Genomic DNA, 259,478 nt, shown 5'->3' with positions numbered 1-259,478 from the left:
GAAATCTCTTGAAAAAGAAAAAAATCGGTTATGCCCAGTAGAAAGAAAAGAAAACTATCAGCGAATATTTCCCCTGTATAAAAGGAGGCGTTTTCAGCGTTTAGAAAAGGAATAAATTAAGATAATAACAATCTAAAGTAGAGAAGGGATAAAATCAAAAAGAAAAAAAATACAAAGATCAAACGAATATATTTACAGATGCTACTCCATGACAACTACATCATTAGGAAATATACGGTTTCCGAGATGCCTTTATGAAAATACAGAAGTAATTGGACAAAAAAAAACGAATTGAGCATGCAATTAAGTATTGTGTCGGGAAATGATCTTTTGGTTAACATTTAATGCTGCTATTCTATTTGGTCTTGTATTTACACTAATACTCTGTGATTTTGATAGAGCTTGTTATGATTTTTAGCGTAGCTTACGGCATCTTTGTAGGATTTTACTGGGTTTTATGCCACAATTTGGTAGCATCGAAGATTGTGATGATGCTGTTCTTCTAACATAATATTTTTTTTTTTGGAATTCGTGTACGTGGTGGTACACACTCGAGAAGTGAAGTTAGGTCAATCCTAATGAAATGTACCAAAATATAATGAAAATTAATACTTTCGAAACAAGTTTGAGCTATATTTTTGCACATTGGAGTCCTGCTGTTGCTTGTAATTCTCGCTGCTGATTAAATTCCCACTGCATCTTGCTTTGTTCTCGCGGTCGTACATCTTCTAACCACACTTTTCTCTGTTCTTCATTTTCTTTTGATTCATTCTGATTCTAATTGTCGCATGACTTGTAACCGCATTTCTTTTCCTTCACTTTTGTTTTTGAGTCGTTGTGATTCTCGCTGCCACTTATCTTTCAGCTGTACATTTCTACATTCTTCAATTTCGTTTTCGACTTGTTCTAATTGTCGGTTTTGCAAATATTTAAACTACATATCTTTTTGATCTTTATTTTCGTTTATCATTGCTTTTAGACATTTTTTCAGTACCTTTTGCCTTAGTTGCTTGGATTGGTCTTGTCATTTTTGATGGTTTAGGTTGATCATTATCACCCGTCGTACATTTGCATTTTTCAGGTCGTTCTCTTGATCTTGTCTCATTTGATGGTCCTGTTATTTCATTTTGAGCTTACATTTTTGTCCTTTTTTGTACTCATTTTGTGCTAACGTTAATTTACGTCTGTATCCCCTAGATATTATGAAACTGCTGAAAACTACTTTTGATGTTTACATTACTAAATATTGGCACATGCATTTACAAATTTCGATTATTTTTTTCTGCAAATGCTTCTAAAACGGTCTTAAAATCTATTTTCCTCGTGTCTTCACTTTCAGTCAACATGATTGCTAAACTATTTAGTCTATCTTGATTTATTGTTGATATTACATATTTTTTTTATTGGTTTTAGCCTGGAAAGTGGTCTCTCTCCAGAAGCAACGCTTACTAAAATTGTTAAGAATATTTCACGATCGAAAATCAATTGTTCATTTTGATGGCGGAGCGGGGCCATTTCAAACGCGGGCCCAATCGCCCTTTTCCCGGCCCTGATCATAGAAAGTTCCTGCGTCATAACCACTAGACTATCTTCCAAAAGGCATTATTTTCAACGTAAATGCGTATATGCATGATTTTACATTTTATTACTTTGTTTTTCTATCCTTAAAAAATTATGTTTCGCAACTTCGTTTTTATCTCATCAATGTCATACCTTAGGAAATATGTTTTGGCGCCATAACTAGCCTAAATGTTAAAGCCAGCCAACGATTGGAAGGTCGCTTTCAGTTTCCTAAGTAATGCTTGGAGTAATGCGTCATCAGTATTTCTACCGATGACGATTGCTGTATATATGACCGAAATATCTAGACTTTTTTCCTGTTTTTACTTTCTAAATAAATGGACTTATCCACATCTGAACGTTTGTTTGTTCTTGGAGAACTAATAAATATTCCTTGAAGTTAATGCACAGAATATAAAAGTAGTTAGGTTCTTTACGTCCTTACACATGGCTGCGAGGTTTTGACCATTAATTCGAACCTAACAGACGACTCTAAGCATTTCATAGTTATTGCCCAAGGTCTATGTTGAAGATATATATGATAGAGAAGATATGATGCGACGAAGTTTGTCGTATGAGAAATGTAAGCCACTATCGATGTCATTAAAAAGCGGTGATGGACGTCTGACGCATGACACGGATGGGGAATAAAGGGGTTCCTCACGACGCTTGACTTCGGATACCGGGTCTTCGCAATTTAGGTGAACTCAAACTATTCCTCAGCAGGGTGCTAGAGGAGGAAGCGAGGGTTTCGACAGGGGTCGTCAGTTCGAAACCTTTGGACAGATCGTTATTGCACACTCCTGTTGCTGCTCTAGGAACAGGAGGAAGCATTAGGTTGGAGGTGCATGGCCGCTCACATCATCCCTTTGCATTTTATTTGTATGTCATACTCATTGCAAATCATTTTTGTTCGCTCAATAAGGTACGTGAAGCAGTGAAGTTAATAGTGTCAATAAATTCCGACGATATTCAACTGTGTCTGTAATATTTGTGAATTCCCTGAAAAGATTTCCCCGTGTTTTCTCTTATATAGTGGCATATTATACGCTTGCACACAGGTATCCTTTCGTTTGATTTCAACATTCATCAAAAATAAAAATTTTCAGAAACGTCTTTAAATTTTACCTATTTGCGCTCAAATATTAAGATTATAAAGATTTAATCCCCGCCATACAGAAACAAAGGGTCATAGGTGGCAGTATTTCATTTTCTGAGGGGGATTCAGAATCACCATTTTGCCCTTACTTCTAACCTAATATAAAAGTTCTGCTACTACTAACAAGTCATCACAGGACCAAGCCACCTAACGTAAACATAGCTACGCAAGCTCCGCCTCATTTTGTCTGGAGGTTCACTTATTGCTCACCCCCACGAAGTTCCCTTTTTCTTTGAATACTTTCTATTGACATATTCTCAGTCCATGTAAGGTTTGATATTCGTTTGACCGCAGCTGTAACAAAAGTATAATTGCCTAGAACAGCCCCTCGGTAATTCAGATTGAAAACATAAAACACATCTCCTCAACGTAAGCATGTAACACATGTCTTCATTTTAAATTTGTTTAATGAATACTCTAGCTTATTAAGTCACAAACGATTTTTTAGGTTTTTGATAGCTCAGGGTACAAGACCTGGCACATATTGAAGAAAAGTGGATAACTTCACTTATCTGGGTAGTGTTACAAGTAATAATATTGGATTTGATGAAGATGTTAAATGTAGAATAGCAAAAGACCAGGGTGTTTTTCTACAGTTGAAAAAAGTTTGTAAGAATAGGAAGATTAGTCGGCAAACCAAGATTAGAATACTGGAAGCTACAGTGGTGATAGTTGTCAAGTATGGTCCGGAAACGTGGGCGCACTTCTGAAGATGGAGGAGGATTTGCTAACTTGTACGAAAAATGTGGCTCTATCCCGCTTTCTTGGGCTATAATAAGAAAAAATTTTAGATGGCTAGGACAAGTTTTAGCGATGAAAGATGACAGGTTGCTAAAGATTGTCCATTTCGGTCATCCATTAAGCGTCATACGAAAACCAGGTCGTTTTTTTATTGGGTAGAAATTCATAAGAAAGAATTTAAAGGAAATTGGAATTTCTTGGGAGGGTGTAAGGAGGGAATTTTTGTAAAAAGATTAGTTGGAGGAGTGCAAGCAGCGGTTTTGGCCTCAGGCGGCTTGGTGCTGCAGTGAATTGTTCGTGAAGAGTTTTGAATTGAAAAGCAAGTATTTTGCAGTAGGCATCAAGACATGACTAATTGTAGAAAAAATCCAAGACAGATAGTCCGAGTAATTGAGAGGCAAATGTTTCGTTCAAAAGCACCATTCATTTTAAATACAAAAAAAAATTTCGAGCCGTACATTGAATCCCAGAACAAAGTCTTCTTTTATTTACAACGGACAATAGTCCTTTTTGCTAATATTTTGTACTTAATTTTTTCCTCTTTTTGCTCTTTATCTAACCCAAATCTGAATAAAATAAAAAACGTGACGGTTTTCACTAGCCTTTATTGGAAACTATATAACAAAACATGAAAAATCCTAATTCCAAACTAAGTAGCATAATACTAATTATATCAAAAATCAACTATTAAAAAAGTGACGAATAAGCTTATCACCCCTAATTAAAATGAAAACAATAATTTTCACTTTCATGTGCATCCTAAAGAAAACTTAATTGAACTTTTTAAGAGTTAGCTCGATTTTCAAAAGTTAACACTTCTTCGAAGAGATGACTAATTTTATACAATTTTTTTCTGGCTCAGGCGCAAAATCAAACCTCACAGCCCCCATTTTGCATATAGTAAAATATACACCAAATCAACGTTAATAATGTAAATCTTACATTCCGTTTTCTCCGATGTTGGTTCTGCAAACAACATAAGTTTGGCATTTACCAAATTCAATCGATTCTCTTATTGTTTGAAAAGAATGAATTCTTAATGAAAAATAAAGGATATGACTCTGAATTAAAATTCATTCGAAATAAAAATTAAAGTGATATAAATAAAACATTTGGTAAATATAAGATTATAGAAGGCACTCCTTAAATTGAAAAACTTGAGAAAAGCACAATATAATAGCTATTGAACACGAACTGACGATCTAAAATAAAAGACATTAGTTTTATTATCTTTTTTGGGGTATAGGGATAAGCCTTTAGTATTCAACAAAAAAACTGTAGGAGGCATATAATCTTGCGACAGTTCAAAAATTACATTTTTCTCCCATTACCTGAAAGAAGAAAACCCATCAGATGAGTGTAACACATTATACTAATTACATAATTAACATCTTTTGACATTGATTTTATTATTGACATTAGAATATTTTGATGTTCAACAACGTCCAATGGTTTTTGCTCACTCTTTAAAAGGAAAACTCAGAACGGTGACAAAAAAATTACAAAAAATGCGATTAGTGTTTTATTTCTGTATATGATCAAAATTTGAAACCAATCAGAAAAAAAATGGAATGTTTCTTTTCATGTGTGCATTTTTGTACTAAGACTGACACTGCTCCTGAGCCTTGAAAACGTATGTGTCTCTGAACCCATTTTTAACCAAGATTGGTTGCTTATGGTTTTCCATGGTTCATTGCTATGTTTAGGGATTTATAATCTCCAAAAAAAGTAGCATATAAGTTCTTTCGGTGGGTCACGGGGTGGGATGTTGGATTACACCAAAAAGCGATGCATAAAACAAATGTAGGTTAATTCGATACCAAACACTTCTTTTTTTCTTTCGTTTTTTTTTTCGATTTTGTCTGTAGATGTATTTGGACTTTTGTGTGATTCATTGATTACGATACACATGATATATATGACGAGATTCAAAAATTTTGTCCAGGATTATTGTACTTGACGATTTTTGTTTTTATCAAAAATCATAATGACAACTGTTTAACCAGAATAAAAAAAGGGGGGATTTTTGTAAGGATCGCTCTAATCCAAAGATAGATCCAGCGAGGAAATATCATAAGCCATTTCAGGCCAAATTTTCAGGGTTTCTTTGTGGGAGGGAGAATCTCTTTTCGCCCCATTTTAAAGATAAGAAAATCCCTTGTAGGTAAAGGTATAAGCCAAGCAGATGGCTTATTCCCAAATAACATTCGAATTTCGAGGAAGTGTGTTCTTACGATTAAGGATTGTCTGACGAGCTAGAAAAATGCATTATATAAGAAATTATATAAAAATTAGTATAATCTGGAGACAAAACTACTGAAGTTTATTAGAGTATTTTCCGGGGGAAGGGGTAGTATTTTTTATGAATTTTAATTCACACATTCAATCAAGCTTTATTAATTAACAGTTAAAAGAAAATATAAACTAGATTTTTTGAAAATTTTATAAAGAAGTCACAAAAAAAACTAAAACTAGCAGAGCTCATAGGGGCACACAGTGGTGCCAATTCACGTAAATGAAGGGGAGGGGGGATTTTTTCAAAATCTATGGGGGCAATGTTCCTGTTTTTTTTTTCAATTTCTTCAATGAAAATACTAAAAGAAAAGTATTTGTCAAGAAAAAAAAATCCAAAAAAGATGTTTTTTTCAAAATCTGAGGGACAGGGATCAAGGCGGATGGGGGCAAATATTATCCGGTTGAAACCCCTTTGTACACACTTTTTCAATCAGGTGGGGGCAGGGGGTTCTTCAAATCTATTTTCCTGTGGAAGGAATGCCCATTTACTACTCTATAGGCAATGAGCGACTTGCCTAGGGGGACGGACAAGAGGGTTCAATTTCCCCTGAGCACAGCATCTCCTGGGTGCCATTCAGACGAACTTGTTTCCTTAATCCTCAGAGCGTTTTTAGGGGATAGCGAAAATTAGCACTGACCCAGGATGCTAAAATTTCTTTTTTCAAAAGGAATCATTTTTCTATCATTTTTTGAAGAAACTTTTAATATTGGTATGTCTGCTCATCAATTAGTTAACATCAGTATTAGCATCAATAAACCTAAACATCAGTCAATTACTACTAATCAACAAATCAATTTGATTTGTACTGAACATGCAACAGAGTCCCAAGTACCAATTTCAGCAACTTGACGGCGAGGAATCACAAGATTTTTCTAGGGAAGTCTGAGATTTTATTTCAATGTATATTTTACAGCCCAATATTATATTTTTCGAGCAATTTATTGTGCTGCAATAGCAGGCATTGCCTAGCAGGCATGCCTGCAATAGCAGGCATGAAACCGGGCCAAGGACTCAAACTTCTCAGCAATCGACTGCATGAATGTCTCAGATGGTAGCGTGAAGGTAACATCCAGCCAAATAAAAACGTTATGAAATTCAATTTTATGTAAATGTTATATATTTATCATAAATTGCATATTATACCATAAAATCGCATTCAATGTTTAGTTTGTACATTTTTATGTTAAAGGATCTTTACAATCTTTAAAGCCTGGAAAAGGATCTTTCAAAAAGAGGAATGAAATTTAATTTGTACACTCAGTAATAATTTATATATTTTATTTTATATACATATTATATATTTATATTTAGTATTCAAATTATGCATTCATGTCTCTGCACTTGCATATGTATAAGGAAACTTGGAATTAAAATGCAGGATGAAATTTAATTTAAACATTTAATGTTTAGTTGGTATATTTACATACACTTACATTTGCAAAAGGATTCTTGCTTCAAAGTGGGAAGCTAACATTCTTTTCATAATATTATTTATTTTATTTCAAAGTTTTTCGTTTCCACCCCGTAAAAGATGGAATGTTTTTCAACTTGAATGGAAAACGAGATATCAAAAGTAAAATGATTACCGTTTTACTTTTTATTGTTAATGGTAATATCAAAACTTTACCGAAACAATTTTTCCTCAACAAAGATTAATTTTATCAACTTGAAAAGAAGAGATGGACTATTAGCAACGAGAGGATACGGAAGATAAGAGCGTTTGGCCTAGAGATGAAATTTTAGAAAAATAGAAAATCACAAACAAACATGAAAACATGTCAGGCCACCATTTCGAGAACAAAGAAAGTGGATGAGTATATTGTATTTAGAGTAGGTACTAGAGTACAGATAAAAGACACTTTTGCTAAAAGCGTAAGACTGGGGAATCCGAGGACAATTGAGGACGGGGAATGGCTTCTGGACACACAAGTCTCAAAATAATTTTAATTTGTTCATTGAATTTAATAAATCACTATAACTTGGATGAAAAACGGGGCATTTTTCAAACTAGGGAAAATCTTCTTCAGAAGCAGGCCCATTCGAGGTTACTTCCTGTATGCTATCGTTGGGCATTCTCAACATCCACAAACAAAAGTGAATATTCTAGAAACAAAGGGTTTGACAATGTCTTTGTAATCAATTCATCGTACACTTTAGAACACAATTGCAGTTTAAAATGCAGGAGACTTATTGGTCAACACAATATCAAAACTAATTTTTAACCAAACGGGTTCAAAATATAGAAAAAACTGAAAAAATGAATTCCTTAACTTTTTTCAAATAAGGAAAAGGTAAATAGGATAAAAAAATGTGATCAAATGTGCACTACTTTCTTAGATCTACACTAGGTTACAATTTTCTGTTTACACGGGAGTTTTTCCTTGGAGTCTTTCAGCTAAGTCTCCAATAAACTCCTTATAAATCAAAGGCTCCATATTTTTCCCGAGCAACAACAAAACAAACCAATCGCCAATCATGCATTTTTCATTAATCACGTCTACATCTGCTGCATTTGCTAATCTTGCTTGGGCTCTAAGTAAATGACGCCGAACGCCCCCGCTACAAACAACACCAATTCTGTAAACTAATGCCAGCCCGGACATAATAGCAACGATAATAAACCAAAACCAAAGAAACACATATATCTTCTCATTGACGATATTTAATGGAAGAACGCAGAGACCGTCGAAGCGCTGGACAGTTCCTGACGCACCATACTTATGGAAAGTACATTTGGTGACCTTTGGAAATACCTTGGCCATTGGGTCAATTCGTCTTTCAGGTTCCTCTTCTGTGAATCGCCATACCTCACTTCCATACCTACAATCAGGATATCTTTTGTCAAAATCAAAATATAATTTCAAAATTAAGCTAATAATCAAAATATAATTAGGACAATATCAAAATATCTTTGATCAGGATATCTTTTGTCAAAATTATGATATCTTTTGTCAAAACCATGATATCTTTTGTCAAATATCTTTTGTCAAAATCAGGATAATACCAAATATCAGGATAATATCAAGATAATAACCAAAATATAATCAGGATAATATTAAAATATCTTTTGTCAAAATCATGATATCTTTTGTCAAATAAATTAATAAACATTTAACACCATGTATAACATTTCCTGATCTTCCCATTTCCGTTCTACCAAAATACGAATCACAATTGATAGTAGAATTAACCATTTTTAGAAAAATTGAATAAAACATCAATTGGGAAACATTTACAGAATATAACTGGGAAAGAGGGAGAAGTGTGATCAAGGCCACTAAAGATTTTGTTCAACCCCCTCTATAAATACCTTTAAAACGCTAATCTAAGTTTTGACCGAAGAAAGTCGATTCATACGACGCATTGGCAACCTAATGAACTTCTCTTACCTGGTATGTTAGCTCGTGCGACATTTCGGCTGTTATAATTAAAAGTGCGATATACACCATTTTTGCAACTTTTCAGGAGAGCCAAAAAACAGAAAAAGGCTTCTCGGCCATGGTTGCTCTGAAGGATGAGACTAACGGAGATACAGGGAACATATTCTAAATCAAATTCTTATGTTCTTTACAGCAGTATAAATTAAATTTAAACATTGCAAGCGAATTCAAAATTATTCCATTTTATGGTGTATATCTACTTTTTCCTATAGATAATTCCTTTCCTCTTCTGTTAAAAGTATTATGAGCGCAGTGCCGTATCAATTTTTTTTTTGGGGGGGGGGGTACGAAAAACTAAAAAAAACGCATCAAAATTTTTTTTGAGCAATATAAAAAATATTGCTCATATCTACGTTCTTCCTATACATTCCACCATCTGAAAGTTTCAAATAATACCTAAAACGGCACTTTTGGTGCCACGTCTCCAGTGGAAAAGCTGGGGCTAATGGGCTACTATCAATCATTTGGGTTAAGAAAAACTTTTGTGAGAAGCTAAGATTGACGTCTCGTCCTTATTTTGTCCGAGGTTGAGTCATGGTAATAAAGCTAAAAAGGAATTGTGGACCGAATTTCGATAAAAACTGATACCAATCTGGTTTTCAAAACTTTTTAAAAGTAGCCAAAAAAATTCTAAAAATAGAACAAACGCCGATCAACTGATGGCGCGCCGCCGATAATTTTTCGGCGGTGCGCCGCCAAAAAATTGTTAGCGCCGCCACCGGCGTAATTGTGTCCGCTGCCACTGAATTTTATTTTGGCGCAGCTTCGGGTCTAGTCCTAGCCATCTAAACCTCTCTCTTATTATAGCCCCAGAAAAAATAATATAACCATAATTTCGTACAGCTTACTGTTTGGAATGTAGTCAGTACGACGGGTACCCAGTAATATACGTAGACAATTCCTCTGGAAAACATCTAAAAGTTCTCCTCTGTCTTCCACAGTGAACAATACTTGACCACTGCCTTCATTGCAATCTCCAATATTCATATCTTGGTTCGCAGTCATCTTTCTATTCTTCCAAAAAAATTCTACTTTGAAAAAAAAACACCCTGGGCCTTGGCCATTCTACTCTTGATATCTTCCCTGCATCCAACATCTTTACTAATAATACTAGTCAGGTAAGTCAAACTATTCAATTGATCGATCGTCTCGTTGCGACGTCACCAATTATATTCTTATTTATTCCAAGTCTAAGCCCCTTATTGTGCTTAACATTAATTTCCAAACATATTCTTGCACCCGGGATTCTCAAATCCTCAGCATAATCTAAGCCTAGGAGAGTTCTACCTTCCCATTTGATACCATCCTCTCCCAGATCTTTCGATGTGTTCCTTATGACAAAGTCCCTCAAAACTACCCATATAAATGCGGATAGAAGCCAACCCTGATTTACTCCTGATTCAATACGAAACCAGCTTTCCTACGTTAACTGCTGCAATGATATTCTCGTATATAGGCCTAATTAGTTCTATCGAAGCTATTCTTTCAGCTGAATCAAATGATTGTTCACAATCTATAAAACTGAAGACTAACGGGGTCTGATGACTCAGGCACTTCACAATTATTAATCCAAGAGTGAAAATTTAGTGGACGCATCCTCCCCCTTTCTAGAACCAAACTTCTTCTTTTAAAATTTATCTACAGAATATCTAAGTCCAAAAGAAAGTGTCATCACACTTAATAGTTTGCTTCCTACAGAAACGAAGCTAATGCCTCTATAATTACCACACTCACTCGTATCACCTGTCTTATGAAGAGATTTAATTTAAGTTTCCGTAAAGCTAGGTACTTCCCCTTTTTAAAAACCATGTTCATAATCTTCAGGTAGTTATCTCTAACTTTACAACCACCATGTTCCAAAACCGCATTTACCACACTATTAAGCACCTGAACCATATTTTTTTTTAATCCTTTTAGTACCGTCTTTAATTCTTCCTCGCAAAATTAATTTTCCTTCACTTCCAAATTGTCAAACCTTTAATTATTTTTTATATTATTTTCTGTAACTTTATCATGGTTTGACATATTATAAAAATATTCTGCCCTTTCATCTTTAACTCTTTCCTCGTTCCTATTTTTACCTGGGACAAGTCCCGATTGACTATTCTCTTTAATTTTTTTAACATGCCAATACAATATTTTAATATTGCGCTGTCTGGCTGGATCTTCAAGGTCTCGAGAAATTAAATCCCTGGCCTGAACTTCACACCGCCTTTGTTCATATTTTGATGCTTTCTCAAATTCCCTTATATTCCTCGTATTCTCATATGATCTATCACTCAAATAACAGACCCCTCCTTCCACGTCGTCAAATTTTAGACTCCATTTTAATACTCAACTGTTCCTGGAAAGTTCCTCTCAAATCCTCATCCTGGGGTCTACCAACATCATAACTTCCAGGAAGTTAATTACTTTTCCTAAATTTTAGCTTTAGATTAACTCTAGACACTACCGTAGTAGATGGTGAAAATTTAGCTAGTTTTTGCATTGAGTAAGGACAGTTGGTTTTTCCACAGAATCAGGAATTAATATCCTTTTTATTTTTACAGAGCCAGAAGTTATCCTGTTTTTGCACTGTTTCAGGAGTTAGCTTGGTTTTCCACCAGGTCCTTGAAACTCCTCACTTTGGACTTTGCCCGTTTGTTATACATTCAGGACATACCCCGTATTTGCACTGAACTAACTCAGCTTAGACTTTGTTTTTACAAGGAGTAAAGACCGATTCAAGACGCAGTCTCCTTTAAAACCAAGTCAGCGCACACCTTGGACCTGGCTGCTTTTTGACTGAGTCTGGCTCACTTCTGGACCGATTCAGGAGTTAACCCGTTTTAGCACCGAGTCAATCCGCATCTAAAGCCCAAACATTTCTGGTTAGGTTCGTGATGAAACAGGGAGATTCAGGGGACAGTGGGCCCAGTTTATACATCCAAATGGTGCAGTAAAGTGGATTCGTGGTGAATTGTCGAACTGCATAACTTGGGCCTTGTACTTGGTGCTACATGCCCCTCTTCGGAATGGACATTTTTATCATTCAAAATGAAATGGTGTAACTAAAAAATTCGACCCGATGAAATGGGGCGGGGTCTATGCGGTGCCAAGAAATAAAACGGGCACAGAAGCGAGCTTTGTATAACAAATTTTCTTCCATCGGTTCTTCTATGCCAAGTTATCGGGGTAGGAGGGGGAGGAGATTAAATAGATGATTCTGCACCGCTATGAAGTTTTCGTTTTTGTAGCACATTTTGCGAAAGACCACTCATTATGTGAATATTGCATCTTGGTACCTGAGGCAGTCCGAGTAGCTTTAGGTCAACGTTATTTGAGGTCACACAGATGGAACGGCGTCACGCGTGGCGAAACTTTGTCAAGCGTGGCGTAATTGGGCAAAGCGTGATGGAACTATGTGGCACGCGTGACGTTCTAAGATGTACACCGGGTGTTGGGAAGCAAGTAACCCCTCGGATTATACAACAGGTAGATAAGTCGCTACTGCTGGATTATATCTAAAACAGCGCTATAGACTGTACAATGAATGCAGACACGAAACTCCGTTAACCGGCAATGTGCAATCCAAATTGATTGCAAAGTGTGGATTCTGATTGAGTTTACAATATTTAAATGATTGTTTTTTGGGGTTTAGGGGGGACAAGATACCTAGGTTAGGTTACGTATTTAATATATGATATGCTTTACCCCCCCCCCCACCCCCCTAATTTTTATAGCCCAAATTTGTTTCTAAACTATTATATATTCATCCTATTTTATTTTATTTCATTAGCATTAATCAAACTTGACTTCTTTCGTGTATAGCGGTGTGTTATATATAATGCACCAGTACCGGTAAGTCTAATTGATCTTCAGTGATCACAATAGAGTTTATGTCAGTATCATGGCTGGGTAATCTAGTTTAAACTTCCAGAAATTTTGTGAGGACGGAAGTATGAGGAGACTAAATACTTTTCGTAATGGGAAGGAGGTAAAAGCGTGGCTTTTTAATAATAATTAATTTTAAAAATGTAATTTTTTTCATTTTTAAAAACGAAAATTATCTATCATTCAAAAAATAGTTTATAATGATGCTAGCCGGTTTAGGATTAGTGCTAGATTATGAAAACACCTGTTTAGAGGAATGGGATTCTCTAATTTCTCAGGTTCCCATTTCATGCGACGCTACACGAAAAGATAAGAAAATGATAAACACAATCAAATATTCCGCAAGAACAAGAAAAAATTAACTGATTTTTTGGTTGCAGGTCCTACCTTCCTTTTGGTTGCAGGTCCTTTTGGTTGTCCTTTTGGTTGATTTTTTGGTTGCAGGTCCTACCTTCCTTTTAGGGATGAAAAACTGAAGTTTTCCGGCCCTCAACACGGACAAGGGTAATTATGTCGAGTTCGCAACTTAAGATTTACAATTGATTTTTTTCTTAATAATTTACAAAGAAGTCTCATCAAAAATACTTCAAGTTCGAATACTCTCTAGTCTAATTGTGTATAGAATTTTAAGAATAACTATTGTGCTTGATTCAGCAATGGGGAAGAGTTAATAAAACCTCGAATAGAACGTATTCACCATAAGCAAATTCCGGAAATTCCAGCAAACATTTGAAAAAGAAATTGTGAGAAAACGAACAGGATAAAAATGATATTGAATGACACGGAAGCAATATCTAAGAATCAAGGTCAGTCAAACTCATTATTTTTTGTGAGGCTACCACAATCTTCGCACATATTATATATTCAAGGCCATAAAATAAAAGAGCCGACAAGTTAGCAAACATTAATTAAAACACGATTGACATAATTAAAGAAAATTAAAGCTCATTAGCTTTATTTAAATTCATTCTGTTTATAACAAAATGATATAGACTAACAGAAAACATTAATCCAAGTGGCTGCCCAAAGAAAGACATAAAAGCACTTGAAACTGGGCGACCACATATATAACAAACACTTAACAAACAAAACTCTTAGGAAACGAACACAAAAATTGAAATAAGTAATAATAAATGAACAACCAAATTATGACCAATCTCTAATAATAAAAAAAAACATCTATTAAATAAGACCCAAAAGAAATTTTTGTCATTTTTCTTTTAAACAAACCAAGGTGCTCCTCCGCCCGAATGCTCACTGGAAGATAATTCCAAACCTTAGGACCTATATATCTGACAGAAAAACCCATGGTCGTAAGGTGGGGGGGGGCAGCTGCCCTCCCTGGACCTTCAAATTTACATTAGATATGGCTGAAAAAGCAGATGGTTTGGAAAAAGCAGTTGATAAAACCATCACACTATCGACTGCCCCCCCCCTAGACAATATGCTGCCTACGCCCATGGAAAAACCTACTCTAGTTCCAGTTCCAGGGTTGCCACCGTCAGTAGGATTTTACTAGATCTAGTAAAAAAAAAATCTAGTAAATTTAGAGAATCTAGTAAATTTCCAGAAATCTAGCAACAAGTCCTGTTTTATAGTAAACAAAACTTTTTTTTATTTTCCATGAGTTCAGCGAAAAAAATTATCGCAAACATGTGACAGTTTACAATTTTTGCTTGTCTGTTTTACAATTTTGCTTGTCTGTCTCAGAGACAGACAAGCAGTCACCTATTTTCATAAACAGTCACTTCGCTTCCGGCGTCTAAAGGTCGACAAAATCAGCTTTCTGTGTATCAAATCTTACCAACTAAAAATGAAGCTATGAATGTCCTCAGTTTGAAAATTTTTATTCAGGAAAAAGGAGCCTGCTGAGAGAAATTAAAAGTAAGTAGAAATGTAACATTATATATATATATATATATATATATATATATATATATATATATATATATATATATATATATATATATATATATATATATATATATATACCAAAAAACGGATTTTTGAACTTGTAGGTTTCTGGAATTTTCAATCATACCATGAAAACGAAAGGAAAGAGGAAAAGAGGAAAAAAGATTGTTAAAAATCCTATTGATTATCCTCCTATAGCAAAAAAAAATTTTGAGCATTTAGTAAAAACAGATGCGATTTAGTAAATTTTTTCTCTCCGATTTAGTAAATTCCTCCAGTTCAGGGTGGCAACCCTGTCAACTTCTGTAGTCAGTGACTACATTGTCAGCATTGCGGGTACTATAACTATGAATTGATTTATTTTCTCTTTAAAAACCATGAAATACCTCATGAACTTGTTTGGTGCTCTCCTATTTTCTGGTTTGTATCACAGGGTACATACACAACACCATTTCTTAGCCCCCCCCCCCTAAACCCCAAAAAACAACAGTTTAAAAATCGTCACGTAAATGGGGTTTTCGTGACTGGTTTCCTTGTAAAGGGCCCATATAGTGCTCAAGTACCAAAGTTAATTTGCAATTTTTAATAGTATAAGTGAAATAATGCGCCTATATGCCTTGGTTCTAACAATTGTCCAGTCCATTCTTAGCCTTTTTTTTCTCTTCCTTACTTTTCTTTCCTTTTGTTGTTCATTTTTCCCATTTGTGGATGGATTAAAACATACAATATTTACACCGAATTCTGGTATAAGATTTACTGGAAAAGCAGCAGAAAAAGCAGATCCCTCGATCCTAAATCCCAAATCTTATAAGCAAACCCCAAAATTATATTATCATTGCTCAATATTATGCTTTCATACAGAGCTGAGGTGCAAACCTCAGCTATCCCGCAGAATTTCTCCGGCAGAAAAATCCCCCATAGGGGATTTAATTCTGAAATCTCCCAGAAATCATCCAGCATTCATGTAAAGACCTGGAACCTCACCACATGTAAAACTGAGTCTGCAAAGAGAAAATAAGACAAATAAAAATCATTTCACTAGTGTAAAATTTCCCCTGGAAATTTCACCCCCGGAAACATTCTCCCCACGGAAAATTCTCCCCGTGGAAAAGCTCCCCCAAAAATGTATGCATACTTCCTAATAACAAATACTACACGTAAACAATAGACACATTTCATAGCTTATAGTCCTTCCCCCAGGGGCTTTGGGGGGGGGGGGCTGGTTATCCCCAAAGACATATTTATTGGATTTTTCAACTCTGCTGAACAAAATGACCTTCGAAATTTTAGCCGGAGTACTTTGAAAAAAACGGCACTGAAGGGGGCTAGTTGCCCTCCAGTCTTTTTGATTACTCAAAAAGGGCACTAGAACTTCTAATTTCCGTTCATATGAGCCCTCTTCCGGTATACTTGGACCATTGGATTGATACGATCACCCCTGGAGAAAACAGAAAATAAACAAATAAACGCGTATCCATGATCTTTCGTGAACCCTCTTGCCCCCCATGCATTAGGGGGAGGCAAGAAAATTTCATATTTTGCAATTGGGGGGAGACATGAAACATTTTTCACAGCCCTCATTAGAGAGTATACGCTAGGGTTTTTTTTTTGCATTTCGTCCTACACGACACGAGAATTTTTATGAGCCCTACCTCTGATGACAATTTCTTTCGAGTCAAAATTGTGCTAATTGAATAAGTACGAATAGTAATATCAAAAAAATTCTCACGGAAGCAAAGAACAAAATTGCAACTTAAAACGAACAAAAATTATTGCTTCACAGATTTCGCAAAATATATTTACAAAACTAGCTCACGTAGACTGATTCGTGATATTCTAAAATAAATAAAAATTTTAAGACAAGCACTTTACTGAAAATATAAAACCGACCCCCCCCCCCCAAGAAAAAAAAAGAAGAAATATTCTCCTAGAAGCCAAAAATTTCACAAGTAGCCGGCACACAATAGTCATTTACTGACTATGATATCAATAACTTTTGGCACACAATCTTAATCCCCTTTTAAAAAAACATAAAAAACTTCAGCAAGGTCAGTGATCATAAAGAATACTTTTTGGCTTGCTAAAATGTTTACCGAAATTGAAAAATATCACGTTTCAGTTTATTCTAGCTAGTTCTTTAAGGATATCTCGCGTATTCTGCGAAGCAGATTATTTCTGTTCACTTTAAGTTTCAATTCTCCTCTTTATTTCCATAGAAAATTGTTGTTTTTTTTTATTATCTGTGCTCGTTTTTTGTATACCCTATTCTTAGTATAACACATACGACAAAACCTTGCAAAATGTTTCTTTAAATTGATTTATTCAAGAAGTGCTAAAAGAGTTCAATTTGTTAAAAACGACATTAAATGTCATTTTAATTCCTACCTTTCTTGAACTACCTAAAAAATGAGTAACTCTGACACATGAACAAAGAGTCCGATGGGTATGCTCACACCGCTGCATCTGAGAATTTGCACATAAGAAATTCAACCATTTTCATGATAAGAAAACTGAATAATGTGAATTGTTTTCATTACGCAGGCTCTATTTTCAAAATTATTAGTTTTCGCTTACTAAGGGGGCTAGGAGGAAGAGTGTAGAGGGGGAATTATAAACCTCCAGTAGAGGGATTTCGACCATGGGCCATACAATAGCACCTCAAGCCTTTCCCCTGCACAAGAAGACACCAAAAGTCGTTTTTTTGGTGCCATACGGAAATTTACGACGGAGTTTAAGACAGACTTTTAAGAGGAAAGTAGACAAGTAAATTTAAATGGATTTGATAACTTAAAAAATCATTTTGCGAGTCTCAGCGTCTGCTGAAGGTTCTGAAGACAAAGGACCAACTATCGAATTTTCACAGCACAACAGGGAACTCCCAATGAAATTTTAGTAAAAAGTCATAGGGACCTTAAATGTATCAACAGTTCAAAAAGCTAACGAGAGACTAGTTTAAAATAACGAAAACGGATGGTCTCTTACTAATTGTTAAACAAGGCTCTGTCCGTTCAATGTATATGTTACCGTGAATGTTCGATATTCGCGAATGTCGACATTCACCGGTGTACGTCCGAAATACCTTTTTTTTCTCCTTGGCTTTAGTCAGCGTTGCCAGTCAATTTTCGTTTTGTTTAATGCAAGGTTTGCTGATGACAGGTTAGGTTTTTAACCAATTTCTGAGATTTATAACCTAATTTAACCAAACCCAACCTAACTTTTAGCTTTTACCATCAAAGCCTGCGTAAGACAAAAAAAGCTGTTTTGCTAAGCTAATTAAATCCATGCAGAGAAAAAGGAATTTCGGACATTCACTGGTGAATGTCGAAATTAACCAAATTTCGGACATTCACAGTAACATATATACAGCATAAATAATATGCTTCCTGTGTCCGTAAGGTTTTCACTCAAGGTTTTTGGTACAAGAGGAAACTCTTAAAGCTATCAAATTATGCTAATGTTACTTCTTTTGATATGATTTCTAATTTCTTCAAAGCCACTATGCTAGGATATTATTAGGGATTACCCTTTCCTGAAATTAAGAAAAACAAACTCCTTTGTTCAATGGAAAAAAAAATTAGTTTCGGTACTTCTGCGTTATACTCACTCTTTTATATACAGCTAGTTTTATTAATGCTAATGAAACAAAATAAAATAGGATAAATATAGAATAGTTTAGAAACAAATTTGGGCTATATATTTGCATATTAGTGGGGGGGGCAAAGCATAGCATATATTAAATACGTAACCTAACCTCGGTGCCCCCCCCCCAAAAAAAAAAACACTTTAAATATCGTTTATGCAATTAAAACCACGCTATACATCTACAGCAGTGTGTTGAATCCTGCCGTAAAAACGGTTTTTTTTTCGACGCGTCTTGAGTTAGAGATTATAAAAGAGTGAGTATAACGCAGTTGTACCTTAGTTTCTCATTATGTAAGTTTCACTAAATCTGAATATCTGGAAAAAAACAGCTGAAATTAAATGGTTTTTATAAAAAAAATTTGGTAAAGTAGGATTCGGCTTTAAGTTTTCTGTCGCTTATTCGGATCGGGTATCCAAGCTCTAAAAATTATAGCAAGTCCGTCCCATCAATTCTGAATTGTTTGGCTACACAAACTAAATTTTTTTGTAAAGAACGAGATAGTGCAGTCCTTTAAAGAATCGAATCCACTCAAATAAGCCATTAAACATCTCTGCTATCTTACGGTGGCCTGCTAGCCTAGACATTAAAAATGGAAATAATGAAGGATAGGCAATAACTATGAAAACACGGTTTTCCTCGTTTTCAAGATGCCGGGCAATGCTTTTAGATGCCGGGCAAGTGCCGGGCAAGATGCCGGGCAAGTCGCCAGATAATGCTTTTAGACCATAAAATATCTATTGGCTACATTCAGATTTGCATTCCAAGGCACTTTTACTCTATTTGTGCAAAAATTGAGATTTTGCGGTACAATTGGCAGAAGCTGCCACTTTGTGGTGGCAAGTCTCTTTTATCTACTTAAAAACGTAACAGTATACTAATAATCTATTGACAATCCTGCTAATTACTGTAGCATTCATGTAATTATCAGTCAACGATTTTTGAATAAACACGGAACTCATTGCAGCATTCACGCCATACTTTAAAACTTGTTCCGCGTCCTACAAAGCGGTTTTTCAAGATTGAGGAGTCAAAACTTGCTCATTAAAATCCTAACCCATTGCTATCTTAAAATCTCCATTATCTGGACTTCTGTAAAAATCGATGTTACGAGGCAAAATGTCAGAAAATGCAACTTTGAAGGGGCTGATCTCTTTTTTTCACTTAAAAAGGGCACTAGATATGTGCCCTTTTAAAATGTGCCCATTAGAACTCTAAACCATCACTATCTTAAAATCTCAATTATCTAGACTTTTTGTAAAAATCGATGTTCCAAGGCAAAAGGTCAGAAAATGCAACTTTGATGAGGCTGATCTCTTTTTCTCACTTAAAAGGGCACTAGATATACCAATCATCTTTTCAAATAAACCTTCTCCAACATTCTACGACTACTGGGTCGATACAATCACACCTGGGAAATAAAAAAGACACAAAAGTGCTGCCCATGCAAAAATAGGGATTATCCCTGCTGCTGAAGGTGACAACTGTAAATCTCCTTTTTATGGTGTTTAACCACGGTGAATCCATTGGTGCGGTTTTCATTTTACTCCAGTACCTTTTTTGAGGTGTTTTTAGTTAAATCTGTTTTCGCGATAAGCTGTTGGTAATGAGATTAACCGAAATAACAGTTACTGTTTTTTTTCTTTGGAAACTCAAAATTGAATATCAAAAAGCGACAAAAACACCACCAAATTAAAAATCCGAAAAAAAGATCCCGGCTCTGAATTTTCATTAAAAAAAACCGTTTTCAGCTGAAGGAAATAGCAAAAACAATACAGTATGTAAATCGATTAAAATAAGAAATACCTTGTAAACTCGTATCCCAGGAAATAGTCGACAAAATAAATTTGAAGTATTACATTGACAAAATTCAAAAGTTCACAGATGAAAAAGCGGACAGCATAGAAGTTATGACTTCGAAGATTAGAGACAAAGTAGTCGACAAGAAGCCGTTTCCGAGATTTTTTTGTATCCTCTGCTACAATTGGACAGTTGAGATTTAGAACCAACATTTTCATCTTTCCAGATTCCCAAGTTTTCCACAGGTAACGAGGCACATAAAACATTAAGGCTTGGAAGAATAATACGAAACACACCCATTGGTAATACTTGTGATATTTCTTCTCGTCTTTTTCTGTGTGTGGTCCAATACCTATAAGTTAAAAGATAAGCATACAAAATCTTTGGTACACTGATTAATGAACACAAGAGGTTTTAGGGAACAGACAGAGCACTTGCCCCGGGCGCAAAAATTTTAGGGGTGCAAAATTTCAAATAGATAATCTAATGGTTATAGTGAAAAACAGATACAAAATTCTGGATATTTCGACCACATACATCAGTGACCATCATATTCATCAACAGTACATAAACGGTACTGATAAAAGGGTTATAATTATTTTGTAATTTTTGAAATTGTATGTTTATCAAAATAAAGAAGAGGGCACAGCTAATACATGAAAATGATTAATGAATTATCAATTGATTGATAAAATAAAAAATTATAATTAAACAGTAATAATCAAAAAAAAAATTAGATAACTAATAATGATAAAACAACTTAAATAATCAAACAATAGATTATTAATTAATCAATAAACTCAAAATAATTTGGTTAATAAATGAAAAATTTGGTAAAGTTTGACTTGAAACTTTTGTGTGAGACAGGGCGGGGAGTGGCTAATCAAGATTTTACTCCGGGCACAAGAGAAGCCATAACCGCTACTTTTATTGAAAAATAATCAAACAAATATTTTCAGATCAAACTTCACAAATAAAATTAACTATTTAGCCTACACAGCTTGTTAAATAACGGAACGAAAAATAAGTTTTTCAGAGAAGGACAGCCGAGAACCCCCTTGGCGGGAGGGGGTACTAATGCTTTCACCGATAATTTTTGGAATGAGACACTAAATCAAAGAGAGAGAGAGAGAGAGAGAGAGAGAGAGAGAGAGAGAGAGAGAGAGAGAGAGAGAGAGAGAAAGGATTACAAGATCACTGAGCAAAATCTCAAAAGACCCTAATCGATACAAAAAAAATGAAAAAAATTCAGAAGCCAAAAATTGTTTAACAAAATTTGCTAGTGAGCCTGAACCACAGCCTTTAGTAACTAGAAGCTCCAAAACGTTTTTTAAACTAACTATGGTGAGACAAAATTCCATTTGAAGCTGATTACGGAATAAGATAAGATTTATTCTTCATTAAATACACATACAATAATACATGTTATTATTCCCCCAAAGGCTCATTGGCCTGTAAAGAAGGGGGAAGACAAATGAGTTACTTACTCTAGAGAAGAAAAACAAAACAAAATTTAAAATGATCACTTACTCACAGACATAAGAGCAAAAGGAGAAGAAAAGAAAATATAGATAAAATAAAACTATAAGAAAAAATAGAATAAATAAACTAAATTAATTAAGTAGATTAAATAGACTCCAAAAAAAACATAGATAAAAATAACTTCTAAAAAGCCAAAGAATTTTGAACAGTTTTTTTTTTTTAACAAACCGAATGAGTGGCACCCTCGAGCTGATTCAGGCAACTTATTCCAAACAATATGACACGCCATTAGAGGATTAAAATCTGACCTTATGCAAGGAATAAATGAAACTTGAACTTGATTTGTCATATTGCGAATATTATAATTATTTTATAATTATTTTGATTAGAAGTAAAAGATAGCGGAACGCTTAGGGGCCGGGGGAGGTCACCATGAAACTGAGTAAAAGTAAAACATGCACATGAAAGAATGTATAGTGACTCAAGATCGTGTAATGGGATAACTAATGAACGATTAGTTTCCTGAATGAGGCGTCTAGCTTTATTGTAAACCTTAGAAGGTGGTTGAAAAGGTTGAAAGGAAAGGTCGACATCCACACTATCTGACAGTAAGAAACGTAAGATTGGATCAAGTAGTGAAAAAGGATTTTCAAAATTAATCCAGGAAAAGTATGTCTAAGTTTCCTTAAAATACCGAGACTCCAGCATATCTTCATTTTAATAAAATCAATGTGACGTTTGAAGGGTAGGTTTTCATCAACAAGAATGCCCAAAAAACCAACATATCGATCTTTAGATGGATGGGATTGAAGAGGGGGAGGGAGCTACGGCTCCCTTTTGGGACAGGAGAATTTATCTTCATTTTGATTCTGAATGTCACTCTTTACTCTCATTTTGAAAAGTGTGTTCTTTTACTTTAAATCTGGAAAAAAGAGGAGTTACAACCAGGAACGTATCCAGGATTTTTTTTTGGTGGGGGGGGGGGGATAAAAAACTAAGAAACGCATCAACATTGGTTTATATTCATTCTGTTACATTTTTACGAGTCGGACGATATTTAGGGAAGGGGGGGGGGTTCAAACACCCTATTCCCCAGATATGGCCTCGATGAAAACAATTGGAATTCTTAGATATTGGACAAATGATGAGACTAAGCAAGTTTTCGGAGATAGTCATTTGGTTAGCATATATCAACTCAAAAATTCATTTTGATAGATTTTTTTGGATTTCAGGATTTCTATGACTTATTTCAGATTTTAAGATTTCTTTGCCTTTTTTGTTAGGTACCTCCCCCCCCCCCCCGCTAAACCCCAAAAACAACAGTTTAAATATAGTTCTTGCCTTTGTTTATATCCCACAAGCCAGTGTAAACCTGTTTTTCATCAGTCGTCTCGGTCTATTTTGTGACTGATTTGCATTGCCGTATATAAAAGAGTGCGTTTAATACAGGAGTACCCATTTCAGCGATAGGTAATATAGTCGTGATCTCTTTACCTTTTTTTGGATTTCAGGATAGAAATATTGCGAAAATTAATTTATGGGAATTTGAGAAAACAGCCCGAAGCACTCGAAAATGATGTCTGATTGAAGAAAGTACTATTGGTATCAGCATGGTCAAAAACGCTAAACAGGAAAATTACAGGCATTAGGATTTGTGACCTTCTTTGTGGCTGTGAAGTGTCCTGTAATAATGAATCCTTTGAAGATGATTGCTCTTTTTTAGTGTATGTATTTAGATAGTGGTTGCATTGTTATTATGTATCTTATTATATTAATCAATTCTTACGTTGTATAAGCTATTAAATTAAAATCGTTGGTACTTGTTTAGTAGCCAGGCAACATGCGAGAAGAACCGTATCAAAATCTCTAGTTGTTATATGAAAAACAGGTTTCCGCTGCCTAGTGAGGTGAGGCATTGCTACTCTGTGAAAAATATTTAAACTTTAGTTTTTGGGGGTTAAAGAACGAAAATGGTACCTAGGTTAAGTTAGGTTACGTATTTAATATATACCATGCTTTACACCCACCCCTAATGTGCAAATATATAGCCCAAATTTGTCTCTTAACTATTATATTTTTATCATACTTTGTTTTATTTCATTAGAATTAAAATCAAGTATTTTGCAACCATCAAAACATGGCTAATTGCAGAGAAAGCCAGAACAGATAGTCCAAGTGATTGAGAGGGAAATTTGGGATAAGCCCTTTTTGGGATTGAATAAAATGATGTTATTTCATTTGTTGATAGATAAGTCTATTTATCATCCATCCATATCCATCTCATTCTTAGGGCAGAACTAAGGCAAGATAGTCATAGAATTAAGGGATAAAAGATTGGATTGATTTTGGGTTGACGCGTGACAGACAATGTCCACTGGACTTGATTCACAGGCAGTGAACAAATAAAACCCAAACCTAAACAGTCCAACAAGTCCCGTGGACTTGTAGGCAAACAGTGACACCTATAGTTTTCCAAGTGTTTGGTTAAATGTCAGGGGTAAATGGCGGGAGAAAGAATGACTCTTATATTGGATAAATACTTGTGTTTTAGCTTTTGGAAAGGCACGCCTGCCTGGAGTCTCAGGTTAGATTATATATTTAATATATGCTATGCTTTACCCCTCCCCCCACCCCTAATGTGCAAATATATAGCCCAAATTTGTTTCTAAACTATTATATTTTTATCATTATTTGTTTTATTTCATTAGCATTAACCGAACTTCACTTCTCGCGTGTTGCCCAGCTACTAATTAAGTACCAAATTGTTTTCTAATATTGAATTATTTCTTGTATAGTTTATCAGCCCCAGCTCAGGTTAAACTACAAGTCCCAAAATTAGTGCAGTGATCTTTAAAACTCTATAAATGAGGATTGAGCAAAGTTTTGAAGCTGAAAACAATTTTGTTGGACTTCATTTTAAGCAGAAGATCTATCTTGCAAGGTTTCACTTTTATAACACACCAATTTTTAATGGTCATCAAAAACCAGAATCAACTTGAGGGAAAGAGAGTGGAGGTAGGCGTTTCAAAATAGGCCTATCTTTTAATGATATGAATTAGTTTGCCGACCCATCCGTTAAAGTTTCAGTTTCCTAACCTAACCCTTATTCAACATAATCAACAGTAGCTAAAGTATAATTTTACCACATTTTTCCCACTGATAAGCCCTAATTCTAAACATTATTTTTTTTCATTGAGTTTTTTCTCTGTTGGTTTTTTGTTATGGCTGGCCAGTTCGGCTTAAAATCTTTCAAAATTCTTTCCTGAAATTTCAATCCCACCTCATCAACTAATAAATCCGGTTAGCCTAATACTAAACCAAAGTTAGGCTAGTTCAATATTAAAATACTTGCCTGGATGAGGAACATCAACTCCAACTCTTCCATTCAACCTGTCTGGTAAAGTGAAAGTCGAATGGATCCAACAATAGGTGTCCATAACATTAGAGGGCACCCCCTCCACAATGCAATCAATAGGATCTCCAATATATTGCCTAGCTGTAACAAGCAAGGAAAATGCAATTAAAATAATCACAGTTGCTTTATAATGAAGTCTAAATATATTATTGTCAATATTCACTTGGTCTAATTTTAGAAGACCTTTGACAGATCCAAAAACATCAAACATTTTTAATTGATAACTTCAACTCGAAAAAAAATTCAGTGACCTTTCTTACAACTAAAAAGCTGCAAATACACTGCCTGCCCTGAAGCCGTGCGTGCCTCTAAGCCTTTGTTGTACACATTCCTGGGACAATGTTGCCAAGCGAATACTTTAGAATACCACCAAAACAAGAAAATTCTTTTTTAACACTTCAAGGAATTAATGGGCTGGCTTACAAGACCAGCTAGTGGTAATGGGATATTTGCCGTGACTAACAACCTAGTTAACAATATGTCATGATTTGGCCAAAATCATGAAAAAAAAAAAAGACCGAAAGTAAAAGTCCTTGCGCAACAATTACAAAATGATCGAGCCTACTTTTCAAATAAAATCAATGAAACCTTATTTATACTCCAAATTTTTTACTTTTGTGTGAGGGGGAGGAGGTGCCCAATGCAAGGGGATGGCCTTCGAGCCCTTGCCTGCTTTGAAATCTTGAATTATCTTCAATTTTATTTCAATTATAGCTCATGAGTTTTATTATTCCACATTCACAAATAAATAATTAATAAATTAAACAACAGTTTTGTGGTGGAGAAAGCCTTGTAAGGGTTTGTGGTTGCGCAAAAGTTCACGTAAGTACTTACCTATAAACTCAACTATTCAATTAAACCTCAAGTACTTAATTAAATCGATTGTAAATAAACAAAACACAAATAAACTATAAGCTATATATAAAAAATAACTGAACTAAAAATTATAATAGATAAATAGCAATTTAAATTCTTTCACTTACTTTGTCTGTTTCAGGGCTATTTAAAGTTTCATCGTATAAAGTACCGCCTTCTCCCAATTAAATTATTGTTTATATTAGGACATTTCGCTGAGAAATCTTAGATTATAAATCTTACAAAAATAATAAGTCGTGAGATAATCAGTTGTGAGTCGTGAGAGAGAGACAAGAAGTTGTTTTCGTCGCTTTCTATACCAAGAAAATGTAATTGCAATCTCCGTGTTACGAGTCATTTCTACTCATATTTTCAGATCTAAAATTCAGAGTTTGAGCGAATCATATGTTTACATAAACGTCTTCTTTTCTTATGTTTACATAAACTTCTTCGTCTTATATTTACATAAACTTCTTGTGTTTTCATATTTATACTTGTTTTCTTTTCCATAATACACCCTTCCCATCGTATTGCTTAGAAATTTGGTTAACGGTTCAATTCAAACCCTGATTCACGTACAATATAGATATGACATTTCGGTACTTTCCCATTATGTGGGCCTTTCTAAAAAGTCAAGTTTGGTTAATGCTAATGAAATAAAATAAAATGGGATGAATATATAACAGTTTAGAAACAAATTTGGGCTATATATTTGCACACTAGGGGGGGATAAAGCATAGCATATATTAAATACGTCACCTAACCTAACCTATGTACCTTTCTCCCCCCGCCCTAAACCCCAAAAATCAACAGTTTAAATGTAGTTCCCAGAGTAAGAAACCCCTGAATACTTGTTTATACAACATCAGATAGCGTCAAATCTCTGCTTTTGCCGAGGATGCCTCGGGTTTTTCGTGACTGGTTTCCTCGTAGCGGCCCACATAATGGGAAAGTACCAACATTTCTTAGTCTCAGCAAGCATGTGACCCATTATGAAATGAATAGACCAGCTATATAAGAAATACAAACTCGGCAAAAATCAACCGTGCTAAACTCATAACAAGTAAAATTCAACCCGAAATAATTAGAGGCAGTCTAAGGAGAGGAGGGACAGAAATGGCATTTGTCCCGGCCGTAGAAATTTTAGGGGCGCAAAATTTCAAATAAACGATCTAACAGTTATCATTATTTTGTAATTTTAGATTTTTTTTTATTAAAATTAAGTAGGGGGCGCAGTTGGCAGAAAATATAAGCAAATTGAATCCGAACTTTTAATTTATCCCTTATGTTGATCACAATTTCTTGAAAATAAAAGTGAGCAGACCGAACTCAATGTATTTTATTTTTTGTGATATTTTAGACTCGAATTTTGATAATGAATGAAAATTTTCTTAATATATGAAAATTTTGTTAAAAGTTGGCCTGGCAATTTTTGGGAGGCAAGGGGGGGGGGCAAATCAGAATTTTGCCCCTGACAAAAGAGAGGCCAGAACCGCCACTGGGCATAATTCAAACTGACAAGAACTCAACGTTCAAAATCAATATCATCCATGAATTTTCAGATACCAAGTCATAAACCTCATCCTTTGAGGACAAATCGTCAAAGTATACTTTTCTATGGTCAACAATCTTTACAACAGATGAGGTAAGAAGGTGTCCAAATGAAAGAAAAGGGTAGATTTCCTACATTCTAAGGAAAATACCTTAGGGTGATGTAGGCAACGAGGACAGTGACTCGATATCATCCTACTCTTTATTCGGCTCAACATTATCATTATCGGTTTTGCGTCATTGCAGTTGTCATGACTATCAATGCCATTGCCATTGTCGTATAAGTTCTTTTCCCCCATTTTACGGGATAAATGTTAGCCATGTCGAGAATTATTTGGGTTAGGTTTTGCTGGGTTTAATTTTTACCAGGGACGTCGCTACTGTATTTCTATTGGGGGTACAGGGGGTGCTATTGAAGTAGGTGCTATTCAAGCGGTAGTGAAGAAACGTGATTATTAAACAAATACTCTACTTGGTGAATTTTAAAAATATTACGCAATCAATTAAAAACAATAAACATACATTAGACATTTAAGTGCTGGGGCTTGGTTTTTACTAAAATTGTCAACAATGAGCTGCTGCAGACGACAGTAGTATAGCGTAACCAAAGGTTCGGGTGTGTTACAGTAAATGTATAAACTCGGCTTTTTTCAGCCAGATTCACCGTTAATGCTGCGGTACATATCCCCCCTCCACTTACCCCATCCCCACGCCCATTCATTTGCTCGTAATTTTGAATGGTTTTCGACTCTGTAAAATTTATTTTGCTGCACTAAACCTTTAATATACGTGATTTATTAAAATATTATTTATGAATTCAGGATTTTATTAAATTGATTTGTTTATGGATTTGCCAATCTAGGCTATATTAATAAATAGCATTGATATCAACGGGCCACATAAAGCCAAAACAAATATCATTGGCAGCGCAATAACGCTGTCTATTTCCCTATTCCCTATTTCCCTGTCTATCTAATTGCCTATATTCACCACTTTAAAATAGCGACTATATTTAAAATTTGAAAGTATTCGAAAAATAAAGTTAGAATTAATTACTTATCCGTTGGGCATGATTTTACAAAGAATATCCAGAACATCTGAACAATTCTTGTCATTATTGTGGCAGAAACCTTAAATAAATTAAAAATTGCCAGGGATAGCAATTGGAAGGGTTAATTGACTCTTAGAGTTTGAAATTACCTTTCCCTTTGTTTAAGGAAACGAATTCTATAAGAATTACACAAAGATTTTCTTGTATAAATCAGTGTATGGGGGGGGATACATTCCCAGAGGGGGTTACACTGAATACCGTTTTTGTGTCTATAATTACCTTCACAAGCAAGGAAGTAAAAGCACTTTAAATATCAGGGAAAAAAATTGACCTGAGCAAATGTGGCGAAACAAGAAGCACAGGATATTTTTAATTTTGCTACAAGCTACCCTTATATTTTTACTTGTATGATATGGGATCAAAGGCAGTCAATTTGGAAAAATATTACAGTGGAGCAAATTGTGAAGCGTAATGGATCCCTATTTTTCTCGCTCTTATTATGTTAAAAACTAAAATTGATTAATTAAAAAAAATTGTCTTCCGAAAGTAAAGAACGAATTTGACACTTATAAATAGCATAAGTTTAAGATCTACTTAATAAATTTAAGTTCTTTTCAAATTATTGGGGGGGGGGGGCAACTGCCCCTTCTCAACGACGCCACTGATTTTACTGAGTCGAGTCCTGCTTGGATTGAATTAAGCATGGGTTGAACTGTGTTTACATAATCCATGTTTATGACTTGGCCCAGCTATGCACTCATCATACGATCTACATCAGACCAATGTCGATTTATTAATTGTTTGTTTCGTTGACTATTTTAACGCAAATATGCAATGCAAGAACTCAATTCTACAGTACGTCACTATGGCATATTTCATATATCACTAGTTTCCCCCCACTAGAATTATAAAACAGTCAAATAAAGGTGGGGTTGTTTTTTTTCAAGACTTGAGAGGGTATATTATCTGAAATTCGTTTTTCATTGAACTTTCTTTGTATCTTCAGGATACCAACCTTCAAAGTTATTTTCTTAAGTAAACAATTTTCTTTAAAAGTAAAAAAAAAATTTGTGCTTTGTATTTTTTTTTTTGCATTTTTGACTAAACTAGCATGTCAAAGCGTCCATCCTTGTGCCATAAATTTTGAAATTTACTTTTAGATAGAATGGCAACGCTGATAGCCCGCATCTGACCCGCTGATGCAATTCTAATCTAAAATTCAATGAGATTTAAAAGCGGGTTGGCATAACTGTATAATTTTGTTGTGCAAAATTCTTGGAAAGCTCCACCCTTTGGTTGATGGTATTTGTGATCTAAATGTAAGAGTAAAGTACTTTAGAAAGAATGGAGGCGAGTAAAAATACGGTTTGACCTCGGGGAAATTGCAACAGAATTATTTTTTGCACCAAAATGTTAAAAAATCAGTTTAACTGCAGAAAAAAATTCACCTCAATCCCCCTTGCACATGTGCCCCAAATTTGCCCTTCAAGGGGGAAAATGAGCGTGGAAATCGATTATTGTGTTTATAAATGTTTTGGAGTTTAAGTAGTCGTTTCCTATCAAACCAAACATGACAAATCGGAATACGACGTCAGAAATCTAGTTTTCTATACCCTAGTATCAATTTTTACCTTCATTGTATGGGGGGGGGGCGGGGTGGTTAAAGTACGCAGATCATTATTTCACGGATTCCTGCGGCTAAAGGATCATTTTATGTCAAATAAAATAGTGTAGCCTTTGGCCAAATAAGAGGTCAAAACGCAGTTTTTTACTATTTACCTGGTTTCCACCTCTGAGTGCAGGGGCTTCGTTTGGGGGGGGGGGGGAGTAGCTGCACCCCCAATAATACACAGAAGAAAATTATTATATATCCCATGCCCCTTGACTATCCAGATATGGCTCCCTCTCCCCCCCCCATTGAAAATGCAAGAGATTCGTCCCTGTCTGAGGGGCCTGTAATATCAGGGGTTGCTAAGCATAACTTTTTGAAAACTACTTTTTTAATCGAGATCAAAATTTCAGATCAATCAGTTACAAAAAGGAACGTTTGGAAGTCAAATGAATTAATCACAAAAACGTTTCGATTTTAAAACACAACCCAAGGCTAATTCTTCTTCCAACTCGTCCTTGTTATCGTCCTCGCCCTGTCTTGCTGCAGAGTTAGCCCATAACGCCCCTTTACGGTCCACGCAGGCAAAGCTGCAGGGTAAACCGTTTCGACGGCATCTCCATCTGAAAGACTTGCAACCGCTGGTGCACTAGCACCGCACCATCTTCAGCAGATTTTATGGTGCTGGTGAAGCATCTGTCAAAATTGAAAGATATATGTTTCGTGACGAAAAGGCGCCAACCCCACTCTTTGGGCTTTAGCGAATCGGACGTGCCACTTAATTATTTGCAAATAACAACTGTAAAACTGGTACTTTGCGGCAGCCAAAGTTGGCGGAAGCCACTCTACCTGTACAAAAACATTCGAAATCGGAACCACTTAGGAAATGCCCGCACCCAGACATCCTTCAGGGCCTTCTCATTACTTTTCCCTTTGTATTTGCGTAGCAAAGCTTTCTCTTCAGCTTCGGTGATCTCTTGGTGTTTGGATCCTGGTGTCATGAAGATCTTGCAAGCTGGTGGTTTCCCTACGTCGTAAAGTCTAGATGATGTATCGCTACCAGACGAGTAGACGTGGAAAACGAGTAGATTTTCTGCTGCTTTGGTTCCTAGCTTGTTCTTCATCCATTTATTTTATACACTCGTCAGTTATTTTCTTGTGCTTCTGTCTGCATAAAGATATCACGTGCATCAAGATTGGCATGGCAGAGCAGAAGGACTAATAGGTCGGTATCATTCCAAACCAAAGTGGTCGACAAAGTTTCAGCACAACTGAATGCAGTTTGTGCAAGCGAGACATCGGCATCATCCTGAGCATGTAGAACTTTCCATCCTGAGTTCGCCAGCCTCTCAGTAAGTAGGTCGACGCAGCCTTGTTTACTTTTGGGACTTCTTAAAAAATTCTCCTTTCTTTTGACGATCTTCATGTTAGGAAGGAATTCAATCGTTGGACACGACAAACCTTTGGTTCTCTTCAGCTGTGTGCAATTTTTCGTCGTTTGTGTATCAGTGTAAGAGTAAAAAACTACCACTACCTGGACAAAACGTCTTTTGACACAATCAACGTAAAATTCTACTACCTTAAAGTATATGGCATCCGGCAGTTCTCGGTTTTTTGTGCACTAGCCAGCCACCTTCAAAAACCCCCTGAGATGCTGGCAATGTCACTGGACCATCGAGCCCCTAAATTTTCATCAGTGCATTTGTTTGAGAGGCTTTGTCAGCTGTCCTTATCACCTCGAACGAACTAAAGAGTGATGGTGGAAAAGTACAGATCTCGAACGATAGTGCCTCGTTCAAGTCAGGAACTACTGGTGCTAGTCACTCCGACTAGACGTTGGAAGATTATAGCTACTTCTCATCCATAATTACAGCTTTATTTTTTTTTCTGAAAACATATTTGTCAATTTCTTTCGCTTCCATGTCCTTTAGATTGTTTTCTCCCACAGATTTGGCATCGTCTACGTTTACAGATGATGAAGCACGGACACCAGTAACCACGTTCAACAGCTTTGAATCCTGCCTGAAGGATTTTAGGAGCTCAATGTAGTGAACTATCTTTTCTATGTCCACCAGATCTCTAGCTCTCCTCGAAGATATCGCTTCTGCGTGATTTTCAATAGTCAACCCTGCAAGGCCAGTCAGGTTCTGCATGCGTTCGTTAACGAGAACCAAATTAGTAGTGGGGGCTCACTGCTTTTAAAGACATGCCCTCCCTTTTCCCATACGATTTTCAAAACATGCCCTCTGACGTCACGACATGCCCTCCCTTTTCCCATACGATTTTAGGGACATGCCCTCTGACGTCACGGTATCCCTGGCAAGATCCCGACAACATACCCTGGCGTGCTTCTGGCAACAAGCCCAGGCACGATTCCCCGGTATTTCAGTATTTTAAATCGGAGTGTGGTCGGGATAATAAACAAGTGGCAATAATAGCGGTTACTAGCACCTGTGAAATACGGTCAGCTGGCAAGATTCCCACCCCTGGCAAGATTCCCAGAATTCCAGTATTTTTTATTTATATGATTAATCGGAGTGTGGTTGGGATAATACACAAGTAGCGATAATAAGGGTTACTAGCCCATGTGCTCTAATATAGAGAACACAGCTGTCAAGATCCCCACGACACACCCCCTGCGTTCCAATGATGTCACGAGACTTGCCCCGTTTTAAACGGTCAGGTATAATGTGTTTGACGCAATTTCATGGAACCTTGCAACAGGACCCATAGGGAATCCCCGCTTGTAACTTTACGACAGCACGCACCTTATGTGAGGTCACGTAATGACAGCGCAACCACCACTGTCACATAATACCTTTTTTTGATATTTTATTTTTCACCCGAAATGTTCAAAGCGTTTTTGTTACTTTCTTTTAACCTAATGCCGGCACACACTTTATGTAATGACGGCGTTCATCTTACGCAATGTCGGTGCGTAAGTTAGATAATGACAGCGCAACCATCACTGTCACATAATACTTCTTTAGCATTTTATTTTTTACTTTCCTTCAAAGCATTTGTTTTTCTATTCGTTTAGTTTTTTGTCCTCGCTAGGACTTGAAAGGTCAATTTTGTTCCAATGGGTCAATGCCTCAAGCAAGAGGACTAAACTGCCATTCTCAAAATTCTGTATTGGGGAAATACTTTCAAGGAATAACACATTCCCGTGAAATCACAAGACACACCTCTGTCTATTCCATGATACATCTGGCAGGATTCCGAGCTCAGTCTTGCCAGTCTCCTCCTGGCCAGGGGTAACATCGATGATGGAAAACGCGCAGAGGCAATATTCATTTTTAGATACAATTACTCTAAATTTATTTCTAGCAATAAAGACGGAAGAGGTGCTTAAATTATGTAAACACCTTAGTCGTGCTAAACAATAAATCTTGAAAACACAGACACTATAAATAAAAGTTTTAATATTTCGAACAAATTTACAACAATAGGAAATTAATGAAAGAAGCAGTTAAAAAACACAACAAACAAAAAATAAAACGTGAAAACAGGGCAAATGAAAAAAACAAAAAAAAACATGTATGAATAGAATAAAGGTATGAATCGTAGCAGCTAATTTCAAGGGGAGTGAGCTTGTTGTTATGTCTTTTCTAAGGAAAATGGTCCATTATTGCAAAACTTAATCTTAACTAACTGAAAGAGTGCACAAGTTCTTCATTTTACTCAATTTGCAAGGGGTTATTTAGGAACATTTAATATATTTTTCTATTTTTGTGTGTTTTCTTAGAGAAACAGATCATTATTACAAAAATTAGTATTAACTAACTGAAATAGTTAATAAATTCTTCATTTTAGTCATATCGCACAGGTAATCAAGTAACATTTAAAATATTTTTTGTGTCTGTTCGTTTTCTTGGAGAAACGGACCATTATTACAAAACTTAGTATTAACTAGCTGAAATAGTCCATAAATTCTTCATTTTAGTTATATTGCATGGGTAATTAAGGCTGAGAGAGGGCATAAATTATTAATTTTAGTCATTTCTATTGTTGTTTGTTTTCTTAGAGAAATGGCCCCAGCTATACAATATTTAGCATTAACTTGCCCAAACAGAGAGTATTAGTATTTTTTTTGCTGAATGAAGTCAGAATTGTACTCGGTATTTTGAAAATACAGCGTTTCTTTAAGTGCAAGTTAGATTTTCAGCCCCCCACCCTCCATGGTAAAAATTCTTTGACGCCTCAATCTTAACTTTTAAACTGTAGAAAACGTTACTCCACTCAAACCATGCCACAGTACCATTATTTGACTGCCCCCTCACCCCTAAAAATCATTCCTAAGACATTTTTCAGACATTTCTTGTTAAAAACTATGCCTCAATCTGATGATTCAAGTTTTCCCAACCCATCCCTACGTGATACTCCATATCAATTCACACCACCGTGACATTGCACGCCTCCCCCTCTGTCATTCACGTTGCAACACCCCTCATCACCCCCCTAGGACAGCTTCAACTTATTCACTCCGAAAAAAAGCCAATGAACCAACATTAAACAGTATATTTTTGATAAGCGAGAAGTCACCATTTCTTTGCTAGAGCGTGATACTCCAACCCATTCACACCACTGAACCACACTATTACTGCTCTTTGGGAACTTGCGACGCCCATCATCAACATTTTAATGGTCTTCTAACGTTTGAACACCCTCAATAGATATAATTTTTATTGCTGTTATGTACCAACGATTCCCGGCACTGTGCCACACTTCTGCTACTCTGCGACACCTCTGACATCACATATATCATTCCTAAGATATTTTTCAGACATTTCTCGTGCAAAATCATACATTCAACCCATTTATAAAAGCTTATCGCAACCCAAGCCATTCAGTAAAACCTTCAAAATACTCCCGCACCATCATGGCTTTACACGCCTTCCATCCACATCACCTCTAGGACATCTCCAACCTTTTCAATCCGATAATAAGCAAGTAAATCAAAATTAAACAGTATATTTTAGAACAGCGAGAAGTTGCCATTTCCTTGCTAGAGCGTGATACTCCAACCACTTCACGCCACAGTACCAAATTATTACTGCTCTGCGGCATCTTGCGACACCCGTCGTCAACATTTTAAGCGTCTGCTTACGTTTGAACACCCTCTATGGATGTATTTTTTATCGCTATTATTTACCAAAGATTCATGACACTGTACCACACTATTACTACTCTGCTACACGCCTCTGACATCACATCTTCATTCCTAAAATATTTTTCAGAAATTTATCGTTAAAAGTCATACAATCAACCCATTTATTTAAGTTTATCAAAAGCCTAGCAAGTCGTCTGAACCATAAAAATGCTCCCACAGTATCACGGCTTCACACGCCTGCCATTCACGTGACACCCCCCCCCCCATCACCCCTAGGACATCTCCAACCCTTTCACTCTAAAAATAAGCTAGTGAATCTAAATTGAACAGTATAGTTTTTGAACAGCAAGAAGCCGGCATTTCTATCCTAGAGCATGATACTCCAAGAAAATCACGCCACAGTACCACACTATAACTACTTTGTGGCACCCTTGCGACACCCGTCATCGAAATTTTAAGCGTCTTCTAGCGTTTGAACACCCTTAATGAATATATTTTCTATTGCTAATATTTTCCAACGATTACCGGCACTGTGCCACACTATTACTACTCTTCAAGTTTTTCACGAGCCTAGCCTTTCATAATAGCCTTCAAAAAACATACCGTCACCACGGCATTACATGCCTGCCCCCCTACCATTCACAAGACATTGATCAGCAGAACTCGGCATTTCACTACCAGAACGTGATAATCCAAGCAATTCACGCTACAATGCCAGACTATTACTGCTCTGTGGCTCCCCTCTGACATCGATCCATCACCCCCAAGACATTTTTCAGAAATTTCTCGTTAAAAAATTATGCTTCAAACTATTGATTCAAGTTCTTTGCGAGCCTGGACTTTCATAATAATCTCCAAAACACTCAACACCACCCTGGCTACACACACCTCTCCCTCCATAATCCACATGGCACACCCCACCTAGGAAGTTTTCAAGCTTTTCCCACTGGAAATAAGTGCATGAATCTAAATTAATTACTGTTTTTACTTTAACAGCGGAACTAGGCATTTCGTTATAAGAACGTGATAATCGAAGCAAATCAAACCACAGTGCCCCACTATTACTGCTCTTTGGCACCCTCTGACATCTCATGATCACACCTAAAATATTTTTCCGACATTTCTTGTTAAAAATAATGGTTCAAACCCAATCATGATGCTCCACAAAACACCCCGACACTACAACATTACAGGCCTGCAGTCCACGTGGTACCCTCCCCCCTCCACGGTAAAAATTCTTTAACACCTCCACCTTAAGTTTTAAGCGTTAGAACACGATATTCCAAGGAATTCACGCCACAGTGACATTATTTGACTGCACCCTCTGACATCCCCTTTATAATTCCTAAGACATTTTCCCGGCATTTCTTGTTAAAAATCATACCTCAATCCTATGATTCAACTTTTGCAACACAACCCTACGTAGTTGCACCATTTCAATTCACACCACCATGACAATATTCAAATTTTACACATTTTCATTGAAAAAGCAACAAATTCTACACTTCTTATGGATAGGCGCGTGAGACCTCAACGTTTAGGTTCTCTGATGTACTATATTTGATACGGTAACATTTACCAAGACTCGTTGCAACCTTTTAGAGGTATTTCCGCCTTTTTCAAAAGATCAAATTTACTTCAATAGAAAACGAGACTTAGATTACAGGGGAAATTCTTGAGGATTTTTCACTTATAAAACAAGATTTTCTAAGATTCCCCCCCCTGACTCTTCCCGAAATTATGAAGTTCTTTGACTACTAGCAAACATACACCAATCTTATCATATTGAATTTTGTTATATTTTCATCAAAAAGGCAACAAATTTTACATTTCTTGTGGATAAGCACGTGGAACCTTAACACTAAGGTTCTTTGATGTGATGTATTTGATGCGGAAACTTTTTTCTCTTCTTCGGATAAAATCCAGAACAGAAATTGATCTTTTTCTCTTCTTTGAGAAGATTTAGAATAAAAGTTTACATTTTCTTCTTTGTAAAAAAAAAATTCAAAATGGAAGTTTAACATTTCTCTCCCATGGAAAAATTGAGAAGAGAACTTGAACTTTTCTGCTCTTCTTTGAGAAAATGCAGAACTTAAGTGAAACCTTTTCTTCTTTTATGAAACTCAGAACTGATGTGCAACATTTTTCTCTTATTTGGAAAATTCAGAATTGAAGTTTAACATTTTGTCTCTTCTCTGGAAAAAATTAAGAATCAAACCTTAGATTTTTCACTTCTATGGAAAAATCCAGAAGAGAAGTTGAAACTTTTTTTCATTATTTGAAAAATTCAGAACAGAAGTGGAACTTTTTTTCTTCGTTCTTCACTTCTTTGAGAAAACTCAGAACTAAAGTGGAACTCTTTCTTCTTTAGAAAAACTCAGAACTGAAAGATAACTTTTTTCCCTTTTCGAAGTATAACTTTTTTTATCTTCTACCGAAAATTCAGAAGTGAAGTGAGAATTCTTTCTCTTCTCTGGGAAGATTCAGAAGTGAAGTGTGACTTCTTTTTCTTCTTGGAGAAAATTCAGAATTGAACTGGAATTATTTCTATTCTTTAGAAAAATTCGGAGTTGAAATGTAACTTTTTTCTCTTCATTGAGAAAATTCAGAAGAGGACATGAACTTTTGCCTCTTCGTTGAGAAAATTCTGAACTAAAGTGGAAAACTCAGAACTGAATTGTAACTTTTTCTATCTTTTTCCAAAAATTCAGAATCGAAGTTTAACATTTTTTCTCTTTTCCGGAAAAAATCAGTATCGAACCTTAGTATTTTTTGACTTCCATGGAAAAATTCAGAAGAGAAGTGAAAACTTTTTTTCTTTTTTGAAAAAAATTCAGAATTCGACAGTAACATTTTTCTCTTCATTGGAAAAAGTCCAAAATTGGACATTAACAGTTTTCTCTTCTACGGAAAGTTCAGAAGAGAACTTGAACTTTTCTAAACTTCTTTGAGAAAACTCAGAATTAAAGTGGAAATTTTTTACATCTTGGGGAAAAATTAAGAATTGAAGTAAAACTTTTTCTATCGTCTACGGAAAAATTCAGAATAGAATATGAAATTTTTTCTTTTCTTTTAGAAAATTCAGAACTGAAGTGGAAATTTTTTCCTTCTTTAGAAAAATTAAGAATTGAACTGTAATTCTTTTCTCTTTTTTCGGAAAATTCAGAAGAGAACTTGAACTTTTCTTCATTTCTTTGAGAAAACTCAGAATCAAAATATAACTTTTTCTGTTCTCGGCGAAAAATTCAGAACAGAAGAACGTGTTAAGTAGCATTTCAATTACCTAAGAACATATCTCAAGAACTAAGAAAGTGATACCTGAGAAGTCAATATCAGTGTGGCCTACCATTATTACTTTTTCATCGCTGCATAAGCACCAGCTTCCTCTTAGAGTCGTTTGATAAACGTAAAAATGACCAGTATTAAACTGACATCCACAATGAATGACGACAGAACTTGTAAGGTAGTGTTCTAATGACATAAACAGATCATAATATTGACGTTGTCTCAGATTGCGATCACGTGTCTTTCTTAGGTTTACGTTATTTGGAAAAAAATCTACTATTCTTCTATTTATTTTACCTGAAAATGCTCTTCTGTCCAGATTTACAGCAAGAGATTTAGGAGTTTGGGTGAATATGGTCTGAAGCCGGCAGTCGTGGCCATTTGGACATATAATTGCTGATGGAAATGTGTAGAGTACTCTGTAAAATCTTTTGTCGTCGTATCTATGATCTCTTGGTCGACACGTGCTTTAGGATTGAGGACTGCAGGGACAGGAAAGTAGCATGCTTCTGTATCATCTAAAGTTGTTTAATTAATTTGACTCCACTGACAAACCGAACAAGTTAAGTATCTCTTAATTTTGTAACGGAATAAATCACGCAGGGGGCTCTTGGTTTCATTTATAGCATTGTCATTATTTATAGTCGTTAAAAGTATTTCCCAGAACTCAAAAAGTGACTGCTGTTGCTGCTCGGAGAATCCATATTGGACAGATAGTAAATTCCTCAAATCGTTTTACTCTTGCACAGTGCCTCAGTGACGAAAAAGCAACGCGCTTCACCTCTTGTGCAACATCTCCCTGAAGTGACGAATTGGCATAGCAAGAAACACCATCATCATTCTTTAACCCTTTTCTACCAGCACCAATACCCCTTTTGTAATGAGGATTTGTCAAAATATCCACATTAGTCCGCTTACAACGGACTCTTATATCTTTTTCAGAAATAATGTCTTGCTTGCCTTTTCTTCATCAGCTAGCAAATCAGTCTTTATCGTTCTTTACACTGATAAATTTGTGTCGAATCCTTGTTCATTCTTTCCAAAAATAATTTTTGGAGCCTTGACTCTCCTTATAGTCGATTTAGATTTGTGCATTTTCGTGTGCATTTCCGATTTTTTTTTCCTTCGAACTTGACGGTATTTCTGGTAGGACACTTTCAAATAGAATTCTTGGAATGACAATCACTTTCGGTAAGCAGAGATGAACCAACTGGCAAGTTTTCTCAAATCTGTTACTAGGACTTGAATAATGGAAGATCTGGTCTTTAAATTTTTCTCAGCTGGTTGTATTTCAATAAAACATCTAAATCGGGTAAAATTTTTGTTGGATCGAATTCCACTAAATGTAGACCTGCACTGCTGGTCACACGTGAAAAAGCCATGTAGATCATACCTGGACCAAAACAACGACTACCTACGTCAACAATTGCACATTGTAAACTCAGTCCTTGGGACTTGTGTATTGTAATGGCGAAGGCAAGTGGAAATTTTCTTCTTATGTAATACACTTGCTTCAATGCTTCAAATCACAGGGTTTCTCGGCCAATTTCATATAACAGTTCCTGTCCATCAAATTTCACTAGGACACTGCCTATTTCACCAGTTGGAAGTGTCTTGAAGCCACATACATAACCCATTGATCCATTGACAAGCCATTTATCAACAGAAATATTTCTTTGGAGCATCACGCGTGCATCAGTTGCAAGTACCAGGTTGGTCAAAGCACCTGCAGTTCTTTTCTTGTCGTCGGCAAAGTTTGCCACGCTCTTTCCTGCTTCTGGTTCAATTCGTATGTCTTTGACTACTGATGACAGTCGGTCAGCAGCAACAGGTTTCACGAAGTCTGAGCTGGTTTTCTGTAGAAGCAGAAAACTAATGGACATGGCGCAGGCGTCTTCTCTGCTTGGAAATAAGCGGCTAAAGAGAATTACTGAGTTTGCGATCCTCCGCATTCTACTCTTATATCTGCATTACAAAACGTCCTAAAATTTCTTAGTCAAGAACAGCATAATAATTGCCTTGTACTGGGCTATACCACTATTTAATTTGGTTGAATTGACTTTCGTTATTAATCAGGATTTCGTCTAGTGATAAATAACATTTTTGAAGTACTTAATATACAAATATTTAAAATTTGTTTGATATTTCAAACAAATTAATTTCAGCCACTAATATGGCGGTAATTTACCAAAGCTTGTCTATTTTTGAAAATGGCATACAAGATTAGTAATTAAAAAGGCTTTATTAGTGCTTCTTGTCAAAAAATATATTTTTGAAGGCCCTGCATATAAATAAAAGATAATTCTAAATACATAATGAATGCCTACAAATAATATTTCAACTTCTTGAAAAATAATGAACATGTGACAAGTATAAAAACATTATAGTTTTACTTTTTGTTACAAAAAAAAAAGATTTAAAAAGAAGTCGTGCGTGAACCAAAGATGCGATGACCAAACTGTCACTCTTATATTAATAATTGAGAATTAACTGGGCCACCAAACCCCTTTAATTTTCAATTTTATAGTTTTTTTTAGTTTTTGTAGTCTAATTAAACTGCCCTTGTATTTCAGGAGTCATTTTTAAATAATTGGAACAAAAAGTCAAACTTTAGCGTAATGAGCAAGGTATTGAGCTAATTTACAATCGAATGATCCTCCTCCGAAGCTTATACAACCACACCTTCTATAAAAACCTTATATGCCCTCATGGCACATTTTGCAACACTTGCCCCAGATTCTGGGGGTTGTTTTATCCCTGGAGTTTTTGTTATATTATCTTTCGTATATTTTTAACAAAATAGCTACAAATAAATTTGATTGGACGCAATTGGGGAAAATAAGGTTGGGAAGGTGATATTAAGGATTGGGGCCATTGGATTGAGGTCCATTTGCGCTTCGAATTTTTGTTGCAATTCTTATTGTTGTTATTTTTAGTTATTTGATTAGCATTTATTTGAATTGCATTTTGTTATTTGATTAGGAATAATACCTAATCACAGGTTCAAACCGCCATTGGGGTCAATGGCCAACAGGTCCATTTGCGCTTCGAATTCCTGTTGCAATTCACATTAGGATTAGGATCAAACCGCCACATTAGGATCGGGAAGGAGACGTACACTGGGAAGGCATCTGACCAGCTGGCGCACCAACTGTGCAGATTTTCAAGTTACTATTGTACGTTACCTTACAATGAACTTTTGAATTTGAATGGAAGTCTTTAAGCCACCGTACTACCGGTGACTAATAGTTAAGATGAATTATTCTCTTTGTGATTATAAGGGAGCCATAGAAAAATCGGAGAAAGATGGAACCCTGGATTATTTCTGTTGCAAATAAAACAGGCCTCATTTTGAAGGAAATTACTACATCTAGTCGGTTTTGTAAGTAATTAAAATTTTCAGGATTTATTCTAGTTTCAATTCAGCAATCAAATTTTTTGTTATAACGTACTGACAAAGCTATATATTATTAGACCCCCCCCCCTTATGTCATTTTTTTACTTTGAAAAAATTGTGGAATTTTATCCACACAAGCTTACTCTTTTTCAATATTGTCTCAAAATGAATAATCTTTCATAATGTAAAAATTTCGGTAGCTCAGTCGCATAATTTAGTGACTTTTAGTTTTTAGGTTTCCCAATGGGAGCCATTATCGTGTTTTTAAGATAGTAAAGTTTCTTAAACCTCTCTCTAACTCCAAGGGTATACTGTCTTCATATGGTACGTCCACTTTTTCTTAAGTACGGAAATTTGTCTATCCACCAATAAAGACAGAAATGAAATTATACTCAATATTACTAATAATAAAAATATCCTAAATAATAACAAAAAGAAAAAAATCAACAACATTTGTTTTTAAATTTCTGTTTTTCTTTCAACAAAGTTGTGAAAAAAGTACAGATGAGAGGAAATTCAAAAGTTTTTCCATAGTAATTACCTTTATCTGGAATCTTATACAACATTTTTTTCCAGGAGAAAATCTTTTTCCGGGAAATCTAAGCCAAACTAAATCCAAACTTCTACAAACTTTAGTTTGCCGGAGCATACTTCCGAGCTTGCTCAGGGGAAAACAACCTAACCATAAAGGGAAAATCTTCAAATATGTGATTCTAGTTTCCCAGTTGTGGCTATGAAAAAGCTACACAGTATTGGGGGGGGGGACTGAGAGTTCGTATTACTTACCTTTATTTTTTATAGAAAAGGAGAGGTTTCTGTAACATGCTTCAGCGTTATAGTTTTTTTCAATATCATTGGTTTATTTTTGTAAAGTATTTTTGAAAAGACTCTTCCGGTATGATCCAGGGAAGATATCCCATCTCAATGTGCCTTCTCAATTGCCTTCTTTATTCTGATTATAGCGTTCACCATTGAAGCTGTCATCAGGATATCCTGGTTGACGTACGAAAAGTTAAAACTGCTTAACTGAAAACACGAAGCAAATGGCCTTTGCCTTTTGCTGGGTTATATATATATATATATATATATATATATATATATATATATATATATATATATATATATATATATATATATATATATATATATATATATATATATATATATATATATATATATATATATATATATATATAGTGATGATGCTTCCCTATACATGTAGGATAAGGTAAAACTAGAGCCTTACTTAATACACGAAACTATACAGGAGTTTTTGCACCTTACAATTACAAAGCATTCAGTAATAAAAATAAAGCTTTCTTATGCGTTAGTTTGGTGTTTTCAGTAATGCTCCAATTTTGCACAATCCTATAAGCATAGGAAAACATCATTTGTCGGCTTTTGAAGTATTTTAGCCCAATTTTTTTTGTAGGGTCACTTTCCTTCCTTTGTGCTTTATGTCCTATCCACATACCTCTAATTTCTTATATTTTTCATAATGTGCCTTTTTTACCCCTTGCATAATTCACAATATCTTTTCAACCACAATCAATATGTCACTTATTGTGTTTGATTCCAAATATTTTGCCGTTCGTAAGGCAAAATATTCGCTACGTGAAATTCGTTACGTAAGTTAATTCTTATGCTACATCAGAACAAAATTTTGAGAAAGCCAGCATTTAGCCAAAAAAAGGAAAATTAATATGCGAATTAATATGCGAGAAAGCCATTTAAGTAGTATCCATATACACAGTCCTAATCACACATGTAATTACACAAGAAAACCCATGCGCGTGACATTAGACTTAGACATGGGCATTTTAAAAGCTGGCACGGTTTTTGTTATTGATAAAAATTGCACAAGATTGTACCGTTTGACGTAAACATTTTTTATGAGCCAATGGAAGATTGCCTTAATTCGAGAGTAGTTTGTTATTATAAAATTGGATGTTGCAATCAAAATTGTTTGATTGACATTTACAAAAAAGGGGTAAGGGATTTGCAGATTGGAGTGTAACTCGAGAATAGTTTGTTATTAAAAAATTGGACGCTACAATCAGAATTGTTTGATTGACATTTGCAAAAAAGGAGTAAGGGATTTGCGAATTGAGGCTTATCAGTTAAGATAGCCCCTTGCCATGGAACATAGCAATCTAAATGATCAATGGCTGGTCCAGTGCATGTGTAATTGAACTAGCATATCTGATGATGGAAGGCCGGAAAAAAATATGACTTGACCTTGCTTTACTTCTTCGATGTGTACTGTATAATACACAAGTGGTGTTTGAACAGTGTTGTCAATTTAAAATAGAGTTTAAAGTTATAGATTACTAAAATTTGACACTAAGACAGATGTAGATGGCAAGAAAATAATTTTAATGACGGATATCTTTACTTCTTCAATGTGTACTGTATAATACACAAGTGGTGTTTGAGCATTGTTCTGAATTTAAAATAGAGTTTAGCGTTATAGATTACTAAAATTTGACACTAAGAGTGATGTAGATGACAAGAAAAGAATTTTAATAACGGATAGATTTACTTCTTCGATGTGTACTGTATAATACACAAGTGGTGTTTGAGCAGTGTTGTCAATTTAAAATAGAGTTTAACGTTATAGATTACTAAAATCACTAAGACAGATGTAGATGACAAGAAAAGAATTTTAATAACGGATAGCTTTACTTCTTCGATGTGTACTGTATAATACACAAGTGGTGTTTGAGCAGTGTTCTCAATTTAAAATAGAGTTTAAAGTTATAGATTACTAAAATTTGACACTAAGACAGATGTAGATGGCAAGAAAAGAATTTTAATAACGGATAGCTTTACTTCTTAGATGTGTACTGTATAATACACAAGTGGTGTTTGAGCAGTGTTGTCAATTTAAAATAGTGTTTAACGTTATAGATTACTAAAATTTGACACTAAGAGAGATGTAGATGACAAGAAAAGAATTTTAATAACGGATAGCTTTACTTGTTAGATGTGTTCTGTATAATACACAAGTATTGAGAGATAGAGATTATTTACACCCTAGTTTTTGAAAAACACCTTTTTGTGGTATTTTACTTTTAAAAAGTTCAATATTCGAAGCTAGCTTCAGCAGGAGCTTAGGATAGTAGCGGTGACAATTGAGATATAAGGAGCAATAGCCCCATATTTTTGAAAAAATACATTTTTGTGGCATTTATACTTTAAAAAAATACAAAGTTCAATATTCGAAGCTATCTTCAGCAGGAGCTTAGGACAAAAGCGGTTAAAATTGAGAGATAGAGATTAATTGCCACCATAGTTTTTGAAAAATACTTTTTTGTAATATTTTACTTTTAGAAAGTTCAATATTCGAAGCTAGCTTCAGCAGGAGCTTAGGATGGCAGCGGTGACAATTGAGAGATAGAGATTAATTGCCCCCTAGTTTTTGAAAAAACACCTTTTTGTGGTATTTTACTTTCAAAAAGTTCAATATTCGAAGCTAGCTTCAGCAGGAGCTTAGGATAGTAGCGGTGACAATTGAGATATAAGGAGCAATTGCCCCCTATTTTTGAAAAAATACATTTTTGTGATATTTTACTTTTAAAAAATTAAACAACTTCAACCGTTGCCCGCTCCCCGCGATCAGAAATTAAATTATAAAAAAGTGTCTTCAACTGAAAGTAAGGAGCAGCATAAAAACTTAAACGGGCAGAAATAGAGGCTGTTTTAAAAGATTTAGGATTCATTAACTATAGTTTTGCCAATCAAAAGTTATGAGTTTAGGAAAATTGCTTGATTATCGAGAAAAGGGGAAACGCCGTCCAAAAGACGACACGAATGGACTTGTCGTGAGGGGGGAATTTTCCATTGAAGAGCGGACGGATATTTTTACATAAAAACATGAAAACACACACACACACACACACACACACACACACACACACACACACACACACACACACACACACACACACACACACACACACACACACACACACACACACACACACACACACACACACACACACACACACACACACACACACACACACACACACACACACACACACACACACACACACACACACACACACACACACACACACACACACACACACACACACACACACACACACACACACACACACACACACACACACACACACACACACACACACACACACACACACACACACACACACACACACACACACACACACACACACACACACACACACACACACACACACACACACACACACACACACACACACACACACACACACACACACACACACACACACACACACACACACACACACACACACACACACACACACACACACACACACACACACACACACACACACACACACACACACACACACACACACACACACACACACACACACACACACACACACACACACACACACACACACACACACACACACACACACACACACACACACACACACACACACACACACACACACACACACACACACACACACACACACACACACACACACACACACACACACACACACACACACACACACACACACACACACACACACACACACACACACACACACACACACACACACACACACACACACACACACACACACACACACACACACACACACACACACACACACACACACACACACACACACACACACACACACACACACACACACACACACACACACACACACACACACACACACACACACACACACACACACACACACACACACACACACACACACACACACACACACACACACACACACACACACACACACACACACACACACACACACACACACACACACACACACACACACACACACACACACACACACACACACACACACACACACACACACACACACACACACACACACACACACACACACACACACACACACACACACACACACACACACACACACACACACACACACACACACACACACACACACACACACACACACACACACACACACACACACACACACACACACACACACACACACACACACACACACACACACACACACACACACACACACACACACACACACACACACACACACACACACACACACACACACACACACACACACACACACACACACACACACACACACACACACACACACACACACACACACACACACACACACACACACACACACACACACACACACACACACACACACACACACACACACACACACACACACACACACACACACACACACACACACACACACACACACACACACACACACACACACACACACACACACACACACACACACACACACACACACACACACACACACACACACACACACACACACACACACACACACACACACACACACACACACACACACACACACACACACACACACACACACACACACACATACACACAGATATTGTTACTTACTTACACTTTTTTTGTAATTCCTTGAATGAAATTTCCAAATAGCTTTTTTCTAGCCAATGATTCACATTTTACATAAAGAAATGCTTTTTCTATAATTTTCTTAAAAAATTAGAGTTTACGGTCAATATCGACAAGCAATCCCTGAGAAAATATCTTCCTTTGAATAGACAGCTCTAGAAAATCGTCATCTAGAATCAAACGTTTTTCCATAAACAGTAGATCCTTCATGATTCGCTCTTTCTCAAATCTATCCATTTTTTAGAGTCCTAACACTCTCAAAATCAACTTCAGACTAACCAGAGTTTTTTTTCAACTCTAAAAATATACGCTAGTCTCTACTATAGAAAGAAAAACCGGTCTAATCTAAATTCAGCGTATCAACACATGAAGCGAAAATGAATAGAACTTGGATTTTATGACTGTTATCTGATGTATCCGATAAAAACTTTGAAAATGAATTTATTCTTTCCGGTACTTACATTTTGTCAACTTTTTCCGATGTATCCGAGAAATGGATGTTGATATAGAATTTAATCACTCTTATACTTAGATTTTGTGAAATTGCTGTATTGTCTGTCTAGGAAGCGACTTCAATCGATAAGGAATGTTAATATGGAGTTTCTTCATTTTTTTCATAATTTCCTATAATAAAATTTCTTTATTGTGTAACCAAGAGATGAATTCAAGAAAGAGTTTGTTACTTACTTACTTACTTACCTACTTCCTACTTACTTACAATTTTTTCATAATGACATATCCAACAACGGATGTTGATAAAGAATTTATTCATTCTGATACCTTCATTTTTTCAATGTTACCCCATGTGTCTGACAATAGATGTATGCAAATTCCTTTTCTCACATCTCCGATGTTTTAATAGACATTCTAAACTTTTGATATGCTAGCTTACTCTAAAAATAATGAACCCATAACAATGTAATGCATAATATATTTTTAATGAAATAATGATATGTAGAATATTAATACAAAATTATATTATGACACATAGTTATACACACGTTCACTCTTAAACATCCAGAAACGATGGTCCCATGATATAGAATAGTATTTAACATGTCTTATGCATTTATCACGATCAGGTATGTCCTTAGGTATCCAGTGTGCGAAGAACATGACCTCGTCTTCAGGACGGTGATAAAGCCCTTCAAATTTAGGACACTTAAATTCTTCTAGATTGAAAAGTGGAATCCTAGGGTCACACTTTTGAATTAAAACTTCATCTGTAGGTACATTACCCTTTACATAGAGTGCTTCAACCCCGAGAAAGCTGCAAATTTCACTGACTTCCTCCTGGACATTTCTCAGTTCCTGACCACTATTATTAAGTGGTGTAATCACTCTATCGTAGAATCCCAGTCTGTTAATTTGATGTAATGTAGTGCTCCACAAGCTATTATCATACTCAAACATGTTATAGTTCACTATCCAATGATAACAGTCAATTTCTTCGAATTCCATTGACAATAATAAAAATGCACATTCAAATATAACACCACAAGATGATTTTTTCAAACCGATAAATTCTGTGTCATAAAGTCCTGTCATCTTGGAAGCTATTAATGTAGTTGTGAAGAAGAGAAATACATCATCAAACTTTTATACCTTCGCTCAAGGTTGAATGGAGTTATGGCTAGGGGGATGACTCCTAAAAACATCTGAATTCATCGTGGGGAGGAGTCATAAAACCCTTAGAATTCATTGCGGGGAGGAGTCATAGAACTCTCGGTATCTATTGCATGCAAATGAAGTCTGGATATTATAATTTTTTTTTAATTTCTGTATTGTGTATCCAAGAGGTGAATTCAAGAATAGTATTTTGTCATTTTAAGATACGTACAAAAAAAAGATAAAATAAATAAAGTTGAATAATTTCGAAGTTAAAAAAAATAGTTTTATCTGTTAAAAAAAAAATTGAATTAGAACCATCAGTCCTCATCATTATGAGTATCCAAAACTGGACTTAAGTTTCACATATGAACTAGAAAATTGTATTTTCCATAATTTTCTTACAAGAAACTAGAGTTTACGGTCAAAACCCTTATTAGATCAGATTTTACGGAAATAGTTTTATTTTTCGATTCAAAAATAGACTTAAGTTCCACATTTGAACCAGAGAATTGTATTTTCCATAATTTTCTTACAAAAAACTAGAGTTTACGGTCAAAAACCCTTAATAGCTCAGATTTTACGGAAAGGGTGTGTCTGACAATAGATGTTCGCAAATTCCTGTTCTTACATCTCCGATGTTTTAATAGACATTCTAAACGCTTGATATGCTAGCTTACTCTAAAAAATAATGAACACATAGCAATGTAATATTTTTAATGAAATAATGCTATGTATAATATTAATACAAAAATATATGATGATACATTATTAATATCAATGATTAGCTTTGGATATTTTGAATCTGTTACATAAAATAGTTCACCATGTTCTCTCTTGATATTGTAGTTATTTTCTTCTCTTAGTTCGTAATCAGTAGAATAATCATTATTCCATTTTGAATCATACACAATTTTTACTGGTGTCTCAGGAACAGGCTCAATATGCTTTTCGTCTTTGGTATTATTTGATTCATTGACTGTTTGATCAATGCCAGTAATGTTTGTTGGTGCTTTGTTTTTCACCGTTTCATCTTTATATTCCGTAGTGATATTTTCTGACAATGCCTTTTTTATTTTTCTGGCAATTTCACTGTCTATTAACACATTATTTTTACACAGGTAACAGTTTCGGCACGTAAACAAGATATGGTTTACGATATTAGTAGCAGAGTAGGCCTTTCTTTTATTAGCCTTCCGTTGAATGCTAATACTCGAAAGCTGATGATTGGGTGTATCCGTAGGTAATGTGTTACCTGCAGCAGTAGCAAGGAGTTGTCGTCTATCATCAACAATTATTTTTATGTTAGCAATCTCTTTGAGTGCAATCATCTCTGGAGATCTCAATCTCGCATAACCACCATCATAAGAGTTGAATTTTTTCGGTATTCCAAAGAAATTTAATTCCTTACTGACATGACTATGCATGCATACATTTCCAATAGTGCTACCACTTGTACTTGTTTCATAGTTTAAATACTTCTCCTTGTCGGCATTCAATGCTACAATAACCTTGTTATGTGAACACACTCTATTAAAATGTTCCATCTTCACTTTTTCTAAAAAAATATGAGTTATGGGTTTATCGTTCTACTGCCTAAAAAATACTGATTTAATACATGCAATAGACTAGGTAGTGTCGATAACCGGTCATAGAATACCAGTGGGAAAGCCACATCGTTTCTCTGACCAATCATAGAGCACAATTGTTAGAACCGTAAGCATATGTGACATTTTAAGATATGTACAAAAAGAAAAAAATAAATAAAGTTGAAAAATTTCGAAGTTTTAAAAAAAGTCTTTTTTTATGAAAAAAATATTGAATTACTGGTTCAGATTTTTCGGATATAGTTTTATTTTTCAATCCAAAAATAGACTTAAGTTTCACACCTGAACCAGAGAATTGTATTTTCCATAATTTTCTTACAAAAAAACTAGAGTTTTTGGTCAAAACCCTTATTAGCTCAGATTTTACGTAAATAGTTTATTTTTATAGGTTTCAGACAACACACGCCTATGAGAGACTAATACCCATATCCTCCAAAACACTTTTCAGCCATTTCTTATTAAAAATTTTTATTTCAAGTCATTCACACGGGTTTTTCGCTAGCAACTCGGCCCACAGTACAGCACTATAAGTACTCTAAGACACCCCGCTCCCATCCCTCCAAAAATATTTTATTCAGAGATTACTTGTTAAAATTTTTTATAATGAATCCTAAATCTTTGGAAACAGCCTCTATTTCTGCCCGTTTAAGTTTTGATGTTGCTCCTTACTTTCAGTTGAAGAAACTTTTCTATAATTCAATTTCTGATCGCGGGGGGCGGGCCACGGTTGAAGTTGTTTACATGTAAAAACACCCTTCCCCTTTTCCATGGAAAATTCCCCTCTCAAGACAATTCCATTCCTGTCGACTTTTGGAGGGTGTTTCCACATTATTCGATAATCAGGCAATTTTCTCAAGCTCATAGCTTTTGATTGGTAACACTAAAGTTAATGAATCCTAAATCTTTTGAAACAGCCTGTATTTCTGCCTGATTGAGTTTTGATGCTACTTCTTACTTTCAGTTAAAGACACTTTTTTATAACTTAATTTCTGATCGCAGGGGCGGGGCACGGTTGAAGTTGTTTAATTTTTTAAAAGTAAAATATCACAAAAAGGTATTTTTTCAAAAATAGGGGGCAATTGCTCCTTATATCTCAATTGTCACCGCTACTATTCTAAGCTCCTGCTGAAGCTAGCTTCGAATATTGAACTTTTTAAAAGTAAAATACCACAAAAAGGTATTTTTTCAAAAACTAGGGGGCAATTAATCTCTATCTCTCAATTGTCACCGCTGCCATCCTAAGCTCCTGCTGAAGATAGCTTCGAATATTGAACTTTTTAAAAGTAAAATATCACAAAAAGGTATTTTTCAAAAACTAGGGTGGCAATTGTCACCGCTTTTGTCCTAAGCTTCTGCTGAAGATAGCTTCGAATATTGAACTTTGTATTTTTTAAAAGTATAAATGGCACAAAAAGGTGTTTTTTCAAAAATAGGGGGCAATTGCTCCTTATATCTCAATTGTCACCGCTACTATCATAAGCTTCTGCTGAAGCTAGCTTCAAATATTGTACTTTTTTAAAAGTAAAATATCACAAAGAGGTGTTTTTCAAAAACTAGGGTGCAAATAATCTCTATCTCTCAATACTTGTGTATTATACAGAACACATCTAACAAGTAAAGCTATCCGTTATTAAAATTCTTTTCTTGTCATCTACATCTCTCTTAGTGTCAAATTTTAGTAATCTATAACGTTAAACACTATTTTAAATTGACAACACTGCTCAAACACCACTTGTGTATTATACAGTACACATCTAAGAAGTAAAGCTATCCGTTATTAAAATTCTTTTCTTGCCATCTACATCTGTCTTAGTGTCAAATTTTAGTAATCTATAACGTTAAACTCTATTTTAAATTGACAACACTGCTCAAACACCACTTGTGTATTATACAGTACACATCGAAGAAGTAAAGCTATCCGTTATTAAAATTCTTTTCTTGTCATCTACATCTGTCTTAGTGTCAAATTTTAGTAATCTATAACGTTAAACTCTATTTTAAATTGAGAACACTGCTCAAACACCACTTGTGTATTATACAGTACATATTGAAGAGTAAAGCTATCTGTTATTAAAATAATTTTCTTGCCATCAACATCTGTTTTAGTGTCAAATTTTAGTAACCTATAACTTTAAACTCTATTTTAAATTGACAACACTGTTCAAACACCACTTGTGTATTATACAGTACACATCGAAGAAGTAAAGCAAGGTCAAGTCATATTTTTTTCCGGCCTTCCATCATCAGATATGCTAGTTCAATTACACATGCTTTGGACCAGCCAATGATCAATTAGATTGCTATGTTCCATGGCAAGGGGCTATCTTAACTGATAAGCCTCAATTCGCAAATCCCTTACCCCTTTTTTGCAAATGTCAATCAAACAATTCTGATTGTAGCGTCCAATTTTTTAATAACAAACTACTCTCGAGTTACACTCCAATCCGCAAATCCCTTACCCCTTTTTTGAAAATGTCAATCAAACAATTCCGATTGCAGCATCCAATTTTTTAATAACAAACTACTCTCGAGTTAAGGCAATCTTTCATTGGCTCCTAAAAGATGTCTACGTCAAACGGTACATTCTTGTGCAATTCTTATCAATAACAAAAACCGTGCCAGCTTTTAAAATGCCCATGTCTAAGTCTAATGTTACGCACATGGGTTTTCTTGTGTAATTACATGTGTAATTAGGTCTGTGTATATGGATACTACTCATTTAGCCAAAAAAGGAAAATTAATATGCGAATTTCGTTTTAATTATTCATGTACGGTGAGCCAAAATCAAAGTTGCATTAATTCAAAAACGTTCAGAAATTAAGTAAAAAAAAACAAGTTTTTGTAACTGAAAGTAAGGAGTGACATTAAAACTAAAAACGAACAGAAATTATTCCGTATATGATAGGGGCTGTCCCCTCCTCAACGCCTCTCTCTTTAAGCTAAAATTTGACTCTGTCTCACAACTTTATTTTTTAAAACGGTAAAAAACTGTAGCGTAAAGAGCAAGGCGTTGAGGAGGGGATAGCCCCTTTCATATACGGAATAATTTCTATTGGTTTTATGTTTTAATGTCGCTCCTTACTTTCAGTTACAAAAACTTGTTTTTTTTACTTAATAAAACTAAATAATGACCAAGAAAGTAATATATTAAACCAGGTATTCAGAATGTGATTAGGAACAGATTCATTGAAAATAAAAGTATTAGTACTTGGATGTAACAATGCTTTCAGTTATCAAGGCCATTCTTTTAGGTGGCAGTTGTTTCAACTGTGTCTGCCGAAATTCTCCAGGTTTTCCAACAGCACATTTTTTGATAGATCAAAGTGACTCTTCTCTGAATTATTTGAAAAAAAAACTACGTTTTCTAAGAGTTAAAGGGACTGAGTCACAAGTTCGAACCTTAAAACGTACAGGGATTAGGAGGTAAAGTTGGGGGGCTGCCGCCCCCCAAATCCCCCGCGTTTGCAGCCTCTTTTGTTAAGATTTTTAAGTCCTGTAGCCTGTAATCAGTTGGTCGTACCAATACGAATGAAAATGTTTCAATGGCATTTTTTTTAAATCTTCAGAGAATTTGACAATAAACAACTCAGTGTGTTATATTTATAACTACAAACTTGACTCTGTGCCAGGTATAGTTATGTATTCAGTGTGATTATGTATGATGGAAAAATAGATGAACCTGAACCTACCTGAACCTAAACTGCTTGTTTATGCTGAACCCTTCTTCTGTTCCCTGTTTTTCCTTCTTCTGTTCCCAGTAGCCCTGTTTCTACTGGTCGGCTGGCAAGATTCCTATGAAAGCCCTCTGACGTCACTAAATCCCTGGCAAGATTCCTATGAGAACCCCCTGACGTCAGAACATCCCTGGCAACATTCCTAGGATAACCCTGTTTCTACCGGTCGGATGAAAAGATTCCTCCGGGAGCCCTGTTTCCAGCTGGCAAAATTCCCACCCCTGGCAAGATTCTTGGATTTCCAGGTTTTATGATGCAATGTTATTTCAGTATTTGCATATAATTAATCTGAGTGTGGTCAGGATAATACATAAGTAGTAATAAATGATGTTACTAGCACCTGGGCAATGCGGTCAAATATAATATTGATGACGCAATTTTATAAAACTCTGCGACAGAACCCATGGGGAATCTCCGATTGTAACCAGTCACGGGACACAAGTGAGTGCCGCGTAATGACTCAACTCATCTTAAACAATGACAGTGCACACATCACTGTCACATAATACTTCTTTGACATCTTATTTTTTGCCCGTAAACGTTCGACGCTTTTTCTATCTTTTAACTTAATGGCGGCACACACTTTATGTAAGTTCAGCGTATCTAACGCAATGACGGCGCACGTTTTACCTAATAACAGCACGCACATCACTGTCACATAATACCTTTTTTGAGATTTTGTTTTTCGCCGACATGTACAACACGTTTTTCTTCCTTTTTCTTTTTTTCTTTAGTTCTTTGTCCTCGCTGGTGTTTTGAAAGGTCAATTCCGTTCCAGTAGGACAATGCCTCGAGCAACAGGACTAAACTGCTATCCTCTGTATATTGTATCGAGACCTATTTTCTAAACTAACCTATACCATGTCAACTACGTTTAAGTTAGGTTCATTTAACTTGGGTTAACCTAACCTTAGCGGTCATGTTAACTTAAGTTAAATTAACCTAACTTAAACATAGTTATTTTATTGTGATTAAGTAGTTTTCTAGCAAATGAGTTGTTAGCGTAAACAGAAGATTGTTACTTCTGAGAAAAATTTCTTATCTTTGACCGAGAACTAGCTGTTATTATAAAAAAATTTGTTACTATTAAAAAAACCTGTTACCTCCAAAAGACATTTGATAGTAGTAAGTAAAACTTTGTTAGAATTAAAGAAAAAGTTGTTACACCGAAGAGAAAATTTGTTGGTGTTGAGAAAAACTTGCTGCGTCTAGCGGAAAACTTGTTAGCATAGACAGAAAATTGTTACTTCTCAGAGAAATATCTTATCTTTGACAGAAAACTCGCTGCTAATCGAAAAATTTGTTACTATTTAGAGAAAACCTGTTACTTCCAAAAGAAATTTTATAGTATTCTGTAAACTATTGCTAGTATTAAGGAAAAAAAATTGCTACTTCAAAGAGAAATTTGTTAGTGTTAGAAAAACTTGCTACATCGGATTGAAAACTTGTTATCATAAACAAGAAATTGTTAGTTCTAAGGTAAATATGTTATCTTTGACAGAAAACTTGCTTCTATTAGAATTTTTTTACTATTACGAAAAAATGTTCCATGTTAGTTCCATGAGACATTTGTTAGTATTAGGTAAATGTTTGTGAGTATTAAGGAAAAGCTGTTACTTATAATAGAAAAGTTGTTATCATAAGGAAAAAATTATAACTTCTAAGAGAAATATCTTATCTTTGACGGTAAACTTGCTTTTATTAGAAAAAAATTGTTGCTATTAAAACCTGTTATTTCCAAGAGATATTTGATAAAATTCAATCATAAACAAAAAACTATTACTTCTAATAGAAATTTGTTATCTTTGACGGAAAACTTGCTGCTATTAGAAATTTTTTTTACTATTAAGAAAAGACCTGTTACTTTATAGAAAAATTTGATAGCATTAAGTAAAAGTTTGTTAGTATGAAGGAGAAAGTTGTTACTTCAAAAAGAAAATTTGTTAGTGTTAAATAAAACTTGCTACTTCTAACGGAAAACTTGTTATCATAAACAAAAATTGTTACATCTAAGAGAAAATTGTTATTGTTGACGGTTAACTTGTTGTTATTGGAAAAGTTTTTTACTATTAAGAAAAACCTGTTACTTCCGATAGAAATTTGATAATATCAAGTAAATATTTGTTAGTATTAAGGGAAAAGTTGTTACTTCGAAGAAAAAATTTGTTAGTGTTAAGAAAAACTTGCTACTTCTAACAAAAACTTGTTATCATTGACATAAAATGTAACTTAGAAGAGAAATTTGTTATCTTTGATCGAAAACTTGCTGCTATTGGAAAAAATTTGTCACTGTTGTGAAAAAAACCTGTTACTTCCAAGACAAATTTGATAGCATTCAATAAAAGTCTGTTAGCATTAAGGAAAAATTGTTACTTCTAAGAGAAATTTGTTCTCGTTGACAGAAAACTTTTATTAAAAAAAAATTGTTACTATTAAGAAAAACCTGCTACTTCCGAGAAAAATTTAATGCGATTAAGTAAAAGTTTGTTAATTCTAAGGAAAAAGTTTTAATCTTAAATGGAAAAATTTGAAAGTGTTAAGAAAAACTTACCAGGTAGGGCAGTGAAATTTTTATTGTAAACAAAAAATTGTTGCTTCTAAGAGAAATTTGTCGCCAGTGACGGTAAACTTGCTGCTATTAGAAAAAATTTGAAGCTAGTAAGCAAAACCTGCTGCTTCCCAAAAAATTAGGTAGTTTTAAGTAGAACTATGTTGGTACCAAGTAAAAAGTTGTTACTTCTAAGGAAAAATTTGTTAGTGTTAAGAAAACTTGCTACTAATAACAGAAAACTTGTTATCATAAACCAAAAAATGTTACTTCTAAGAGAAATTTGTTATCTTTGACGGAAAACTTGCTGTTATTAGAAAACATTTGTTATTATTAAGAAAAAACCTGTTACTTACAAGACAAATTGAATAGTATTTAGTAGAAGTTTGTTAGTATTAAGGAAAAAGTTGTCACTTCGATGAAAAAATTTATTAGTGTTAAGAAAACTTGCTACTTCTTACAGAAAATTTGTTATCATAAACAAAAAGTTGTTACTTCTAAGACAAATTTATTATCTTTGACGCTGAGAATGCTGCTGTTAGAAAAATTTGTTACTATTAAGAAAAACCTGTTACTTCAGAGAGAAATTTGATAATATTAAGTAAAAGTTTGTTAGCATTAAGTAAAAAGTTGTTACTTCTAAAAGAAAATTTGTTAGTGGTAAGAAATTGTAACTGTTGTTCCGTTTAGTAAAAAAAACTTGCAACTAGTAACAGCAAAACTTGTTATAATAACAAATTATTTACTTCTAAGAGAAATCTATTATCTTTGACGGTAAACTTGATGCTATTAGAGAAAATTCGTTACTAGTAAGAAAAAAACCTGTTGCATCCAAGAGAAATTTGATAGTATTAAGTAAATGTTTGTTAGTATTAAGGAAAAGGTTGTCACTTCGAAGAAAAAGTTTATTAGTTTTAAGAAAAACTTGCTACTTCTTACAGAAATTTTTGTTATCATAAACAAAAAATTGTTACTTCTAAGAGAAATTTATTATCTTTGACGGAGAACTTGCTGCTTTTCGAAAAATTTGTTACTATTAAGAAAAACCTGTTACTTCAGAGAAAAAATTGATAGTATTAAGTAAAACTTTGTTAGTATTAAGGAAAAAGTTGTTACTTCTAAGAGAAAATTTGTTAGTGTTAAGAAATTGTAACTATTGCTCCGGTTAGTCTCAAAAGTTTATGGCGAAAAGAAACTTATGGTGATCAAAAAGAGCTTGAAACCCCTTAAAATGGCGTCAGATCTAAATGAAAAGTGTACCATTGCAATCAGCATGACCCAAAAACTTTTGTAGGATAATTACAGCTCCCCACATTGAACACCAAGGAAAATGACTTTTTTGCATGGGTAGCACTGATGTCTTCTTTTTTTTTCTTTTCTTTTTTTTACCAGGGCTTACGAATGACCAGAACATCATAGAGATGTTTAATGGCTCATTAGAATGAAAATTAAATTTTCTAGTGCCATTTTTAAGTGACCAAAAAGATTGGAGGGCAAATAGCCCCCTCCCTACAGGCCCCCGCACTCCAAACTAGTCCTCTTAAAAGTTTGAGAAAGTGATTTTGTTTAATATTTTTCAAATGTCCAATGTATATGGTTTTGATGATGAAATGGCCCTCCATAGCCCCTGGGGAAGGGCTGTATGTGGTATCGAGCGTATCGATGTCGCGCGTATCGGTAGTGTCGGATAGAATTTTTTTTCACAAGGCAGTTTTTTTTAAAACATGTTTTTTAACTGTTGGTTACTATGGCTGTTTTTCCCTTTTTACTAGGTTGGAACTTGCTAGGTTGGAATACTTTTGGGGGAGGGGGACTCTTTGCCCTCCAATCCTTTTGGTCACTTAAAAAGGGAACTTACAAATTTAATTCTCTTTCGAATGAGCTATTACACATCTCTCAATGATGTTCTGGTCATTCGCTAGCCCTGGTGAAAAAAGGGGAGATAGATCAGTGCTACCGATGCAAAAAAGCGATTTTCTTTGTTGTGCAAGGAGAGGGACTGTAATTTCCCTGTTAAAGGTTTTTGACCATACCGACTCCAATGGTACACTTTTCATTTTGAGCTGACGCCATTTTTGAGGGGGTTTCAGGCTCTTTTTTGAAATCACCATAAATTTCTTTTCGCAGTAAACTTTTACTTTTAAGATTAACCGAAACAAAAGTTTCGATTCCTGATTCAGTGTCAGATAGCAATTTTTTTCACAAGACAGTCTTATTCAAAATGCGTTTTTTAACTTTTGGTTACTATGGGCTGTTATTCGCTCTTTACTAGGTTGCAGCTGCCGCTACAATCATGATGACAAGCCGGTATCTTCATTACAACTGTAATCTATATCAGTGCCACCAAATGAGCCAGATATTAGATTGCTGGCGAATGAATTGGCATCATTGTCAGGGTACTTCATGTAATGTTGTGTGTTTTTTAAGTTCAATGATGGAAATAAAATTATTTCGTTTGGACGTATGTATTAAGTACACTTTATCTGTGTCCCTTCCTTCGGAGAGCAGTGATAAGTGGTACCAATCTTCAGATGCTTATACAGGCCACAGTACTTTCACTGTCCAACCTTCGTGTCTTGGGTCTGCACTCCCATGGGCTTTCCCTAACAGCACAGAAACGTTTCAGTCTTGCGTTTATAACACCTAATGTCCTTGAACAATTTTGATACGTCGATAGGTTTCATTGTTTTTATTTAAAAAAAAAGATCGAATTTCAGTCCTTATTTCTCGTATATAGTACTCAGTAGTATAATTTAGGCAGGATTCTTAGGAGGGGCGATCGTCCCTATCCCCCTTGTATTAGTGGTTGCTCTTTAATAGGTGAAAACTACCGCTGCAACCCCGATATACATCGTGATTCCAGCGGTAGCTGCAGCCTAGTAAACAGCCACCCACGGCCCGTATTAACAAAAAAAAACACGTTTTGATAAAAATTAGCCGGTGAGGAAAAATTTCCATTTGTAGCTCATTCAGAAATTGTAACTATTCAGGAATCGTAGCTCGATTAGTTTTAATAGTAAATGTTATTTCGAAAGTAAATTTACCGGTATTTTGAAAAATAGCCTGAAACCTCTAAAAATGGTGTCGGACCGAACCAAAAAGTACAAAATTGGAATCACCATGGCTGAAAATCCTATACAGTCCTCTGGCTTGAACAACAAAGAAAATAAATTTTTTACATGGGTAGAAATGGTGTGTCTCCTTTTTTTTCTCCGCTGCTAGCGGGGCACTGGAACATCATAAACAGCTACTTAAAGGCTCATTTAAAAGGAAATTCCCATATATAAACTTTTTTAATTAGCTAAACATAATATCTAAATAAAATACTTTTTTTCTACAAAAACTGCACATTCATACACAAGATTATATTATAGTTTATGATGTCATATTTCAGTGACTATAATGCTTGATTCTCTTGGGTTCGTTCTTTACTATATTCAGCAAAGGAAGGCTTGTTCCTTTGTATTACTGTAATGAGTGGCTTTGATAAAAGTGATGGCCACTTGGTGCGTTCTTTACTGGGTCCTGCTGTAAAGGCCGTACCGCGACCCATTATAACCAAAAATTAAAAAAATCGTTTTAATAATTACTGGCCGGTAAAAAATTGCTATTTGTAGCTGATTTACGAATGGTGACTATTATCTCGATTATTCTTAATAGCAAGAAAATGATGTTTCTACCAAAGGAATGACAAGTAAGAAAAGGAATGACTTAACCTAACTTACTCTAACTTAACCTAACTTAATCTAACTTAACGTAACTTAACCTAACTTAACCTAATTTAACCTAACATAACTTCACCTAACTTAACCTTACTTAACCTAGCTTAATCTAACTTAACCTAACTCAATCTAACTTAACCTATCATAACTTAACCTAACTTAATCTAACTTAACCTAACTTAATCTAACATAACTTAACCTAACTTAACCTAAATTAACTTAACGTAATCTAACTCAACCTAACCTAGCCTAACTAAGCCTAGCCTACCCAACCCCATCCTAACCTAACTTATGGCTCGTTTACACATTGCGGAAATTCATGTGGATTTAGCAATCCGTGCGGAAATTCCGTCCATTTTCGTGCTAGAAAAAATCTCTAGCTTTCTGCAACGTTTTGGTCAAATCAGGACGGAATCTTGGCAAGATTATTAAATGAATAAAATCATAAGTATGGATTATCAAAAACTACACGATCTTATAACTTTGGTTCAAGGCTACACCCATCTTCTATGATCCTGCGCACCCAGGCTATAAGAAAACTAAAAAAAACGGTGTCATTTTGCTGTCTATTGCCTCAACAGCTTTCAGAAGAGGGTAAGAACATAGGTCATGCTGTTGCAATAATTTAAATCTTTGCCTTAGAACGCAGCCTTATTTTAGCTATAGTTTGAACAGAAACGGACGGATTTCCGCATGGATTTCCGCAATGTGTAAACGAACCATTAATCTAACCAAGCTTAACTTAACTTAATCAAATAGTAAAATATGTTTTCTACAAATTATATTAAAAGTCCCTTTCAGAATCTAGGTTGCATATTTTGTTGTTCTATTTGCGTGACTTGTTTTAATTTCTTGTCTATTCTTTCTACAATTTTCATTTTTAAACCTTCCTTGACAATTATCTTGATTTTTTCGTTTGATTCCTTTTTGCTTTGTTACCAGATCTTGTATATGGTAATTCTTTTTAGGACTCATGTATCCTCCAGGTTCATTAACCTTAATTTTTACCCCTGAGCAAGATAATTTATCCTCATTCTCACCATCACTTTCAGAATCGAGGATGTTTATTTCTGCTGTTCCATTTGCGTGACTGGTGTTAATTTCTGTTCTACTCTTATTACAATTTCCATTCTCAAGATTCTCTTGAAAATTATCTTGATTTTTTCGTTTGATTCCTTTTTGTTGTGTTACCAGATCTTGTATAGGGTATTATTTTTTAGGGCTCATGCATCCTTCAGGTTCATTAACCTTAATTTTTGCCCCTGAGCAAGATAATTTATCCTCATTCTCACCATCACTGTCAGAATCGAGAATGTATATTTCCACCGTTTCTTTCGTCTTGCTGGTTATCCCCCTTAGATTTTTGTTACCGAATACACGAAGGTTTCGATCCTCATTTTGATCATTTACATGTGAAACACCCTCCTCAATTCTTTTCCCTCTTGTTTCTATATCTCTAATAAGATTGTTTTCATCATCACTTTCAGAATCAAGGATATACATTTCCGTCGTTCCTTCCTGTTGTTTCTTTTTACATTTTTCATTTTGAAGACTCTTTTCTTTTTTCCTCTTAATTCCTCTCCTATTTGTTATTGGCTCTTCTTTAAAATTACCAAGTTTCAGGTAATGTTTCGTATTGTTTTTGTATCCTTCCGGCTCTTTAACCTTAACAAATACCCCTGAGCAAGTTGCTTTATGCCGTTTCCACCATATATCATTTGGACCAGGAGCTCGATTCATTGATCGTTTCACAAAACCGAAAAATGGAGGACGTTTATTACACGTGCCGGTACAAAGCCACCAGTGTCGCTTATAGAGACTCATCTCTTCATGAAATTTATGGTAAACAGCAATATTGGTTCCTGCTAGTGCATTGATCCTATGCATATGCTTTTGGAATTCTGGACTGTGTCCAGTATAGGCTCCAGATTTGTGCAAAACAAAAAGATAGGCGTGAATCATTTTGTGCAGAAGTGTGTCCACCAAATCCTTTTTTGGTCTAAGCTTAAGTAGAGGAATATCGGGACTTTCCAGCACATCGAGTCATTCTGGAACTCCATTTTACTTCAACTGATTGTAAAAAATTCCAGAAAAATTCCTTATTAAGTCTAATAAATAATGCATGAATGTTGGGGTTCGGAACATTTACTTCCAAACATATTATAACATTTGTTGCGTGCTACATAACTTTTATTTCGAACAGAGGTGATTTTTAATTCTTATAATTAAGTCGGAATTCTTTTTTTTTGTAAAACAAAATTTAACTATTATACTAGAATAAAGGAAAATTTTTATACAGTTACCATTTTCTTAAAATAGTTTGAACCCATAAAAATATTTCTGTAATTATACTTATGTAAATAATATCTCTATTATAACATAATAGTAGCACTTTTTACACACACCATAGAGGAAGGAGGGGGCGGGGAGGGTGAGCAAACAGCAAAAAAAAGCTTTAAAGATCGAAAATGTTGAGAATTGAGGGTAGCGTGGCGGAAACTCATACATTACTGCAAGCAACAAGTACACACCGGCTGTAATTAGATAAAAAGGTCACTATCCCTTTCAATTTCCATTCGAATGAGCCCTTGTCGAAGTATTTACGACAACTAATTCGATACGAAGTGCCCTGTCTAAACCCCCCCCCCCCCCGCCCCCCCGAGAAAAAGAAAGAAAATAATACATTGTGCCCACACCGCTCTTTATTTAGACAGCGCTATTACGCTACAATGTTTTAATGTATTTTAACATATGGCTACGATGTGTTCATACATCAGAGGGCCCTTTTGAAGACGTTGCGATGGCTTCAGCGGCGTAGAAGATCGAAACTCGTATGAATAATAATATCCATATTATTCATATATTCATATGAATAATAATATCCCTTTTCTTCCGAGGCTGTAAAACTTATTTTTGAACAATTAATGTCTTTATCTAATATCTAATGTCTTTGAACAATTTTATCCTGAGAAAAGACCGTACATATGAGATAAAAATTAGAAAACACAATTGACCACTTCTTGTCGACTATGATTGAATAGAATTGCTTAACTCTGGTAAATACCCCTATGTCACGCTACCACACAAGGAATTGGGTTGTGCGAGTGATTTGTGTCATGTAATTAATAGAAGAATCTCTTTTCGTAAGAATTGTGCATTCCATTTTAGCTGTTCATTGGATCATGGCAATATTTATATCAGGTCTTCCATTGAGAACGAAGTGATTCATTTCAACGATAATCTGAGAGATATTCTTCGTTTTGAACTGACAATAATCAAGGGTAAAAGTGCTGGAGCCACCAGTGATATGGAACATGTTATTTTTGCATATTATCCGCCCTGATTCTCCTCAGACAGTTGCACATTTCTTATGGCATCCTTTGTTGAGACATCGAAAGTTTGCAATAACAATGTCCCCCCCTCATATGTGTTCTTGAACGAAAAACCACTCACGATCACATTCAACACTACAATACAAAGCATCTTCAGTATATGCCTGTGGACCATTGCAAAGGTCGTTCATCAATGCCAGGCTACAGTTTTGGCAATTGACTTGCTAAATGGTTTCGCTCTGCTCTACCTCTTGCTAAAAAATACATTGCTCCGGTTGCCGCGAATTTTACACCCTCTACCCTACACGATTGAGGCTCTGGAAAAGATTTTAAAGAAAGTGTTTCACAAAATCTCAGGTCCAGCGCACGATCCCTTGGTGAGCGATTGAAATCGTGACAAAGTGGAAAAGGTATAAAAAAGTCGAGAAACACCTTATAACTCATCAGTCTCTACTCGGGTCAGAGACGAAAGATATCACTCTTGTCAAAGAAGAAATAACAAAAGAAACCAAGAACAAAATTGTTCGATCGAAAAAGGATTTCTTCTACTAGACAGACATGACGTGTTACCACACAAGGAATCCCCATCCCACAGTCACCTCATCTCTAAGTCTTTTCAAGGCAGAAAATGCGGATGTCAGTGTAAAACATGGCTACTATGAACAATTCTGCCTACAACAACCGCTCTGTAAAACATACATTTTTAAATTTATTCCAATGAAGACTATTTCAAAGATTTATCATCCATATTTAATGATCTAAATTTTGTGGTCTGCAAGAAGGCTTACAATAAAACTTCCACCACTACTGATGGATTATCGTATGAAAATTGTGGACTACACAATTTATTTAGACAAATCAGTGTCTACATAAATGGAACATTGATGATCACTTGTAATAATCTATCAAACTATGCAAGCTAAATACAATTTATGTTGATGACTCCAAAGTCCTATAAGAAATTGAGAAGTCAGGTGATGAGCTATGAATATAAATCAAATGTTGATACTGATGGTGAGCTTACTGGGATAGTGAGGAAGGAGTATCATTTAGCTGGTAAATTAAATCATGAAATATGTAATATACCTCAATGGATGCCTCCCAATGTTAAGATTGAGATAAAGTTTACAATTCACTCCATCCAATTTCATTTTAAGAAAAACACATGATGCAGCACCCAATACAAATGTCAATCTCACCTTGGCAATACTTCATTTAAGAAAACAACAGGTTATGAGTTCTGTTGCTTCGGCAACTGAAAAAATTAAGAGCCAGTGGAAATAATATGAAACTGCTCGTTCCTCACACAATTACCAATCCTCACACAATTAACCAATTACCACGGGTTCACGTACCTACACCGACTCGAATTTATCAATGGTGAAATTCCTTAAAAACTTGTTTTGGCATTTGTAAAAAGTGCCAGTGCTAAAGGATCATGGTCAAGCTCCCCGCACAAATTGGAAATGGTTGCACTTTGTCCTCTTGAGTGTAAAGTAAATGAAATTCCTCTCTACAATTTATCCTCTGATAAATCTTATAGGACCTTATGTGAAATGAAAATGCAATCCTTGTATCGAGATTTGCGACTACTTAAAGATGGTACAACCGATACAATGTTCGTAAAAAGTCACGGTTTTATTGGTTTGGACTTGTTTGGTACTCAAGATATGAGTATTGTCCGAACGGGCACTGTACGTTTAGAGTGTACCTTTGCCAAGCCGTTGGTGGAGAGTGTAGTATTAATATATTGAAAACCTATTTTAAATCAATTTGAAACCTATTGGGAAATCATCCCCGATGGCAGTGTTCTACGAAACTTCGCACCATAAATGCAAGTCAAATAATCGATGTATTCCACTTGGATCCGTACTTGTCCAAATACAAATCCTATTGCATACTTTCGGATTTCGGAACCAAACCTTCGGAAGCAGGGAATAATATAGGTTTTTGTGATACTCTTATCCTAATATAACTGAAAGTAAGGAGCAACATTAAAAATTATATTCCATAAATGAGGGGACTGCCCCTTGCTCAACCCTCGCTTTTTACATTAAATTCTTAAAGTTTTGTGAAAACGCTTCCCATTCAAATTGTGCTTTAGGATCCTGGAACCTATATTATTTAGAGTGCCCCCGCACATGATTGTGTACTATCTTACGTATCAATTGATCTGAGATATATCTATCAAAAACATAAAAATTTAGCTTCTTAACTTTTGCCTTTTTTACTCGATTCTATCTTTAACCTGTTCCCAAAAATCTAGAAAACTCATTCCATATTTGAGGCCGTATCACCAGCTGATTCGAAGATTTGCTCCTTCATGGTGTAAATTCATGCATAGAATGCTGTTATTTATTGTTTTACATCAGTTTTTCTTTTATTACTTTTTTTTCTAAATGAATGCATAGCGGATCATGAAAAAACTGCTATCATATGCAATATTTTAGAAGGTAATAAACAGGCATTCCTCTGTACTAGACAGATATTCCAAGAAATCATGTTGAAACTTGCGAATTAGTTTTTCAAAAGACATGTTACACTTCAAATATGTTTCTTCTTTTGAACCTTTTAGTTCAGTCTTTAAATTTCGGGCAAAATTGCCCGATAATTTCAGGTTGATCAGAAGAAATAAACAATTTTTAATCTTAAGAGAGGACCTGAAGATTTTCGCCTCCAAAAATTGTTTTCCTCTGACTGGGGTGAAATTACTCCCCTTTTTTTCCTGTAAGCTTTTGGGGGCCCCATCGCATGAAGCAGACTAACACAAAAATACACCTCATTTGTTATACCATCACGGTTATAGATTAAGTCACATTATAAGTCAAAATTCAAGCAAACAGAAATTGTATGGTTAAGGGAAAACTAAAATGACCAAAAATTGATATGAATCATCAAGTCAATTTTAGAATTAAGAGAAATTATTTTGAGTTGGAAACTGAAGCCTTTTTGGCGGATTCTAGAATCGACAGGCCTCCCTGAATAATACTGCCTTCAAAGCTCTACACCATGGGACGGAGAGCTGTGTTCAAGTGAACGGCCGGTGCAGCCCGTTCTTCCAAATCACGACAGGAGTGCGCCAAGGATGTGCAGTGGCCCCAGAGCTCTTCAATGTCATCATAGACTACGTTATGACAAGGACTACTTCACGTCTCAGCTTTGGACTCAAGTTTGGAGATCGTGTCATTACAGATGCTGATTTTGCCGCTGACTTGGCCATTCTGGCGGACTCCATGGAGAAGTTGCTGAAAGCGCTTCGAATCCTACGAGAAGAGGCTGCAAAAGTAGGACTGCAGATAAACTGGACTAAAACGAAAATTATGGCCATAGACCCATCCTCCTCTGCTGCCAATCCTTCAGTTAGCCTGGATAGCACCACTAGCATCGAAGTTGTCCAAAGGTTCACCTACCTGGGCTCCATAATTTCTTCAGATGGCTCGCTTCTTTCTGAACTACAAGCGAGAATATCCAAAGCGTCTTCTGCCACGGGCAGACTGAACTGTCACCTCTGGCGAAAACCAAACATCAGTCGCACAACGAAGCTGCGGATTTTCAACGCCCTCGTCGGCTCTGTGATGCTCTATGGAGCTGAGACGTGGCAAGCTTCAGCTGCAACCCTCAAGGCAATTGATGTCTTTCAGTCCAAGAGCCTGAGGAGGATCAAAGGCTACGATGGTTCGACTTCGTCAGCAACGAGAAGCTGCTGCAGCTCACCAAGCAGTCTTGGTTTTCGACCCAAGCAACCGAGCGAACACTACGATTCTTCGGACACCTACTTCGAATGCCTCCACACATACCTGCGAAAACGATCCATGATTTCGACCCTGTCAAAGCCGGATGGAAGTGACCTCGCGGCCGACCGAAAAAACGATGGTCTGACAGCCTTTCCAAGTTCCTGACGATGGCAAATATCAGGTTGACCGATGTGCAAACGCTTGCCATGGACCGAAGTGGATGGAGCAGGCAGACGTCACTCTCTACACCGAGCAGCATCCGGCAGGAGACATAAGTAAAAAGTAAGTCAAGTCTTCCTCTAATCCCCCTAATACTAGATTGTAAAGCTATTTAGTGTTATAATGAAGACATTGATGGAACAATCTTTCCGAGCTGACTTTGTCTTCTCCGTCTCTGAGAAGTGTTTTTTTTTGTGTTTAAAGTTTGTTTGTCTTTATGTACAGAAATCGTACGGTTAACAGAAACTGTATGGTTAAGGGAAAACTAAAATGACAAAAAATTGATTTTAGAATTAAGAGAAATTATTTTGAGTTGCAAACTGAAGGCAAAAAAGCCAAACCTAACATGTATATTAAAACAGAAATCACCAAAACTAAAATTGGAGCTGCCTCTTCCTCTAATCCCCCTAATACTAGATTGTAATTTTTAGCTATTTAGTGTTATAATGAAGACATTGATAGAACAATCTTTCCCAGCAGACTTTGTCTTCTCCGTCTCTGAGAAATGTTTTTTTTTTGTGTTTAAGGTTTGTTTGTCTTTTTGTACATTACCTCCAAATCTAACCCAATGTAAAAAAAAAAAAAATCATTGGCCCAGTTCCAGGTGTTACATACAGAAAAATCCAATCTTCAAAATCTGCTCATTATCCTTCAGCCCTGTCTTTGTAAGTTACAAACCTAACAGAGAAGAGAAAAATTTTGAGATGTCACAACTACAGCCGAAGTAAGTTTGAGATTTTTTATTTTAAAGATGATTGAAGAGACGAAATATGTGACCCACTTTTGTATAACTTAGGTTTCTTCTTCTTTTCATCTGGAACGATCGAAGAAATTCATATCAACTGACTGAGCTGAATAAAAGTATTACAAGTCTTGGGTGATCAAAAAAGAAAAAGCTATGGCATATTCTTTGTTAAAACAGCATATTTTTTTTTCTCTGGATAGGGGTTCCCATTACACAATGACTTACGGGTATAGGTTTCAAGCTTTCAAGAAAAATTATTTGTTCTTTCTAAACATTATGAGCTCACGCGATATTTTTGCATCTTCTTCCCTTTCCCATTCAGTCTGAAAGCTTTTAGTTGGATTTGAGATTTACGTAGCTCTTTCTAAGCACAAAAAATGAAGAGCCCTCGACTCCTCAGTCCCCAACCACTTCCTAAGTTTCAGCTTAATCTCCATCTGTTGTTCCAAAGAGGTCCTGTATGTGCCATTTTGATAGCATAGTTATATATGTTCTTTTGGTTTACCCCCCCCCTTCTCCGAGTTAAAATTCCGTGTCCTCTTGGCCCCCCAGAACCCAATCTTCAGACTTTTTTTCCCTTCTAAATTTAGTGTCTTTCGATTTGAATGAAAATATAGGCCTGAAAGTTTCAGCTTGTTCTCCAAAACCAGTTGCAACACATTTCAGATAATTTGAGGGTGTACATAGCGTTTTTGCTTTTCATAGGTACCCATGTCGTTTACAAATTATGCTCTTGTGAAACCCTGTTAATCATGGCCTAGCAAACGATCACGTTTTTCTAGTGAATGTAAAAGAAATCTGTGAAAAATGGCTTGTGTACAGAATTCAGGGCTACTGCCTGTGCAGATAACCCCAAAGGTAATTTATTAGAGATTTTAGCGTTTTGGTACATGTTTCAAAATTTCAAATTAATATCCTTGGACATAAGGGGGGAGGGTAGAAATAGCAGAAAAGGACATGGAAGTGAGGCCTGTTTACAAATCACTTTCAGGTCTTAAAAAGCGCGCTGAATTTCCAACCAAATGAGCCACTTTCAAAAGTTCCTTAACCATTCGTCCATGAGAAGCGCCAGATAAATTTTTTCTAGCTCTTTGCCGGGTCAGTTTTGGGAAAATCTAATTTTTTGGCTATTTTTTTCTGAATTGGAGCCCACTAGGCCCGGGGACTTAAGAATTAGGCCCCTTGTCTTTCTTAGTGAGAAGGGTATCGTGGAAAATGCTTAATTTTACATTATACTCCTCTCAGTCCACGAGCTTTTTGCCCCATTCCTAGGCCCTTAACAACCATTTCAACAAGCAAAACATTTTACTCTTTTGATCCAGACAATGGTCCCTGAAGGTTTCAAGTCAACTCCCCCTTTTAAGATTTTAAAATGATGGAAGATCAGCCGTCCTCCCTATAGTGCTCTTTTTGTGCTACCCAGCCCCCCCCCCCCTGTAGTTACCCAAGACATCTGATCAAAACTTTGTGATAGTCATTTCGTTCTAAATGCATGGCTCCCAAAATCCTTGCGGCAAGGACATGGATTCCATCTGCCAGTTGTTTACGCTTAGGATTTATAATCAAAAAATGGGGTTTTATGCTATCTGCCTGATTGGCCCAAGCATTTCGGGGATCAGTCTCTACGTCAAAATGAATAAAGATCTGTTGAGGACAACGGTCTTGGAAATGGGCCAAAAATTTGTTCAGTCCTGGTTACTTTAAAGTTACAATTGTGGGCTCTTTCACTAGGAGGAGCTTAACCTACCAGAAAACATTCCAGGGCAGCAGCCCCCCACACCCCCCAAAAAAACTAATCTCCAAAAAAGAGTCAAAGAAAACCACAATAAACATATACCGTAGAAAGGGGTAACTTTGAACGTTAGGGGTAAGTTTGAACAAAATCAATAACAAACATTAAGCGCTCTCTATCGCACGACGGTGGAATTACTGGTTCGAACTTATTACTAATTATTGCTATATGGCGTCTGAATCAGTTGGTAGTTCTTTAAATAAGCATCGGACAAAATCTTATCTTGTTAATTGCAAGAGAATTTGAACAGTTCAAAAATGTGAAAAAGTGCTAAAAATAAGTTAACCTTTTTAATTAGATAAGCTAAACTAGGACTTTCATTTTGACATTTTTCTATAGCTGAGGAGCCGAATGGTTAGGTTTTCTGGTGAAATCTCTTCCCAATTCCATAGATTCAATATGGCCGCAGTGTTCAATGTTTCCCGCAAGTATTTTGTTTTTTCGGGGTAACTTTGAATATTTGTTCAAAGTTAGCCTTGTCTTTCTACAATATGGATTTCAATGTTCTGTGCTGGCCAATTGTTAAAATTTGCGTTGAATTGGTGTAATAATAATAATAATTTATTTTTAACCCACTTTTAAGCAAAACAAGTGGAGTAAATTACACTAAAAGAGTTGCTCTGCTATTCAGACCTTTACGAAACAATTGCAAATCTGTTGATCCCAGGAAAACGCAAATCAAGTTCAGCTGTTAAACTTGGTTTTAACTACTGATTACATTTTGGACCACTTCCTAATTCTTTCAGGCCTACTTTTGTTTCTGCTTTGATGGAAGTCCGTTAGCAATCAATTGGAGTGGTGGGATAAATCTCATCTACCAAAATTGAAGTTTCTGTATTACCTTGCTCTAATAGAGCTTTCATGAACAATTTGAAAGAGTTGTCTTTCACAGCTTGCTGTGCAAAGACAGCTGACAATTGTTGATAAAAATTGGTGGGATTTTCCCCGTCTCTTTTGGAAAAACATAGAATTATAAAATTATTTGAGTTGTACATATTATTCCTTTGAAAATTTTGGTTTTATTTCTTTCTGGTTTCATCGTTGCCAAATACCTCTCCAGGATAATGAATGAAACAAAGGGAGCAATATCCCTAATGATATGTTGAAATGCAGAAGGCGAACTGCTTCCACCATTCGTGTGTTATAAAGCTGAGGGCATGTTTAGCTCAGGGCGTAGAGGAGGCCCTAAAAGAGCTCGGTATGCTGTATCTAAGTCCGGATGGTTTGAGAGCGAAGTTTTTGAAGAGTGGTTTATGTCACTGGCATTCCCTCACCTGAAGAAGAGAGCAGGAGTGAAAGTTTTGTCGGGTGACAACCTGTCTTCCCACTTTTTTGCCAAAGTGTTGAAAGTCTGCAGAGAAAGCAACATTCGCTTTGTTTGCCTCCCCCCAAACGCTACAGATATACTGCAACCAATGGACGTTGCTTTTTTTACTCCAATGAAAAGAGCATGGAGGAAAATGCGTGATGATTACAAAATGGACAACCCAAACAAAACCGCTGTAAGAAAAGATAAATTCCCCCAGCTTTTAAAGCTACTCCTGGAAATTCTAGCCACAAATGGAAAAGCAAATCTTAAAAATGGCTTTGCCAAGTGCTTTTCACGCTCCAGAGTCCCCCAGGACCACCCACTTTCGGCCCAGCATACCGCACGAGGTTGCGAACAACGTCAGCAGTTTTATTGGATGTCCTGCAAGCCTGCAGATTTAAAAAATCTGTGAGGAACGTCACGCGCAAACGTCTTAGCGTCAAACCAGGGAAAAGTATTGGAGACGCAGAGGATTCAAGTCAATCGAGTTGCGAGTCTGACACGACTGACGTCCCAACAGGATGCGAGAGCGAGTCTGAAATGGAAGTTGATGAGACAGTAAGGTCTGGGCTCTCTATGCTGTCGAGCGGGGCAGTAGCCAAAGCGGGTTCGAACTACCCACCAACCTCCGTGGATGGACGTTGGTTCCTCACAAATTTCTTCATGGGCTGTATTTACAAGTATTTTGCAGTTTTGGAGGTACAAGCTCCTTTCTCTTACGGCTCGCTAAACGTGATCTGCCAGCGAAAAAACTAGAATGGATCCTTCTATTTTTCCAGGGTCAAAGGCTAAGAATCAATCCATCATGACTGGATAAAGGGAGATCTTCCAGCCCCCCAACTCAATCACGGCGCAAAACGTGCATTTCATCATGACCTTGGTCCACTGATACTGCACTAATCTGCCTTTTTGTTTTATAAATGATGCTTTTCTCTCATTAAACGAGTTTTTTTTTTTAACTGGAAGTCTTACGCCAGAAGAACTCATCGACTGTTCAAAGTTACCTGTTGAAGTGTTTGAGTGTTCAAATCTAAACACCCCTTGAGGTAACTTTGAACACGATTTTTAGATAGGTGTAGCTCTAACAACATGAAGACTAGCAGTTTGGGACAGTTGCCATTCGGTGCAGAATGACGTATTCCCCAAACGCCAAAAATAGTTTTGAGTAGATACTAGTTTAAAGAGAAATATCGCAAAAAAACCCTCAATTTTTCACGATTTTTAGTCCAGTTACCCCGTTCCACGGTATAAAATAAACACTGACCGTCTACCCCTTCCCCCCAAAAAGGAACCCAACAGAGTAAAAAGAACCTCCTCATGCTACTTTATATGAAAGAGATGATCACAAAAAAATTGTGAGGGGGTTAATGCCATCGGTAATGCAAAGTTCTAGTGCCTATTTAAGGTGCGCATCGTACTGGGATGCTTCCTGGCAATATTTTTGAAATGTTTTTTAGACCTAAACATTCTTTTGTATACATTTTTTTCTCTTTATAACAAGCTAGGATAATTTTTCCCTTCATTTCTTCTTTTTAAAAGTCACCGTCGATTTCCTTTACAAGCAGGGTTTACTCCAAAAGAGGAAGCTGTGTTAGAAAAAGGACCAAAAGAGAAAAGACATAAACTTCCACTAAAAAATATGCAAAATCTAAAGATCTCGCTCACTGCAAAACCAACCCTCTATTTTATTAAAATTACTTTTCTTTCGTAGATCAATGTTAATTTTGTAACAAAAGCTTGCAACCTTATTACTATTTACCTGTTGTAATAAAAATACAATTTTATGCTACAATGGAAGTCTTGACACCCCTACCTTTTTCGGTCCTGTAATTATACAGCTTTGGAAATTATTTTCTTTTATATTGCGTAGCTTTCAGACAAATTCAAGGATACTAAAAAAAAAAGACAAAAAAGAAAATCATCAAAGCCAACAGTTTCTTCAAATAAGAGAAATTAAAATGAGCGGAATCAATTGTAAGCATAAGGCAGACTACTCGACTCACAACATAAAGCGTTGCTTTCACTTCACTAAAAACTACTTTTTTTTTTTTTTTGGAAAACATGAAATAATTGGTGCATTCCTTTCTTATTTATTTCGTGTTTAGAAAAACGCTACCTTTATAGAATAATAAAAGGAAAAGAAAAAAAATGCTGTTTTGATGATTTTTCTCTTAAGAAGCACGTAGAAGTATTTCTTAGATTTAAACAAACCTAATTAAACCTTTGATGAAATCTTTTTTACTAAACATAAGCATAACTTTACTTTAAAAGCACGACTTTTATTACCAGAGTATAACCTTACTTCGGGCTATTTTAAAAACTTGGCTCTCCCGTTCAATAACAGCACTTAAAGTTTTTAATAATTGAATAACTTTTTAAAAATTTCCTTTCAAAATGAGATTTAAAGCGTTCAGAAAGGACTAAAATACACGCAATGCAAAAAAAAAAAAAAAAAAAAAAGTCAAAATATAAATTCTCCGACTTTGAAAAGGTTGTTAAGCCGCTAAAATTTCTCTAATATAACTTTCTTCTATGTCGCAAACAAATTTCGCAAACTAGTGGGACCAGTTTCGGTATTTCAGAAAAAAAAGCTGAAATATAACTCGAATTTCGATTATGTAAAATGCCACATAAGTATTTTAGCTTATTACATAAGTACGGTACCTAACCTTAAATTCTTAATGTACAATAAAGCAATTCACAGAAGATTGCAGAAATGATTTATTTGAATAAACTATAGGAAAGAAATAAAAGCAAAATAAAACCCATATTTAGTCAAAATTCACACGAACATTCAGAAATGATGCCAAATAGAAACAATCACTGATTCCACGAAGAAGAAGAAGAAAAAACACAAAGACAAAATAACATATTTAAATTTGGAATAGAGTGCGAGTAAATTCCATGTAATCCAAAGCACCGGGAACTGGCTTGCCACTGCGCACATCTACATATGGCTTCATACGTGACAGACAATAGTCGGCCATTTCTTTGGTAAGGTTCTGAAAAAAAGAAGACACACCATACATAAGACAATAGGTACTGTCACTTCACTAGTTGTACAATAGATACTGTCACTTCATTAGCCTTTACTAGTTGTGGCATCAGCGGCTAGACTTATTTGTGCTAATATCAACTTGGGCCACACCAATGCACACCAGATGTGAAGTTAATATTGTATTCTTTTTAGTATATTTTATTCTAGTCACATCTATAGGCAGTTTTGGACTTGCCGTGTCCAAGATTCGGGGTGGTCTACCTTTAGCCCAAAACCAATTTTTGTATAGATTCCAACTTTTAAGAGAGAAAAACAAAGCTTCCGAAGCTCGTCTACCAATGGCTTTTCTTCTTTCTTTTGTTTTGGGAGGAGAGAGGGAGGAGAGAGGGAGTGGGGGGGGGGGGGCATGGAGCCACTTTAAATAATGAACTTCCAACTATTTCTCTTATGTTGAAACATTTGCTGCTATTAGTCTTCACTGGTTCCTGCAACGCACTTTTAATGCATTGTCCTATGATAAGTCCTAGAGAAACTTCATCAAAACCATAAGCTTATTCGCAGCTGTTATTCGCAGCATGTTTTTAATTTGTTTTGTCCACTCAAAGATTTTTTCGGGAGGGGGGGGGGGGGGGTACGCAAAATAACGCAAAAAATGCATACAAAATTTGCTTATATCTATTTTTGTTATGTTTTTACGAATCAGACAAACCTTTCGGGGGGGGGGGGGAGGGGGGCTTAAAATCCTGCAGAAATCATAGAAATTTTGTTTTCAAAATCTGGAGTTAAAGAAAAAGAGAATTTAAAACATTTCATTGAGTAAACACATTTCGTGGATTGAAACAAAGTATCAATCCGCCAAGGAGTGGATTGCTGCGACTTTCTATTCTATGCCTCCGGAGGCTCTCTTCAACATTGAGCTTATTTTTTCTCTTCGCTGTTATCATTTTAGCGTGAATAGAAAAATGTCAATATGCTCCATAATTACACACAGCATTAATTTTCCTTATGCTATCTGTAGAAATACTTAGTATAAATTTTTTTCGCTTATATAATTTTATTCTTAAGAATTTTCTTGGGTTGACAATAAATAATTATTTCTATAACTAAGATTGAATTTACGTATGGGCATTCATTAATTCACGGAAATATTTTACTTGAATTTGTAATCCAAAGGTGTAACATTGACAATAAAGATAAATAATAATTTCCAACTGATCTATAGAGCTCGGTTTTTAAATTTAGCGTTGAAACAATACTGTGATTTTCCTTACAGGCATGATTTGATTTTCAGATATCAAATTTAAATTCACCATACGATTGTAAAACTGTTGAAACTTTACATAGACGATAACCAATAGAATTTTGGTATTTTCCTTCGAATGACAGAATCTTTAATTTTTTAGATAAAAATTGTAATTGAATAAAACCCACGAGACACAAACTTTGAAAATCTCAAACAAATATAATAAAAGAAACATTTGGGTTGCTTTCAAATAAATACTTGGAAATCAATAGCCCGCAGCTTTCAAAGCTAAAGGAAAAGTAGCGCTCTGAAGTCAATCAAATACAGTACTTATTCTGACATTTCTCGGCCTTTCAAGAAAAAGTTTAAAAAGTAATAGTGGGAATGTACTTTTTTTGGTACGGCAAATCTCGTCACGTTTTTTCCTATGTATAATGGTGACTCCAAACCAAGAATCAACTCTCTTTAAGTACTCGATACAAAACTCTTTAATCTCTCGGATTGAACGATATAGATGGCGATAGTCTTGTACCGGATTAGATTGTAATGAAAACAATTAGTAATTGAGGTGGTAAAAGTTGTCTAACCAGTAGAAAAGTGACTCTGTTTCGAAATGCAGATAGAACAGTTTATTTTGAGCCCAAAACGATTCCTTTGGGAAGTTAGAAATCCAGCAGTGTCGATCGAAAGCCATTGAGAAGATATTTGCTGCCACCTATAACCAGCAGTCCAATAGGTGGGAGAGGAAGCGCTCCAGGCCACTAATCGTAAAGCCATCCGTGGGTGTTAGCCGTGCCCCGAAGTAAACGGCAAAAGCTGAATGCACGAATAGCCTTTGCGTGGATAAATATTAAAGGCTATTTAAGGTGCGTTATATTTTTATTGTAAGTACAATCTAATACTTAAAGTGGAAGAACTACTAGCCGAAATGCAAAAGATGAGAGGTGAGGTCACGGAGAAGTTGCAGCGAATTGAAAATGCCGTTTCCAGCGCTAAATCTGTACGGAGGGAATGGGCTACGTTCGAGAAGAAACAAGATAAAAAAGTTAGTGCTTTGGAAACTAAAGTTCAGGAACTCTCACTCATGCTGAAAAAGTTAGAATTTGAATCTAAGAAAAATAACTTGGTGCTCTACGAGTTCAACCCAGGAGCAAGGGGTCGTTCGCTAAAGGATGACTTATTACAGTGTTTTGGTAGGGTTGTGCCCAGTTTAGACATTCGCTGGAGTGACATTAAAGAGGCCTTTATAATGAAAACTCGTTCCGGAGAAGTTTCACCAGTCCTAATTATATCCACAGCTAAAGATATTCACGACTCGCTTCCACGGAGCAATCGATATCTGAGAGAATACGGGCTGAAAGCGGCCCCTGATTATACCAAGGCTGAAAGGGAAGCGAGAAACAAGTTGAGACCGATTTTAGAGCAAGCGAAAAGTGAAGGTAGATCCAATGCATTCCTACGGGGGACGAAATTACAAATTGGAGACCAAACGTTTTCTTACGACCCTGAAACTCAGCGAGTGACCGAAACTGTCCGAAATTCCGGCACGACAAGTATGAATGTGGCCGGTGGGGGAAAGTGCCAGCGTTGCAGATGGGGACACAGAGTCGAGTATAAGTGATGTATCTGATACTACGGTCAAACGGCAACACCACAGAGACGCCGGGTAGGATGTCTCAAGGGCCAGCGGGGTCGGGAGTTAGACCGCGACGGGTTCAAGAAAGACTGGCGGAGAGAAGACCGGAAGATACAAATCGTCAACCCCGCACTAGAGTGGCAAGAGGGAGTACGAGTGGATCAGGAAGAAGAGTCTGGGAAGGACGGACAAGAAGCAGAGGCTTGGCAAGAGGAAACGAACCTAGTAGGTTTATTCTTGATCCGTGCAATTAGGGAATAGGATTTTGAGGGCCGTGGTGGAATGAATTTGAAAATATGTTTCTGGAATATTCAGGGATTTAATGATCAGAAAATAAGCGATTTATGTAGGTTAGATGAGTGGGAAATTATAGGTCTAGCTGAGACATGGAGAAGTTCTTGTATTTGCTTTCAAGGGTTTATATGTGAGTGCACTCGTAGAAGACCATCGAGGAATGGTAGAGTGTACAGAGGAGTTGTGTTTTATGCAGAGAAAACGTTTTTCGCTCGTTTTTGAGATTAAAAAGTGAGTCTGAGAATATTGTGTGGTTAAAGGTAAAAATGAATGAATTAAATCTGATTATAGGAGCTGTTTATATACCACCACAGAATAGTTCGTACATGAAGGAAAATAGTTGGGAGTTGGTATCAAAAGAGATGAGAAAATATATTGAATTGTATGGTGATAACTATTTTATTCTTACAGGTGACTTTAACACGTATACTGGGATTTCAGATGGTGAATTTGAGGAAGCTGGAGATAACTGGAAGAGCAATGTATCGCGGGATTCTTCCGAATCACCTTGGTATTATGATGATTCAAAAATTGGTAAGCGACAGAGTAAGGACCAGAACCGTAAAAGGAATAAATGGGGATGGGGACCTTTTAGATTTGTGTGTGAATGAAAAAAAGGTAATTGTGAATGGTAGACTTGGAGAAGATGAAGAAGTTGGGAATTTTACTTGCTTTTCAGGGTCATCAAGTGTGGTAGATTACTGTTTGGTTGGGTTGAATCTGTGGCCAATGTGTTACAATTTTAGAGTGATGAGTTGCGTAGGGTCGGACCACGTCCCAATTACTCTTAATCTGAGTCTTCCTGGGTCCCATGGGTCTATATACGAGATAAGGGTTCGTAGTTGGCAAAGAGAAGGGGAGATAAGTGGATTTACAAAGAATGATCTTTGTATTAGAAAACCGATAAAACTAGTTAAGGAGACAGAAGAGATAGCAAACCAAGGGATAATAAGAGGTAGTACTCAGAAGCTAATAGAAGAGTGTGACAAATTTTGTAAAATTGGTAAGGTGGAGGAGAGTCTAAAGGGACTGAACAAGGTGGTGTATAATATATGCGTAGGAGCAGGAGGAAGTGATAAAATTGAGGTTAGGAATTCAGAGGAGAGGGAATTGGAAGTGGAAAGTAAAAAGTTAAAAGCTAGGCTACAAGAAGCGTTAGATGTGGTCAGGTTCCATGGACCAGGGACTTTTGACAATAATTTATTGGCATACGGAAGAATTAATACAGAGTATAAGAATGTAGGAAGAAAGTGTATGAAGATGAAAGAAGAAGAAGATATAGGAGATAGAGCAGCCATTAAAGGATAAGGATAGCAAAGTTTTTTGGAATAACGCTTCAAGTTCTACCAGAAGGGAGACAAGCCAAGATATCCCCCCGCGGACACATGGTCCAGTGAATTAAAGAGGCAGGAGACAACGGAAAATGAGTGTGTATTTGAAGATAATTGGAAGAAGAGTATCAAAGAACAAGTTCATGGCCCTATGAAGAAAGAAGAGGAGACTCTAATCGAGCCAGTTAGGGTAGAAGAAGCATGGAAAAGTTTAAAAGAGATGACGGGGTGTTCAGCACCTGGTCCTGATGGTATTCCAGCGACTCTATGGAAGTATTGTAGAAATGTAACATTGTATATTATTTCTTTGATATTTACAACAGTTCTTCGATCTGGAATTTGGCCTATTGAGTGGAACCTGGCAGTAGGAGTACCGATTTTTAAGAAAGGGAATAGGAAACTACATGAAAATTATAGATGTATACATTTAGGTAACACACTAGGAAAGTTAACGGCGAAGGTATAAGATAACAGACTTAGAAGTTGGCTCCAGAAAACCGAATGGCTGCCCTCGGAGCTGTCAAGTTTAAGGGAGGTTCATAGAACGATTGATCAAATTTTTATATTAAAGTGTTTAGGTAATAAATTTATGAATGAGAAGGGATGTAAATTGTGTGTTGCTTTTTTTGGATTTAAAAGGGGCATTTGATAATGTAAAGAGGGAACTGTTAATGAAGGATTGTATAAATATTGGCCTGCCATACACACTTGTAAGGATTTTAATAAGTATGTATAAAGCTACAAAGTTTGTTATTAGGGTTTCAGGAAAATTTTCAGATGTTATTTGTTCTAGAAAGGGGGTTAAACAAGGTTGCCCCCTGTCTCCGCGGCTATTTTCGTTGTTTATTAATGATTTGCCGTTTTTTCTTAGGAAGCAAGGAGTCCCAATGGTGTCATTAGATGTCTGTGAACTATGCATGCTGATGTTCGCAAACGACCTGACACTAGTAGCAAAGTGTAGAGAGGATTTACAGTTCTTGTTGGAAAGAACTAATGATTATACAGATAGTAAACAACTAAGCCTGAATGTAAAGAAGTCGGTAGTTATGGTTTTTAGAAAAGGGGGTAAGATTACAAGTAGGGATGAGTTTACGTATTTAGGATGCAAGTATTCGTCAAATGGTAAGTTTGGAAAGCAACTGAAGCTAAGTCTTGCTAAAGGAAAGTCCTGCGCCTATGCTGTGACTGCTAGCCGACTGGCTAGCCGATAAGCAGATATTTCAGGTAAAGATTGAATCGGCTATGCATTATGGATCAGAAGGTTAGGGATACATAGCTGGTGAGAGGATGGAGGAGAGTCAGCTTTAGTATTTTAAGAGAGTTTTAGGTCTACATTTTTCAACGAATAGTTTAGTATTGAGAGGAGATCTAGGTTTGTTTTCTTTTAGAAGTGATTGGCTAATAGGGATGATAAGATTATGGGAGAAAATCCTGAGTATGCCCAGAGTAAGGATAACAAAAACACCATATTTAGAAGCTCTGAGGATCACAAAGTGATACGTGGCCATCTCAAATAAAGAAGATATTTGATGATTGTGGATTTTCAGAGCTATGGAATGGTGGCCTAAGGATTGGATTAAAAGAAGGAGAAGTTGCAAGTAGGGTCAGGGAGAGGTTAAGGTACCTTGAGATCCAGGTGTGGCATGCGCGAGTGAATGAGACCCGATCACTGGAGTTATATGCAAAGGCTAAGGAGCAGTGGAGAGAAGAATTGTATTTTAAGGCGGAGCTTCAAAATAGACAGCTAAAGTTTATTATTTGTGTTATGTCAGATGGGTTACCACTAGGTAAGAGAAGGAAGTATCTGGGAGGGGTTAGGCAAGCTTCTGGTCCTTACTTCTGTCCCGTGTGCGGAAAAAAGGAAGATTTGGTTTATTTTGTGGGGAAGTGTAGTGAATTAATAGATTTAAGGAAAGAATTGTTTGGGGTTGATGTTTGGGAGAGAGATGAGATAATAAATTTATTAGCAAGGAAAGATATGGGAGGTATAAAGAGATTCGGAAGGTTCCTGACGATGGGTATAGAGCATAGAGAAAGGTTTTTTGAAGATTAGGGGTGAGGGTGATATTTCACTAGCCTAGATTATACTTTTGTGCCAATTTGTGTTTGTATGAAAGTGTCTTTGTTTTTGTGACCACGGCCCTTTGGGCTTCTGTGTCAATAAATTCTATTCTACAGAACTCCCTTCGCGGTCTATAACTCTACGGAACAGATAATTCCGAATGTCAGGACAGTATCGCTAGGTTTCAAAAGATCCATCGGTTTGAATTCTCTCGCCTTCTAAAATTTCTGTCATTGACAGAAGTGGCAATCTTTTTATTTATCACCTACAGTGAGCAGTATTGTGCTTGCATTACAGAAAGAAAAAAACTAAAAAAGGAGATCCTTTTAAAAGACAAAGTGAAGTTTCACCAATTTTTGCATGCTTCTCTGGAAGACTTCCACAATAGGATGCATTAACTTCTATTACTCCATACCTACACAGTTAAAAAGAATTTGGAAGAATAGGAAGATAAGTCTGCAAACCAAGATTAAAATATTAGAAGCTACAGTGATGACAGTGGTCAAATACGGCTCTGAAGCATGGGCGCTCCGAAAAGCGGATGAAGATTTGCTAGACGTTTTCCAGAGAAATTGCTTAAGGGTGGTTCTGGGTACCCAGCTGACTAACCGTATTTCAAACAATAGGTTGTTCAAAAATGTGGTTCAATACCGCTCTCTGGGACTATAATGAAGAAAAGGTTGAGGTGGCTAAGGCACATTGTGCGGATGAAGGATGACAGATTGCCAAAGATTGTCCTTTTCGGCCACCCGTCTAGAGCTAAACGGAAAGCAGGTCATCCTCGTCTTGGGGTGGGAGGACGTCATAAAGAAAGATTTAAAGGAAATATGAACTTCATGGGAGGGTGTAAAAAGGGAGGCTTTGAATAGATTGGGATGGAGGAGGAGGAGCGTGCGTAGCTGTGTTGACCTCAGGCGGCTTGGTGATGCGGTGAGTTGTTAATAGTAGTAGTACTCCATACCTACCGAGTTGTTACTCCCTATCTTCTTACGTAAAGGTATGGTTAAATATACAAAATAATTTACCGCGTAAAGCTCCTCTTTTGTAACGTAAGGTCGTTCACCGGTGGTAATAGCTCGGAAGGCATTCTCAATTTCTTCAGAACTTTGAACGTTTTCAGTTTCTTTTGAAATCATAAATGCCATATATTCTTGAAGAGAGACATGCCCATCTCTGTTTGGATCTACAATCTCTGAAAAAAAAAAAATGTATATATGAATAGTTTTTATATCATATGGATCAAAAATATATTGCATGGATCAAAAGTCAACAGAAACATATTATTTTGTCTTTTATGGGACTGAAGCTTTTTACTTGTGGACACACTTGAATGCAGGACATATCCTTAATTTACCCTTTTTCAAAGAACTATTTCATGTTCTGTTTTCTTGTAATTGGTAAAGTGTTCAAGTGAATACATGTATAGTTTATTTGTACAAAGAACCATGTTTTGTTGTCTTCAAGAGATAAAAGTTTGGACACGACCAGTGCAACCAAATTGTATCCAATTTGATTTGTCTCAATTGATGTTCCTTGGGTATTATTTACACAACCTTTAAGTTTTAAGTCGATGGACAAAAACTGTTTTTTTGTGGTCCCAAGCCTACACAACCCAACTTTTCTTTCAATTTTTTCTACTTTTTATTTAGACCCCGGCACCGCGCCGGCGGATCGACCGCACGCCGCCGACGAGAGGTCCGGTCGAACGCCACCGAAGCGTCGTAACACCGCCGGCAGGGGCGGCAGCGTTCGGTCGACTTTGAATTAATTGTGCGGCAATTTTTATTGTGTCAACCGCAAAGTCGGAGTTTGTCTTTCTCGCGTGGATTAGTATTTCGTTTTTCCTGATGAGAAAACAGGCAGGGCGTGCACTATCCCTGAATATTCTGGTATTTCCCTAAAAATCTATGCGTCACCCTGAAAAAAATTTGGTTCCCCGAATCCCCAAAAATCACCCAATTACGGTGCCACCCCTAGCGATTTATCATCAGTGACTTTCCCTGCCAAATATTACTTTGCATACCATTATTTCTTCACTACTCTCTTGTTCATTAATTTTCGTCTCTTTTGTTACTTTGCATAAAAACCAGACAGGTGCAATATGCTATTGCAAATATTGCAATATACACAGTTCTTCATATGTTGACAAAAAAAAAAGTATCGTCTTTATGAAATGAGTTTAAATCATTTGGAATGCAGTTTCCCAGTCGCTATTTTTTACATCATTCGTAGTCAAGAATTTTATTTTCAAGTTGAATAGAATTATAGAACGCATTCACTGCTATACAGCTTCAGCCTTCAGTTGGATTTTAAAACTGAAAGCCGACAGATTGTTTCTACAGCTGAATTGTAAGTTTGCAGATTTTTTTTTTGCTGTTTTTAGATAAGATTTTCTTAATGAATTTGATTTTCTTAATCAATTGTTGAACGCCTGACAGAAAATTCAATCTTCTTTCTGAAACATTTTTACCCCCCCCCCCATAAAAAGCCTTCTATTGAGACAAAATTTAGCTATAGACTAAGCTATGTAAAAGGTTCGAGAATTAAAGATTGAACCAGAAGTTACGCCAAAAATATTATTCATAAATAAATTGTAAATTATTGCCCATGGGGGGCTATCATTTTAAAATGATAATACCTCATTTATTTTTTTATTGAAAGCAGGGATGCCAAAAAGATAATTATTTTTTCATTTAAAGTGGAGACAGAAGAAAATGATATCAAATTCCCTGGGAAACCATTCAAATATTTTGATAGACCCAGGGCCCCCTATAAGGACTTGTTCATTGTCTTGGGTGTTCTGTGATTTCTCATAGGCTACTGGCCTAATTTGGCTTTTGTGTGGCTCCCTTTTAATTAGATTCTTTGGATCTTATTGAATGCAACGGCCAATCTATGACTCATCTTTCCAACAGTTTGAGGTATATCGGAATAATTTCGACATTTTTATTGTTGTGTTTGTAGCCCTTTACTCATACCCTCAATTTTTTTTTTCAAGGAACACTAAACTGTTTAACGTTATTTTGCGTGTTTGTTTGAACCATATAGTGACCTAGTTAATTATTAAGTAAATTATTTTTCAAATGAAAGCTGAGACGGTATCCTATCAAGGTGGTCTAGAGGCGAGGGGGGAGTAGGGAGGTATTACATTTAAATGATAATATCTCGATTTTTTTTTATTGAAAGCAGGGATCCCAAAAAGTTATTTTTTTTTAAATTTAAAGCAGAGACGGCATCTTATCAAGGTGGTATCCAGAGGGGGGGGGGAGGTAGTGAGCTATCATATTTAAATGATAATACCTCGATTTTTTTTTTTAAAGCAGGGGTGCCAATAAGTTAATTATTTTCTTTATTTAAAGCAGAGACGGGATCCTACAAAGATGGTATCCAGAGGGGGGGGGGGCATAGGGAGTTATTATATTTAAGTGATAGTACCTTGATTTTTTTTAAATTGAAAGCAGGGATGCCAAAAAGTTGAAAAGTTGACAAAAATTAGCAAGATTTTCGTGAGTTATACTTGATACAGCACTTGGATGGTTTTATCGTCCAAAGGGAAAGGGACATATGCGTCCAACCCGTTTTTTTTATGAAACGGGTTTACATTGAAAACATTCATTCATAAGTACCAGGCAGATTCACACTAAAACGAATTAGTGTGACGAAAGCGATATCAACATCCCCACCTAACGTTGCGTTCGAGTGACAATGGCGCCCTAGGTCCAGTACCCAAGTTACATTAAAAGGCCAGGTCATAATAAAAGCTTTCAATTTGGGAGGTTCAAGGAGGAGTCTTTGACAGTCTTATGACCCCAGGGTACTAGATGTTGCAACGTTCTTACGTATCTACAGTGGTTTAAAAAATTCGATCACCCCACAAATGATGACCAAAAATATGCACAAATATAACAAATGTAACATATGGAATATTATCACACTTTTTCAAAGCTTTGAAGAAAAGCAAAAAAGGCTAAATACCCCTAACTACGCTTGAAAGCTATTTTAAAAAGATACTTTTCGGAGATTTCCATGGAAATGACCATAGCAGAAGCTTTGAGCCTGGGTGGGGATCAAAGAGGAGTCTTTGAGTATTTTGCGACTTTCTTAAATTTGGTAATTTTTGTGAGCATTTGGAAATCAAAGCTTTAATTCAATAACTGATACTAAGTGACCTAACATTTTGCTTGGATTAAAAGTGACGAACTAGGATGAAAACCTCAACATCTTCCTGGAGCTACTTCAGTCTGCAAATTATTTCATTTAATTACATTTAAAACGGATGAGCTTTTCAGATTTTACCTAAGAAAATAACTGGCACTTCATTTTTCTTTATACCGAATAAACCATTAAGTGTTTTTGTTTCATTGTAACTGAAGCGTTCTCATGTGAAGTGTTCATCGTGTATTTTTCAATTTGATAAATTTACTCCTTTTAGATGTAGTTTACAATTTAACTGATATTAGGTATTTATCAGTTTATAATTTGGAATGAATCCCCAAAAGAAAAAATGAATAATATTCAAAACAGCAGCCAAAACAAATAAAAAAGAAGCAGTTCAGCCTTAGCCTACATGACATATATTCTATAAAGAAGCCAAAAAAAAAACTTTAAAATGCATTTTGTTTTAAATTGTTATTAAAACCAGTTTTTAATACAATCAGGCTTTTTAGGAATCCAAAAGAGCAAAAAAAAAAAAACAACAAAAATCAATATCAAAGTCGCCCATTTCAACTGTTTTAAAGGTAACAAAACAGATACAGGCAAAGGACATTATGAAAAAATTAAGGTTCTAAGTTCAAAGTTATATTCAAAGTTTTTACCCAGATAACTGACGAATTTTGTGATACGGTGTTTGAAGTTTTGTATGCAGTAATGCTCGATGAAAAAAACTACTAATTTTGATAATTATTTATGTTAAGAATACATAGCTAATAGAAACTTCAACTACTCGTATTATGCAAGGGTTCTGAAACGCCACAGCCATTTCGTTTCTACCAGATTTCTACTTCTCTTGATGAGCAACGAAGAAGACCAGTTTCCAGCCAGCGACTTGTGAATTTTTGAACTCATAAATAGGTTCAAATCTGTTGTAAATTTAAGCTGTGATTTGAGAAAGACTGACGAAAACATTAATGTTTGCGGTCAATATTGATCGCGCTGGCGGCACGCCACCAACATCTTACCGGCGGCACGGCGCACTGTTGTTGGCCCCGCCACCGCCGGTCTTCGCTCATCGGCACGGCGCCGGGGTCTATTCTTATTGAGACTTCCTTGGTCCAGTCTACATTCTGTGAAAGTTTCAAGCAAATAGGATAATTTTTGTTAGCTCATTTTGGTACGTCATAAATAATTATAGCTTAGTTTATCCCAAAATATTTTTCCGTGAGGTGGAAAACAATTCTAAAAAAGTTTCACTTAAAAAAAGGAGATATGATTCTTTGCTATCACCCGCAAGCAACCCAATCATACATACTAACAAACACATACATAAAAGACAATACTCTAATAAACCCCGAAGAAACTAATAATTTGAACGTATCATTTCTCAATTTTTTTTTCTTAAAATGAACAAAACAACAAAAAATTTTCGAAACATCTAAATTATTCAAGTTCTCTCTCTCTAAAAAATAGAAAATTGTCGATCTGGTTGTGATAACCAGAGCAGCGTGATGACTACCCTTTGGACGTGTATCATGAGTGTATCATGCAGGTATACCAAAAAGAAACGTAAATGGTGAAAGCTCAACACTTTAATTACGCATTAATGCTAAACAGCATCACTTTTTACGTCTTTGTGTCCCAAAAAATATATAAAGAAATAAAATGAGATGTTGGACTTTAGCACCCACCCCTTCCGACAGCACCACCGAGATGGGCGGAATAACTGGATTTAAACTCAAATCTCCTGTTGGGTCCTCTTTAGTGTAAAGGCACCTGCTCTCCCCTATAATGAAACCGCATTTGTATGCTGCATATAAAGTCATCCATGGGATGGCTTATAACAGATCAAAACTCCACTGAAGCTTCGATTACAGATTTGAGGAGGTGGCCGAAATATTAATGGGTACGCTGATTTATCTAAATCAAGCAGAGAGACTATTAGGCTTTCCATAATGGCTGCTCATTGGTCACAAAGTCAAAACCTTTAATGTTCCATCTGTTCCGGGCATGTGTGTACCGGCAGCTGGTGGTAGACACGACCTGGTTCAACAAGCAGGTTTAGTCCTAGATGACGTGGCAATTCTCGCCGGAAAGGAGGAGCAACACTTGAGTCAAAATTATATAAATTGCCAGACCCTTCGATGCTATTAAACTGGGCCACAACTATGTAAGAATTGATATAATTGTCCATTGACGAACGATGGTCACAATTTCAATAAAAACTGAAACTACATTGTCACTTTGAATAGTACTTATTTTCATGTGAGAAGCACTACCTCAGCCTGCTGCAAGCCTGAGTTCAACAAGCCCCTAAAATGGACTCAAACCATCTCGATTTAGATTTTAAAATGATTTGAACGCCTTAAATTTTGTCTGTGAAGTTTTAGAAGATGAAGATTTTGAAATCAGATCTCAAGATATCAAGTAAAACACAATTATGATAAGTCTACCTAAAAGATCTTGCTTTTTACAGAACATATCCCGAAAACAACTGTGGCAGAAGATTACCCTTTGCAAAATGCATCATTATAAATCAGTGAAGCACACAATGGAGAAAATAAAAAAAATAGATAAATCGGGGGTTTTGATTTTGATATTCTGATCATCTGGTGGATCATGAATTAGTAATGCTGTTTTGACGTTTGATGATGGACTTGAGCACAGAAAATATACCAGTGTGTATTTTGGCTTAGCATAAATTCATAATCTTTTGTCGTCCGGACTTCAACGGGTACAACGCGATTTCAGTTAGATTATTCTTTTCATTTTTTTTTCCATTTATAAAATTTATTATAAACAAGCCGTTTGTGTTTCTGAGGTCCATCTATTCAAAATTATTGAAGAAAAAATGGTCTAACAAATTAAAAAGTAATTACTTTTCCAAACTGTAAAAGTGACAACTGATTAAGAAACAATGTTATCTAAGAAACAATGTAATGTTATCAATGTTTCTTAAGAAACATATACAACTTACGAAGGATAGCTTCAAATTCAGGATCCACTTGTCCCTCCTCAACCATTGGCAGGTCGTAGCCAAGTGCTCTCAGACAAGATTTGAATTCTTGATGATTCAGACGGCCGCTTCGATCCTTGTCAAAGTGCCTGAAAGTTTAACACGATAAGTTTTTTTGCATAGGAGCCATCAAAAGTAAGCTAACGCATAGCCTATATATCAGGGTAGGACGAAAGCAGGAGGTGTAAGCATAAGCGCCTGAAAAGTTTAACACCATAAGTTTTTGCATAGGAGCCATCAGAAGTATGCTAATGCATAGCCTAAATATAAGGGTAGGACGAAAGCAGGAGGTGTAAGCATAAGTGCCTGAAAAGTTTAACACCATAAGTTCTCGCTTAGAAGCCATCACAAGTAAGCTAACGCATAGCCTAAATATTGGAATAAGGGTAGTACGAAAGCAGGAGGTGTAAGCATAAGTGCCTGAAAAGTTTAACACCATAAGTTCTCGCTTAGGAGCCATTACAAGTAAGCTAACGCATAGCCTAAATATTGGAATAAGGGTAGTACGAAAGCAGGAGGTGTAAGCATAAGTGCCTGAAAAGTTTAACACCATAAGTTCTCGCTTAGGAGCCATCACAAGTAAGCTAACGCATAGCCTAAATATTGGAATAAGGGTAGTACGAAAGCAGGAGGTGTAAGCATAAGTGCCTGAAAAGTTTAACACCATAAGTTCTCGCTTAGGAGCCATTACAAGTAAGCTAACGCATAGCCTAAATATTGGAAATAAGGGTAGTACAAAAGCAGGAGGTGTAAGCATAAGTGCCTGAAAAGTTTAACACCATAAGCTCTCGCTTAGGAGCCATCACAAGTAAGCTAACGCATAGCCTAAATATTGGAATAAGGGTAGCACGAAAGCAGGAGGTGTAAGCATAGGTGCCTGAAAAGTTTAACACCATAAGTTTTCACATAGGAGCCATCACAAGTAAGATAACGCATAGCCTAAATATAAGGGTAGCACGAAAGCAGGAGGTGTAAGCATAGGTGCCTGAAAAGTTTAACACCATAAGTTTTCACATAGGAGACATCACAAGTAAGTTAACGCATAGCCTAAATATAAGGGTAGCACGAAAGCAGGAGGTGTAAGCATAGGTGCCTGAACAGTTTAACACCATAAGTTTTCACATAGGAGACATCACAAGTAAGATAACGCATAGCCTAAATATAAGGGTAGGACGAAAGCAGGAGGTGTAAGCATAGGTGCCTGAAAAGTTTAACACCATAAGTTTTCACATAGGAGACATCACAAGTAAGATAACGCATAGCCTAAATATAAGGGTAGGACGAAAGCAGGAGGTGTAAGCATAGGTGCCAGAAAAGTTTAACACCATAAGTTTTCACATAGGAGCCATCACAAGTAAGATAACGCATAGCCTAAATATAAGGGTAGGACGAAAGCAGGAGGTGTAAGCATAGGTGCCTGTAAAGTTTAACACCATAAGTTTTCACATAGGAGCCATCACAAGTAAGATAACGCATAGCCTAAATATAAGGGTAGGACGAAAGCAGGAGGTGTAAGCATAAGTGCCTGAAAAGTTTAACACCATAAGTTCTCGCTTAGGAGCCATCACAAGTAAGCTAACGCATAGTCTAAATATTAGAATAAGGGTAGTACGGAAGCAGGAGGTGTAAGCATAAGTACCAGCTCTACACTCTCTACTTCTGGCCATTTTAGAAAGTTCTAGCTAAAACGGAAAATTATAGTAAGAAGCGAAATTGAGCTCTTTAAATGAGACAATACACACCCTAGGCTATCCTGGTCGCTAGCCTGAAAAGTTCATGAATTTAAATGGCTGAATAAGAGGATATAATGCTTTAACATGTTGCTTTGTTAGATATGTAATTATTTTCATTTAGTCGACTACATTTTTCCCAGGAGGGATTATCAAGCTGACACCAGGGTTGCCACCCTGGCATGGAAGAACTTACTAAATCAGTTTTTACTAAATGCTCAAACAAATTTTTGCGCGTGCGGCTACCGCCGGAAACCTATAAGTTCAAATATCCTTTTTTTATTATTTGGATGTACTACTGAATAGGCTTCATAATTCAGATGCGGTGTATCCAAGACGTCAAAGAATAGTCTGAATTCATAGATTCTGGAAGTCCTACTGGTGAATCCTGGCTTTAAATTTATCAATGGTTTCTACTCATCAAATTCAGATATATTGAAAAAGTAAAAAATAATCAACAAAGAAAAACAGCTACAACTCATATTCACGAAGCAAGTCAGGCGATGGAGTGCTTAGAATCTGAGGTGTGTTTGGAAGTGACGGCTTTTGAAATTTGTCCCCCAGTTTCCGTTTTTAGGTTTAAAATGTAAACCCTTCAATTTTCCATTTTTAAAAGGAAATTTGCCACTTTTAAAACACTAATTGGGCTGGTCTTTAAATAAGGGATAAGCTGCTTACAAAGATTTCTGGCAAATAAAAATGCAATTAATTTAGGATTTTTTGAACTGATTTTTTCTGGATTCTTTCTCGTTCGTATTCAAGGGAATCAAAAACCAATGCCAATCTATGTCACGTCAAAACGGAAATGACGTAATCAGCTACCGGTTTAGTTGTAAAAATATGTAAATTAAAAAATGCACCTCAAATTAGACTAGGGCTGCCAAGAAAAAGAAAACTTATATAACATACAATAATTAGTTAAAAAACAGCATTGTGTCAATAGTCTTCAGGTCAGGCAAATCATACAAATTGAAAACCAAGAAAAAAAAATATGAAGTCACAATTAAAAAAGTCGCACTTAAAAGGCTTTAGTCGTCCTGGGCCTCATCCAAATTTAAAGTATCCACTAGTGTCGAATTCTGACTGAAGGGATCTACTTGTTTCCATTTCTTGATAGCCCGAGTCAAATCGCTGGGGATCACCCAGTCATGTACTCCACTTGACAACCTGAGAACAAGTTGCTTCGTTTTCTTCAGGGACGAAACACTTGAGACATTTAGCCTATTCCGGTTTTTAGTTTTGATGACCGACAAAATCAAGAACTGTCTCTCTGCTCCAGCACTTGAATGGGGCAAGCTGCAGAGAGTCAGAAAGAACTTGGGCAAGTATGGAAAGTTTGTTTCCAGCAGCGTCTTTAAAAAGGGACAAGGCTAACTAACAAACGTAGCAGCTGTTATGAGAGTCTGGGAAAATTTTCCGATAACAAATTAAGCCGGCATACCAGTCCTGATTTTAAATAGTTTGCCTTTCAAAGCGAGTGTCAAAAAGAAGCCGAGAGAAAAGTAGAGATTTTTAAGCGCTAGGGTTGACGCAAAATCGCAAAACTGAGAGCTATAGTAGTCATAATATCTAACGTAATCGAAATCAGATTTGTAATGAGTGGACCCTAATTTTCCCCCCTGAATTCATGGAAAATAACAAAAGTTTTGTTTACTACAAATCATGACTTTTTACTAGATTTCGGAAAATTTACTAGATTTTTCTTTTACGAGATCTAGTAAAACCCTACTGACGGTGGCAACCCTGACTGACTCTACCATAAAAAGCTAGCGCGCCTCATTATGGCTGAATATATATGGAAAACAATGATTACTTTTTATCGATTGAATAAATTCGTTTGTGTGTGTGAGAAAGAAGGAATGTGCGTGAGAGAGAGAGAGAGAGAGAGAGAGAGAGAGAGAGAGAGAGAGAGAGAGAGAGAGAGAGAGAGAGAGAGAGAGAGAGAGAGAGAGAGAGAGAGGAGGTAGGGAGAGAATATTCTATTATGCCAAGCTATCACAATGGATCTTTTCAGGAAATTAAATAAGAGAATTAATTACTTGAACATCATTGAAAATTCTTTAAGAGCATCTTCAGAGACTCCTGATTGATTGCGAGCCTGAATCTGCTGTTCCAGGTTGTGCTGCATTCTCATTCCTAGCTGATCAAGCTGATCCCACTGCTGCGCAAGACCCACAGTACTGTGCTCAGTGTAGCGATTATCAAGAATCAAATGCTCTTCTAAGATAGCTCCAAGATCTTCAACTTTTTTCAAATCTGAACGATGCGCACGAACTTCTGCCCCTTTCCGCTAAAATTCAAGGACCCATCGATTACAAATTGTAATTTATTGTTCAAAATATGATCTAAATTATATAAAAAAGAAAACGAAGAGAGTTGAAGAGAGAAAAGAAGGTGCAGGGATTATGAATTAATCTTTTGCTAGGTTAAATAGTTATACATGCCTACTAAGACCCCCATTTCATGCCTTTATGCACTAAAGTGTGTAAGGACACATGGAAGATACATTTCGTTGATGCTTTCATCAAAGTATAGATAAAGATATATAAAAATAATAAGACATATAGGAAGTATAATAGAAAGTATATTAAGTATAGTATGTTAAGAACAATAGTAAGTACAATAGCAAAATATATAAATATATAAAAATAATAAGGATAAACTAAGTTGAAAATAACTTAACAAATTAAAAGGAAAAATTGTTTTGGTATAAACTTAGAATCGGGGGGCGTTGAGAAGGAAAGATAGGAAAACAATTCTTACTTCATAACATAAATAAAAGTATCATAAATTATATGATAACCACGTTTTTCGTTGCTTGATTTCGTCAGCGTTGATTTAATTTACGAGTAGATGCGTCAAAAAAATAGCAACACATGGCTAAATGCACGGGGAATATATAATTTGCGCTTTATATTTTCACATTAGGAGGGGAGGGGGTAAAGTATAGTGGAACCGCAGTCAAGTAATTGCAGAGTAATTGTTAACTACAATTACTCTGCATATTAAGAAGCGAGAATTGTTTTCTTAGCATCTTTCTTCCCCAACAGCCCCAATTCTAGACTTTTACCTTTATTTTAAACAGTGGCGTTTATTGTGTTTCCCTTCCAAACTTGCTCTTTGCTTTGTGATTGAGCGATTTTAATGTTATAGTTAAAAGACTAATTTTCACCAAGTACGACATTTATAAACGGATGCAAGTTTATGAACATAAGCAAAGAACTAATCAGTCAAATTGAAGCTAGTCAGAAAGAAAGGAAGAGAAATGGATGTAAGATAGAAGGAATATACAAGAAAATAGAAGAGTAAAGATACCTTAGTTGCTTCTAGCTGCTGTTCCAGAGTACCAGAGCCTTCCATCATTGAAGACCTGAAAAGCAAAAGTTTATTTTTGAAAAATATATTAAACTGAAAAAATAAGATTTGTTCCATTGAAGGGAACTTAAACAGCTTTAGAAGTACAAAACACATACCAATGTGTAAAAAGTTTTTTTGTTGGAAATCCGGCAAATGGTAATTGTAACAGAGCAAAAACATTCTTCATTTCGCAGCTAAATAGAAAACATTCAACACATATCCTTGTTTAGACTCCTTTTTCAATACATTAAAAATCGTATTGTTTGAGTACCCCGAATGAAAAGCCATGTAAAACACAACAGGTTTAAATAAAAAATGAACTACGAGAGAGATAATAACAACAGAAGCATGAACTCCCAAAGTTCAACTACTAGATGATTTTATACTTCTATGTCATAACTATAAGAGATTTCTATCTTTAAAACTTCATTCATCAAATAAATTTATTTATAAAAAGCTACTAGACGACATACTTTTCATTCACAGTATGACACTTACGATACTATTCTCCAGCTTATGGCTACTTTATTCATAAAATATTGCCACCATTTTCAACCTTCTTAGAGCTCACACACATTCCTCTATCTTATGATATTTTCCTACTTAGCAAGCATCTACATATCGATACGAGAGGTTCGTGTTGCTTCTCGTTTGTATTTTATGAATAGCCAATAGTATAAGAGCAGTAAAATTATCCCAAAAAAATTTAGGTTGATTCTTTTTGTTGAGTCAGATAGATCGTAATTTTTGCTGACTGATACTTCATGATCAAGGTAAGGCTCAAACATAAAAGTGGTGCTAGTCTCATCTATCCAGTCCTTGAAAAGTATCCCAGTTTTGAAGGTATTTATGGAACGGGCGTCGGTGGCGTGAATGTCAGCTCAGCCAGAGCCGAGCCAGCTCTAATTGGGGACCTGGAGAAATCTGGGGAAGGTAAACGGGAAGGGTGTGTAAAAAACACAGGATGGCTGGTCCCCAACCCCTCATTGCACATCCTGGCCGAAGGGCCATGAGACAGAGATCAACACCGCCGGTAGGGACTGTAAAGTCTAATGCCTTATTCTTTACCTTTTTTGAATCTCAATAGGGTTATAAAAATGCAACTGATAAAATGCCAAGACTTACGAGTTAAAATTAGCTATCACAAAATTCAAGAGATAAAAAATTGCAGTTGCCATCGAGGTCCCCAGAATTGAGTTTTCACTATACTTTCGACCATTTTTTTCAAAAAACACAAGTAAAAACAAAAGTCGAAACGTGAAACTTCAAATTACCTAGGTTTAATTTTCAAAGGGATAGGAAAAAATTGCAGTTACCAAGGAATTTGCGCCGTCTTGGCCCTTCCCTATTGAGTTTCTACCGCAGTGATTTTAATTTCAACCGATACACCCCCCCCCCCCGACAAATTATGCTTTCTTTTTTTTTATTTTAAATTTCATGAAGAGATGACATTAAATTAAGGTACAAATTCTTTTTCTTTCATCTCGCTACATTGTCCCTTAGTCAGAATGTAAAATGATTTACAATTGATGCCAAAATATTGAACAGGAGATTATTACGACAGCTTGATTTAAAATTCTGCGTTAATTTGACAACAAAATTCAAATACTACTGCAAGTCTATTTAATCATATTTTTTCTTTGTTTGAAAATCAAAAAGAGAGAGTGGTGCTACACTGTTTATACGTGGAAATAGTGAGCATCACGTGCATAAGAGGGAGTTGCAAATACAACGATTAATTTTCATATCAGACACTATACAATTGTTAGTAAAAGATGCATTGCACAGTTTTAATGTTAGTCCTGGTTAGTACACCACAAATATTTACCCGATCCAGTTGAATCCCAGCAATTGAAGTCTAAAATGAAACAGTAGCTTAGTTAAAAGTGAAACGGGGCAGTCATTACTCATAGATAAACACATCCATTAAGAGTTAGGAGGATATAATTTTTCAAAGGCAACGACTGCTATCCAGAAAGGTAATTTTTGGCTCCAAATTTTTCTGTGTTTCACAAGAGAGGTCCTCCATAGCAACCCTTATGGAGGGGGGGGGCTCCGTCTACAGTAAAGACACTATTCTACAACAGTAATGTGCTCGATTTTGTCAATAACAAGATAATACAGGACAACAAAACCTAACAACTAACTCTCAATTTAGCAGTCTCCGTTCCAACTGACATACTTATTATAAAATCGACCAGAGAAACTTATAAAATCACCGGCGGTATTTTGCGGTGACTCACCGCAACATTCTTCTCGTTAGTATTGCAACCGTTTACGTTGATATTGCAACTGTTAACGTGAACATGGGTAGGGTAGAGGTAGAACCGCATGTTTTGTGTCTGGTTGCTCCACAATTCATTATACGTCCAGCTATGCTATCACGATATTCTTAGCATTTTTTTGCTGACAATAAGAACATTTACAGAATAGGGACGTAAATATTATTCCATAAGTCAACATAACAGCCTTGAGACACAATGCAAAAAAAAAAGATATATTCAAGGGCCATTCAAAAAATACGCAAACATTTTTAATTTCTTACTAATTTTTCTATTGCAATGAATCTTTTCTCAACCTAACCTCTATTAAGGTCGATGCACTTCTCCAGGCAGTTCTTCCTTCGCTTTAAGCCCTTTTTGATGAAATCTGGACACCCTTTCATGACCTATATTTTACCTTGGGGCTTTCTTTCCTCAATGCTATCAAAATAAGCGCCTCTCAGTTGTTCTTTGAGTTTAAGGAATAACAAAGAAATTGAGCTTATATCTATGCTATGAGTCGGAAATGACAGCAACTCCAATCGAAATTTTCTCAAAACTTCTTTTGTAATGGTTGAAGAATGCGCTAAGGCGCTGACGTGATGGAAGAGGATTTTAAGGCGGAAGTTTCCCTGGCCACTTTTTAGCTAATTCTTTTCTCAATCTCCTTGAACCTTAACATAGTAGGCTCCTGGAACAGTTTTACGACATTCAAAACTCTGCAAGCGCAATACCCGAAAGCTCATGTCTTTACCATTATATGCAATAATGTCCTAATCAAATCACCTGCAAAGATTTTTCTTGTAAAAACACGTATCTATAGCATTTTGCCCTGTTTGCCAAAGTTGTAAAATCGACATTTAGCAGTGTCAGCGAACTTTGGCATGTTTCTTAACTGCATAATGCAGTTCGAAAAAACACATTCTAAACGAATCCTAACGACTTTGCACTTTAATCCTGTTTCTACGGTGGCGCAATGGGTAAGAAAAGTGCCACAAAACTTGAGAAATTTTGAAGACGATTTTCTCGGAATAATCTGTTATTACACATTTCTAGATTTGGACGCCCCACCTTATTCAAAGAAATGTCTACGTATTTTCCTAATGCCTTGTATATTCTTCTGATATTTTAAAAGAGAAAATAGAGGTAACTACAATAACACTAATAAATTTGCTAAATTTCCTTCATCTAAAAATTTGCCTTTCTTAATTTTCCAAAATAAGAGTCATAAGATTGCTTGAAATTATAATTAATATCAAAAGCTAAATAAATTATAGTTCATATTTCAATAAAACAAACAAAAGAGAATAAGCGCAAAAAACTTCAAAAGTTTTTGAAGTTTATTAATGAAAGAAAATCCCCCCCCCCCCAAAAAAAAAATCAAAGAGAGAAAACATATTTCATTTACTCAAATTAAACATTTTTTCCCACCTAAATTCCTGAATTGAGCTACGGACTCCCAAAGATACCTCTGACCAATTTTTCATACGGAGCATTAAGCACAAGACCACTATGATTGGAATAGTTTTTCTTTTCTTTATATTTGAAAAGATCAAACATTTCGTTGACTCCTGAATTCCAATGATATATACCGGAGGCCTACCCCTGTTCCAATTGCGCCCCCCTCCACAGTTTCCCATTACTGCTCCATTGACAGTATGACAATTGGTTTCATCCAATAAAATGGTTCTTATCCCATAGAACTTGGAGTATCATTGATCATGAACCCAAGTCCCGTTATTTGAAAATTATAATATATCGACGGATAAACGGAATCAAAAGAAAGGCAAAAATTTCTGACAGTAACTAGCCAATTTAGACAAGTTTTCTATCAATCCTTTTTCTTCTTCTTCACAAATGATTCAAACATTATTATATAGGCATATATATACACATATAAAAAATAATACCTTGTCTCTGTTAGCCATTGGTGGAACGCATTTGCATGCTTCGCAAATTCTCGTCGAAGTCGATCGTTTTCCTCTTGTCTTACTACTTCACGGGCTAATTCTTGAGCTCGTTCAGCTAGGATTTTATGGAGATTACGCCATGTTTCTTCAAGAGCATCCATGGTGAACCAAGTATATGGGTTAGGCCCAACTTGGTAGCTCTTTATCTGACCGTCAAGAGCACCAAGGGCATCAAAATCTTCTTGGGCTGATACCAAGGATGACTGAAAATGTTTTTTCTGTTTAATGACTATTATACTAGTTATGAAAAAGCGAGATATGGGTTTATGATTAATGATACTTCAAGCTCGTAGATGACAAAAATAATTTCAAAGTGAAAGGAATCTTTTATGCTACATAGAAAAAGACTGTCGCAATGGGAGGGATGCTGTAGCCCCCCAGCACTAATAATAAAGGCGTAGATCTGAAATATTCCCGGGTATCAAGAGGAATTAGACATTGATTTTTACTTTCTCAAAAGTACGCCCCCTCCCCGTTTTGCCACAAGAAGGGCCATTTTGCTACTGATTGAAAATTCTGATATAGCCATTTGGATTAAAGTATCAAAATACTGTATTGAGCTTCCCAGTTGTAGAAGAAGTAATACCACAGGGTCGTGCATTCGTTCCTGAAAAATCACGCAGTCCATACATGAAAAATGGTTAATATAGATATTCTCTTGACACTTGATTTAACTAAACTGATTCACTTAGTCAAAATTTTTCATAAAATTATGTGCAGTGATGTATCGTTTGGCATTAGCTATTATGAAAGAAGGGGCGGTGGGTCCGTGTATAGGCTGGGGGGATGCCTAAGAGAGAGCATGTCAATGCCCAAATTGTCTAGCTCTCCATGACCCTTCAGATAAATATTGAAAGGGATGTTTTTGTTGGGGAGGGGTAGATATTAATTCCCCTAATGCATACTAAGCCTTTTTAGTGGCAAACCATTTTGGCCATTAAAAAAGGGCACAAGAACTCTTAATATTGATTTGAATAAGCCTTCTTCCAATCTTCTAGGACGATTAACTCGATACTATACCCCATAAAAAAAAAACACCGTGATTTTTCTTCTGAAGAAAAAAAAGAAGCAAAGTTCTATGCTTTTTTTACACATGACCTTCAAACCTCTACAATGGAAGTTCTCTGATACACTGAGCCCTTTTGATATGATTTTCATCAAGATCACTGGTCCTTTTAGGGATGTTTCCCCTCTTTTTCGAACGTAAGACAAATTTTTTCAGATTCAGGTTTAAACAGGTAACTTTTAAACTTAATGAATTTAAACAAAATAATTGGATGCAGCACAAAAAAACTATTCTTTTGATGGATGAATTGCTATCAGAAATCCTTTTTTTTTTTAATTTCGGTTACAATTAGCCCGAGCCACTCCTCACTTACATTTCGTTACAACTTACATCAAACTTTTTGAACAAGGGACAAAAATAACTATCATATTTATCCGGTGTGAATATCCGATAAATATCAGGTGTGAACAAATTTAAATAAATAAGCATTTATACATTGATACATTATTACATTATTAAAGGTAGATTGTCAGGCAGTAGCAACACTGTAAAGACAACAAAAATACCCATGATAAAACATGAAGAATAGAGGCAGTTTTACCTGAAACTGGCTGTGAACCTCTCTAAGAGCTTTAATCTCTTCGATGCTGTTGCAACGAACAGGGTCTGTCAGATCCTCTTCAGCATTTTCAAACCAAGAGTTGAAAGCTGACGCCTTTTTGGCAAAAAGGAGGTAAAGTTCCTCAATTTCTCGGAATTGTTCCTGCATACGAAGTAATCTCTGTTTCCGCTGATCAGACGCTGCTAAAAGCCTTTGCCATCTTGATATTACTTCTGCATGTCTTGCTAGTATCGTGGCACTTTGTGCATGATTGGCATCGACTAGTTGATCTTTTAGCACTGTGATGTTGTGAATTCCTTCCTGTTCAAAGGCATGGAGACCTACAAGTTGAAAAATACTCACTATTAAAATCTTTCTTCTAATATGTTTTATACATATTTATGTGTCACGCAGTCTTATTTGAGAGTTCGTTGTGTAAACAACTTCATTTTGGATATAACCTAATAATACAGTAAGCTTAAACATGTATAATTTCCCTATGGACATTTATTGAAAATTCATAATCGGATTATTTTCATTTGCTGGCTAATTGACAGTTTTGATATTTGAGTGCAAATTCCCATGGGACTTAGGAATTTATTAAGTACAAAGACTTAATACCTTGGAACATTGAATTTCTTTTTAATGTTGTAAAAGTGTAAAACCAGTTTCAAACATGGAAGAGACTGTAATGATAAATGCCGTGTCAAACTGTATATCGCGATCAATGGCTATCGGAATAAAGAAGGAAGTGTTTATAAAACGAGCTGTGAAATTTTTTGATAGAGACTCGATCTTAAAGGCAAAAGAACTGTTAACTAAGGAGGTTAAAACTGGCGATCGATTTGCGAAATGCATGCAAAAGAGGACAATTTAGTGGATATTGCATAGCTTTTTGCACGATGAGCTAAAGAAAAGATAGAACTCCCCAAGTTCGTTATATTTGATCCCCAAGAAGTACCGGCCAGTGGAGCAGAAGTAGGCGCATGTGTTATATCGTCGGCGAATGAAATGCGACGGCAGTTCTCGGGTTTTCTCGAGCATTACAACCAATTTCCACTCCCATGGCCGCCCGGCAATTTTATTAGTGACAGAAGCCAACCTAATCCCACCCCAGATAGAAATTCACCACTACCCTATTCCGTAGTTCTGAAGAACCCGCCTCTACTACCACGCCTGAAGAACAAAACAATTTCTTACGAGCATATGCGGAGAAGACCTATCGGTCGATGATGTTGAATTGAAAAGAAACCGATCTGAAAGCTGACTTGTTGTCGAAACGAAGGACAAGGCAGGCATCATTGCTTATTCTATCAACAAGAAATTACAAAGTGTAGAAGCTAAGGTGAAATCCCCAGTTTTTATAGGCGTGATCAAAAACATTCCAACCACATATGATGCCGACACAATGAAAGCCTGCGTTTGAGGTTGCAAAAGGGCAGAACAGTGTGGTGCTAGTCGAACCTATAAGTTGTACTGTTCCTCCCGTTATCAGTTAGATCTGGCTATGAAAAGCCTTGGGCATCCAAGGCCATACGTCGAATGCTAGTAACCCATGCACGAAACCAATTGGATGTGCAGCATGTAAGTCGACAAAACATACATGTCAGTCACTCCAATGCCCTAAGAAGAAAAAGCAAATTGGAAAACAAAAACGCTCCGATATGAACAGAATACTAGGATTGTTTCTTGGAATACGAATGGAGGTGTGTATCACAGAATCCCTGTAACTGAAGAACTATGTCGGCGTAGCGATATTCTGTGCATCCAAAAACATTTGCAGACAAATGATAGCCTCAGCCTAATCAAGTTTTCCAACAATCATACATTTTATTTTGTACCAGCTAAGTCCCGTCAACGCATGAGGCCCTGTGGTGGACTAGCGATCGTATGTAGATCTGCCGTTGATTCCGAGAGTCTTCATGCAGCTGAAACTTCATGGCTATAAGGGTTGGGAACCTTGTGATTGTCAATACTCTACCTTCCTAAAAAATACAGCGACGAAGAATCGGATAACTGATTCTCGAAAGCAGTGCAGGCTCTTGCAAAGTACCTAAAGACTACTATGTTGTCCAAACTGCAATGTGTTATAATCGGAGACTACATCTGTAATCTAGTCGACGACTCGTCTCCTCTGTCCCCGCTGATCCTAAGTGCACATGAAAGTCGGTATCGTGGGCTCCCAAAAGACAAAGATTTCACGTTTGTACATACTAGTGGTTCAGTCTCAAATATAGACCATGTCGCATGCACACCAAACGTGAGTGGCCCAGTGAGCGTGCTAATGGGAAGTTACTCCGCCGACCACATCCCAATTGAAGCATGTGGTAATGTGTGTATCCAAAAGGCCGACTTCCCACTTTTTCGGACGGTGCTCGACACGACGCTTCAGAAGATCAGCGTGCCATTTAGTCTACTACAAGCCAAACGTGCAAAGGAATATCCAGAAAACTAAAATACAGGTTAATACCTGTTGTACTGAAATCACCCACGTACTACTAACCGCACAAAAGGCTGCTATTCCCGTTAGGAAATTCGTAAAGGTACCGAACATATGAAACTAAGAGAGGAAAGGAAACAATAAATAAAAAATAAAATAAAAAAAGTGAGAAAACGAAAATTTTATCAGTCAGGGGCAAAACATGCAGGACAAGGGCAAGCAAATATTTCGACAAGGACCTCCGTCAAGTCGTCCTCAGTGCTAAAAAAAACAAACATGTCAGGATGCGAAGTTCTGGTTCTCTGTGTGGAGGGAAAGTGGTCGTCCTAAATGTGGTGTGGTGAATTATCTCCGTATACACACAAAACATAAATTTGAGAAAGCCCTGAAGCAGCATCGGACAAATGTGAAAACTGACTATACAGAGAGAATAATTAATGATCCAAGTCGTTTATGGAAAGACCGCATGAAAGATCGCCATTCCTAGTTATTCAAATGACTGGCGAACTTACTTTACGAGCAAATTCAGTGCCCAGAATCCCAGTGTAGCCGGACCATATACCAAACAACTTGAATCTGTGCAATCAAACTCAAGTTTTCCAGACTTTACCGTATCTGTTTCGGATGTAACTGCAAATGACTTTAGACTGAGAAAGAAAAAATCATATGGAGTTGCCGGTTTGTGTTCACTTCACCTTGTGATTGGTACTCGTCTTTTGTATTAAATGTTAAAATTATTGTACCAGATCATATTCGTAGTCGGTTTTGTACCCAATGTTTTCTGTGCAGGGCAATTTACGCCCATCCCAAAAAAAGGGAAGCCAGCAAACATATGCTCCTCGTGTCACCCCATTACTGTGCCGCCAGTTTTATGCTTCTAGAAATGCTTATATTGTCAAATGCTAGACACTGTTGCCAAATGCCACACCACCAGTTTGGTTTTACGTTAGGGCTCGGTTGCGCTGATGCTCTGTTCGCCATTGCTCCTATTTTGTCTGATTCTGAGGCAACGGCTGATCCACTAGTTATTGACTCTCTTGATGTGAGCGGGGCTTTTGACTCGTCGGTGCACGCGCAGATCCTTCTAGAAGCGCATAAACAAGGGCTAAATTTGTGCATTGTTAGAGTATTACCTTATTACCTTATAAGGTTATAGTATAACCTTAGAGCGCAAACCAAAACACTCTCAAATCCGCTGTTGTATCGGTCCGTAAAGGAGCCAGGCAAGGTTCGGTTATCTCTTCGAATTTGTACAACAATAGTGTTCTGCCGGCACAAGCCCAAGTAGCTACTTCTTGTGTTTCAAAAGGGATTGATGTTTCGTTGATGATGCAGGCTGACGACTTGCTTAAGTTTGAACAGGTCCGCTGATCGACTATCAAAGAATTTTGATGTGTTGAATAGGGAATACAATAACCTAGGTTTGTCGTTTAATTTGTCAAAATCTGCCGTCTTGTTTTTCAATGCGGAGCACTGCGAAGGAGAAATCTCTTTGGGCGATTCACTTGTGAAACCATCTGAGAGCATTACTTACCTTGGTTTACCAATCGATCGAAGCCTCCACCCCACCGGGACGCTGCTTGTACGCCACGTAGTAGTGAAAATCCGGATTGCGTACGGGTCAATTATTGGTAACAGACACCGGTTCTGCCGTAAATATCTTGCGTCGCTGTATAATTCTACATGTACTGTATACAGCACCTTTTTGGAAATACCTGTCGTCCACTCAGTGTGCAAAAGTAAGAATTCTGTTTTTTCGATTTGCGAAATTCCTTCTGAGACTTTAAACATGGACGAGCAACTCCTGTATCATGCGTAATTATGGTGTATCCGATCCAACAGTCTGTGTCATCCGTGTCACCGATAAATTTTCTGAAAAACGCTAAGGAAAGAGCGATCCCGTGGCTAGCCATCCTGTGCCAGTAATTTTGTTAATATACATAATCTGTAAATACGTTTGGTGATGTTCCCTAGTGGAACTTTTCTTTTCTTTTTCCTTTGTTATACTCCGTTTTAATTCAAAGTGAATTTTCAGGCAATACAATTTCTTACTTACTTACTTTTGTCCATTATTCACATGTTTATCACATATTATCTATTTTGCGGTATACAAGCTGACCAGCACGTCTTTTTCATAGTATAATAAAATGTTTTATGAGGGAAAAAAAGGGAAGGGGGATATTACCTGCATCAAAAGTTTCCTGCTTCGTGAGAAGCGTTTGGACTGAAGAAAGATCACGCCCGAAATCTTCTGAGCGGACGTGTGACTCTTTGTCGGCAATCCACGATTCAACGACATCAGCTTTCCACATAAATTGAAGATAGGCAGCATTGTCTAGCAGATAAATTTTACGACGATTGGCAACATTGCCTAATTGCTCAAATTTTGACTAGAAGAAAAAAAAAACACTTTTAGTTAGAATCACATAGCTTAGGCCAATTAGATTTAATAAACATTAAGAGATGTCATGTGATTTTCTTTTTTACTGGGAAGAGATGTATCACGTATGGACCAAAGATGTAAGAATAAATCTATATTGTTCTTTATTTACAATTTGAAAATCATTAAAGAATAATTGTTAACCGAATTTACGGAAGATACAACCATTGTAAACCTGCATTTTGCAGATTTGTGTCTGGCTCAAAAATCAACAATTTAGTGGCAAGAAAACTCACCAATAAGAGACGCTCCTGCAAATTGACTACAAGCAAACCTATCGATTGAGAAGTTATCTCATTAGCATAAAATTAAGGCGTCTTTTACATTCTAGAGCATTGTAAGAACGTCAACGAAAAAAATGAGCATCGAGTATCGAGTATGAGCATTCAAAATGAGTATCGCTTCAAGTAAAACGCAAATAAAACTCCAACATTTGTGAATTCAAGAAAGTAGACAGACAAACCCTCATTGGTAGTGATTCCTGTTCATTTCCAGTTTAGCTTATTATATGAATGTTTGTTGGTTTCAGGTTTAAACAGTGCTCTTTAAATTTCATGAATAATCGATTTTGCTTATTTGAGTTAAGATTCAAAGGCCAATTTTCTTAACTGAAGCTCATTTTATTACCTTGAGTTGTTTGCAGCGGGCCCGGATGGCATCCTTATGATGGTTTCCTTCATCGACTAATGTGAAGCCAGCCTTGGTTATGTCTTCACATCGATCTTTGTGAACAGCAAAATCAACTTCGAATGCATCGTGCTTTTTTATCAGGCCCTGGACTGCTGCCATAGTGTCACCGAAATTATCACCAGATAGTAGCTGCTGCTTCTCACTAGAGGGGAGAAAAAAGAAAGAGGTAATTATACACAAATAAAATAGACACACGATGGTTATTATTACAAAACACGAGTCCTACTTTTAACCATGTTAAAATTAATACAGAGAAAAATTTATTATTGAAAAATTTCGAAAAATTTATCCATAGTTTTAAGAAAAAAAAAAAACTTTCAAGTAAAAACATTTTATTGTAATTAGTTTATTTTGCTGTTAAAAAGACTTCATTAAGTTGTCTACAATAAGTTTTTGAACGTCATTACGTACACAACCACAAAACAGAAGAAGAAGGTAGGAGCAGATTGAAAAGAAGAGAAAAAGAAAATATAAAAAAGAAAACAAAGTCAGAATTCAACGCTCAAACGACCTCACAAAGTTGGTATGGAGTGCACAAAATTATGTCAGAAAGTCTCGAAGTATGAGCCAGCTCAATATTTCCCACTTATTCATAGGCAGTCTAGCCTTTACTAAGCAAATAGACATATCTACAACTGCACAAGTGAAATTCAAAAACATAAAATACAGCTATCTAAAAAAAACTTCATTCACATCCTCGTTGGGTCCGGACAAGACAACACCTACAGCGAAACTTGAATCAGAATTTTGTTTGATATTTTGAAAAAATGCTAAAAAGATGGTACTCTTCTCGGTTCTTTTTTCCTTTAATGAAAGTAGAAGAAGTGAGACGGATGATCTCAAACAAAATTTGGTAGAAAATATAAAAAACACATTGGATTTTGAGGGTTTCGATGCTCTCCTTGAATGACTGTACAAGTATTTCTTTCTTTTTAATGAAACAATGCTTTTGTTTCTCTTTTAGACGTTGGAGCAGCGATGCTTCTTTTATTAGACCCCCCCCCCCCCGTCTCCCAAAAGTTATCAGGCCAATTTTAACGAAATTTTCATTCATCGACAACGTCGTTTTCTTGCAGCCGCACCTACTTTCCTTCTTAATACAAGACGATATCCTATAAAATACGAACAGGTTTGAATCCAAAATATAACAAAACATTAAAATTAGTTAAATTCGGTCTACTTACTTTCATTCTTAAGGAATGGCGATGAAGATGTGGTAAAAATGAAAATTCAAAAATAAAAATGAAATTTCAAAAATTACGAACGGAATATAACTGTTAGATTATTTATTTGAAATATTACGCCCCCTAAAATTTCTCATCCGGGGGAAGTGCCTCCTCTGCCCCCGTAAAACTCCCCCTGCGTTGGAGTTACCCTTTATGTATATTTATGAATCCATGAAGATCGACTAGGATGGTGACCAAGTGTTCTCATTCTTTTTTTTTAGTTTCAGCACTATATTGTTCCGACTCTCAATGCGTGTTCAGATTTAGTATTTACCTTTCTTTCTTTCCCCATGCTGAATATAATAAATCGTCAATAGTACTATCAGAAGCTTCCTTTTCAGAACTAGAAAGATTTAAAATAGCGGTGTTATATTACAGTAGAGCAGTAGCTGAAAATCAGTAGCTGAGTATTTATTAATTAGTTCAAAATGCTACAGCATTTTAAAATACTATTACTAGCAACTCACCATATCACCAAGCCGCCTGAGGCCAACACAGGTAAGCACGCTCCTCCTCCATCCTAATCTATTCAAAGCATCCCTTTTTACACCCTCCCAGGAAGTTCACATTTCCTTTAAATCTTTCTTTATGACGTCCTCCCACCCCAGACGAGGAGGACCTGCTTTCCGTTTAGCCCTAGACGGTTGGCAGAAAAGGACAATTTTCGGCAATCTGTTATCCTTCATCCGCACAACGTACCTAGCCATCTCAACTTTTCTTTCATTATAGCCCTAGAAAGGAGGATTGAACCAAATTTTTCGTAAAGCCTAGTGTTTGAAATACGGTCAGTCAGTCGAATACCCAGAACAATCCATAGGCAATTTCTCTGGAAAACATCTAGCAAATCTTCGTCCGCTTTTTGGAGTGCCTATGCTTTAGAGCTCTATTTGACTACTGTCATCACTGTCGCTTCTAATATACAATCTTGGTTTGCAGACTTATCTTCCTATTCTTCCTAACTTTTTTTAACTCTGAAAAAACACCATAAGCCCTGACTATTCTACTTTTAACATCTTCACTGCTCCCACAGTCTTTACTAATAATACTACCAAGGTAAGTGAAACTGCCCACCTGGTCAATCTTTTCGTTACCCAACGTCACCTTTTCATCTTCACTTATTCCTAGCCTTAGTGACTTAGTCTTCTTAACATTAAGGCTTTTTCACTAACATTTCCAGCTGCAGTCCTAACTTTCTTTCCTAAGACACCACCAGCAACTTCACAATTTTTTTTTACTAAAATTATTCCAACCATCTTCCACATTGTCAAATTTTTAAACTCTTAAGTTTAGTATTCAACTGTTCCTGAAAAGCTTCTCTCAAATCTCATCCTGGAAACTTCATCTTAAATTAATCCTGGACACTATTAGATGGTGATCTTTACTTTTAACATCAATAACAACACTCATATATACCCTAGCATCTTGTATTGATCCTGCCAGTCTTCTGTTTACTATAACACAATCAATAAAGTTTGCTGTCTTACCATCACGTGAATACCATGTTTAACTTATGGGCCATTTTATGACCAAACACTGTATTGGTTATAACTAGATTTATACACCTATAAAATTACAGAAGTCTGTAGCCATGACTGTTCTCTTTTCCTACACCAAATTTACCTAGGCTAGGATACCATCTATCCCTATTTCTATCAACCTGGGCGTTAAAATCTTCTAGTAAAAACATCATATTTATACCTGGGATCCTGTCTATTTGTTCCTGCAACTGTAAGTCAAATTCATCTCAGTCACTAGTATCTCCCTCAGTCGGTTCTACAGGGGCATATACTACTACAACTGATACCCTGAACTTCTTAGTCATAAAATAAGCAATTAGTATTCTATCATTAATACCTTCCCAGCGTAAACAAGACTTAGCAGCTTCCTCATTCATCTTGAGCCCTACTCCCTGTCTATGTACCCATTCCTTCCTACCTGAGTAAACAAACTCTATATCACCTAATTTCGTGCTTCCTACCCCTGGGATATGAGTTCCTGAAACTCCTAATAAGTCCAGTTCAAACCGTCTGAATTCGCCAGTCGAAGTGTCGATACGATAGTCATTTTTTAACGTCATAACATTTCAAGTTCCAATTTTAATGTTCTTTAAATCATTGAATTTTTTTTGCCATCAAGAAAAGCAATGATCCGGATACCAGTGCAGGACGGGGATCACATATCTTCTTTGGTGTAAGGCTACACCAAAGCGCTTAAGCCAGCTTAGAACCGGACAGCAAAAAGTCCCTGGGACCACCAGTATGAGTGGAGGCTTTGTGCAATCATGGGCCCACCTTGGTCACAACATGGTTTTCAGCACTTGGCAATGCCCTTCTATCAACAAGAGTCGAAATCCTGCACAGACAGTCTCAAGCCTAATACCTCCAACTCATTATATATTCATGCTTACAAATATTATGCTACTACTAGCTTAAATTTTTTTATATCTCGAACTTCAACTTTCCACAACCATGTGCTAGATATTACAATCAGAAAATTTCTGTTGCAACATATCAAAAGTTACAGAAAAAACATATCGAAATTACCTAATCCATGCTTCTTCTTCTTCGATCTTAGCTAAGAATTGTTGGAATACCAGAGACTGGTCAAGTTTCTTTCCACGATCGTCGGCCATACCCTGTAGCTCATCCCAAGACATCTGCAACTGCAACAACCGCTACAAAAAAGAAAGAAGTGACAATCGAAGGAAAGGGATTGTTTGTTTAAAGGGTTTTTAGTAAACATAGTGAGCCATAAAAGTAATTCAAGTTTTTCTTCATATAAAAACGAAAAAAGCCGGCTAAAAATAAAGCTAGTGGCCAGCTTGAGTTCCCCCTAGCCTGAATATACAATCCAACACAACAATTAGCACACAAATTCTAGCAAAAAAGCACACTAGTTTCTAGTTTTTGTTCCTTTCGAAAATATTGTTTTTTGTTTTATTAGCTAATGGTTTTCTGCTTTGTCGAGTCTTTCGGCACTGATGCCCGACAATGAACATATCCCCAACGGCATAAATATTTTCTGATACATACATACTAGGACACAGGTTAAACATTCAAGAAGAGTATAATATTATCTTTGTATGGGGTAGAGGGGAATCAAAATCGAGTGTGATTTTTCTGTCCTGTGGGTAGGAATGTATACATCCATAGAAAAAGGTAAGCTAAAGCGCATTATTTCAATACTAACTCTACTGAGTCCACCCATCTCGCTACTACTATGACAAGGACAATAAACAATAGATTTTATATTGACCTTTTCGATCCTAAACTGATTTGCATCACAGACATCATCCTGCTAATTAGTTCGAGCCTCTCTACCCCAGACAGACCTTGAATCATTAACTTCTGGTTATAAACTTCTAGGACTTGCAGTTAATGCTAAAAAGACTGAGTACGCTGTTCATAATGCCTGCTGTGAAATCACACCTTATTTATCAGGTGCAATCGCAGGTTCAGCAACAAGTCTACTTCACTGAATATCTAGGTCTCGTTTATGGTCCGAATAAACGTAATACTCGTTTACTTACAGAGGAACTCACCATAGAAGGTTTCCGCGCCAACTATGCCAAACATTTCACGCTAAAATACAGCTACGGTAAGCAAGTACTCGATAAATTGTATTACTCCCTGGTAACACGCGCGTACCGCTCCGTTTGATCGAAAAAAAAAAACAACAACAAAATTTACACTTTTTAATGATATATATAAGGTATGGCAAGACCGCCCAATACATATATATATAGCCTATATATATATATATATATATATATATATATATATATATATATATATATATATATATATATACATTTCTTGACTAAATATTAGAATTGGCCGAGGAGGCAGACTTAAAAGAGGAGTCAAATAACCTGTTGAATTTCCGGGGCACCTGAAGTAGCGACTTCCATAAGCTGTTGACCCGCTTCTTGCACTGCGCCAATTGCTGGTTCATGAGAAGCAAGTTCCGACTCAAGGCGTTTGTGTTTCTTCTTCAGGTTTTGTACACCAGTCAAATCTCTTCCGTAATCGTCGGACGACACGAGTAATTTCTTCTCCCTAAAATCCAATTGTCTTTTAAAAATAGGTAGTTGTAAGAAAAAAATATAACCTTATTAATTAAAATAGCTAGTAGTTGGCACATATACATCAAATAAAATATATAAATATATATAGTTAAATATAAAATATACGCCAAAATAAAATATAGAACAGTTAACAAACAACCACATAACGTTGGTAAGAAAAATAAATACAAAGCAAAAGTGGAACAAAAACCGAACAGGAATAATGGCCAAATATAAAAGTAACGCATGAAGAACCAAAATATTGAAATACTTCATCAAACCAGGACCAAATTAGCGAAGACATATCTGTCATTCCTTATACTTGAAAGAGCTCATGTTTCAGAGCCCTTCATTTACTTAGTGCGGTATCACGAATCCATTACAATGTTATTCTGCGGGAGGGGGGGGGGGGGGCTTACATATACTTTCAAGCAAACATTTAAGAAAGAGTTCATAGTCAATTCATGAAATCTCATCTTCAGAGTAATCAAACTAATTGAGCTTTTAGTTTTTTATAAGTGGAATAGTAAGGTCCGTAATTTTTAAAACCGTAATCATTAATCCGGAATGTTTTCCGTTATTTTACACTTATAGAACTGATGTTTGGTTAAACTAGGATGGGATTTACACGGTTCCTAGATATATTAAATTAAAACAAGCGTATTTTAACTAGCCAATATAACGACAAGATAGACTCAGAAACACTCAAAAGAAACGTCTTTCGTTGCACTTATGTATCTTTCCCATTCAACTCTTGATTACAGCAAGATCCCTCCGAGGAGATACATAGATGTAGGCTACGTAACTTCATTGATTACACCCCATTTAATATAATTTTGCATTAGGTGTCTCATGTTTGGACTAAGAGTATCTTTTGTTGGAATCAATATTTATCAGGGAGAAGCATGACCGGGGATTCAGGTAACCAAACACTCGTTACTTTCAACTTTAGAGGGCCTAGAAGTTCCGTATTTGGGAACCTTCTGCTTATAATATTTGTCAATGCTCCCTATTATATTTTTAAATGGAGAGCATGGTTTGTTGTCGTCAATTATGTCAGTCTAGTCAAGCATTCCTTTCTTCACTTTTATTGACCTTGCATGATTTGTTGATGATGCTACGCTGCTTTATACAGGTGATAATGAGCACACACTCTCTTCGAAACTTCAGTCCGGTACAGAAACTGCAATCACTTGGTGTCGCACAAGTCGTCTTGTTCTTAACGCGAGTCGTCTTTTTACGGTCGACTGTGTCTCTTCTTTTCTTTTCAGGTCTCTTTTTACGAGGGATTTATGCACCCTTCATTTAAAAAAATTAAAGCCTTGAGTGGAATAATCCATACAGCTGTTTGTAAAATTCCTCAAAATATTACCGGAGGATAACCTTTTTTTTGAAGTTACATGTTCATTTCTTTTTACCTCACAGTATCTAAAAATGTTTAAAAATTACGGAAATTGAGTTTTTTTTTTCTTTGAGTCACTGTCAAAAACTTCTTTATTAACACTTATTTAATTCACTATAGAACTGTTGAGACATTCTCTTCCTTGGTTTAACATCAGTCTATAAAAAGGACTATACCTGGAAGGAGCGTCTACCATTAGTTTCGTGCTTTTAGAATGGCCCATAGAGTCAAAATCATGTTAAGGAAGGATTTTAATTTTCCAAAGGTTTAAGGCAATCATCAACAAGTTTGAAACAAGTAAATAATTTTGATTGAAGTACTTCTTAACACCACGAAAAAGACTAGGGAACCCAAATTAGTACACAAGGGAATCCAACACAATATTTATATAACAAAACTGGATTTATCTTATTCCTTGGACATTTGTAAATGACCACAATGCTCAACTTGAGATAAAACGACAGCCAAGACTGAAGATGGGAGCTATGGCCAGTAAAAAAAAGGCCCATAGGGCAGTGGTGTGTGATATTATGTTCAAGTAACTATTAACTACAACAATAAATGTATCTGGTTTTTATGTACCTGGTGGTGTAGTGTGTACCTGGTGGTGAGTGTGATATTATGTTCAAGTAACTATTAACTACAACAATAAATGTATCTGGTTTTTATGTACCTGGTGGTGTAGTGTGTACCTGGTGGTGAGTGTGATATTATGTTCAAATAACTATTAACTACAACAATAAATGTACCTAGATTCTAAAGCAAATGATGAAAAAGAGAAAGTATTAAAAAACAAAGAATCCTGACATGCTTAAACGATCACAAGAATCTTAGACGGCAACATGTATTAGCTGAAGAAAAACAACTCACGTCCCAATAACCAAGTTAAAAGGTGTTGGAAAATAGAAAGACAGCTTAAAAAAGATGAGGAACTATACAACCTTCGTTGAAAATTTAATTAGCGTAATAAGTCTGATTTTACAAATAAATAAAAAAATAAAGAACACGTGATTCACCCACCGACCCCCCCCCACCCCTCACCCAATCTTATACTACCTAGAATGTCAGAAATTAACACACTTCATTCGTCAAATAACTTCTAGGCAAATGACATGCAAGAAGAATAATGCTGTTGGTAGGATTTCCTACTATCGCCCAGCAGTTTTTAACATCCAGCTACAATTTTTAACATCTCACAAAAATATATAAAAAAGACAAGACATAAATAAAAGAAGATAGACAGCAAAATAATATAAGTGGTTGAAAAAGAGGTATGAATACTTGATCCATGATTCTTCATCGGCTATATCTCTGAAAAACTGATGCAGTGTATTCGCTTCATTCAGGCGAGCCTGCCTGTGTGCGGCTAAAGAACGGATTTTCTCATATCTTTTGTTAATGGATTGACGCCTTTCTTCAATATCTGGCGCGTCAAATTGTCCACTTTCAATCAAACTGTTAGCCTGCAATAAAAATCAACATAAAAAGCTGGCATAATTGAAAAATCAAACAGTATCGTAAGGGAAACAGCAGAGAAGTGACATACAAACATAACCCTGAAGTATTTCACTATAAGACACCAAATCTAACAAAAAGTGGGCGCACATTATCTTTCGTCTATCTTCGACACTGTTCACAAGCACTTGGGTGAAAATAGTATTTTACTGGAATTTGACTGGAACACTTCACAGGGTGTGATTCTGGTTCATGTAGTAAAAAAAAAGTGACATCCATTTGTCTTGACCGACCCAAAAACTTAAAGTGTATTCAAGCTGAGAATATTCGGTATTTTATCTCGGCCTGGTTCATGCATTCTAGTTCTTATTGGGGCTAAAACTGACTTCTACTCTGTATTGCTCTTTTACTGAATGTGCCAATGTGCCAATGAAAGAATTCCTTGATCTTTTTATTCACCTTCCCAAGGAGTAGGCAAAAAAGAAGCTTGACTACCTTTGACATGACACGAATTTAGATAAGAAAATGAAGATTAGGGAGAACGTGTCCATACAAATTATTTTCGGAGTTCATTGAGATGGCTTCTAAAAGTTTTTCAAACAACGTTATTTCTTATTGTTACCAGAATTTTACGAAATTTGCGATTAAATTTGCCCAATTACACTTAAAAAGAAAGAAAGGTTTTCAATGAAAACACTACTGTTAAGCAATAATTCCAAATTTTAAGCAAACTTGCTAAAAGCCTTAAATCTAAAACAATGGGTACCCAAACAATTAATTAATACTTCTTATCTTCATTAGAAATTTCATAAATCTCCTTCATTAGAAGGAAGTTTATATTGCAAATGCAGGGCTCCACTTTTGGGTTTATTTCAAAAATTGGTTTTAAGAAATTTAAAACAATTCTACACGTTTTATGAAAAAAGAAAATAAATGATGTTCAAAGTAGATTGAAACACCCCTCATTCTTAAAAGGCTTTGGATGCCACAACAATTATTTTGAGTTTTAGATGGCTGCTTTCATCTTTAATGTAGAAACTTGACTCTCCTAGGAAGTAAGCTGCTAATGAAAGACTTTCTGTACTCAGCGTAAACTGACATGACATTCGTTTATATATTGTTTTCTACAAATTATTATCATTTAATAGTAGATTGAGATTATTCGTAAACAGAATGTAATACCATATTATGAACGATCCAACAATACAAGTCCTCAACATTCGAAATTACATTCAAAAACCAACTACCAGAATCTAGTCTCAAAATACAAGCTCAATATGCCAGTCAGCCCTATACAAATACTTAATTATATATATATATATATATATATATATATATATATACTATATATATATATATATATATATATATATATATATATATATATATATATATATATATATATATATATATATATATATAGCGATGTAAGTGATCTGATGTACATACATAAAACGCGTTTCTGCAGAGAAAAAGGATAGGGTAGAAAGTGTGCTCCAAGGTCAATATAAACCACTACAATTGTAATTGACAAAATAGTACTGGACGCTGTATTTACAAATGAGTCAGCTTCCAATAAGAAACCAGAATTGACCAATCCAATCCAAGTGAACTGAATTCACTCCCATCGCTGCTACAAAATGACAGCCGCTTTGAGCACCTGTTGATTGAAACGACGGAGAGACTTCAAAATCTTTTGAAAAATTAAATATGCTACAGCGACATGCACATGGATACAAATATGCAGGTATAATTTACCTGCTCGTTCATTTCAATGATTCGATCCTCGTGTGCTTGAATATCGGCATCCACTAGCTGATGTTTTTTGATGAGGTTCTGAACTGAAGCCAAATCTTTTCCTGAAAACACAAAATAAGAGTATATGGAATAAACGTTACTGTTAAGTAGCCTGAAAGTTGCTCCAGGTCCCCCACAAACGACTTAAAACTTAGCAAACTTTTTTATAGCAACTATTTTTGATTAAACTGAGTTTTCTAAAGTAATATATTATCAACTAAAAGATGTGTCGGCACTTCAGGTACAAAAAACAATTAAGAAAACTCTATTAACCAATTACTAAGAATTCATTCCCCCCTCCCCTTCCCAAAAAAAAAACAATCAGCCCCTTCCTGTACTAGAACTTGGATGAAATCTACTGAAAAAAGTCCCACCTTGTCTGGTAGTTTTAAATACATTTTAGAGCATTTAGTCAGTAGGTCGAATCAATCAATCAAACAGTTCGTGGTAAGGATCTGTAAGTAAGGAGCGACCTGGCTCAAAAGTAACCGAAACTCTAAAAAACGGAATTTTGATACCCATAGATACATCAAAAATATCGGACTATTATGCTGCTTTCAAATATATAAATTTCATTAAGTTCAATTTTACCCATCAATGGCTACGAGCCTAAGAAAATTTGCCTGATTTTTGAAGAAAGGGGGAAACACCCCCTAAAAGTCATAGAATCCAAATAAAACCACACCCTCATATTCAGCGTATAAGAGAACCCTACTGTAGAGGTTTCAAGCTCCTATCTGCAAAAATGTGGACCCTTCATATACGTAATAATTTGTGTTGGTTTTAAGTTTTAATGTTGCTCCCTACTTTCAGTAAAAATAAAAGTGTTTTTTTATATTTAATTCCATTACAATACGATATCATTACAATACAATACGAAACATGGATAAATCTACAAAACATAAAGAGACAATTCACCTTTTTTTTTCTGTTGAAAGAATGAAAAATACATGAAACAGAAATATGTTACTAAGAGTTATGTTGCAAGTCATCTACATTTTATTTCCAATTCACAAATTAATTTAACACAGAATATAACGTAAACGCAGACAACGATTGAATGTCCTCTTTTTGCAGTTGTGTTTACCACGGAATGGTAAAAAATCTAAATGTAAAATACTTACTTTCCAGGCTAAATATTAACCAAAAAACCTGAATTATCTTGGACACCCACAATACGTAAGCTGATTCTACAGAAAATACCACACAATACGTAAGCTGAATTAAAAAAAAAAAACAAGACAGAATTGCTGAGTAAAAATTACCAGACGATGTCACTATGTGAATTTAGCCAGGTATGTCCGATTGAAAAAAGAATCTCCACAGGCGTCCAAGAAACCTTCTTAAAAGAAAATTCCCTTAAAAATCCCAATCAAAAAAGGAATGCGTTTTGAACATTTTACAAGCGCTTAAATAGGAAACTTTTTAGGTGCGGTACTTCAGACACAATTTTGGCGGTTGAAAATACAGGCGTCTCTCTAACCGATTGACGGGAAACATACCTGTCGAAGAAAAATTCTGTTTTTGTCAAAATCGAGCTATGCAGTGTAATTCGTTCTGTTTCAAGATTCAATTTTTCCACGAAAACCGATCATTGATCAAAGCATAGAATTTTGTTCCCAGGCGAGCTCGTTTGGCGATTCACGTAAAAAAGCACTTACATTTGAAATCATCCACTCTCTTTCAAGTATGATAATGCGGCCTTTTGTAGCGGTTCTACACCAGGTCATAAGTAGATGAATCGACTACGAATTTTAAATTTAGGGCATTGATAGGTGGTTTGACAATAATTTTACATCTTTAGGTACGACTTAGAAAATGATTTTTTTACGAGTGATTCATCACTTATGCAGCAATAGTTTTCTTTAATACCAATCTTCGTGGTTTGAAATAATCAATTCCATTTTTTTTTTATCTGTTTATTTTCTGGTCCGAATTTACCGATATTAAGAATGCATAAAAGGAAAGTCTAGCTAGTAAATGATCGCTTTTTAAAAGATATAAACAGTGCAACTTTTTATCTAATTCAATCTCTGCAATAACTTACCACTATCATCTGAGTTAAGAAGAGACTCAACCTCTCCCAACCAGAAGTCTAGATCTTTAACAGCTGCTATGTAGGTCCTTTGCTTATTCGCTTCTTTCAGTTTCATTGATTTCTCTTGCGTTTTCTGAGTTAAGATGTCCCACTGCTCAGAAATAGATACCAACCGTTGCTAAAAAAAAGGATAAAACTAAATAAGTAAAATTACAAGAGTAAATAGAATGTATCTACACTTGAATCTTTATAACTACACTCAATTAAAACATACAGAAAAACCTCAGTTTTAACAAGATAATTGATTGAGTAATTATAAGATTAAAATTTATAAGTTGAGAATATTCAGTTAAATAAGGATTAAAAAATCGGTAACTAATTCCACTTTCTGTGTTTGTAAAAAAAAAGCAGGGGTGAGTGCCCCTAGATTCACGTTAATTTGCAAAATACACAATACTTTGAGAATACAATTATAAAAGTAAAAAAAAGAGTAGAATTACTGTTTTGATTTATTGATTAACTATTCCTAATCATATTACTGGCAATTACATTCAAGCATTAGTAATTGGATAAAGGCATCACAATTTTTCTTGACAGTCCGAAACCAGTTACAGTTCATTGATAATTTTGAACGTTAATATTCTCCTAAATTACCTTGCAAATACTAAAATTTAAGTCAATAAGGCACGTATCACAGCAAGTATAAGCTCTATAAGCGGATGTAATCTCAATGATAGTCTATAAGTATTCCCGTATCAACATAGTAGTTTTGAAATAGGCCAACTCGTTATAGCGACAAGTCGACTGGAATAAAATTTGTGCCGAATCTCACAGCTTTTTTGTCTTTTGAAAATATTTGTTTCTGTCACTATAGCAGTTTTGAAATTGGTTAATCCACTATAGCGACAAATCAACTGGAACAAAATTTGGGCTCTTAGGAATGGCATTGTCTACACGTAAACGACCAGGGTAGCGTCAATCTACATTTGACTTTTTCAGAGTACCACCTGATAATAAGTATAATGAAAGTGACAAGTTGACAAATCAACTGGAACAAAATTTGGGCTCTTAGGAATGGCATTGTCTACACGTAAACGAACAGGGTGGCGTCAATCTACATTTGACTTTTTCAGAGTACCACCTGATAATAAGTATAATGGAAGTGACAAGGATGGGTTTCAGGTAGGGTCACCGAATAGGGGAACATTTTGAAAAATATGAATTTTTAGATCAACAAAATGCCCTCCCTAAAATTAAAAAAAAAAAAAAAAAAAAAAAAAATTGTTTTGTGTCTTCATAAAAGAAATCAACAAAAAAATCTCCTTCCCCAAATTTGACACCTCTGGTCTCCTTTCCAAAATTGACACCTCTGGTTAAAAGAAGAAATTTAAAGTGGAGCCAAACTTACTTGTACAGCCTCTTCAGAACCAGCGCATTGACGTTTTTCAATTAGATTTTGACCCATAGCAAGTACAGACTGGAGACGTTCTGCATTGGCAGCCAGTTCTGCTTCGAAAGCCTGATGTTTCTGATGCTTCGACTGGATATTGGCTGGATCACGGTAGCTTTCTTCAGTCGCCAATTGAAGCTTTTCTGCCATCCAATTCTCGATCTATAAAACAACAGACCACAAATAGTAAACACTGGGACTTGAAAAAAACTGAAATGGTGATAGGGGTGCAGGAACAAGCCCCTAACAGCTACAACAAATTATCGGTCATCAATCATCTTAAGTATATTAGCTTCTCAAATGTAACAGCTCTGTTGGGATAAATACAGACAATTCTTTTAATTGCGTTTAAAACAAATTCATACCACATACAAAAAGAATCCAAACTTCATATTTTCATTGTTATTTCACGTTGACAAATAATAGCAAAAGCACTTAATGATCGCATGTATTTTAGGACTAATTGTAAAACATGGTCCAATTTTGAATGACCATAAATTTTGAATGGCCATCGTCACAATCGTCACAATTTACGGTATTACTGGTTCATTGTAAAGTATCCTAAGCGCTGTAGAGTTTATGGTTAGTTCAAAAATACAAACTGTCGCATTCTACAGGTCTAATGGTCTAAATAATCTCCATGGTATAAGATCAGACACATTCCATGTTGTTTTCATTTTATACTTTTGTTTTATTTGTTTTAGTATTTAACTTTATTTTCTTTTATTATCTTTACTTTAGACCCTACATCCGCCGGAGGGCATCGACGACTCGTTAACTCATCCCAAACCCAGGCCGTAGTTGTGGCCTCTTCCCATTCCGGTACTAGGGATGTTTAAGACGTCCTTAGACCTCGGTCATAATTTCTCCGTAACGTTTATTTTCGAACAACCTTAAACGACCAACATTCACCAATGGTGTCAGCCTCTTCTGTCTTGAAATGGCACTAAAAATAGCCTGGCCTATTCTACCACAAGTTTCAGACGTATACTCATTTTTGCCGGCCTACATTTACAGTTCTCTTCAGGGATATATTTTCGGCTGAGAGAATACTTTTTTGGACAGCTAGTTTTTTTTTTCAGCACTCACTAGCATAGAGGAGTATGGAGACTCTGTTGATATTAAAGAAACGTGCCTTCAATAGTAGGGAATATTACACCATCTTTAGTAACCAATAACACATGGTCAATGGGGGAGGGGGGGGGGGGGTAAACTATTTATTTATGTTTATCCTAAATAAAATCACGAACAGACAACTTATCTCGCCTAGTTACTTCGATTACAAAGAAATCATTTTGTTTATAGTGCTCATCAAAAGGGCTATATACACAATATTATCTAGCTTGGGACAGCTACAGCGCTAAGCAAGAAACTTTTTTTGGAGATGGTCTATATTCAAAACTAAAGCCAAGAAGGTGTTTATCAGCGATCCTACCACCATTTCTTTCCCAGCATTAAATGACTTACCTCTGAAAAAAAAAAGTCTAACCCCAATTGGAAACCCATTGAAGACCTGGCAAATAATCCGTAGTGTTATAGGTCAGAGTCCTAATATACTACCATCTGAAGTGATAGTAAATGAGGTCATAGCTGCAGACGATTTTACGATTTGTAATAAGTTTCAGAATCATTTTATTTCAGTAGGTTCAAAAATAGCCAATATGAAATGCCCAATACCAGGAGATCCACCTTTTGGATCCACTTTACCACCCCCTATAGATGTATCGTTGCATCTAAAGAGGATTACCGTGGACGAGCTAAGGGATACCATGTATGCCATGGAAAATAGTTCGTCTGGTAGTGATTTGATGAGTTTAAAAATTCTGAAATGTATTTTTCCATCTATATCTAGCATTCTAACATCATTAATTATTGATTGTTTCAGACAAGGTAAGTTTCCAGATTGTTTAAAGTATGCAAGAGTGACACCGGTTTATAAAGGTGGTGACAGAAATGATCTTGGTAATTATCGCCCAATATCAGTTTTGCCAGTTATTTCCCGTCTTATTACAAAATCGTTTAGTTCTCGGTTAACCACATTTCTTGAGAAGTTTAATCTTTTGAATATTAATCAGTTTGGATTCCGGAAGAATAGGAAGACGGAGGATGCATTGATATTTCTGACAAGTATTATTAATGTGGCTTTAGACAAAGGATTTAAGGTTGATGCAGTATTTCTAGACCTAATGAAGGCTTTTGATACAGTTGACCATGGTCTACTCTTGGAAAAGTGTGAAGTTTTACAGGATCCAAGGTAAAGCTCTCGATCTTAGACGGAGTTTCCTCAGTAACCGATACCAGTTTGCAGAGCTGAATTGTTTAAAATATGAATTGCACCCAGTCAGTTGTGGTGCCCCACAGGGATCTATCATTGGCCTGATTCTTTTCCTTTTGTTTATTAATAATATGCCTAGTTGTATCCATAATTGTTGTTTTAGCGTTAGTGATATGACTAAAAGTGTCAAGAATGAAACTGTGTCATTATTTGCGGATGACACTGTGGCTATCAGCACTGCAAAGACATAAGAATTACTCCTGACATTGATGAAAGATAATGTGGATAAGTTAGATTCTTGGTTTAGGGTTAATAGGCTTAAGATTAATCATGGTAAGTCAAAATTCGTCATTTTTCCCCGATCTCCTGTTTTTTATCCTAGGATGAATGAAATTGTTGCACATTGTGGAGTTTTAAAGCGTGCTTTATCGATTAATTACCTGGGGGTATATATTGATGAGATTTTATCCTTCAAGTGCCATGCACAATCCGTGAGTAAAATTTTGTCTCGTAACCTAGGTATAATGAGAAAACTTCAGCATTTTTTCCCTACACATGTCCTACGCCTCCTTATTTTTCCCTTTTTCATCCATATATTTTGTATTGTAGTAGCGTTTGGCTTGGTACATTTGCTTCCGTTGTCCGGCCTGTACGAGTTCTTCAAAATAACGCTGTTCGTCTGTTGGTTGGCATATAGCCCTGGGATTCAGCGCGGAACGTCTAAGAGCGTATAAGGATACTACCAGCCTCTGGACTACGAGAGTTATACACACTTTTGTTTATTTTTAGGCTACATCATGGTACAAATCTTTCATGTTTGGACAGTTTAGTTAATTTGAGATCCATGATCCACAATTAAGACACTCGCTCTTCTGGAGAGATTAATATTCCATTGTTTCGACCCGGTCGACGTTTTCTGGGCTTCATGGGAGGATTAGAAGTTGGAATCATCTAGATCAGAGTTTTAAAAATAATAGAGATATTTTTCTTTTCTAGAGAGAAATAAAAGAAATCCTTTTCATTTACCAAGTATGATTTTAGTTCTTTTGTTCTTGTTCTTACCTTTTTAGGGGGGGGTGTGTGTGTGTGTGTGTGTGTGTAAATAAATCATTTAGTACCTTATTGTGGCCCTCGGGGGATGATTTTAATAGTATTGTTGAATTTGTTTGTTGTAAGGTTTGCGATGCCGATTATGTCGTACTATTGTTTTTTTACTTTTTTTTCCCTTTGTCCTGTATTATTTTCAAATGTATTTTTGCCACCCCCTCGGACAAGTTTTTTTTTACTTCTCTGGGTGGCTGTTATTACTGTTTATATATATATATATATATATATATATATATATATATATATATATATATATATATATATATATATATATATATATATATATATATATATATATATATATATATATATATATATAAAAATATATATATATATATTAGCCTACTGGTCAACTAAAATTCGCTTGTAACACGAACTGTAATTCTGACGATTCTTCTAAATAAGACTAACCTCGTCGGCGTCTCTGGAGAATTGCTGTAAAGTCTGTGATTCGCCTAACTTTGATCTTCGATCAATAAGAGCTTCCTTCAATTTGCGCCATCTCTCCAGAACTTGCTCCTTCTTGTCACGAACGTCGTCAGTGGCGTAATGTTCAGCATCAATCAATTGATCAGCAAAAGTGGTAATAGCAGCTATTTTCTCTTCCTAAACATAATATCAATTATAGAAAACAAGAATATTGAAGAAGGGGTTGAAAGAGAGAGGGAGAGTGAGACAGAGAGAAATAAAGACAGATAATTAGTAAATATAGGATGGAGAATGGATAGAGAAAGTATTTGTAATCCTTCTCCTCAGCCGCTTCAGCTTAGTCAGAAAGACGACCACAGGCATGACGGGGTTTCGACCCGAGATGGACTGCATGGACCAAGTCTTTACCATCCGATGGATCCTTGAGCACCACATGAAACATAATCAGATCCCTTAGGAAATAGACATAGAATGGGGATGGGAGAAAAGAAAGAACAGAGAGAGAAGGGAGGAAAGAGAAGTAGGAAATAGAGTTCAATAAAATTATAAAGACTAGATTTTCAGTGTCAGATCAGAGAATATCAAAATTTGGTACCTATTGTAGAGCTAAAAAAAACAAAACGAAAAAAAAGAACTCACTGTTTTCCAACTTACCCCCCCTCATTCATGGAAATAATTCGATCCCCTAACCCAAAAAGTGACTACATATCACTTACAACGGGCAGGTGAAAAGTCAACAATAAAAGATAACATTATTTCTTTTATCGGATACTTCTTCTACCATAAAAGTTACTCAACTAATTCATACTATACATGTATTATTTTCTATATCAAACTCTAAATTTTGATTGGATCTCTGCAATCAAATTCTAATGAATATAGCGTCTGAGCTACGCTTTTCGTTTCTCAGACGGTTGAAACTCGCCTTAAAACCAACAATAATATACACAAAAACGGTAAATATATAATATTAGTACGACGTTATGGCCAAGGAGAAGCGAAAAGCAATAGCAAGGCCGGAGCCACTAAGCAGGGGCGTAATTTTCTATAAGGCAGGGGGGCAACTGCCCCCTCCAGACCATAACTTGCCCCCCTTGCCCCCAGCTGAAATTTAGTTTCTGTAAAAATCTTGTCAAAATTAAGAAAAGCTTGCATAATTCAAGTATCCAGAGAAACAGGTTATTTTCTTTAGTATATCTTTTCCTTTATGGTAATACACGACTCATTTCTCGTTTTCTATTGTCATTTTCACTTGAATTAGGAAAACTGGCTCCAACTTTGCCCCCCTCCCCCCCAGGATTTTGATGAAATAATGCCACTGTCACTAAGGTGAGTAATGCACCGAAAACCCAGTGATCATTTGACTTCTTATGCATACAAGAGAATACTGGAGGATGTAGGTAGTTAGATATTCGCCATATTTTGATAAAAGAATTCTTCCTCTCAAAATACAAACTTTTCTCAGCATACGAACTTTCAATAGGCTAATATCTATGAAAAATCTGAACATTCTACCTGGGCATTGATGGCTTTGTCAAAATCTTCATGTTTCTTAATGAGAGCTTCAACATTGTCTCCCCTTGAGTCAACTTCTTCCGAAGCAAGGAAAGCCTCACGTGAAGACATCCAACTCTCTGCCTGTTCACAATCACTAGAAAAGGGAAAAAAAGCATTAACTATAAATTCGGTTATAATTTGAACAATAGCACACGCACAAATAACAGTAGCACACGCACAAATAAACACCCAGACAGAACGGTCATTCTTTGTCAATGAAACGCAAAAACTATAAACAAACTTTCAAGAAAACAAAAACAAGGAAAATTGTAAAGAATTTGACCAAGAAATTATGGATGCAAAAAAAGTTCCATGACATTTTTGAATAAAGCCTAAAATACATTGAAAAACCTTTCTAGAAATTTCAGTTTTCCCAATCCAAAACAAAAACAAGCTCTACTTTTCTGTCCCTTTGCATACAACGTGTAATTACATTATGTTATCTTGGCTTTAGAACTAGAATCCATTATTCTAATGTAACTGCCAAAACAATAATTTGAAATAAACAATAAAACAGGAAAATTCTTAAACAAGAACAATGTGAAAAATGAAAACTAATTAATTGTTTTCTTGTCTTTCTAAACTACGTTAAAAAACCTTCCTAAACAACTAAAGAATCCAAAAAAGTAATGCCCCCCCCCCCACCAAAAAAATAAGCGAAATCAATACCCAAAAAGTTATAAAAGAAGAGAAAAAAAAAAAACATACCCAAACAGTGGGCAGCATTATATTAAGTATATGTTACCGTGAATGTCCAAAATACCTTTTTTTTCCTTACATTTAGTCAGCGTTGCCAGTCAACTTTTTTAGTTTTATGCAAGGTTTGATGGTGACAGGTTATGTTAGGTTTGTAACCCATTTCTGAGATTTTTAATCTAATTTAACCTAACCTTAACTTTTACCATCTAAGCTTGCATAGGACAGGAAAAGCTGATTCGCAAAGCCAATTGAATCGACACAGAGAAAAAATTCATTCGGCCATTCACCGGTGAATATCGACATTAACCACATTTCGGACATTCACAGTAGCATATATACTATATTAAGCATTAGTGAATCCGCGACTACAACTGTTGTATGCTAATAAATTGCCATTATGAAGTCAAAACGATGAATGGGTTTTTATTTCAGCTAAAAACTAATTTCAGGCTGAAGAATTTATTTTCTACCATAAAATATATACATCCAAACAGTTGTTTTTTTATGTCTGGAAAAGAAGAAATAAAAAATGGTTAGAAAAAAACTAGAAAAGAAGCAATAGAGGCAGTGGACAAACTTCCACTGCACTTGACCTTTCCCTCAATATTGTTCTAATACCAAATAGTGTGCTATGAAAGACTTCAGGTTAGGTATGCACAACCGAGATATAGATATTAAACTTGTGAAAGATCTAGATTTTCAATTAGATACCAAATACCATTTATTTCAAATAAATATAGACTGAAAGATAGAATTCAAATTGAGGCATCATTTCGGCAAATATCAGTTCTAAGGAAGAAAATATTAAAATTATGTATTGACCTGTGATGGTGGAATAGAAATTTTTTTTATTATTATTATTTTTTTTTTGTTTATATTTGTTACCCATGTTGGGATAGCCTTCCGTGCCTCACTTGTCCAGCGTTTGCTTTCTTTATGTTTGTTATTTTTTTTTTTTTTTTCTTTAACCAGGTTTTTTTTCTTTCTCTCTTTTGTTATGATGATAAAATGTTTTTTTTTTTTTTTTGTTTTTTTTTTTTTTTTTTTTTTACCCAATTTTACGAGCTTTGCTATCTGTTGGGGGTATATGTTTTTTGTTATGTTGAATTAATCAAATAAACAGTCAGTCAAACATACCATCAATCTAAAAACATACGTGGCACAAGATAGTGGTAGTACAGAAATTGCAGGAGGGGGAATAGTAAAAAAAACCTTTATTTAACAATTTGACATTTTAGCGTGGGCCCGGGCACCCAGATACCCCTGCCTTCTGTGTATGTCCCCGTTTTGACATAATTTTTCATTTTTTTTTGTTTTAGTTTACATATCTTTTTCCTGATTTCGTTTTACTTCGAAAAAATTAGACAGAAGAATAATTGAAGCATACGTCATGTTACATTTTAAGGATATCTTTAAAGCACCAAGAAAAATAGAAGATATCTGATTGTTTGAATTGGTTACATGCAAAGTTACACAGACACATGCATCTTCAAAACTAGATAAACCTGGGAACTTGATTTCTCCACATACAGTTCTAACACTTAGCTGGGGCAAATTTTGAAAGTAGAGAGAGTATGTGAAAAACCAGAAGAAAATGAGGTCACACTATTTTCATGAAGCTGAAGAAACGGTAAACCCCGAATTCCTTGAGCACAAGACCAAACACCATCATCAATTGGCAGTAAAACTGGGCAAAAGAAAGCAACTGAATGACTAAAATTAGGTAAAAATATAACCATATCATCTCGTTACCAAATAGGAATTGGAAAGAAATGTGTATATCAATGAATAGCTAAAAAAAATTAACTATGAAGCAATATGTTTATTATTAAAACTATTCATGACAATACATTTAAAATTATTTCTTAATTGAGTTATTTATATGAACATCTTTTTGGAAAAAAAACCCTTATCAGATTTTGTTACATTCATCCCTTCAGTGTTTCAAACTTATTCACATATGAATGGAATCACTATTTTCTTCTGATTATAAAAATACAAATCTTATTATTTAATTATTATCATTTAAAACAAAATATCAAATTAGTTTTTTAGGCGTCATACACCAATAGGAAAAAACCAGACATGATGCATTCCACTGTCACAAAATCAACTATTTGAAGATCTACTTCTAGCCTCGTGAGTAACCACCCCGCTCAGCCCCATCCCGTGATACATGGCAAGCAAATAAACTAGCCTGTACTGATTAAATAAGAAAAGCATCATTAAATTTACCGAGTTAGCTTTAAAGTTGAGCATGGCAATAATGGCGAAGCTTTGCGCCTGGCTTGTGAAGCTTATAACTTTGTAACACTCAGAGAAAAAAATCTAAGAGAACCCCGGTTTTCAGGTACGAATAGACCCAAGATAGAACAATCTTAAAAAAAAAAAAAAGTTAGGGGCCATAAAATATTTTCATTTTGATGTCCTTGGCACTTCTAATAATTTTTAGTGAAACTGTTTGGCTATAAAATTCGGTTAACAAGAAGATTCTGAAATATGAAATTTCGTTTTTCCATAATTATCTTCAATCTTCCATCTGGGATTGAGTTTTTTTTCCACAAAGGCTGTTTCATCTTTTCGGTACTTGTTTTACGGTATTTTTAGCTCTACCCTACCTTACAGTTTGAACATCAGACAAGTAGATAATGAGTGCATTAATCTGGCTTCACTTTTAGATAGCATAGCAATACAGAAACAGCCTGCATTGTAATACAGAAACAGCCCCCCCCCCCTCCTGGGAATTGCTCTAATGAAAACTTTGAAAACAATACTCTAACTTTCTGAAACGCATCTTTATGGAAGGTGTAAAGGGAGAATAAGGGTTCGATACTATATTAACAAGGCAAAGGTCATTAGACCTTAGAGATTCTATCAAACTTGGATCATGAAAACTGTTAGACCCGCAAGTTTTGGAGAGTGGTTTTAATGGGAAAGAAGGAAGGACAAATTGTTGTAGGACAAATAGTTTGAAGGACAAATAGTTTTGATTGGCCGTCGGGAAATGGGTGAGATCAAATTACGGACTTGTATAAACTCGAATTCCGGGGTGGAGTGGGATTTGCAATGGTGTGGCACTGGTTCAGGGGAGCAGGATATAGACGGCAAGAAGGAAAACAGGGGTTAAAGGGAAGGAATAGAGATAGGGTTTTTTAAGAGGCTAGTATATTGTACGAAAACTTTTACTTTTTCGCATGCCGACCAATGGTCTGCTTAGCGCAGGTACCGACCTCCTGATTTTCTGCCGTTGAACGTGAGTGCAATACGTGGTTGGGGATATATTGTACCAATGTGTGGGATTACTCCTGTCCAAGAGGGTGAGGGTGACGAGGGCTGATTCTGACTATATGAATATTTTCCCATTATCCGAATTTTCAAAAATGGGGAACTTGGAATTCTAACGGTTTACAGATTTGTAGAGCTATTGCCATAATTAAAAACAGATAACAAAAATAACATAGATTTCAATTTTTCAAAGAATACAATTTTGATTAAAATCCACAAACGAGGGAAAATTCCAACGGTTTACAACGGAATTCCAACGGAATTCTAACGGTTTACAGATTTGTAGAGCTATTGCCATAATTAAAAACAGATAACAAAGATAACATAGATTTCAATTTTTCAAAGAATACAATTTTGATTAAAATCCACAAACGAGGGAAAATTCCAAGCTCTTGATGTTTTCATTAGTTAGTTTCGTTAATTTCAATTCATTAATTAGTTTTGTTGAAAGAGACCTAACAGCAGACATTTTGTCCAGCGAAAATAAATGGGATTTGAGAAGTGACCTTGATCCTTTAAATCCGAATATTCAAAATGTAAATACCGGTAGAAAAGCTGCAATTCCAAACATTGATCAAGTTGAACTCGACGGGCCATCCATGCTCGTTCAAGTTCTTGTCTGGCTTGATTAAGGTTCTCTAATTTGTCTTTAACTTCCGGTGCTGCATAGTGATTGTTGTTAAGCAAAAGTTGACCAAAGAGCTCAAATGCTTGGAAAGTTCCAGATCTTGCATCCATTTCAGTTCGGTGCTCCTGAATAACATAAATTATTAAGTAATAACACTAAAACATTTACGATAATAAAGAATAAATTAATAAAATCAATTTTTGATACCCTCTTTACAGAAAGAAAATCAAATCTTTGTCTTTTTGCTGTTGATCTTTTGACCTTAGTCTCGTTTATCCGAAGGCAAGTTTTGAGTTCATCAATCTAAAATTAAAAATGTAACAAAACATCTTAAATCACATTAATAATTCATTAATTTGCATCAGGAACAATTTGATATTATCAAATACCAAAATTTTCTGCTATTTTCATGGTAAAGAATTCTGGCAAAAACAACTTTTTTCAAGTGGGCAAAGTTTATTATTCCCAGGCTCATGCTATGAAAAGCAGTAATTTTTTTAGAATACTAATTCTAAGGAGCACGAATTTGCGTTTTCCAAGTTTCCATTTTACTGATGACTGCTAGGAGTCAGTTAATTCCAAAGCGTCAGAAATTACTAGCAAAAGTAGATTAATTCTAGAATTTATCTCCTTTGAAGCTTTCTTTCACCACCTGCTTTTAAATTGATAATTTTATGATATGATTATAATTTATTTTCGTTTTAAGTTTATTTATGTTTATTGATTAAAAATATTAAAAATACAATTTATTTATGTTTATTTTTATACACCTAACACACTAGCACTTGACACGTTCGCATATAATTATTTCAAGAGGCAGGACAGGAGGTCAGTTCGTCAAAGCGCAGTAAATAAGCGTTATACCTAGGAAACATGGACCATCTATGCCTGTCTTCTCTCCCCCGTCTCCAAAAATGGAATCACTTCCCCTATAAAACATTTATGAATTAGGCAATCCATACAAAATCAACCAGGCTTTGGCACCTGTTTCACTCATAATCTTTTTCTAGGATTCAATTACAATAAACTTTCCAAAAACCTCAATGATTGTCATTCTAGTTCAGAAATACTATATCGTGTTAAAAATGTAAACATACTCCCCCATTGAAGTACCCCTTCTTCTTAATTGACTCCATATTTACTCGAACAGTAAGGAGTATGGGGGTCGGGCAATGTTTACTCGGGCATTAAGGAAACAATTTCTGAGACCACATTGGCAAATCATGACAAATCAAAAACAAATCGCAAAGAAGAGATCGCAAAGAAAATGGCATTTTTTTTTTATTATTCTGCCACGAGAAAAGATGAGCGGAGGTCTCAGCAGAAATATTTACATAATTTTTTCTTCTGTTTTTGACTGACAGTTATTGTCCTCGTTCCTCTCTTTGCGATTTTGTTTTGTTTTGTCGGGCAGTAAGTGTTGGCAACTCTACTGTTGTTGCGAAAACAATATTTTTTAAAAGGACACTTTAATTTCTAATTAATAAAAGAAAGATTAGTGATTAGAAAAATAAAGAGAGTAACACAATGAGGATAACTGCAGATTACCAAAGTAACCTTATATACAAAAGACATGAGAGAAGCCGGACATCATTTCACACCATTCATGCTATTGAAAAATTAACTATTTTGACCAGAACTAGGCTATATAAACATAAACAGTTTTTAAAAGGGAATCAGGCAATTAGTGCAATTCAAGACCTCGAATTAAAACCTCAACCGACACTCATTTTAAATAGCTAGAACACAGGGTTTGGGGTAACTTATACGAGTGGAAACTGTCGCTAGTGTTGACAAAATAACGTCAACGCTATCTACGACACTAATTTCACGAAGTACACAAATCAAATGCTTAGGTGTTACCAAACGCTAGATGACGTTGAGTTTTTTTTTTTATCGCCACTAGCGCCAGTCCGCACTTTTAATTAACCCATACTCTTTGAGCTAGACTGTAGTAGTAAAGAGGTTAAAGTAAATGATATAATTCATTAAAACAGCAAAAAAAAAGAAATGATTGAGTAGTCATTTGGAGTATAAAAAGGTATCAAGAGACCTTCCTTGGTACCACATAGAAAAAGAGCATCGCCTTTAGGTAAGGATAAATTGAGTGAATTATTAGTACACGTTCACGTATTGATACATTTTTCAAATTTCCTGATATTTGAATAATTTATTAGAATCTTTATTAGTCACATATTTTTTTTATGAGGAAGAACTGATTTCAAATCAACTGCGAATAATCGTTTATAGTAGGACTGATATTATTTTCCATCGGCTACTTTTTATTTGGTGACTTTTCTTTAAAAGAAGTATTGCCTTCTGACCTGACAAGAAAAATAGACAAACCTTCATCTAAACCATCAGTATGATAAGGATGGTAGGATAAGGGCCATATCCAGGATTTCTGTTTGAGGGGGGGGGGGGATAAAAAACTTTAACGCATCAAAAAAATTTATAAATGCATTTTTGTTACGTTTTTACGAGTTAGACAATCATTTCGGGGTGGGGGGGGGGGAAACCCTAACCCCCAGTGGATACGGCTTTGGGTAGGATAGAGCCAATATGTATCCCTTCTTCGTAACTTTGATTTTGGAACGAATTTAAGACTATTTTTAACCGTGTTACGCCTTTTCGCCTAAAGAACAACTTTTTACTTCAAAAAAGAAGAAAAGATAAATCTTTTACCCTTATGAGGTCAATATATAGATCGTTATGTTCGAAATACGAATCAAGCACTCCATTTGAGGTTTAGCTCAGACCGGAAAATAGAATAAATTAGTTGATTAAAAAAACTTTTTTTTAAATAAGAACGAGTAGAAAAGGGAAAACATTACCTCATCAACGTGGTAATAGCATAGTAACAAAAGCAAAAATTTAAAAATTGCTGAAATATCTTTTTGGCCTTTTCTCTATCAGTCATAATGAACCTCCTAAGCTACAAATGGTTTTACCTTTTTTTTTTTTTTTTTTTTTGCGAAAAAGCAAATATCAGAAAAACTAAAAAATAAAAAAAAAAAGTGAAATTTAGACTGAATAATAATTAAGACATGACAAGTTATTTTCAAATTCGTCTTAACTAATTGAATGGATTCAACATTGAAACTTATCCCAGAAAATATGTAAAATTCAATTTATCATTTGAATTTGGAAGTGTCATGGACTGGCAAGCAAACCTAAAAAAACTTGACAAGCTTAGAAAAAGACTTCGATTTTTTTTTTTTTTCGCAAACTTGAAAATCAGGAGGCTTTATATAATTTTCATGAAAATGGTAAAGGAGAGGGAAGGGAAAGTTGCGAAGCCAGGTCGTTCCAAAGGAAGAGACAAGAATATTAGAAGAGGTACTAGCACCAGAAGGGTTAAGTTCATGAGAGACGAGAGACACCTTTAGTTGTGTTATTTATTAGTGGGTCATTTAAGAAGCAGCATACCTGAGGAGGTAGAATGCCATGACGAGCATCAATCTCCGCTCGATAATTCTAAAAAAATATTAGCTGTTGAATCTTCAGCTTTTTTTTAAATCCAAATCCTTTACAGCACTGACTGATAATATTAATAATAAGAAAAACATATTAAATATGAACAGAACTATATAAAATATTACATCGAAAAATTCGCAACTCTTCCGACAAACAGCTTTAACTCCAAACAGTTAAAATTCTGGTACTTAAGGCGTTTGTTATGGAGTTTGCGTATTACGGTTCTTTCTCACTACAGAATTGTATATCTTAAGACTTTACATTATGTATTCATGAGGCGCAAGTCTTGTCAAGTCTTGGGGTGCAAGGGTGCAGTTAACGGCAGACTGGAGCTCTACACAAAATTTTATGGTACACTAAGGAACCATCCAAATAGTAGCAATACAATTGAGTTTTTAGAAGGTGAATTTGTTAATTTTGAAGATAAATTAATTCACTTAAACCTAGAATGTCTCTCAAATTTGATCAGAGCTACAATCCCATGTCAATACCGCATTTTTAGTTTTCGAATATTCCTATTGGTGAATATGAGGAATTCAGATGATGAATATAATAAATTCTTTATTAATCTTTACGTTAGTATATTGCGAAAAGACTAGTTTAAGTGTAAAAGGTAATACTCAACGTAACGCAAAAGGGCCACTTAGCACATACGATTACGTATGTGGTGTGCAAGCCCTTTTATGTCGTTTAATAAATGTTTTCTATACTTTTAGGTCGTTTTTATTTTGGCTATCAACTGGAGTAGAATAAATGCCTATGATTTGTTTTTCTGTTTTAACGCATAAGCTTGAAAACACGGTTTATCTTTTGTCTCAGAACAAGAAGAAATGAATCGAATTCGGACCCCAAAAATCATCGTTGTTTAATCAAATCTGCCGATATCATTAATAAGTTTAATTTCAAGCAAACAATCTGTAGAGCCGAGCAGGTATTTTGGGGGTTTTGTTACAATCTCCAATGGGGATTAATCGACATGGACCCTGAACAACTCCTTTATATATTTTGCCAAATCTGCCGATATCATTAATAAGTTTAATTTCAAGCAAACAATCTGTAGAGCCGAGCAGGTATTTTGGGGGTTTTGTTACAATCTCCAATGGGGATTAATCGACATGGACCTTGAACAACTCCTTTACATATTTTGCCAAAGCGACAGAACTAAAAGATAACTTCTCCAGGAGAGCAAAACTGAAGAGAATTTAAATGTACAAATATATTTCATCATTAACGCGGATACTATTTTTACTATAGGTGATTGTTAGAATTCTACCTTAGAGAATATCCTAATCTGTTTGATTATGAGCAATCGTTAGTAGCATGATTAAAACTGAAAATTGTTTTAAATTTGGTTACTATTACTTCTAAAATTGTTATGACTAAATATAACAGATACTACTATAGATTAATAAATAAATCTTGGAACAAACATAAATTAAAATAAATAGACGAGCGAAAATTACCACAAACAGGAATAGGGTTCCACCCTAATAAAAACAATATTTAGTCCATTTTAGTGTTTCAAGAATCAATACAACCTACCCTTTTTTATAAATTTTTCCTTCTTAGGCTTCTTTGACCCAGTATACATGCCTAGTAAGCTGCTGGCAGATTCCCCGATTGATAAAAAGATGTTACTGATACGCTATTTTGATAGCCCGACTGAATATACTGTACTTTGGTTTCCCTCCCTACTTTACTGTGGATAATAGTGTAATAGACGGATTGGAGGCACATATTTGTCGCCCTCGACTTCACCTCCTTCAAAACTCAAAATCAGAAATTCCGTCGACTTCCATCCCCCCAGTAATCCCAATGTTTCATAAAAAAAAATTATAGTTCCCAAGATGATGCAGATATACGATTTTGATAACCCTATCAAAGATTTCGAACGGATGTCTTGAGATGTGAGTAAGGTAGTGACAATGGGCAAAGGAAGGGGCACAGGTTGACCTCTAATCACTTCTGACTCTTAAAAGGCACCAGGACTTTCATTTCCTGATCGAACGAGACCCCTCCAAAGTTTTACAACCACCTCTTTTACACAGTGGCAAAAAAACCTTTTAAAAAACTTTTTAAATCTTAAAAAAATCTTGGAATCTAAAAAAAAAAAAAAAAAAAAAAAAAAAAAAAAAAAAAAAAAAAAAACGAATAGTGCAAACTATAACAAGTGGTGAAACAACATGCCTCAAAGCCCATGGAGAAAAGTCAATATTGCCTGTGTGTGATTTAAATTTTCAGTTACCAGGAGCTTGCTTTTTATGAGTTTTCAGCTACTGTTGCAACCATGATGTCCCTGTCTATAATGCACTCATTTATACATAAGAAGCTAACTACTCTGCAAGTGAAACACAGGAAGCCTAATCGTTCATAGACTGTGACTGGACAATTGCCAGATTGCCCGTCCTCACAGGGAATTGAGTTTTGATAACGTCCTAGATGGATATCAGCTTTAAAAGCCAATCATAAGCTGGATAAATAATAAAAGAAAAACTTGACAACTCTTTTCACAACCAGAAACCTGATTCCGGTAGTGCTTATTTTCTGATTACAAAATTATCTACCTTTATATGTTGACTGTAGATAAAAAAGGGGAGAAAATAAAATAACTAATTAACAAGCGAAAATTCCCCAATCACATATGTCCAGATGCAAATGTGTAATTATGCTACAGCTTGGCGAGATTAGAGTAAATGAGTAATCAGTAGCAAAGCAAAAAGGGGCCTACTTGAATACAGTGAGACTGAAATTAAAAAAAAAAAAAAAAAAAAAAACAAAAAAAAAAACCACAAACACTTCCCAATTCTTTCAAAATATGTCTTATCTCTTTTACAGTTTGAAAATATGTAGGCAACCCATTTCAAGGATACAAAATGATTGAAAAAAACACTTGAAAATGCCGAACCGAAAAAAACAAAACAAAAAAATAAGCCCAATGCTTCGGCTTGTAAAAAAATGAGGACATCGCAAATCATGGTAATTTAGGCAACGGTTTCTCAGTAGCTCCAAAAAACCACAACTTCATCAAGCACAGTAGAAATTATACTCCACAGAGTAGGCAGAACCCTTACACAAAGAAAACCAGGATTCATGGATACAATCGGTAGTTTTAAAGCGACTGCAATTTATGATATAATAAACAAGACATTGTGGTATAGTTTTCCAAAAGCAAGAGGGTACTAAGAACTAAAATATCATGATGATATCTGAGCCTGGAAGTCAGTTGCATGACAGGCCTTCTCATATTTTGACCAAACACAAACACAAGTCATAATATTTAAGACACGTGTCATATAATTCTAAAAAGGGAGCAGTGGCTTAACATAGACAGAAATTGTAAGACCAATTATAACAGCAATGTAAGAAGGATGGAAAAACAGATAGTAATGATAAAGTTACATGAGGAACTATTACGTTTCTAGTAGGTTAGAGCAAATTAATAAATAAATTCACCTGATGACGTTCCAACAGTGCCTCTGCTCCAGTGACATCATTAGCAAGCTCATCGGAAGAGACCAGACCGGTCATGGCGGAAGTCCACGATGTCAGATCTCTATAGTCACTCAAATACCTTTGCAGGTCGTATGAATCTAAGAGCTTTTCTTTACGACGATTGGCTCTTTCTGTGAGCCTCGACCACTCGCCATGAATCTCAGCTTGCTTAGTTAGAACCGTATCAACCACATCTGGATGATTCTGAATAAGTCGAGCAGCGACTTCATCTAGCTGCCGGATCTGTAAGATAATAGAATCTCTTCCGTTTTAAAAAGTATTTGTCTAATCATCTAGAGCAGGAGAGAGACATAAAGAGAAAACTCAAAGAATTCATCAATTTAAATGTTGAAAAAAAAACTAAAATAAGTTGTTTATTTTAGTACCACTGCAATGTACATCCAAATTAATGAGGTCAAGCCAGTGCATGTAAGGCTAGGGAACACTGCTTACATGATTGCACTTCAGCGAGAAAAAAAGGCCATGGTCAGTATTCTGTGCAGATCTAGTCACAATCAACAACAATGAACATAAAATGATAAAACTGAACTATTGAAATATCAATTACTATATAATACAATAACAAAACAAATCCGATGAAAAAAAACAACAACAAAAAACATGGAAAATGACCCCCCCCCTCCTCGAGATAGAATCAGAATGTAACTTAATTTACAAGCTATAAATAGGATCTATAGCCTAAATAATATATGGAAATAAAAAACACATTGAGTTGAACTAAACGACCCCCTGCCACTCTTCTCACTAACAAAACTTGAAAATTTGTGGCCAGAAAATGCCTTTTTCAGAAAAGCAGAGAAATCACTTCTAGACAAAAACGAAAATAATGATAATTCCCAAGATTATTTTCGTGTATGCTCAGGATTATAACAATGAAAAATTTTCTCTTTCTTCATGTTGCCAATTGGATTAACTTATAATAAGAGAATGGTTTCCTCTCTTTGAAACAGTCAAAGTTCACTTCGATAAAAAAAGGTGTTTGAAAGGCAGTGTCGTTACTGGTAAATTCGTAATTTGACCCTTCATTAGCTAGTACACTTTAGACTATAGCATAAAAACAGAATAAAACTACCTTATCCCCAAGGGCGGCCAGGTCTCTTTCAAGGCCCTCGTGCTTTCTCTGTAGAGCTTGGACTGTCCTTAAGTCTTTTCCAAGGTCATCTGACTCCAAAGCTGCATCTTTTTCCTAAAATAAAAAGCATTTATTGTATAAAAGGTAAATATGAATTTTTTCACTAAAGAAAAATTTTCATAAAAGGAGCATGAGAGAGATCAGTTGAAAAAACAACAAGGCATTTGAAAAAAATCAGTTGAAAAAAAAACGAGGTCCTAGTTGATATTAATTAACTTTTGTTAAATAATGGCAAAAAAAAGATAATGGCAGTGTTTGTTACACATTAAATTTAAATTAAAAACGGACAAAGATTAATAAAAAAAAGTTTTTCTAAAGGATATAAAGAGCGAAATTGAAACTTAAAACGAAAAAAATTATTGCTTAACAGTAGATCTAACATACATGCATAAACTAGGGCGAATAAACCAACTGATAATATTTCTCTACGTTTGTATGACTGTAGAAAAATAGCGCTCTATAGAAAACACCAAAAGGCCAGTATAAAAAAACAAGAATACTGATTTAGGAGTCAAAATGAGTACATAAGCCTGACAAAAACACATTAATCTATAACGCTCGTCATAGTTTTACACCAGCTCTGATATCAGTAATTTCCAGTATACGAATAAAATTATCTTAAAACTTAAGCATAAAAATATATACTATTTTAATAGCCGCAAAGTCATTGAACAGCACACATAATACTCACTTACCTTGGATTTTTATTGTGTTTGATTTGTTTCTAGTTGGTGATATATAAGTGTAATTCCCTAGAGATTTCAACGTGTCCTGATTTCGACTTTTCTTTGTCGCTGTTGCCGCTCCGAAGTTGCCAATATAATTTCTTTTGGGCGAATTTGAAAAATCAGCCAAAAAGTCGGCAGCCGAAAACGTTTGGAAAGTTTGGTTATCATATTCAAAGTCCAGTGAAATTTGTTCAAAAAGCCAACAATAGACCAGATAATTGAAGAGTGTGTGATTTAACTGTGTTTGGCTAATTAGGATAACCTTACAATACATCCGTCAAGAGATTTAGATAGTAATTGATTTCAGCATATGCTTCAGTATAGTTAAGGTTACTTTGCTGAATTGCATCGGCAGTCGAGTGAGGATTGGTTGTCTGAAGAATTATCTGGATCTAAAATCAAATTCTTTTGAAGAATTTTCCATGCAAAGCGAGCCGCGAAATAATATTCCCGATAGGTAAACGTACACAGGTTGTAAGCAGAAGAGGGGCGGGTGCCTGCCGCAAGAGCCGTACGTACCTGCTGGTATTTAGTTACCCTTAAATTGCGGGGAATAGGTGAGCAGGTCCCGACGCTTCCCTTATACTTGTGTACGCTATCCGAAAATTGCGTTGAATGCTGTGACGTAAGCAATGGGGACTCTCGTACGCAATGCTGTACTGAATTTCCTCACGCGATCCATGCAAGCGGGGAACAAAATTGAAAGCATTGTTAAGCGAGCTGTGTAATTCTTTGATCATGCTTAAATTCTTAGTGCGAAGGAGAAACTTATAACACTTGCCAATGAGATTGGTTATGATTACGTCTATCGGAAAACGGCAAACGATTCTGATAACGTGATGGAAATGGCAAAAATCCTAGCCCTTTGCGCTAAAGAGAAAAAGCCCTTGCCTACTTTCGTAATTTTTGATCCGCAGGAAGTGCCCACCTGCCCTGATGAGGTCAGTGCCTGCGTGAGAATAAAAGTAAACGAGATGTGTCGAAAGTTTGATGCCGGATTAGGGGCTATCGCGGATAAGATCAAACTTGCATCTGAACAGTGTGCTCAGCAGCTCGCCGGGGTATCGCAGCAATGTACTACCATACGCGACGCTATTTCCCAGGGCTCACCAACTCCCCGTTCAGCAGCGAATCCGCCATCAAAGCCACTTTACTCGGTGGTTGTGAAAGCAAACGATATGCCGCCTGAGTTAACGTCCCCACAATCCCGGAAAGACTTCATTGCAAAGGTTTGCCCTAGCGACGTAAGCTCCGATTCTCTTACTCTGAAACGTAGCAACGATGAATGGAAGATTCTTGTCCAGTCTCGAGATGCCGCTACCCAACTTGCAGAAGCAATGAAAAGGAAGAACATAACCACTAAAGTCAAAGTTCCCCAGTTTGTCGGTATCATGAAAAGAGGACCCTCATCAGTTAGCGAGAGTGAACTCTGTCAAATTGCTGGTTGCGACAAAGTGGCGCAATGCGGATCTACGAGAGCGCTCAAGTTATTCTATGCAAGTCGACAAACACTTGAAAACGCTATCGCGAACCCGCTGAAGATTTGTTTAGAACTGTTCAGGATTGAAGAGTTCCGCTTTCTACCGAGGAGGTGTTTCAAGTGCCATGCTGTTGGTCATTTAGCAGCTGACTGTTCGCAACCAGAAAGGTGTTCGCGCTGCGGTGGCGATGGTCACAGCTCTAGTAAGGACAACCCATGTAGTAATCCGCAAAAATGCCTAAACTGCGGCTCTAGTAGACACTCTTGCTACCATGCTGCTTGTCCCTTTAACAAAGCCCAGCCTAACACTAGCACGTAAATGGAAAATCGAATATTCTGCTGGAATATGAACGGTAAAGTGTTGGACAGAATCCCCCTTCTAACTGACCTTTCTAAAGAATATAACTGTATTTGCATTCAGGAACACTTTCTGACCGATGATAGTGTAAACCTTCTAAAGTTTTCCTCGGATATGCATTACCTCGTTCAACCTGCGCGAAGATCTGGGACTCGGGGTCGTCCCTCTGGTGGCCTAGCCATAATCACGCGCTCTAACTCGGGGCCCCCCGTGTGTGTCGAGCAGAATGAATGGTTCCAAGCTGCCAAAATGCATGGCGTGTTTTTCGTAAATGTTTATTTACCAACCAATTATAATGACATCGCTTCAGAAAAGAAGTTTGCAAAAGCATGCCAGAAGCTCGGAAAGTGCCTCCTCAGTTTAGTCCAGAAATCATGCCCTGTTATAATTCTTGGTGACTTTAACTGCAATCTCGACGATCATTCCTGCCCTCGGGCTGTACTATTGCTGAACGCCTTACCAAGCGGATTTAAAGTTGCTAAGAAGGATAAGTGCTATTCCTTTATCAGTACCGCAAAAACCGTCTCAAATCTTGATCATGTAGTAACTTACAAACTGGACCTAGAGTCAGTCTCGGTTGGATCTGACGGTGCCTATTCGGATCATTTACCTCTCTCTTTTGCAATACCAGCCGTCAGTCCCCAGTGTGCTCCAAAAACCAAGCCTGAGCCAACACGTGATTGGAAAAAAGTAGTCCGTGAGCAGTTCCAGCTCAATTGTGAACAAATTTTGAAGAAAATTAAAGTGCCTTTCCACCTCCTACAGTGGGATTGTGGCCTAACAGAAAGCGAGATACGCCTGCAACTGAACATGTATTTCTACGAAATTTGCCACTCCTTGAGAGTAGCTGAAAGGATTGCTGTCCCATTACGTAGCGTCCGACGTGGGTCGCGAGTGAAAGGATGGGCCTCTAACAGTGAGCTTGTGAAGGCAAGAGCAGCTGCCAAATTCTGGCTGGGGGTTTGGCACGAGTGCGACCGGCCAAGAAGCGGGGTAGTCAATGAATTGCGGGTTTATACAAAACGGCGGTTCGCGAAAGAGCTACGAAAACATCGTAGTAGCCTCAAACGGGAAACAGTTTCAAAAATCATTGAAAACCCTAATTTGGTCTGGAAGCTCCGTGCCAGGCCTGTAGAAAGTACGGGACAAAATGCTAGTGATATAGATGAGGAAATATGGGTAGATTATTTTGCTGCTGATTTCTCCCCACCAGATGAAGTGAAAAATAAAAATTTTAGCGAAGAGCTCGATCAGCTTATGACGAAAGAGCAGAATTACCTCGTGATTACTAATGCGAAAATAACCCACCTTTGTCAAAAATTAAAGAAGAAATTATCCGCCGGTGCCGACCAAATTTGTGCTCTACACCTACTGAATGGTGGTCCAGTTCTATCGGAGCATTTAGCAATAGCTTACCAAATTATACTAACACATGGTATTGTACCGGATATTTTCTGTTTAGGTGTGATCACTCCAGTTTTGAAAAAGGGTAAACCTGCTCATGAACCATCGTCATACAGACCCATTACTGTATCATCTGTGTTTTGCAAACTATTTGAAAAGCTCATAATTTCGGACATTAAAGCTAGTTGTAAAGTGCCTCCCCACCAGTTTGGATTCCAAGCTGGCTTAGGATGTGCCCATGCCTTGCATGTAGTTGCAAATGTTCTACTGGATGCCCACATTTCGAAAGAATGCCTAGCTATAGGAGAATATGATGTACGGCGGGCTTTTGATTCGGGTATCCATTCTCAGAATATGGTTGAGCTGAGAAAGTCCGGAGTTGACCGTGCTATTGTCAAACCCTTGAACGACATGTATAGTAGGCTCAAGGTCCGTATTAAACTGTCAGGTAAATTAAGTCGTAGGTTTGCTGTGGTGAAGAAAGGTATAAAACAGGGAGCCGTATCATCACCTGATCTGTTCAACAACAGCATATCGACGACCCAGTCAAAAGTGGCTCCTTGCTGTATTTTTAAAGGCATTGACGTGTCCCTAGTTGGGTTTTCAGATGACCTTCTAAACTTTTCAAGAATTTTGTCTTCTTTGGAATCTAACTTTAAAATTTTGGAGATGGAGTATGATGAAATCGGGTTGAGTTTTAATGTGACAAAATGTGAAGTACTGTTATTTAACTTGAATGCCTCTCAACCCGAAATCCAACTAGGGTCACAGGTGGTCATGCCCTCTAAGTCAATTGTATACCTGGGTCTGCCGATCGGTGAAACTCTTCAGCATACACGAGCACTACTTGTAAAGCACATCGAGAAGAAGATCAGGTCAGCTTATGGAGCTTCGGTTTCCTCAAAGCGTAATCTAAATAGGTCGCTGCGTGCACAAATATTTGTTGCTGTTGCCTTACCCCATGTTCTTTACGTTTCGCCGTTCTGGAAGTTACTTACAAATTCGAATAAAGTAACTATAAGAAGAATATTCTTCAGGTACCTCAAGTTCCTACTGGAGATGCCATTAAGAACAAGTAATTCTTACCTAACGAGGCGGTATTCAGTACCTGATCCATTTACTGCGGTGGAAGCGTGTCTTGAAAAGTACCGTGATAGAGTAGAAGCGAGTAACCACCAGTGGACTGCCATTCTTACATAGTTGTATTATAGTTCCTTCGTGATTATTTTCATTTCAAGAAGTTTCGTTGTGTTTTGTATGTGCGTTTTCTTCTCTTTTGTTTTTTATCCGTCTTTTGTTCAATTGTGACGGGTTTTTCCAATATATTTATTTATTTATTTATTATTATAAATAATGGATTAATTTGTCAGGTACCATTTTGGTGAAACTAGTAATATACAATTATAAATTTTAAAAAGCACGCTTTAGTATTACTCATAATGAAGAACAAATAAACCATAGTATGAAGTCCGAAAATTCGGTTATTTCTTTCTATACAACGGAATATTTCAAGTTGTGATACACATTTTAAAGCTAGTCCATAGTCCTAATACTATCAAGATGGCTTCACTCCGGGATTGTCTGCAAACTAATCATGAAATGTCCTTTTCAGAGCCATTGTGCAGAAGTGATACCAAATTACATGAAAAAAAGCAGCAGTTCTAAAATGCTATATTTGTTTCAAAAAGCGTCCTTAATCGGTTTGCTTCGCCTGTGCGAAAACTCCTAAATTGTTTTGTGTTTTCCGTAAAGCGCTAGATTTCTTTAATCATACAAATATAGCGAAATATTATCAGGTAGTTGATTTAAACTGGTTTTATCGATGTATGTTAGATAGAGTGTGAACCAATAATTTTGTTTGTTTTAAGCTTCAACTTCGCTCTTTACTTCCCTTGGAAAACTTTGCTTAAAAACTTCGTATCGAAGGAGTTGTCGACTTCGAAAAGGGCTCATTCAATTGGAAATTGAAAGGGCTAGTGTCCTTTTTAATAGTCGAAAGGGATTGGAGGGCATCTAAGCCCCCTCTTACGCCGACCATTTCCCCGAACCCATCCAATCAAAATTTCGAGATAGCCATTTTGTTCAACGTAGTTCAAAGGTCCGGAAATTATCTATTTGAGGATGACAACCCTCCTACAGCCCCCAGGGAAAAGGTTGTAAGCTATGCCATGGCGCACATAAGGTTTACATAGAAAGAGTGATCATATAAACTTTGGAGAGGGCTCACTGGATTGCTAATCAGAAGTTTTAGTGCCTTGTTCAAGATTCAGAGTGATGGGAGGGTGGATACCTCCCAACACCTCGTATTTTCCCAAAATATATATGATAGAAATTTTGGGATGGCCACTTATTATAGTGGAAACTTCGAAAAGGAGTCATTCGATTAGAAACTGAAAGGGCTAGTGCCCTTTTTAATAGTCTAATGGTTGGAAGAAAACTTCGAAAAGGAGTCATTCGATTAGAAACTGAAAGGGCTAGTGCCCTTTTTAATAGTCTAATGGTTGGAAGAAAATAACATCCCTCCCACACCCACTATTTCTCCAAACACATATAATAATAATTTTAAGATAGGTATTTTGTTCGACGTAGTTGAAAAGTCCGGAAATTATGTCTTTGAGGATGATAACCCACCCTCCAACCCTCAGGGCAAGGATTCTAAGTTATGCCCCGGGGCCTATAAAGTTTATATAGAAAGAGTGATCGTATAAACTTCGGAGGGGGCTTATTGGACTGGTAATAAGAAGTTATAGTGCCCTTTTTAAGATTCAGAGTGATCGGAGGGTGGATACCACCCACACCTCGGGTGGGGGGGGGGTGTATTTTCCCTAAATACGACTTATAGAAATTTTGAGATGGTCATTTGTTTTCGTAGAAACTTCGAAAAAGGCTCATTCGATTGGAAATTGAAGGTACTGCCCCTTTTAATAATCAAAAATAGGGGGAACTAATCCCCCTCATACGCCCACCATTCCCCAAACATATCTAATCAAATTTTTGAGACAGTCATTTTGTTCAACGTAGTTGAAAGGTGCGGAAATTATGTTTTTGAGAATGACACCCCCCCCCCCCCCACTCAGGACAAGGGTGGTAAGTTATGCCCTAGAAGCATATAAGGTTTTTATAGAAAGGGTGGTTGTATAAACTTCGGAAGGGCTCACTGAATTGGTAATGAGAAGTTCCAATACCATTTTTAAGATTAAAAGTGATCGGAGGCGGGTACGCCCCCCCCCCTCCCGACACCTCGTATTTTCCAAAAAGCATCTGATAGAAATTTGTAGATGACCATTGGTTGTCGTAGAAACTTCAAAAAAGGCTCATTCGATTGGAAATTGAAAGGGCCTTTTTTAATAGTCAAAAGTGATTGGAGGGCAACAAGCCCCCCTCCCCCACGCCCATCAATTCCCAAAACACGACTAATCAAAATTTTAAGATAGCCTATTTTATTTAGCGTGGTTGAAAGGTCTGGAAATACTGTCTCTGAGAATGACATCCCCCCTCCCCCAGAGCCCTCAGCTTGAGGGTGAGAAGTTATGCCCCGAGGGCATATAAGGTTCTTATGGAAAGAATGGTAGTATAAACTCCAGAGGGGGCTCATTTGATTGAAAATCAGGTGATCTAGTTCCCATCTTAAGACTAAAAGTGATCCGGGTTAGCCAACAAAGTCTGGGGCTAGCCAGGCTAGCCAGAGTCTGGGGGTAAAATTTGTAATTTATGCCCCAGGGGCATATAAGGTTCTTATGGAAGGGGTGGTCGTGTGACTTTTAGAAAAGGTTCATTTGATTTGAAATGTATAGTTCTAGTTCCTTTTTAAAATTAAAACATGATGGAAAGCAACTAGTCCCCCTCCCTGACTTCCTCTTTTCCCAAAACACATTCAATTGAAATTGTGAGATATCCATTTTGTTACCAATAATACAAGAATCATATAACAACGTCTTTAGGGTGGACATAATCCCCCAGAGCCCATGCACAAGGGTTGTAAGTTATGCTCAGGGCATATAAGAGTTTTATGGAACGGGTTGTTGTATAAACTTTGGATCGGATGGAGCTCATTTGATTGGAAGTCGGAAGTTTTAGTGCCCTTTTTAAGAGTCAGAAGTGAATAGAGGGACGTCAGCCCCCCCCCCCCAGAGTCAACCTCCCAAGAGTCCTCAAGACAAGGAATGTAAGTTAGGCAATTCGTTCATTGGTTACACATAATATGTGTTATTGAGAAAAGTAAGCATGTCTGAACTTTACTTTCCAACAAGACGAAGGGTATTCAGGTGAACCTTTCCCAGAGAATGTCGAGGGGAGTGTTGAATTAAGTCAAAACATGTTATGTGTAAACGGATTGTCCAAAGGGTACAACACAGGAATAACTGAGTATATTAATTTGGAAAATTCAGGAAATGATAAGGGAGATGATCAAAAAGGCAATACTTGCATGCTATCAATACTACCACAACTACCACCACTACAACTACCACACTACTCCATTTAGAGTAATTAGGGGAAATTTGAACGAAATCAAAAGACGCTTTGTGCATGCACATTGTCAAAATAGCGCATCTCAAGAATTGAATTGGGTATAAAACTGAAACTTTCAGAGAATACTTAAAGGTGAAGATCATGTCATCAAAAGGCAATATGTGCACAGTACTGCTAATACTACTGTTCCTGCTACATTTACTACTACTACTACTACTACTTCTATTGCAATTAAACATTCAGGTTATCAAAAGGACATATCAGCAATGTCATAGCAATGGCTAATTGTATTAAGTTGAAACTTCCAGGACTTGATGAGAGGGATGTTCAACTGACCAAAAGGCAATAGGTTAATACTACTGATGCTAGTAGTACTACCGCTATTCAATACTGTAACTAGTAATATCAATACTAATACTGTGACTGCTATTACGACTATGCCTAAGGTCATGAAGATAAAATTTTTAAGAAATTTTGAGGGGGAAAGGTGAATTGAATCAGAACACGCCCTCGGTATGCAGGTTGTCAAAAGGATGTAACAGCAATATCTTAGGAACAGTTTGGTGTGCGAAGTCGAAACTAACAGGATTGGTTGGGAGGGATGTTGAACTAACCAAAAGAAAAAATTTACATCCTAATGCTACTGCTACCATAATTACTACCTCTATTACTGCTACTGCCACTTTCAGCTGAAACTTTCAGCATGTGTTGAAGGGAATGTTGAAGAAACCAAAGGTCCTATGCACATACTGCTACTACTGCTGTTACAACTATTGCTACTGCGCAAGCTGAGGGTATTAAGGTGAAACTTTTAAGGAGCATTTAGGCGAATGTTAAAAAAAAAAAAAAAAAAAAAAAAAAAAAAAAAAAAAAAAAAAAACATGAGCATGTGGACTTTCAAAAAGATGACAAAGCAATATATGAAACTGTATGCATGCAGGTTTTCAAAGGGGCATATAAGCAATATAATAGGCAACACCACTCTATAATAGCTAGAAGTATCATTGAAACTTTTAAAGAAGCTAATTCAATTCAAAATTAAAAGTTCTTGGGCCTTTCTTAAAAGTAAAAAGAGATTGGAGGGCAAGCAGCCCTTCTCTCAAGCCTTTATTTTCCAAACCCATCCAGTCAAAATTTTGAGACAGCTATTTTGTTCAGCATAATAGAAGAGGTCCAGCAACTATGTCCTTAGGGATATTAGGCAAGTCAACCCCCCACATTTGTGCAATAGGCCCATTATGCTTTAAAACTAAATGTTATTTTAAATAAATAAAAAAGCATTGTGTTTATGGTTGCCAATAAGACACCTCAGCAATATATCGAGAACGACTGGGGGTAATAAGTTGAAACTTTTAGATCCTACTATTTACTCCGGCTCTTACAATCTAAATAAATAAACAGAGCGTAAGTGTATCCAGGTTGTCAAAGAGCATAGATAGAATCTTCTAGGAGTGATATTAAGTTTTATTTTTCAGGTCAACTTCAGATCAGGCTTGCCACCGTCAGTAGGATTTTACTAGATCTAGTAAAAAAAAAATCTAGTAAATTTAGAGGATCTAGTAAATTTCCCGAAACGTAGTAAAAACTACTAAAAGGTCATGACTTATAGTAAATAAAAGTTTTTTTTTATATTCCCTAAATTCAGGGGACAAAATTATCGTAAACATATGACAATTTACAATTTTTGCTTGTCTATTTTACAATTTACAATTTTGCTTGTCTGTTTCAGAGAAAAACAGTCACCTATTTTCATAAACAAACACTTCACTTCCGGCGTCTATAGGTCGACAAAATCAGCTTTCTGTGTATCAAATCTTACCAACTAAAAATGAAGCTATAATGACACTTGGATTTGTGATGATTGGGAATCTATTGGAATCAAAACAAAAGCCAACCACCCAAGGTGAATCTCCTCAGTTTGAAAATTTTTATTGAGGAAAAAGGAGCCTGCTGAGAGAAATTAAAAGTAAGTAGAAATGTAACATAAAGGATTTTTGAACTTGTAGGTTTCCGGAATTTTCAATCATACTATACAACAAAAGAAAAAGGAAAAGAGAAAAAAAAGAAAAAAGGAAAAAAGATTGGTAAAATCGTATCGATTATCTTGTTATAGCAAAAATCGATGCTTGGTGGCTCAAAAACTTTTTTTGAGCATTTAGTAAAAACAGATGCGATCTAGTAAATTTTTCCTCTCTGATTTAGTAAATTCTTCCAGGTCAGGGTGGCAACCCTGCTTCAGATTCAGAAGCTATAAAATTAGATTGATAAATACTGGTTTTTGTCAGGATTAAAAATTGTTGAAAAAGTTTCTCCATCATACAAATAGCAACCCATACTATGGAGAGAACATGAGTAGGGCTGATAACCCCCATGGCTTGTCAAGACCAGAACACAATTGCACTTTACTGAAAACAAAATACGTTCGAAATGCTTTCACTTTTCTTACTTTAATAAATAAAGAACTATATAAAATTTTAAGGAATAAACAACAGTATATGTCAATTAAACTGACAATCCACAGTCATTTGTTTTTTTTTCAGTAAAGCACAAATTGTGTACTGGTCTTGGGGGTTATCAGCCCTACTCATGTTAATTTTTGTTTGTTTTGAGTTTGACTTGCCTATTTATTGTAATTTCTGTTCCTTTTGAGTTTCATTTATTTGTTGATAATGGTAGTTTTACGCTTGATTGTGGAAGTTTTACCCTTGAAAGATAATTTGACTGTATTCTTGTTCATTCCTGGCTTAATGGAACTCTTTACTTTTCTTTGAAAAACTCGTTTTGTGGAAAAAGTTTTTTAAATTAATACTATCAAAAGGCATAGTGTTTTTTAATTTTCAGGTATACTAAAAAAAAGACAAAATTATATTTTTTAGATGCGTAAATGGCATATTAGGATTAACAAGGCGTATTCATAAGCCTTGAATACAAAAAAAACTTCTGAACTTAATACTTATATTCTCCAACGTTGTCGAAGAAAGAAAGCACATGAAGTTACCAAACGCTTTCCAGGGAGGCATTCTTTAGTATTTTAAAGAGTAGTTTAGAAAGGTGAATGAAACTTTTAAAGGTCTGTGGAAGTCATCTTATAAGGTAAAGAAATTCAAAGGAGCGCATAAACGGAAATATTACTTTTGCCATTTAGAGTAAGTAAATTCTATTTTATCTTCAAGTTTTTTTTTATACTTTTTACATCTTCCGTGGATCTCCAATCTTTAATTGTAATACTGCCAAACGCAAGCCGAGCCTAATTAAGCGAACCGTTTAGTTGACCGGTCACCTCGCTATATCAAATCGTCATTACTTCCTAGCCTCATCTATAGCTTGCATACCTATTTTCGCACCTAGAAATCTCAAGAACTCAGAAGAAAATACAAATAGATATCAATTAATATCCAAAAAACTTTAGATATTTGCCACAAATGGTGTTTCATTGTCACCTGAGCCGAAACTGAAGCATTTTTAGCTTGCTTTTTAAAGTTGATGCTCAGATAGCAGCGTATTCGTAAAAAAAAAAAAAAAAACACAAAGCATTATTTAATTTGTAGGACATAGCGGGTTCAGGCATTCTTTGGACCCCTATGTACCTCTTGTATCTCTTTCGGCTCTCGATCAATTAGGGATTGGGATATAAGGAATGGTCCAAAATGGTTAAATATCCATCATTACAAAGTCATTTATATGGTTGTGGGGAATTACACATTTCACAAACAATGTTTGACATTCATCAGATAACAAAACTTTATCTACGTTTCCAAAGAAACAATCTCACCCAAGTCAGAATTTTGACAGTTAGCTAGTTGAAGCTGCACCAGAGGTATCAATTCAAAGTATCAAGCAAGTTAACGATGATAAGATCATTACTGTTTCAATCTCTAAGGAGCATATTCAAATGGAGCAAGATTTTAAACTTGACAAATCTCAAGTTCCGAGCACTGGTTTCGGAGACTTCGTTTTCTGGATATCGTGTAAAGTCAAGAATTCGGCTTTGTTTTTGCTGAAGTTTTCATTCACTATCATTTCTCAGCTTTTGGAGTGTCTCGTATGTCTCAGAAATCAGTCTAAGTGCCTTATAAATCTGCCAACTTTCTGTTTAAAGTTGTTCTGACAAACAATTTGTAATGATTAAGGCCCAGCACCCACGAAGCAACTGTTTAAAGACAACGGATGGAAACTAGTCTCATCTGCAACTCGTTTACGCCCAATTTACAACCAAAATAAAACGTGTCTCCGCCCACGGACGCGAGTGGTTGTGCATCATTTGTGTTTATCTAATTGAGCAGCGCAGTGTGGTTAATTATGGTGAGTTCCGACGAGGAAGACTTAATTGATTACTATGAGTACCGCAGGTTTCGTAGGGCTCAGAGGGTTTATTGGGTCCATCCTTACTTGGAAAAGAAAATAAAGTCTCGTCTGTTCTTAGCAGCAAGAGAACTGTCTTTAACAGATAGAAAATTTACCGCATTTTACAGAGTGTCGCACTTTACAGAATTTTTACAGAAAGTTTATAGTTGTACAGCTCTTCATGCTTCTCCACTTCTCCTACGAACTTCACGTTAAATTCCTGGTCTGACATGTTGAGAGCCAAAATACCTTGACAATATCAACGCGGTAGCTCCCGAAAATGCGTGGGACAACACTCTGCAACACAACTGTGACCACGGCTGGAGGCTCATACGGAACCGGTTTTTAGACTGATTGGAAACCAGTCTCATCTGGATTGCCTCGTGGCCGGGCCCCCACACTACTTCAAGGTAATGGTCACAAAACAGTTGCTAAGGTCTAAACATCTTTTGCTAAGGTTGAACCAGATATACAAGAGGAGAATAAATATCCTGCTGATGTTCCGTCAAGCGTGGAGTCAGAAGAAACTCTTTCTCGTCCAGTGATGCCTTCAACCCCATAGACGGCCTACCTGTGCAAACTGTTATCTTGAAGACCATTCCAGTCCCTGAAACATATGTTGCTATGCCAGAGGTATCAATTCCAACACCTCAAAACACTAACAATGAGCCAGATATACCAGAGGAGAATGAATCCAATCTCCCAGATGACTCCCCCTCCCCTGAGTGTCCACCTCCTGGGATTGAACAGCAGGAGAAGCTATCTAAATATTAATACAGCCTTTTGATAAAAATATCTCAGATCAGAAGATGAATGATAAAGATCAACAGGATCAAGAAAATCTGGTGAAGACGAATCTTCGTAAAGACTTGGAAAGCTTTCCAGAAATAAAACGCAACTATCCTGAAAATATAAGCAACATTTACAGAGATAGAGGGAGTACAAATAGTGACAAATAAGGGAAGGGGTACATATGTAGTATAAGCAGAGGCACAGGACAAGCATTTCACATTAACGGAAATAGAGACAGTAAGTATGAAGGAAGGGGGGTAAAGGCAGAGGTTCGGTGTTTAAGAGAGGTAGAGGAGTATCAGATTTTAACAGAGGTAGAAGAAGGTCCAATTTTAACAGAGGCAAAGGAAGGTCAGAAATTAGCAGAGGTCACGAAAAAAAGAATTTAACAGTGGCAGTGGAAGGCCATATTTTAACAGAGGAAGACGGAGAGGAAGTAGGTATAAGATAAACGAAGGAAGCGTAAGCTACGCTCAGAGCAAAATTGGAATCAAGGGAGATTCTTACAATGCCTAAGCGAATAATTTCGCAGATAGAGGTAGAAGAAATGGAGAATTCAACAGAGGGAGAGCAAGTACTTATAATAGGAACGTAAGTAGGGATTCAGGTCTGTTCGTCGAAGATGGTAAAATCGTCAAAAAAGAATCTCCAGATTGGATGAAAGCTGAACCTGCTTCCTATAAATATTGGAATCAGGGGTCTAATATTTAAAAGAAAATTCGACGAAGAAATTTTATTAGATTTTGAAAGGTTAAATATTTGTTCCTTGTCTACTTCGAAAGATATATATATATATATATATATATATATATATATATATATATATATATATATATATATATATATATATATATATATATATATATATATATATATATATATATATATATATATATATATATATATATATATATATATATACATATATATATATTTTTTTTTTTTGGGGGGGGGGGGCAAATTTTCAGAATTTAAGGGGGTTGCATTTTTTTTCAATGTCGACACTAAAAAAATGTATCTTCCAATGAAAATACCAGAAAAAGTATTTTTTAAAATCCAAGTTGCTGCCAAAAGAATTAGGAGATGGGAGGAGGGAGGGGCAAATTCCTTCTGACGCCCCCCCCCCGCTCCCCAATCGATGCCACTGAGAAATTTTAAATTCTTTATCTTTGGTAGATTAAGTTCTTTCTGCGAAAACAATATATCTTTTTTTAGATGCATCAATAGCATCTTAGTATTAATAAGGCGTATTCATAAGCTTGAAGAAAGAAAGAACATGAGGTTAGCAAACACTTTTCAGGGAGCCATTCTTTAGTAGCTTAGCAAGGCAAATGAAGGTCTACAGGATTTGATATTGAGCTGATTCTTTACTACTTCATTTAAGGGGATACGAAACCTTAAAGGATTACCCTATCTCGCCCATTATAATTTTTTTAATTCCGCATTATAATTTTATCACCTAACCATCCTTTTAACAAGTACCATATCTAGGCAAAACAGATAATATTTCTATGCAAAAACTTGGAAGTTACCTTAGAAGGTAAAGAAATTCAAAGGAGCGCTTAAACAGAAATATTACTTTTGTCATTTAGAGTAAATAAATTCTATTTTTTCTTCAAGTTTTTTTCTATTTTTTACATCTTCCGTGGACCCACAATCTTTAATTACAATACAGCCAAACGTAAGTCGAACCCAAGTAAGCAAACCGTTTAGTTGACCGGTCATCCTGCTATCTCAAATCGTCGTTACCAAAATTCTTGGAAAACTATAGGTCTCTCCGTTTGCCTGCGAGTCCAGGGGACTTGTCTGTCATATGTCAAACTTAAAACACGGTAGTCCGCCTGAGACACTAAACAGGCAAGCCTATTAGGCTTAGGTTACATGTTCACCTGTGAGTCCAAGCAAATTTAGTCCCCCCTTTTGCATACAAGTCCAGTCGACATTGTCCGTCATGAGTCAAACCAAAAATACCGATCATCCCTTAGTTTTATGGCTATCTACCTTAGTTTTACCCTAGGATGGAGGGATGGATGATAGACAATATCTAACAACTAATGAGAATGACGTCGGTTTTTTTTCATAAAATCCTGAAAAAGGCATGAGCTTTGTCTCTCGGTCAGACTACCTGTCTTGGCTTTGTCTTCAATAGGCCAATTGCTTGATGGCAACTTGATGATGGCAAACTTGCCTCATCAATAATTTTCCTACCTATTTTCGCACTAAGACTTCTCAAGAGCTCAGAAATAAATACAAAGAGGTATCTAATAACGACCAAACATATTAAATATATTCCCAAATGGTGTTTCATTGCCCCTTTAGCAGAACTTGAAAGTTATATTAGTCTTCTTTTTTAAAGTTGATGCTCTTATTGCACTGCTAAGTAAAAAAAAAAAAACCACTCAGTATACGTGTCAAAAGTAACGGGCAATCTATAACTTGCTGAAATGTGAATCACCCAAGCATCTTTAATTTGTAGGACACAGGGTTCTAAAGTGGAGCAATGGGCCCTTGCACTATCGAGAATTTGATGTTAAGTTCGTACATGTAAACATTTTGAACTTCTTTCGGCTTTTGATCACTTAGAGATTATTTTAGGAATGGTCCTAAATGTAAATATCCATCATGAAAAGTCATCCATATGGTTGTGAAAATATCGTAGATTAAGATAAACTACATACATATTTTACAAATAATATTTGGTATTAATCAAGGGACGAAACTTCAACTCATTTCAAAAAAAAAAAAAAACCTCACCAACGTCAGAATTTTGACCGGTAGCCAATTCTGTGGGTGCAGCATGGCACTTCTTGATTATAACAAACCTTTGTATTACGTAAATATTAAAAGTAATTTCTTTCTATCTCATAATCAGCTAATTAGTCAATTATCATTAATAAACTGATACCTATTGTTATTATCGAACAAACCTGAATCCAATCTTTGGTTTCATCAACGTCCCTATGGAAGCGCTGTACTTCGTGCGCCGATCCAAGCTGTTGGGCCTTTTCGGCTGTCAACTGTTGAAGACTAGCCCATTTTCGATTTAAATCCTAGAGATTAAAAACAATTAACAAACAATAAAAGGAATCAATGTTGTATTTATTTTCATTCATAGTTAACTCAATAAAAATGAAAGGGCCACGAAAAGATATCCACCTTTGTGCAAAAGACAGCCCTCATACTTCAAGACCATAGCAGTTGCTGTCATTGTTACTTGGTTGTGTGTTACTTTCTGATCCTTTTAAGTTTAAAAATAAGAAAGAATATTTCAAATATTCTTAAACAAATGTATAAATCTCCCAAACATAAAATAATGTGAAAAGCATCCTGAATAAATATTATTGGGATCGTAAAATTTTCTTTTTTTATTAAACTGGACTGTTAGCTTAAAATTTGAAGAAAAAAAACACACTGTCTTTATGACTGTAAACAAACCTATTTACTGAAATGCATTGAGTTGACATATTTTGAGAACAATGTAGAACTACTGCAGTAGGGTAAGTATTCATTTAGGTACAAGAAGGGAGACAGTTGTTATTTTTTTTCTTCAAACACTTACTTAAAGTTTTGCTCTGATAGTTTAAGAGCAGATTTCGTACTAAATGCTGTTAAATCTGAATACAAACTAAAATTTTCTTTTGTTTGCGAAGATATTCATTTCTGATATAGCAAAGTCGGCGTTTCTGCCCGGAAATCCTCCCCCCCCTGAAACAGGTGATTAGATCTTTCAATCTACCTTCTAATGAGCATCCGAAACTATCCAGGAGGAAAATGGGGTGAGGGGATATCTAGACCTTTACTGTACATTTTTAGTTTAGTGAGTTTTTGTCAACTGCTACTACTACAAGTTACTGCAGCACCAAGCAGCTTGAAGCAAAGAGAGAAGCACAGGCACTCCTCATGCCTCTTCTCACCCCATTCGGAGACAATACGCTTTATGTTTCGGCCCAGATGGATAGAACGAGCAAAATCTTTAGCAATCTGTCACCCTTGGTCTTTAAAACCTGGCCCAGCCATCTTATTCTTCCTTTCATTAAACTCATAGAAAGCAAGACTGAATCCCATTTTTGGTACAGATTTATTGCTTGACATACGGGCATTCAAACGAGCATCTGACAGTTTCCTTAGACAAGTCCTCTGGAAAGCATTTCACATGTATTCCGGACATTTTCGAAGCACCACGGTTGAGAACTTAGCCAATGTCGTTACCATGGCTTCCGATATTTTAATCTTAATTATTAGCCTTATAAACCAATTCTTCTCAACTGTTCTTCAACTGTGAAAACACACCTATCGCCTTGGCTATTCTACTTTTTCTATCTTCACAGCATCCTCGCCTTTATTGATAGTACTACACAAGCAAGTTAGACAATACATCTTAGTCACCCAATATCACTTCTTCACCCTCATTTATTTCTGGTCTAAGTGACTTAATTTCCTTAACACTGAATTTTCGTACCTTCTGTTGTATCTTAAATTCTAGACCATTAAAACTCAACGATTTTCCGAACATTTTACTAAAAACACTCAACCCTTCTGCATACTTTATAACCAAAATTTAAAGGACCAACTTGGCTAATTTTATAGATTTGGATAAGCAATTTGAAAAAAAGTGTGCTGTCTTATTTTGATGATATAATGATTAAAACAGCATCTCGACTGTTGCAATTTGATAAGGGTTATTCGAAATCTTTCTAAAACCTGGATTTGATTTTGATGACTTAGTGGGCACCGAAAAGGTTAAACAAATAATAATTTTTTTTTAACTGTGTTGACCTCGAGAATTTTTTCAGTCAAACGTCTCGAGATCTTTTTTGAACATTTATACGGGTTGGGGTAAACACCAAAAACCCGTTTTTCAAAACAAAAAGCTTTTCTAAGCAAATGTTTTACTCAGCAACAAGGTTGAGGGGACTCTAGGTCCACCCATCCCTCTGAAAAAGTACAAAACATTCAAAAAAATAATCTGTGTTTAAGCAGAACTTACGTTGTATTGGCTGTCCTACTTTGTCTTCAAGCTTAAATTAATCACCCAGCCCCATACGATTTCCAGTATGCATTCCTTTTCGCTTAACCTAGTTTACGATTGATTCTTGGAATTTGATTAAGCTATTGGGGATATAGTAAAATCAAATTATGACTAGTTTCAACCCCAAAGTCACGTGGTAAGTGTTTAAAATGAATAGACTAATTAAAAAACACGCCATGTGCTACAATGTTTTTTTTTTCAATGTAAAAAATTCCAAACCAGCAATAATCTATCGCAAGGATTTAAGTGATTAGATATGATGAGTAATTCAAAGGTTAGAACATGGGTCTGATTTAACAATAAATGTGGTACATAAGTTCACGACAAAGATATTTCAAACAGATTTACTTGGTCATTCTTCAGACGAAAAATTAAACAGCTGCCAGGATGAATTTAGCTCATCTGGCAAAGCCATATAATGTAAACAAGGGGATACCCCTCCTATAATTAGCTCAAAGCTTCTCAATGACAGTTTCAGAAAATTATGGCTTAAACTTTACTTTTTGGCAACATTGGACATCATTGCGCTTTTAGGAAAGGTGATGGATGTGTCAACCAAATTTTCAGTTTCTTAGGTTGATAATGGAGAAGTGCCCGAGTAATCAAACACCCTTAGTCCTCAGTCTCATAGACTGTGAGCAGGCGTTCAATTCAGCTAATTGAAGATCTTTAGTGAAGGTCTTATCCTTGAATGGGTTATATTGCAACTGAACCTCCGTGTAACTGAACAACCGCGCATCTGAACCACCGTGCAATGATCAGTCGTTTGATAGTTGAAAAAAAGAAGGAAATCCAATAAATACTATTGACAAAGAGCTAGACTATAGACTATAATATTTCTATCCTAAGGATCTTTATTAATTTTCTTTTTATTGTAAATAAACGAACTTTAATGATATTTACATTATTGGCAGCTTGGAACCTAAACGATTGAATAAACTGTAGTTACAAACTTACCTCCATCTGTGCTTGTATCTTTAAAGCAGCTTCAGTTTGTCCAAGACTCATTAGTTGCATAGCAATTTCATTCATCTCGGCAAGCCTAACTTCATTGGCTCTTAAGTCGGCAGTAAAATCATCAAATTTCTTCTGTAGAACTTCGACTTGCTCCAAATCTTCTCCGACGTCTTCAACTTGAGCATATTGCTCCTGGAGTTTAATAAAAAAAAATATACAAAACGATAGTATTGGCTGCATATACAGGAAAGCATTAGACGTTACAAGGAATGATAAATAGAAATTTTTAAGAGACCTGTTACGAGCTAGAATTTAAAAAGAAATGCAGGAGGAAACATAATTTTTAGCCACTATAATTTCTACGAGTTGCATTTAAATGTTACATTTATAGTTATTTATCATGGTCAAAATGTATCCACATAATCGTCTTATTCTCTTTTAATATCCTTGAACGATTTTTTTTTAAGATTCGCAAATTGCACAATAAGTGAAATGCATCTGCCTTGGTGTGACGTTTAGTGGTGATTGGTAATGTAGCCCACCCGTTACGAGCCTTGTAAGAAAGGGCAGCTACATGCTGCAATCCTTAACTATATTGCGTCGATCAGGGTTTCCTACAAAGCAATTAGTGCTCGTATACATGTTTTATGTACGCCCATTGCTTGAATACGCATGCCCAGTTAGGGGACCAGAAGACCATACCATCGACTACATCAATGACGAAATTGAAACAGTGCAAAAAAGAGTCTTAAAAATCATCATAGGAACCAAGTATGTCACTTGCGAGTCTGCCCTTGCAGGTCTACGAATCCCAACCCTAAAAGAATGCAGGTACCGTCTGATGTTTAATTTTGGACACTCTGTGCTTTAGAGCGATAAAGACCGTTCCCTACAATCCCTACAGCCCTTCGACACCACAGTCAACCGAAAAGCAAACCCCAAGAACAAGCTTGAACCAGTGCACTGCAGACCTAATCGTTTCAGTAATTCATTCGTCCCTTATCTATTAGTGTGATAAATCGTACTTAGTGCCTAGTATGTTGTAAAAGGTAGTTTAAATTAGTTGCAGCACTAGCCGTTACTACGTTAGCTATTTTTATCAAATGAATCTTGGTTCTTAAAAGTCATATGCACTTTCTATTTAGACAATAGAAAGGAGGGTCTTACCTTAAAACAAGTTTAAGATTTTAAGAAAATTCTTATTCCATCTCTGGAGTAAGCTTTCTTTTTAGATTGTCGTCAGTGCTACCCTCCAATAATATCATAGCAACAATTATCAGTGTTATCAAAATTAATGGTGTTTCCAAAATGGGCTTCACGGTCACTCATTCCGATATTCTCAAAATAAGTAAAAATTTCCGGAGGAATGATATTGAGAACTCCGTCCTATAGTTCTTCAATTATTGATCCCATTGTGGCATTGTATGATACAGAAACATATTCTGAGCAAATTGAAATAAATAAATCTTCTGCTAATTCTACTTCCACCAAAGGTTAATACAAATTATGTACCAATTGTTTCTACCAATAATAGCAGTAAATAGTAAACAAGGTAAAAACTAAACATTCATTTGCAAAACTGAAATTTTTTTTTTTTTTTTTTAAATAAAAATTTTCCCTGCTCCATCAACAATAATGATATGGCACTAGTCCTGCTAATTTCCTCATAATATTATTTTCAGCTTAGATGTATTTTTTATAACTTCGCTTGGATGTTTCAAGTGGGGGAGGGGGGTGGGTTACAAGAATTACCTCTGCTGGGAGGCTATTCTAGGAGGCGACGAATCATTGGACAAAACTAGTTTTTAGATGTTCCTGAAGTGGTGTACCCTGCACAAGGTAGTAATGACTCCTCTTATGGAGGGGAACACATGCATCTATTAAAGACCGACAAAGCTACTACGTAAAAACTAGCTTGGATCGAAGCAGAGGGTGGACGTCAGGATATCAAAACGTTGCTGATTGATTTTGAGCACGTTTGAGAGGAGCGATACTTCTTTTGGAGCACTGGTAAATAGACGGCATGCATATACAGTCACTGGTCTGATTCGAGCAGTGAACAGAGTTCAGGTGAACTCATCCTGAAGGGGACTTTTGCACCTCAGGCTAACTCCTAGCTTCCTGGAGTAACAGCATCTCACTTTGCTGAGATGTTCAGTCCATGTGATATCTGAGGAAAAGTGTATTCCAAGAAGGCGTACTGATCTATTGTTTTTATTACTTCTGTTTTGAAGATAAAATCAGGATGCTCCTTCACATTTCGCGCCTTCAAAATGAGAACCTCATTTGTCCTTGACGCATTGGAGCTGACAAGCCACGTATCCACCCACACGTCAATTTTTTCCAAGTTGGTCTGAAATTTTATTGAGTTCACTGGGATCTTCGTCCTTTCCTATGGAGATCGTTGTCGTCGTAACATTGGCAAAATGGATCACACTATCATTCGCTAAGGTATTTATGAACACAAAGAAAAGAGTTGGCCCAAAATTGTTTCTTGGGGTATTCTGACAAACACTTGATGATCTTTTGAAATGAAACTGTTAAGAACAACTCGCAATGAACGTTGACAAAGACAGTCAGCAAACACCTCAAATAGCCGACCAAAGACATCATAGATTCTTACTTTACTTAAGACCCCTCCGTACCATACGCATTCAAAAGCCTCAAAGAAGAGAAGATGAATATCAGGTCCCTGGAACAGGAGCTCAATACACTCCTGATACACGCAATGAGACACTGTAACTTAGATCACTTTCCACGAAAACCGTTTTGTGCGTCAGCCAACAGCCAATGTGACTCAGGGTACTGATAAGAAGATTTATTTATAACGCTCATGGTTTCAAGAATGAAGCTGTTGTAAAGCATTTCTTCTACTGAAGAAAGAGGCGAGAAGAAACGCAAGTTCTAGGGCACATCTATGGAGAACGATATTGGGGACAACATCAGGACCTGAGACTTACCTACTTACTTACTTGTAGCGGGACTCAAGCATCTCAGCTCTTCCTGGCGTCCAGTAGCTTCGTCATTGTGGTAAGCCAAGAGTCTCGGTCGTTCGTAAGTGGCTCAATCAATTCGAGCCAGGACGTTTCATAGAAATACATTTAACCGTACAGGTCTCTATTCCCAGACAACATCCTCCGTGGTTTGGCCTAGCCAGAAGTGGCATAGGCAATTCCGGCCGTTTTCAACTGATTACAATGATGAGGAGACCGAAGTCAGACTCCTCCAATGTTTAACTCGGGACGGAAGACTAAACTAACCTGATGGAAGGACCACACCTAAAATCATCAGGACCATCCAGTCTATTTAAACCCAACCTAATTCACAGGAGCTTTAGTAAGGGACTAAAGCTTTGACCTAAGGCTCAAAGACCTGAGGGTGTGGTGACATTTAACTGACTGAGCATTGTAAATACTTTGCTACTGGTTATGTTTACACTATTAGTTTTTACAGACGTCTGCGGGGGAAAAGGGGGAGGGGAATTCCACGTCATCAAACTGATAAAACTTTACAAATTTTTTTGCAATAGTGCATACTTTATCCGGGCCAGAATACGTCACCACTCCTTCGAAACGGAGCGATCGAACTGTAGAAAGTTTAGATGACAGCACAGTTTTTGACACAGCTCGCCTCCATCTTGCACATCCCCCCAAACACGATCCCTGTCTAAAATAGATTAGGATAGATTACAATTTTTTTTTATTATTTAATTTTGTGCTGTTAATCCTAGGAAATATTTCCGTTTAGAAACCATGGAACATTGGTAAAAAAAAAAAAAAAAAAAAAAAAAAAAAAAAAAAAAAAAAAAAAAAAAAAAAAAAACAACTAGTTCTTGGAATCAACAAGTATCAACAGTTATTTCCATTCACAATATTTACAGGCTGACACCCTTTTTAACAGTGTTTTAAACTTTTCATTATTCTCGAGTAGTGCATCTAGTAACAATTTGATACAAACCTTATTTTTGATCCATTGAGCCAATTCCGCAGCTTCTCGGACAAGTACATAGGCCTTACACGTTTCTGACAACTTTCTTTGTCTCTCCTTAGCCAGTGCCATAAGTGACTGATATTGAGCCTCAATTTGAAGTTGTCGGGCTCCAATGGAGTTTTGTTCAGCCAAAGCTTGTTGAGATGCGGTCAAACCAGCTTCCATTCTCTTCACATACGCAGCAGGTACAAAGCCCTTAGAAAATAAAAAAAGTTCAGTTAAATAGATAAATTCGAATTCTAAGCAAGGCACTCCAACACAAATAAGTAAACAAAGAAACAAAAATTAGATTCCAAAGACAATTTTTAACCCCTTTAAGAATGGTTTCAACCATGGCGATTATATGCATACTGTAGTTAGGACTAGAGTCATAGTAAAAGTCTTAGAGGGCTCATAGTTTGTGAACAGTAATAAAAACTGGGACGGCAAAAAAAAAAAAAAAATTATTGATTAAAACCGAACTTCCCCCGAAGAACAAAGTCAAAGCAACTGAAGTCTGAGGTAGCCAGCTTACAGCAACACCATATAGGCATCCTTGCGCAGGCGTACATATGCAGGGACTTTTTCTCCGTTCTGTTTTTACTGATTAGTTGTGAAAATTGTTTTCTATCGAATGATGAAAAATATAAGTGAAGAACGATAACCAATATTGTGTTACGACGAAGAATAAAAGAAGCACAAACCATCTGACGATTATAGAGGCATTGTCGACCTACACGTGAGATAAATAACCATAAATTAGGATTGACTTAAAGTACATTTTTTGCTTTTATTCGTTTTTGACCAGGCAGCCATTAAATTATCTCGCCTTTTTTCATTTCCCCTTGTTCATTCTAGTTCATGCAGTTTTGCTTCTAACATGAGAGACATGAAATTACCGATTTTGTTAAACTAGTTTTAATTTTCTTTTCTTCTTTTTCATTTCAATAGGCTGCTAGAGGACGCCAGGTGTTTCAGCAGGGATTAACGGTGACACCGAATAGCAAAAAGGGGGCATCAAACTTTTTGCTCCTTAAATATAAAAGCAGTAGTCTAAGCCCTTTTTGGGTTCATTTTATCCCAATCTCTCCAGTTACGCATCCATACAGTGAAAATTTTATCCATAGTTTTTAGCGTCTTTTTCACAAGTACTCTTGAAAAGTACAGAAAAGTTTTACAAAGAGGGAAAGATGAAACACAAAAAACAAAAAAGAAGGTTTTAACTCGGCACTTATGTAAATTTTCCGTTTCGTTCAGCTTTTTCTGGTGCCTGAAACTGCACGAAAAAACGTGCCTCAGATTTAACTATTCAAATTTAGAATTAACTAATCAATAAATTATTTAATCAATAAATTAATTAATCTATTAATCAATCAAAATACTTAACGTTACACAAAATATTCTTATCTTTGTGTCTTACATCTTAGGTTGTCGAAAACGATTTCGCATTTACACATGAAATACATTTCAAAGAGAAGGCAGACTGAAATTAATGCTGGAGAAAGAATGAGAAACTGAAAAAGATAGTGTTACCTGTCTATCATTCACTTCAACTTTCCACCAATCTTTGTTGTTGGAATTGAGGAGAGTGAGAACATCGCCTTTTTTCATTGAAACTTCTCGAGGTGATTTTTCTGTATAATCATAAAGGGCTACAACGCATTCTTTGCCAGTGATTTCAGCCACAGGAGTTTCTTGTTGCTGTAAAGTGCAAAATGCACGAGTTATTAATTAATACACCATTATTCACACATTCAAATTCTTTTATAAATATTCATTGGGCCGGGAATATACTAGAAGTTTGGATTTTCAAGAAAAAAGTGTTTTCGAGCGTCTTAAAGACATTTGTTTAACAGCAAAACAATATTATGCCGCGGATCAACCTACCTTGTGGGATTTACCTTGGATCAACCTACCACAAGGATTTACCTTTTGGGATGTATTATGTAGACGTATACTCTTGGTTTATGCGCCCAACTATATTTTAAGGAATTGCTTCGAGCCGACAGAAACGTTTAGAACAAAACCAAAATACTTTTATTGATCAATGAATTATTGTTGGGCAAATTCCACTAAAATATAATCCGAGGCACACGAGAATAAGTAGACGGGCTGGAAGTATATATTGAAACGTCGGTTAAGACGCAGATTATTCCCAAAATTAGTCCAAAGACTAACACGTCAGGCTGCCAAAGCTGGGAGGTGGAATTCCTTGAGGAGGCTGTCCCCCCGACCATAAATAATTCTCAAGGCTCTCTTTCGAATAATTTCTAGTCTATCAGAATGATCCACCGTAAGCTCAAAATGCCACACCGGGCAAGCAAACTCAAGCAGTGGACAGATAAGAGATATGTAAAGGCGGAGGATATGTGCTCCTGGGCATGAAAATTTAGCAAATAGATTAAGAAGAGACAGAGATGCGTTAGCTTGTTTAATAATAGAACAAACGTGGGCCTCCCCTTTCAAATCGCTCGTCAGTGTGACCCCTAAATTTTTGCTGTGATTATTTCAGTAGGCATTGGAAGTGTAAACGATGGCTTTGATTTAAGAAAACGAAGGGTCATAATATTAGATTTAAGAGAATTCACTTTCATTCTTGACTGGGCTGCTTCACTTGCAACGTCTTCGAGAATTTCCATTGCACCCTCTCAAAATTTCTTCTGCACTCTTCGAGCAATGACATGTCAGCGACAAACTTCCATCGATCGGCTGATTCATTAGTAAGATTGTTGGTCACTAGCAAAAATAGTAAAAGACCCAAAAGTGTACCCTGCGGAACTTAGCAAGAACTAGGGAGTGAATCAGAATAGACATTTTTATACTTAACAACTTGACTTCTATTTGACAAAGAAGATGCAATAATATTGACTAGGAAATGATAAAGGTGTTGATAGTTTATCAGGAAATACTTTTACTGAATCAATCGGAATATCAAGGGGGCATTATTCCCGAAACTAGTGCAAAGAGTAACAGGTTGGGCTGCCAAGGTAAGAAAGCGGAATTCCTTGAGGAGGAGAATGTAAGGCACTTTGCCCCGACCGTAAATCATTCTCAGGGTTCTCCGAGTTATTACTATTAAAGAATTTTTCATTGATGAAAAAAAAATATTCTGAAGATTATCTTGTTCGAGCATGACAAATTAGAAATGACCGATTTAGTTTTGACCTGATTTGATTTATGCTCACGCATTACTCGAATACTCCAACTAAGTAGTGTGATAATATGGAATAAATATCGCATGCAGTTATGTTTAAGCAAAAGCCCACGTATGGACGAGGGAAGGGGGTATTAAGGATGAAACTGACCCTAATGTTGGTCTAGACATCCCCCCTCCCGGAGACCAAAATGCGGCCAAAAGTGCAATTTCTTTGCATTTTGTAAATCGAATCAAAAATACATAGTAAGGACTGTACTGATCAAACGGTACTTAATGAGATTTTCATAAAAAACAGATTTAATAGAAAAATCGTGTCAGCCCATGCATAAAACTGAGCGCAATAGATACGAGCAAGTTGGTTTTACCTCACTTTTATGATTGAATACTTATAAAATAAAGATCTAGCAAATCCCTTGAAGATAAAGGTGTAACGTTAAAGGAAGACCTGGACCGACTAGAGCTAAGATTTCAGAACACAAGATCTAACACTTTAGCAAGGCCTTGACGCTCAGCACTAGAATTCAAAAACAGGCAGATTTAAATGTTATTGTGATATTCTATCCGTGAAAAGACTTACCCTGCATTGTTCAGCCTGTTCTCGTAATGCTTGTATTGTTGAGCTAAAAGCCTCCTGGTCACACATTAGAGCTTCATGCTTCTTCAACAACGCTTCAGAGCCGTCTTCGTCTTTACCGTAGTCAACGTTTCCCACAATTGGCTCCTTTTCCCTCATCCACGACTCTGCCTCGTTTGCATCAGCAAAGTACTGATGAGCTTGCAATGAGTCTTCAAGGTCTTGCTTTCTCTACAAATGATAGTAAAGGATATATAATAAATACATAAATGTATATAATAATATATATAATAATTATAGAAATATATAATATAAAATGTATATATATTCACATATATAATATATACAATATGCACATTTATAATAATAAATGATAATAATAAAAGCCTCAAATTTAGGTACTGAATTAAACTGCAAATCTCTTTTTCTATCTAGTCTCTCTTAAGATATTATATTCTTTAAACTACAGCGGGGCACACTTATCAGGTAGTCACATTGTTGTACATACCTACTTAATTTTATCACCCAAAAACAGATATAGATTTTCCTCTCCCACCATAAATTTTTTTCGAATTTTGAACAGTTTTTCTTTAATTAGGGGCTAAACTTCCCAAAAAATGAGCGTTTAAAAGATGAGTAAAATTTATAAAACTCTAATGTATCTTCAAAAGTTATAAATGGCCTAAAAGGCCACTTATAACTAATATACTGGCCTAAATAGTGGCCTAAAAGGTAAATAAAAACTCCAAAAAGACATTACCGTAGCTTCAAAATTTATAAGTAAAAATTTTCAAAATATACTGGCCTGAGATCACTATCTAAAATATTTAATTAGCAAGACAATATACTGTGTGAAATTGTGCAAAAAAACTAATTTTCAACGATAACTTTATAACCCCATTTTAAGCAAGTGATATTGTGAAATTGGTCCAAAATAGTCACAGAAAAAGTTGCAAAGGCTCCAGTTGCTATGACATAAAATTTATCTTAGTTATGAATTGATATGAATAGTTATGAATTGACACAACCCCTAGCTAGGGTTTTTCGTCTTTAAACTGATTTATTTTTTTGGTAGGCTACGAAGAAAGACTGGAAGTTTTCCTCGGTAGCAGTGGCAGTGAATTTTTTTTTCATTTTTTTCACACTTTAAAACATGACCTTTCTATAAAAATTTCAAAATATTTTTTTTTATCCTTTTATGATCTTCGGTAGCATCTTTGTATCATCTTGCTTAACCTAAATTCAAACTTCAACCATTGACATTTTCACTTATGACATTTTTTATGTTATATTCATTTAAATAAGTTCAGTTTTTTTTACTATTAAGGAACTTTAGTATCACAAAATTTATGAAAACATTTAAATAATTGCCATTTTTCAATATCTGAATTTTCAAAACAGTATTTAAAAAAAAAAACTAAAAGTCATTATAACCAGGATTATATTAGGGAAGTAATTAGAAAACCCACTTCCATGGTGGGCTGACCAGATTATTTAAAATTAGTCAGTCATAACACATGGTGATGAAATCTTGGATTGCGCATTGAAAATATTGGGAGAGGTCTACATTTAATTCTATTTCTTCCAAAAAATATTTTACACCTTAAAAATAAAAAGGATGGCTCTTATCAGCTTCTTCAAAGACAAGCCAGTCCGCCTATATTTTGTTTTGTAGTTCTTCCGTTTTGTTCTCGGCTTTCAGTTCATACTTTGACAGAAAAATTAAATGCCAACAGGCCAAAAGATAAACAACCGGTTAAAATATCGTTTTAACCGGTCCAACAACCTGGATAACCTCTGAAATTATTATTATTATTATTTATTGGAAAACCCGTCATACAAAAAAAGGAAAAGACGGAGCAATAAACGAAAAAAAGGGAAAAAATAAGAAATACACATAAAAATTAGCAGTGATAATAAACTTAGTGACGAACGCTGGAGCTAAGATCTAAACCGGGTCTTAGAACAAATTACAAAGACGAGAAAAATTATCTCAGACTAGAAAACTGGTGAACATGTTCTCACTCTCATGAAGTCTTACCTGAAGAGCCTTTTCTTTTAGTTGGTTCCATAGATCAGCAAGCTGCCCAACACGCAGCTGTATTTCTTCAGCAGCAAAATGACTCTCATCCACCATTTCTTGTCCTGATTGACAAACAGCAACAATTCTCGATTCGTGGTTATTTATTTCGGCCATCACCGCCTGTAAATACCCTATTATCAAATACAGTAAAGACTACACAAATTAGGTAGTACACATAGGTAGTACATTCACTTTAAAAGGCTGGATGGCACACTGAAACCCCTCCAAATTAGTTAAAATAAAAAGTAAAAGAAATCAATACATAAAATAAAGCTCAAAGTCTCATCCTTATAATGTCAGATTATTGATTATCAAGGAGGCACACTTGTGCCTCTATAAAGAAGCGAACCACCACAATGTTAAGCGATTTCTAGAGGTCGCAGAGAGACGGCGGTGATCGCATTTTGTAGCCCAAGCTCAAACTAAGAAACGTGCAAAATTTCATCCTCCTCCGACTTTATCTTCATGGGGTAAACTGGGCCGGAAGTTTCGACCCTCCCACCACAGCCCCCCTTTAACGTTGTCCGATTGGGCTGAAATTTAGAGGTTAAGCTTTCCTAGGGCCCGGGAGCTTATCCTCGAAATTTCAGCTCAATCCGATCATTCCTTCCCTGTTTTCAAAAAACCAAATCTCGCAACTTAACCTTCATTTCTCTTTTTTTTTTGTTATCCACGCCTACAGGCCACAGTTGGCAACTGATCCGGGTGTATGAGAACTCATTCGAAGCAGAATTCGACCTGTTAGGGCCTTTTGAGATTTTCAGACCGAAAAAATTATCCCCCGAATTTACATTTACGAAAAACCTCGTTTTCCTATAAGAGCCCGCTATAAGCGGGCTCTTATCGTTTTCCTATAAGAGCCTGCGAAAACGCGGGCTCGTTTTCCTATAAGAGCCCGCAAGCCCGCAAGCTGTCAAATCAGCTAACAGTTAGTCAAGCAATAATAAGTAATAAACTGTACAAAAACGTGCAGAAATTATTTGAAAAAAAACTACGTTTTCTAAAGAGTTAAAGAGGCTGAGTTACAAGGTCGAACCTTAAAACGTACAGGGATTAGGAGGCACAGTTGGGGGGCCGCCGCCCCCAAACCCCCGCTTTCGCAGCCTTTAAATAAAAAAAACAAAAAGTTTTTTAAACTGAAAGTAAGGAGCGACATTAAATCTTAAAACGAACAGAAATTATTCCGTATATGAAAGGGGCTGTGCCCTCCTCAACGCCTCGCTCTTTACGCTAAAGTTTTACTTTCTCACAACTCTTTTTTTTAAACAATAAAAACGTTAGCGTAAAGAGCGAGGCGTTGAGGAGGGCACAGCCCCTTCATATACGGAATAATTTCTGTTCGTTTTAAGATTTAATGTCGCTCCTTACTTTCAGTTTAAAAAACTTTTTTTTTATTTAAAGGCTGCGAAAGCGGGGGTTTGGGGGCGGCAGCCCCCAACTGTGCCTCCTAATCCCTGTACATTTTAAGGTTCGACCTTGTAACTCAGCCTCTTTAACTCTTTAGAAAACGTAGTTTTTCTCAAATAATCAAGAGAATAAGAGTAAAAAAGATGCAATAAGAAAACATAAGAGAAAATTGCAATAAAAAAAGCACAGCTAAAGCTGGGTAATAGAGTCAAAATCTCTTCAAATCCTTCTCAGGATATTCTCAGTTAAAAATTAACTACCATTTAAAAAAATTTAGCTAAAAGGGTAAATGTTCATTCACTTGTTCTCCCAGAGTTTTCAACCTGAGACCTAAACAATCATTACAGCCCGGGATCATTTTCGCTTCGTTTTCGCAGGGATCCAAGTAAAATATTTATCAGTACAGCAACAAGCGGCACCATCTCAGTATGAACTGCAAGGTGAACTGTTTGTTCAATATGTTTCCTTTCTGAAATCGACCCAGAGTAAATCGAATGTGACTTGTCTGTGTGGAGGGGATGGGGGTTCTTATTGGTTTAACAAGACTTTGAAACTCCATTAGCCCCATAGTAAAAAGAGAAAAAAATCAGTCTTCTTATTTTATATAATCATTAATAAGCGTATTCATGCATACACACGGTTAGAAATGTCTTCAACCCCCCCCTAAAAAAAATCCCTAATCAATTGGAATTCTTTGTTCCTTCATATGAAGGAAATATGTTTCCATCCATTTCAGAGGGATTAACATCCAATTCTCCACATTGTGTGTAACTTAGTAAACAATATATTGCCCTTAACTATTAGTAAATGATATGTTGCCCTTAACCATCACAAGGTCTTTTTTTGCAAGTCTTTTATGAAATTGTAAGCCCTTTGGCAGTACAAAATGAGACCATAGATACACTTGATTTATTGGTAAGACGATGATGCTGGATAGAAAACTGGAGCGGACCATGGTATAGGAGGAACAGTGGTTTTATTTTCAGAAAAATTACCATATCTTCACCCACTGAAGCAAGCGCTGTAACTTAGAAAATTCGATCATGTCTAGCCGTTATCACACTCCCGAAGAAGCGTTTACCACAGAAATGATTAAGAACAAACATTTTTAAATATTTGTGGTTTCAAATCTACATATAATAATTTACTATCCATTATTTATTTAGATATACAAAAATGGTCACATCATTAAGCTACACAAATAATTTTTACAGATTTTTTCTAATTGAAACCTTTGTCAGAATATACAACAGATAACTTTAACGCAAAGCCAAACTAGGCTCAAAAATCCCTGCAATTTAAAAAAAAAAAAAAAAAAAAAAAAAAAAAAAAAAAAACAAGAATGAAAGAAAACGAAGTGTTACATAAAAAGTGAATTAACTTGTAGCTTAAAAGGATGAAGATTGTCATCCAATAGCCCAAAAAAGAGAGGGAAAGGAAAATTTATAAGCGTAGTTAATATATCTACTCAATTAGAAAAAGTTAAGGGGTCCTACAAAGCAGGTTTTGAAACTTGATTTTGCTGCTCATTTATATATCATATTCAACCACGACTTATTTTATATTTCACCAAATTTCAGTTCCCTTTTTCGACATAACTTTCAACCTTGATCATAAGAACAACACCATATTTTTTTTAGGAGGTGGAGGGGGGGGGGAATGAAAATTGAACTATTGTTATAATTTATTATTTCTGAAAGCAAAGATTTTAATCTACATTGATTGTTAATAATAAAAACGATTTTCACATAACTATAAACTGAATTAAATTAATTTGACATTACGTAACAAGCAAAAATAACGACTAATTTGACTAATATAATAAATAGCAAACAATCGTCTTAACTGACATTAAAACATAAAAATGCAGCATTTATAACAATTTATTTTACCTGATGTTTCTTGATAAGGTTCTGCACACCAATCAAGTCACGGCCTCTATTGGTCGATGCTGCAATTGGTTCTTTTTCACGAACCCATGACAATTCGTCCTCAACATCTCTCATAAGATGATGCAATTTCAGCGACTCTTGAAGTCGATGATGACGTACAGAAATCGGTTTCTGAAGAGCTTCATACCGGCTAACTACAGCAGACTTTAAAATATAAATAAACAAGGTAAGTAAATAGTAGCCCAAAATAATTAAATAAGCAGCATAAAAAAATGAATAAAACCATTGATTTTAACGGCAGAAACAGTACCTGGACGCGAGAATGATTAAATAATCTCCATGTAACTCCTAAAATTCCAAGAAACCCTCTCAAATTTTTGGGTGGACCCTAAAATGAAGAATTTTTTTACGGACTGAAAAATAGTACTACTACAAATCGTTCTAGTATGCAACTGAGAATTCGGGAAATACTATATTCCGATTTGCATGTATTAGATAAAGACCCCCCCCCCCCTTCACATACAAAAATAAAAAAGACAGAATAATCCTTCTTCAAAAAGAGAAAACTAGTTTACAAACTGGCCAAAAGGCGAATCAAAATTCTTCTGTTCAAAGACATTGCACATACAGATAGGTGTTGCTTGCACGGAGGCATTCATGCACTGAGAACAGTTGAACAGAGATCGGGACCGAAGTCTTTCTCTATTTTTTTGGCTGTGATTTAATCAATCTTCTTCGTTTTATAATGATTAATGATGTAACTCCTAAAATTCCAAGAAACCCCCTCAAATTTTTGGGTGGACCCTAAAATGAAGAATTTTTTTACGGACTGAAAAATAGTACTACTACAAATCGTTCTAGTATGCAACTGAGAATTCGGGAAATACTATATTCCGATTTGCATGTATTAGATAAAGAACCCACCCCTTCACATACAAAAATAAAAAAAGACAGAATAATCCTTCTTCAAAAAGAGAAAACTAGTTTACAAACTGGCCAAAAGGCGAATCAAAATTCTTCTGTTCAAAGACATTGCACATACAGATAGGTGTTGCTTGCACGGAGGCATTCATGCACTGAGAACAGTTGAACAGAGGTCGGGACCGAAGTCTTTCTCTATTTTTTTGGCTGTGATTTAATCAATCTTCTTCGTTTTATAATGATTAGGAAGTGTGGTGTCAGAAATGATATTGCGATATTAGAATTAAAACCTAGATATCCAGACTTATCAAAATCAAGTAGAATAAGGCCAATACCACCAAGAGAATCTACCATAACACAGACCCAGGAAGAAACCCCGGGAAACTCTTACACGCAGCATGAAAGTAAAAGAACAGAGTTCGCCAAAAAAAAAAACAATGCAGTTTATAATCTTTTAAATTTTTTATAAGACTATAGTGTTATAAGTGCTATTAGGATAAAGGACTATCCTGATTGCTAGAATACACAAGACCCAAATGCACAAGACTCAAGGCATGTTGGGTTTCCATTTAGTGTGAAAATATAAGTAGCGAAAATTTTCTGAAACATACTTGAACATCAAAGTTCGGTTATGGGGATTTCATTAAAAATAATACGCATATTTCTTTTAACAGATGGCTCTAAAACCAGTAGTAATAGAAAGCAAATTCTGGCATGAAGATTTTACGGACACAGTGGCATAACTACGGTTAAGTTCTATGTAAATATGGATTCGCTTTTTTTTCTGTAGAATTTATATGTTTATAAATCTAGAATAGCTTCCTATAAAATAATTTATTATGAAGTGGGTGTTCCGTGTAAGATTTATTATCGGATAAATAACAGAAATACAAATTAAACTAAATAGAGAAAATGAAAAGGTATATTTAAATTGTAAAAAGCAGAAAATACATAAGCAACTCATTAATTTAAGTTAATTATAACTTAAACAATAATTCGAGATATTCCGACAACAAAATTCCTGTTAGTGAAACGAAATATCTAATATTTTTTTCAGCCAAAGGTATGGCAACAATAAAACCCAAAAGGAGAGAAATTACTTTAAATATGAGCGGGACTGCCACAACCTTTGCAGCACCAATCCGCCTGAGGTACACACAGCTGGGTACGTTCCTCTTCCATCCCAATCTATTCAAAGCCCCCTCTTAAACAAAACTCCCATCAAGTTCCAATTTCTTTTAAATCCTTTCTTACGACCTGTTCACATTCCATCCGGGGACAACCTGCTTTTCATTTGGCCCTACATGAATGACCGAAAAGGACGATTTTTTGGCAATGCGTCATCCTTCATCCGCAAACCGTGTCTTAGCCAACCTAACCTTTCTCTCACTATAGCCATATAAAGCCGGATTAAACTACATTTTCCGTACAGCCTACTGTTTGAAATATGATTAGTTTTAGGGATGTCCAAGACGATCTGCAGACAACTACTCTGGAAAATACCTAACAACTCCTCCTTCTAAAGGACCCACGTTTCAGAAACAGACTTGACCCCATGTCATGACTGTCTTTCTATCTTTATTCTAACCTTTGTTCGTAAACTTATTCTTCCAAACTTTCTTCAACTGTGAAAAACAACCCTGGGCCCTTGGCTATTCCTACTTTTAACATCATCACTGCGTCCACCATCTTTACTCATAATGCTACCCAGATAAGGAAAACTATTCACATAATTGACCTTCTCGTCGCCCAATATCACCTCTTCATTTTCATTTATTCCTAGTCTAAGCGACTTAATGTTCTTAGCATTTATTTTAAAACCTATTCTTGCACCCTGACTTCTCAAAAACACCAAAAAATCATCCTATCATTGTCATCTAGGAAACTCAAATATTTTGCATAACCTAAACCCAGGAGTTTTATCTTCTCATTTGATTCCATTCTCTCCCATAGCCCTTGATGTGCTCCTTATGACAAAGTCCCTCAGAACAATCCACATAAATGAGGATAGAACACATCCCTGATTAACTCCTGATTCAAGAAGAAACCAGCTCCCAACCTCATTCTCTAGCTTAACAGCAGCGATGTTATTCTCATACATAGCACTAATCATTTAATGTATTTATCTGGAATACGATACAAGAATAGGACCTTTGCTAACTTTTCTATTAGCTGAATCAAACTCTAAATCATAATCTATAAAACTGAGGACTAAAGGCGTTTTATGACTCAGGTAATTTTTAATTATCAATCTAAGAATGAACATTTGATCGACGCAACCTCTCCCCGTATTAAAACCACACGGCTCTTCTCTAAAACTTCATCTACAGTATATCAACGACAAGTCTAAAAAATATCATCATACTAACTAATTTGTTTCCCGTAGAAACCAAGTTAATGCCTCTATAATTACCACACTAACTCTCATCACTTCTTTTTATAAATGGGTTCGGTTAAAGTTTTCCTAAAACCCTATGTACCTCCAATTTACCCAAACATCATTCATAATCGTCAGTAATTTATCTTTAGCTGCACAACCACCATATTTCAAAGTCCTTTACCATGCTATCATTATCCGAGGCCTTTTTTTTTTAGTTGTTTTAGTACTGCGTCTATCTCTTCTTCGGAAAATAAATGTTCCTTCACTTCTAAATTGTCAAAAACGTTACCATTCTAACCAATGTGAATTCCTGTAACTTTATCCCTATTAAGTACATTCTCAAAATGTTCTAACAAAATAACTTAATTCTTTTTAACTATCACTACGTTAAGTCGGGTATTTGGTGTAGCGGTAAAAAATTTCTCGTTGCTACCCAGAATGTAAAAAGAGACCTAGTATCGCTTGTTCCAGTCACCCTCACCCAACAGTAATGGCTATAGGCAGGGTACTTAGTGAAATACGATGCCAACAATAATTGCTGCCAAATCAAAACGGACAGATCATTCCCCCTGGACATTTGAAGCACCAACTCTCTCCCCTCTATTATGAGGGACAAATATCACCTACCCAAGCCAATTTGAAGCTGATGACTATTCTCTAGATGAGAAACAATAGACAAAAACAATTGTCTTTAATAAACGAGGACGATTTTATACTATTCAAAAAGACTCTTCTATAAGGAGAAAAGAATAAAAAAGTACTATCTCAAAAGATCACGTCCGAGCGGGTGTGGTATTATTATATACCGCCAGGGTCCTACATTATTTTATTTTTTTTGTGGAGGCAACAGGCCATTGAGCCCTTAGGCTCAACTCAGAGTCCACTTATAATTATAATAATAGTAACACCTGGTGATGCTTGAGTCATAATTGCGTCACTTTCAATGATACCAAACAAAGCTTTTTATTATATAGCGGACTTCAGAAACATTTTTTTCAGCAAAAACATTTTTTTTTCTAAAGAAACTAAAGAAACAGGAATATATAAATTCAAGGGCTGCTACGAACCTGCTTTGTAAGAATGGCATTGGCATCAAAGTGACCACTGCGAATAAAATCATCGGCTTGTGTTCTGATGGCGTCAACTCGGTCTTGATGCGATGAAATGTCTGCCTCCAAAAGAGCATGCTTCTTCTGAAGGTTTTGGACACTTGTCAAGTCCTAAAAATTGTATCCTTTTGATTTAAAACTAAATCGTAATTGGATTTAGAATTTAAAAATAATACTTAATACTCCTAGATTATCATCTGGTAATTTCAAATGACAATTTTATACAATCTATACAGACCAATTCTTTTTGAAGTAACAATACTGCTAAGATATGGTTTTCATCATAGTCGCAGCAGCAGCTGCAACCTAGTTAAGAATGAACTCAAGCTCCTAGTAAGCGGTAATTAAAAAAAAACTTTAAAACACTCATGTGAGGAAGAATTGCCATTTGGAGCTGATTCAGGATTGGTAACTATTATTTTGTCTAATCCTAATAGTGAAAGCTTATTATGAGAACAAATTTATGTAAATTTCAAAAAATAGCCGAAACCCCTTGAAATTTTGTTGGATCGAAATGAAGCTGCACCATTGGAATTAGCATGATTGAAAATCCATGTTTTATAGTTACCCCTACCAGTCTTTGAAGGGACTTTTATACGCAGCCATAATAAGATGACATTTATTCATAATCAATAAACCGTACTAATATACTTGATGTATTTAGCTTCAGTAGGATGACAGAAGAATGAATTAATTAAAGAATAGCATTGTTGGTTAGTTTTATTAATTACAAACAGAAATTTAATTCCTTATATTGGACAAAATTTACAAATCTTTTCTATAGAATTCCTGATAAGTACAGTGCTCCACGAGACCATTAATGTATGGCTAAAATGTAACTGAAGTTTATCAAATGGCTATGAACAACTTGGACGATGAAAGAATTACAGTTGTAGACAATTTGATTTAATTGGGTACTGAGTGCTATAATCGAAGGGAGAAATTGCAGAGGACGAAACAGAACATCAAAAACATGAGACGTTTTTCGATCAACCCAGGCATGCTGGAAAAACAAAAAATTGTATATCTTATGTAAATAAGATATACAATATTCAAATCAACTGCAATTCCCGGGCCATAGCACTATCACGCTTGTCGATAGAAAAGCAGGATCTGTAAATAATCCATATTCCTTGAGGATATCCCACTTGTGTTGCCGATGCACAAAATTTAAAAATCAAAATTTTAAAAGTTATAAAGCTTATACTCAACGGCGTGTCTAGGATCCTTGTTCTGGGATGGGGGAGGGCTTACAAAAAAAAACTCAAAAAATGTTTTTATATTCATTTTTACCAGCCAGACAAAATCTAGGAGGGGGGAAGGGTTAAACCTGGACCCCCCTCCCCCTGGGTACGGCCTTTCTTACACCAGCGCTAATTTGTTTGCAAGAAATTTCCACAGCTACTATTCGGTCTACACATCGGAAAACTACTGAACCGTTTTATATAAAAAAAAAACCTCCTATCTAACTGGTGAATCTAAATATTACAAAAGACAATTAAACATGGCTCAAATTACCAGATTACATAGAAGATACATCTAATTATTAGTGCCACAGCCGTGTCTAAGAGTGTGTTCCCGGTGGAAATTGTACCTTAATTCGTATTTACTTGAAATTTAATACGAATCAACTGTGAACCTGGAACGGTTTATTGACTAATACCTCTCACAAAGCTAATATTGCCTGCACCAACACATTTTCTCCTACACGGGGGCTCGTATTTCTCATACGAGGATTCGTATCGATCACATGAAGACATGAGAATCTGTATAGATTGGTCATTTACCTCAAATTTTCCTATTTTGATGATGATTATACAGAAGCTAAATCACTAAAAACACCCATTAACCATATAAAAAAAAGCAAACTGAATTTATGATTGCATTGTTAGTTCTTGATCATATCTACTGTTAATTCGCTATGGCCGGGAACGAAAAATCTACCTTTAAGTCAATTCAATGAACATTGAATCGCACGGGAACACAGACTAAGTAATTCTTATTAAAATTTTTTCGCCTGAGGAAGTTTTGGTACGATATTTTTTCGCAGCCCTAGGGCTGTAATATACCAACGAGTGACGAACATTTTATTATAACTTAATAGCTAGGATCCAATTCTACCCATTGGCAAGATTATGTTTTGAATTTTGGTGTACAGGGTTTTAGACTATAAATACGTCAAATATTGGAAGGAAATTGCTGAAAAAAGGAGTTTTCCTATTTTTCAAGCAAGTTTAGATCCTTCTCCAATGAAAAATCTAAGTAATGCCAGAATTCTAGCTCGGTGAATGGATAGATTGAAGACTTTTATTGCGACAAAATAAGTACTTTTTCCTTTTGGTATAAGTTACATAATAACTCTTATGGCAAAATATCTGGTTTTTAGAGAGAACAAACACCTTAAGAAGCCAAATTCAAAAAAATGAAAAATTCAAAAAAAGAGAACAAATTCAAAAATTTTAAAAAAAGCTCACCTTCCCATAGTCATCACTTTGGAGTTGCACTTCGATTTCAGAAAGCCATATCTCCAAGTCTTCAACGTTTCTATTGAATTGTTGCTGCTGTGCAGCTTGATTTAAATTGTATCCTTTCTTCTCGGTTGCGGTCAGAAGGGCCTCCCACATTGATAAGATCTCTGAGAGCCGTTCATGGATCCTTTGTGAGGCATAATGGTCTCTTTCAATTAAATCATTACCGGTGCTTGTTAGTTCTTCTATACGAGCTTTATTGGCACTCAGTTCTTGTTCAAAATTCTGGTGTTTCTGAATTTTTCCGTTCAAATTTGTGGGATCCTACAAACAAGAATGAGATAAATAGGAGGAATCCAATTGGCTATGGCTTATATATAGCCATAGCCAATTGGCAATTGGCATTTGCCAATTGGCAATTGGCTTATATATAGGAGGAATCCAATATGCAAAAATTTTAATGATCAATAAATCGATAAAAAGAAAAAAACGACATCAGGGAGCAAAACATAGCAATTTAAAATGAAATAACTGCAATATTTCGAAACAATGCTAACCATATGAAAAAGTCGGAAAGTACAACCAGAAACAAGAAAGAAAAACACACATTAGTAAATAGGTTATTAGTAGGGTTCAGAAAAATTCTATAAAATTCCTAATTACTAAAATATTGGTTGTTCTTTTTATTTCCCCATGTTAATCCCCCCCCCAAAAAAATACTGTAAACACTTTATTCTAAGTTGATAGAAATAGGCCAGGGCACATCTAGGATTTTGTTGGGGGGGAGGGGGGTACAATAAAAAAAAAAAAAATCAAAAACGCATCAGAAATTGGTTTGCATGCATTTTAAGTAGCATTTTTATGAGCCAGACACTTTATAAGCTTTGGAATAAGCTTAGCCCTAATGGTAAAAAATTACACATCAATAGACTTAAACCTGAGCTACTTATGGGGCTGCACGGTAAGTATATATTCGAAGAAAACTGAACTATAATAAAATCTATAATAATGTTTTGGCAAAAATATACTGTTGTTTTTATTTATTGATTTGTTTGTTTTTGTTATTAATTGGTTTCATTTCATTTTCTTTTATGGTTATTGTTGCTTAGAGGTCAGGACATAATGTAGTTTTACTGAGTGTGTTTTACTCCTATTTTATTTTCCGGTGTATGCTTTCACCCTCCAATTCCTTTTACCGTATATTTGTTATTATCTTCTTGTTAGTAACACACCCTCGCAAGCAACACTTTTGGCGCGCTGCCGATTGATTTTGTTTCTGAAAATAAATTATAACTACTATGCATATTATAATCCTAAACATTAAGCTGATTCAAGGGTATGTCCCAGAAATTCCGATAATGATATTTTTCAATCGCCCCAGTGCGGTTGTGGGTCACTCCTCCCAGCAGAAATATAGGTTGGAGGTTTCAGCAAAAGTGTGTCACGCTGCTCAGTTGCCTGTGGGCTGTAGTACAGGCAGGATCTCTTTTTGCGTGAAGTACATTTTGAACCACGCGATTTACCACATCATAATCTTCCTTCTGCTTTTCTTTTTACTTCTACGCGTAACAGCAAAAATGCGATGCTATGTACACCTTCCATAATCCTAGCTGAGATCAAATTCTAGCTTGATAGAGTTTATTAATTAGTTCACAAATGAAGAAGAGAGGACAACACTTATTTATAAAACATAGAGGGAGGTGTATTTTCGTTGTTCTTTTTCGGCTGCAACCCCCCCCCCCACACACACACACAAATGGTGCGCCGATCAATGTTACGATTTCGTTAGTGAACAGTTAAACAAAAATAGCACTAGAAAGCAAATCAACTTTAAACAAACTAATTATTCTTTTTGCATAGGTTACTCGATTTCTACTAAGTACCAAATTTCCATTGTTTACTATGTTTTATGAAGTTATTATTACTTTTACCTAAAGCAGATGAAAAAAAGGACTTCATTTTTGTATCTCTGATCAACATTTTGGTTATCTGAGCATAAATCCTAGAGGACATATAAAATTCTTACCAAATAAGACTCATCATTGGCAATCTTGAGTTTTTCATTGATCCAGCTCTTTGTTTCGTCACAGTCTCTCTCGATTTGCTGAAAACGACAGGCATCTTCAAGAACAGAGCGGCGTTTATCAGACCTGTGGCATACAAAAGGAGTCTATTATATTTAACGCTTATTATAGTATATACTTATAAGTCTATTATATAATTGTATTATATATTATATAATTATATATTCGAACAGAGCAGCGTTTATCAGACCTGTGGCATACAAAAGGAGTCTATTATATTTAACGCTTATTATATTATATACTTATAAGTCTATTATATAATTGTATTATATATTATATAATTATATATTCGAACAGAGCGGCGTTTATCAGACCTGTGGCATACAAAAGGAGTCTATTATATTTAACGCCTATTATATTATATACTTATAAGTCTATTATATAATTGTATTATATATTATATAATTATATATTCGAACAGAGCGGCGTTTATCAGACCTGTGGCATACAAAAGGAGTCTATTATATTTAACGCTTATTATATTATATACTTATAAGTCTATTATATAATTGTATTATATATTATATAATTATATATTCGAACAGAGCAGCGTTTATAAGACCTGTGGCATACAAAAGGAGTCTATTATATTTAACGCTTATTATATTATATACTTATAAGTCTATTATATAATTGTATTATATATTATATAATTATATATTCGAACAGAGCGGCGTTTATCAGACTTGTGGCATACAAAAGGAGTCTATTATATTTAACGCTTATTATATTATATACTTATAAGTCTATTATATAACTGTATTATATATTATATAATTATATATTCGAACAGAGCAGCGTTTATCAGACCTGTGGCATACAAAAGGAGTCTTATTATATTTAACGCCTATTATATTATATACTTATAAGTCTATTATATAATTGTATTATATATTATATAGAGTAGAGTAGAATATTTTTATTTATAACACGTACATAAATAAATGTCACAAAACAGCGTACATGCCTGGTGGCATACTTTAGCGCTGAAAATATTGCCAACGAAAATACACAGCCATTTTCTAGCTAAATTTTACAACAACGAAAAAGAAAACCATACTAAGCAAAATGCTTAACATGTCGTAACATATTTCTTCACCAGTCTTAGAAAATTTCACTTGTTGCTGCATTCTCCAACTGATGCTGGACTTGAGTTCCAGATTTTTGGCCCAGTGTGACGGATGCCGAATCCCGCTCTCGATGTCGGGCGAATTTCACACGAAAAGTCTTAACGATGCGTAGTAGGATAATTATGAAATTGAGAATTAGTTGAGAAAATGCCGGAGAAATTTACAGGTAAATTTACTATATTGATAATCGTGACAAATACTAGAGATAGAAATTAAATGAAGTTGGTCCAAAGAGAAAATTCCTGAAGTCCCATATAGGTGTCTAACTGAATATCTGCAATCAACGTTAAAAAGAGTCCTCTTGGCTTTATTCTGAAGTATTTGGAGAGATTTGAAAACAGATGAAAAGGTAGACACCCAAACCGAAATGCAATATAGAAAATATGAGTGGACGAAAGAATAATAAATAGATTTTAGAATAGCCTTAGGAAAGAAGTGACGAAGACGAGTTAGCATGCCAATAATATATATATATAATATATTAATATGTATTAATATATATAATATATATATATATATATATATATATATATATATATATATATATATATATATATATATATATATATATATATATATATATATATATAATTATATATATAATTATATATTCGAACAGAGCAGCGTTTATCAGACCTGTGGCATACAAATGGAGTCTATTATATTTAACGCCTATTATATTATATACTTATAAGTCTATTATATAATTATATTATATATTATGTAATTCTATAATTATACTATATAATAATTTATATATAATTATGTGAATTACGCTTATGTTTAGAAGTCTGTTATATTTATATTTAACGTTTGACATCCATTCAATGATAATAACAACTAATAAAGACTTCTGAACAGAAACTCGAGAATATAAAAGCTTATACTACGCCTTGCTTTCTTTCTTCTTTTAACCCGATTCCGATTGACTAGTTTCCTAGTTTGAATTTTGAACAGCCATACTTAAAAAAGAAAAAAAAAACGAATAACGATGAAAAGAATTATTCAATGAAAGAGCAAGGAGAAATTTATTAAAATCATTAAATATCTAAATTTGAAATGCGGATTAACTAGCTCGGTATCGATATTTGAACTTACTAATAATGATAGGGTTCCTACTATGTGAACATAGGGCAAAGATGCATATGCATAGTTCTTTTTTTTCTTTTAATCTGTTAGTTTTCTTTTTCTGTTAGTTTTGTGCATTTTGAACTGTTTTCAATTTGGTGTTTTACCGTTTGAAGGTTTAATACCGACATTTTGGTGCAATTATACATTATGATAACTACAGCTAGTCCCACTTTAAAACAAAGAGCAAAGTCCATGTTGACAAAATTAGAACTATTTTTACTCCTTACGAAAATAAAGGTACAAGAATTCCAAAACTAATATTTCTTCCCAAAACAATGGTAAGAAAAAAACTCCCACGAATTTGCTGCATAAGTTAATATAATTTAATTACTAATGCATGTGCCAGAGCATAAATCCTTATAAATCAGTTTTTCTTCCATCAAAATTTGGTTTATTTTCATTATCTGCCATAAAATATCAAACTAGTTTTTAAGAATTTTGTAGTTGTGAATGATGAAACCAGACAACTAATCAAAATTCGCCTACAAGGGAAACTCATCACGTCAGGTTATATTGAATTGAAGTTGATTTTGAATTGAAGTTATCAAATATTTTGCAATAGGTTGCATAGGTTACATCAAGACGCTGGGTAATTGTAGACAGAGAAAAGCCAAGACAGATAGTCCAAGTAATAGAGAGGCAAATGTTTAAATGGCTGGGGCACGGGTAAATGGCAGGAGTATGCATGACTCTCTAATTGGACACATACTTGTCAAGTGACCTTTTGAACTTTCTTATGTGATTTGTCTGATGATCTATAGTAAAAGTTCATATGATAGATTTAATGGGTATTAAGAAAGAATCAAGTTTTTTCGTCACTTTAAACTTTAAGCCAGAAAGAAAAATGATAAGTAAACCATCTAATTGGTTCTGCTATTTGAAATTTTAAGCCAATAAAAGGAATGAAGAGTTTATAAGGCATAAAACTTTGAAAGAATAATTCCTCTGCTTTTCTGTGGCGATTAATATCATGCTGATGTTTTTAGCACCCCTAAAACCTATTTGCAGCCCATGTTGTTATAGTAAGTGTAAATGTCGAATGGACAAAATAGTCTACAGCTAGATAGAAAAGAATGTTTTCATTAACGAACACATAGGTTAAACTGCACAAAATTAATAAGAAAGCGGCTGAACTTATGCAGCAATTTAAATCTAATAATAGTTCTAAATTTGCAAAGTATTCTCGCGGTTTGAAAGACAGGTGTGAATGCAAATTATCTGAATGTTTCAACTGACCTTTTTTTTTTAAAGATTCTGAAGTCACTACCTTCATACATACAACACACTGTGGGTTGTAAATCTAACAATAGCCCTGTTTTGTGAATACGGCTGTATTTACTTTAGCTTTAGACTTTGAGTTTATTGTACCTTAACGCTTCTTTTAAGCGTATTTACTCGCTATTTCTAAGAGCTTGATTTATCAAAACTGGATATTTATATGAAAAATTCAACGGTCCAATCGTGTTTTTTTTAGCATCTAACGTGTTACATACTAAGACTGTTTTCAAGAAAAATTTCTCTGTGTATTTATTTTCTGAAAAGGGGCAGTTTGTTATTTGCAAATATACGCTCTATGTTAGAAATCTTCTGACAAAATTAGTCCACATTTTATTCCGATGGGTCACCAAAGGACCGAAGTAATTCGATCTGATAAAAGGGTTATTGTTAGGAAAATCTTATTTCAAGAACAAAACTCATGAACACATAATTCAATTTTTATTGTAATTCAAGTGAATATTTAATATTGGGCCTAAACATTGCAAACCAGGGATGTAAGTTAGGGCAAGTAGAACGTTGTGACTTTCAGGTCCCATTTCTTCTGTACGAACAAACTCCATTAATATCTTTATATTATAAATAATATCTTTATATTAATATATTAATTTCCATTAATATCTTTTGTATTTCTTCCCTTTTCTAAAACCCCTTTTAGTTTATCGTGCTGATACTATTTTGTAGTAAATTATTTTGTGCAAATTATATTTGAATTATTTATATTATATTATAAGTGCATTATATGTATTATATGTAATTATATGTGCATTATATGCAATTCATATTATATTATATGTGCAAATTAAATTTAAATTATTTGTCCTCACTTAATGGGAGAGGCAGTAATTTTACTCACTGAAATAAAACCAAATTATTGTTCAATTTCCAGATAAAATAGAAATCAGCTATTAATACCAAGATATAGTAGGACGCACACACACACAAAAAAAAAACAAAAAAAAACCGAAAACGGAAAACGGACACAATATTTTTTTAAGATTCTCCAGGACAAGTGAAGCTCGCAAAATGTGCAGGGAGAAATGAAGATACACAGGGAAAGTTAAATTTTATTTTACCCACTGTCCCTCCCCTCCCCCTTACGCACTCATTAATCTCCTCTTAAAGACAGTAAAATTATACGGACCTTGATTGAAGGGCTGCTCTGCGCTGCAATAGTGCTTCTCTTCTTTGTGCAACTTCAGCAGCAGCATAATGATCCCCATTGATTAGCTTAGTTGCGAAGTCATCCAATGCCTTTATCTTCTCCTCTTGAGCTGCAAGGGATTTTTCAAAGTCCTCGTGTTTCTTTAAAAGTGCTTCCACCGAGTCAAGAGAGTCTCCAAGATCTTCAATATATAAGAAGGCCTGTAAATAAAATTCTGTCAGGTACCTGTTTTTTTTTTTTTTTTTTTTTTGAATAAGTAATTTTCAAATTATTACTGTCCTAATTATTATACAAGTTTTTTCGAATTATTATTTTTTTAAAGATCGAACATTTTCTGAATAGTCAAACTTTTCGTATAATTGGGATACTGCAAAACTTCTTGCAAAGACCAGTTAATTAAGATTCGTCTTTTAAAAGAGTTACTAAATTACATGACAAATGAACTGTGTATCAGAAATGTAAATGCTGCTTATCGATACTGAAATAAGGTTAATTTGTATCCACCTTTTTTACTTTTGATCTCAAATTCTTTTTCACGCAGCACATAAATTCGGCTGGTTGGACCTTTAAAAATTGGCGTTACGCGTATCCGCTCCTCCCAGAAAAATTTCCTTCGCGACCAATTCCCCAAGTAAAATTAAGACAAATACAAACAAAAACAGAGAAAGTCCTTTTTTGCTGTTAAACAAACACTAACAGGTAGCATCATATGAAAGTAAAGAGCAGCATTGAATTCTAAAGAGGAAAATTCATTCCGCATAGAAAGGGGTTGTCCCCTCTTCAGCCCCCACCAATATGGAGGATACATATTCAATCGGAAATTGAGAGTTCTAGTGTCTTATTAAAAATTCAAAACTGATTGCGGAGCAACCAGTCCCGGTCCTAGAACCATTTTTGACATCCAATCCTTCTGTAACCCTTTTAGACATCTGATCAAACTTTTCGAGTTTGCTATTTTGTTCAGAAGTTAAAAATATCAGCAACTATGCATCTGAGGATGAAAAAACCTCGAATACCTTGGGAATGGCCCAATAAACAATAGGAACTATCAATTCTTTACACATTGACTTCATAGTGGAATAAAAAGGAGGGGAGACATATTTAATCTTTGGATCCTAGTGGCATGAAACTTTCAAGGATTATTCTCGTGGTAAAAAACAGAACATCAACACTGCTATAGGAAGGAGGAGGGGTTAGGGACCAAACAGAATCTGTGATAATATCTTACCTGTGAAGGGATTGACTTTTAAAATAATCTACATAAATTGAAACTGGAATTGCCATTCAGTATTATATTTTTAACGGCCTTAACTTCTCTCACTGTAAAAGTCTAAAGCCTACTGCGTCATGGCGCTTTACTGAAAACGAATTGTATTACAAATATTTTCTTTTGTACTTCATATTGAAAATAAACATGAAAATTACAGTAAAATTTTGAAATGATGAGCTTTCAGCAATTAATATCATTATACATCAAATATTCAGTTTAATTTATTAGTTCTTTCTAAAATTGTTAAAGACCCCTAAAATTGTCCTCTTCCTTAACTGTAAAAACCTAGAACCTACTGCGTCATTGGCGCTTCACTGAAAACGAATTATATTACAAATATTTTCTTTTCCAGTCCTTACAGCAATGAAAATGAAAATAAAATTACAGTGAAATAAATTCTTGAACTCACGGATCTTTAAACAATTGGTATCAATATATATCAAATATTCAATTTGATTTTGTTTACACTTTCCAAGAATGTTGAAGATATATACAGTTTTCAGAAAAGCCCCATGACGCAGTAGGTTTTAGACTTTTACAGTGAGAGAAGGAGGTGATACCCAAACTCTTGTTTGTAGTGATTTTTGTTCGTTTTCAAACTTGATTTGCATATGCAATTGAAGTTTCACTCGTTAAAGATTTATTTACTCATTTACATTAGTATCTATCGTATGTTTGTTTGCATTGATTCTTTATTTAATTTCTGTTCGTTTTGAGTTTCATTTATACTTCAATAGCAAAATTTTTTTTTTTCATTTTAAGCTTGATTTGTGTATTCAGTTTAAGGATTACTCGCTTTAAGATTCATTTATTCGTTTATATTATTACTTGTTGTATGTTTTTCTGCTATGATTGTTTATTAATTTCTGTTCCTTTTGGGTCTCATTTATTCTTTAATAGCAATTTCTGGTCGTTTTGAGTTTGAATAACAGGTATCTGTATCTGCTGATCTTAAGTTTAAAATGTTATTTACTTTTCTTTAAAAAACTTCTTTTTCGGAAAGTTTTTTTAAATTAATTTTTGTTCATTTTTTATTTAAAAAAAAAGTCATGTTTTTCAAAATACCTTATTTCAAAATCAAACTTTTTTTTTTCAAAATCAAATATTCATCAAAGTATCAAAACTAGTATCAAGGTAACAATATCAAAGTAAAAAAATGGGTTTGTGCCCACCTCGGAGTTTTGTTGTGTGATCATTGAACTATTTTTAACAAAATAGCTATCTCAAAATTTTTATCGGATGGGTTAGGGGGAAAGGGCATGGGGGCGGGGGCTAATTACCCTTCGATCTCTTTTAACTCGTTGAAAGTGAACTAGAACTTTCCATTTCCAATCAACTGAGCCTGAACTAGAACTTTCCATTTCCAATCAACTGAGCCCTCTCTGAAGTTTATACGAGCATTCCTTCAATAAGACCATATATGCACCCAGGGCATAACTTACAATGCCGATCCCCGGGCCCTGGGGGATTTTGTCGATCTCGGAGTTTTAATATCCGATGTTTGAAACAATTTTTAACAAAATGGCCGCCTCAAAATTTTATTGGATGGTTTTGGGGAAGAAAGAGGCATGGAGGGGAAGGGGCTAGTTGCCCTCCCATCTCTTTTGACACTGAGAAAGTAAAATGGAAACTTTTAATTTCAAATCAAATGAGCCCTCTATGAAGTTTACACGAGCATCCTTTTCATAAGAACAATATACGGCCCCAGGACACAACTTACAACGCCTGCCCCCGGGCCCTGGGGGGTTCTGTTGACATTGGAGTTTTTTGTTATCTGACCTTTGAACTGTTTTTAACAAAATGGCTACATCAAAATTGTCATTGGATGCATTTGGGAGAAAAGAGGCGTGGCGAGGGGGTAGTTGGCCTCTGATCTCTTTTGACTCTTAAAATATGAACTAGAACTTTCAGTTTCCAATCAAATGAGCCCTCTAAGAAGTTTATACGAGCATCCCTTCCATAAGTAACGTATATGCCCCAGAGAGTTACATAAAACGCATGCCCCCGGGCCCTGAGGGGTTGCGTCCACAGAGAGGTTTTTCTTAATATACTCTTGGACTATTTTTAACGAATGGCTATCTCAAAATTTTATCGCATGAGTTTGAGGAAAAAGGGTGTTTGGGGGGGGGCTAGTTAACCTCAGATATCTTTTGACTCTTAAAAAGTGAACTAGAACTTTCAATTTCCAATCAAACGAGCCCTTTCTGAAGTTTATACGAGTATTCCTTTCATAAGAACCATATACGTCCCCAGGACAAAACTTACAACACCTACCCCCCAGGCCCTGGTGGGTTGTGTCGACACCAGAGTTTTTGTTATTTAATTTTTGAACAATTTAAAAAAAAATGGCTATATCAAAATTTGAAGTGGATGTGTTTGGGGAAAAAAGGGCTGGGGGGAGGGATGCTAGTTAACCTTCAATCTCTTGACTCTTAAAAGGTGAACTAGAACTTTCAATTTCCAATCGAATGAGCCCTCTGTGAAGTTTATACGAGCATCCCTTTCATAAGAACAATACATGCTCTCAGAGCATAACTTAGAATGCCTTCCCCTGGGCTCTGTGGGGTTGTATTGACACCGAAGTTTTTCTTATACGACTTTTGAATAATTTTTAACAAAATCTCTATCTGAAAATTTTCATCAGATGGGTTTGGAAAAAGAAGGCGTGGGGGGGGGGCTATTTGCCCTCGGATCTCTTTTGACTCTTAAAAACTGAACTCCAACTATACGCCCCAGGGCATAACTTACAACGCCTGCCCCCTGCTTCCATAAGAACCATATACGCCCCCAGGGCATAACTTACAACCCTGCCCTCGGGCCCTGGGGGGTTGTGTCGACACCGGATATGATCTTTGAACTATTTTTAACAAAATGGCTATCTCAACATTTTTATTGGTTATATTTGGGAATAAAGGGTGTGGAGGGGGCTGGTTACCCTCCGATATCATTTGACTCTTTAAAAGTTAACTAGAACTTTAAATTTCCAATTAAATGGGCTCTCTCCGAAATTTTTACGAGCATCCCCTCCATAAGATCCATATATGCTCCCAGGGCATAACTTACAACGCCTGCCCCCAGGCCCTGAGGGGTTGTGTCGACACCTGAGTTGTTTATCTGACTTTTAAACAATTTTTAAGAAAATGGCTATCTGAAAATTTTTATCGGGTGCAATTGGGGAAAACGGGACGTGGGGGGGGGGCTAGTTAACCTCCAATCTTTTTTGACTCTCAAAAACTGAACTAGGACTTTCTATTTCCGATCAAATGAGTCCTCGCTGAAGTTTATATGAGAATCCGTATCATAAAAGCCATATCGGCCCCCAAGGCATAACTTACAACGCCTATCCTCGGGCCCTGGGTGGCTGTGTCGACCCCGGAGTTTTTGGTATATGATCTTTGAAGTATTTTTTAAAAAAATGGCCACCTCAAAGTTCTTACCAGATGGGTTTGAGGAAAAAAGGGCGTGGAGGGAGGGGGGCTATTTGCCCTCGGATCTCTTTCGACTCTTAAAAAGTGAACTTCAACTTGCCCCCCACCAAAGTTCTTACCAGATGGGTTTGAGGAAAAAAGGGCGTGGAGAAAGGGGGGGGGGCTAGGTGCCCTCCGATCTCTTTTGACTCTTAAAAAGTGAACTAGAACTTTCAGTTTCCAACCAAATGAGCCCTATTTGAAGTTTATACGAGCATCCCTTCCATGAGAACTATATACACCCCCAGGGCATAACTTGCAACTCCTGCCCCTGGGCCCTGGAGGGTTGTGTCGACACCGGAGTCTTTTTTTATAGGATCTTTGAACTTTTTTTTAACAAAATGGCTATCTCAACATTTTTATTGGATGCATTTGGGAATAAAGGGTGTGGAGGGGGCTGGTTACCCTCCGATATCATTTGACTCTTTAAAAACTAGAACTTTCAATGTCTAATCAAATGAGCCCTCTCTGAAATTTATACGAGCACCCCTTTCATAAGAACCATATACGCCCCAGGGCATAACTTACAACGCCTGCCCCCGGGCCCTGGGGGGGTGTGTTGACACCTGAGTTGTTTATCTGACTTTTGAACAATTTTTAAGAAAATGACTATCTGAAAATTTTTTTCGGGTGCATTTGGGGAATAAGGGGCGTGGGGGGGGGCTAGTTGCCCTCCAATCTTTTTTTACTCTTAAAAACTGAACTAGAACTCTCAATTTACAATCAAATGAACCCTCTCTGAAATTTTTACGTGCATCACGTCAACAAGAGCCATATATTCCCCCATGGCATAACTCACAACGCTTGCCCTCGGGCCCTGGGGGACTCTGTGGAGCCCAGAGTTTTTGTTATATGGTCTTTGAATTATTTTTTAAAAAAATGGCCATCTCAAAGTTCTTATCAGACGGGTTTGAGGAAAAAAGTGCGTGGACGAGAGGGAGCCAGGTGCCCTCTGATCTCTTTTGACTCTTAAAAAATGAACTAGAACTTTCAATTTCCATCCAAATGAGCCCTATTTGAAGTTTATACGAGCATCCCTTCCATAAGAACCATATACGACCCCAGGGCATAACTTACAACCCTGCCCCCAGGCCCTGGGGGGTTGTGTCAACACCAGATATGATCTTTGAACTATTTTTAACAAAACGGCTATCTCAAAATATGTATCGGTTACATTTGGGAAAAAAGGGCGTGGGGGGTGACTGGTTACCCTCCGATATCTTTTGAATATTTAAAAGTGAAATAGAACGTCCAAGGTCCACCAAAATAAGCCTCTCTGAAGTTTATATAAATATTCCTTCCCTAAGAACCTTGTATTCCTCTATATTATAGCTTGCAAGCTAATGCCTGGCCCCTGGTTGGTTTTGTGGACACCGGAGTTTTTGTTATGTGATAATTGAACTATTTTTAACAAAATGGCTGTCTCAAAATTTTTATCGGATACATTTGGGAAAAAGCGCGTGGGGGGGGGGGGGGGGTGGTTACCCTTCGATATCTTTTTACTCTTAAAAAGTGAACTAGAACTTTCAATTTACAATCAAATGAGCCCTCTCTGAAGTTTTTACGAGCATCACTTCCGTAAGAGACATATATGCCCCCAAGGAATAGCTTAAAACGCCTTCCCCCGGGCCCTGGGGGGTTGTGTCGAGCCCGGAGTTTTTGGTATATGGTCTTTGAAATATTTTTTAAAAAATGGCCACCTCAAAGTTATTACCAGATGGGTTTGAGGAAAAAAGGGTGTGGAGAAAGGGGGGGGGGGCTAGTTGCCCTCCGATCTCTTTTGACTCTTAAAAAACGAGCTATAAATCTCAGATTCCAAACAACTGAGCTCTATCTGAAGTTTATACGAGTATATCTTCCATAAGGACCATACATGCCCCCCGGGAATGACTTACAACCCTGCCCGCGGACCCGGGGGGGATGTGTAGACACCGATTATGATCTTTGAACTTTTTTTTAACAAAATGGCTATCTCAAAATTTATATAGGTTACATTTGGGAATACAGGGTGTGGAGGGGGCTGGTTACCCTCCGATATCATTTGACTCTTTAAAAACTAGAACTTTCAATGTCTAATCAAATGAGCCCTCTCTGAAATTTATACGAGCACCCCTTTCATAAGAACCATATACGCCCCAGGGCATAACTTACAACGCCTGCCCCCGGGCCCTGGGGGGTTGTGTTGACACCTGAGTTGTTTATCTGACTTTTGAACAATTTTTAAGAAAATGACTATCTGAAAATTTTTTTCGGGTGCATTTGGGGAAAAAGGGGCGTGGGGGGGAGGCTAGTTGCCCTCCAATCTTTTTTTACTCTTAAAAACTGAACTAGAACTCTCAATTTACAATCAAATGAGCCCTCTCTGAAGTTTTTACGAGCATCCCTTCCATAAGAACCATATATTCCCCCAAGGCATAACTTAAAACGCCTGCCCTCGGGCCCTGGGGGGCTGTGTCGAGCCCGGAGTTTTTGTTATATGGTCTTTGAAGTATTTTTTAAAAAATTGGCTATCTCAAAATTTTTATCGGATGGGTTTGGGTAAAAATGGGCATCGGAGGGACTAGGTGCCCCCCGATCTCTTTTGACTTTTAAAAAGTGAACTCGAACTTTCAATTTCCAACCAAATGAGCCCTCTTTGAAGTTTATACGAGCATCCCTTCCATAAGAACCATATACGACCCCAGGGCATAACTTACAACCCTCCCCCCAGGCCCTGGGGGGTTGTGTCAACACCAGATATGATCTTTGAACTATTTTTAACAAAACGGCTATCTCAAAATTATTATTGGTTACATTTGGGAATAAAGGACGTGGAGGGGGTTGGTTACCCTCCGATATCATTTGACTCTTTAAAAGTGAACTAGAACTTTCAATTTCCAGTCAAATGAGCCCTCTCTGAAGTTTATACAAGCATTCCTTCCATAAGAACCAAATATCCCCCCAGGGCATAACTTACAACGCTTGCCCCTGGGCCCTTGGGGGTTGTGTTGACCTTGGAGTTTTTGTTATGTGACAATTGAACTATTTTTAACAAAATGACTGTCTCAAAAATTTTATCGGATGCATTTGGGAAAAAGCGCGTGGGGGGGGGGGGGGCTGGTTACCCTTCGATATCTTTTGACTCTTAAAAAGTGAACTAGAACTTTCAGTTTACAATCAAATGAGCCCTCTCTGAAGTTTATACAAGCATCCCTTCCATAAGAACCATATATTCCCCCAAGGCATAACTTACAACGCCTGCCCTCGGGCCCTGGGGGGCTGTGTCGAGCCCGGAGTTTTTGGTATACGGTCTTTGAACTATGTTTTAAAAAATCGCCATCTCAAAGTTCTTACCAGATGGGTTTGAGGAAAAAAGGGCGTGGAGGGAGGGGGGGGATTGTGCCCCCCGATCTCTTTTGACTCTTAAAAAGTGAACTCGAACTTTCAGTTTCCAATCAAATGAGCCCTCTATGACGTTTATACCAGCATCCCTTCCATAAGAACCATATACAACCCCCGGGCATACCTTACAACGCCTGCCCCTGGGCCCTGGGGGGTCTTGTCAACACCGGAGTTTTTGCCATATGATCTTTGAACTATTTTTAACAAAATGGCTATCTCAAAATTTTCATCGGTTTCATTTGGGAATAAAGGGCGTGGAGGGGGTTGGTTACCCTCCGATATCATTTGAATCTTTAAAAGTTAACTAGAACTTTCAATTTCCAATCAAATGAGCCCTCTCTGAAGTTTATACAAACATTCCTTCCATAAGAACCATATATGCCCCCAGGGCATAACTTACAAGCCTGCCCCTGAGCCCTTGGGGGTTGTGTCGACATCGGAGTTTTTGTTATGTGACAATTGAACTATTTTTAGCGAAATGGCTATCTCAAAATTTTTATCAGATGCATTTGGGAAAAAGCGCGTGGGGGGGGGGGGGGCTGGTTACTCTTCGATATCTTTTTACTCTAAAAAGTGAACTAGAACTTTCAATTTCCGATCAAATGAGCCCTCTCTAAAGTTTATAAGAGCATCCCTTCTATAAGAACTAAAATTTACCCCAAGGCATAACTTACAACGCATGCGCTCAGGGTCTGGGGGACTGTGTTGACCCCGGAGTTTTCGTTATATGGTCTTTGAACTATTTCTTATAAAATGGCCATCTCAAAGTTCTTATCAGATGGGTTTGAGAAAAAATGGTGTGGAGGGAGGGGGGGGGGCTAGGTGCCCTCCGATCTCTTTTGACTTTTAAAAAGTGAACTAGAACTTTCAATTTCCAACCAAATGAGCCTGGGGGGTTGTGTCGACACCTGAGTTTTTGTTATCTGACTTTTCAACAATTTTTAACAAAATGGCTATCTAAAAATTTTTATTGGTTAAATTTGGGGAAAAGGGGCGTGGGGGGGGGGGGGCTGGTTACCCCTCCGGTATCTTTTTACTCTTAAAAAGTGAACTAGAACTATCAATTTCCAGTCAAATGAGCCCCGGGCCCTTAGGGGCTGTGTCGACACCTGAGTTTTGTCACGTGATCATTGAAATATTTTTAACAACATGGCTATCTCAAAATTTTTATCGGATGCATTTGGGGAAAAAAGGGCGTTGGGGGAAGGGGGGGGGGCTAGTTGCCCTCCGATCACTTTTGACTCTTAAGAAGGGCACTAGAACTCTCAATTTCCAATCGAATGAGCCCCTTTTGAAGTTTATACGGCGACCCCTTAGATATGAAGTGCCTCTAAAAAAAAAAAAAAAAAAAAAAAAATAAAACATTGGAGCCGTAAGCTTTAACTATAGGCAACGCTATAGCGTTGCCTCTGATTTCTTTTACTAAAAAAAAAAACCTTAAAATTGGACAGAGTATATTAGTAGTATTTTTTACAAATAGTATTAAAAGTAAATCATTACTAATATATATTCATTGTGCTTCTAGGGGCTGTCAAAATGCCAAAAAAGAGCGAATTTCAACGTCCAAATGGTCAAACTCTCCATGAGCCTTCAGATAAATATAGAAAGAGAATTAACCAAGAAATAGTAAAGAACTTGTACCTCATGTTTAGACATCCAAGTATCAGCTTGTTCAGTGTCTCTATAGAATAACTGAAGATCCATACACATCTCGTAGAGAATGCGTCTTTCCTCCCATGAAGCTGATAGAGCTGCCTTCTCTTCAGAAAGCTGATTTAGCTTTTCTTTCACTTGATCAGAAGCAAAATGGTTGATTTCTAATAGCTGTTGACCACCAGCAGCTGCAGAGCCAAATGAATCTTCTCTGGCATCAATCTCCCCCTGTAAAAGATCACATATTACTAAAGAAGAAAGATATAGCGCCAGCACTACTCTTAAACAAAATTGAAATCCACTACAGCTCAAATAAATACCCAAACGTAAAGCAAGATAATCGTTCTTCGCCTTGAGGCCAGCTCTGACTGGAATTTATAATCTCCATAGTTCAAAATAACATCACGATTGGTTCATTGTCATTAAGACTTTGTTGGAGCCAATATGTGTGCCCCACTGATGAAAATATGAGTTTACTGAAAATGTTTGAGGAATAGAGTTCACTGATAGTGTTTTGCTTCACTAAATTTATAAGCTAGTCAATTTGCCAAGCCTTACTAAACAAGAAAAAAAATAAAACATTCAAATAAAAACACAAAACCTCACCTTGAGGCCAGCTCTCACTGGTTTTTATAGTCTCCACGGTTCGAAACAAATGTCACAATTATGGTTCTTTGTCATTAAGACAGTACAAAGGCAGTTAGAGCCGATATGTGCCGCACTGATGAAAACATGAATTTACTGATAGTGTTTGAGACATAGAGTTTACTGATAGTGTTTAGCTTCACTAAATTTATAAGTTAGGTCATTCACCTAGTCTAAAAAAAGAAAAAAAAAAAAAAAAATCCACTAGAGTTCAAATAGAAATACAAACGTGGAGTGGGATAATTTTTCTTTGCCTTGGGGTCTGCTGTTTTAGATTTCCATAGTCTCTGTGTTCCAAAGTAGCTATCACAATTACGGTTCATTGTTATAAAGACACTGCAAAAGTATTCAGAGCCAACATGTGGCAGACCGATGAGAATAACATTTTAGTAAATCAAATTGTCGGATAAACTACGCCAATAACATTTGAGAAATTGTGTCCATTACCAGATTCTACCGTTAAGCTAATTGTTGAAGATCTGCTTTCTTATTCAGCAAAATAATTGACGATTCAACCACAATATACTTGCATGAAGGAGGCATGGAATATTCTTTCGTTTTCCTATTAACCCAAAGAACATAACCCAGACGCATTTCCTGTTGTTTTTACTCCACCAACTTTAGTTAATAAAGAACTCACAATTTACAGACTAAACTATAACTTATAATACGAACCGTAAATAATAATGTAGTATTACAATAGAAACTATAATAAATATATCGTCCGGAAAAAAATCCCGAAAATATAAGCCAGAAAAATGAACTGTTTTTGGTTTCAGACCCATGCCCCTAAGAAATCTTGTAATGCGTATACTGCCACTAAGAATTGTGGATAGGTGTAAATATAACAATAATGATCCATAATCTTTTGCCATAAAATCAGATTTATTTAAGGCTAGATATATAAAGAAGGTAGGAGAATCTTCAGAATTTTTCTGACGCTTTTTACAACAGTATTGTCTTTTCATCAGTAGCATTGTAGCTCACTTTGTTCCGATTAGATTTGACGTCTATACGAATTCACAGATTAAAGAATCATCCATTTTAGAGGATATGTCTTCTTCTGGAACTTGTTGTGATTCTCACTGTTGCTTCTCTTTTGACCACAGATTTAATTTACAATTCGATGCATTCGTTGTGATACAGGTTGTCAAATGTCTTCTAGTAGCAGACCCTGCTTGCACTTCATTTTCGTGCATCATTACCTCTGAGTTTTTTCCATGGCTTTTACTTTAGCAGTTCGGATTCATTCGAAATCACATGCTCCAAGGCCTATGCCCACTGAATTGGCAGAATTATCGCTTTATTATTGAGTTTCAAGCAATAAGGTGGAAAATGAGCAATTTCAGTTGAATTAAGAAATTCTGTCGTGAATTCAGTACCCCCTTAACATGTTCCTTATTCAATGGTAATTTTCTGAAATATCCAAACTCCGTAATGGCATAATTATCGTGTTATTCTTTATTTTAAGTCACGCTTTCTTTTGCAATTCAATGTGATTTATTGTTGTTTCATATCTTGTTCTTTAGCTGTTCGGAGTCATTTGTCATTTCACACTTTTTGTGCACATTTGTCATTTGTGTAATTTTACACATGTCATAAATACTAAATATTAATTCCTCTTTCGATCCTTTACAGACACTAAAATAACACGTTCTTTATTCAATTGCAATTTTCTGCAAATCAGCTTGACATCTTGCGTAATTTTGCATGCGCCATATATACCAAATACGATACTACCACTCCTGGGGTCGAAAGGATGTAATTTACGAGTTTGAAATGTGTTGATAAATATGACGTCACTCACATGAAATTATTTTCCAAAATCAAGGCTCTAAACGAATTTGCTCAGACTTGTGACCCACCGTGATTTGTCAGGCTGTCAGTGTTCCAGGATCTCAGGATGTCAGTTTTCCAAAAAAAAAAAAAAAAAAAAAAAATATGGAGCCATTTTGAAAACAAAATATACATAAATAAATAAGTACACAATTATTACTCGTTTAAAGGCATAAACATATGTATATTAGAAAAAATTACTGATATATTAATAAATTTGCTTAGCAAAGACACCTTTTTGCCGAATTGTAAAAAGAAATTGAGGGTTTCGTCACCATATATTGTGTCCAGTTAAAATAAAACTTACTTTATGCTCATTATGGCGTTCCAAGAGGGCTTCAGCTCCGGCAACATCTTTGGCCAGTTCGTCGGCACTGATTACTGCACGCATGTCAGCCATCCATGATATTAGATCTCTGGAGTCCGATAAAAATCTATGGAGTATGTAGGAGCTTTCTAATCGTCTTTTCCTTTCCTAAAAAAAAGCAGTCAGTGTATTTCCAGGATTAAAAGAAAGTATAGATGCAAAGAGTACTTAAGAATTTAACAGAGGCCAGAGGGGGGGGGGTCTTTAGTTTTTAGTTTGAATCAAGAAGGGGGCGAGGAGGAATTTCCCCAACGGGGAACGGATCAAAACTCTAAACAAGCTGTTTTTCAATTCATTCTTTAACTCCAAAGATAGACGTTAGCATCTATTCTAAGGGGAGATATTAAAGGTTATAAATCCCATACAAAGCCTTTATATAATGAAAGAACAGATTTCATATAGAACAAGAAGCGATTTAAGAATAGTCCACAGAGACAAAGAGCCAGAAGCAAGCCACGAAATGGGTAAATTAGCAAATAAGTATATCGAAATAAGAATGGAAGTTAATTCGCAAAAATTCACAATATATATATATATATATATATATATATATATATATATATATATATATATATATATATATATATATATATATATATATATACATATATATATTCATATAAAAATGAAAATTGGCAACCATACACATAAGAAAAAATAGGTTTAAAAAAAACACAAAAAAAAGAAACAAATGAAGATTACTTGTTACAATTGTGGTACCCCAGAGCATTTTGCCTGAGATTGTCAAAAGAGATTATCGGAAAAACCTATAAAACAACAGCTTAGGCTAGGTCCTATAACATGGGGAAAAAAAAAATTAAGCGTTAGCAGAATCACGCAAAATACATATAAAATTAAATGGACAGTCAGTAGAAATAATCATTGATTCCTCTAGCGACCGAAATTTGTACAGACTGACATCATTAATAAAACAGAGTTTAACCAAATCGACGGCGCTAAAACATGATGTTGTCATGGAGATAAACAACCATACCCGTCAGGTTAGTTAGACTAGAAACTGCAAAAAAAAGAAGGTATATATAAGATAAAGATATTTATTTAAAAATCACCATCACAAACCCCGAAAGGACCGAATTCAGACTTCCGAGTCAAAAGTATAAAAAAAACACGAAAATAGGAAAACTGGCAAAAAGAATGCCAAAACGATAACGAAAAAGAAAGATCAGAATGAATAACCATTCGTAGTTCAATAATTTAACTTTGAAATTTTAATCAACATTAAGGTAAAAACTGGTCAAACTAAACCAAAAAAAACATATGAAAATTTTTAAAAGGGACATTAAAAAAAGAGCAAATAAGCACAAAAAAAGAGAGAAATACATATTTAGAAGGCACTAAAAACAGCGGGAGGGGCAAAATAAGCAAATAAATGTGTGACGCCAAGCAATTAAAATTGTGACGCCAAGTAATTTAAAGGAGGACAAAGAAATTTCAGGAGGGATAGGATTAAGAAAACGGAGGGAGGATTTCAAGAAACAAATCGGCCTTATAAATGGACTTAGAGGGACTTACTGTCATGTCTAAGTCCGAGGCGTTATCTCCAATTTCATTAAGGGTGCTCATAGGGTTGCTATTTAAATTTCTGAAACAAGTTTTAACAACCGATAGGTCATCAATTAAATTTCATCTGTCAGGAAATTCCTTGGTGAGGCTGTTAATCAGAACTGAAGAGAGGAGGGGACCTAGGAGAATACCTTAGGGCATTCCACTGTGGACAGAGAGAGGATTAGAATAAAGATTCTGGTATTTAACAACCTGCAATCTATTTGATAAGAAGGAGGCAACAAATTTCACCGAGCAAGAACCAATACTGAATTCAGTGACAAGTTTTTCAACTAATACATAGTAGTAAATAAGGTCAAATTCTTTTTGAAGGTCAATGGAAATTAAATTTAGCAAGTAATCAGGTTTTTCGAGGATTTTCAGCATGTGCCATAAAAACCAAGTTCAGTTAGTCGAGAGAAGCTTCTCTACTACACGTCCTGATGATACTACGATGAATTTAGCAGCCAAATCCCAGTTCTTGGAGGCTGACTTCGGTTACGACCCCTCAAAGGTCCTAGATATGTCATAATTGCCTACATTACAAATGAAACTCAGAGAGGAAAGAAAATAACAAAATGAAAAATAAAATAAAAAAAGGTGAAAAACGAGGATTTTTGTCAGCCAGTGGCGAACCATGAAGAAGAAGAAATAAGCAAATATTTCGACAATGACCACCGCCGAGTCGTCCTCAGTGGTAAACAAAAAAGAAAGAAAAGAAAAAGAAAACAACGAAAATCAAACCTTTCGAATTTTACTTATCAACTACAGAACAGAAACTAAATAAGAACCAGATTGGAATTAATGAAAAAGAAAACTACCAAGATGATTGGGCAACAATCCTTTGTTTTGCTATTGCTTTGGTTGGCCTACAAATTCGTTCATCATTTGATGTGCAAATAGGTTCTTTCAAGTTTTTTTTATTTTTCGATTTTACTTTTCATTTTGTTATTTTCTTTTCTCTCTGAGTTTCATTTGTCATGCATAGCCAGTGTGGTCTAAGAATGTAATTATTGCCTATATTCAAAAGATTTAGGATAACCCTTGAAGATAGAAATCTGTAAACCCCTTTCCCTCCCCTCGAACACCATAAATAGTGGTCAGATTTCTCTCAGACAGCTAAGATGCTAATAAAGGCAGAGCTAAGAAGCTAACTTTTACTACCTATTAAGTTCAGTTAAGAAATGCCAGCCATTTCTGGTAAATGCGCAAATAAAAGAGTACGGACCTACCCCCTTCCCCTCCTCATATTCCTCTGCCTGAGCAAGAACACTACTAGACTTCTTTCGATCCATTGCTGAGCCCAAGCCACAAATGCGTACGGACTTTCAGGAAAGGGCGAAATCAGGCAAAGAAGTACACAAATCTGCTTCTTCGTATTACAAATATAAAGTTAAAGATTTATTATATTAAACCAAAACAATGGAAAAATAGAATAACACATATCAATGAAAAAATCCAAAATAATGTACATTATAAAGAAGAGCAAATGATCTGAACAAATTCCTTTCCTCCTTAGTACAAAAACGTTCCTTCCCTTTCTTTAGACACTCCACTCTTACACGTGGAGACAGAAACCAATAAAATAAAAAGGTGCATTACTTGTCCGCTGGAAATTCCGTCTGAACTAGTAAAAGCATTTGATTACCATTTTTCAAAACATTTGCCCTGACTCTTTAATAAAATTACTTCAACTGTTGAGTTGCCATATTTTTGGAAATTAGGTGTCAGTCAAGTCTGCTTACCTTTGCTTTTTCCAAGAGATGTTGCCAGGTTTCAATAATCTCTTCAAGCTTCTTATTTGTTTGCTGCGCATGTTCAGGATGGAGTCCACAAAGCCGATCAGCTTCTCTGCGAAGATTTCCAACTTTATCTTCCAATGCCGCTAAATCTCGCTCTACGCCTTCATGTTTTCGCTTTATAACAAAAAAAGAGGTAAAATTTTAACACTAAACAATTAAAGCAAATAAACAACGACAAAATTAACAATTTAAAAGTAATAAAAAGAGCAATAGTTTCCCTCCAATAACTTTCGAATATCAAAAAGAGCAAATGAGCTCTCATGTCCATATTAAATGATCTCCCTTTGAAACATCTAAGATAATTACTTCCATATGAAGTGCCTCTGGAAAAAATAAATAAATAATAAAACATTGAAGCCGTATTGCCTTTCTATATGCAACGTTATAGCGTTGCCTCTGATTTGTTTTAACATTAAAGTCACCTACACTAAATTCAAACCTTCGATTAATTTTTCACAAATTTGGGTAACATAACTGATTAAAACGAGGTATACTGCTGCACATTACCCAATAAAAGGCTAATTTTCCCAGATTTGGAGGGTATCCTTCCATCGTAGAAAAACTTTAATATATACACAAATTATTTTTCTCAAAACCTTGTTCCTAATATACCATACGATATTTACCATCCTCCTAACCTTGCAAAACCCCTTATCAAACCTAAGGGGATTGAAAAGCTTTACCATCACAACTTCCTTAGACACCTCACTCTAATCCTCCTTTAAAACATCAACAACTACATTACTAAATGCTTTAAGATGCCCTTTTGACTATTCAAATTTCCAACAACAAAAAAAATCTAATTTAAACATTATTTACCTTAAAATTAGCATCATTTCATCAAAATTGTCATAACACCTAAACTCTACAGTTACTTAAAACTTATAACTTATAATTGAAAAAAATCCATTCTAAAATTCGATATTACTCGTCCATTCAACATATATTCTCTCAACATTCGACTCCTTCTAAAATATTCCACATAACTTCCAATCCAAGCGCTCGTAAAATAAATTTCGATTCGCTTCTACCTTTTCCTTATTTTCCAAACATGTATGCTAAAACTTATCATTAACCAACACAACTCACTATTTCGTGGTTTATCTTCAGCACAAAAAGATAGCTTTAGAGGTTGTTTTATTTCTCCTACAGATGTTGTTTTTATTCCATCGTCTTCCAATGTTTCCAATAGTCTTAGGAGTAATCCAGCGTTCGAGAGGCGTCAAATCAACTCGTGCATTAGTCCAACATGCACTTCATCTCCACATATTGAACAAGTTGGCGTTCTCAATGTGCAACTAAATATGTCACGAAAGGGTAGGGTTCCATGAATCATGCAGCACACAAACTCCTCCTGTTCGTAGCTAAATGACAACCCACTTAAAAACCAATGGGGGGTTCTTTTCCCTAGCTTCATGTTCCGGTTCTTCCTCAGTTATAAAAATGGTTCGCAATACCTTCTTTCCTCCTTTACCAAATCACTTATCAAGGCTCCCAATTCCTTTGCTTCCCTAAAAGGGCTGACAATACACCTGAGAGATGTCAGATTTTTCGGCTACATATCCTTCTACACCAACATTCGCTACAAGCAGGAACCGCTGCTTCAGAACTGCAGCTGATGGCTCCTCTTTTACCAAAAATTAATAAATATTTCTAGGAATGAGCGACTTACACATTAGTCTGAAGTCTGACACCATAATTCCAACGGATCCGGGATATATATTATTTTCATCTTTTAATTTTTCAATTTTCCCGCCCCAACTAATCTCCAGACGACCCTTTGGCCTTTTTTTTTTACAAGGCTTTTCAAAGAGATGCGAGAACATAAGCATGTTTCATTGTTACCACGCTATCAACCATTAACAGGAAATGACAGTTGAGGAGAGAAACCTTTAGGTCTGATACTGTAGAATTAATTCCCTTTTTAATAAAGCGAATATTAATTCCCTTTTTGTCAAATTTTTGACAAAATTCTCCTCTGGGGAAGCTTAATATGGAAACAGACCTTAGCTAAGATTTCACGAAATTTTCCCAAATATTTCTAGCATAAGGAATCCAACCAAATTGTCCAAAACGGTGTATCTACATCTACTTTTTAGACAGCATGGATCGGCTTTTACTACGTATAGGCTTAAAATTTATTTTCCTTCTAAGAACATACAGTTTTTTTTTCTCAAATATCAATTTTAATACGAAGACCAAAGAGTATAGGTACTTCATGAGAATGGGAGCTAAAGCCAATGGCGAAAAAATAGGTCCTCAACACCATGTAGTATTTTGCATCTTTTTTTAGAAAATGATATCTGCAGTAATTGAAACCTAATTAATTAAATTAGTTTCGCCAATTACACCAATTAAACTAATTTTGCCTTTTTATTACATTTATTACTATAAACGCAAAAAAAGACAAATGCTATATGGTGATTGTTTTCTTCGAAATTAAAGCCAGTTTCCACCTTTACAAGATACCCGTACTCATTGAAAAACACAGTGGTTCCAAACATATTCCGAGCCTTGCCCAAACCATAGACATTTCTAAAATCCTGATGCCCCCCTCCCTCGTCATGTTTAAATTGTGTTCTTCAGAAAAGGCCATTGGTATTTGGTACACCAACTTTGTATTTTTTTTCCTATTTTTTCTTCAGAAGCTTAGAAGGCCATTAACGCGGTGTTTTTTTTTTAGGCCGTTCTCTAAGCATATTTTATGCTAGTGAAAATTTTTATTTGTATAAAACTCCATTTATACAAATCATGACGGTATTGCGATACTACCATGTATTATTATTATTATTATTATTATGTATTATTATATATATGTATTATGTATTATTTTTGCTCTTTAAATGCATTTGAATGCAACGTCATTCACATGATCTTTTTTTTATTAAGGCTCTAAATTAGTCAGGAAAAGGGTGCCCGTCCTGCTCATGATCCACCGATGGGGGCTCGACACCACATTGGGAATCACGGGAATAGCACCTAAAAAAAGTACCAATTCTATTCAGAAATGTTTATAAATCCTTTCTTTCAGGATTTTCCGTCTTTCATCAAATCACTGCAATTGCGCAGCTAAAGCTATTAATTGACTCACATTCGGAGGACAAGAGATGATTTAAAATTTATTCTGAAAAATACGTCGACGCTGAAAGATGCAATTCCCAAAAAGATTTCAGGGAAAACATAATGGCTTTTCCTTTTAGATTTTCTTAATTTAGAATTATTATTTAATATTGAAGATAAAAATACTACAGTATAACATCAAATTATCTTAAATTAAACTAAGTTAGTATTAGTATATTTAGCACTGAAGATGACGATTAGTCCTATCTGTATATGGCCTCAAAAGCCCTTTTGTCGCCTCAGTGTGCTTGAAAGGTGCAATATCATGTAGATTACTCAAACTCGACTTTTATATATTGCAAACACTATGGAAAATTTTGCCATTTTTTGGCAAAATTTTAGATAGTTCCAAAAAGCGTCTTTCTTCCCCTTTATACAAAGCACTGGTTATAATTGTATTAGATAAAAAAAAAGAATCACCTGAAGTGCCTGAACACTGGCCAAATCTCTTCCGTATTCATCAGACGACAATATTGCATCCTTTTCACAAATCCATCCAATTGTTTCATTTGCGTCTCGGTTGAATCGTTGAATCTCATGGGCACCGTATAACTTCTCTTGTCGAGAAAGAGCTAGCTTTTTTAGCCTCTGCCACGCCTCATTAAGTTCCTACAATATAGCAGAAGCAAATAGTGAAAAGCAACTCTGATAAAAATTCATCCCCTCCCAAAATTGCCCAAAGAAATCAAATACGCTGCAAAATTTCCCTAAAGGATTGTCATGTTGATGGCAATGAGTAATTCTACTACTACCAACAACCAAGGCTCCTGACACCAACAAAGCTGTTTAATCTGCATCTCCACTCCAGTCTACTTAGTTTTACGCTTTATTGTCTACTAAAAATTCCCGACTTGCATCAATTCCTTTTGTGCAACGTGTTCTTTACCTCATTTTGGGACGACCTACTTTTTAGCCCTGATAGATGGCAAACATGTATTTTCTGACGATCTTACCGTCTTGATCCATAAAACATGGCCTACCCATTTTCAATTTACTTTCACTGATACCCTAAAAAGTGAGATCCAACAAAATCTTTGTATGACTTTTGTTGGATGTAAGATCATTTTAAGAAGTGGCTAAAGCTATCCTCAGACAATCCGACATCTTTCTGATCTCCTAAAATTCAGCAACTGAAAAAAAAAAAAAAAAAAAAAAAAAAAAAAAACTAGGCCTTGGCTATTCTACTTTTGAAATTTTCACAGCATTCACATCTCCATTAATAATGTTACCTATATATGTAAAGCTGTTGACTTTACCTATATGTTAAGTAGGACTCCATGAAGGAATACTCGGAGAAGAATAAAGTTGCATTTTGCTGAAATTGAATTGATGCTAAAACATCATGATAATTTCCAGTGGTGATTTAATTTAATTTGGTAATTTAATCAGTGAAGTATTTGGAAATTTCCTTGCGAACTACCAAGGAACGAAGTCCGTCTTCTCCCAGGGGAGTAAAAATCGGATAAAAGTCACTTATCTGTGAAGAAAAATAAGAAGAAGGTTTTGAATTCACGCTAGAATTTGTTGATTCGACTAAAACTGCTGATTTGACACCCCACGAAATAAACTAAAGAAAAATACGATTATCATACTTATGTGTAATTTGTGCAATGGAATACACCTGAATGTTGCCGAATTATGCAACAACGTAGCTAGAGCGAAAAAAATTACTGAAAAAAAATTACCGAGCGAAGCTCAATCCCTCTACACTAAAAGTTAATGTGCCAAAATTAAATCTTGGTTGATGCCTTTAATGACTTTTTTTCCATCTTTTAGGTTTTAAACTCGATGCACACAAATGGTAGAAATAATTTATGAAGCAGAAAAAAAGCAACAGTTAAACAAAGTACACCGTAAAATTTTAGGGAACTATACGAGAAATAAAAAAAATAATAACTTTTTAGAGACACTGAGCATATTTTATTTGAACTTTTCAGAAAGATAAGATTTACGTAAAAATATCTATCACCAGGGGCGGAATTTGCTATGGGGCCAGGGAGAAACTACCCCCGCCGGACCTCAGTTTGCCTGCCCGTCCCCTCAGCCCCAGTTCCCTTCCTCATCTGAAATTCATTTTGTTCAAAATTCTTGCCAAAAATAAGATAAGCCTACATAATTCAAGCATCCACAGAAACTGGTTAGTTTTATTTGGTATATTTTTACTTTTATGGTTCTATATGGCTCATTTTTCAGTTCTAACTGTTATTTCCATTTGATTTGAGAAAATTGGCTCCAATTTTACAACCCCCCAACCCACCCATCCCCTCTCACCCTTGATTTTGACGAAACCACGCCACTGTCTATCAGACGCTTAGACTGCGATTGAATTTTCATCGAAACAAGCTTTAAAATACTACCAGAATTATTGATAATAACGTCAATAGGATTATAGTGATGATAATGTTGATAGAATTTACTGTTACTTACAAATCTAGTGCAGATGTCATCAAATGTAGAAAAAATAAAATAAGCTAATAGCAGAGTATTACATCTCACACTGTTTAGCATAGTTACCAGAAAAAGAAGATAAGCAAAACATGGATATCTTACAAGTTAGTTTTTGTCCAGATGAAAAGGTGGTTTAGAAAAAAGAAAGTATGAACTTCAAGAACTCATAATACCTGTTTGTGCTTTAGAATTGTCTCTTGTTCAGGATGGGCTTCATTTGCCAACCTATCTGCTAGGTCACATACTTCTGCCACCCTGTATTCTTGCGATACCAAATCCTTTTCAAATTCATCGAATTTTCTCTGTAGAACTTCAACATGACTCAAATCTTTCCCAAATTCATCACAGGTGACAAATGCCTCCTAGAAAATGGATTAAAAAGACGCATTGAATACCGGTCGTATCTAAAATGCTGGTAGGGGATTCTATTTGAGGAACAACTCAAAGCTATCGGTGGAAGAGTTGTCATAACACACGCCAGACTGACCCTTTTTATGATATACCTGTCTAACCATTCATTACTTAGTAACAACTAAGTCCCTTTCACCTACCTTAAAGTTAGTATGTGCACTTTATTCATTGGTCTTCTGTTTCGAGAAGTATTCAGTTGCGGTTTAGAGATTGCCTGCAGGCACCAAATAAGAGACGGATAAGGTATTACAGATTACTTGCTTCGACTTAAAATCTCCCAACGCATCGAGGTGCATAGAATAGCAACGCTAGTTTACTACAAAGAAACGTCCTGACTATTCGGAAGCTCTCCCATGTCTAAGTCTTCTTCAAGCTTCGGCTACTTCTCTAGTAGATATATATATATATATATATATATATATATATATATATATATATATATATATATATATATATATATATATATATATATATATATATATATATATATATATATACACATATATATATATATATATACACACATATATATATATACGCATATATATATATACACATATATATATATATATATATATATATATATATATATAAATATATGCGTATATATATATATATATATATGCGTATATACATATATACGCGTATATATATATATATATACACTACTATATATATATATATATATCTGCATATATATATATACTATATATATATATATATATACGTGTATATACGCATATATATATATACGCATATATATATATATATATACGCATATATATATATATATATATATATATATATATATATATATATATATATATATATATATATATATATATAAATCGTTTTTCTGTCACAATTTTATATATATATATATATTTATATATATATATATATATATATATATATATATATATATATATATATATATACGCATATATATATACGTATATATATACATATATATATATATATACGCATATATATATATATATATATATATATATATATATATATATATATATATATATATATTTATATATATAAATATAGTTTTAAGGAAAAAGACAGTTGGCCTTGTTTCAGAGCTGTTACTTACGGCAGCTAGGTTCATTTCCATTTCGCATCATTTATAACAACATGCATGATGACAATTTTTGAAATCGTCTTTTCTGTCACAAATTTAATTTTTTTTTTTTTTTTTTTAAGGGAAAAAGTTTCTACTCCATTCTATATACTGTTTTTCCGTACAATCGCCTTTCAAATCGTCTTTTGAAGGTGGCTTCAATCAAGTAGCTTCAATTCTCTTTTTGATACTTGTATTATACCCACTACCTAATATTCTTCTAATATATTTGTCTGACGCTCAATCCTAATGAAATATACCAAAGTAAGATAAAAATATAATAATTTAGAAACAAATTTGGAAAACAATAATTTAGAAAACAACAAAAATCACCTTCCGATTATGCAATTAACGTCGACTATTCAATCTGTTCCGCTTCGATTATACAATCAAATTGACTATGCAGTTTAAACAGTAGAACCTTACTGAAAAATTTACATCTTCTCATTGAAGAATTTTCCAGATTTAAGTCACTTGCCATTGTTATCAGAGCTTGTCGGTCTTCTACAAAGCTACATGTAATTGCTTGGTCTGGATCACGAATTTTGAGAGGGTAATTTACGCTTAGCGGTGACTGCAGCTGAATTACAAAGAAAGATTCTTTGTACCTTTGCAGTTTTGCAAAAATCTGATCTGAAAGCTCCTCTTTCTTCATTTTCCTCTTTTTTCCTTCTTCATTTTTTTTTATCGTTTTTTCAATTTCATCCGGCCAGAAATCCCCTTTAAAATACGGCAGGCCCGTGGGAAGACTTATCTTGTCACCAATGGTTGCTTCTAGAATATTTTTGTAGTCTAAAATAACTCCGTCACTTTTTCCTTTGTCTAGAATCCTTTTATACCATTCCTGAAGTCTCTTTTCATCAGGGATTTTTTGTTCGGGTGGGTGACGATAAAAAATGTATCCCTCATCATCTTTATCTGGAGGACAGGCCCAGATATATGCAGTAGTGAAGCCGAGCCTTTTAACATAGTCAAAGTATCCGAGTAAAATTTCTTGGTAAACCTGCGTTCTCAGTCCTTTGGGTCCAAAGAAGGGAAGAGAGTCTAAATATGCAATATAAACTCTTCTTTTATTTGGCTCTGGCGAACCTGAGCCATATTCCTGAACGTGCATTCCAAAAAAAACAACGTCATCACCATCAATTTTTTGAAATGCCAATACAACTTTTGATTTGTACGGGAATGATTGAGGTGAATCCTCTTGCTTCTCACAAAATAGTTTTTTCATTTCAGGTCCAATTTGGACCACCTTATTGGCTGAAGACACGACTCGGATACACACTTCCGCAGCTCCTACGTTTTGGTTTTTGAGGAAGTTATTTACTCTGGTTTGAATAAAGCTGTCAAGTTTAGTTGTAGGTAGTTTCCGAGCACTAAATCGATTGTCATTCATCGTTGCACCTTTCAATCTTAAACAGCTTTCACACGTAAACTTCTGCTCTACAATTGGCTCATAGTAAAGCACACATAACTGATGCAATTTGCGACCACAATCCACGCATTCTGTCATTGGCTCGGGCTTTTTCACGTTCGTCCCAGCACAAGGCAAGTGTGGCAGTGGATCAAATACGTACTTACGTCCGCAACAATATCCTAGTGACTGCATTGCTGAATCGACCTCTTGCGCAAATATTTGAGACAGCTTGACGGAGCATTTGTAGGCGTCGGAGGTTTTCCTACTACAGAGCTGATCCTTTTCAAATGTTTCCCAAATGTCATCAACACATTCCCAGGGATCTTTATACTGTCCTTCTTCAAGCTTCTTTTGGATACCAACCAAATTTACTGTGCTTTGTCGACTATTTGCATTTTGGAGGAGTATATCCAAAACTGGTATCATTGTCCGGCAGATTGTTTCTGGCTTAATTCCAAAAGTACTGGATTTGTACCGTTTATAGCCAGGTATTTCGTCAGTGTTAGTATTTTTTCGCTTCTTTCTTTTTTCCTGTTCATTCACGGACACACCATTTTGACTTTCGCTAATGATTTCGCTGTCAGAACGGTCAAGCTTAGATTTTTTGGTTTTAGGGTGATCACATTTGTCAGGATTGTCCATTTTACGCTTATTCGCTCTACCAATGTTGAATTTTTCTGGAACACATAAATCACTTAAACGGTACAATTTGACGGAACACTGTTTAGTTTTCTTTTGCTGGTTTTTGCTGCCTTTTCCACCAGAAGACTTTTCCGATTCATGGCTTTTGTCATACATTTTTCGTCCTTGAGTATTTAACTGCTCACTATGATATAATCTAACAAGTTTACTGTAATCACAAACAACTCTCTAAAGTAACTGATGAGATTACTTGACTGTATACTTTCTTTTAGATTAGCATCTGACGTCATTACAAATGACGTCATATTTTTTTTATGTATTATAGCTTGTTTCAAAATGACGTCACTAATGATCGTAATCTACGATGCATGACGTCGTTTGTCATGTTGCGTATGGAAATGTATTTTTTATGAAAAAATTGCATTTTGTTACAATATCCTCTTTTGTTAATAATAACAGGCACAAGATATTGCAACTTCTTTTCAAATGAGCCCTTTAAAGAACTCTCTATGTTTCTTTCCAGTATCCCGATAGTGGTCACAAGAAAGAAACACTAACAAATCAGTGGTAACCATGAAAAAACTGATTTTCCTTATTGTTCAAGGTTAGGGGTTCCCCCCTGGAAATTTTCCAGGGGGGCAGACACAAAACAGCAGTGGTCGTTGGGTGACAGTTTAGAGGGTTTACGGCGCCAAACTACGACTTTACCCCAAAGAGGACGAATCTGCACTGCGTGCCTGGTATCATAATGCAGCGCTCTAATTATTTACAATTTTGTCGGAATCCCGCAACGACAGATAATCCTACTGATTGTTCCACGGCGAGTGGAAGGCCTGAAAAGTTTTGAGATTACAAGATTAACTTACGACATTTGATATATGACTGGTTATATAAAGAAATATCAAATTAAATCGTGGTCAATGCGTGCACATCACTCGTTGATAGAGAGATATAAACTTTTCTGTTCCATTGACCATAAATACTGAGCAAAAAAAAAATCACGAATGGACTAATATCAAGGCTAATAGAAAAAGCAGTTTCTACATTATTGTGTGCAACATGTGCGTGGTATTACAAGATAAAAAAAAGAAGATATTACCTTCAGTGGTTTCTTTGTATTGTTTCTTCGTATTAAGTTGTGAGGATTTTTTCTTGCTTGCAGCATTCGATGCAGCTAGAAGCATGTGACAACAGTAGTAACTTATTGTAGGTAAATCTGATTGCTCAACCCAGAAAATATTAAGCTTATTAATTATTATAAATGTTAAGAAAATTATTATAAATATTATATTAATATAAATATTTATTATATATATATATATATTATATATATATATATATATATATATATATATATATATATATATATATATATATATATATATATATATATATATATATATATATATATATATATATATATATATATATATATATATATATATATATATATATATATATATTAAGTAATTATTATAAATATTAAGAAAACAACAGATCTCATTTTCATCTGTGTAATGCTAACGTTAAAAAATTAAATCTCGGGATAATTCAGATTAATAAGGAATATTTGGTTTTATTTGCTCATTTACTTACTTTGGAAAATGATTGAGGGAACATGAAATATCTTCTCAAGAAAATTAAGCATAAGAAAGTGTGTATGGTATTCTGGAACTAAATAGAAATGATAAGGGGAATTATCTGATACTACACCAATGCTAATTTAAAATTATTCTTGTCTCTGCAATTTGAAAAAGTGGTGATTATATGCTGAAAATTGTAAATTTTGCTTTCAGACAACGAAGCGGGAAGTTTCCAGCACAGGTATAAACTTCTTGCTGTTACAGATATATCAAGAACACTTATCTATGAAGACATGAAGAGGTAGTGGCCTGGGTATAACCCAAACGTGAGATTAAGACCCACCGCCGGCTACATCGCGATGGTGCATAATTCTTTTCCCTTTTAAATTGATCTACGTAATGCTTATATATGACAATATCATTATTTGACGAAAATAACTAATAATAACCGTTTCATGTAGACTATAATTGCTTTACCCCCCCCCCCCCCTCCCCCTCCTTGCGATTATTGATGGCTTTGAAGGTACAATTTACAACGTATTGATATGCTAATATGTATTTGATTCTTTTTAAAAATTATATTTAACTAATATTTTCATATAAATTATTTATTAAATCCACCAAATTTTTTTAGCATGGCTATGCATCTACTAGCTTTTTTTTAAAAATAGGTTTCATAATAAAATTTTCTTTTTTGGAAATTTTATTTTAAAAAATATCAACTTGATATTCAGAAATTTATCAACTTTGTGGAGTAATTTTGATCTATGATAAATTCAAAATTCACTTACTTAAAATAGATATCGTAGTATTGGCAAAAACCTCGACTAAATTACGCTATGTCTTACAACACAGGAAAGAAAAAGAGAAAAAACTAAGCATGATTAATGAGACTTGTATAAAACAGAATAAAACAATTACTGAATCGATTCTTCCTCCATCTTATTGGCTCAAACTTTTTCGTGTGTCAAGTAATGGCTTTGGGGGCAATAAAAGGAGGCAATAATGTACCGTGTACTTCAATAGCGAGGAGTGATTATCCAAATTTGTAATCCCCGTTGTTTCAGCGCTGGTATTTTCAACGTTCCAGTTGCATACGTGTCATATTTGGGGCCCGGTATAATTTTTGTTGCCCGTTTTTGAACAGCTCCGTGATCGTCACTCAAAAATTCGAGGCAAAAGATTTAATTAGAGAAATAATACCTTGTCATTGATCCAGAACATTACTTCATCACATTGACGAAGATACTGAACAAAGACCAAAGCCTGTCTGAGTCTTACTCCTTTGTCATCGAGTCGCTTGATCAAAAGCTCCCAGAGGCGGTGCAGCTCATCTGAAATATTGCGCAAAGTAAATATTCATCCTTCTGAAGAAGGATGACTTCTGAAGAAATGGACTTTTGATGAAGAAGGACTTCTGAAGAAATTTTCAGAGAATTTATAAGGTCAAAAAAACCCTTCATGGAGACAACAGAGCAACTTTCAGATTTCAAATTCTGACACATTACAATGTTTACATTTTTTTACATTCCACGAGAGATATAAATCAGATTCTTCCCAAACTATAATTTTTTTTCCAAAACCAACTTTTTGGCGTAGTTTTATCAAAATTATTTAAAAGAAAAAAAGAGTTTAAAATCCATTTTTACGTCTACTTTCTGCACTCTCCTCCCCTCTTTTCCCGAATCCTGTTTTTATATTAATTCTATTTATCGATCCAATGTTTCTTTCTTGAAAAATAAATAATTTTGCAATTTCAAATGTAGATTTTATTGTTAGATATAACCTTAAAAGAGCATTCTTAACAATTATATATAATCTTGATGATAGAAGAAATTGTTATATAAATGATACTAAAACTATCTGTTTTGATAACAAATAACTATTCTTTTACCACATTTCAGGGTAGTTAAGAATATATTACTTATTTGGTAAAACCAACAGGCTAGTAAATTTGAAGGATAAACAAGAGGTTGCGTAAAACTTTCCAATTGTTTACTAACTGAACAAACATGTATTCCCTGACTTCATTTTTGAGCCAGTAATTGGTAAAGCTGGTGGCTGAAATAGACATAATTTATTTATTTGAAATAAAGCTAAATTCTTTCTCCGTCAAAAGGAAGATGAAGAAGACGATTACTTCTACTGCAGTTTAGTAGCGCCACGGAATATAAGATCAACTACCTTGAAGCTGATATGAGGTGGGGGATCTTAATGGTAAAACTATGAAAAATCGAAACAATCTTAATTCTAATTGCCAATAATCATATAATTTCAATCAGAGATCTATGTTTTTGGATCAAACCAGAAATTTTCCGAAAAAATTTAGATTCTTTAGTTTTGAACTAGACTTACAATAAAATCTTGAGGGTTGACTGGGCCAACATTTTCCTTTAACTAAACTTATTGTTTTGTTTCTATTCTTTCGTCTTTTGTTTCTATTATTCTTGTCTTCTAGACTATTCTTTTGTTTTCAACTAGACTGAAAGAGAAATACTGTGCCGAATAACATTGGCTGGGTCTGCTTTCAGCTACTTTAGAAATGTTTGGAGAAATAATAAATATTCCCAGAAGTTAAAGCTTAAAATTTATAATAGCAATGTGGTCTCTGTCCTTATGTACGGTTGCGAAACTTGGAACATCACTGCTCAACTAGAACGACGACTCCAGGCATTCGACAATAATTGCCTAAGGTCTATCTTAAATATACATTGGACAGAAAGAATACGAAATGATGAAATCTATCGTATGACAAATCATACCCCCATCCTTGATCTTATTAGAAAGCGGCGATGGATGTATTGGGGGCATATGGTGCGAATGGGGAAGGAAGGCTGCCACACGATGCATGGTGTTGGACACCCCCCGGTCTCCGCAAATCAGGGAGACTGAAAATGACCCTTGGCAGGTCGCTAATGAAGGAGGCGAAGCTGGCGAGGTCCTCGTTAGAGAAGCTATGGTTGAAGGCTCAGGACAGGTCGTCGTGGCGAATCACTGTTGCTGCCTTATGCGCCCCCAGGCGTAGGAGGACCTAAGTCTAAGTAAGACTGTCAATAAAATACTGAGGGTTGACCGGGCACACCAAAAACACTTTCTTTTATTTACAAAAATATACCTACCCTGCCCTCTCGGCAGAATTATTTTTTTTCCAATCTTATGTACAAGTGCCGAATTAATAGCTATGACAAAACAATCTCATCGCTTTTTTAATAACAATGGTAAAGGTAGTTTACTCTTCAGAAATGCAAGAAAATACTTGAGAGGCACCTTAATATTCACTTTTCAGCATATCTGGATATAATTAGTCTGAAATCAATTAATAATCAAAAACTGAATCTACTTACCGAGTCGTTTTTGGATAGTCTCAGAAGCAAAATGTCCTTGGTTTATCATTGCCATTCCGACCTGGTCCAAATTTGTTATAGCATTACTATGGGCAATCACCTCTGCTTCGAATGCTAAATGTTTTTGGATTTTAGCCTGAAATTGGTAAGTTTATGTTAAAAAAAATAGAGATGAGACGAATAAACAGGAAATGGGCAAACTAGAGTACAACAATGCATTTCACTTCAACATTACAATAAGGCTTTAAAACGATATATATATATATATATATATATATATATATATATATATATATATATATATATATATATATATATATATATATATATATATATATATATATATATATATATATATATATATATATATATATATATATATATATATATATATATATATGTATATATATATATATATATATATATATATATATATATATATATATATGGATATGGATATATATATATATATATATATATATATATATATATATATATATATATATATATATATATATGCATATATATATGCATATATATATATATATATATATATATATATATATATATATGTATATATATATATATATATATATATATATATATATATATATATATATATATATATATATATATATATATGTGTATGTATATATATATATATATATATATATATATATATATATATATATATATATATATTCATTGGTGAATGTCCGAATGTTAGCTTAGGTTTTTAACCCGTTTCAGATATTTATAACCAAATTTAACCTAATCTAATCTAACCTAGTGACATAATCAAACCTAAACTAACTTTAAATTTTACCGCGATAGCTTGCGTAAGACTGAAAAAACTGACTCGCAAAGCAAATTGAATCCAAGCATAGAAAAAGGAATTTTGGACATTCACCGGTGAATGTCGACATTAACCAGATTTTGGACATTCATGGCAACACATATCCATCGACACACAAATTCTGTCTAATATCGACTGAGGATATTTCAAGATTTCAATTATTGTTAGGGGTGAAGCATCTAAAAAGGGGGTGGGGTGAGAGGGGGCTGGTTGTCCTCATATTATTTTCTATGAACCTCCTGAACATGCCCTGAAAGTTTCGACATTATACTCTAAGCCGTTCTTGAGATATTACTGACAAGCTCTTTTGACTACCAGCATGCACAATGTGTTATGATTTTGTTCAAAATCCCCTAAATATATTTTGAAAGTACTCTATGTAGAAGTAGTCGCAGTGGCAAGTAGTCAAAGTCATAATCGCAAGTTATCGGAGTCAATGTCGCAAGTCAAAATTGCTCACAGTTGAAAGTAGAAATAGTTGTAGAAGAGGTATTTACACTCATACTCGCAAGCAGTTGTAATCAACATTGCAAGTAGTCAAAGCTGCAAGCAGTCGTAGTTAAAGTCACCAATAGTCACAGCTCAAAGAAGTTGCAGTCACTAGTAGTCATAGTCGCAGTCACAAGTAGTCACAGTTGCATACGCTGTAGTAACAGTGGTAGTAGCTCTGAAAGTTCCTAGCTAATACCCTACCCTTCTCAAAATATGGCATATAAGCCCTTTTAATAGCTTAGAGGTGCATAGTGTCTTATGATTTAGTTCAACATCCCCCTCAACATTGGCTGAAACCTTTAACCCCTTCCGACATCCAAGATCAAACATTCCTTCCTTTCCCAATGATAAATCCTGCAAGTAGGCAATGAGAAAATTCCATAATTTACTACCCAAGCCCCGAGGGTGGAGGGGAAGGGGCATAGCATCCCCGAAGGAATAGTTATTAGACCTTTTGATTATAACAAAATGGCTTTTTCGTAGTTTTGATCAGTGTTGAGACAAAAAAAGGCTTATAATAAGGGCGAAGGGGAGGGCAGGGCTGGTTGCCCTCAGATCACTTTTCAATACCCCACTTAACATACCCTGAAAGTTTCTTTTTATTATCCTCGGCTGTTCCTTAGACAATGCTGATGCTGCTATCTGTCTTGGCTTTTATCTGTCTACAATTCGCCATGTCTTGATGCAACCTACTGCAAAATACTTGATAAATTTAAAAGAGTCATGCCCATTCTTGTTATTTATCTATGTTTCAGCCAATTCAGAATGCGCCTCGCAATCACTTGGACTATCTGTTTTAACTTGCATTTGACTACAATTGGCCATTGCTGTATCCCGCCTACGCCACCTACTAGGCGAGAATTAGTATCCGCGATACAATATCAACGGGTGTACAAAATACACCCTTTTGAAAACCAGCATGCATATAGTATATTTTGCTCAACATACACTCGACATTTCCTTAATAATTCATCTTAGTACCTTAAGCCTTTTGGAGATTCAAGATCAAACATACTCCCCTTTCCCAATAACAAACCCTATATGTCAACAACGAGGCCGCTTGCATAATTTGCAGCCCTCGCCCCAGGGATTATGCCAGGGATAGCCTTTTCATCCCTCCCCTGAGGCATAGTTATTTGACCTAACGACTATTTTGAACAAAATGGCCAAAAATCTAAAAATATTGATAAGATGTCTCTGGGGGCAGGGGAAATTAAACGCCATGGGAGGGGGGCTTGTTGCCCTCTAACCCCTTTTGACTCTTAAACTGGTACTGGAGCTTTAAATTTCCAACCGAATAGGTCCCCTCTAAAGTTTCTGCCACCACCCCTTCCATGTGAATTGGCTCTGGCAAAATAAATAAATAATACATTGAGGCCTTACGACTCTTTCCTATAGGTAACGCTAGAAAAGCTAACTTGTTAGCTTTTCTTAGATCACCGGAAAAAATCTCGTAAACAGCAACGAACTTCTATTTGTTAACAATCCAAGTCCGTTAACTTACTGCAATCATCACTTAGCCTATAACGTAACCTTTTTAACAAAGTAGATAATCTATTCTGTTTCACTAATAAACTTCGTTGGCAAATTCCGTTTTCCCGAGTCAAGCTAAATAAGGCCATATTCACGCGTATTAGGGGCATTGATCTCGACGGCAAAATCTTGACAAATATGTTGACACGAAAGAAAAGACAATTTATACCGAGACGATTGGAAACTGCTCAAAGAACTAAAAAAATCATGATATCCTGGACATCAACAGACATTCCCATCCCCTCTATCTGGACGCCCATTTTTTTACCTTCTTCTTAAAAAAAGCACCTGGAATCCTAAACGGGCTCCTTTCGTCTTTCAACAGCGCTTTTTCATAATCATAATACAATTAAAAAAAAACATAATATAACAATCAAATACAATTCACAATTCAATCTATTTCCCATGAGAAGTTGATTCGTAATGTCGATTTGAAAAGAAAAATACAAACTAGAAAATCAGCAAGCTTGGGATATAGAAGCAAATTGGCAGACACCCCCCTCTCCTCTAGCAGCTTTATAATTCGGGCCGGTGCCCTAGGAAGTCAAATAAATAAAACAGGCAACACGACTGTAACTCCTTGTACACAAAAAGTTCTGAGTGATCCCTGACAACTCTGTTACTTAAACTATTTTTCAGTTATCGTAGATTCTGAAAATTATTTTTCAGTTATCGTAGAAAAAAGAAATTATTAGGGCGAGTCTATAAGGATTACCCCCCTCATATTTTCCTTGGTTTGATTAGTAAAGGATACTTAATAGAAAAAATAATTTTTATCGTAACAGCTTTATATTTTTAGTACTTTGGGGGAGGGGGCAGGGTAAGTATATTAACAAAGACTCACTCCCATTTTCTGCGGTTTATATTGTCAGGTTATGTATTCCCAGCTCGAAGTTTTTAGCAACTGAAGATCCCACCAGTACGCTAACATTACTTTATTGATTTCCCTGTACCCTCATTTTCAGTATCTTTAACTTTACCAAAATCAGCAAGCTGTAACCCTACTTTTAGATCCAAAATGAACTGAACTGAATACCGAAGAATATAAACTATTTCTATACGGACGGTTTCCCTTTGAGATGTTTTAGATATCTAATGTGGAGAATCAAATCCAGCGGGGATTATACTGCAACAACATTTTCATAATTCTTTTGCTGATTTTCAAACAACAAAAAGTTACTGAGACAACGATTCGTCATGGAATATTAACTGAGATATATACAAAGTCATGGCAAGTACCCAGAGCTTTGAAAAAGCCTTAAACCTTTAAAATTAGATTCCTCGATACAGTAGTGGCTGCTGTTACCTAGCAGTCTCAGCCTTCACTGACAAAGGACACTCAGGAAACTGTTTCATAATCCAATTAAATGAAAAAGAAAGAAGTTTTTACAACTGAAAGCTAAAACTTCAACACAACCGAAATTATTCTGTTTCTGAGTCCCCTCCGCAACCACAGTTTATAGAATTAGCAGTATGATCATACCCTATCTCACCCATTATAAAAACCCGGACCAAGGTGCGAGTGCTCCAGAGAACGTTTTTGCAGATAGAAACATAAGCGGCATTATATCTTTTCACGGGTAGACAAGTCAGATTTCTCTTGGACACGAAACAAGTGGAAACCCGCTATTACGAATAATGCACTTTGTAACCATTTCTCATTGATTGACAGAAACAGACTAACCCGCTAATGCAGAAAGAAGTGGGAGGAGCTTTTTGTTCGTACCGAGAATGAAGACCAGAAATGATATGCGATAAACTTACTGGATAATTCTATAAACTGTGTCCGCAACCTTTCGCCCTTCATGTTAAAGTTTTTTGGTGCCAAGCTTCTTCTTCTTCTAATTCAATGGCCCTTGTGTTCCAGCAGCAGTTCTCAAGAATGGGACAAAAATTCAAAGTTTAGAAATAAGAGCGAATTTTTTTGGTGCTTTAAAAGCTTCTTCTTCCAATTCAACGGCCCTTGTGTTTCAGCAGCAGTTCTCAAGAATGGGACAAAAAATCAAAGTTCAGAAAAAAAGAGCGAATTTTTTTTAGTGCTTCAAAAGCTTCTTCTTCCAATTCAACGGCCCTTGTGTTTCAGCAGCAGTTCTCAAGAATGGGAAAAAATCAAATTTTAAAGAAAAGAGCGAATTTTTTGGGTGCTTTAGAAGCTTCTTACTCCACTTCAACGGCATTCCTATCGCAATGAAGATCCCCAAATGAAATGCTATATTTACCTAATAAACTAGGATTTCTTTTAATAAACATAATTTCCAGATACCTTTATATTCTACAGGTGAAATGAAGTGACGTACTACTTAAGACATCTGGAAGCATTAACTCAAATAATATTCTATCAAAATTTCCGATAAATACCAGTTTTGTTGAATAAGTTCTTAATAATATTTTTACTAGAGAATTTCAGTTGGACAGAGAGGGACATTATCGTTAATATGGATGGAAATTCTAAATGACTTTTGGTCTTCTACGCAGGATAAAACATCACACCCTCTCCAACAGGTTTGTCATATGTTTAAACACATTAAATACATACTTTTGAATACATTGAAACATTGTATATAAATGGGAAAAGAGAAATATTTCCATTTAATGGCTGGAAATAAAACTTTTGGTAGCACCTGCCACCCCCCCCCGGCGCACCAAGAAGTTTCTTGATGAGGCTCATTATGCCCCGCCACGCCTTTTCCACCTCTGTGCTGCATAATTTTCTGATACTTTTAAGTCGATTGGCTAGCTAGTATTTCAATCGGTAGCATATTGGTCCTCTTTGTGGCAAAATCTTAGTTTGATGCAAAATGGCAGAACACGCCACTTTCCCGTGGCAAAATATTTTTGGTCAATTACGGATTACTAGAACGTTTAATTTCCATCGAATGGGTCATCTTTCGATCTTCTAAAACTATTAGTTCGACACGATCACACCTTGGGAAAAAAGAAGGCTCCATGATATTTCTTCTGGGAAGAAATGCGAAATTCCCTAAAACAGTACTCCCTAATATGATGAATCTAATGGCGTGATGTTCATTAGGATCACTTAATTTTGGAGGGCCTTTTTTTAAAATAAATTTAAAAAAAACTTTCAACAAAATAAGTTTTTCAAAGAAAAGTAAAGAACTCCATTAAACAAAAAATGAGCAAAAATAAAATCAAATATACCAAGCGTGAAACTGCCACAAATCAGCATCGATAAATAAATCAAACCCAAAACGAACAGAAATTACAATAAATAACCGAGTCAAACTCAAAACGAGCAGAAATTAACATAAGTGGGGCTCAAAGTCCCTATACCTTCCCATGGCCAGAACATATTTTGCACTTTATTGAAAAAACATAAATGTTTTTACTTTTAGAACTTTAACAAATGAAATAATATTAATATTTTGATAACTAAAAATCAGTATATGTATATTAAACTGACAATGCACATTCATTCTACGTACAAGTTTGTACGACAACTCCTTCGATACAAAGTGCTCTGGTTAAAAAAGAAAACCATTGTGCGAACATCATTCTTTATTTAGGCAGCGCGATTGCGCTGCCTATGATCGGGCAAATTTTCTTAGGCTTGTAGCTGTTGATGGGTAACATTAGACTTTTTTTTTTGGAATCAGCATAAGCTGATTCTTTTAAGGCTTTAATTGTCATCAAAAATTCCTTTTTTTAGAGTTTCATTTACTATTGGCCCCAGTTACTCCTTACTTATTTCATTACCACAAACTGCTTGATATATTAAAGAATAGAATTAGAGATTACAAAAACTTAACACAAATAGAGATTTGAGGGAGGGATAACTGCATTGAAACAACAGTCAATGCATTAACAAGTAAAAATTGAACGTGCAATTGAACCCGATATTGAAAACAGCATCACTAATTGTAGAAATTAGCGAAAACTAACCTGTAAATTGCTTGTGTCCTTGTAGCTTTCATCAGAGGCAACTTGAAGTTTTTCGTAAATCCAGGATTCCAACTCATCTGCATCACGCTTGAAATACTAAAGAAAAACAAAAGTGAGCAAAACTTACGTTAAAAACAAACAATAAAACCACAAGCACTTGTTAAAAACTGAATTTTGCTATGACACAAAATTCAAAGGAATGACAGCAGCAAGTCCCCAGCCCCACCCTAAAAATCTCATTAAAAGTAATCAATTAATTCAACTTTAAAGCAATTTTCATATCATTAAAGATAAGGGAGATATTTCATTATTTTCTAAAAAGCCAACTTTAGGTTTTGCCTCGCATGATGCAAAAAAAGAACAAAATCTTGAATCGTCATAAGAACAAGACGGGGAAATTTATATATATATATATATATATATATATATATATATATATATATATATATATATATATATATATATATATATATATATATATATATATATATATATATATATATATATAATTATATCATCAACCCCAAAAATTATCAACATAATTTCCTTAGCCATTCCTGAGTCCTGAGATATTGAAAATACACCCTTGGAAACACCCCAAAAGCATATAATGTACTTTTTTTAGTTGTACATTCCTCTCAACATTCTCTAATGGTTTCCTGAGATTTGAAAATGACATTCCTGAGATACTGAAAATACACCCTTGAAAAAAACCTGGATGCATATAATGTACTTTTTTTAGTTCTACATTCCCTTCAACATCCTCCAATGTTTTCATCTTAATACACATAGCTATTCCTGAGATGTTAGTGATACACCCTTCTGGCAACCTGGTTGCACATACTGTCTTTTGATTTAGTTCAACATCCTCATAAACACTCCCTGGGAGTTTCAAAGGTATTACGCACATGTACTTTAACAAGCAGGATAAGCAGAGAGTCTTCTGGATTAGTTCAACATCCCCCTCAACATTCGCTGACGGTTAAACTTAATACCCTTTTATGTTTTATATGCATTGTTTATATGCCTTTTTGATAACCTGGATGTAGATTATGTTTTTTTATTTAGTTGAAACGTTCCTGAAAGTGCTGACTTAATATCCTTAGCCATTAAGGATGTACACTCTTTTTAGACTAATTGCAGATTCACTCTTTTAATAACCTAGATGAACTTAGTACAGTTTGTTTTAATTCTACATTCCCCTTGAAATTCCTTGACAAATTCAACTTAATGCACTTAGCCATTCCTGAGAGCTGCAGACATGCCTTTTTGACCACCTGAACACACATGTCGAGTCTCCATTTAATTCAATATCCCCATAAGGATTCCCTGAAAGCCATTCCTGAGATTTTGCAAATACACCGTTTTGACAACCTGGATCACATAGTGTCTTTTGATTTAATTCCCACCCCCTAACATCCCCTTAAAGTTTCAACTTAATACTCTTAGCTGTTCCTGAGACATTGCACAAGACCTCCTTTTCAATCATAAAACCTATGTTATTTACAGTTCCTGACAAAACAGTTATCTAAACATTATGAACAAATATATTTAGAGAGTATGGGACTCGAAAACAAGGGCAATAGATGGGGTATGTTACCCATCGGTTACTTTTCACTTTTATAAAGGACACTAGAACTTTCAATTTCCAGTACAATGGGCTTCTTCCAAAGTTTCTAGGACCATCCACACCATATGAGGTGGTCTTAGGGAAAAAACACATTGAAGGCTTGTATGAAACTAGCAAGTTTCGTATCTGCCTTCCCTCTTTCGTCTCTTTATATAAAATCCTAAGTTTTATGTCTGAGACTTTTGGAATTAAAAAACTTATCGAGAAGGAAAGCCCCAGAAAACGTGATTGAAGATTTGCCATTTCTGCGCCAGCTTAAAACAGGAATTTTTGTCAATAGACAGTTATTCTTTTTCAAAATTCGCTTTGAAACTTTGAGTTACTATGGGCCGTGGTTTGCTCTTTACTAAGTTAATGAACAAGCTGAAGGTGCTGGCACTAAAAGGGAGGGATTACAACCTTTGGTTATTAGATTTTAACCATGTAGATTTTTACAGTGCTCTTTTCTTACTTCCCAGCATTTCTACTCCAGAAATTGCTCTGTAGAATCATTTGACTTTCAACAACTGCAGCTGTTTTTTTTAGCAGTACTAGACCTTGATATCCCAAATTGTTGGATTGACGCCCATAACAGTGAAGAAGCCAGTGTGCTTGTTAATATGCTGGAACAAGGAAGTGCAGTCACTTTCAACTAATTTTACCTTTGGAACTTGAAAATTAACAAGATAGATCAAAAACTCTAAGAAAATTTCCTGCAAACAGAGCCAACTTACCTGGAAGTTTTTTGAATCTTCCAACTTGTCTCTTCTGGTCTTAGCAGCATTTTTAAATTCAACATATCTTTGAAGAACTTGCTCACGACGTTCTTGAATGTCTTCAGCCGTTTCTAGGATTTTAACCTCTTTTGGCAGTAAATTATGCTCCATTGCCTGTAAAAAAAATAAAAATCAAAAGAAAATAAGGAAAATATTATTCATAGTTTGCATACTTAAGAAATAGCTTAATAAAATTTAGTACTGCCATCTTTTTGAGCCTGTGGTATTTTCTGTTTATATTTCTTGTGTAAACGATAGGCAATTTTTAATTGGTTGAAATGGTTGTCAACATTCACCCTTCTTTAATGAGTAATCTAGCTTAATCTAGCTGTCTAGCTTGTTAACGAGTTAAGTTAACTACCGAACCGTTGAGAAAAGACAACTTTTGTTAATTCTCTGTTGGGCACGTTCAGTGCATAAGATCCAAATATCCCAAAACAAAGGCCCATAGTTAAAACTTACTTGTTGAGAAGTTAGACATAGTCATTAGCAAATTAACTTGCTTTACTTGTTAATGACTATATCTAACTTTTTTTTTTTTATTCCAATATTCACGGCACCAGGTACTTCGAAGTATCTGATATGCCGCTATTCATTTACCTCGTTCAATGGCCTTGAGGTTTTAAATGTCAATTGAACCTTCTTTTGAAGGTGTTAACAGAGGGAATTGCAGGGATAACATCCCCAGGAAGATCATTCCAGATAGAAGTGCAACGCTGGATGAAGCTGTTCCTCAAGTACTCGGTTTTCGGCGTATCCTCCTTTAGATAATTGGACCGAGCTGTGTGCCTTTGTGTCTGCCTTGTCGGCTGGACAAAGAGGGGCACAATTCGAGAGAGCTCGTCTGAAGGAGGCGAATTCATGTACTTGTAGAAAACAGCCATCGACGCTACATCAAACCTTTCATTTGGAGGCTGGAGCAATTCTTGTGTAGAGGTGCGGCCCGCCCTATTTGCCGTATTTTGGATCTTCTAAAGTAGTGCCGACAGCGTTTTTGGAGCACCAGCAAATAGCGGGCATTAATATTCAGCTATGGGTCTGATGCAAGACTTGTAGAGTGGGATGATAGAGCTTGATGGAAGGTTTTTGCAGCGAAGAGTAACTAACAGCTTTCTTGCGCAAGAGGTTCTCGCCCGATCAAGGTGTTTGTTCCAAGAGAGATCGGTGGAGAAATGAATCCCCCGTAGACGAAGCTTGTCGACTCTCTTTATAGCTTCATTTTTGAAGATGAAACTGGGGTGTTCACGTGGCAGCTTTGATCGGGTAATTAGAAGCTCCTTTGTTTTTGATGCATTGAAGTTGATCATCCATGCATCAGACCACTTTTCAATTTTCAGAAGATCCATCTGTAGGGAAAGGGAGGCTTGTGTTGGGTCTTCGTGTTTTGGGACGGCTGAGTGTGTCATGGTATCGTCGGCAAAGTGATGCAGAGGGTTTCCGAGGTTGTCTTCCATGTCGTTTATGTAGATAAGGAAGAGGGTAGGTCCCAAGACACTGCCCTGGGGTACCCCTGCTTTCATTGGATATTCACGGGAAATAAACCCGTCGAGAACAACCCGCAGTGAACGATCGGAAAGAAAGCTCTCAATCACTTTTAACAGACATCCACGAATACCTATCTGCATAGAGTTTCTTTAGCAGGCCACGGTTCCATACTCTGTCAAAAGCTTTCGCAATGTCGAAGGATAGTAGCCTGATGTTGTATCCCATTGCCAGTAGTTCTATCCACTCCTGATACTGGGCCACTAGGCAGTCTAATGTTGAGCGTTTCCGGCGGAATCCATATTGGAGAAGAAACATTTCATTAATTCTTTCTTTGTTATATCTAGTTAAGGAACTTCTCACAAAAGGACAAGCATATGTCACATTGAGTAGATTTCGATTTTCAATCATCTGAAGGATTGCAAATTGAAGAACTGACAAGCTTACACAAGAGACCATGCAACAAGGATGCAACAAAAACGAGAAAATTATAATGAGTAAAGCAACAAGTCAATTATAATGACAAAAGTGACAAATCAATAATAATTACGCAAATTTCTGGAAAGCATTAATCTACAGACCTTAAATTCCTTCCATTTCCTTCAATTTTCTAAAATCTGTATATATTTCATATTGGATGGATTTGAATTTGGTGCTTACAACTTCTCAAAGATGCCAATAATAGTATTTTCCATAGACTCTTTGCATAACAAAATTCATTGTTTTTTAAAGAAAAAAGAGAAGTTAAACCTAATTAAATAGCAAAAACTCATTAACTTCCAATAGTTTCTTTACATATGTTGTAAAAAAGATCTTTTTATATAACTTATTGTCTATGTTTTTAAAAGCTAAAAAATGCAAGAAAAACATTTTTTTTAATATAGTTTTTCTGATGAAAGTAAAGAGTCAAGTTGAAACTTCAAACAAAAAAGTTAAGAGCCAAGTTGAAACTGCAAACAAACAAAAATTGCTGCTTTGCAATCTACACTCCTGTATTTGCAGAATTCTGAGAAACTAGTGCTTTATTGAAAACTATGCTAACTTGAGTTTTTTAGTGAACTAAATCATGTGGTAAAATTGATTGATTTCAAGGTTGGTAAAAGACAATTGGGAGCTATATAAATTAGCCATTTATTTTCTGTGGGTCATGCAAGGATTCCTTTATTTCTAACCTTGTTTTGTTGTATTGGTTTTGTGTTCTCAGTTAAGGGCTAGGTTGTCAGAATTCTAAAATATACAAAATATCATGAGTCAGTTTATTTGAAACAGCTCTTAAAATATTTGCATAAACTCCAAAAAAGAAGTTTTTCAAGTTTTTTTTCTAAATTAGTGTTCAAAAAAGTACTTAATCTATCATTATTCCTTATAATTTTTACTTGTCAATGTTAAAAGCACACTTAGTTTTCTACTTTTTTGCCCCTAAGACATGGCTTGATGCAAATAGCCTCTTATAGAGTATTTAAAGCTAGACTAGTTTGGATTGGCAAACTACAATCTTAGAAAAATTCCTTTTTCAAGTTTAAGCACAGACAAAAGTTACCCTCACAGCTTAGTCTATCTAAATAAATTTTTGTTCACAGCACTTGTCTGTGACTGAGTCTTTCCATGGTCTGTCTGTGTTTGAGATCCTTTGTTAGAATCCCAGTGCCTATGATTAGGCAATAATTTCCATGATGCAGCTCAAGCTAAAAATGTACATTTGTGAATAGACTCCATTATTATTAGTGCACTTAAATAGTTAACAATGTACATGGCTAAGGCGACTTACTTAATGACACACTTATTAAGGCCAATGTCTCAACATGATTAGGAACGTCTCTTGGATTACTACATCACAAACCAGGCACATGCTATCTGTTTAAAACCACCCAATCATAGGAACAACAATAGAAGTGCCTAAGTACAGAGTTATGTGGAATATGCATTATTATTTTTTTTGCCAATTCACTTTACATGGGAGGAGTTGATGTAGAAGCTTTGTAGAAATTTAAAGTTCTAGTGCCTCTTTTAAGAGTCATAAGTGATTGGAGGGCAGCCAGCTCCCCTCCCATGCTCCTTTTTGCTACACTCTTCCCCAAAGAGATTCAATCAAAATTTTGAGATAAAAATTTTGCTCAGCATAGTTAAAAGGTCCTATAAATATACCTCTGAGGATGACATGACCCTCAAAAGACCTTGGGGCAAGGGCTGTAGGCGGTGTAATTTACCCGTTGTTGACATATACCCCATTTTATTCAGAAAGAGGGGCATTTTCTTATCCTGGGTCTCTAAAAAGGCAAAGGGTATAAAGGTGAAGCTTTCTGGAAATGTTGAGGGGAGTTTTAAACTAATTCAAAACAAACTATGTACATATAGGTTGTCAGACAGGAGTATCAGCAATACCTCAGGAGCAGCTTAGGGTATTAAGCTGCAACTAACTATTAGGGCATAATGAGGGAGATCTTAAACTGACCAGAAGACAATATATACACACAGCTGCTACCACAACTGCTCTTGCTAGTTCTATTACTGCTACTACTACAACTAATATACACTACCAAGGCTAAGGGGTATGAGGATGAAAATTTTAAGGAGTGTTAAGGAGGAAGTTGAATTAAACCAGAACACATTGGGGAGGAGGTATATACTTCAAAAACTCTTTCCAACATATAGTTTAGGCTTGGAAAATGCTCCTATAATCTTCAGTCATCTAACTTCCTACATCTAAAATATTTGAAAGTTCTCCATTGAGATTTTTTACTGACTTAATGCAGGGTTACCTTTCTCATTAATAGTTGGTTAACAATTCCAAAAAAAATCTAATTTAAAAAAAAAAGAAACATTGAGCTAAGATTCCCTTCTGTAAAGAAAATGCTACAATAAAAAAGAATTTCTACTATATGATTCCCTAATCAATGCTCTTTCAAAATGTAAAGGTGACTTCTGTAACAGAAAATAGTTAAGATATAGGGATCAGTTGAAGAAAACACAAACTTAAATAATCTTGCAACCTTGCTTCTCATTTCTAAGGGCATATTGCTTCTGTTTACCTCTTTCCTGGTGGATATAGAGCCCAAACTATAAATTCCCATCACTACCCTTTTCTTTGCTGCATAAGCAGCATCCTAATATATAACTTTAATATTTGCTGTTTGCCCTTGTAAAATATGAGGGGATGTATAAAGTGGGTTGTGTATTTATCAATCAGGGAAGGGAGTAAAGTGAATATGCATATTTAGGAACAAGATGTGTAAGTATTCATCATTGGTTTAAAACATTGTCATAATATTTCCATTTCCTTCAAATGGTCTTCAGATCTAACAATTACCATGGGATGTATTCACATGACCTAATGAGGCTGGTTATAGCCCTACACCCTATATTTTACATTGTTTTCATTGTTGATATAATCATCATATTGAACAAATATTTTCTATTGAATGGATATTTTATACAAGATCTGATTGGGGAATGAAGACAATTGGATGTTAGAGAGACTGCTAATACTTTGACAGTGATTATGGTTAAAATCTCAGTATTCAGAAACAACCTAATTTTGAACACAAATTATCATAAAAATGTATCTTTTCTAAACCAAGAGAATAGGTTCCTAAAAGTTTGCATGATATATATTGTTAAGATTGGCTGATAGTTGGAGACTAAGTTAATTGGGATTGGCTGACTACAATCTTGGACGACTTTTTTCTCAACAGAGTACTCTTATTCCACTTAGCAGCAAATCTGTGGACTTGTAAATACAGCAATACATTTTGGAAAAATATGTAAAAGATTGATTTTGGTACATTGTAGCTGAGGTTATACCTATAGTACAGAGACAGTGCCTAATTTCAGACAAATATTTTGATTGAAATATATCTTTTATAAGCATTGATTCAAGCTAATCATGTGCTTATTGAGCAAATTTAATGAAATCCAGTATTGACACAATCTGGTTTCTATGTGTTATAATAGACACTTTACAGTGATTTGACTGTTGATTTGTTGACTAGATGTCCAGCTGTCAAGTATCTTATTGTAGCCTGTATCATGGTTAATATTTAGTGGTCAACCTCTTCTGAAGGAAACAATCTCATTAAATAAAAGTAGTACCATTAGATTTCTTGTTATATGCTATTTTGTCCCAATGCAATTTGTGAAATATTGCAGCCTATATTTTTAGGTGAAGGATTAGAATAGCAGCTCTTCAAATAGACAGCTAGAATAAACAGAGATATTGTTCCTGATTTATAACTTCATATTCATTTTCATGGTTTTGCCTGCATTTCTGATAATTAATCCCCATAATCCAATACCTAGATAATTCATCCCCTGTCCCCCTCATATAGCCCTAGGCTATGTAAAAAAACAACTAAGATAATAATTGGTAAAAACAAAAAATGGGGGAAAACAAGGAAATATGATTCATTAATATCTGCTGCATATTATACAGTAAGAATTTCATCTATTTTTAGTTTTTATAAGGCTCAGGGCTATATTTTTATTTTATTTAATAAAGGAGGAAGCCATAGGCTTCCTAGAGGGAGGGGTTGGCAATATACTGTCAAAAACACAAACATAATCATACAAATGAATAGAAAGATGCCTCTCTTCTTGTTCTAGCATGTCTTTTTCTGGAAAACTGTCATTCTAGACCTCTACCTATATTTGCTTTCTATTGCATCAGTCAGGAATGCAGAAAGTTTATTTCTCTAATTTTTATCAAAGAAACTATGAAAATCTGACTGAAACTTGAAAAATTCAAGCTTAGGGTCTTTTCACTGTTGTATCTTAGAAAGTAGTTTAGTCAAACTCTCAGGAATATTTCCAGAGCCTTAGTTATCTCCTTTTGAAGCACCCACCTCTAGGCAGTAGCATATTTAAGATTTCTATTTGTGAGAGGGGTCACCAGCTAAAAGCTACTGGAAGTCCAGAAACTAAGTATATTACTGTCAGAGTCTGCTTTTTGAGCTTATTTATTATTATTCTTCTAAAAAAAAACAATAAAATAATGAGTTCAATTAACCACATTGAAAAGTACTAATCTTGCTAATCTTTGAATCAGAAACAAAACAACATGAACACTGTAAATACTTCTTGTATTTTAATCCATCTTGATTTCCTCCCAAAGTTGTTTAAAACAACTTCAATATCCACCTTGACATTGCAATTGATAGACATGTGTGCAAGAACATTCAACCTGGCCCCTCTTGTCTAATTTTGGAGGCAAGTTTTAAACTGCTTTACCTTGCTAAATGAATGTTCAGCAGATGTTCTGATAGCAGGGAGAATACAATCAAGAGTGAGTGCACAGTTGGAAAAAGCAGTTATTGCAAACACCAAGAGTTTCACAAACTTTGTCAGGATGATTGAGACTCACCTATAGACCTTTGTTTGACTTGCCAGACAGTTAGCTCAGCAGGGAGGCTAGTCTCAGAGAACAGAACTGCTTATATTTTTGCAGCTTTGTCACAACCTTGGCTAATATATCATCAACAATACAACAAGGGAACGTAAGTTGGATTTTAAGTGATGTAGCTTGGTGGTTAATACATCTTGTATCAAGTTCTACAGATATATGCTCAAGATATGGGGAAAAGACCAAGTCTTTGTAATAAAGAGAAGTGTCTGAAGCAGAGAATAATCAACATTGGCATTTTGATATTGATGCAGGTGTCCTAACACTTTAAGCCATCTGGACTGCTTTTCAATAAAAAGAAGGGAAAAATCCACTTCCAGTAGCTCTGTTAATACAGACTTGCATACATCAATATTGTCACAGTAGGTAAGTAGATCTAAATTCTCCATCTGCAGAGAAACAGAACTTAAAAGTAGAGTCAAATTTACTTTTTCAACAAGAATCAATGGAAAAATAAAGCTGAACTCAATAATTGATGCTACTAAGGAGTTAGCTTTCTTATTAGACCTGAATTGGACTGGTTCTCAACAAAGCTCTCCAGTACTGCAACTACAGCAAGGAAATGGTCCAGAAACATGACAATACTATCATGCCTTTCAACCCATCATTTTTCACAAAGGCAAAGGAGCTTTGTTTGTGGCAGAGCAGAAAAAAAAGGGATTTGGCCAATAGGAAGCAGTGTTTATAGATTGCACCTTTTTCTCAAGGGCTGAACATCAGTTATGAAAACTTTTGGAGCCAGGTACTTTGAATTGAAAACTATGATGCTTTGTCACTATACCCTTGACATTCTGGCTTAACTTTTTCAGGAAATTCAAAGTTTTTTTCTGGTTTCCAAAGCCTACACATGAACTTCAACTTTTGAGCATTAGAAATCTGGTCATGGTTATCAAAGGACTTCAGACTAATGTCAAGAAAGGTGATTATGGGTGCAGTGACTGAGGTGTCTTCTTATTGTTGGTCTATTTCATGAAAGGGATTATTAATGCTTTGGTTAAGAAGTTATTTTATTGTCTTATACAAATTAACATGAAAAATCGTAAAATAAAAAAAAATCTGTATTGGGTGTGTATACAGAAGCCCTAGTGCACCCAGTCTTAATGATTGTGAAATACATCTTAAAACTATCATTGATAGAATGGCATCTACAGTATCATCTGATTTAACAATTATTGGTGATTTCAACTTCCCACTAATCAAGTGGGTTGATGTCCTTTGTCATGTAGTATCTAATAATGGAGATTCACCATTTGTGTCTTGCTTATCTGACAACTTCCTTCACCAAATAGTTGACAAGCCAACAAGTCATTTTGGCAACCAGAATCATTCCTTTTTGGATCTTGTAATTTTGAGCAATCCAGATTCCCTTAACAGGAATGAATTTCTTCCTCCAGTCATCAACAGCAACCACTCAGTTATCCTCTCTGTGTTATCCTCGAAGATACGTCTGCAACCTAGACAGTACAACCTAGCAATACAGAAGGAACTAGCCTCAATAAATTGGTCAAAACTAATTATTTCTGATATTAATATATCACTGAAAAATTTTTAAGAAGCCCTCCTATTGATTGAAAAAAGTACTCCAATGTCATCTACCAAAAAACAGTCAAAAACGCTTCCAGTCCTCACAAAAGATGCAAAAAGAACAAGCAACAAGAAAGCCAGAGCCTGGAAAAGGTACAACAAAGATAAAAATCCCAGGAAAATTGGATAAGGTGTGCAAACGCTCGGAATTTTGCCTCTAATATAATTACAGAATTGAAGTCTCAGCATGAGGAAAAGCTTGCCACAGACATCAAGACAAATCCCAAATCTTTCTCAAGACATGTTTTATGCCAAAAATCTAAACTGCCACACCATTCCTGATCTCAGAAATAATGGCATAACCCACTCATTGCCAATAGATAAGGCCAATGTATTAAATACTCAGTTTGCCTCTTCCTTCACCATCCAATCTTGTTCAACTATCCCTGCAGCACCATCAAACTTAATATGTCATCCAATGCCAAAATTATCAATTACCAAAGATATGGTCTTAAATAGCCTGGAAAAACTTGATGTTAATGAATCAAAAGGATCAGATGGAATACACCCAAGGCTTTTCAAGGAATGCTGAATTGTTCTCTGTTCTCCCTTGTGTAGACTCTTCCAGCTGTCCCTACAAAATGGAGAACTACCGTCAGTTTGGAAAAAGTCCTATATAACACCAATCCACAAAAAATTACCGTCCTATTAGCATCACTTCTGCAGTTGTAAAGGTGCTTGAGAGATTTGTTAATAGAGCTCTAATTCAGCACTTGGAAACTAATAACATCCTCACTTCCAATCAACATGGCTTCAGATCTTTAAGATCTGTTGACACTAATCTCATACACACATATGAGTATGTTACATCATTATTGGATAATGATGTACCTGTTGACATTGTGCTCCTGGACCTCTCAAAAGCATTTGACAGGGTTTGTCATGAATTCCTCATTACCAAACTAAAAGCAGCAGCTGTTGATGATGTTATTGTCCAGTGGATACAGAGTTTCCTTTCAGAAAGAACACAAGTTGTAAGAGTTCACAACTCTCAAGGTGTCCCTCATTGCTCCTTGTCTACAACTGTTTTAAGCAGCATTCCCCAGGGGACCATTTTTGGGCCAAGTCTCTTCAACTTATAAATAAATGATACACCCAATCTTCTCTCAATCCTTCTCACTCTTTATGCTGATGATTCAAAACTTGTTGGTAAAGCAGCCACACCCTCTGACTGGTAATCTATTCAAAAGGACCTTAATATTCTTGGGACTTGGGCTGATACATGGCTCCTCTCGGTCAATACTGATAAATACCAAATAATTCACATTGGTAATCACAACACACATCACTAATACCATCACCAAGGAAACCCCCTTTTTGCAGTCCCTGAAGCAAGAGATCTTGGAGTCATTGTTGACCGTCAACTAAAGTTCTGCACCCATGCAAAATCTGTATTGTCATCTGCCCTCCAATCTCTTGGAATGATCAAAAGGACTAACTCTAGCAGACACCCAAGCATGTGTATTAAGCTCTACAACGCACTAGTTTGCCCGCACCTAGAGGTTGGAATGTCCCTATCATCACCCTATTTCAAGAAGGACAAAGAAATTCTAGAAAGAGTTCAACAAAGAGCAACCAAAATGGTCAAAGGCCTCAAACAAATGCCATACAAAGAGTGTTTACATCACTTGAAACTTCCTACTCTTGCATACAGGAGGAAATGTGGTGATATGATAATGACCCATAAAATTATTTCCAAAAATGATCTCCCTTGTCTCCTTACCCCTCCCCAGAACATTCTGTGACTAGAGGTCATTCCAGAAAGATCTTCAAGTAATGCTCCTTAGTCCAAGAAAGAAGCCATTTTTTCAGCAAACAAGTAACAAACTTGTGGGATCTAGTCTCTGAAAATACATTGGCTGCTGATTCAACAGGTGCATTGAAGAAGAATTTAGACAAAGAATGGCTACAGCAAGAGTTCCTGTACAACTGGGAAGCTGCTAAGTCCTCAACCAAAATTTAGCAAACAACCCATTGAAGTCACAACAAAGCATTACAAGGATGAAAATCCTTAATTTTGCTCCAAGCTGTGGTTTAAGGTAAGATACCTGTCAATATATATTGTGCTTTCTTTTCACATATCACTGAGTCAAGTCAAATACTAGCAACAAAGCTTGCACAGCTCCCAATCTGGTGAAATGTAGTCACAATAATTATGAAATGAGACTCAAGCAAAGGAATTGAATGAAAATTCTTGGCTAAGGACATGAGAAAGATCTTAGAAGTGTAGGATCTAGACCTAGATAGATATATGTTTTCACTTTCTTCCTAGCTGAATTATTGCACAACCTAGAAATTTACTAATAGTCTTGGTGAGAGGCAAAGCTGTCATTGCCCTTTTTTAGAATTGCATAAAATAGGGCTGTTTTTTCACTCATCAATGTGCTAAGATATTACATCTTTTGTCAGAAAATGCTTAAAAGTGAAATCTTTGAACAAAGATCTTACATCTTTGGTTCTTTTTGTGCAAATGTCTTTCATCATTCTGCTCTAATCAGCAGTCTGAGAACAATGATGAGTAGATCATCAAAGTTCTCTCATCATTGTTCTATATGTCAGAACAGTGGTCGTCTTCACACTTTTTGCTAACTTCAGTGAGCTGTAAGACCTTAGAACAAAGATGACTTAAAAAACAATAATCTTTGCAGAAAGATGCAAGATCTTAGTGCTAAGAAACAGGCCTAATGATGTCATTCTACCTGTTGATATAAGGGCTGTTTTTTCACTCATCAATGTGGTAAGATCTTACATCTTTTGTCAGAAAACACTTAAAAGTGAAATCTTTGAACAAAGATCTTACATCTTTGGTTGTTTTTGTGCAAACATCCTTTGTCATTCTGCTCTGATCAGTGGTCTGAGAACAATGATGAGTAGATCATCAAAGTTCTCTCATCATTGTTCTATACGGAAGAACAGTGGTGGTCTTCACACTTTTTGCTAACATCAGTGAGCTGTAAGATCTTAGAACAAAGATGAGTTAAAAAACAATTATTTTTGCAGAAAGATATAAGATCTTAGTGCTAAAAATGGGCCAATAGTCTACCACCTATCCTTACGTTAGGCCAGGGTTCAAAAAGGGCTTAAAATTTAATTTGCATGAAAAGCAATTATTATAGCTATTTGGAAAGAACATAACAAGTGGTAAGGCCTATCTTCACATTACTAGTAGGTCAATAATACAGACTGCTCTAAATTTACCATATTCTTTTCTATCAGGATTCACATAGGGATAGATTATACCTGTCATGTAGCCTATGCAATCTTCTAAGTCATAGACATCCAAAGAGACATGACAACTTGGAAATGGTAGCCTTGGCCCTGGGTAGCCTATGTTTCAGGCCCTAGATTCATTCCCTGAAAGTTTATTCAGTAAAGTTCTATGAAATCATATTATTGAGTTAGGAATAAAGTGAATAGGCTACACCATTCAATGCCTTTTTTGGTAAAGTTCTACAAAATCATAGGCTATTATTGAGTTAGGACTAAAGTGAATACACCATTTGATGCCTTTTTTTATGCTGATTGTAAATATAATAAGCATTTCTATCGGAAATGACTTTCAGCCCCCCCCCCCCTTATATAGGCCAATTCAGGGTTAGGTATAGCCTATATAGGGAGGGGGAGGCTGATATTCATTTCTGATAGAAATGCTTATTATATTCGTAATCAGCATAAAAAAAGGGTAAAATTCTACTTTAGCTACTTTTGACTATCTTGGAAAGGGGTTAGGTTAGGAAAGTAAAACTGTCGGGGATGGTTCTACAGGCTAAAGTATGTCCCGGGAAGGTATTTTCAAGTATCCACCTCCAATCCTCCCTCCAGAGGGTCCTCACCTTTGATGACCTTTAAAAATGTGTGAGTTATCAAAGTGAAACCTTGCAAAATAGATCTTCTGCTTAAATAAAGTAGGCTACAACAAAATTGTTTTCAGCTTCACAACTTTGCTCAATCCCAATTTATAAGGTTTTAAAGATATGCAAATACATTTCCTAAATTTTGGAAATAAACTATTTATATGTCTTAAAATTCTGCTCAAATACCTGAAATTGCATTTTCAGAGCTAAAGCCAGAGAAAAAGAAACTGATAACTGAAAATTAAGGTAAAATGTTGTTTTGTCAAAATTTCAATGGGTACAGATCTGTCATGTAGGCAAATTTCATGACCCTCTAGAGGGGGGAGGAGTGGAGGTAGGTACTTCAAAATACCTTCCCGGGACATACTTTAGCCTGTAGACCCATCCCTGAAAGTTTCATTTGCCTAACCTAGCCCCTTCCCAAGATAGCCAAAAGTAGCTAAAGTAGAACTTTACCAAAAAAAGGCATCAAATGGTGTATTCACTTTATTTCTAACTCAATAATATGATTTGGTAGAACTTTACCCCTTTTTTTATGCTGATTACAAATATAATAATCATTTATATCAGAAATGAATTTCAGCCCCCCCCCCCCTATAAATGGCAATTCAGGGTTTGGTATATAGCCTATAGGGGGGGGAACTGAAATTCATTTCCAATAGAAATGATTATTATATTCCTAATCAGCATAAAAAAGGCATCAAATGGTGTATTCACTTTATTCCTAACTCAATAATACAATTTCGTAGAACTTCACTGTTTATTCAGTTAAATAAACTAAACTAGAATTTTACCAAACATTTTGATTAGCCTATTAATTTGATAGCCTAGTCCTACAGCAATATTCTCATTTGAAGTTTATTTTTAAAGCTAGACTATGCTTCAGAGATGAATAGGAGCCAATCGAAAAAGCAAACTGGGATCATCAGATGAAACAATATAAAACCTTTACCTATACAAGGATCATTGTTTAAAGTAGGGTAATCAATAATTGCATATAGACAAAATTCAATACATACGTAACTGTGCAGACGAACACAACCTTAGCTTTTATGGTTATTGTAATCTACTCTTCAAATCCTTATATGCTTTCACTGAGTTGAAAAACAAAACTTATACCTAAGAGACCAACGCCCAAACTTTATTTTTATTGATTTCCTACTTGACAGTTTAGTAAAACTATTATTATTATTTTTATTAATAATTATAACCTGCAAATATTGACAACTTAAACAGCAAAAAGAAAATACTTCAATTGTGATTAAGTTTAAACCTTAGCGATTTCTTTCATTATATTCGTATATTTAATCAGCCATTTTTGCAGTCCTTTAGGGTACGTCTACAACTAATTTTTGTGGAAATTGGGCCGGAGATCTGAAAGCCGAGTGGCCGTTTTCACTGAAACCCGCTATACAAGCTAATGGATAAATGAATATTAAAAAGAGCTTGAAATGAATGGTCAAATGAGACTTAAAACAAATGGAAAGCACCACTTAGTGGAAGACACTATTATTAATTCTACCAATAACTAATAACAGCACCAAGCTGTCTGGGACCAACACAGCTGCGCACGTGTCTCCTCCGATTCGATCTATTTATAGCTTCACTCTTATCCCTTACTTAGAAGGTTCAAATTCCTTTACATCGTTCCTTATGACCTCATCCATCCCCCTTTCGTGGACAACCTGCTATTCGTCCGGTCCCAGATGTATCGCCAAAAAGAGCAATCTTCCTAAGTATCCAACAACCATGACATCCCAGCCATATCAACCTCTCCTAACTATAGACCTAGAAAGTGGAATTGAACCACAATTTTCATACAGCTTGTTGTATGACGTACGACCTGTAAAGTGGATAACTGAAATTAAAAGGAGCCAATTCCTCTGGGAAGCATTTAACAAATCATCTACTTGCATCTGAGGCACCAAAGCTTCAAAGCGTTGCTTACCTAGGCTAGGGAATAATCTATTCCTGTTTCTACTGACCTAGGCAATAAGATCCCATAACAAAAGTAGCATATTTGTACATTGCGTCCTGTTTATTGTTCGTGTAGTTGTAAATAAAATTCATCCAAGTCACTACTTACTTATTTACTTGAAACGAGACACAGGCTATTCAGCCCAACTCGGAACCAAGAAGCTGCTGGGCCAAATGCTTCCATTAGGTTCTGTCTTCTGTCAGTGGTCGAAGAAACTTGAACCAGGCCTTGTCCCACTTGTGACCATGCCTTCAGAATCCCCTAAGCAGTTAAAACCCCCCAAGTCACTACTATTTTCATCAGCTGGTTCTACAGGGACACATACTACTATGACTGATTCCCTGCCATTTTTAGATACAAAATGAGTGATTAAAGTTCTATTATTAACACCTTCCCAGCCTAAAGAAGGTTTAACAGCTTTTTAAATTCATTATGAGCCCTACTCCCTGCCGATACAACCCACTCTTCCTGCCTGGGTAAATAAATCCTATATCGCCTACTTTCATGCTTTTTACCCCCTGGGATATGATTTTCTGAAACTATTAATAAGTCCAGTTCGAAGCGTCTGAGTACATCAATCAAAATTTCGATACGATACTTGTCTGTTAACGTTGTAACATTCCAAGTTGCAATTTCCTTATTCTTTAAAGAATTGAAATTGTTGTGGCATCAAGAAAAGGAATGGTCGGAGAACCAGTGCAGGACAGGGACTAACACAGCTGCTCAAGTCTACGCGAAGCACTAAAACCGGGTTAGAACCGGACAATAATAAGTCCCTAGGACCTCCATCGTCAATGGAGGGTATGTGCAATCCTAGTGCCAGCTTGTTTACAGTATTTCCACACTTCCACACTTGGTGATGCTAATCAATCAAAAAGAGTCAAGATCCTGCATAGACAAACTCAAGTGATTACCTCTGACTCATTATGGATTTATGCTTGTAAATATTGTGCCACTAGGAGCAGGTAATCCACAATAGATAATTTAGCTAGGAAGAGATTTTTCAGCCCAAAAAATCGCAAAAAACAGAACAAAAACAAAAGAATTATCTATTAATCACAATCCACTGCAAATACTTTGTCGTTTACTAGGCTACGATTTCTTCAAGGGTAGTCATTCCTTAAAGTCAAACTGCAGCACCGTTGGCAATCACGATTTTGGTTAGTAAAACTCGTGAAAGGTTCACCTCATGCCACCACGAGGCCACGCAAGCAGAAATTTCCTGCTTACCCAAGCCTATCCTAACCTTACTATGAACTATTATAATCATAATCTATGTTAAAGCTTTTCTTGTCCTTACTGTAGTGTCTGAAGGATACCCGGACATACTACATCAATTTTGTAATTTTTAGCAGCCAAAATGTTTGCAAGATATAAATTTGAAGCATAGCTTAGTTGAGGTAACTGTTAAGCTTAAATTGTTATTTCTGCCAGAATTTGTATAATTCAAATGCCACTTTATTTCAATTTGAAGAGGTAATATACATTTCCTTCCATTTTCAAAGATTAAGCAATTTACAGCGTTAATAATAAAATTTGGAAGATTTTTCACTTTTGATGATGTTTACCTTTATTCAAGTAATATTTTCCATCTTATATCCTTTGCCAACACCTCCGTCTACCTTGTAATATATAAACAATTCAGAATGACAAAATTCAGATTTTTTTTGTCGGAGATTAGCCAGTTTACAACTTTAATAACAACCTTTGACAAATTTTACGCTTTTTAAGATATTAAAATTTATTCTATAAGTATTTTCAGTCCTTTTAGCTTTTGCCAATAACTGAGTTTTACTTGTAGAACATAATACCTCGTCATGCCAAAATTTTAACATTTTTCATTCATTTTCCAGATTACCCAATTCATAACTTTAATAAAAAATTTACAGATTTTACACTTTGAAGGTATTCACTATTACACAACACATGCCAAAAGTGAGACATTTTAGAGACTAGTATCTTTTTTTTCAGAAAAAGCGACGACATCTTTCTAGAGATTTTGTCAATCTGGAAATTCTTTTCTTTCCTTAAAGCAATTTTTGACCGAATGAAGCAAAAAGGAGTAACCTTATAATAAACACCTACTTTTTTTATGCTAAAGAAACTAATTAATAATAAGGTACCATGCACTGTCATCTATGTTAAAGTCAGTAACTATTCTGATGTAGTCAACCAGTAACAAGTAGAAGTAGTAGCAAAAGTCGTAGTAATATTAGTAACCCTAAAAGTTTTAGTTTAATACCCTAAGCCATTGCTGGGATATCGATGATAGACCTCTTTAATACCTCATAGGCACATAGTGTTTTGATTTAGTTCAACATCCCCCTCAATATTGCCCTGAATGCTTTAACATAATTCCCTAAGCCGTTTCTGCGATATTGCTAATAGGTTCTTTTGACAACCTGCACACACATACCGTGATTTGGTTTGATTCAAAACCAACCTCAACGTCTCCTTAAAGTTTCATCTCAATACCCTTATCCTTAGTAATAGTAATAGTTGTAATAGTAGTCATAGTAGTAGTAGTAGTGGTAGCAGTAGCACTAGTTGTATTAGGAGAAAAAATAAAGGGAAGATGTATTTTTGATCGCAGGGAAAGCAGACAAACTATAGGGAAGATGCCGCTTTGGTCGCAGGGAAAGCAGACAAACAATAGGGAAGAAGTCGCTTTGATCACAGAAAAGGCAGACAAATTATAGGGGAGATGTCACTTTGATCGCAGGGAAAGCAGACAAACTATACGGGAAAATGTCGCTTTAATCGCAGGGATTGAAATGACTAGTATAAATACATCCTTAGGAAGTAACCAAAATTCGGATCAAGATTTAGGCCGGGGAAACGATCAAGATACCCGCAAGAGTTTTATGAGGATGTAGATTCAAATGATTCTGGATAGGATATTCAGATCTTAAAACATTTTAACTTTAAGTCGTGTGTATAAATATTTTTCCAGTTATTCAATGTCCTTTCTTTAATATCTTTCACATAAATCTTTGCATATCTTTGCATAAACTTAGCGTTTAATTAAAAAAAAGAGCTAAAGGAAATTATGTATATGGACAACATTGCTGCTGTTACCCAGATTTTGCTCTCAATAAATAGATTAATCGTAATAAAAACTGAGTTGAATTTTATAGCATATTTTATAAAGAAAATTGGAATTATTTCCAATCTTCATTTTTATAATTTTTTTTCCGCAAAGATAGGCTTTCTCTGCATTAAAATGCGATAAAATATATTGTTAAGTCTATGCTATATGTTTACGTGTAGGGACAATTGTAAGGGACTGCGCACCTAGTAAACAAAAAGGTTTTCACTTAAAAACAGTGTCAAGATTGCCAGTTTTGTGGCCGAGAAGGGAAGCAAAGTTTAAAGACTTATCCTGCTGAAGTGATTCCCCGTCAAAACAGAACAATTTTTGAACAGAGTCCCGTAATCTTGGTACAAGGGGCAAACTTAAACGTTTTTTCCTCCTTCTATCAAACAGCTTATTCATTTCTTCCTTATCCTACAATGAAAAATTTATTACAATAACGTTTATCTTGGGATGTTTTTCTCCTTAGTTTATCCAGTGCGTGTATTAAGCTGGGGCCAGCATCCCCCTAGCCCCTCTGTAAAATTCTGGCTGGGGAAAATCTCCCTTCCTCTCCCATGAAAAACTCCCCCATACACAAAATTAAGCAGTCACAGATCAAGTACAAAATAGATGCCTCAAAATGTCAATAAACGGTATTAAAAGGACCAGATATCAAAACAGTTCTGGTTCGTTTCATTTGACTTAAAAAAGGACTAAAACACTCAATTTGTGAATGAATGAGCATCCTTCGAAGTTTCTATGACCATGAAGGAGAGGTTAGGATGAGGAAGGGGCAGCCTCACTTCTATAAGTAATAAATTCTGCTCATTTTGGAGTTTAATGTTACTCTTTACTTTCAAAATAAAAGTGAAAACCAGAAATAAACGTGAAATTAGGAGGGATTATATATCAAGTTCTACCGAGCCAAGGGTCATAGTAGATCGGGAGAGGACTGATTTGCAAAAAAATATAAAACGTTTAAGTGCCCTTTTAAGTGACCAAACAGAACTCAGGGCAACTAGCCCTCTTCCCATGTTCCTTTTTTCCCCAAAGACGTCCGGATGAAATTTTGAGATAGCCATTTGTTTCAATATAATTGAAAGGTCCAATACAACTTGGGCCAATAATAACCAGAACTCTAAAAATAAGTGGGCTTAACATTATGCTTAACTGTAAAAATATACTTAACAACTATATAGATTGACAGCTCTTTGGAAAAATACAGTCAAGCAAGAAATACTTTACTTTTAAACAATAGAGACCAAGATGTCACCGATCTTCTAGGCTTCTGCTGAACTGAATTTTATACGACTGATGCTGGATTTTTGATCAAGACAATCTTGACAAGATTAGCCAAGAATTATACTTGAAGTCGTTTAACAGAACACTCAGTTGGATGTTGGGTTTTGAAATAGAACTTCTACGAAGGAGAATTGTTTTGAAAGCCGAATCATAAATTCAAATTTAGTTTCCTTTGCCTCTTTTTGATTCTGAACACACTGCATTAATGTTTGATATTTAATGATTGAACGCATAGTATATTGAAGGAAATGATCTTTTTGCCAGGAATTCTTACCATTTAAATTTTTGTTTCATTGGGTGTGTAAAAATTAAGTTCTTTTATCCTGTATTCGAGAATTGTATCTGTCATACCACCTTTTATCTTCAGACGCATTCACCCTCCACCCCCGTCACAATTATTACTCTGGTCCCTTCACCCGTGTAATATTATCAGTGGGCGTATTATTTTTAACTGCAGTTTTAGGACCTTTTTACGGTTTTGCAAAGCTGTTAGTTAGGCGAAGGAAATTTTACGCTCCAATTCGGGATAGCCAAGTAAATTTGTTTAAAATATCTAGGCCAACTTTTACAACTCCTAATGCTTGAACAATTAATAACCCTGTATGAAGGCTAATTTTGATATAAAAACAAAAGAATTTAAAGAAGTTGTGTTATAATTTATTTCTTGTTAAGAACTATCCCTAAATACAATCTTCTTACTGTAAAAATGCACCACCTCTCCCCCTCCTACTGAGGCAAAACTTAGCTATAGACTATGTACTCGACGTATATATATGTATTTTGTTCAATGTAGTTGAAAGTTCGGGAAATTAGGTAATTGAGGATGAGGATTGAGAATTGAGGATGACGAACCCCCCACAGCCCTCAGGGCGAGCGTTGTAAGTGATGACCTTGGAGATAGATTCCCCCGGGGTGAAAGCCCCCCCCCTTATATATATATATATATATACACACACACACACACACACATATATATATATATATATATATATATATATATATATATATATATATATATATATATATATATATATATATATATATATATATATATATATATATATATATATATATATACTCATATACTCATATATATATATATATATATATATATATATATATATATATATATATATATATATATATATATATATATATATATATATATATATATATATATATATATATATATATATATATATATATATATATATATATATATATATATATATATATATATATATATATATATATATATATATATATATATATATATATATATATAAATATATAAATATATAATATATATATATATATATATATATATATATATATATATATATATGTAATTTTTCGGATTTTCATTGAAAAAGCTGAAAAATAGTTAGCTCTCTCTAGTTCTTGAAAAATGCGTATATTCCTCGTTCCCTACACTTTTGTGAAGTAACACCAATGGTCCCTGTTCCCGCCAATTTTTGAGGCTTTTGATCTTTGATAATTTGTTATCTAATTTGGAATTCCTTGTTAAAAATTTAAATCAATGAATAAGGCACTTAAACAACAAACAAATCGAGGTAAATATGACGTTAATTTGATTCGAAATTTTTATCGCAGTAACTAAACCTCCAGTTACAATAAAAATGAAATCTTATTATTTTAAGAATATCAGCTTTTAATACAATTAATTAAAAAACATACAAATATCTCTTCGTTTTGGATTTCATTTATTTATTGATGCTGATTTATACTAGTCTTATGAATGCAAAATTATTTGACCTTATTTCTGGTCATCTTTGGTCTAATGTAGCACATTACTTTGCTTTGGAAAAATTATTTCATGGAAAAATTGTTTAATCAATTTCTTTTCGTTTTTATTTGACATAGTCTTTTTCATTGGTTGAAAAATAATGTTTTTAATATTTTCAGTTGTTCTCGATAAGAATCAGGATTTGGGTTTACTATTCGTACATTGGATAAATTTTGCAACAATTTTTAATCGTAGTTGTACTATGATGCTCCGTAGTATTTAAACATATAAATTTTGCAATAATGTTTAATCATTGTTGTGCTATAATGGTTCGTAGTTGTTCTGCAGGGCTGGCGGAAGTCTAACCCCCATACATTACAACCTTGAGTACAGATTAATATTGCTCAGCTATTTCCTTCAACATGTCCTGAAAGTTTCAACTTAATTCCCTTAACCTTTCCTGAGCGCCCATAAGCTGAATTCCAGGGGGGAGGGCTTATCTGGTCTAATTGGCACTTTTAATGCTATATAATATAAATCTCAAAACAAAAATATAAAAAATAAGGCAGTATTTTTCAGCCAAAAGGGGGCTGGTGCCCCCTCCTACCCCCCCCCCCCCCTTATGGCTGCCCATGCCTGAGATATGACTGATACACCCTTGTAAGACCTTGGAGTTCATTTTGTATTTGTTTGATTTCCCACTCAATATGCCCTGAAAATTTGAACTTAATGCCCTTAACCGTTCCTCAGGTGTTGCAAACATCACATGGAAAAGATTGGATGCAAATAGTGTTTTTTTTATTCAGTTTAAAACCCCTTAAAACGGGCCATGAAGATCCATCGTAGTACCTTGAGTTTTTCGTTGGACATAGCACTTACATCTTTTTGACAACCTGGATACATATAATTTATTATGATTTAATTTTACTTTCCCCTCAACTTTCCCTGAAAAATTCAATTTAACATCCTATTCCATTCCTGAGGTATTGCATCTATGCCTTTTTGACAACCTTGATGTACTTTTCTGATTTTGTTCTACAGTAGTAGTAGTAGTAGTAGTAGTAGTAATAGTAGTAGTAGAAGTAGTAGCAGTAGAAGTAGTAGAATTGGTGATTGTAGTAGTAATAGTAGTAGCAGTAGAAGTAGTAGTAGTAGTAGTAGTAGTAGTAGTATTGACAGTAGTAGTAGTTGTAGTAGTAGTAGTAGTAGTAGTAGTAGTAGTAGTAGTAGTATTAGCAGTAGTAGTAGAAGTATTAGTAGTAGCAATAGTAATAGTAGTAGTAGTAGTAGCAGTAGCAGAAGTAGTATTAGTCGTAGTAGTCGTAGTAGTAGTAGTAGCAGTAGTAGTAAGTAGCTGGGCCATAATATATTCAGCAACATGCCCTTTCTTTTCCCATAGGATTCCGTCAACATGCCCTGTTACGTCACGACACGTCCTCCCTTGTCCCATAGGATTCCGACGGGAATCCTCTGATGTCACGGCATCCCTGGCAAGATTCCGACGGAAACCCTGTCTCTACCGATCAGTCGGCAAGGTTCCAACGGGAACCCTCTTATGTCATGGCATCCCTGGCTAGATTCCCAGATGTTTCAATATATCCGTATAATTGATCTAACTTCTTGAATATGGTCAGGATATTTAACAATAAGCAATAATAGGTAATTAATGTGGAAAGTCGGACAAGTAAAGCTCCTAATCCCTCGCACCTTTCTAATACGGTCAGCTGGCAAGATTCCGAGCGTCTGGCAGGATTCCCGGAATTTCAATTGTATGCAAATGATTAATCAGGGTGTGTTTGGGATAATAGACAAGTAGTAATAATATAAAATTAACATGGGATTTCAAAGGGTTAGATAGGAAAGCTGTGGAGCTATCAACTCCTCAAGTTGTCGTACCTTTGCAACGTGGTTACCAGTCCTATTAAAGGGAACACAGTTGGCAAGATTCCCACGACACCCACCTCAGGACTCCAATGCCATTTCATGATTTACTCCCTCTTAAACGGTCAGGTGTAATATGCTTGAAGCAATTTTATGTACTCGTAATATTGCGTCAGGAACCTATGGGAAATCCCAGCTAGTGACTTAACGACAGGACACACCTTATGTGATGTTACGTAATGATTGCGCAACTATCACTGTCACGTAATAATTTTTTACATTTTATTTTTTTTCGCGCGAAACGTTCAAAGCATATTTTCTTTCTTTTAACTTAATGACGGCTCACACTTTATGTAAGGTCAGCATAGACTTTTATGGAATGACAGCACGCATCACTGTCGTATAGTACATTTTTTGGCATTTCATTTTTCGCCGAAACGTTCAAAGCATTTCTTTTTTTTTCTTTTAGTTCTTTGACCTCGCTAAGAATCGAAGGGTCAATTTTCTTCCAAAGGGTCTGCGTTCTAAGCAACACTACTAAGAAGCTCCTGTATTCTGTATTAGGGAAATACTTTCGTGATTTTCCTCGGGTTTAATAGATCCAAGTCTTACAAAATTCAAACATGAGAGCGGAATGGCACTGCAACACTGTTTTCATACGCATCTGAGGGCGATTTTGACTAGAGAGATGCTAGCACTTGGGGATTTTTAAACGTTTTGATATTATATTCTCCAAGCTTCAAGCTAATGATGCATTTTAGAAACGAACACGCCTCATACGGCATTACCACATCTGAAAATCGAGGCATAAATTAATAAATTTTCGAATAGATTAACTATCTCAGAATTTTCACGCAATAGGTTTTTGAACTTTTTTTGTGGCTAAAAATAAATATATATAAATAAATTTATTAATACTGATTTTATAAGACTACCTGCACCTTTGAAAACGTATAGGCACAAAATGAATATAGAAGTTGTTAGTTCAAAGAGAAAATTTGATAGTGTAAAGAAAAACTTGCTACTTCTAGCAGAAAACTTGTTATCATAGACGAAAAAATTGTTACTTCTAAGAGAAATATATTATAACAAATTTGTTACTATTAAGAAAAACCTGTTATTTCCAAGATAATTTTAATACTATTAAGTAAAAGTTTGTTAGTATTAAGGAAAAAAGCTGTTACTTCGAAGAGAAAATTTATTAGTGTTCAGAAAAACTTGCTACTTCTAACAGAAAACAGCTCGTTTAAATAATACAAGTTTTAGTCTTCCTTTACCTCCATAAAAGGCGATTATGCCTTATTATACACACATAAACACACACATACACGAGCAAATTGACGCACACATAGAAAAATCATACAAAGTAATACACACACACACACACACACAGACACATGCATAGTGACACACCCACACACATACACACATGCAGAGATACACACATATATACACACGCAAATACAGACATACGAATACGCACACACACACATACAGATACGCGCGCAAACACACACACTCACACATATACACAAACACCCAGGGACAAACAAACACTAACGTACACACACACAAATACACCCACGAACGCATATTCCCGCACACGAACAAACACACGCATAAACACACATTCAGGTGCACGCACACGCACAAGCAATTAAGAGCAAATGAATTAAATCTGCACACCAAAACATAAGCACACAAAATTACTCGCACACACACACACACACACACACACACACACACACACACACACACACACACACACACACACACACACACAAGCGAACGTACACGCACATATACACTCGAGAACAAAAACATGCAAACTTACACACACATACATACGCACGCATAAGAACACACACACACACACCCACTAATACATACAAGCCCACACAGACACTCACGCATACATTCGCATGCACACAGACACGCCTACAGATGAGAGCATAAGTAGGGAGCCAGGTATTACTCCCGTACGAACAACGTGCTGCCATCTACAATTTAGTCTAATACTGACAGGTCATAATTTATTCAAGGATTATTGATCGAGTCTAATGGGGCAAATGACCCCTTTTCCATGGTCGAATTTTTTGTTGTTTCTTTGCTTAATGACTCCGGGGCGAAGTTTGCACTTGTGCATTGACGGGACGAGATGTATTGATCGACGCGAAGAGGAACTGGATTACCGACTAATTGGTTACATATTTGACTAGAACAAGAGGGGAAGAGGATTACTAAGAAATTGATTACATAATCGGCGGGAATTATTGATCTACGAAAGGGGAACATGATCACGTGTCTCTTTCTTAACCAATCAGGGAGTCGGAAATATTAGCGGGACGGGATTGCAGAGAATATAAGGAAAGGATTTGTTCTATAGTTTTTATTAGTGTTTGAATAGAATTCAAAGGAGTGAGAACAGTTTGACTTTACTCATTAGGATATATTTGTAATAATGATGAGTGGAATGTTTACACTATTAGAAGTTGATAGTGGAGTTGGTAGCAGTGATACAAGAGCACCAAACATTGCGGTGGAAATCACGAGAGGATCACGGCTTTGTCTGAAATGGGATGAAGTATATGCAAGATATGTAATATCCTAGAGAAAATTTAAAATGGAGGATCAATTATGCTTCGCTGCAAAAGTTTATATAGCGCATGTGAATAGACTTCAATGTGCTTTAAGTGCATTAGTGAAGCATATCGAAGTCAATACACTGTATCGCTAATTGTACATGTGTAGTATTATTGTTGTAATTATCCAATAAAATTGTTTCGAAATCGAAAATGTTCCCTTTCTTTTTGTTAGAATGTTAGGCTAACAAATCATGGTCAGTCTAGAGTCAGCAGTCAGAGTGATAGGATTAAAAAATGAATAAATTTGAGAAAGAGAGAATTAGATCGAATCTAGCATTTATGGAAAAACATTTGATTTTGGATGAAAATTTTCTCGAGTTATCCCTTCAACGAAAGATATTCTCTCGGGGACACTTGACAAAATATTGAAAACTGATTCTCCCCCATTGGACTATTGTATGAAGCTTTTACGAAATGACTCAAAGGCTTATACTCAATTTATTGATATATTAATTGGAACAAAGCAGAATTATATCGTAGATATACTTTTAAAAACGTTGCCATAGATTCAATGTAGATGGATCTGCCTTCGAAACAGGTGGCGTCTCAGAGTTACTCCTCTCACATTCCTCCCTCTGAATTTATCGAATGAGGATGATCAGAATCGTTTTAGCTGTGAGAGAGTTGACATCGGAAACTGAAAAATGCATGTACACTCTTGGCAGTTGGACATCCTGTGAGAATTGTACAATTATTGATGACTATAATCAAAAGTGCAAATTATGCGATCCTTGTAAATTACATAACGGATATGCAGTACAAATTAAAGGATGTAATTCATGTCTTGAAGAGATTTGTGACTCTCACCCTAGAGGACATCTATGCTCCAATGTCACTAAGTCAAGTGTGATCGGTGGGAGAACACTTACCCCGGTATGATTGGAAAGAATCTCAATCGTGATTTTAGTTTATTTCTACGAGATTGGTATCTTCGTGGATTTAAATTATTCTGGGAGGAAGAATCTGGTCTACGATTCAACTGTTGGGGTAACAAGACAATTTTGTTTCTACGTCATCGTTGTGACGACACTCCCGATTATGACTATAAACCTAGTGATTTTTATTTGGCAGTTACTGAATGTGATTCACCTTTCGAAAACACTATATGTGATAATGCTTCAAATAGACCGATTTAAGCTAGGGCATTTCATAATAGGAGTACAAATAGTATCATTGACTACACAAAGAAATATGACGAGAGTGAAGTTACATTATACTGTAGCAAATGTAACCCTTACTTTGCAGCCAATCAAGATCAATATACAGTGAATCCAAATGATTTACCAGCATTAGTGGTTCACGACAGTTGCCTATACACAGAAGAAGAAATCTAAAGTGAAGAATAAAGACATTGTTGTATATATTCATTTTTCATTTATTAATAAACAAATTCACATACATTTTTTAAGCACTTTACTCGCAGGGCACCAAAATTTATATTATACAGGTCAGGGAGGATATTTATCACCGTAAAGTCATTCAGATGAGGATTGTCCACATAAATTTAGAGAAATTGCTTTTAAGTATAGACGCGAAATTTGAACACGAAATATAGCAGCGCATGGGAGCCACAGCTTTTAGTCTTCAGATCCTGCACTCTCTTCCGATTTTGAATAATAGTTTTCCCGCTACTCTCAATATAGTTGCTGATGTGTGGAGTGTAGAATGTATAGGGTTGGCCAATAGGATAAAAAAATTCAATCGTCTTCATTGTTTGAAAGATGCACAACCAATGACCTGTCTGCACAGTCGACGGACTGCTATTAACAATAATTAGGGTATTGTTGGCACCTTGAACTTTTCCACGAAAGTCCGAGGGCAGACAATAGGATTTGTATTTGGACGTGTAGGGGTCCATATTAAATACATTGATTATTTGACTGGAGTTCAGGGTGCCAATTCTAGTAGAACACTGCCTTCGGGAGTGATTTCCCAATAGGTTTCATATTGATTTAGTGGGATTAGTACAATACTCTCAGCTAACGAGTTGGCAAATGTACACTCTAAATGCACACTCCCCGTCCGTACTATACTCATATACTGGATGTCCGACAAATTAAGTAAAATGATACCATGTGTTTTAGCAAACATTTCTTCGGTTATCCCATTTTCAAATAGTTGTGAATCATGATCTAGGGTTTGCATGGTCAACTCATACACTGTTCTATAAGATTTATCAAAAGGTAGATTGTAGAGTGGGATTCCATTTATTTTGCAGACAAGAGATGGAAGCCCAAACACTTCAAATGTATGTGGATTTCCAGTCCACAATCCTATTGCACTAGCGCTTTTTACAAATGCCAAGGCCAGTTTTGATGGAATTTTGCCATCAATAAAGGATGAGTCGCTGAAGGTACGATACCCCGTGGCAATATGACGCTGATTGGTGATTGTTTGAGGAACAAGTAGTTTAATATTATTTCCACTGGCTCTCAGTTTTTCTATCGCCAAAGCAAAAGAACTCATAACCTGCTGTTTGCGTACATGTAGTATTGCCGAGGTGAGGGCGAGAGTCACATCAGGATTGGCAGCAAGTTCTTTTCTCAATATGAAATTGGATGGTGCAAGCGTCAATTTCGTATCCACTTTAATATTGGGTGGTAGCCATTGGAGTATATTAATTATTTCATGATATATTTTTCCAACTAGATGTAATTCACTAGTTGTAGCATTTTAAGTGCATCTGTGCTATCAGTATTAGTAATATATTCATATCCATTGGAGGAGCCTCTCAATTCCTTGTATGACTTGGGTTTCAACAGCATGAATTGCATATATCTTGTATAATTTGCGAGATTGTTGCTTGTGCTCACCAATGTGCCATTGATATAGACACTGATTTGACAAAATAAATTATGTAATATACAATTTTCATAGGATATTCCATCAGTAAGAATTGGTAATGCGTTATCAGATTTCCGGACTTTCATTCGTAAATCTATAAATGTCGAATACATCTCCACAAAGTAGTCTTCATTGGAATAAATTTGAAAGTGGATATTATTGGAGAGGGGTTGTTGTGGATAAAATTGTTCATAGTATCCATGTTTCACACTCACATCAACATATTCTGAATTGAATAGTTTCAATGAGGAGGTAATTGCTGTTTAAGAATTATTATGCAATAGATAGGTCATCTTAGGAAAAGAAATCTAGTTCTAATCTAACAATTCTCTTCCTGGGACTTCTTCTTCTAATGTTTACTGTACGTATCGGCTTTTTCCTTCTTTTCTTTGACCAGGGTAATGTCTTTCGTTTCTGACCTGAGTAGAGACTGATGAGTGATGCACTGTTTCTCGACCTTTTTAAACCTTTTCCATTTTGTTTTAATCTCTAACCAAGGGTTCGCGCACTGGAACTAAGATTTTCCGAAGAACCTTTTTGAAATTTTTGCCAGAGCCCCAATCGTATAGTGTAGAGGATGCAAAATCTGTCGCAGCCGGTACAATATATTTTCTAGCCAGGGTTAGTGCAGAGCGAAACAGCTTAGCAAACCAACTGCCAAGACCGTAGCCAGACACTGACGAGCGACCTTTGTATTAGTTCATTCCATTGCCCTGTTGTCTTGGGCCAAGAGTATTAACATAGCAGTCAATATCAGGACAAATGAATACCATTTTTCTATTAGACATCTTGTTGTTGAACGATGGGTCGAAAATGGCATGCAATCACAGCCAAACCTTTTGATATTTCTAGGGGATTATCTAATTCAGTTCTCAGTGTTAACTGACAGAGTTCCAAATAGGAATTGTTTACGGGAATATACTGAAGATGCTTTATATTGTAATGGTGAATGTGTTCTTAATTGGTTTTTCGTTCAAGAACTCGTAGGAGGGGAACTTTGCCATTGCCAACCCGGGATGTTTCAACAAATGAAGCATAGAGAAATATACATGTGTTCGTGGAGAAGGCATGCAGATAGCCAGCGAAAGTAAAATTAGTGTTTCCAGCACTTTTTCCATTGATTATATTGAGTTTAAAGCCAAGAAAATCTTTTAGATTATTATTGAGAATAATCTTTTCATCGGCAATGGGTGAACTAATGTAGATCTTACCCTCCTCCTTTGAATAGTTGAAATGAAAAGCTCCTTTTTTACGAGCGGAAATTCCTTATTAATAGAACGACATAAATCATTCTCACATCCGAGTTCTTCGCAGGGTAATGCAATATATGAACAACTCTTCCAATTGACCAATTAAATTTGTTTTTGATCACCCGACGATGGCGGCAAACCATAGGGTCTAATTTTAATTTCCTATTTGTGATCCCTTTTGAGTATATCATACGTATTTTTTAGAATAGGGTCGACAAGAGCTACTTCATATGGACCCTCGAATTTAATGATGGGAGAGAGTTTCGTCCAAAAATCACTTGTTCTATTCAAGTCATTGTAAAGAGGATCAGAAACATTGGACTTGAAAGTCATATAGAAATAATTGGGCATTGTTAATATCTTCAGCACAGACCCAAGAATCAAAATGAGAGTTGTATCCTAGCCAGCGAGCAAGCAACTGTCTCTTGCCCCTATGAGTACGACTCTTTAATATCTTTTCAATCTGATAAATTTCACTAGTGTTTCTAACTTTTGGCAGTTCATTTTCATAAAAACCGTCGAAAATCTCATCATCTTTGGTGTCTCGCAGTCGATATGTCATGGGTTCGGTGTCCATGGGTAGGAATTTGGACACTTTAAAAAGTTCAGTGCTCCATACTTTTCAAAAATATTGGTGGTTATATTAATTCGAACAGTATCACCAACATTGAATTTCTTCTTTTTCTTCTCATTACCATTGGAATATTGCTTAAGAAAAGCATCAAATGTATTTTCACTGTAATGAACTTCCCGAGGGCTTGAGTTGGACAGAGATCTATGGGGTCAATGGTTATATATTCCCATGATTTTATCTAAATCATGAATAAAAGCAACAGTATTTTTCAGTGTACAATATCTTGAAATTAAAAGACGAATCGTTCTTATCAATCGTTCAGCCAATACGGCCTTTATCGGGCTGTGACTATGATAGAGTGTTGTATTATATTTCAATAGAACTTTTTGCACATGAGGATTAGCAAATTCGCTACCGCGATCTGATTGAATTTTTTTTATATGAATCATGTTCAAGAATACTTTCTAAAGCATGAGCAACTTCAACACCTCTCTTTGATTGCATTGGAATGGCATAGGCATAGCAACTAAAGACACTGACTGCCACTAGAATATATTTGTAATGTACATTGTGACGCCGTTGAATCGCGTCTAAAGTTAAAAGACCAGTTTGCATTATATGCAGAGGGAAAAATGCTTTAGTTTGTCGATATTGTTTACCACGAAGCCTGCGATTCCGATGCAGTGTGTAATTCGGTTCCTTTTCTAGATACTCTTTTGCCTTTTTTAATGTGCTGCCATCTATGCCAGAGGCAACTTTAGAAAGCGTTGTGGGGCAACTTAGATTTCTTGCTTCACCAATATTTTTATAGACATGCTTCAGAACTTCAACCATTTTGAACGCAAACATGTAGTGGAATGTCCACTCCCCTTTTGCATATTGGAGGGTGAATCAATCCGTCTTCGCTTTTGTCTAGCCACCATCGTCGGTGTTATAAAATCATTGCTTCTGCTGCTGCTAGTATTTTCCAATATTGAATCTTCTCCTTTTTTAAATGGTGGTGGTGTTGGCGTTGTTGGAGGACTATGTTCCCTTAGTTTCTTTAGAATTTGCTTATTGCCAATAAGACTTTTGGGAAAGTTTGACGCATTTAGAAATGTGTATAGATTATTGTCGAATGATAATAGCCCTTTACGATTCGTCACCATATCACAAATTAAATCAACTAGATTATAACTTTTCCCCTGAATTATAATTCGTTTCCCTGTACTATCAACTTGAACTAGATCACCAGTTTCCAGCATGAGATATGTTAATACTCTTTTACTCGGTTCTTGATAGATCCCTTGCAAGTGGTTTCATATTGACGTCACTATGGACTTCAATTCTTTCTCCCTTGGTTGCATTACAGAATCTTGAGGAGATGTTTTCCGTTTAGGGGGCTCTGTGACGGCGGGGGCGCATCGCTCACGATATGGTCATTGTTTGTCCACACATCGCAATGTATCTTGAAGTAAAACTAGCTTTTTATCATCGGCAATATTTTCATCATTAATGAATTTGCTTAGATTGTCTTCAAAATGTTCCAGGGGCGAGAGGACAAGTTCAAATGGCGTCAATGTATACGGTTTAGCCATTCTCTAGAAAAAACTGTTTGCAAGTCCTGCAAGTATTGGCAGTAAAAGTGTAAAAAAGCTACCGCCCGCTTGAAGGAGACGTTTTCTTTTAAAAAGTTTTCCCTTGTTTTTGCAAGCCAAGGCGCGTACAGTGGAACGATGTTGCTTTGTCTGTTGTCTAACACCATCTGGCAAGTGTACATTGCCCTCAGTTAAATTTAAAAAAGTTCAGATATTAGATTAATGAAATCATTGTCAACACCATGTTTGAGTATAGCCTTCCTGAGTGGAGGTTTTGAAGTGCCTACAACGGAAAATAAATGTCGTTGTTCGTGTAGTTTCTTCAGTGTCATAATGGCAACTAATAACTTTTTCTACTGTTCACCGGAAGATATACAGTAATTTCATTTTCAAAAATATCTGTGACTACACGTAGATCCTCGGGTGTGCTCTGATTAAGACCTAGCAAAATGTACCCGTAGGCTTATTTGTCGCCTGAGAGTACGCTGACAGCAGAAAATTGGGAGAACCCGGTGGATATATCGGCTTATTGAGAGCTATTAGCGCCCTAGAGTCACGAACAACTCGGTAGATAATATAGATGGTGCAATTCAAAACAAGCGTTCTAATACATTAGCTCGGATGAAAGAGGTTGTGTAGAACTAGAATAACGGAAATATGTTCATGATGAGAACGAACAGTAAACAGTTATAGCATTTCCTGTGAAAACTGTTCAATGGATTCAGCCAAATCATCAATAATAAACCACGAGTTTGTTTCAATACTATTGAAAACATCAAGTCCCCGTATGAATTGTATTGGTAGAGATGTGGCAATAGCTTTTATTTGATCGTAGGACTCTTGCCAAATACTATAGCAATAACAAATTTTCTTTGGTTTTTTCAAAAACATTTTATTACAATTTTGAATTATATTAGCTAAAAGTGTCATTTTTCCCGACATTGATGGACCAAATAGAAACGATCTGAATGGTGTTTTTAATTGATACATACTGCTGCTGTTGACAACAGTCGAACTACAACTAAATCTAAGCCATACATGTTCATTGAATAAGTAGTAATAATTTTCCCATAGATCTATCTATTCAAGAACAACAAAAACAATATTTCATTCATTTATTCGACATAAAAACACTTGTACAACAAAAACAACATTTATTGAACAAAAACACTTGTTCAACAAGAACAACAACTTTTCACTTTTTTTGTTCAACAAGAACAACATTTATTATCATAAAAAATCTATTTGTTCAACATGAACAACGTTTATTATAAAAAAAAAGTACTTTTCTGTTCAAGAAGAAGAACAACATTTTTTTTCACTTTTTTGTTCAACCAGAACAATATTTATTATCGAAACACTTTTTTTTCAACAAGAACAACGACACTATATGTACAACAACACTTATTGTCATAAAAAACACTTTTTGTTCAGCAAGAACAACACTATTTGTACAACACATAAAAACATGAACATGAATAGCACAGTTAAGCACTATGAATTTAAAAGTACCCCCCATCCCCTGAGAGCCGCGGACCGAAGGCCGGCCGCGGGCGGGACCCCCACCCCCGGGAACCGTGGGTCGCAGGCCGGCCACGGGACCCCCGAAACCCCGGGGTCGAAACTGTATACAATAGTCACCGTCACTGCAAGTTAGACCATTTAATTTATCAGATGAGGTTGGGTTAGGTTGGAGCATTTAATTTATGAAAGGTTAGGTTTGGGTGAGATTAGGTTTGGGTTAGGTTAATTTATCCAGACCAAGTTGATTGCGATAGTTCATGCATTTAACCCGGTCTGAAAGACGGTAGTGGCCGTGGGGCAGTACATTTACACAATTCTTGAGCACGAAGACTTTGTCGGATATACATGACATTGCATTCTTTTCCACTCTTACAGTATAATTTTTATGCTGTAGAGAGTAAATTTCAAGCACTTGTGCTCTCGGCACTAGGCTACTCTCTATACAGTCTCCGTAGGCACTCATGTTGAAATTGTTCTTTAAAAAATGTGTAGGCACCCCTTTTTACGCCTGCTTTACATCCCTGTTATGAGTTTCAACGCAATAAACTTTAGGACCCCGGAACACCCAATTAGATATCAAATCATTCCCCGTCTCTGATTTTAAGATGAGTAGTTGGTTGGGACCCTGACGTTTCACCCACTCGGGGTAGAGGGACGGATTCCAGTTAGTGAAATACATCAGCGAGCTGATATGCTCCCCATTTTCTAAATCCCCCAATAAATTCCCGGTTTTTACTTTTAATAGCAGATAATCTGTGTCCCAATAGTAAACTTGAACCTCCCCCTCCCTTGGCCATTGTACCTTGTATCCATTGTAAAAAAACGACAACATGAGCTTTTTGGAATTTTCAAGTACTGAACTACCTCCTGCTATATTCTTGTTCAGTACCACATTTCTCTTTTTCCTGTGAAGAAGAACCATACTCGCCTCTATGCTCGTGAACGATGTAAAATTGGGGTCCGCAACAATTCGTGCACACTCTTGAGAGTCAGTCATGACGTCACACCGTGATCTGTTCCGTACGCTTTTACACATTTTGCCAAACGCTGAATTTAGAATGAGTTTGTACATTTCCTTTTCTACTTTACTGTTTGCCCGAGAACGTTTATTAACAAAGGTGTCGATAAACGTGTTTAAATAAGGTTTTTGATTGAATTGCAGGAAACTATGTATTTTGGTGATCTTGAAACCATTGTTCACCATCCAGTGCAAAAGCACGTGGTGAACCACGATATTCTCTTTAGGGTCCAGATCCGCAATCAGTTTTTGCTTAGAGGGGGTCCAGTATATCCCCATATCCTCAACCAATGATCGATTGTAGGGACTCAGTGAGTCCTTGGTCACTGGTTGATTGATACAGGGGAAAACAAAATCTCTGACTGAATCATGAAGCGCCAATGGAATGTGACCATCACTATCAAAGAACCATCCTTGTGGCCCATTGTCCTCAACGGTGTTAATGTCGGGGAACTCACAAGGATTCTCAAGCCATTTATAGTTTCCACATGGCAAAGAGTAGTGAGAAATTTCCGAGGGATATAAAGAGCTCATTTCGAAGAAAACTGCATTTGAATTTACACCTGTGTCTTGTCCGCTTGGATCTGTTGTCAAAACGCGATCCCCATGAAAAACATACCCACCCCGCATTGTCAGTTCTACAAAAAGGTGTTGATCTAGATCAGTGATCAACCCTATTTCCTCCCTACTAATTTTTAAAATCAAGTCCTTCACCAAATTTGGTTTGGAAAAATAATATCCTATATCTAGTCCAAGCTCTGAATAGATTGGTTCTGTGTTCTTGCAGACAATATCTAAGAGGGTTAAAACGTCACTGACCAAGTACAGTCTGCAATAACCCCACCCATTTTTTCAATTACCTTTAGCCCACACCTTCTTGGCAAATTCATATTCCTCGGCAGTGCATTCACTGTTGGTGAGTGAATTATAGAAAGCTTCAATTGGAGATAGTTTCTCCTCGCTTAAGTGAACGCAAGAACTGTAATAATCGTATGCATATACACCTTTTCAGGTGAATAGGTCATACATTTTGCTGTCTGGAAAGTGCTGTTTAAGCAAAGGAAAACTATGAAAATTGTCACATTTCTGCACTTGAATCAATTGACTCAAAGCATTGGGGAAAAAACTAAAAGAATCTAAAAACCTGATTTTATTCAGACAGGTAAGCCCGTTAATCACTACCTGCCGTTTCAACTCGAAAAGCACCAGCTTCTCTGCTGATTTTGGGATGATGTTATAGGTAAATTAATTGTTTACCCATGGACTATATACTCCTCCTCCCTCCCTATGCATACGTGCCAAAGCCGGTAAAATAAATTTTAAATCATAATATGAATTATGAATAAAAACTGGAATAAAAAACTGCTGGCTTACATTCACATTGCATGATTGATGTGCTACCCCTCTAAAATTACTACCCGCTGATGATATTTCCTGCCAAGAGTGATTTTGATCTCTGAATTTCCCCTTCCCCCCTCATTTCTCCCTAGTCCCTTTCCCCTTATCCCCCCTTCAAACTCCCCCCTACAAACCCAGCATATTTTTTATTTTTAATCGCGAGACGATCCTCTGCAGACAATAACACAGGATAATGTGTATTTCTCAAACGAGAAATAGCTCCATTAGCGGTGCCAATTAATTTGGTCAGTGCCTTGACCATGCACTCACCCTCATCGGACATTTCGACTATTTCTAACAGCTGCATAGTGTTAGAACTGTCTCTTTGTGCGTAGGCATAAGAGACTGTATTGGCCCGATGTTCTTTGATTCTATTCGGATGTCGATGATCGTTCACTTCCACTAGCTTCGCCTCCCAGTACAAAAAGATTGAATTCCTTTGGAGGAGGGTATTATAAAAATTTTTAAAGTGTAAATTGGCCCTATCCCCCGAAACCGTTTCAATTGACTGATAGCCATGCCGTCTGCAATGCTTCATATGGTCCCGTAGTTTTAAATTGCTACGAAATCGAGACAGGCATGTTGGGCAGTAGAAACGTACACCCCGCCCCTTTTACCCTCCCCCAGAACTCTATTGATGTCTGTAATAGGATTAAAAAGGCCAATTGCATTGGGCTCACAAGGTGGTGTGTAAAACAACCAAACCCAGTGCTTCACCAATTCAATTGACGGGCCCCTTACTGGGAACACCACCCCCTTCTTTTTAGAACGAACCACATGCTCAAATTCAGCTTCATATTGAACCACAGTAACGCCGATATTTAAATGGGCATTTGCCCTTTCAAAAATCAATGGACCTTAGCGTTACTGGGTATTTTCCCTCTAAACAAGTGAAATCTACAATGGGAAAATCGGAACCCACCTTCCCATGCACAGCCCAATATTATAAATTTTTCTTTGTAGCGTCATGTGCTAGAGGCTCAAATGCTGATATGAGGAAAGCGTACTTGAGACATTTTTGACCTGTTTCGAAACAGATTCGCTGAACACCTCTGCAACCCTCTAAATCGGGATTATATTTTAAAACTAAAGACCCTTCTGACGCCCCACCTGCCCCCCTCTTAAAGTAAAATTGTAATTTGGACCTGTATTTTATACTCAAAAAATGAATATATTAACCTCTAACCAAGATGGACCGGTTTTTTGTCTTTTTTTTTGGGGGGGGATATTGAGCTTACCTTAAATGGTGTGCACTTCGTATATATTATGACTGAAATCTGACCGGGTTGACTGTCGAGTCAGTAGCCTGTCTGCTAAGGCATATACCAGTAGTCATATTACGCAATCACTCGTAGAATCTATACCCTTCTCATTTTGAATTTGGAAAATATTAAATGTGAATTTTTATGTTTTAAGTATGTTTCATGTCATTCTAAGTGATGTAAAAAAAGTTAAAAAAATGTATCATTTTAAAAAAATAATAAAAAAAGTTTAAAGAAAACTTCAAAAAAAGCATAAAAAAATGGGGGGGGGGATGGGGACCAAAAATTTGGGGGGAGGGGCCCCGGGGAGTTTGGGGATAGGGGACCTTTGTATGTCCCTGGTGGTTAGGGTCATTGGTGCTTATGATCCATGACGGTTCATAATCATATATATCTCACTACTTGATTTGCAAGGATTTCTAAGGGTTATTCTAAATTTCATTATTAAAATTCTTTTCTTGACATCTAAATCTCTATTAGTATCAGCTTTTTAGTGTACTATAACGTTAGACCCTATTTTAAATTGATAACACTGTTCAAACGCCACTTGTGTATTATACAGAACACATTGAAGAAGTAAAGCTAAGTCAAGTCACAAGGTCATTTTATCATCGCTAACCATTCATTTGTATTTTTTCAGTAAAGTGGAAATTTATTTGCACTTTACACTGTACTCACATCGTTCTTTACTTAGGCAGCGTTATTGCACTGCCTATGAAACATTGTCTAACTTCTTTTTCACCGTACTATGTCTGATTCTTTTTCTTTTTGCTTT

General features: G+C 35.8%; 2 protein-coding genes and 1 pseudogene across 7 annotated transcripts; all 3 read right to left on the bottom strand.

Moving 5' to 3' along the window:
- Positions 1-4,047: 4,047 nt before the first annotated feature.
- LOC148956931 (innexin inx2-like) lies at positions 4,048-25,639 on the bottom strand. Its single transcript, XM_089087831.1, has 3 exons — positions 25,258-25,639; positions 20,430-20,775; positions 4,048-8,576 (listed from the first exon to the last, which is right to left on the bottom strand). Exons 1-3 carry the CDS (start codon positions 25,529-25,531, stop codon positions 8,120-8,122), a joined length of 1,077 nt encoding a protein of 358 aa, XP_088943957.1. The 5' UTR covers positions 25,532-25,639; the 3' UTR covers positions 4,048-8,119.
- Positions 25,640-74,698: 49,059 nt separating this feature from the next.
- alpha-Spec (alpha spectrin) lies at positions 74,699-235,783 on the bottom strand. Of its 6 annotated transcripts, none has more exons than XM_089087795.1 (43): positions 235,647-235,783; positions 222,271-222,426; positions 219,928-220,023; positions 213,147-213,282; positions 211,006-211,136; positions 204,794-204,982; positions 202,593-202,781; positions 198,996-199,166; positions 195,628-195,795; positions 192,828-193,067; positions 183,048-183,268; positions 178,310-178,433; positions 176,290-176,607; positions 173,774-173,926; positions 169,406-169,609; positions 166,065-166,226; positions 164,027-164,254; positions 161,826-161,993; positions 160,281-160,508; positions 156,324-156,515; positions 153,265-153,387; positions 136,702-136,815; positions 135,570-135,851; positions 132,069-132,116; positions 128,556-128,764; positions 123,986-124,121; positions 122,453-122,647; positions 118,618-118,821; positions 117,219-117,387; positions 115,133-115,233; positions 113,201-113,382; positions 110,323-110,509; positions 108,995-109,125; positions 105,163-105,367; positions 104,281-104,485; positions 99,656-99,996; positions 97,989-98,251; positions 95,646-95,675; positions 93,776-93,830; positions 92,500-92,750; positions 88,692-88,819; positions 82,585-82,751; positions 74,699-74,997 (listed from the first exon to the last, which is right to left on the bottom strand). In XM_089087795.1, exons 2-43 carry the CDS (start codon positions 222,421-222,423, stop codon positions 74,869-74,871), a joined length of 7,326 nt encoding a protein of 2,441 aa, XP_088943921.1. In that variant the 5' UTR covers positions 222,424-222,426; positions 235,647-235,783; the 3' UTR covers positions 74,699-74,868. The 6 variants fall into 6 exon arrangements, with proteins under 6 accessions (XP_088943921.1, XP_088943929.1, XP_088943936.1 ...); XM_089087803.1 differs by having other exon boundaries at positions 235,747-235,764; XM_089087810.1 differs by having other exon boundaries at positions 235,652-235,669.
- Positions 162,474-163,481, bottom strand: LOC148956930 (uncharacterized; annotated as a pseudogene).
- Positions 235,784-259,478: the final 23,695 nt, after the last annotated feature.

The sequence above is a fragment of the Artemia sp. Qi Xiang Cuo genome, chromosome 1 (assembly GCF_049724085.1).
Source record: "Artemia sp. Qi Xiang Cuo chromosome 1, ASM4972408v1, whole genome shotgun sequence".
NCBI classification, from domain to species: domain Eukaryota; kingdom Metazoa; phylum Arthropoda; class Branchiopoda; order Anostraca; family Artemiidae; genus Artemia; species Artemia sp. Qi Xiang Cuo.
This window is presented reverse-complemented; position numbering and strand designations above follow the sequence as displayed.

What these genes read in the sequence shown, in the direction of transcription:
- LOC148956931 (XM_089087831.1), bottom strand. Translation starts at nt 25,531, where the DNA reads ATGTTTGATGTTTTTGGATCTGTCAAAGGTCTTCTAAAATTAGACCAA. An exon ending in AGTTGATGTTCCTCATCCAG is followed by an intron (nt 20,776 to 25,257) that starts GCAAGTATTTTA and finishes TTTAACTTATAG; the next exon opens with GTATTGGACCACACACAGAA. An exon ending in CTGGGATACGAGTTTACAAG is followed by an intron (nt 8,577 to 20,429) that starts GTATTTCTTATT and finishes TCCTGATTGTAG; the next exon opens with GTATGGAAGTGAGGTATGGC.
- alpha-Spec (XM_089087795.1), bottom strand. Translation starts at nt 222,423, where the DNA reads ATGGAGCATAATTTACTGCCAAAAGAGGTTAAAATCCTAGAAACGGCT. An exon ending in AGGACACAAGCAATTTACAG is followed by an intron (nt 213,283 to 219,927) that starts GTTAGTTTTCGC and finishes TACCAATTTCAG; the next exon opens with GCTAAAATCCAAAAACATTT. An exon ending in AACGCCATAATGAGCATAAA is followed by an intron (nt 193,068 to 195,627) that starts GTAAGTTTTATT and finishes GATCTTTTACAG; the next exon opens with GGGGAGATTGATGCCAGAGA.